The sequence below is a fragment of the Salvelinus alpinus genome, chromosome 23, assembly GCF_045679555.1.
Source record: "Salvelinus alpinus chromosome 23, SLU_Salpinus.1, whole genome shotgun sequence".
Taxonomy (NCBI): domain Eukaryota; kingdom Metazoa; phylum Chordata; class Actinopteri; order Salmoniformes; family Salmonidae; genus Salvelinus; species Salvelinus alpinus.
Window position 1 is genome coordinate 28398269 of NC_092108.1, and position 288358 is coordinate 28686626.

Below are 288358 nucleotides of genomic sequence, written 5' to 3' on the forward strand. Positions count from 1 at the left end.
GAGAGTGGCCAGATGGATGGCACTCCTGAGAAAAAGAGGCACATGACAGCACGCCTGGAGTTCGCAAAAAGGCACTTGAAAGACAGAGCATAAGGTAAAAGATTCTGCGGTCTGATGAGACAAACATTTTACTCTTTGGCCTGAATGCAAAGCGCTATGTCTGGGGGGAAAAAACTGTTTTACACCATTGTTACCGTGAAGCATGCTATGGGGATGCTTTTCAGCAGCAGGGACTGGGAGACTGGTAAGGATAGAGGAAAGATTGAATGGAGCCAAATACATTCAAATTATTGATGAGAACCTGCTTCAGAGTGCAAACGACAGACTGGGGCGAAGATTTACGTTCCAACAGGACATTGACCCCAAGCATACAGCCAAAGCAATGCTTGAATGGCCTCAGAAAGAATGTTTAAAATAATGTTTAAGTCCTTGAGTGACCCAGCCAAAGCCTAGACTTGAATCACATTGAAAATCTGTGGAAAGACATGAAGATTGCTGTTCACCGCTGCTCCCCATCTAACTTAACAGAGCTGGAGAAAATCCACAAATCCAGATGTGCAAAGGTGATAGACAGACAGACCCAAGACGACTCAATGCTGTAATCGCTGCCAAAGGTGATTCAACAAAGTATTGCCTCAGAGGTGCGAATACTTATGTAAATTAGATTTTTTGTATTTCATTTTCAATAAATGTGCCAAAAAATACAACATGTTTCCACTTTCATTATGGGGTATTGTGTGTAGATGGGTGAGACAACAAAATGTGGAATAAGTATTTTGGGTCTGAATACTTTCTGAATGCACCACATTTGCATATGTAATGCACATTTATCTGGACACTGACTGAAGTCAGCCTAAATATTTTTGTTTCATTTTGTTAAGACACTCCATATTGTGGATAAATACTTTTTCATATTTCTATCTGTAAAGCGCAAAAAAAGTGTGTAAAATGCATTTTAGGTGGATTTCTTGGAAAATGTAATCTAGAATAAAAATTGGACAACATAACAATTCCCTATGTATAAATCTGGAGAATACGTCGAAGGATAACCCCACAACATGGTGTACGCTGATGCTTCTGACGATGAGAAAAAGTCAGACTTTCTGGAAATGTCAGTTAAAGACAAGTAGACTGAATTTAGACTATCAAACACCTATTTCGACACAATCACCATCTCTTCAAACTACGTTACTACATATAGTCCTGTTTGTAACATTCTCTATGAAATGGGCCTTTACATGATGTGCGATTCAATGCAGTTAGCTTAGAAATTATGGATGTCCATTTAAAAGTGCTTACAATTCATGACATATGTAATATGATAAATTAACGAACATATAAATTTATCAACTTTTTTGTTGAAAATACAGTCGTGGCCAAAAGTTTTGAGAATGACACAAATATGAATTTTCACAAAGTCTGCTGCCTCAGTTTGTATGATGGCAATTTGCATATACTCTAGAATGTTATGAAGAGTGATCCGATGAATTGTAATTAATTGCAAAGTCCCTCTCTGCCATGCAAATTAACTGAATCTCCCAAAAACATTTCCACTGCATTTCAGTGCAAGAACGGGCTGCCATCAGTCAGGATGTGGCCCAGAAGTTAATTGACAGCATGCCAGGGCAGATTGCAGAGGTCTTGAAAAAGAAGGGTCAACACTACAAATATTGACTCTTTGCATCAACTTCAAATAATTGTCAATAAAAGCCTTTGACACTTATTAAATGCTTGTAATTATACTTCAGTATTCCATAGTAACATCTGACAAAAATATCTAAAGACACTGAAGCAGCAAACTTTGGAAATTAATATTTGTGTCATTTTCAAAACTTTTGGCCACGCCTGTACTAAGATTAATGGATCAAAACACAAACAAATAAAAAAATGTGATAGTAGATGCAAAAATGTAATCTTAGCCTGTGATGCCTGGCCTTAAAAGTAGTCAGTCCCAATCAACTCCAGTTATCAACACTAACTCCAGGGAGTGTATCACTATGTTGAGGGTTAAGATAACTCCAGTAGAGTAGTGATTTAAACTCCTTGAATTACTGTGTATACCCCTATTCCTATATATCACGCTCTTCCTTTCCATAACAACACAGCTACAGTTTAAGTCGGAAGTTTACATACACTTAGGTTAGAGTCATTAAAACTAGTTTTTCAACCACTCCACAAATTTCTTGTTTACAAACTATAGTTTTGGCAAGTCGGTTAGGACATCTACTAAGTAATTTTTCCAACAATTGTTTACAGACATATTATTTCACCTATAATTCACTGTATCACAATTCCAATGGGTCAGAAGTTTACATACACTCTGTTGACTGTGCCTTTAAACATCTTGGACAATTCCAGAAAATTGTCATGGCTTTAGAAGCTTCTGATAGGCTAATTGACATCATTTGAGTCAATTGGAGGTGTACCTGTTTATGTATTTCATGGGAAAATCAAAAGAAATCAGCCGAGACCTCAGAAAAAAAGTGTAGACTTCCACAAGTCTGGTTCATCATTTGGAATCAATTTTCAAATGCCTGAGGGTACCACGTTCATCTGTACAAACAATAGTACGCCAGTATAAACACCATGGGACCACGTAGCCGTCATACCGCTCAGAAAGGAGACGCGTTCTGTCTCCTAGAGATGAACGTACTTTGGTGCGAAAAGTGCAAATCAATCCCAGAACAACAGCAAAGGACCTTGTGGAGATGCTGGAGGAAACAGGTACAAAAGTATCTATATCCACAGTAAAACAAGTCCTATAACGATATAACCTGAAAGGCCGCTCAGCAAGGAAGAAGCCACTGCTCCAAAACCGCCATAAAAAAGCCAGACTACGGTTTGCAACTGCACATGGGGACAAAGATCGTACTTTTTGGAGAAATGTCCTCTGGTCTGATGAAACAAAAATAGAACTGTTTGGCCATAATGACCATCGTTATGTTTGGAGGAAAAAGGGGGAGGCTTGCAAGCCGAAGAAGCACGGGGGTGGCAGCATCATGTTGTCGGGGTGCTTTGCTGCAGGAGGGACTGGTGCACTTCACAAAATAAATGGCATCATGAGGAAAGAAAATTATGTGGATATATTGAAGCAACATCTCAAGACATCAGTCAGGAAGTTAAAGCTTGGCCGCAAATGGGTCTTCCAAATGGACAATGACCCCAAGCATACTTCCAAAGTTGTGGCAAAATGGCTTAAGGACAACAAAGTCAAGGTATTGTACTGGCCATCAAAAAGCCCTGACCTCAATCCTATAGAAAATTTGTGGGCAGAACTAAAAAAGCATGTGCAAGCAAGGAGGCCTACAAACCTGACTCAGTTACACCAGCTCTGTCAGGAGGAATGGGCCAAAATTCACCCAAATTATTGTGGGAAGCTTGTGGAAGGCTACCTGAAACATTTGACACAAGTTAAACAATTTAAAGGCGATGCTACCAAATACTAATTGAGTGTATGTAAACTTCTGAGACCCACTGGGAATGTGATGAAAGAAATAAAAGTTGAAATAAATCATTCTCTCTACTATTATTCTGACATTTCACATTGTTAAAATAAAGTGGTGATCCTAACTGACCTAAGACATGGAATTTTTACTAGGATTAAATGTCAGGAATTATGAAAAACTGAGTTTAAATGTATTTGGCTAAGGTGTATGTAAACTTCCGACTTCAACTGTGTCTCTGAATTATAGGCTACTCGGAATGATTTTGTTGAGTCGTCGGCACTCAGTTATTTTCATTACTAATGTGCTATTTCAAGGAATTATTTTGAACATAGCCTATTACTGAAACGACATAACTAAACATGTATAGATAGCACATTTATAACTAACAACATCTACTGCGTTGCAGTCTGCAGGCCACAGCTATAGGCCTAGTCTGTATACAAAGAGGTGAATACTACAAGGTGTTAGGAATAATAGTCTCGTCTTGTACTTCTTCCAGTGCCATAGAATAATCACTAATGTGCAGAACAATTCAAATTTTAATATTTAATTTGTTTTTGCCTCAGGTGTTCATCCATTATCCATGAGTAATTTAGTCAAACAGTGGATGCACACACTTCAAAGAAAACTACACTAGCCTACTCAATCTTGACTTTTTTACCTCATCAGATCATTAAACTTGTCCGAATTATATACTATATGACTAGAGAAGTCCTTTGTGTTCAAATGTTAGGAAATTAAAAGTGCCGGATGTAGTTTTCTGTCTGTCTCACTGGAACAAACCTAATATGTAAAGTACACCTACTGTGGTAGTGAATGGATGAATGTTAATCTTCGAAGTGTGATTGTCTCTTCCCTGTGCCTCTGTCAACCACTTGTATGACCTAATCTGAATAGAAATCTAATGGCATTTTATTTGATGGGGATATTATATATTGGTCTTTTCCACACTATTGCTCTGAAACACCACTGTATGGCGATGTGAAAGACAATGCAACCTTAGCATCAATGATTCATACTTGGAGATGATTTTCATTACATGAAGCTTACGATTTTACTCACCCCTTCAAAATGTAATCCATACAGGTTTCCCTTCTGGTAAAAAATATATATATTTTCACTCACACTGGGCTTTGAACCTTTTCACACCACGTTACAAATTAATTTCCTTCTGCCTATAAATATAAAGCTCTACTTGTTTTCCTCATGTGTGTTGCATTATTTATAGCAGTAAAAGGGGAGGAAAATCTAAGCCATAGAATGTGGAACACACAGGCTCACATAATACTCCTTTAGAATTCCCTAGAGATACTCACCGATTCTCAAGATTCTGCAGTGTACAGGGAGGTCATGTTTTCTGCTAGCCTTATAAGGGAACAAGGGCTACACAAGTGAACATAGTAAATGAAGAAAGGTTAAGTGCAGCACAAGCTCTGCAAGCTTATCTGACTATGATATGAAGTTGTGCAAAACAAACTGAGCCTGAATAACTCTTCCCTAAATAACATGGAGATTAAATGGAAAACAGAAGATAATTAACTTTATTTAATCAGTCCATTCAGAATCAGATCAGTCATGGAAGACCGTATCAGTCATTTCTTACAGGAAATATAACAAATAATGTGTTAATCAAAACAATATGCCCAATGCCAACGCCCTAGATTGGAGTTAATATTTTCTGTGATTTAGAGAAAATAAACACATGAGATGATTCAATCTCTTATTAATCCAAATTTATTTACAAAGCAAACAAATATGAACTGAAGATAATTATAATATATATAAAAATGTTAACACTTTAATCCCATGTCCAGTTGCAGGTAGTCAGTCAGCCAGGAGAGATATTCAACCACCACTGCAAGACAAAATTATATGAATTAATTGCAAAGTAATTCATATAAAAAGCAATCTCCATTGAGGAACACTGCCATCTATCATCATTGTGCAGTGGTTGATTAACAGTAATACTAGGCTATTTTCGATTAATACCCAATTTGTAAGTCGCTCTGGATAAGAGCGTCTGCTAAATGACTTAAATGTAAATGTAAATACTTACACAATGATGTTGTTGATTGGGATGTGGATGAGTTTGACGAAGAAACCAATGAAGCCCATGATAGCAAAACCTATCGCTGTGGCCATGGCAATCTTTGAGAATTCTGAAATTAGAAAGAACAAAGTTTAATCAAACAAAGTTTAATCCAATTTTGCATGGCCAAATTCAGATAGCTGCTACATTACAAAGTTAGGTCAACCAGATGCTAACAAATCATTAAATAAATACAATAAATGTACAATATTGTTATTGTAAACAATATATGAATTTAGACAGTCAACTGATTAATAAAGCAGAAAAGAAAGAGTGATAATGATCTATAATACAGAGAAATATATGCAGTTCAATGCATCTATACTGACACATCGTGCTAGTGAGAGGCTTGTGAGAATACCTCAAAGGTAACTACATTTCATTTCCTGTACAAGGGTACAGTGTTTGAGTAAGATATCAGCCCTTCACAACAGCCAATCATGGAGGGGTCAATTCAATATAAGGATATCTATAATATAGGATAGATTACCTTTTCTGTCTGGCTTGGTACACCTCTTCACAAGCCTTATCGAGTCCTTCACAAACTGCCGACTGGGCTCCACAAATTGCATTACCTGGTCCATGTTGAAAAGGTTTTTGTCCTACTGGGGGAACAATAAATAGAATGTATAAATTAATGTTTACTTAGCAGCCTATATACATATAATACAGTATACGTTTTTAAAAATGTGTTTTAGGTAGCCTATTACACCAGTGTAACCCTCCAGTCCCCTAAACTTCAGGCTTGGGTAAATGTTTCAAAACACTGTTTTGTAACAATGTTTAACATTTCGTGAAGACAATGTAATACTCATGTTACATTGTAGCTGATAGTGCTACTCTGCCAATTAAAGTTACATAACATTGTAACGACTGTTCTTAATACAAGGTAAATATATTACAATGCGCGACTTGATGCAACTTTAAAATAACACTAACAGAACAAAAATACATCCGTAAATGAATCTGATAGGGCAATTCTAGTTGACTTACCGGAGTTTTCTGAATACTTATTTTTGTGACTGCTCTGTGTAAAGACACGTATGTTCTAACTCGAAAGCTGACGTCGACTTCGTGTAAATGCGCATGCGCAAAAAATTTACCCGGATGGGATTAGGAAGGATGACGCGTCTTCTTGACGCACAGGAAATATGGCGCCAAGTAAACAGTTTTTGGTTGTCACTAGTTGCCACAGCCACAAAGTCTACATTGGCTATATCGTAACAAAAATATTCTAAAAACAAAACGTAGCCTTTTGGTCTTAAGGTTAGGAGTAGGCATAAGGTTTAAATCGGATTTAAAAAATAAATTGTTTAAATAGTCGGGGTTTATGACTTTGTGGTTGTGGTAACTTGCGACAACCAATTGTTTTGGTATAAACCTTCGTCTCTTGACTGGGCTACAAAACAGTACTTATTATGAATAAACTAACGTTAATGCCTAGGAATGGTTAGGCTACATGCTCCCCTGATAATCTCAAAATGGAGTCGGTTGCTAGTGAATGCTCAGTAATCGAACCTGACGAGAGTGAGGATGATTAAGCCTATTGTACCTGCTGCGACAGGTGTGGTGAAGTCTCCCGAGCCTCACCAACCGAGATGATTCTGCCCCAGTGGGAGAAAGGATCGATTTTTTGGGAGAAATTGGATCCCTGCTTTTTGGCCACCAATATGTGTTTACCAAGCCGGGTGAGGGAGATTGATCTTCCGCACTAATACGCATGCGCTCACAGATAACCCGGATGCAATCTCTGCCACAATAATAGCAAGCGAAGGGTGTGGTTTAAAATTGCCCCACCAGTGCCCGTGATAATGTCGAATGTCTTAATGATGTAGCCTACATCTGTGAACATAATGCTCAAAAAGAAGAAAGGACATTATTAACCGTTTAAAAACAATACTTTTATTGTGGTAAGCAGTTTGTGTGAATACAATTAAAATCCCCTCCTGTCCAGATAGGATTTTTTTTAATCAACATAACATATTTTTTAAAGGTCCGCCCTCATGCAGACACAGTTAAATCAAATATAGATCCACTTATTTATTTCCCCATAATGTATGGAAATCCATTTCTAGACGCAATCATTCAAGCATAAGCATTGAAGCAGTACGTGATTGATTGCAGTCACTCACTCACTACATAGAAGCAAGGTACTGCAGATGGCTGTCTTATTTTACAACAGTGGCAGCAGTTTCAGAAAACCCCTTATTCAAGACCTTGAGTCATTGTTTCTATACATGTCCAGTACAAAAGGTTCTGTATACACAGTGCTTGACTTGGGCCAGAGCCGGAATAATGCAAGGGCTTACCGGGGTTGAAGCCCCTGGATCCAGGCCGGTGGGGGGCACAGGAGGCAGCAAAAAAAAAGTTTTTAAAAAAGTTTTTAAAAACATAATAATATATACAGTATATGGTAGGGTGCCAATGTGGGTAACTGGGGGGGCATGCCTTGATTGGGTAATTGGTTAATACAAAATATGATTCAAATAAATGCATAATAAATAAATGTGACTGATATGTATTTTTTTTGTATTTTTTTTATCTAACCACAGGAGCCAGCTCTCAATGTTCAAAATACACCAAAGAGCATAATTTAGCCACAGAGGATCAATAGTTTAAAAAAAAAAAACGGTTGATTACATTTTATCACAAGTGCATACAGGTAAATGCCAAAATATAGGAAACACCAACATAAAGTGTCTTAAAAGTGAGCTGCCAAATCAGCTTAAATGCCCGGAGCTGTCCGGGCCGCTGAACCTGCATCCACATTTTTTGGGAAGTGGGTACCAGCTCCTCTATAAAACATAGTGGTCTATCACTGGCCCAGATTCACACACAGCATCAAAAAAAGGTTGATCAAAGTGGGATCTGCATTGAATAGCAATGGAGCAATGGAGGCTGGTGGGAGGAGCTATAGGAGATAGCATCTCATTGTAATAGCTGGAATGAATTGTATGGAATGGTATCAAACATATGAAAACCACATGTGCGTTCCATTAATTCCATTTCAGCCATTACAATGAGCCCATCCTCCCATTGCTCCTCCCACTAGCCTCCACTGTAATGGAGTGGGTATTCATATCCTGATTCCGCTTTGTTCAAGTTTATTTGCCACTATTCTGTGAATCCAGCATGCCAGCCTAGTTCACATTACATAAGCACTCTGTTAATTAAGTTGCACTGGATGTCATGTATTTCAATGGAGACGTCCACAACAGCGTGGAAATACAACGCCACCCTGTGGTTGAAGGCTCCATAGCGAGACGAACTGGGCATAATAAAGCCAATTTATGCTTGATCCAAAAATGTGGTCGGAGGCTTCGTATGGAGGGTGTGACGCAATTGCTGAGCCTCCGGAGGCATGCAAAGGCCAAATCAAGCTCCATAATACATTGCAGTGTTTTTTTGTAAAAGGCTTTGCAGCCATGATCAGAATTAGGCCTACCCTTCAGCGTGTTTCTGTGTGCTTTGTATCATCTGCGTGTATGCCAGTGAGAGTGGGGTGTTGCCCGAGAAGAGAGACCAACCAAATCATGAGAAAACAAAACGAGAATTACTTGACACATTGGAAAGAATTAACAAAAACTCAGAGCAAACTAGAATGCTATTTGGCCCTAAACAGAGAGTACAGAGTGGCAGAATGCCTGACCACTGTGACTGACCCAAATTTAAGGAAAGCTTTGACTATGTACAGACTCAACGAGCCTTGCTATTGAGAAAGCTACGTGCACACTGCCCACAAAATTAGGTGGAAACTGAGATGCCCTTCCTAACCTCCTGCCAAATGTATGACCATATTAGAGACACATATTTCCCTCAGATTACACAGACCCACAAAGAATTCAAATACAAACACAATTTTGATAAACTCCCATATCTACTGGGTGAAATACCAGTGTGCCATCACAGCAGCAAGATTTGTGACCTGTTGCCACAAGAAAATGGCAACCAGTGAAGAACAAAATACAACCCATATTTATGTTTATTTATTTTCCCTTTTGTACTTGAACTATTTGTACATCATTACAACACCGTATATAGACCTAATATGACATTTGAAATGTCTTTATTAATTTGGAACTTCTGTGAGTGTAATGTTTACTGTAAATTGTTATTGTTTATTTCACTTTTGTTTATTATCTACTTCACTTGCTTTGGCAATGTCAACATATGTTTCCCATGCTAATAAAGCCCTTAAATTGAATTGAATTGAGAGAAAGAGACATTTCAGCATCAGGTAACCTATAAAACAAACTCAACTGGCGGACCGTGGTCCGGGTCCGGACCCAGAGAAGGGTCAATCCGGACCAGACAACATTGCATTTTGTTATATAGAAGTACATTATTTTTAGACAGCTTAAAAAAAAACAACCGGGCGCAGAGGTCTAATTTAGCCATCCGATTTAACTCAGCAACCTCTCTTTCTCACTCTTTCTCTCTACTAGTGCCCCGTCTAATCCAATCGCATGGTTATATGCAAATATCAGAGGCCGCGTCTTACCCAATCACATCAATACAAATATCCTCTGCGGAACCTTGGGACAAGCAGGCAGTAAGAAACAGAAAGATTTGACCGCGGTTCAACTGTTAATATCAGACATAGAAGGCGCTTAGTTACCAATATCTTTGTTAAAAAATAAAAAAGTTAACTCTGAAAACCGTATATTCAAAGACGAGTGGACGGAACAGTATTTATTCATTCTCTCCACAACTACCACAAAACCAATGTGCCTGATATGCCGTGAGATTGTAGCTCTTTTGAAAAGTGCCAATGTTAAGCGCCTTTATGACACCAGGCATATTATATTCGATCAGATGTATCCCCTGAACACGGAGGTGTTAACAAACAAGACTAACCAACTCAAATCCCAATATGAGAGGTCCACCAAAGTCCTTGCCAATTCCCTGACAGCCCAACAACGTGCAATGGAGTGTTCACTGAGGTTAGCTTGGGTTTTGGGAAAACACACAAAAACATTTTCAGATGCTGAGATGGTAAAATTACGCATGTGTGGAGTTGCTGACAACTTCATTGAAGGTAAACAAAGAGATGAGGTAAGGGAAAGATCAAACAGATCCCACTGTCAGATTCCACAGCAATGAGGAGAACTGAAATATTGGCTGAAGATTTAACTTCACAATTGATGCGGCCATTCAGAATCCACCATGCATTTCATTAGCTGTGAATGAATCAACAGATAGCACTGATAATGCCCAGCTTCTGCTGTTTGTCAGATTTTATAATGAAACAAAGAAGGAGTTCTGTGAGGAGCTGTTGGGCTTAACACATCTAGAAGCACACACACGGGGAGAGGATATCCATGAGGCCATCAAAGGGATGCTGACAAAAAGGGGGAGAGATCTGAAGTCAGTGGTCTCCATCACCACAGGTGGAGCTCAGATGGAGCTCCAGCCATGACAGGAAGAGGGAGGGGACTGGTTGCACATTTTAAAGATGACCCCCCTGACCTGACATTATATCACTGCATCATCCATCAATCTGTCCTGTATGCCAGTGTGGGAAAATAGTATTCTGCGGTCATGACAACGATGATGAAACTGATCAACTTTTTGAGAGCAACATCATCCCTACAACATCGCCTGCTACGAGGCATTCTGACAGAGGCCAATGCCAGTTTTGATGACTTACTACTAGCAACAATATAAGATGGCTCAGCAAAGGCAGGGTTTTGAAACGCTTATGGGCCATTTAGGAGGAAATCAAAACTTTCTTATCAGAGCAAAAGAGGCAACTCAGTTATCTGACCTTTTTTGAAGATGAGGAGAAGATGGAAACAGTTGCATTTCAGACAGAGATTACATCACATCTTAATCAACTGAATGTTAAGCTGCAGGGATGGTTAAACACAGTGTGATATAATAAGAGCAGTCCAGGCTTTCCAGAATAAATTGGAGCTTTTCAAGAATGATCTCCAGGGAGAACTTGTCCATTTCCCCAATCTTCTGGTGCAAAAGCAGGGAGATAAAGATGTTCCCAACCATGTAGATTTCATCCAGAAGCTGATTGATAACTTTCAACTTCGCTTTGATGACTTCACTGTTGGAAGAGAACTGCTGCTGCTTTTTAGTACATTTTTCTATTTATTCTGATTTATCAGGGGGTGCTGCAGCACCCACAGCACTACTTCCCGCGGCTATGCTGGGTGAGATGGTTTAATTAAAAAGGCATTAATCACAACGCTGTTGGTTGGAGCAACCATAAACCCTTTATTGCTCATTTACCTTGCATCACAGAAGCTGGGCATTATCAGTGTTATCTGTTGATTTATCCACAGCTAATGAAATGCATGTGACAAATGTGCCAAAGTTGTCAGAAGAAGAAAAACAGATCTTCAGATGGGTAGATGTTACATCACAGAAATGGAGTTGATAGAGTTGCAAGAAAATGTGACTTTGAATGTGCAGGCTGGTGATTGTGACCCTGTTATTTTCTGGGGAAAGATGGTGCCTGCAGCTAATGTCCCTGTGCTCAAGAAACTGGCACTATACATCCTGACCATTTGGCTCCACATACAGCTGTGAATCAGCCTTCTCCACAATGAACTTCATTAAAAACAAATACTGTACCAGGCTCACCAATGAACACCTGCACCAGTGTCTCAGAGTGGCTCTCACACCATTTGTGCCAAAGTTCAATGCATTGGCAGAAGACAGAATGTGTAATTTCTCTCATTGATGCAATGGCAAGGCCCAGAGTGACTTATACAAGAATATTGCATGGCCCACAGTGGTATTCTGTTCATTCAGATTATGTTTGTTAAACCCTCCTTTGTTCTCCAGAAAACATGCACTTTGTTATAATAATAATAATACAAAAAGTCCATTCAAGGCCTATGTACAATGGTTCAGAGTGCACTTTTTGCATAGACAATTATGCAACCACTTTTGTTCTTCAGCAATGGTGATGCAATGTTAAACATTTAAATTCGAAAGAAGTTGTAATTAATTCAAGTTATTAGTCTCATTTAATTTATTTTATGTATTTAATGCACATTTTATATAATGTCATGTTTCCTAAGTCTGAGACAACTATGTTTGTTACTACGCCATACCACAGTGCTGATAAAGGACGATATCCCTCCGGACCTTTGCCACCTAGGATAGTTGTGTCACTGGACCTTCTCAAATAGTAGTTGAGCACCCCTGCTATAAAATAATGATAGACTAACTACACTGAGTGTACAAAACATTAGGAACACCGTCCTAATATTGAGTTGCAACCCCTTTTACCCTCAGAACAGCCTCAATTCGTTGGGGCATGGAATCTACAAGGTGTCGAAAGCGTTCCACAGGCATGCTGGCCCATGTTGACTCCAATCCTTCCCAAAGTTGTGTCAAGTTGGCTGGATGTCCTTTGGGTGGTGGACAATTCTTGATGCACACGAGAAACTGTGTGTGAAAAAACCCAGCAGCGTTGCAGTTCTTTACACACTCAAACCAGTGCGCCTGGCACCTACTACCATATCCCTTTCAAAGGCACTTAAATATTTTGTCTTGCCCATTCACCCTTGGAATGGCACACATAATCCATAGCCGTGTTCGAATACTCATATTAACCATACTATTTATGATGTAACTTGAGTATGTAGTATGCTTATTGGTCATAGTATGGATATAGTTAGTATGTCAAAAGTTATACAAGCAGTGGATGCTATTTCCGTGCTTTTAGGGCCCATAATTAAATCTTCAAAAAATGGGCGTGGCTTCACAAAGTTTTCAGATTTGAAGAAAATGGCGGAAAATATGCAGCCGAAGTCCGACAACAGCAGATACAAATTCATTGTGTTAACTAATTATGACAAATGTTAAAAACATGTTGAGCAATGTAATAAAGTAATGACTTTTCAAATAAGTTACATTACACGTTATCTTTGCTGACAATTTGTTTGCTACGCTATCCTTACGAGCCACATAAACTCAGCAAAAAAAGAAACGTCCTCACTGTCAACTGTGTTTATTTTCAGCAAACCTAACATGTGTAAATATTTGTATGAACATAACAAGATTCAACAACTGAGACATAAACTGAACAAGTTCCACAGACATGTGACTAACATAAATGGAATAATGTGTCCCTGAACAAAGCGGGCGGGTCAAAATTAATAAACAAAAGTAACAGTCAGTATCTATTGTGGCCACCAGCTGCATTAAGTACTGCAGTGCATCTCCTCCTCATGGACTGAACCAGATTTGCCAGTTCTTGCTGTGAGATGTTACCCCACTCTTCCACCAAGGCACCTGCAAGTTCCCGAACATTTCTGGGGGGAATGGCCTTAGCCCTCACCCTCCGATCCAACAGGTCCCAAATGTGCTCAATGGGATTGAGATCCGGGCTCTTCGCTGGCCATGGCAGAACACTGACATTCCTTTCTTGCAGGAAATCACACACAGAACGAGCAGTATGGCTGGTGGCATTGTCATGCTGGAGGGTCATATCAGGATGAGCCTGCATGGAAGGGTACCACATGAGGGAGGAAGATGTCTACCCTGTAACGCACAGCGTTGAGATTTCCTGCAATGACAACAAGCTCAGTCTGATGATGCTGTGACACACCTTCCCAGACCATGACGGACCCTCCACCTCCAAATCGATCCCGCTCCAGGGTACAGGCCTCGGTGTAATGCTCATTCCTTCAACAATAAACGCGAATCCGACCATCACTCCTGGTGAGACAAAACCGCGACTCGTCAGGTGAATAGCACCTTTTGCCAGTCCTGTCTGGTCCAGCGACAGTGGGTTTGAGCCCATAGGCGACGTTGTTGCCGGTGATGTCTGGTGAGAACCTGCCTTACACAGGCCTACAAGCCCTCAGTCCAGCCTCTCTCAGCCTATTGAGGACACGGACAGTCTGAGCACTGATGGAGGGATTGTGCGTTCCTGGTGTAACTCGGGCAGTTGTTGTTGCCATCCTGTACCTGTCCCGCAGGTGTGATGTTCGGATGTACCGATCCTGTGCAGGTGTTGTTACACGTGGTCTGCCACTGCAACAACGATCAGCTGTCCGTACTGTCTCCCTTTAGCGCTGTCTTAGGCGTCTCACAGTACGGACATTGCAATTTATTGCCCTGGCCATATCTGCAGTCCTCATGACTCCTTGCAGCACGCCTAAGGCATGTTCACGCAGATGAGCAGGGACCCTGGGCATCTTTCTTTTGGTGTTTTTCAGAGTCAGTAGAAAGGCCTCTTTAGTGTCCTAAGTTTTCATAACTGTGACCTTAATCGGTGTCAGTTAACGTCGGCAAAAAAGCGTAATTAAATTGTTGCCAGCAGCACAGTTACAGTCACCAACGCTCTGGATAACATGAAAACAGCCTAAACAGCTCTGCTAGGGCGAGTAAAATGGTCAGAGTGAGGATTTCTCTCATTTGTGTCTGGAAGTAGCTAGCAAGCTAGCCAACGTTAGCCAGTTAGTTTAGGTGCTTGACTGCTGTTGTGAGGTCTGAACGCTTGGATCAACCCTACTGTCGGCCAGAGTGTCCAGTGTGCACTCAGAACGATCCAAGAGCGAAACGCTCTGAATTTATGAACTGACAATCTGACAAGCTCTGAATTTATGAACGCCCAGAGCGCACTATGAGCGCACTCTGGCACTCCAGATTAAATGTACGAACACACCCGAAGTCGTAAAGTATCTAGCTAGTAATTTGTTATTCTAACAAGAGGTTGCAAAGCAACAGCATCAACTTCAGGTAGACAGGCGTAGCTCTACTGAAATGCGCAACTGAAATAATACTGTTCGTTTACAGTATACTAAAATGAACCAATACTATATAGTATGTAGTATATACTCATTAAGTATGTAGTATACAGTATGTTAGTATGGGTATTCGAACACAGCTCATGTCTCAATTGTCTCAAGGCTTAAAAAAGGATCTGACCCTTTTTTCATATTTCGCCTAAAATGACATATCCAAATCTAACTGCTCAGGACCTGAAGCAAGGATATGCATATTCTTGATACCATTTGAAAGGAAACACTTTGAAGTTTGTGGAAATGTGATAGCTACTGTAATTAATATAGGAGAATGTAACACAAAAGATAATACAAAGAAAAAAACATTTGTTTTTTTGTTCCATCATCTTTGAAATGTAAGAGAAAGGCCACAATGTATTATTACAGTTTAGGCATAATTTAGATTTTGGCCACTAAATGGCAGCATTGTATGTGCAAAATTTTAGACTGATCCAATTAACCATTGCATTACGGTTCAAATGTCGTATCAAGTTTGCCCAAATGGGCCTTATTAGTTTATTGATACATTTTCATGGACATAATTGTGCACTCTCCTCAAACAATAGCATGGTATTCTTTCACTGTAATAACTACTGTAAATTGGACAGTGCAGTTATATTAACACAAATTTAAGCTTTCTGCCCATATCAGATATGTCTATGTCCTGGGAAATGTTCTTGTTACTTACAACGTCATGCTAATCACATTAGCGCATGTTAGCTCAACCGTCCTGCAGGGGGACACCGATCCTGTAGAGGTTTTAATGTCTTGTGCAGGCTTTTGTTCGAGCCTCACTTTAACACACCACATTCCCACTGGGCACACACTTGAATCAACGTTGTTTCCACGTCATTTCATTTAAATGATGTTGATTGATGTTGAATTGACGTCTGTGTCCAGTGGGATTGTAGCTTAAACATCAGCTGCTCAACAGGACCTTGATAAGCAGACTCGGGTGTGTTTCAGGGCTGGATCAAAGCCTGCACACCCAGTTGCTCTCCAGATGGAGAATGTTGGCTAATTTGCTCTGTCCAAATGCTCTTCTGGAGTGGTAGCTCCTCTCACTGTTGATGTCCTCTAGCTGGATACTACCCCATTTGTGAGCCATGGAGGACAGGTGATGGAAGGTTGACCACATGTGTTTTATACAGTAGCTTAACAGTGCAGTTATTCTACTTTGTGGGGGGTTAAGTGCCTTGACAGGAGCTAGTAGGCCTACATGTGATCGGAGACCAGCAGCCTTCTAGTGTCAATACCACATTTATGCTGACTTTTTCCATGTAGGCTACATAGAGATGCCACCAATTATTGGTTATGGAAATTTGGTTAAAAGTAACAGAAAAGTCATGAAATTCCAACTGTCAAACTGAGTATGAACCCTTAACACTGAAGGCTAATGCCATTTGGGAATATCTGTGTACATAGTCATCCCAATTTCATCCCAAGTCAAGCTCTGCGTATACAGCATTCATATTCATAGTATGCATAGCATAACAATAGTATAACTATAGATACCATAGTATAACCTACTGTGTAAGCATTCAAGGCATGCACTTTTCAAACAATTGACATATTCTAGCCTATCTATAATGATATTCAAGGATGATGTTCAGTCCCATGTTATCCCAACCATTTGGCAGCTGAGTTCCCATAGTTTCTGAGCCATCTCATCATCCCTGGCAGCCCTGGTACAGCTGGAGGGTTTACAGTCACTGTGAACAATGCAAATGCAATTCAGTAACAAATAATATGTGTATCATATACTAAATATCTTGTAAACCTAGGATTTATCTAAAATGTCACTGTGGTCTAAAAACCAATTCACTTCATTGTGTGATTTCACCTGTAATATCCACCGCTCTCTGGCTCCAGCTCAGGCTCCACAGCACAGTAGATGGAGGTCTGGGCACCTTGTACAATAGTTTTGGTGAAAGGTCTGACAATCTTCCAGGATATCAGCAGTGCTAAATTCATGTGTCTCTTCAGCTCAGTCCTCACTATACCTGGGTGGACTGCATAAACTGTCACTCCAGTGTCTAACAAAGGAAAAATGGAAGTAGAGAATCCAACCTCTTCTAAATAGTGCAGGCATCACATATTACCTTTTATCTTACCGAATAAGCACAAAATAACAAGATTTAGGGGACTGGATTGACAATCTCATAAAACGGTAATTCTTGGATGTTTGAAAAAGAACAGCAGTGCTAGAAAGTTTATTAGTGAACAAGATAAGACTCTAAGAAAAGTATTATCTTTAAGCTAGCCAATGATGCAAAACGTCTATGATGAAAAGCCAGCCAATCTTGCAAAGCTTCTATCATAAACTGCAGTGTTTTCAATGCAGTTTGTTTTGCTTGCCCAGGTCCACTGATAATGTCAACACCAATATGGGAGAAAAAAAATTGTAACACAAACCTTTTAGTCTCTTGGCCAGGGACCGTATACTCAGGATGTTAGCTAATTTGCTCTGTCCATATGCTCTTCTGGAGTGGTAGCTCCTCTCACTGTTGATGTCCTCTAGCTGGATCCTACCCCATTTGTGAGCCATGGAGGACAGGTTGATGATTCTGGCTGGTCTGGATCTCTTTATCAGATCAATCAGCAGGAAGGTGAGCAGGAAGTGACCTGAAAGACATGATATTCTAACATGCTACTCTACAGTAGATTACTTGTACAACGTATTACTGACTAATATTTTCATAGGGTAAGAACTATAGATAATATATAATTTCACCCTATAGCCTATTTGTATCTCTTCATTTGTGTTAGGTTGCTCTGTCTCACCCAAATGGTTCACTCCAAACTGCATCTCAAAGCCATCTGCGGTCTTAGAGTATGGACACATCATGATCCCAGCATTGTTGATAAGAATGTTCACTTGTTTCTCCTCTGAAAGAGTATTTCCAAATAAAAAAAGTAATCACTGAAGTTAAGACTGATTGTGTTTTGTATTGTATTCCATATTGTATTTCTACATTAGACAAAGTCCTCACATTGAGATTATAAAGAGATTGGACGAGTGACAAGTCTCTACTAACCCCTGTTGATTAACTCTGCAAATTCTCGAATGGACTTTGTGTCGGACAAATCCATCTTTCTGGCCACAATGTTGGGGTTTCCAGAGTTCTCAATGATCTCTCTCTGTGCCGCCTCAGCTCTGCCCAAGTCTCTGCAGGCCAAGATTATCCTGCCCCCTGATGATTATAGAAAAATGTCAGAGTATATGTCAAGTATGTACAGTTTATGTCAACAAACATGCATCATGCTACCCATCCTTTCACCACAACATGGTGGTACATGTACTGTATAATAACATGGTGGTGCAAGTGTACTTACCTCTCTTTGCCAGGTCCATTGCTGTCTCTTTGCCAATGCCAGCATTGGCTCCAGTAATGATAACTGTTTTGCCATCTAGTCTTTCACTAGATGACCACTGACCACAGAGAATAGCTCTAGAGAAACATAGGAACACGTGTGATTGTGAGCAGATACAGTAAAAATGACATATGTCGCTAAATCAGACCTGGAATAAGTAAAGTTTTTTAAATGGTTTTGATACATTTCAAATAATACTTTGGAGGTGTAACCCCCCTTAATTATGTTGGATCACTATCCTACATACTGAGCTAGCTGGTGATGTACAATCAATGCAGCAACTTGAGCCAAGTAAAGCAACATTCACATAAACCAACAACAGAATGAGTAGAGTAGTAGAGCATGCACAGCCTACCTTATTGTATAAATGTTTGACATTCTAGAGCTGATGGCCGCCACACAGACTCCCTACCGTGTTGTCTCACAGCATGTCCTTTCTCTAAAGAATTACACTAGTTGAATTGCTGATCGAGTAAGTGTGTAGTGTATGCTATGTTAGAGTTGAGGACTGGATTATTGTAGAGGGTCGGATTGGGGTTGTAACAACTAATCCTAGATAATCTGCTAAAGTTCTGCCACATGATCCAATCAGGATCAGCAGGAGCCTGTGCATATAACCATTTCAATACATATCAGCAATTCTTGAAAACTACTGAGCTCTGATTTTAGACTGCATGTTGAATCAATAATTTCTTTTTGAAAAAAAGGAAAGCAAAAAATTACTATTTTGAGAACATTGAGATGACAATGATACTGAAAAAATAATTTTCACAACGTAACATACTGTACCATTGATAACGTACTATGAATGAGAAAAGTTTATTAATATTGTTTCGATCTATAAACGCAACACTCTTAAAACTGGAAAGGTTAAAGTGAATACCAGCTAGAAGGAATGGCTATTTGAATGAAGAGAGTTGTACTAATATCCCTTGGGCAGATTCTGCATGTACAGCTGACCAAATTACGCAGGATTTTACTTCTATGTTAACCAAGATTAGGGTTGTACTAATCCTGAGACAAACCCCAAAAGAAGTAGAGGCAAAACAATCTTTTTTTTTATTTCACTCAGGAATGCAGAGGGACAATAAACATATATTTATATGTATACATATACATATAAGAACCTGACCAAGAACACCATCTAGTGGTTAACATAATAGCTATAGAATTTTTTTCCCCAAATCAAGATCATAGTTATAGTTAAATGAATCCCAAAGAAACAAAATCGTAATAAATATGCTTTACACCACATTATAAACTGGGCCCTGAATACTGATTGGCTGACACCTGATAAGCTTGACACCTGTAACAATGTAATGTATTCGGCACAAAAGCTCGCACAGGATAACTTATATAACCTAACATCACTTTGTCGGGCAAAGACTCAACATCAAAACTCAAAAGAACAGACATCGGCTCTTCTGTTTCACCACTCACGCCACCCTGTCTGAGTAGCACCAAACGACGAGCATCACGAACACCGGGAATCTTTCCCTTCAGTTGGTCAGCTTTCACATTTACCTCTACCCCAGTAATCACTGCATTCAATGGCGCCCTTTTCTTGAGAGCTAAACAATTCACATCTCTTGCCCCCATTCGCTTAACGTGGAGCGCCTGCTCCCTCTGACCAGCAGAAACACAAACAATTATCACAAGACCACTTCTGGTTACCCTCACCAATTCCAATAAAAAACATTATTGGCATTGTTGAATTCGATTTTTATAATAGCAAGCCAGGACTGATGGTTTGCTTAGCTAAACTAGCAGGTCTGTTTGTTTGGATACCAAGGCAAATACTGTAGCTACGGTGTATAGTAAACTTGCTAGCTACTTCAGTGGATGTGGAAAACATTTCTAACTGCAAATGAACACATTTATAGTGGTAAATGTGTTAAAATATAGCTATGGCATAAAAGGGATAATCAACTCAAGGCTCTATGCATTCTTTGGGGGGAAAATGTACTCTGTGGAAGGTGCTAGAGCCCCGAGTTGATTATATAGAGTTCGTGACTGGCTAGTTAGCAAGCAAGGGATAAGAATGCTGCCAGCAAGCATGGCAATGGAACATAAAGGAAGAATGTCTGGTTTCGCGTCCATAAATATTGAACTAATCGAAAGAACGACTGTGGCTCAAAACAGGTGGGGCTCTGCAGGTGGGGCATCCCTTGTTGGTGTCCCTTGTTGAATTTGCGATTTCCAACTTGTTGTGTAATCTTTATGTCCAATGGCCGATGAGCACCGATACGTTTTATATATAATTTCTCTTAATTATTTCTCTTCACATGATAAGGATTAAAAAGGATTTGCCAGTAGATTGTCGACTTGATTCATGATGATGACTGCTAGCTAAGACTGAAAGATGTTGACATGATCAGTCCAATCAAAGCTACTGTAGACATAACGTGATTTGACATACTTTTATCTGTGGCCAATGACCTTGAGCCTTCTTAGAAGGGCACTTGTAATATAACTCCATGGCAGGACCCAAAGGGCTGAAATTTTGATGTCTACCCTTACTAAGGACATAAACTTAGCAATGACGTACTGTCCCCATGACTAACAGAACACTGAGCCAATCAGGCGCAATGCTCCTATTTTTTGCTGGCTCGCCCCCCCACCACAGAAAGCACTGAGCTAGGCTGAAACACCTACATTTTGGAGCTGCCTTACTCAAGAAAACAAAAGAGACCATGTGTGTATGCGGCTTTATTAACTCAATGATATATAAAAAAAATGGTACATTGTTTGCAAACTGATACAGTTGAAGTCAGAAGTTTACATACACTTAGGTTGGAGTCATTAAAACTCATTTTTCAACCACTCCACAAATTTCTTGTCAACAAACTATAGTTTTGGCAAGCCGGTAAGGACATCTACTTTGTGCATGACAGAAGTAATTTTTCCAACAATTGTTTACAGACCGATTATTTCACTGTATCACAATTCCAGTGGGTCAGAAGTTTACGTTTGGAGGAAAAAGGGGGATGCTTGCAAGCCGAAGAACACCATCCCAACCGTGAAGCACAGGGGTGGCAGCATCATGTTGTGGGGGTGCTTTGCTGCAGGAGGGACTGGTGCACTTCACAAAATAGATGGCATCATGAGGAAAGAAAATTATGTGGATATATTGAAGCAACATCTCAAGACAGTCAGGAAGTTAAAGCTTGGTTGCAAATGGGTCTTCCAAATGGACAATGACCCCAAGCATACTTCCAAAGTTGTGGCAAAATGGCTTAAGGACAACAAAGTCAAGGTATTGGCGTGGCCATCACAAAGCCCTGACCTCAATCCTATATAAAATTTGTGGGCAGAACTGAAAAAACGTGTGCGAGCAAGGAGGACTACAAACCTGACTCAGTTACACCAGCTCCGTCAGGAGGAATGGGCCAAAATTCACCCAACTTATTTTGGGAAGCTTGTGGAAGGCTACCCGAAACATTTGACCCAAGGTAAACAATTTAAAGGCAATGCTACCAAATACTAATTGAGTGTATGTAAACATCTGACCCACTGGGAATGTGATGAAAGAAATAAAAGCTGAAATAAATAATTCGCTGTGTAACGCTTGTCATGGTTGGAAGAAGAGGAGGACCAAAGCGCAGCGTGGTAAGTGTCCATATTCAATTTAATAACTGAACACTAAGAATACAAAAATAACAACGTGAATGATACAAAACCAAAACGAAACAGTCCCGTATGGTGAAAACACAGACACAGGAAAACAACCACCTACAAAACACAAAGGAAAACAGGCTACCTAAATATGGCTCCCAATCAGAGACAATGACTGACACCTGCCTCTGATTGGGAACCATACTAGGCCAAACACATAGAAATATAACCATAGAACAAAACATAGAAAAACAACAAAGAATGCCCACCCCAACTCACGCTCTGACCAAACTAAAATAAAGACATAAAAAAGGAACTAAGGTCAGAATGTGACACTCTGTCACGCCCTGACCTTAGAGAGCATGTTTATTTCTCTATTTGGTTAGGTCAGGGTGTGATTTGGGTGGGCATTCTAGTTTTCTATTTCTTTGTTGGCCGGGTATGGTTGGGGGATCTTGTTTTTGTACAGTTGCTGTATAGCCCTGCAGAACTTTACGTTAGTTTGTATTTTGTTGTTTTGGCGGTGTTTCAGTATTAAATGATCATGAACACTTTCCACGCTGCGCTTTGGTCTCATTCATTCAACGACGGACGTAACATTCTCTCTACTATTATTCTGACATTTCACATTCTTAAAATAAAGTGGTGATCCTAAGTGACCTAAGACAGGGAATTTTTACTAGGATTAATTGTCAGGAATTGTGGACAAACTGAGTTTAAATGTATTTGGCTATGGTGTATGTAAACTTCCGACTTCAACTGTATATACCTTTCATAATATTTCCCCTAATGTTGTGCAACTTGCATAGCTACCTTCTCTTTCTCTATATATTTATTGTTGCTTCATTCCTTCCTGGCTTTCAACAGTTAAATAAATGTATTGTCCTTATCTTCATCATCGTAATTATATAGAATAAGATGCAGATGGCTATCACTTCTCTTCATGTTTATTGAATGGTTATGGGTCTGAATAAATAGCTGCTGTATTCTACCACCCTCGCGGTTCTCTCCCTGTGAGTTATATTGGGAGCTGTATTAACATTCAGCAAACAAGAGCTTGCATCCTGCTTGGAATAGTCTATTAGCATAAGAAATGCAAAAACAAATTTTTCAGCAAGCTATTCTAGTCTAGCTTTTCCTGGGACTCCAAGAGTTAAGGATCATTTTCTTAGGAGAGAGGCCAGTGGAGTGCAGGTTCTTTTGTGCAAGAGACAGAGGCTATATAAGGCTGCCAGTAAGATTGCACCTAAATCAACCATTTATCGGATCATCAAGAACTTCAAAGAGGGCGGTTCAATTGTTGTGAAGAAGGCTTCAGGGCGCCCAAGAAAGTCCCGCAAGCGCCAGGACCGTCTCCTAAAGTTGATTCAGCTGCGGGATCGGGGCACCACCAGTACAGAGCTTGCTCAGGAATGGCAGCAGGCAGGTGTGAGTGCATCTGCACGCACAGTGAGGTGAAGACTTTTGGAGGATGGCCTGGATGGTCTGGACATAAAGCTAGGGTTGTGGTTGAGGCAAGGGAAAGGGTTGAACCGGGATGTGGACATGAAGCTAGGGTTAGGGTTGTGGTTGAGAATAGGTTTGAACTGGGATGTGGACATTAGGGTTGAACCGGGATGTGGACATGAAGCTCGGGTTAGGGTTGTGGGTGAGGCTTAAATTAGGGTTGAACCAGGATGTGGACATGAAGCTAGGGTTAACCCTAGACCTAACCTTAGTTTATCGTACTTTTATCCTCCTTTTTTATCCTACTTCTCTTTGTACTCACCTGGCTCTCACTTTGACCCAAGGTGCAGGAGCCGGTTCCAGGTAACATATTTCAAAATCATTTATTGGTGCAGAAAAGAGAACCGAAAACAATGAACTGAAACACCTTTATAATCTACATCATCACTAAATAGAAAGTCAACAAATACCCTTTAATGTTCCTCCCACTGATAAAGCATGGACTGAAGAAGCCCCTTACACTTCCTGATTTATTTGTACTGCCTTTAAAAATGAAATGGTACTGTACATATCTACACAATTCAAAATTGAAGAGGTTGTGCGAATGTGCTGTGCATACAGTACAATTGATGCAATGTTGGAAATAACTTTTATGCAGTACCACCAATAGCTAAATTAAGCCGGTTTACAAAGGCAATACAAAAGAATCAGGAAATGTTTGGGGCTTCTTCAGTCCATGCTTTATCAGTAGGAGGAACATTAAAGGGTATTTGTTGACTTTCCATTTAGTGATGCTGTAGATTAGAAAGGTGTTTTAGTTCCTTGTTTCAGTTCTCTATTCTGCACTCATAAATTATTATGAAATATGTCTCCTAAGATAAAGACGAGTGTATCAGTGTCATGATCTACATAGCATGTTGGGTACCTTCCTGGCAGACAGATTTACTGCAGCCAGTCTCCTCCCCCTGCTCTCAATAACTGGTAAATTAGCATTGCCATTATATAAACCCAAAGGGAATTACTGTAACCCTATCTTTGATATTCAGCCAATATTTGCTTTCATGTCTCGCCTGTCAGTAATAGGAAGTATTTGGAGTACACTTCCGCCGTAGATAAATTGATCTACAGTACCAGTCAAAGTATGGACACACCTACTCATTCAACGGTTTAATTTATTTGTACTATTTTCTACATTGTAGAATAATAGTGAAGACATCAAAACTATGAAATAACACATATGGAATCATGTAGTAACCAAAAAAGTGTTCAACAAATCAAAATATATTTTAGATTCTTCAAAGTAGCCACACTTTGCCTTGATGACAGCTTTGCACACTCTTGGTATTCTCTCAACCAGTTTCATGAGGAATGCTTTTCCAACAGTCTAGAAGGAGTTCCCACATATGCTGAGCACTTGTTGACTGCTTTTCCTTCACTCTGTGGTCCAACTCATCCCAAACCATCTCAATTGGGTTGAGGTCGGGTGATTGTGGAGGCCTGGTCATCTGATGCAGCACTCCATCACTCTCTTTCTTGTTCAAATAGCACTTATACAGCCTGGAGGTGTGTTTTGGGTCATTGTCGTGTTGAAAAACAAATGATAGTCCCGCTAAGCGCAAACCAGATGGGATGGCATATCGCTGCAAAATGCTGTGGTAGCCATGCTGGTTAAGTGTGCCTTGAATTCTAAATAAATCACTGAGAGGGTCACCAGCAAAGCACCCCCACACCATCACACCTCATCCTCCATGCTTCACGGTGGGAACCACACATGCGGATATCATCCGTTCACCTACTCTGCGTCTCACAAAGACACGGCGGTTGGAACCAAAAATTTCACATTTTGACTCATCAGACCAAAGGACAGATTTCCAGCGGTCTAATGTCCATTGCTCTTGTTTCTTGGCCCAAGCAAGTCTCTTCTTCTTATTGGTGTCCTTTAGTAGTGGTTTCTTTGCAGCAATTTGACCACTCTGTGAAGCATTTATTTGGGCTGCAATCGGAGGCTCGTAACTCCAATTAACTTATCCTCTGCAACAATGGTAACTCTGGGCCTTCCTTTCCTGCGGCATTCCTCATGAGAGACAGTTTCATCATAGCACTTGATGGTTTTTGCGACTGCACTTGAAGAAACTTTCAAAGTTCTTGAAATGTGTCGTATTGACTGACCATGTCCTAAAATAATGATTTACTGTCGTTTCTCTTTGCTTATTTGAGCTGTTCTTGCCATAATATGGACTTGGTCTTTTACCAAATAGGGCTATCTTCTGTATACCATCTCCCTACCTTGTCACAACACAACTGATTGGCTCAAACGCATTAAAATGGAAAGAAATTCCACAAATGAACTTTTAACAAGGCACACCTGTTAGTTGAAATGCACTCCAGGTGACTACCTCATGAAACTGGTTGAGAGAATGCCAAGAGTGTGCAAAGCTGTTTTCAAGGCAAAGTGTGGCTACTTTGAAGAATCTAAAATATATTTAGATTTGTTTAACAGTTTTTTTGGTTTCTACATGATTCCAAATGTGTTATTTCATAGTTTTGATGTCTTCACTAGTATTCTACAATGTAGAATATAGTAAAAATAAAGAAAATCCCTTGAATGAGTAGGTGTGTCCAAACGTTTGACTGGTACTGTACTTTACTAGAAATCTGGTCAAATCTATCAGCTACAAGCCACACGCAGGAAAACTCTTGTCATTGGAGTCAATAATTATCCAACAGTACCACCTAACAGGTCGTATCTGCATACCAATGACTACTGGAGAGGCCAGTTCTAAGGTGTGTGTGCAGCCAGTGAGTACTCTGAAACGGACAACCTTATGTTATGTCAAAGGTATGACTATGTGTTTCTCTCATGTGTTGCTTCAGAAGAGGGTCAGCTGAATTTGTGTTTCTGTTTATTCAGATCTTATCTGTTTTATTATATTCTCATGTATTCCCTTTGCCAGATCTCTTTATTGAGCTTTTCAGACGACTTAGATCATGACTGTTATTTGTCAGTGCTGTTTAGCTATGTACAGATTCTATGGGTATGATAGATCAATGTCCATTTTCTATACAGTTGCCTACTACAGTATTTCCATACTGTACTATTGACACACTTTTACTTCCACAGCCTCTTATCTTCTACATTTACATCTACATTCACATTTTGGTCATTTAGCAGACGATCTTATCCAGAGCCACTCACAGTTGGTGCATTCAACTAAGGTAAGACGACCACCTAACTAACCAAACAGTGAATTTATAAGCCTACTCTATGTATCTAAATAATAGTGTTAAATGTCTTACTTCAAACTTACTCCTTATTTAGCATTTCAGAGCCCCAAGACGAGAAGATGGGGAATGAGAGCAATACATCTTGCGACAACATAGATGACAATGTCATACCTAAATCATACAGATATGCATTGCTGTCAATATACACTATTGTGCTTATTGGAGGGATCATCAGCATGTCCCTCATGATCAACAACATCAAGTCCAACGCCTGCTCGGTGACCACCACAGCCGTGTTGAACCTGATCATGGTCCACATCCTCTTTCTTCTGACCGTGCCCTTCCGCCTCTACTTCTACGCGGCCGGCGAGTGGCATCTCGGTCCTAACTTCTGCAAGGTGGTCAGTGCCATGATCCTCGCTCACATGTACCTAGCCTTCATCTTCTACGTGATAATTCTGGTGATCCGCTATCTCGACTTCTTCAGGAGTTCTAAGCAGGTGTTCTACAGGAGGCTACATGCCCTAGGGGCCAGTGCTGCTGTCTGGGGCCTCATTCTCATTGTGGTGGTCCCTTTAACTGCTGTGAAATATGGATCATCTATAGACAGTAACACAACCACCAGTGACAATCAGTGCTTTAACTTTGGAGGGATTTTTGATGAGAAACATGCTGTGGCTGTGCTGAACTACATCCTCAGTGCTCTCATCATCATACTTACATTAGCTCTGGCCTGTTGTCAGATGTGTATTCTGTGGTGTGTGTACAGAACTCACAGGGCGATGATCTTCTCGCAACAGGAGTTTTGGGCTCAAATCAAAAGTATTTTCTTTATGCTGGCCATTATAGTATGCTTTGTTCCATACAATATATTCAGGATTTACTATGTGAGTCATTTTAATGCCAATCTCCAGGTAAAGAATGAGATTGCTCTCGCTGTCACAACATTCAGCTGCTTTGACATGCTGACTTTTATGGGGAGAGGGTCATTCAGACCCTGTGATACAATATGCTGTGATTATCAATACTGATTATTGAGTCAAATATTATTCTATTTGCACCTTATTTGCACCATGTTAACCAAATGTACAAAACTACAGTGCACAAAACATTAGGAACACCTGCTCTTTCCATGACATAGACTGACCAGGTGAATCCAGTTGAAAGCTATGATCCCTTATTGATGTCACCTGTTAAATCCACCTCAATCAGTGTAGATGAAGGGAAGGAGACAGGTTAAAGAAATATGTTCAAGCCTTGAGACATGGATGGGTATGTTTGCCATTCAGAGGGTGAATGGGCAAGACAAAATATTTAAGTGCTTTTGAACGGGGTATGGTAGTAGGTGCCAGGCGCACCGGTTCGAGTGTGTCAAGAACTGCAACTCTGCTGGGTTTTTCACACTCAACAGTTTCCTGTGTGTATCAAGAATGGCACACCATCCAAAGGACATCCAGCCAACTTGACACTACTTTTGGAAGTATTGGAGTCAACATGAGCCAGCATCCCAGTGGAACGCTTTCGACACCTTGTGGTCAATGCCCAATGAGTTGAGGCTGTTCTGAGGGCAAAGGGGGGTGCAACTCAATATTAGGAAGGTGTTCCTAATGTTCTGTACACTCAGTGTATATACTTTGATATCCTTCAAAGCGAAAGAGTTATAACTCTTCTCAAAGGTAAATTACTCGTTATAGCACTTTCCTAATTGGGATATGATAATGCCATTTAGCAGATGTTGTCATCCAAAGCGACTTACAGACATGTGTGCATATATTTTACATATGGGTTGTCCCTGGAATTGAACCCACTATCTTGGCATTGTGGACACCATGCTCTACAAACTGGTCAAATCAGAAAAGACAAGAAAACAAACAGTGGAACTGTGTTTATTGTTAACTGTTGTAAATTTCTGGAACATTATACAAAGTAGTTACACACTCCCACTCCACATTGATGGGTTTGTACATGTTAGCTAAATTGATTCCGAAATAACCAGTCACCTAGTGTGTCATACTGTTACATCTATTTTATGCTAATTTTGTACCAAACATATACATGTTGATAAATCATGTAATCTTTATAATATTTTTTACAACTACATTTAAGTGAATCATATGTTTGATTAAAATGTTACTCTTTGTTTGTTCAATGTTTCTTGTCTTCCCAAAAGGGAGGGAACTGTGAACACGTGTCCATATTATTTAGAAAGGAATAGTATAATTAAGCAATAAGGCCATAGGGGGTTTGGTATATGGCTAATATACCACGGCTAAGGGCTGTTCTTGTGCACAACGTAACGTGGAATGCTTGGATACAGACCTTAGCCATGGTATATTGGCCATATACCACAAACCCCTGAGGTGCCTTATTGCTATTATAAACTGGTTACCAATGTAATTAGAGCAGTAAAAAAATGTATTACCCGTGGTATATAGTCTGATATACCATGGCTGTCAACCAATCAGCATTCATGGCTTGAACCACCCAGTTTATAAAATAATTAATCTACATAGTATGACTGCAATTAGTGCAGCATCACATTAGTGGAAACCAAATCTGTTCTCAGGGCAGGCCTGGATGTAGCTAAATATGTTTGAGTGGCGTTGGGACTATTTTTGCATTTTAGCTAACCCTTTCCTAACCTTAACCTAATTATCCTAACCCGCCACGTTAATTATCCTAACCTGCTGTGTACGTTCTCCTAACCTGCTGCGAAAAGTTACTTATGCTAGTCAAAACCGGCAGACCTGCCCTGAGAACAGTCTTGGTTTTCATTAATGCGATACTGCTCAATCATTGAAAACGCTCATCAGCTACATTTTAAAGCATTACATAGCAGGAGTAGGCATGCACAGTTCATAATGAAATACCCACTTCAGTGGTGCTTGGCTTCAACAACAGCACTGCAAACTGTTACACTAACTTGCCATAAAGTATTGGTTGCTACATCTGTGGTCGACATCAATAGTGATACAGTCTCGGTTGAAAAATACAACTCCAAACAAAGCACACAAAATGTATAAAATAGTGAAAGTACATTGCAGAAGTGTGTAAAGAAACACTGCACAAATTAGGATGTTGACAGACCTAGTGTAAATAATGCCGATATCAGGTATCAGACGTTTTAGATCCAAGGCAGCGGTGTTCAACAAAAACCTGTGATCAGTGATATATATTGTATAACATATATACTTATTTTAGGGTCCAAACAATAAAAATGAGGCAGTGTCTGGATATTGTTTCTGAAGGAAGTAGGAGATCACAATTATTCAACTCCTTTGTTGCTACAGAAACCCCATTTACTATATGCCAACTGTACAATCTACTACCTGGATCCCACTGTCAACCAGCACCATTATATCAAATCAAAGTTTATTTGTCACGTGCGCCGAATACAACAGGTGTAGTAGACCTTACAGTGAAATGCTTACTTACAGGCTCTAACCAACAGTGCAAAAAAGGTATTATGTGAACAATAGGTAAGTAAAGAAATAAAAACAACAGTAAGAATACAGTGAAAAATAACAGTAGCGAGGCTATATACAGTAGCGAGGCTATAACAGTAGCGAGGCTGCATACAGGCACCGGTTAGTCGGGCTGATTGAGGTAGTATGTACATGTAGATATGGTTAAAGTGACTATGAATATATGATGAACAGAGAGTAGCAGTAGCGTAAAAGAGGGGTTGGCGGGTGGTGGGTGGCGGGACACAATGCAGGTAGCCCGGTTAGCCAATGTGCGGGGGCACTAGTTGGTCGGGCCAATTGAGGTAGTATGTACATGAATGTATAGTTAAAGTGACTATGCATATATGATAAACAGAGAGTAGAAGCAGCGTAAAAGAGGGGTTGGGTGGGGGAGGCACACAATGCAAATAGTCCGGGTAGCCATTTGACTACCTGTTCAGGAGTCTTATGGCTTGGGGGTAAAAACTGTTGAGGAGCCTTTTTGTCCTAGACTTGGCACTCCGGTACCACTTGCCATGCAGTAGTAGAGAGAACAGTCTATGACTGGGGTGGCTGGGGTCTTTGACAATGTTTAGGGCCTTCTTCTGACACCGCCTGGTGTAGAGGTCCTGGATGGCAGGCAGCTTAGCCCCAGTGACGTACTGGGCCGTACGCACTACCCTCTGTAGTGCCTTGTGGTAGGAGGCCGAGCAATTGCCGTACCAGGCAGTGATGCAACCAGTCAGGATGCTCTTGATGTTGCAGCTGTAGAACCTTTTGAGGATCTGAGGAGCTATGCCAAATCTTTTTAGTTTCCTGAGGGGGAATAGGCTTTGTCGTGCCCTCTTCACGACTGTCTTGGTGTGTTTGGACCATTCTAGTTTGTTGGTGATGTGGACACCAAGGAACTTGAAGCTCTCAACCTGCTCCACTACAGCCCCGTCGATGAGAATGGGGGCGTGCTCGGTCCTCCTTTTCCTGTAGTCCACAGTCATCTCCTTAGACTTGGTTACGTTGAGGGATAGGTTGTTATTCTGGCACCACCCGGCCAGGTCTCTGACCTCCTCCCTATAGGCTGTCTTGTCGTTGTCTGTGATTAGGCCTACCACTGTTGTGTCATCTGCAAACTTAATGATGGTGTTGGAGTCGTGCCTAGCCATGCAGTCGTGGGTGAACAGGGAGTACAGGAGGGGACTGAGCACGCACCCCTGGGGTCTCCAGTGTTGAGGATTAGCGTGCCATATGTGTTGCTACCTACCCTCACCACCTGGGGGCGGCCCGTCAGGAAGTCCAGGATCCAGTTGCAGAGGGAGGTGTTCAGTCCCAGGATCCTTAGCTAAGTGATGAGCTTTGAGAATATTATGGTGTTGAACGCTGAACTGTAGTCAATGAATAGCATTCTCACATAAGTGTTCCTTTGTCCAGGTGGGAAAGGGCATTGTGGAGTGCAATAGAGATTGCACCATCTGTGGATCTGTTTGGGCGGTATGCAAATCGGAGTGGGTCTGGGCTTTCTGGGATAATGGTGTTGATGTGAGCACTTACCAGCCTTTCAAAGCACTTCATGGCTACGGACGTGAATGCTACGGGTCTGTAGTCATTTAGGCAGGTTGCCTTCGTGTTCTTGGGCACAGGGACTATGGTGGTCTGCTTGAAACATGTTAGTATTCCAGACTCAATCAGGGACATGTTGAAAATGTCAGTGAAGACACCTGCCAATTGGTCAGCACATGCCCGGAGCACACGTCCTGGAAATCCATCTGGCCCCGCAGCCTTGTGAATATTGACCTGTTTAAAGGTCTTACTCACGTTGGCTACTGAGAGCGTGATCACACAGTCGTCCGGAACAGCTGATGCTCTCATGCATGCCTCAGTGTTACTTGCCTCGAAGCGAGCATAGAAGTGATTTAGCTCGTCTGGTAGGCTCGTGTCACTTGGCAGCTCGCGGCTGTGCTTCCCTTTGTAGTCTGTAATAGTTTGCAAGCCCTGCCACATAAGGCGAGCGTCGGAGCCGGTGTAGTACGATTCAATCTTAGCCCTGTATTGACGCTTTGCCTGTTTGATGGTTCGTCGCAGGGCATAGCAGGATTTCTTATAAGCTTCCGGGTTAGAGTCCCGCACCTTGAAAAAGTGGCGGCTTTACCCTTTAGCTCAGTGCGAATGTTGCCTGTAATCCATGGCTTCTGGTTGGGGTATGTACGTACTGTCACTGTGGGAACGACATCCTCAATGCACTTATTGATAAAGCCAGTGACTGATGTGGTGTACTCCTCAATGCCATAGGAAGAATCCCGGAACATGTTCCAGTCTGTGATAGCAAAGCAGTCCTGTAGTTTAGCATCTGCTTCATCTGACCACTTTTTTATAGACCAAGTCACTGGTGCTTCCTGCTTTAATTTTTGCTTGTAAGCATGAATCAGGAGGATAGAGTTGTGGTCGGATTTACCAAATTGAGGGCGAGGGAGAGCTTTGTACACGTCTCTGTGTGTGGAGTACAGGTGATCTAGAATTTTTTTCCCTCTGGTTGCACATTTAACATGTTGATGGAAATTAGGTTTCCTGTTTGCGCATTTCCTTATACAGCTGACTGAGTGCGGTCTTAGTGCCAGCATCCGTCTGTGGTTGTAAATAAACAGCCACGAAAAGCATAGCTGAAAACTCTCTAGGCAAGTAGTGTGGTCTGCAATTTATAACAAGATACTCTACTTCAGGCGAGCAAAATCTAGAGACTTCCTTAGATTTCGTGCACCAGCTGTTGTTTACAAGTATGCACAGACCGCCCCTCCCCCTCGTCTTACCGTAGTGTGCTGTTCTATCTTGCCGGTGCAGCGTATATCCCGCTCGCTGAATATCCATGTCCTCATTCAGCCACGGTTCCGTGAAACATATAACCAGATCTTCACATGCTATTTTCAGTTTCTTGCATCCTCTAGTTAGATGGATCCTAAAAAAAGTACAATTTGCCAACCAGTCTGGCTTTTTTTTTGCCCATGTCATGAGTCATCCATTGTTAAAGACCATGATGCCTGCCCCAATTTCCACATTAAAAACAGGTGTCTGTCCCAGTCCCAGCCAAAGGCTGAAGGAACCATTGCTTTGAATTTTCCTGTTGACTCTCCAGTCTTTTTACACCAAGTTTATGTGACTTTGGGAGACTGTGTGGTGGTGAGTGCAGGCTCAGTGTTCAGGCCTGAAAGTTAACTGTTATACTTCTGCTCTGGCAGAGCACTTGAGGAGGAGCCTTGACTTTCTTCCATGTCAGCTCCTGCTCCAATAGAAAGATTATGGAGAATGTAAAGAATATGTTATCTACATGCTGCAACACAGTGAGAGATATAGTAAAAAAAAACAAAGGTTGATAGCTCTTTGTATTGAAACATCATGGCTACGTCTCAAATGGCACCCTATTCCCGATATAATGCACTGTTTGACCAGGGGCCATATCAATCTGGGTCAAAAATAGTGCACTATAGGGAATAAGCACTATAATGCAGCCAATGAAATAGGAACATTTGAATGAATAACTCACCGGTTGGGTTGATGTTTAGTTAGGCTAAGGGGGAGATCCCTGGAATCTGTGTCAGTGGAGCTTTGGAGGATATCATGCAGTTCAACAAGGCTATTAAGTCTGCATACATAGCTTTAACTTCTGTCATCACTGACATGTTCACATAGCCACTCTTAAAACAAGGAAACACAAGTGTCATTCACAACACTGAAGAAATAGTAGTGAAAATATGTACTACATTGACTTGAATGTCATTACAATCAGCAATAAACTCAATTATAATATTTAGTATGCTGCTAGGCCTTCATCAGTTATACAGTGGGGAGAACAAGTATTTGATACACTGCCGATTTTGCAGGTTTTCCTACTTACAAAGCATGTAGAGGTCTGTAATGTTTATCATAGGTACACTTCAACTGTGAGAGACGGAATCTAAAACAAAAATCCAGAAAATCACATTGTATGATTTTTAAATAATTAATTTGCATTTTATTGCATGACATAAGTATTTGATCACCTACCAACCAGTAAGAATTCCGGCTCTCACAGACCTGTTAGTTTTTCTTTAAGAAGCCCTCCTGTTCTCCACTCATTACCTGTATTAACTGCACCTGTTTGAACTCGTTACCTGTATAAAAGACACCTGTCCACACACAATCAAACAGATTCCAACCTCTCCACAATGGCCAAGACCAGAGAGCTGTGTAAGGACATCAGGGATAAAATTGTAGACCTGCACAAGGCTGGGATGGGCTACAGGACAATAGGCAAGCAGCTTGGTGAGAAGGAAACAACTGTTGGCGCAATTATTAGAAAATGGAAGAAGTTCAAGATGACGGTCAATCACCCTCGGTCTGGGGCTCCATGCAAGATTTCACCTCGTGGGCCATCAATGATCATGAGGAAGGTGAGGGATCAGCCCAGAACTACACGGCAGGACCTGGTCAATGACCTGAAGAGAGCTGGGACCACAGTCTCAAAGAAAACCATTAGTAACACACTACGCCGTCATGGATTAAAATCCTGCAGCGCACGCAAGGTCCCCCTGCTTAAGCCAGTGCATGTCCAGGCCTGTCTGAAGTTTGCCAATGACCATCTGGATGATCCAGAGGAGGATTGGGAGAAGGTCATGTGGTCTGATGAGACAAAAATAGAGCTTTTTGGTCTAACTCCACTCGCCGTGTTTGGAGGAAGAAGAAGTATGAGTACAACCCCAAGAACACCATCCCAACCGTGAAGCATGGAGGTGGAAACATCATTCTTTGGGGATGCTTTTCTGCAAAGGGGACAGGACAACTGCACCGTATTGAGGGGAGGATGGATGGGGCCATGTATCGCGAGATCTTGGCCAACAACCTCCTTCCCTCAGTAAGAGCATTGAAGATGGGTCGTGGCTGGGTCTTCCAGCATGACAACGACACGAAGCACACAGCCATGGCAACTAAGGAGTGGCTCCGTAAGAAGCATCTCAAGGTCCTGGAGTGGCCTAGCCAGTCTCCAGACCTGAACCCAATAGAAAATCTTTGGAGGGAGCTGAAAGTCCGTATTGCCCAGCGACAGCCCCGAAACCTGAAGGATCTGGAGAAGATCTGTAGGGAGGAGTGGGCCAAAATCCCTGCTGCAGTGTGTGCAAACCTAGTCAAGAACTACAGGAAACGTATGATCTCTGTAATTGCAAACAAAGGTTTCTGTACCAAATATTAAGTTCTGCTTTTCTGATGTATCAAATACTTATGTCATGCAATAAAATGCAAATTAATTACTTAAAAATCATACAATGTGATTTTCTGGATTTTTGTTTTAGATTCCGTCTCTCATAGTTGAAGTGTACCTATGATAAAAATTACAGACCTCTACATGCTTTGTAAGTAGGAAAACCTGCAAAATCGGCAGTGTATCAAATACTTGTTCTCCCCACTGTAGCTACATCAGTGGGATGGAAGTCATAAAGTGTGAGTGAGTTATATTGATTGGATTGAAAACTTTTGCTGGGGAAATAAAAGGTGCCAATCCTTTTTTTTAAATGATCTGTAGGTGATATTTTACAATTAAATCAATGAATAGAAAATATATCACTATAATACATTTCATTCAAACAGATAAGGTAAAGGTGCACTCGCTGCACACATTTTTGGGCTTGTCTATAGCAGATGATGCACATATTTTATCCATCATTGGTACTCAAAAGACCGCTTCAAACATGATCAGGATTTCTGATGCGAATCACGTCCTTGAAAAATACAGTGCGCAGTATATATGCGGTGCCGTCGATGACATAAGCCCTATTTGCACAGGATTAGTTTTACTGGGGGAGATATGTGCACGAGGACAAATCACAACATCCTTCATTTAAGTTCCGTCCAAATCTGCCATGTCGGTCATTTTTATACTGAACAAAATAAAAGGCAACATGCATAAATGTCAACAACTTTCAACGTCAGCAGTGAAGAGACGACTCTGGGATGCTGGCCTTCTAGGCAGAGTTCCTCTGTTCAGTGTCTGTGTTCTTTTGCCCTTCTTAATCTTTAATTTTTATTGGCCAGTCTGAGATATGGCTTTTTCTTTGCAACTCTGACTAGAAGGCCAGCATCCCGGAGTCGCCTCTTCACTGTTGACTCTTCACTGTTGGTGTTTTGCGGGTACTATTTAATGAAGCTGCCAGTTGAGAACTTGTGAGGCATCTGTTTCTCAAACTAGACACTAATGTACTTGTCCTCTTGCTCAGTTGTGCACCGGGGCCTCCCACTCCTCTTTCTATTCTGGTTAGAGACAGTTTGCGCTGATCTGTGAAGGGAGTAGTACACAGTGTTGTACGAGATCTTCAGTTTCTTGGCAATTTCTCACATGGAATAGCCTTCATTTCTTAGAACAAGAATAGACTGAGGAGTTTCAGAAGAAAGTGCTTTGTTTCTGGCCATTTTGAGCCTGTAATCGAACCCACAAATGCTGATGCGCCAGATACTCAACTAGTCTAAAGAAGACCAGTTTTATTGCTTCTTTGATCAACAAAACAGTTTTCAGCTGTGCTAACATAATTGCAAAAGGGTTTTCTAATGATTAGTTAGCATTTTAAAATGATAAACTTGGATTAGCTAACACAATGTGCCATTGGGACGTTGTGCAACACTTATCCAGATTGATTTTAGTGATAGTTGCTGATAATGGGCCTCTGTACGCCTATGTAGATATTCCATAAAAAAATCTGCCGTTTCCAGCTACAATAGTCATTTACAACATTAACAATGTCTACACTTTATTTCTGATCAATTTGATGTTATTTTAATGGACAACAAATGTGTTTTTCTTTCGAAAACAAGGACATTTCTAAGTGACCCCAAACTTTTGAACGGTAGTGTACATGACCAACATTCTCTAGTATTACTAGTCCTGTGCAAATAAGACTATACTCTGGTTGCAGCCAGCCAGCCGTTGTTAGTCGATACCAGCATTTCCATTGAGTAGCGTAATCTGTCATCCTCCGACTGTAAAATCAGAGCTACATTTTTGAGGTAGTGATATAAGAGGACTCGAGTAGTAGGCCTAGTATGAAATGAATAAACCGTACTCAATGTGGATACCGAGGTAGAGTAGGTTTTATGGTCAGGAATATTTGCGCTAAACCGTGTGAACATTTCTGGATTTAGATACTCACATCTGCTTAGGCCTTTACATATAATGCATGGTTACAGTACAAACCCCTAGCTTCCTTGCCGTTTTCTTCAGCTCTGTCTGACAAAGATTTACTTAACAAGTCACATAAGAGCCCCACAGTGGAGGTGTCATAATACCCATAAAACCTAGCGGTCAAACGGAATGGTTCCAATACTCTTTCCACCATTCATTTTTGGGGTATTTTAGAACCACTTCAAACAAGGTCTGTGTTTTATGTAGACTTTCCCTGGCGTGATGTTTTGATAACAGTGTAAATCTCTCTCGGACAAGGTGACTTTTATCAATATATTTGGCTGTATTTACTTTCAGATTCAGAAAAAGGTAATTAGCATCAAAGTAGACATCATGCAAGACTACAAATCCCTGCAAGCTCCTGCATTTAATCTCTATCTGCCACCTTTGCTAGCAGGTCAATTTAAAGAAATGTGGCCAATTTATTCATTAGAACATTTAGCTAACATTCGATAGTTCATCCAGAGATTCTTACCTTTGCCTCGATCCGGCAGTCTTTTCCAGATCATCATGGCATATGTGGTTCTTTATGATAGCCACATTAGCTGCTAATTAGTATTTCATTTGTTGGGGGTAAATACAGGCAAATATATTCATATAAATCACATTGTCTGAGAGAGATTTACATGGTTGTCAAAACGTCATGCCAGAGTGAGCCTACACGAAAAACAGCCCCCATTTGTAGTTTCTTAAAAACAATTGGAACCATTTCCCTGTTTGACCGCTAGGTTTTATGATTCACACTGTGGTACTCTTGCTGCATTCAAATGCTAGTTGGAACTAGGAAACTCAGAAATGTCCCACTTGCTGATTTGTTGAAAGCGGCACGTGTATAACTATAATCAGTTAACATGTCAGAAAAGTCTGACTATTCTAGTTCCGACTAGCACATGAACGCAGCATTTATAGAGGGAAATGGGATACCTAGCCAGTTGCACAACTGAATGCATTCAACCGAAATGTGTCTTGCGCATTGACACAACCTCTCTGAACTCCTTGAATCCTAAACAGACTTGTATATATTTTGTGCAACACTTATCCAGATTGATTTCAGCTTTACAAGTTTATAGCATCTCTGTGATTGCACTTGATGTGGTCCCCACTCCCCAGTGGCTCTCTAATAAATTGATCATGGTTAATGAGAAATAGTTTATTTTGGCGTTAAATCCAAAATATATGTGTTTTAGAGTGAAAGAAGGATGATCAGCCATCCCTGCAGTAATCAATAAGTCCACTAGATGGTAACATATTGTCATATAGCTTTTCAGTACAGCATATTATCTGACCAAGGTGTTTTTAAAATTATTATAGCATTTCATCACATTACTGCCAAGCTGGGCACTGGGGAAACCTAGAGCTGGTCAACTAGAATGTAGCACTGTATACAACAGCAGAGCTCCACTGTAAAATACCAATAGTGTCCATTGTCAAAAAGCTGTACATTCACATTTGTCAGAATAAGGATTGAAAACATACTTTTGCAATTAATGTATCCATATGTGACTCAAGCTGCCTAAGTAAAAGGGAGAGCTACAGTTCAATAGAGCAGTGGTGCCCCACTCTCTCTCTCTCTAGTCTCTTGTTCATACATTTAGTTAGATTGTGCTTGGGTTGGGGGGGATGTGCATTAGGGGCTAAATCCCTGGCTTTTCATCCTATAATCTCCTCTTCAAGGTCACGAGCGAATTAGTTTTCTATATCGACCAGTAAAAGGACATTGATCCAAAATGGAAGCACTTGGGCTCAGACTTTGCCGTTGTCTCTGTGGGGAGGCCTCCGAGCTGGGGAGACTGGCTCAGTTGGGGATTACAGCCTGGTTTCATCTACCAGTCTGCGTCACAAATGGCACCCTATTCCCTATGTGCCCTACTTTTGACTAGAGCCTATATGGGTCGTGGTCAAAAGTGGTGCACTACATAGGGAATAGCGTGCCATTGTAAACGCTCCCCAGGCCAGGGCATGGGGAGCATTGCTCACATGACTTCACCACCCCATGCATGGTCTACTGGGGGTGTTCTGTTGCTAAGGTTCACCAAGGAAAGCAATTATGGCACAATTCTCTTTTGTGAGCAATTTAATTGTTTGACTTGTGTTATGGGATATGAATTGTGGAACATACTCTGTATTGTTCATATGAGTCCACTCACTGTGTGTCTCTCTGTTGTTTCTCATTCAAGGTTTACCAGAGACTATGCAACTACTCCTCTGACACTGGCTGAACATTCCCCATGCATCCCCATGCATCCTAACCCCTCCTGTCTCAGCCTCCAGTATTTATGCTGCAGTAGTTTGTGTCAGGGGGCTAGGGCCAGTTGGTTATATCTGGAGTACATCTCCTGTCTTATCCAGTGTCCTGTGTGAATTTAAGTATGCTCTCTCTAATTTTCTCCTTCTCTCTTTCTTTCTCTCTCTCGGAGGACCTGAGCCCTAGGACCATACGTCAGGACTACTGGGCATGATGACTCCTTGCTGTCCCCAGTCCACCTGGCCTTGCTGCTGTCCCAGTTTCAACTGTTCTGCCTGCGGTTATGGAACCCCTACCTGTCCCAGACCTGCTGTTTTCAACTCTTAATGATCGGCTATGAAAATCCAACTGACATTTATTCCTGATTATTATTTGACCATGCTTGTCATTTATGAACATTTTGAACATCTTGGCTCTCTCTAATTCTCTCCTTCTCTCTTTCTTTCTCTCTCTCGGAGGAACTGAGCCCTAGGACCATACGTCAGGACTACCGGCATGATGACTCCTTGCTGTCCCCAGTCCACCTGGCCTTGCTGCTGTCCCAGTTTCAACTGTTCTGCCTGCGGTTATGGAACCCCTACCTGTCCCAGACCTGCTGTTTTCAACTCTTAATTATCGGCTATGAAAAGCCAACTGACATTTATTCCTGATTATTATTTGACCATGCTTGTCATTTATGAACATTTTGAACATCTTGGCCATGTTCTGTTATAATCTCCACCCGGCACAGCCAGAAGAGGACTGGCCACCCCTCATAGCCTGGTTCCTCTCTAGGTTTCTTCCTAGGTTTTGGCCTTTCTAGGGAGTTTTTCCTAGCCACCGTGCTTCTACACCTGCATTGCTTGCTGTTTGGGGTTTTAGGCTGGGTTTCTGTACAGCACTTCGAGATATTAGCTGATGTACGAAGGGCTATATAAAATACACTTGATTGATTGATTGAAGTGCTGATGATGAAAATTTAGGGATTTGACTGGTGATTTTTTTTTTTTTTTTTAAACATCTTGCTCTTGAATAAATACTTGCATACACATTTAAGAGTCCAATGTCTAGTGAAGCAGACACTCCATCACATACTGCAACCTCAAGTGAGATACAAATCAAAGGTAGAGCCTACCTTTGCTGGCAAATCTCCTTTCAACTCAGCAGCAGTGGCTGCAGAGTATGCATTTTTCCACACCATAACAAAACACAGTGCAAAGTTATTCAGGTATTTCTTGGGCTATAAGAGTGGTGCATGGTGTGTGATACCAGAGAGAAGAGAGTGAGATCAGGTGTGCTGTGCTCTTATTGTCCCTGGGGACAGGATGACACACTACTGATAAAAACAATGAGCAGCAGCCAGGGAATGTGTGCCTTCTACCACCACGTTGAATTATTATGCAACGCTATATCTTAAAATAGGTACCTTCAACAATACTGATGAACATTGTTTATTGTAAAATGTACATTAGTATTTATGTGCACCTGTTTAGGGGTGAACACAAAATACTAAAACATGATATTGTGTTTCACAAAGCTTTCCCTGCATCCTGTGTATACCTTTGTTTGAACTTTAATTTCCTTTTTATATGACCTTTTATCATTTATTTTTGTTAGAAAAACAGGTGCAAAATATGTGCTCCTGGCTACTGTATGTGAATGGTGTTATAAACAGGCTCCCTCGGGGCCATTCACCTTGGAAGTGTGTGCAGAAGGAATAGCAAACCTCCACGTAATGCATATTTATGCATTTATTTCTTTCAAAAGGGGTTAAATTATGAGTGGGTGGTAGGACTTTTTATCAACTTTCAAAACCTCTATCCACTCACCCCGACACAAATACAAATATTTTTAACATTAGGCTTACTTATGTAGCTGTCTACTTCAGTGGTGTGCCCATTTGACTGGTGGCGACTGGCCCACATCTGTACAGTAGTCATATTGGTGCTCTATGCCTGGGGGACAGATGATGTCATCTAAACTAGGTTGAGCTAGACAATAGAGGGATGCCTAGGAGAGTGGAGAGGGAAATAGATCCTTATTAGACATTTGCTTTAAAAAAAAGTGTAATCTTTGTCGATCACATCATATGCACAATGGACACCTACAGATCAATAGGTCCTATGGACTAAATGGATGGACACCTCATTTTAATTTCCATTGAAGCAATAAGTAGCCTATATAACTATGATATAGCGTACGGACATCTTGAGTTTAGTAAATTCAGCTCAAAGTAAGAACTAGTAAGAAGAGAAGAGTAGACCATGTTAGATCAGATTATACCTATTAACTGTATGGCTGTGTAGCCTAGACTAGTCTACAGATGCCGTGAAATGTGGGAGAGAAAGAGATGCTCATCCGTGCATCACCAGCAGGTGTCGCTGCCTATACTCGTACTTGAGCTGCACAATGTTGTTTGACAGCAAGGGGGATGTTACAGACTGGGGAGGATGGTAGAGAGCAAGCGCCGCTGCCTTCTTTGCTGCACACCGCAGCGAATTGGTCTCCCTACCCTGCCCCGCACTTACAGAGGTCTCTCTTGACCATTCAGTGGATGCTGTCTTTTCGGCAAACACCATCGTCGAGCGTAATGTTTTCGGACCCTTCGTTAGGAATGTTTTACATGGTTTGAATTTTGGGTACCAATCGAGGGGAGTCGAGAAGAACGCGGTTCCCCTGGATATATTACAGTAAGCGCAATGTCATTCCAGTTGCTTTTCCAGCTGTCATACACTCCATGCACACAGCACAATTACAAAACAGCATGCATTTGACACTCGTCTCGTAAGGGAGGAAGATCGCTGGTTCTGGCTTGCCTTTGTAATATTGTTTTTGTTGCCTTTTGTTATTCTGACAGATGTTTTTCCAGCGCACGAAAGTGTAATATTTTTTGGTTTATTGTGGGCTATATATAGGTTGTTGCATTGATTGTTGACTGAAAATGGCGTGGATGCAAAACAAGAAGAAACTATTACTTTATGGTTGACCTACATTTCAACGATATATTTATAAGAATATACTGGTCGACAGCAGATCGCAGATGACCGTCATTCTTTTGTTTGTAATGCAATGCTGTAAAAAAAAAAAGGTGCAATGGTGAGATTAATGTCTCGTTTTCATAGCTGATGATGACCCCCTATAAATAAGCATCTTATTCTAGGTTTCCATGACTATGCATGGTTATGTCTTGTATGACTAACAGGTCTTTCATCACCAAAGGTAGCCTATCTTCATCATTTTTATTTATCTGAATAGGATGCATTACCTCAGTTAGATCAATTCCATATACAAATGCCCTCATTTTTTATTTGCATGTGATGCTCGGGTTTGATCGTGTATGGACTGCAATGCCTGGCATGAATATTGCAAGAACAGTCATGTTTTTCCTATGCTACATATATAGAATTGTTTCCATTTATTTGGGGCCAAAATTGAGCTCATGGTTTGTAGCTACTTAAAAAGCTGTCAAACGCGTGTTTTGCTCTATCAAGAATAATAACACTGGTGATTTTAAGTTGAAGGAATAAGCCATGTTGAAACCATATACAGTGGGGAGAACAAGTATTTGATACACTGCCGATTTTGCAGGTTTTCCTACTTACAAAGCATGTAGAGGTCTGTAATTTTTATCATAGGTACACTTCAACTATGAGAGACGGAATCTAAAACAAAAATCCAGAAAATCACATTGTATGATTTTTAAGTAATTAATTTGCATTTTATTGCATGACATAAGTATTTGATACATCAGAAAAGCAGAACTTAATATTTGGTACAGAAACCTTTGTTTGCAATTACAGAGATCATACGTTTCCTGTAGTTCTTGACTAGGTTTGCACACACTGCAGCAGGGATTTTGGCCCACTCCTCCCTACAGATCTTCTCCAGATCCTTCAGGTTTCGGGGCTGTCGCTGGGCAATACGGACTTTCAGCTCCCTCCAAAGATTTTCTATTGGGTTCAGGTCTGGAGACTGGCTAGGCCACTCCAGGACCTTGAGATGCTTCTTACGGAGCCACTCCTTAGTTGCCATGGCTGTGTGCTTCGTGTCGTTGTCTTGCTGGAAGACCCAGCCACGACCCATCTTCAATGCTCTTACTGAGGGAAGGAGGTTGTTGGCCAAGATCTCGCGATACATGGCCCCATCCATTCTCCCCTCAATACGGTGCAGTCGTCCTGTCCCCTTTGCAGAAAAGCATACCCAAAGAATGATGTTTCCACCTCCATGCTTCACGGTTGGGATGGTGTTCTTGGGGTTGTACTCATACTTCTTCTTCCTCCAAACACGGCGAGTGGAGTTAGACCAAAAAGCTCTATTTTTGTCTCATCAGACCACATGACCTTCTCCCATTCCTCCTCTGGATCATCCAGATGGTCATTGGCAAACTTCAGACAGGCCTGGACATGCACTGGCTTAAGCAGGGGGACCTTGCGTGCGCTGCAGGATTTTAATCCATGACGGCGTAGTGTGTTACTAATGGTTTTCTTTGAAACTGTGGTCCCAGCTCTCTTCAGGTCATTGACCAGGTCCTGCCGTGTAGTTCTGGGCTGATCCCTCACCTTCCTCATGATCATTGATGCCCCACGAGGTGAAATCTTGCATGGAGCCCCAGACCGAGGGTGATTGACCGTCATCTTGAACTTCTTCCATTTTCTAATAATTGCGCCAACAGTTGTTTCCTTCTCACCAAGCTGCTTGCCTATTGTCCTGTAGCCCATCCCAGCCTTGTGCAGGTCTACAATTTTATCCCTGATGTCCTTACACAGCTCTCTGGTCTTGGCCATTGTGGAGAGGTTGGAATCTGTTTGATTGTGTGTGGACAGGTGTCTTTTATACAGGTAACGAGTTCAAACAGGTGCAGTTAATACAGGTAATGAGTGGAGAACCGGAGGGCTTCTTAAAGAAAAACTAACAGGTCTGTGAGAGCCGGAATTCTTACTGGTTGGTAGGTGATCAAATACTTATGTCATGCAATAAAATGCAAATTAATTATTTAAAAATCATACAATGTGATTTTCTGGATTTTTGTTTTAGATTCCGTCTCTCACAGTTGAAGTGTACCTATGATAAAAATTACAGACCTCTACATGCTTTGTAAGTAGGAAAACCTGCAAAATCGGCAGTGTATCAAATACTTGTTCTCCCCACTGTACATCATTGAATGAATGAATTTATTGATAAATGGTAGTCCAGGCCTATAGATAAGGTTAGACATTTATATAATTCAAGATTCTGCAGACTTGTTTGTGTGTAAATGGAGAAAACACTCAGTCAAAATGTGATATATTTTATGGACAAATCATATTCAAATCATAAGTCCTTGATAGAAACAATTTATCTTCAATAGGACACGTCCTCTGGTCAGACAATTATGATGCTTGTTTTCCTAGGGCCAACAAAAGGGACTATTGGCTCTCACTGGGTCATCAATGTCAATGATACAGTGTATATGTATCCCAGAAACCTTGGCATATTCCATGACTTGCCAATGGGTTCTTTATATAGGCCTACTAGAGTTGGCTCAATTATGGACAGGATGATTTGATACATGATTTTACTGGTTCAGTGATTGAGAAAAATGGGGGCTAAAGTCAGAAGAGCTGCCATCCAATTGCCTCGCCTCCATTTGACTTATAATTTTGAGGGGCTGGCTAGATGAATGATCGCAGAGGCTGTAGATAGGCAAGTCAGTGCGGAGAGGCTAGACCATTCATTGGCTGTAGGCTACTCAATGAGATCTGGTATCATTATATATGGTGTACTGTAGAGAAACTATAGTATAGGCTAATACATAGCCTACTAGACATCCCTCTGCACTTCTGAAATGTAGGCTCATAGATATCTGAAATGCCACAACTATTCCCAGCCTATTTGTTTTATTCAATTCTGTTTTTGTTTTTTTGTTGACAGTGGTTAGAGACGTAAGCCACAGAGTAGGGGTTGTGGTTAGTCTCTAGACAGACGGGTTGCCTCCCACAATGTACTGATGTTCCCTAAGTCCGGGATTCCTGAGACTAGGTTGTGGTGGTAGTATGGTAAGTTTTCCGTTCTCTCCTGGGCTCGTTCCCATTAATTGGTGGTCAAACAGAATCTTTCTGCTATCCTCGATACAAGGAAGACATTCAACTTATAGTTGACTGGGAGATAGGGTTTTAAAGCGGTGTCACCCGATTTGTTATCAATTTGAATCATCCTTTGTTTGACCTGATGAGCTTGTATGATAAGCTTTTTTTTCATCAAGGGAATTGTGTTAAATGAGTTGTCGTCTGAGTGCAGGTGGCTGTATTCCAATCATCCAAGCGGCAGATTGATATCATGGTCTGTCTGTCTCAGCCCCAGCCCAACTCCCAGTCCCCAACCCCAGCCTCAGAGCCCTCCCTGTGTTGATGGAAGATAATGGACATAGGCCTAGGTCATCAATCCCATGATTGGCTGTAGTAGTAAAAAAAATCTGACATTTCAGACTAGCAGAGTGCCGTTATTATCATTAATTATTAAAGTGCTGCATGTGCACGGAATTTACCACATTAGGATTGGTTTTAAAAAAGAGAGTTAGTAACCAGTAGTTGTTCATGGTATCATCTGTGTTACTGCTGATTAGTGGTAGGGCTGGCTGGGCCTATCTGTGAAGGATCATTTAACCAATGCATCAGTTTCTAGATTAGTTTTCTTAATCACCATGTGTCATGCACAACAGTTTGTCACGTTATGAGAGACAGTGACACATTGTCTATCAAAGGAATAAGTCAGTATTTTGGTCTGCAGTGTTCTCAGTTTAAGTGGCAGGCTTGGATGTATGTCACAGATTGTTAGTAAGAGATTGTGACACACAGCTTTTTCTGTAAGTACTGGAGTAGCGGAACCCGGCCCTGGAGGGGAGGGGACCACAAGCTCGTCATCGCACACCTATGTCTAATTATTATAATAATATTTTTTATAAATCATTTTGACAGTAACCCTCCTTTTTAATTTTCACATGTAGCAAGTGAAGTGTTTATGTTGTCCATTCTACATGGTAGTAGGTGAGACCGACAGACAATATAGTTGTCATGTATCTAATTAGCCAATTTCTCAGCGGCGCCGGTGCCAGCCATTCTTGGCCTCCTCATCTAATTTAACTATCAATTTAAAAAAAAGTTATGTTCATCAGGTCGGACTCGGATGGAGACTGAATGTGTTGTTCAAGATGGATAAACAAATGGCAAGACCAAGTGGTGCACAAAAACGCTGCATAAAAGCTTTGTCTGATCAAGCTTGTGCAAAATTACAGAAGATTACAGAACCACATCAGCTACCACCTCATCCTCGAATGACAAAACACCATGGCAGGTGGAAGCTAGTAGACCTATTTATGCAGCAGCTAGCACTAGCAGTCCCGACAGAGACCTCACTGCCCGAGCCCTGTAATGACAGTGGCCTTGCTCTTTCTCCTCTAGTGACAGTTCTTCTAGTGAGAGTTCCAGCCCTCCTTCTCCTTCTCTCCCAGAAAACCAAGATGATGACTGCCAGAGACCCAGTGGCAAATGTTTCCCACTTTAATTATTGAACAAGTAAATACATTATTGCTGCCAGCCAGCATTCTAAATAGAAACAATATATGGTTTTTTTTAAGGAGGGGGGAGCAAATTCTGACTTTGTGGGGGTCAAGAGAAACTGCGCTACGCCAGTGTCTGTAAGCCCACTGGGCATATTGTAGGTCATGCCTCAAAGCCACGCTGTTTTGCTTTCCCAATCAATCAATGCCCCTTAATGGTTGCCAAGTTGTTGCTGACTTTTGGTTGTTTGTGTCAGGTGCAGTAGATTTAGCCTAATGCACCGTCTATTATGGAGTGAAAAAGACAGTTATTATACTGCACTGTATAGAACACTCTATTCCTTTTCGGACAGTTTGTCCACTCTGTCCTGGTCTTGTTTCCTCTCGTTTAAAAATAAATAAATAAATCTCAGTTTGGGTTGTTGGAGGAACAAGAGTGTGTCATGGAGTGAAAGGGCTGGGTCTCTCTCTCACTCTCTCTCTCTCTCTCTCTCTCACTCTCTCTCACCCACCCACCCAGTTGGACAGTGGTTCCCAAACTAGGGGTCGTGGCCCCATGTGGTCCCCTGATATGAAAATGGGATTGCGGAAGAATTTCTAAAAACTAAATAAAATTGAATGAAAATGATTGAATTCTAATAGATTAAATTCAATCAGAGTGCTCTTAGATCGTGGGAAAAGGCCGCACTTGACTGTTGCACTTGAATCGGAATGATTCAAGTGCAGCAGTCAAGTGTGGCCTTTCGAGCTGTCATGTGACCGAATGTTGCAGACAAAGCATTCACAGCTTATTACGGAGGAGTTTTGGTTCCTGACTCAAAGGGAATACCCTGCCGTCTCCCTCAGGTACCCTTTGCCAGCTCATATCTGTGTGAAGCTGGATTCAGCAGTGCTCTCGTCTGAATTAAAACCAAATATCGATCCAGGTTGGATGTGACAGCAGAGGTGAGGTGAGGCACTGTTGATCACGCCCCCTGACTTTGAGAAGCTTGGACACGACATATATCAAGCACACCCATCTCATCAGTGATTAATTTGCAATTGACTGTCATAGCCCCACATTAAAAGTATGTGATTGTAAGTTGAGAAGACGATCAGAAATATTGTTAGAATGTTTTGCAATTGACTCCCATAGCCCCAAATGAAAAAGTAAACAAAGTAAACTTTGGCTGTTAATTGCATACTTTTTTTCACATGGTTGGGGTCGCAAACATTTTCAGATATCAAAATGGGGTCGTGGACGAAAAACAGTTTGGGAACCCCTGCAGTAGGAAGTGCAGTCAGGTCTATGGATATCAAAGATGAGTTCAGCCATTGTGTGGACTTAACCTCTCTTTTCATTAGCCTCCCTCTCCAAAGGCTGCTCTGTCACTGACTAATCTTCCCTCTTTATTTTCACAACATATTTCTACACGAGGATCAAATAAAAATGTATTTGTCACATACTTTGTAAAGAACAGGTGTAGACTAACAGTAAAATGCTTACTTACAGGCCCTTCCCAACAATACAGAGAGAAAAATAGAAAAAGAATAGAAAGATAACCACAAGGAATAAATACACAATGAGTACTTGGGTATACAGTACACACAGGGTACCACTACCGATGTGCAGAGGTAATTGAAGTAGACATGTACAAATGTAGGGGTAAAGGATAGATAATAAGCATAATAGGATAGATAATAAGCAGTAGCAGCAGCGTATGTGATGACTTAAAGTTGGTTCAAAAGAGGGTCAATGCAGATAGTCCGGGTTGCTATTTGGTTAACTATTTAGCAGACTTATGGCTTGGGGCTAGAAGCTGTTCAGGGTCCTTTTGGTTCCAGACTTGGTGCATAGGTACCGCTTGCCGTGCGGTAGCAGAGAGAACAGTCTATGACTTCCTCTGACACTGCCTGGTATAGAGGTCCGGGATGGCAGGGAGCTCGGCCCCAGTGATGTACTGGGCCGTACACATTACCCTCTGTATGGCAAGAACGTCTCAAATAAGCAAAGACAAATGACAGTCCATCATTACTTTAAGACATGAAGGTCAGTCAATCTGAAGGTCAGTCAAGTGCAGTCACAAAAACCATCAAGCACTATGATTAAACTGGCTCTCATGAGGACCGCCACAGGAAAGGAAGACCCAGAGTTACCTCTGCTGCACAGGATAAGTTCATTAAAGTTAACTGCATCTCAGAAATTGCAGCCCAAATAAATGCTTCACAGAGTTCAAGTAACAGACACATCTCAACATCAACTGTTCAGAGGAGACTGGGTGAATCAGGCCTTTATGGTTGAATTGCTGCAAAGAAACCACTACTAAAGGACACCAATAAGATGAAGAGACTTGCTCGGGCCAAGAAACACGAGCAATGGACATATGAGCGGTGGAAATCTGTTCTTTGGTGCGATGAGTGTCCGAATTTGAGATTTTTGGTTCCAAATACCGTGTCTTTGTGAGACACTGTCTCTGATTTATTTAGAATTCAAGGCACACTTAACCAGCATGGCTACCACAGTATTCTGCAGCGATATGCCATCCCATCTGGTTTGCGCTTAGTGGGACTATCATTTGTTTTTCAACAGGACAATAACCCAAAACACACCTCCAGGCTGTGTAAGGGCTGTTTGACCAAGAAAGAGAGTGATGGTGCTGCATCAGATGACCTGGCCTCCACAATCACCCGACCTCAACCCAATTGAGATGGTTTTGGATGAGTTGGCCTGCAGAGTGATGGAAAAGCAGCCAACAAGTGCTCAGGATATGTGGGAACTCCTTCAAGACTGTTGGAAAATCATTCCTCATGAAGCTAGTAGAGAGAATGCCAAGAGTGTACAAAGCTGTCATCAAGGCAAAGGGTGGCTACTTTGAAGAATATAAAATATATTTTGATTTGTTTAACACTTTTTTTTTGTAGTTACTATGTGATTCCATATGTATTATTTCATAGTTTTGATGTCTTCACTATTATTCTACAATGTAGAAAATAGTACAAATTAAAAAAAAAACGTTGAATGAGTAGGTGTGTCCAAACTTGACTGGTACTGTATGTAAGGTCACTGTGGGGACGACGTCGTCAATGCACTTATTAATGAAGCCGGTGACTGATGTAGTAAACTCCTCAATGTTATCGGATGAATCCCGGACCATATTCCAGTCTGCTTGCGAAACAGTCCTGTAGGATAGCATCCGCTTTATCATACCATTTCTGTATTGAACGCGTCACTGGTACTTCCTGTTTGAGTTTTTGCTTTTAAGCAGGATGAACATGACATCATTAGAAACCCAGACTATAGTTCTTATAATTAGTGGAGTAGAGTGGATGTAGAAACATGCTGTGTTCAGATACCATTTTCACTTCTGATTATAAAATCCACTGACACATGAAATATGAGAGACAGCAGTGATCATGCGCTCATATTTTTTTGTATATGGACCACACCAAATACTCCACGGCATGTTTTTATCATAAGTTTTTCATTTATTAAGTTTAAAAAACATCAGGCGAATACCCAACTAACTGCATCTTCCCTTACCATCATTAGGACTATGAGGACTAGCTATTAGAGGTTGGCCGATTTAATTTGGGCCGATTTCAAGTTTTCATAACAATCGGTAATTGGCATTTTTGGACGCCGATTACATTATAATCCACGAGGAGACAGCATGGCAGGCTGACAACCTGTTACGCGAGTGCAGCATCAAAATGACCTTGGGGCTGCAAGGAGCCTGTAACGGTTTTCATATTCGTCCTCCTCCTCGGACGAGGAGAGGCGAGACGGATCGGACCAATACGCGGAGTGGTTAGTGTTCATAATGATTTAATATAACGAAACTGAACACTGAATTACAAAACAAATAAACGAAGTGCAGAAACCTATACAGTACCGTGTGGTGAAAAACACAAACACGGAAACAAACACCCACAAAACACACGTGAAACCCAGTCTGCCTAAGTATGATTCTCAATCAGGGACAACGATTGACAGCTGCCTCTGATTGAGAATCATACCAGGCCGAACACAAAAATCCCAACATAGAAAATCAACCATAGACAAACCCACCCAACTCACGCCCTGACCAACTAAAATAAATACAAGACAAAGGAAAACAGGTCAGGAACGTGACAGAGCCAAGGTAAGTTGCTAGCTAGCATTAAACTTATCTTATAGAAAACAATCAATCTTAACATAATCACTAGTTAACTACACATGGTTGATAACATTACTAGTTTACTAGCTTGTCCTGCGTTGCATATAATCAATGTGGTGCTGTTAATTTATCATCGAATCACAGCCTACTTCAACTTCGCCAAACGGGTGATGATTTAACAAAAGTGCATTCGCGAAAAAAGCACAATCGTTGCACCAATGTACCTAACCGTAAACATCAATGCCTTTCATAAAATCAATGCACAAGTATATTTTTTGTTAAACCTGCATATTTAGTTAAAAGAAATTCATGTTAGCAGTCAATATTAACTAGGGAAATTGTGTCACTTCTCTTGCGTTCAGTGCAAGCAGGGTCAGGGTATATGCAGCAGTTTGGGCCGCCTGGCTTGTTGCGAACTGTGTGAAGACCATTTCTTCTTAACAAAAAACGTAATTAATTTGCCAGAATTTTACATAATTATGACATAACATTGAAGGTTGTGCAATGTAACAGCAATATTTAGACTTAGGGTTTCCACCCGTTCGATAAAATACGGAACGGTTCCGTATTTCACTGAAAGAATAAACGTTTTATTTTCGAAATGATAGTTTCCGGATTTGACCATATTAATGACTTAAGGCCCGTATTTCTGCATGTTTATTATATTATAATTAAGTCTATGATTTGATATTTGATAGAGCAGTCTGACTGAGTGGTGGTAGGCAGCAGCAGGCTCATCATTCAAACAGCACTTTCCTGCATTTGCCAGCAGCTTTTAGCAATGCTTGAAGCACTTCAAGCCTATCAACTCCCGAGATTAGGTTGGCAATACTATAGTGCCTATAAGAACATCCAATAGTCAAAGGTTTATGAAATACAAATGGTATAGAGAGAAATAGTCCTATAATTCCTATAATAACTACAACCTAAAACTTCTTAACTGGGAATATTGAAGACTCATGTTAAAAGGAACCACCAGCTTTCAAATGTTCTGAGCAAGGAACTTAAACTTTAGCTTTTTTACACGGCAAATATTGAACTTTTACTTTCTTCTCCAACACTGTGTTTTTGCATTATTTAAACCAAATTGAACATGTTTCATTATTTATTTGAGACTAAATTGATTTTATTGATGTATTATATTAAGTTCAAATTAAAGTGTTCATTGTTCATTCAGTATTGTTGTAAATGTCATTATTACAAATATATATATACAAATTGCCCGATTTATCAGTATTAGCTTTTTTTGGTCCTCCAGTAATCGGTATCGGTGTTGAAAAATCATAATCGGTCGACCTCTACTAGCTATTGTTATTGCATACATAGTAGCTGTATGCTACTTTTCCCTCTGTAGTTGTTTGGAAGGAAGCATGACTTTTTCATGTGTGATCTGTCTGATGTGATTTCTCTTTCTTTATTCTGAGCTCCATCCATATTTCATGTCATCACCACTTCTTTTGTTGTTCGTGATGAAAATCCAGTATATGGAACATACATATTCTTATCATGCTTGTATGATATCCTATGTATAAGCGAGAACAGTACCATAGTGTAGTTTTATGCTTTGATGCTACCACAGAGAATTTTCTAATGACGTCATGTCTGCTTGGGACCTTCAAAGTAAATCTGATTTATTATGGATGTAGCCACTGCTTTGTTATAAATTCAAGTTTTTTCCAATTTCATTCTACATCTGTAGTAATTCCACGGTAACGAAATTGCACTGAGACTTTCACTTTTCACTTAAAATGTATGCTTAACAAAAACCATTGATTTCAAAGTTTAACAAACCATACAACTCTATGCACAAGGACTACTTTTAACAATTTCCACTGAACATTTTACAAAAATACATTTACTGGAAGAACTGCAGATGTATTAAGAGAATGTTGGTAAATCTCCTTCAGTTTTTTGTGTCTTACTTTTCAAAAGTCTCTGTTGAATATCTGCTCTGAATTAAGATTCAATGATGTCTGCAGATCGAATGGGGTGTCAGCTATGACATGACACATTAACTTAGAAAAAAATCTATTTTGGTTATTAAACTACAGTAAGTGAAGTGGATTTACACCCGGTAACATAATTTCAGATCTGTACTACACAGAAATGCATAATTATGTATATTAATATTATTCACAGAAATGCATAATTATGTATATTAATATTATTCAATTCATGGTGATGTATCCTAAATAGGTACACGAAGGTGTATATATATATAAGCAATATCCTCCTTTGAATATTTGGGTATTATTCTACACGCTGGAAATTATTTTAATGAGCTCTGCCCCCAAACAAGACCAAATTTGGTTGGTCTGGCCGGAACAAATCTGAACCAATCATAGACGCCTATGTTTCACAAGTTTTGACATCTAAGTACAGCACTGTAGAACTCAGTAGAGTACAGAAGAGTAGAGCACAGAACCGTGTAGTACAGTATAGTTCAGTAAAAATAAGTTTAATTGTTACACACCAAATAGCTGCAGTGAAATGTGTTGTTTTACAGTGTCAGCCATAGTAGTACGGTGGCCCTGGAGCAAATTAGGGTGAAGTGCCTTGCTCAAGGGCACATCAGCAGATTTTTCACCTTGTCAGCTTGGGTATTCCACATTTGTAGGATGGAAATTGTTGAGAAATGTATATATTCCTTAATTTCAACAAAAAGAGATACTCTTTGCTTTCATTTGACACCCAATTTGACATCCTCCTATGAACTTCACATGTTGGTGCTCATGGGTCCTTTTTAGATGGAAATGACCAGTACGGAAATCTTATTGTCTACCAATCTAGCCATAGGTTAGCAGCCTAACTGCAGGGGTCTCGAGTGTGAAGTCCCACTTGGAAGTTGGGATAGCCAAGCCGTGTAACATCAATAGTAGGGTGTGGGTGTCACTCAGGCAGTTTCCCTGTTTAGTCTTTGCAGTGTGATCACAACCTTTCAAAACATTTGTGTGGCGAAGTCACTCAGCAACACTCTTGCTCACTCAGTGGATCTGTAGAAATCCATGATGTTGATTATATTTTTAGATCTTATTTAGAGCAACAGCAGTGTCCTAAAACAAAGCTGGACCTATTACTATAACGAAGACTGATTTGTAATGACAGCTCGTTTTTATTTAAGGAATTTTTGCAATGGTATATTTGGATCTAGATGTTCTCCAATCTCGACAAATACAGAGATCAATGTCAATTTAGTTCAAGTTTTAAAGTCTATTTGTCACATACATAAGATACAGCAGGTGTAAAACAGTATAGTACAGCCATGTGTATATATAAATTAAATTCTGTATCTCCATGCGGTTTAAATGAAGAATTAGATTAAACGAAGAATCACCTCCTTCCTGTAGGCCAAATTTAGACTGTTATACAAGAACACTGTCCATATCAGATTTTGCATATCGTTTGAGTCAGCCCTATTTCTGAACGGCTGAGCCTGATGTCCTTTGTGGTAAGCTATCTCATGAACTGATATAATGTATCCAAATGAGCAGACACCAAAGCCAATTGATTCATGAATTGCCCTACGTGCCCGCTCCCATAGCCTATAATTCTGTATTTCTTTGTGACTAACTTGTATACAGGTAGACCAGAAAAGCCACATCCCTGATTGGCAGATGAGTGTCAACCCTGATTAGAAGCACCTGATGCTCATCGGTTGATCCCTACAAAATGCTTTTATGAATTAAAATAAAATTGTACCTACACACTGAAGAAGGATGTAAAGCCGAAACATCTGTGTACGATATCCCTGATGCAGTGAAGAAAAAAATCGAATAATGAAGTAAGCTTTATGCAACATCTTTTTAAGTGCGGTCCATTACACCTTTTTGTTTGTAAAACAGTACAGTGAAATGCTTACTTGCAAGCTCTTTCCCAACAATGCAGTATTCACTATTCAGTATCAAGGTGAGATAAAATACAGGAAATAATCAAAAGTAATACTATAGGTCAGAAAACACACAAGAAATATGAAAAAAACATGAGAATGCAAGCTACATACAGGTCAGTGTCAGAACCATTATTGCAATGTGCAGGGGTACTGCAGTTATTATGGTAGGTATGTACATGCAAACAGGTTAAAAAGGGACTGGTAGAAGAATAAATGGTCATGGTAATAATAATCAATATAGCAGCAGCGTGTGTGCATTGTGATGAGTGTATGTGTGTGGCGTCAGTACGTATGTGTGTGTGAGTGTATGCGTGGTGTGCAATAGTGTTAGTATAGGTGTGTGTGGGTAGAGACCTGTGAGTGAGCATAGAGTCAGTGCAGATAGTCTGTGGGAGAGGGTGGGCGGCTGTAATTTTGCTGTTCAGCAGCCTTATTGCTTGGGGAAAGAAGCTGTCTCTGAGCCTGTTGGTCCGAGACCCGATGTTCTGGTACCGCCTGCTGGAGGGTAGCAGAGAGAATAGTCTATGGCTGGGGTGACTGGTGTCTTTGCCAATATTTCAGGCTTTCCTCAGATACTGCCTAGTATGAATGTCCTAAATGGCTTGGAGATCGCCCACAGTGATGTGATGGCTGTCCACACCACCGTCTGTAGAGCATTGCAGTCACCGGCAGTGCAGTCGCCATACCAGGCGGTGATGTAACCAGTCAAGATGCTCTCGATGGTGCATCTGTACAAGTTATTGAGGATCTGAGGGCCCATGCCAAATCCCTTCAGTTTATGACATCCAGCTCACAACAGCACATCAACATTAGATTGTTGTGGTATTGCTTTGCGATAAGGGTCTGTTTTACGCTACATATGTGAAAAAAGAACATTCAAAGGAATCATGTCAGTAACACAGAGCAGAGGGACTTTGGTGAGCAGAGCTGCATATCCATCAATAACACGGTGGATTTTGAATGTGTCCCTGCTTCAAGGTCAGTTTATTTACTGTACAATACAGTGCATGGCTGGAGTGTGTGTGGGGATGTGGCAGTGCTGTGGATACTGCAACAGGGAGGTTAGCAGCATGGTGCTTACCCCACTCCTACCCACTCTGACTCAGCCCCGAGGTCCGGTCTTCTATTTCCTGCTGTCCTGTCATCAGCTGACCAGCAGGGGTCATCTCTGGCAACGTTCTCTCCAACCACTTATGTAGGCACAGCCATGTCACTGATCACATTATCTCAAGATGCAGATAGATAGGCATGGTGTTGTAATGTCCTATAATAAAGAAGTTTATGCAAGAAGGTTGATATGGGTTACAATGCATATCCTTTTTAGTAAGAGATCCAACATCCAACCAATGTAATGAACGTTGATTGGGTATTCTTCTGTTATCGTGATTATATGCAGGGACTCTGCTCCCACCACAGTCTCATGTAAAGTCAACATTCAGCAGGGAAGCTGAGCCTTGGGCTGGAAGAAAACCAGGCCATGCAGCTACTGTAGCTACTACTGGCTTCACATCCCCAACCTCACATTGGGTGATTAAGCCCTCAACTGCTTAAATTTCAACATAGCCAAGGGTTGGTTTGGTTCATTAATGCATGAACAGTCAGTGGTCGTGCTTGACCTACTCTCTCTGGTGCAGAGTAGCAGTAGCATTAGTAATAGTAGTAGTAGTAGTAGTAGTAGTAGTAGCAGCAGCAGCAGCAGCAGCAGCAGCAGTAGTAGTAGTAGTAGTAGTAGTAGTAGTAGTAGTAGTAGTAGTAGTAGTAGTAGTAGTAGTAGTAGTAGTAGTAGTAGTAGCAGCAGCAGTAGTAGTAGCAGTAGTAGCAGCAGTAGTAGCAGTAGCAGCAGCAGCAGCAGCAGCAGCAGCAGCAGCAGTAGTAGTAGTAGTAGTAGTAGTAGCAGTAGCAGTAGCAGTAGCAACAGCAACAGCAGTAGCAACAGCAGTAGCAGTAGTAGTAGTAGTAGTAGCAGCAGTAGTAGCAGCAGTAGTAGTAGTACAGTTGGTCAAGCAGTTAAAGCCTTGGAGCACTAGCTGACCCTCCAGCATCATCATCACTGGAGCACACAGTATTTACAGGAACTCAGCTTATGCATGACATTAGGTGTGAACCACCCATGAGGCACTTTAGCACACTCTGTCATAATGGGGCCCAGGATCTTTCACAGTACCTTGGATGCCTAAGTGATTGAGATGGAGTGAAGTTATTTTTGAGGACATACGTACGTAAGCCATAAAAAAATATTAATGCTACAGTACAGTCCATAACACCGAATTGCTATTAGATTGTCGTATCTTTGCCTCTTAACTTTTATTTTGCAATTGCTGCTGGTCTTGTCATGCAGCGCTCTCTTGAAACAGAGACATTGGTCTCAAATAAAATCTACTTTTATTTGTCACATGCCCCGAATACAACAGGTGTAAACCTTACAGTCAAATGCTTACTTACAAGTCCTTAACCAAAAATTCAGTTTTAAGAAAATCCCTAAAAACGTATGAAATAAGAATAACAAATAATTAAAGAGGAGCAGTAAATAACAATAGCGGGGCTATATACAGAGGGTACCGGTACAGAGTCAATGTGTCAATGTGCGGGGGCACCGGTGTCGAGGTAATTGAAGTAATTATGTACATGTACAGTCGTGGCCAAAAGCTTGAGAATGACACAAACATTAATTTTCACAAAGTCTGCTGCCTCAGTGTCTTTAGATATTTTTGTCAGATGTTACTATGGAATACTGACGTATAATTACAAGCATTTCATAAGTGTCAAAGGCTTTTATTGACAATTACATGAAGTTGATGCAAAGAGTCCAAATTTGCAGTGTTGACCCTTCTTTTTCAAGACCTCTGCAATCCGCCCTGGCATGCTGTCAATTAACTTCTGGGCCACATCCTGACTGATGGCAGCCCATTCTTGCATTATCAATGCTTGGAGTTTGTCAGAATTTGTGGGTTTTTGTTTGTCCACCCGCCTCTTGAAGTTTGACCAATGGGATTAAGGTCTGGGGAGTTTCCTGGCCATGGACCCAAAATATCGATGTTTTGTTCCTCGAGCCACTTAGTTATCACTTTTGCCTTATGGCAAGGTGCTCCATCATGCTGGAAAAGGCATTGTTCGTCACCAAACTGTTCCTGGATGGTTGGGAGAAAGTGCTCTCGGAGGATGTGTTGGTACCATTCTTTATTCATGGCTGTGTTCTTAGGCAAAATGGTGAGTGAGCCCAGTCCCTTGGCTGAGAAGCAACCCCACACATGAATGGTCTCAGGATGCTTTACTGTTGGCATGACACAGGACTGATGGTAGCACTCACTTTGTCTTCTCCGGACAAGCTTTTTTCCGGATGCCCCAAACAATCGTAAGCGGATTCATCAGAGAAAAGTCCTCAGCAGTCCAATCCCTGTACCTTTTGCAGAATATCAGTCTGTCCCTGATGTTTTTCCTGGAGAGAAGTGGCTTCTTTGCTGCCCTTCTTGACACCAGGCCATCCTCCAAAAGTCTTCACTTCACTGTGCGTGCAGATGCACTCACACCCGCCTGCTGCCATTCCTGAGCAAGGTCTGTACTGGTGGTGCCCTGATCCCGCAGCTGAATCAACTTTAGGAGACGGTCCTGGCACTTTCTGGACTTTCTTGGGCGCCCTGAAGCCTTCTTCACAACAATTGAACCGCTCTCCTTGAAGTTCTTGATGATCCGATAAATGGTTGATTTAGGTGCAATCTTACAGGCAGCAATATCCTTGCCTGTGAAGTCCTTTTTGTGCAAAGCAATGACGGCACATGTTTCCTTGCAGGTAACCATGGTTGGCAGAGGAAGAACAATGATTCCAAGCACCACCCTCCTTTTGAAGCTTCCAGTCTGTTATTTGAACTCAATCAGCATGACAGAGTGATCTCCAGCCTTGTCCTCGTCAACACTCACACCTGTGTTAATGAGAGAATCACTGACATGATGTCAGCTGGTCCTTTTGTGGCAGGGCTGAAATACAGCGGAAATGTTTTTTGGGGATTCAGTTCATTTGCATGGCAAAGAGGGACTTTGCAGTTAATTGCAATTCATCTGATCACTCTTCATAACATTCTGGGGTATATGCAAATTGCCGTCATACAAACTGAGGCAGCAGACTCTGTGAAAATTAATATTTGTGTTATTCTCAAAACTTTTGGCCATGACTGTAGGTAGAGTTATTTTAGTTGCTATGCATAGATAATAACAGAGAATATCAGCAGTGTGGGGGTGAGGGGGCAATGGAAATAGTCTGGGTAGCCATTTGATTAGCTGTTCAGGAGTCTTATGGCTTGGGCATAGAAGTTGTTTAGAAGCCTCTTGGACCTAGACTTGGCGCTCCAGTACCGCTTGCCCTGCGGTAGCAGAGAGAACAGTCTATGACTAGGGTAACTGGAGTCTTGACAATTTTTAGGGCCTTCCTCTGACACCGCCTGGGATAGAGGTCCTGGATGGCAGGAAGCTTGGCCCAGGTGATGTACTGGGCCGTACGCACTACCCTCTGTAGTGCCTTGCGGTCGGAGGCCGAAATGTTGCCATACCAAGAAGTGATGCAACCCGTCAGGATGCTCTTGTTGGTGCAGCTGTAAAACCTTTTGAGGATCTGAGGACCCATGCCAAATTTTTTCAGTTTCCTGAGGGGGAATAGGTTTTGTCGTGCCCTCTTCACGACTGTCTTGGTGTGCTTGGACCATGTTAGTTTGTTAATGATGTGGACGCCAAGGAACTTGAAGCTCTCAACCTGCTCCACTGCAGCCCCGTCGATGAGAATGGGCATGTGCTCGGTCCTCCTTTTCCTGTAGTCCACAATCATCTCCTTTGTCTTGATCACATTGAGAGAGAGGCTGTTGTCCTGGCACCACATGCCAGGTCTCTGACCTCCTCCCTATAGGCTGTCTCATCTTTGTCGGTGATCAGGCCTACCACTGTTGTGTCGTCAGCAAACTTAATGATGGTGTTGGAGTCGTGCCTGGCCGTGCAGTCATGAGGGAACAGGGAGTACAGGATGGGACTGAACACGCACCCCTGAGGGGCCCCCTTGTTGAGGATCAGTGTGGCGGATGTGTTGTTACCTACCCTTACCGCCTGGGGTCGGCCCGTCAGGAAGTCCAGGATCTAGTTGCAGATGGAGGTGTTCAGTCCCAGGGTTCTTAGCTTATGATGACCTTTGAGGGCACTATGGTGTTGAACGCTGAGCTGTAGTCAATGAATAGCATTCTCACATAGGGGTTCCTTTTGTCCAGGTGGGAAAGAGCAGTGTGGAGTGCAATAGAGATTGTATCATCTGTGGATCTGTTGGGGCGGTATGCAAATTGGAGTGGGTCTAGGGTTTCTGGGATAATGGTGTTGATGTGAGCCATGACCAGCGTTTCAAAGCATTTCATTGCTACGGGTCGGTAGTCATTTAGGCAGGTTACCTTACGGTTTTTGGTGGTCTATTTGAAACATGTTGGTATTACAGACTCAGACAGGGAGAGGTTAAAAATGTCAGTGAAGACACTTGCCAGTTGGTCAGCGCATGCTCGGAGTACACGTCCTGGTAATCCATCTGGCCCTGCGGCCTTGTGAATGTTGACCTGTTTAAAGGTCTTACTCACATCGGCTGCGGAGAGCGTGATCAACAGTCGTCCGGAACAGCTGATGTCTCATGCATGTTTCAGTGTTACTTGCCTCGAAGAGAGCATGGAAGTTATTTAGCTCGTCTGGTAGGCTTGTGTTACTGGGCAGCTCTCGGCTGTGCTTCCCTTTGTAGTCTGTAATAGTTTGCAAGCCCTGCCACATCCGACGAGTGTCGGAGCCGATGTGGTACAATTCGATCTTAGTCCTGTATTGACGCTTTGCCTGTTTGATGATTTGTCTCCCTGACGAAATCAAGATTAAATAATGATTAAGGTAGTAAATGGAAGAAACAGGTGTTTTAATTAAAGTATGAAGAGATTGATTGAATTGTTTGGCAATGCCAGCTAGCTTTTCTATTATGTATGTGTTGTTCCATTTAAAAATCTGTTTGTTTAATGAAATTAGCCAGTCAATTAATTGAAGCAGACACTGGCATTCTATTTAGGGAAAAAAATGCACTCCAACCTAATCAGCACAGAGTTTGTAAGAGAACATCTTAATAAGCACTGGGGCTTGCTTTATCACAGCAAGTCCCAGATAATTACACTTTTTCATTGGTGAGAACATTATTCCAGGAGCTTTTTAATTGCTTCAGCTTGTGCTGATGTCTTCTCTGGTCCGTTTACATTTGGGCTGTGGAGGTCTATGGTGTGTAGTCCATCAAACATAACCTATCAACATGCAGACCTTGGAAGTTCAAATCAAATCAAGTTTTATTGGTCACATACACATGTTTAGCAGACGCTATTGCGGGTGTAGCGAAATGCTTGTGTTTCTAGCTCCAACAATTCAGTAATATCGAACAAGTAATATCTAACAATTTCACAACAATACACAAAAATCTAAGTAAAGGAATGGAATTAACAATATATAAATATATGGACGAGTAATGTCAGCGCGGCATAGACAAAGATACAGTAGAGTAGAATAGAATACAGTATATACATATGATGAGTTATGCAAAATATGTAAACATGATTAAAATGACTAGTGTTCCGTTTATTAAAGTGGCCAGTGATTTCAAGTCTATGTATATATGCAGCAGCCTCTAACGTGCTAGTGATGGCAGTTTTTCAGTCTCTCGGTCCCAGCTTTGATGCACCTGTGCTGACCTCGCCATCAAATCATATTTTATTGGTCACATACACATGGTTAGTAGATGTTAATGTGAGTGTAGTGAAATGCTTGTGCTTCTAGTTCCGACCGTGCAGTAATACCTAACAAGTAATCTAACAATTTCACAACAACTACCTTATACACACAAGTGTAAAGGAATGAATAAGAATATGTACATATAAATATATGGATGAGCAATGGCCGTGCGGCACAGGCAAGATGCAGTAAATGGTATAGAGTACAGTATATACATATGAGATGAGTAATGTAGGGTATGTAAATATTACATAAAGTGACATTGTTTAAGTGACTAGTGATATATTTATTACATCCAATTTTTTATTATTAAAGTGGCTAGAGATTTGAGTCAGTATGTTGGCAGCAGCCACTCAATGTTAGTGATGTCTGTTTAACAGTCTGATGACCTTGAGATCGAAGCTGTTTTTTAGTCTCTCGGTTCCAGCTTTGATGCACCTGTACTGACCTCATCTTCTGGATAATAACGGGGTGAACAGGCAGTGGCTCAGGTGGTTGTTGTCCTTGATGATCCTTTTGGCCTTCCTGTGACATCGGGTGGTGTAAGTGTCCTGGAGGGCAGGTAGTTTGCCCCCGGTGATTCGTTGTGCAGACCTCACTACCCTATGGAGAGCCTTACGGTTGTGGGCGGAGCAGTTGCCTTACCAGGCGGTGATACAGCCCGGCAGGATGCTCTCGATTGTGCATCTGTAAAAGTTTGTGTGTTTTCGGTTACAAGCCAAATGTCTTCAGCCTCCTAAGGTTGAAGAGGCGCTGTTGCACCTTCTTCACCACGCTGTCTGTGTGGGTGGACCATTTCAGTTTGTCCGTGATGTGTATGCCGAGGAACTTAAAACTTTCCACCTTCTCCACTACTGTCCCATCGATGTGGATAGGGCGGTGCTCCCTCTGCTCTTTCCTAAAGTCCACGATCATCTCCTTTGTTTTGTTGATGTTGAGTGAGAGGTTATTTTCCTGGCACAACACTCCCAGAGCCCTCACCTCCTCCCTGTAGGCTGTCTCGTCATTGTTGGCAATCAAGCTTATTATTGTTGTGTTGTCTGCAAACTTGATGATTGAGTTGGAGGCGTGCTTGGCCACGCAGTCATGGGTGAACAGGGAGTACAGGAGTGGGCTGTTCACACACCCTTGTGGGGCCCCAGTGTTGAGGGTCAGTGAAGTGGAGGTATTGTTTCCTACCTTCACCACCTGGGGGCGACCCATCAGAAAGTCCTGGACCCAGTTGCACAAGGCGGTGTTCAGACCCAGGGCCTTAATGATGAGCTTGATGATGACAGAGGTGAGTGCTATGGGGCGATAGTCATATTGTTCAGTTACCTTTGCTTTCTTGGGTACAGGAACAATGGTGGCCATCTTGAAGCATGTGGGGACAGCAGACTGGGATAGGGAGAGATTGAATATGTCAGTAAACACACCAGCCAGCTGGTCTGCGCATGCTCCGAGGACGTGGCTAGGAATGCCGTCTGTGCCGGCAGCCTTGCGAGGGTTAACACGTTTAAATGTTTTACTCACGTCGGCCACGGAGAGTCCACAGTCCTTGGTAATGGGCCACGTCGGTGCCACTGTGTTATCCTCAAAGCAGGCGAAGGTGTTTAACTTGTCCGGAAGCTTGACATCTGTGTCGGCTATGTGGCTGGTTGTCCTTTTGTAGTCCGTGATTATCTGTAGACCCTGCCACATATGTCTCGTGTCCGTGCCGTTGAATTGCGACTCCACCTTGTCTCTATTCTGACGTTTTGCCTATTTGATTGCCTTGCGGAGTGAATAACTATACTGTTTGTATTCTGCCATATTCCCAGTCACCTTGCCATGGTTAAATGCGGTGGTTCGTGCTTTCAGTTCCGTGCGAATGCTGCCATCTATCCACGGTTTCTGGTTAGGGTAGGTTTTATTAGTCACAGTGGGTGCGACATCTCCTATACACTTCCTGATGAACTCAGTCACCGTTTCAGTGTATTCATCCAAATTATTTTCGCAAGCTACCCGGAACATATCCCAGTCCAAGGGTGGATTCCGATTGGTCAGACTATCTGTATACCCCCCCTACCTTGTCACAACCCAACTGATTGGCTCAAACACATTAAGAAGGAAAGAAATTCCACAAATTAACTTTTAAGAAGGCGCACCTGTTAATTGAAATGCATTCCAGGTGACTACCTCATGATGCTGGTTGAGAGAATGCCAAGAGTGTACAAAGCTGTCATCAAGGCAAAGGGTTGCTATTTGAAGAATCTCAAATATTAAATATATTTTGATTTGTTTGACACTTTTTTGGTCATTACATGATTCCATATGTGTATTTCATAGTTTTGATGTCTTCACTATTATTTTGCAATGTAGAAAATAGTAGAAATAAAGAAAAACTCTTGAATGAGTAGGTCTTGTAAAACCTTTGACCGGTAGTGTATAAACTGTGTTCTACTGTATCTTAGTCTATGCCACTCTGACATTGCTTGTCCATATATTTATATATTCTTAATTCCATTGATTTACTTAGATTTGTGTGTTTTGGGTATATGTTGTGAAATTGTTAGATATTACTGCACTGTCGGAGCTAGAAACACAAGCATTTTGCTACACGTGTATGTGACCAATATAATTTGATTTGAAATATCACAACAAACTCTGAACCAACTATATTAATTTGGGGACAGGTCGAAAAGCATTAAACATTTATGGCAATTTAGCTAGCTAGCTTGCTGTTGCTAGCTAATTTGTCCTGGGATAGAAACATTGGGTTGTTATTTTACCTGAAATGCACAAGGTCCTCTACTCTGAGAATTAATCCACAAATAAAAGGGTAAACTGAGTTTGTTTCTTGTAATCTCTCCTCCTTCAGGCTTCTTCTACCTCTTTGGACTTTATATGGCAGTTGGCAACCAACTTTAAGGTGCATTACCACCACCAACTGGTCTGGAGTGTGGACCTCAGTTCGTCTTTCAATCACCCACGTGGGTATATGCTCCTAAAAACCAACAAAGATATGGGAGAGGCGGGACTTGCAACGCGTCAAGCGTCACAAATAGAACCAAGTTCTATTTTAGCGCCTGGCTACACAGACACTCGTTGATGTGCGTGAGAAGTATGGGTGCAATGATTGAATGACATGTACTGTATGTGTACATTTATTTTGCAACTCTCGCGCACGTGACTCGAGCGGTGTGGTCTGCATGTTAGCTGTCCATTACTGTACATCATTTTTTTCAACTTAAATGGGCCTCCTTTGACATCTTGACAGGAGCCTTTTGATGTTAATGACCTTGTGATAGACTCTTAATGTCGGAAGTCTGTATTTAAAATATTAAGCGAAGGGAAAGTGTTTAGACAGATCCATGGATGACTACCGATGCAAAATAAATTGTGCAGTAAGTTTTAATGAGACAGCAGGAGACACTTTTTCAAATACACTCCATGAGCATAAATCCTTTGTGATCATGTACAGAGTTTGTTAAGTTTGGATTTTACAGTCCGAAGCGGTGGGAATTGGAATGAATCTTTGTTTGCTTTGTATTAACGGAGATACAGTACGTTGTCAAATGTTCCTTTGACTGACAACTTTGGAACTTACGATCAATACTGCTTTACTTTGTGCAGAAAGAAGTCTGACAGAAGTAAAAGAAATGGAATGAGTTGGACAACAGTATTGTGATGACGTTACATTGTATACAGATATGCTGATGCCTTTTTCAAAGCATTGTTTCTCTTCGACTGATAAGAGTATAAAGCAATCAGGTTTATTCTTGATGTTTCATTACAGATTGTATCAACCAGAGGCAGATTCATATTTTAAGATTACTTCAACATCAAAATATGGCCCTAATTCATCTGTACCCTCACTTCCTGTCTATATGTACTGACATAGATGTTGCTGGGCTGCTACTGGTGAAGCTGCTTTGTACTGGTCAATTCTTAGGAACTGGTCACAGACTGGAAGTTCGACCTAGAATTGACTGAGGCATCTTAATTTAAGGACTTTTTGATACTAACAGTGGTTAGTTGACATATTGACTTAATAGTAATAATAATATATAATCAATTTTAATACTTCCTTACAACCCATTCTGTCTGCACAGATGGCAAAAGAGAGCATCTGGTTGGGATATGGAAAATGTTTCATTTTGTTTTCACTATTTACAAAAATAACTCAATTTGGATAATCCTATTGTAATTCAAAATATTCCTTGCTATGAAAGTCATAGTGTAGCACTAAATGCTAGTATGTAACTGAGGCAGAGCTCCATGCTAATAAAAGATGAGGATGACATTAGATGTGGTGACCCTGGAGGGGGGAAACAGTGGCAAGAGAAGACATTCCTCAGATAAGTGGCCAGTGTTAGAACTCATAGACTGGAGAAGATAAGAGGAAGCACTGAACTAGGTCGATCGAGAGAGAGAGAGAGACTAAAATGGATGACAAGGGAAGGATGCTGGTCTGCCATGTTAGCAGTGTCCATGGCTTGTTGCCTGGCAGCATCCCAGAATAGTCTGCTTCCAGGCTACGGTTGACTTCCCCTTACCTTCAACCCGACTGACTGGGGGATCTAGTGACGCCCATACACGCACAGAGACTTGGATGGGAAGGATCAATTTTGACAAGCTTTCATCAGCTTTTAGAAGCTGCCATCTGTGTTGCTGTCATGGCCATTATTTGATCTCTCACTACATCAGGATTATCTGGAGATTTAGGTCCTTTCTGCTCGAGGTGACGGTAGAGTCATTGTTACACACACACACACACCACACCACACACCACACACACACCCACACCACACCACACACCACACCACACCACACACACTCAGGAATCATTAGTACATGCTCTTGCCCAGATGATTACTGAGCAGATTATGATATGACTGATATAGTTTACAAGTCTTAGCTATGTTCACAATCTGATTGAACTAGATTAATCTCTTTGTATCCAGATTTTCTACTGAGGCAAAGTACCTACCCACTTACAGAAAGTAAGGGTTAGGAATTGTGAGAGGTATGAGAGGAACTACAATATACACTCATATATTTTGCTGAGGATCTCTCCCTCAATGGCAATCTATCACATCATGTTGTGATTTGTGAAGAACCAACATGAGAAAATTCAAACAGACTTCAAACTGTTTCATAAAAGTTAAGTGATGAATATCATAACTGAACAATTTCTGCATTATATGCTTTAGTGGAGGATGTCCCATGTTAATGCTGACCTAACATTATCCTTTGCCTTTCAGGAGTTATGCCAGTTCCAGAACCAGCCTCTGACTCTGAGAACCCCACCATGCTGAGCCCAGTTCTAAATGCCTCTAATGGAGACGGCTCCGAGGCGGAGACAACGTCAGCCATACTGGCCTCTGTCAAGGAACAGGTAAGGTCTTCCAGCTTTACTCTGTGTGTAACATACAGGGGTGACTTTCAGAGTAAGAGCAAGGCCCTCCATGCAAACACGTCATAATGAGAGCAACATTTTAGCTTTTGCATGATTTTAGGCATCAGGAGATTGAAAGCAATATATTGTGAAAACTTTAATGAAATTTGAATGCACAATTTTGTGTGACTGTATAAAAAATGGACTAATGAATAATATACATTCAAGTAAAATTCCCCTTTAACTGATGGCAACTTAATATGAAGTATATTTTTGGTTTGGTTGATGCAGCCTTTAACAGGCAATTCCTCCACTTTTCAACCTCATTTTCATTGTCTCCAGCATCATACCAGTTTTTATATAATGTGAAAAATGAGCATTTCCATGACCTGTAGTTAAAAAGATATGAAGAAAGGTCCTAAAAAATGCTTCTCTGTAACATCACAGGGTAGGATTAAAGAATGAAAAATAGTGATTTAAAGATTCTGCAACAAGGGTATTTGCTTGCTCCTCACGCCACCCCAAATCTCATAGTGATGAAAATCACTGTTGTTAAAATGTTTTAACTTTTTATGATGTCATCGGGAATAACTTTTTAACTATACATATTTTTCCGACAAAATGTAGAAAGGCACTGTTTTCACATATGTAGACACTGGTATTGTGCTGGAGATAATGAAAATTAGGTTGAAAAGTGGTGGAATTGCTACCACCAGTCAGATTACTTTTTTCATCATCAGATCCTCTTCAGTGCCTGAAATCCATCCTTTTTAGCCCTTCTGTGTTGCTCTCTGAGGACGAAGTAAACGTGTCAGTGTTCTGCAGGGTGCAGTGAGGTATAGAGACATAAGTAGTTGGTGCCATTTGTATTCTGTGAGTGTGTGGTGCAGAGGACAGTAAACATTGACTCTGATTAGCAGGTGAGACTATAGGGAGACTTTGTGTAGGCCCGTTTTAATATTATGCTATTCCTTTGAAATGTAGCTATCTTCTTGGCTAACGTGAGTAAGACATTTAAGCATGTTAACCCTCGCAAGGCTGCATCCCTAGCCGCATCCTCAGAGCATGTGCAGACCAGCTGGCTGGAGTGTTTACAGACATATTCAATCTCTCCCTAGCCCAGTCTGCTGTCCCCACTTGCTTCAGATGTCCACCATTGTTCCTGTACCCAAGAGAGCAAAAGTAACTGAACTAAATGACTATCGCCCCGTAGCACTTACTTCTGTGATCATGAAGTGCTTTGAGAGACTAGTCAAGGATCATATCATCTCCTCCTTACCTGCCACCCTAGACCTCAATAGATCCACAGACGATGCAATCGGCCATTGCACTGAACAGTGCCTTATCCCATCTGGACAAGAAGAATACCAATGTCAGAATGCTGATCATTGACTATAGCTCAGCCTTTAACACCATAGTATCCTCCAAGCTCATCATTAAGCTCAAGGCCCTGGATCTGAACCCCTCCCTGTGCAACTGGGTCCTGGACTTCCTGATGGGCCGCCCCCAGGTGGTGAAGGTAGGAAACAACACCTCTACTTCGCTGATACTCAACACAGGGGCCCCACAAAGGTGCGTACTCCCTGTTCACCCATGACTGCGTGGCCAAGCACACCTCCAACAGTAGTAGGCCTGATTACCAACAATGATGAGACAGCCTACAAGGAGAAGGTGAGGGCCCTGGCGGAGTGGTGCCAGGAAAAATAACCTCTCCCTCAACGTCAACAAAACGAAGGACCTGATCGTGGACTTAAGGAAACATCAGAGCGAGCACGCCTCTATCCACATCGACGGGACCGCAGTAGAGAAGGTGGAAAGCTTCAAGTTCCTCTGTGTACACATCACTGATGATCTGAATTATCCACCCACACAGACAGTGTGGTGAAGTCTTCAACCTCAGGAGGCTGAAGAAATTTGGCTTGGCCTCTAAGACCCTCAGAAACTTTTACAGATGCACAATTGAGAGCACCCTGTCGGGCTGTATCATCGCCCGCAACCGCAGGGCTCTTGAGCCGTGGCCTGTTCACCGTGCTATCATCCAGAAGGTGAGGTCAGTACAGGTGCATCAAAGCTGGGATCGAGAGACTGAAAAACAGCTTCTATCTCAAGGCCATCAGAATGTTAAATAGCCATCACTAGCCAGCTACCACCCGGCTACTCAACCCTGCACCTTAGAGGCTGCTGACCTATATACATAAACATGGAATCACTGGACACTTTAATAATGGAACTCTAGTCACTTTAATAATGTTTACATACTGCTTTACTCATCTCATATGTATATACTGTATTCTATTCTACTGTATTTTAGTCAATGCCACTCCTATATTGCTCGTCCTAATATTTATATATTTCTTTATTCCATTATTTCACTTTTAGATTTGTGTGTATTGTTGTGAATTGTTAGATACTTGTTAGATACTACTGCACTGTTGGAGCTAGGAACACAAGCATTTCGCTACACTCACATTAACATCTACAAAATATTTGATTTGATTTTTATCTCTCACAAGAATATCTCTGTAATAATATAGTAACTAATAAAGTTAGTCATTCACTAGTACGGAACATGGAGAATCTTGGCCTGGAAAATAAATTCTGCACATTGTCATTGTATACATGCTTGCGGTGTAAAACTATGTTCAGTTGTATAAGAGATTGTGCTCAATATAATATATTTGGCTTGTAGTTACATTATGGAAGTATCCTACTGATTTTCCTTACCAGCAATAAGATATAGCCTATTTATGTTTATCACATGCAGCCATTTTAGAGTAGTACCAAGACCATGTGTGTAGATGGGAAATGAACCATGACAATCCCCTGCATCATGACAGTGGTTACACTGACACTCCTCCTGTTTTTAAGAAAAAGGGAGAAAAGGACAAGCTGTGGAATGGTAAAGTGGGCCACCGCAACGCATCGCACAGACCCATGGGGCTGCTCTGGGACATACTAATGGCCCTAACAGGAGGGTAAAAATAAATGCCTACAGGCATGCATACAAGGGGGGGGGGGGGTGTAGACCTCCATAAGCTTGCATTTATTCAAGCCGGTGTACCTCAGTCACGGCTGGCTCTTTGTTTTTTTCTTCTGTTGACAGCATTGGGATAGTTGTTTGAATACAAATAAAAGGCAGACGTTTTCGTTGTTGATGCTTTTCAGGGGATTTGTCTACTTCCTGTGCATTGTGGAGCAGCGAGAGGAGGGAGTTCAAGCGTGAGCAACCACACATAACCCACTGGGTCAACATTAAAAAAGCTCTACGAATTTTAGGAATATACACTACCGGTCAAACGTTTTAGAATACCTACTCATTCAAGGGTTTTTCTCTATTTGTACTGCTTTCTACATTGTAAAATAATAGTGAAGACATCAAGACACATATGGAATCATGTAGTAACCGAAAAAGTGTTAAACAAATCAAAATATATTTTATATTTCAGATTCTTCAAATAGCCACCCTTTGCCTTGATGACAGCTTTGCACACTCTTGGCATTCTCTCAACCAGCTTCACCTGGAATGCTTTTCCAACAGTCTTGAAGAGTTCCCAACTATGCTGAACACTTGTTGGCTGCTTTTCCTTCACTCTGCGGTCCGACTCATCCCAAACCATCTCAATTGGGTTGAGGTCAGGGTATTGTGGAGGGAAGGTCATCTGATGTAGCACTCCATCACTCTCCTTGGTAAAAATAGCCCTTACACAGCCTGGAGGTGTATTGGGTCATTGTCCTGTTGAAAAACAAATGATAGTCCCACTAAGCCCAAAGCAGATGGGATGGTGTATCACTGCAGAATGCTGTGCTAGCCATGCTGGTTAAGTGTGCCTTGAATTCTAAATAAATCTCAGACAGTGTCACCAACAAAGCACCCTCACTCCATCACACCTCCTCCTCCATGCTTTACGGGGGGATACAAATGCGGAGATCATCCATTCACCCACACCGCGTCTCACAAAGACACGGCGGTTGGAACCAAAAAATCGCCAATTTGGACTCCAGACCAAAGGACAAATTTCCACCGGTCTAATGTCCATTGCTTGTGTTTCTTGGCCCAAGCAAGTCTCTTCTTCTTATTGGTGTACTATAGTAGTGGTTTCTTTGCAGCAATTCGACCATGAAGGCCTGATTCTCACCCAGTCTCCTCTGAACAGTTGATGTGGAGATGTGTCTGTTACTTGAACTCTGTGAAGCATTTATTTGGGCTGCAATTTCTGAGGCTGGTAACTCTAATGAACTTATCCTCTGCAGCAGAGGTAACTCTGGGTCTTCCTTTCCTGTGGCGGTCCTCATGAGAGCCAGTTTCATCATAGCACTTGATGGTTTTTGCGACTGCACTTGAAGAAACGTTCAAAGTTATTGAAATTTTCCGAATTGACTGACCTTCATGTCTTAAAGTAATGATGGACTGTTGTTTCTCTTTGCTTATTTTAGCTGTTCTTGACATAATATGGACTTGGTATTTTACCAAATAGGGCAATCTTCTGTATACCCACCCTACCTTGTCACAACACAATTGACTGGCTCAAATGCATTAAGAAGGAAAGAAATTCCACAAATTAACTTTTAAGAAGGCACACCTGTTAATTGAAATACATTCCAGGTGACTACCTCACAAAGCTGGATGAGAGAATCCCAAGAGTGTGCAAAGATGTCATCAACGCAAAGGGTGGCTTTTTGAAGAATCTCAAATCTCAAATATATTTAGATTTGTTGAACACTTTTTTGGTTACTACATGATTCCCTATGTGTTATTTCATAGTTTTGATGTCTTCACTATTATTCTACAATGTAGAAAATAGTACAAATAAAGAAAAACCCTTGAATGAGTAGGTGTTCTAAAACTTTTGACCGGTAGTGTATGTATTTTCATGTCTTCTTCCATTGTTAGTATTGTCATTTTCCACATTTCATGTTTGATGTTAGATATGTTTGTTTATCTTACAATATACTGTACCGTCAAATGTGTAACAGTGATACACATTTGAAATGCAGTGTTAATGGTCAATGGTTTCTTACATCAGTAAATGGCAAACAGCATCAGTTTAGCCCTACAATGGATTTACCAGGACAAATAACCACTACATTTTTCAGTCATAGGGTCGGTTGACTTTGGACATCAACAATAAGCAGGCTTGAGGAGTGTGTTGGTGGAAAGGGTTTATTGGCATTGGGTTGAGGTGAAACTTTGAATTTAACTTACCGGTCTTTAAATTACTGTAAACTTGGGGTGGTTCTAGTACTGTATGGTGTGACTTTGTTTTTGGTCCCCAAGGATATTTAGATTAACTATGTTCCACCATGCTTGGTTATTATTGAGCCTCATTTAGATCTGCCAGTGACCATGGTTTGAAGTAGTGCCGTAAATGCCAACGTGTGATGCCTCATTTTGTCCTCTCACAATGGAGGCTCTAAAATCAGGAATCAAATCAACAGCAGGCAACGGGGTGAGCAAATGAAACCAGCCGGAGCCATTATTAGCTGATACGTGAGGGCAAGATGGGAATGCAAATCAGTGTCATCTTATTCAGAGCGCTGGCATGTCAAACATCTAGCAATCATTTCTACAGCAATGTGAGGAATGCATTTAGCTAGAATATTTAGACGTGTTATTTCGTTTGGGGAGAGAATGCTAATCTGTTTTTTTTAATCATGGTCACCTCTTTAGACTTAATGGATGTTTAAACAAATGGGTTTTGCTGAAGTGATGTCATTTCAGCAGCCTGAAATAATTAATGTGAATTATTAAGTCTTGTGAAATAGTCACTCTAATTTGTACCATTCTAGAATATGGGCTGCTTTGCTGATAGAGGACAGGAGACTATTATAATGAATAGGACGTTTTCGAATAAAGTTATAGAGACTGAATAGTGTCTGTGAAAAAAGGGTCAGTTAACTTGAAAACCTGATGTTGTTACTCTATATTGTTATTATATCATCAGTAAATTACATAGAGTAGTTTCTTCATCAATCCCCTCCAACTTTGTCCATATCATAATTATGTGCATAATAGCATTTAGCGTATCAATCAAATTCAGGATATTACAGTGCTGCTCTTTACCAGTCATGTCGAACAAAAGGTTCAATATGGAGACTGTCACTCATGACTTAACTGTGAGTGAATGTCGAGCCCAGATAGTGAAGATGTATATGAGGATCATGCAGGACAGGGTCAATATTAGGAATAACACATCTTATAATTTAATGCTCATCATGAAAGTAACTGAAGTTGATGATTGGTGTCATGACTAGCTAGCTACATTAAATCAGGGTGATACATTCTCGATCCCTCAGTTATAGTTAATTGTGTTCATTGTTTAATTATACAATGCATTTGTCAATTAGGATATTTGTTGGTGTTGGTCCTTGTGTCTCATTTGTAATATTATAAAGCCGAATTGTTTGCCAGCATTAACTCAACCAATTAACAATACATCTGACACAATCATATCTGATACTGTGTGTACAGGGCTTATAATTTCATAGTACTGTATTATTATTATAAGAAGGGATTTCAAAATGGATCCAATAATTATTCAGTAAGAGAGGTTTTGGGGAATAAGGCAGGGATTTGGAGTTCTCATTTCTTTACAATTCCTTTGTTTCAGACGGCTAAGTGTTGGCATATAGGACAGTTTTTTTTTGTCAGTTGACTCAAGGGGGAAAAACTTGGAAAATTGGCTTTGCATCTGGCTTGAATGAGGGAATCAGACAACCATGGCAGAGAGGTAGAAGTGCAGTTTGAGTGGCTTAGAGGCATACAGTTGCTCTAACAAATCTGAATGAGGCATTAGACAGATCAATCTGAAATCCAGCACTGTGTTACTCAGCTGAGGAGTGGGAAGACAGTCAGCAGTAGTGGTGAACTCTGTCAACCCAGGAAAAGCTTTGAAATGTTGTCTCAACGGGAGTATTTAAGCCAAGGATTTTAAAGCCCATAGGTTCTCTACTCAAGTTCAGCCAATACTATTATCCTAGGCTTAATAGGCTACCTTGTATCTCAATGTTTAATGTTTTGAGTTAGTTCAATGTTATTTGGTAGGACACCCCTAGCTTCATATGAATGTGGCATATTTTGTGTAGGCCTGTGTACCTGTACTGAAAGTTCCATCAGTTTTTTATCTTCTCCAGCCAACGTTCCCTGCACAGTCTTATTCTGTTACAGGGTGTTCCTTGTCTTTGGTTTTGTACTGATTAAGTTCACCTCTGGGTTTTTAGGAATCAGATGAAACCCCCAAAAGAATGTGTGAGGCATACCCAGGATGACATTTTGTAATCAAATTGTCTCCTCTGAAGAAGTTAAATGTCAGTCTTGGTACCACAGGGCACAATTAGGCATGTCTACTCGAGGACCATAGCTACCATAGTTTCCTGAAGCTGCAGAATTCCATCTTCTGTCCCCTAGTCATTTATTCTACCAACTAATAGGTTTAATGGTGTTTTCAAGGGACGTACTGTTTGCAAGCTATTGGGCACCCCCCCCCCCCCCCCTCCACCTCTCTCTATCTCTATCTCTCTCTCTCTCTCTTGTCCTTGGTAATGGGCTGGAAGTATACTTGATTCTCTTGTAATGCAATTATCATGCAAGCTGCCTTTTTAAACTAGTTAATTGTATTATTTAGTGGGTATTTCTTCAGTTTTGCCACACACACATTTGAATTCAGGGTATTCTACACTGTTCCACAGTATGTATACGGAACTATCCTGCTAAGCAATTTAGCTATGTCTTTCAGTTCCAGCAGACATATGTCTGGTGTCTTGTTAAGCTTTGGGTATTCAAATTCTGAACATGTTTTTGAATTGGTATACTGGCCCAATGACGATTTGAATAAAGAGATGGTTTGGGAGGAGATAGCTTTGTTTATTCACTCTAGAGGCACTCTCAGCTGCTATTCACTCTCAGCTGCCCTCAGCTCTATCAGTTTTCATTTGATCAAAATTACTTTTCATTCAATCATTCTCTCAATCATACCCACATTTATATTTTCTCAGGCCTATTGTTACAGTTGTTAGTGACAGTTGCAAGTTGAGATGCATTATTGTAGGGGTACCAGGTTTTTACTGGTAACTTAGCTTAGTTACTGACCGAGTCATTTACGCATGTATAGACTGACTACCTCATTATCTTATGACTGTCTTTCTTGGGTCCCCTGAAATACTTCCTTCACTACAATGCATCATACAGGATATAAATATACAGAGTTTATGGTGTGAGTGACAGGAAGTAAATAGTGACTTCCCAAGCCTCTGTGGCCCTCTCTTCTACTCTCCTGTCTTTTTTACAGAGCTATATTTAAAGAGTGACTGTATCGTGTATTACCTAAGTTCTCAGCGAGGCACAACAGTCACTGTGTATCCCTGGAGAGCACAATGCAAAACTATGGCCAGAAGAAAGGGAGAGGAGACATTTCTGCTGGCTCAACCCCACAATACTTACACTCCCAATCCTTCCAGTCTTTGTAGCTTTTCCGTCCCCCCACTCCATTGCTCCCCCCACCACCTCCACCCAGCTACCCCCTCTCTGCTTTTTCAGTGGGGGGTGCAGATGGTGTTGAGGAGAGGAGCAGTCAAAAGAGTGATTGGAAAGCGGCAGGATTTGGCAGGCAGACTGGTGGGAGGGTCCTTTTGTGATGCAATGTTGCATAAGTAATGCCAAAGGGGTTCTAAATTATCTGTTGCCATGGAGACCTTTGTGCCTAGCTGAACTTCTATTCTTTACTGCTTGGAGGCAGTCACTACTGGGCTTGCAGGTTTCTAATGACGGTTTCTCAATAAGGACAGATGATCTTCTAGACATGTTGTGGATGGAGCAAAAAGTGGGATTTCTGTGCGTTTGTCACTTTCTCTGAAGTATGGTCCATGTGAAGGTATGGCTTTGTTAACTTTCATTCTGATACTCTGTCAGTGGTAACAGGTGTTTTCCTGTTATGTTACATTTGGAGGGAATATTCTGGGTCAGGGGTTTTGTTGTTTGCAGCTCTGATTGAATTCCGTCAGGTAGCTAGTTTGCTCCCGCATAAACTAAAACAAGCACTTCAACTTTGTTGGTCCTTTGTTCTTCGTTCTTCTATCCCAAAATACTGCATCTTCTCAGAACAAAGTTTATTTGTGCTGAAAAAATATGAAGTTTGGTTATTTATAAGTTATGCAAAATATGTATATTGGAAGATCTAGATAACTGAGACAGACAATATCAACAGTTGCTTGCATGTACAAAGTTATGTAAATGCAACTATTATACCAAGGGAAGTACATTTGAATGCAAGTCTACTGACTCATGTACTGTGATAGTATACAAGTAGCTCAAAGTCTGTTTAATAACAGTTGTATATGGATCTTTCTTCATCGAGTTTAATTGGATGTTTCTGTGGACCTCGATCCTCTGGGCTCTTGCCCAAAATAAAAGGTGATACATTTTGTAGCAGTCTTTAGTTTAACTGCTCTAGGGAGAGTGTTTGACCTTGTGAGCGCTGGACTCATTTCAGCCTTGTCACAGAAAAAGTGGACAGTTTGTATTGACTGGAGTTGCCTGAGGCTCATTGCTCAGATGGGATATTCTCAGTAATTATTCGTAAGAGGTGCTTGGGGATTTTGTTCTCTTAGCCCAGGCATGTTTGTCACTTAATTTCATACAACACGGTATATCTATTCTAACAATTACTAATTTGGGGTATGGTTTGGCAAGTGTAGTGACTTAATCATTAGCTCTTTACTTAAAACGTGCTTTACTTAATTAATCATTACTTAAAATGTGCATTACTAGGCATACTCTAAATTGAACTTTGGTGTAAATCTACCAATTGCATCAACACAAGCTACTAGTATTCATTTCCAACTGTGCCTGTATATGATTTAGTTTACATTTTTGGTAGCACTTCATAATATCCCCACATAACAAAGCATTTATAATGTATTAGTAAATATTTAATTAATCATTTATTAATCATTAATCCATTCATAAGATGTTTAATATAGGTCCTTATAAACCATTTACCAATAATTAGTAAATTGTTTTTCTGTGGCCTTGTCTAAAGTGTGGGCAATTTATACTTTATAAATGTTTTGTGACCAGTGTAATTTCTCACAAATAGATGGACATGCCATTGGCAGACAATCCAGCAGTACTTAATGCTCCTTAAGGTCTCAAAATAGCCTAGAACATATCAATGGTTAAAGAATAAGCACACAACGCATGATGTTAAAGGAAATACATTGAGTGTACAAAATATTAGGAACACCGTTGCGGCATGGACTCTACAAGGTGTCGGAAGCGTTCCACAGGGATGCGGTCCCATGTTGACTCCAATGCTTCCTACAGTTGTGTCAAGTTGGCCGGATGTCCTTTGGGTGGTGGACCATTCTTGATACACACAGGAAACTGTTGAGCATGAAAAACCCAGCAGCATTGCAGTTCTTGACACACTCAAACTGGTGCGCCTCGCACCTAATACCATATCCTGTTCAAAGGAACTTAAATATTTTGTCTTGCCCATTCACCCTCTGAATGGCACACATACACAATCCATGTCTTGAGGCTTACAATTATTTTACCTGTCTCCTCCCCTTCATCTACACTGATAGAAGTGGATTTAACAGGTGACATCAATAAGGGATCATAGCTTTCACCTGGATTATCAAGATGGCGCCGGAGGGTAGGGCTGCCGTCTTATCGGCTTTTAACCAACCATGCTATTTTGTTTGTTTTTTCCTGTTGTTCGTAACATGTTTTGTACATAATGTTTCTGCTACCGTCTCTTATGACCTTATGACCGAAAAGAGTTTCTGGACATCAGAACTGGGATTACTCACCTCAGATTGGACGAGGAGTTCTTCTTCAATGAGTCGGACGCGAGGGATATACTATGGCCACCCGACCAGGCCCAGATCCCCGTGATTCGCTGGAAAAGGAAACAGGTTTCGCGGAAAGAGATCAGGGTGCCTTGTGAGGATCAGGCGACGAGTCGCTAATCTGCCCTTGCCTTCCATTCTGCTAGCTAACTTTCAATCGCTGGAAAATAAATGGGACGAACTGAAAGCAAATATATCCTACCAACGGAACATTAAAAACTGTAATATCTTATGTTTAACTGAGTCGTGGCTGAACGACAACATTAAGAACATACAGCTGGCAGGTTATACACTCTATCGGCAGGACTGAACAGCAGCCTCTGGTAAGACACGGGGAGGGGGCCTATGCATATTTATAAACAAAAGCTGGTGCTTTTCTAAGCAAGTCTCAGGGTTTTGCTCGCCTGAGGATGAGTATCTCATGATAAGCTGTAGACCACACTATCTATCTAGAGAGTTTTCATCTGTATTTTTCGTAGCTGTCAACATACCACAACAGACCGAGGCTGGCACTAAAACCGCACTCAATGAGCTGTAGTCCGCCATAAGCAACCAGGAAAACGCTCAACCAGAGGCGGCGCTCCTAGTGGCCGGGGACTTTAATGCAGGGAAACTTAAATCAGTTTTACCTCATTTCTATCAGCATGTTAAATGTGCAACCAGAGGGTTAACAAATCTAGACCACCTTTACTGCACACACAGAGACGCGTACAAAGCTCTCCCTTGCCCTCCATTTGGCAAATCTCACCATGACTCTATCCTCCTGATTCCTACTTACAAGCAAACATCAAAGCAGGAAGCGCCAGTGACTGTCTATAAAAAAGTGGTCAGATGAAGAAGATGCTAAGCTACAGGACTGTTTTGCTAGCACAGACTGGAATATGTTCCTTGTTTCTTCCGATGGCATTGAGGAGTACACCACATCAGTCACTGGCTTTATCAATAAGTGTATCGAGGACGTCGTCCCCACAGTGACTGTACCTACATACCCCAACCAGAAGCCATGGATTACAGGTAACATTCTCACTGAGCTAAAGGGTAGAGCTGCCGCTTTCAAGGAGTGGGACTCTAAATAACTTCGATGCTCGCTTCGGGGCAAGTAACACTGAAACATGCATGAGACATCAGCTGTTCCGGACGATTGTGTGATCACACTCTTCGCAGCCGATGTGAGTAAGACCTTTTAACAGGTCAACATTCACAAGGCCGCTGGGCCAGACGGATTACCAGGACGTATACTCCGAGCATGCGCTGACCAACTGGCAAGTGTCTTCACTGACATTTTCAACCTCTCCCTGTCTGAGTCTGTAATACCAACATGTTTCAAGCAGACCACCATAGTCCCTGTGCCCAAGAACATGAAGGTAACCTGCCTAAATGACTACTGACCCATAGTACTCACATCTGTAGCCATGAAATGCTTTGAAAGGCTGGTCATGGCTCACATCAACACCATTATCCCAGAAACCCACTCCAATTTGCATACCGCACCAACAGATCCACATATGATGCAATCTCTATTGCACTCCACACTGCCCTTTCTCATCTGGACAAAAGGAACACCTATGTGAGAATGCTATTTACATTTACATTTACATTTAAGTCATTTAGCAGACGCTCTTATCCAGAGCGACTTACAAATTGGTGCATTCACCTTATGAAATCCAGTGGAACAACCACTTTACAATAGTGCATCTAACTCTTTTAAGGGGGAGGGGTGGGGTTAGGAGGATTACTTTATCCTAGGTATTCCTTAAAGAGGTGGGGTTTCAGGTGTCTCCGGAAGGTGGTGATTGACTCCGCTGACCTGGCGTCGTGAGGGAGTTTGTTCCACCATTGGGGTGCCAGAGCAGCGAACAGTTTTGACTGGGCTGAGCGGGAACTGTACTTCCTCAGAGGTAGGGAGGCGAGCAGGCCAGAGGTGGATGAACGCAGTGCCCTTGTTTGGGTGTAGGGCCTGATCAGAGCCTGAAGGTACGGAGGTGCCGTTCCCCTCACAGCTCCGTAGGCAAGCACCATGGTCTTGTAGCGGATGCGAGCTTCAACTGGAAGCCAGTGGAGAGAGCGGAGGAGCGGGGTGACGTGAGAGAACTTGGGAAGGTTGAACACCAGACGGGCTGCGGCGTTCTGGATGAGTTGTAGGGGTTTAATGGCACAGGCAGGGAGCCCAGCCAACAGCGAGTTGCAATAATCCAGACGGGAGATGACAAGTGCCTGGATTAGGACCTGCGCCGCTTCCTGTGTGAGGCAGGGTCGTACTCTGCGAATGTTGTAGAGCATGAACCTACAGGAACGGGTCACCGCCTTGATGTGAGTTGAGAACGACAGGGTGTTGTCCAGGATCACGCCAAGGTTCTTAGCGCTCTGGGAGGAGGACACAATGGAGTTGTCAACCGTGATGGCGAGATCATGGAACGGGCAGTCCTTCCCCGGGAGGAAGAGCAGCTCCGTCTTGCCGAGGTTCAGCTTGAGGTGGTGATCCGTCATCCACACTGATATGTCTGCCAGACATGCAGAGATGCGATTCGCCACCTGGTTATCAGAGGGGGGAAAGGAGAAGATTAATTGTGTGTCGTCTGCATAGCAATGATAGCTATTCATAGCTATTCATTGACTACAGCTCAGTGTTCAACACCATAGTGCCCTCAAAGGTCATCACTAAGCTAAAGACCCTGGGACAAATGGATCCTGGACTTCCTGAAGGTCCGCCACCAGGTGGTAAGGGTAGGTAACTACACATCCGCCACGCTGATCCTTAACACGGGGGCCCCTCAGGGGTGCGTGCTCAGTCCCCTCATGACTCCAACACCATCATTAAGTTCGATGATAACACAACAGTGGTAGGCCTGATCACCGACAAAGATGAGACAGCCTATAGGGAGGAGGTCAAGACAGTCGTGACGGGGGCACGACAAAACCTATTCCCCCTCAGGAGACTGAAAAGATTTGGCATGGGTCCTCAGATCATCAAAAGGTTTTACAGCTGCACCATCGAGAGCATCCTGACGGGTTGCATCACTGCCTGGTATGGCAACTGCTCAGCCTCCGACCGCAAGGCACTACAGAGGGTAGTGCGTACTACCCAGTACATCACCGGGGCCAAGCTTCTTGCCGTCCAGGACCTCTATACCAAGCGGTGTCAGAGAAAGGCCCTAAAAATTGTCAAGGACTCCAGCCACCCTAGTCATAGACTGTTCTCTCTGCTACCGCAGGGCAAGCGGTACTGAAAGTGGTACTGGAGCGCCAAGTCTGGTCCAAGAGGCTTTTAAACAGCTTCACCCCTCAAGCCATAAGACTCCTGAACAACTAATCAAATGGCTACCCAGACTATTTGCATTGCCCCCACCCCCCCACACTGCTGCTACTCTCTGTCATTATCTATGCATAGCCACTTTAATAACTTTAATAATAATTTTATAATAATAACTACCTACATGTACATAATTACCTCAATTATCTCGACACCGATGCCCCCCGCACATTGACACATTGACTCTGTACCGGTACCCTCTGTATCTAGCCCCGCTATTGTTATTTACTGCTGCTATTTAATTATTTGTTATTCTTAACTCTTACTTTTTTTAGGGATTTTCTTAAAACTGCATTGTTGGTTAAGGGCATGTAAGTAAGCATTTCACTGTAAGGTTTACACCTGTTGTATTCGGCGCATGTGACAAATAAAATTTGATTTGATTTTGATTCATCTGGTCAGTCTATGTCATGGAAATAGCAGGTGTTCCTAATGTTTTGTGCACTCATTGTTTATCACATTTAAATTTTATTAAGAATTTTCAACCTTGAAATTGCATATAACCTTTATGTATAACCTTTAAATATTTCCTGTGCTTCAGTCTTTTAAGCGCAGACTATTTTCACACATGGTTTGTTTGGCGGCACCTTTACTGGGGTAGTAACTCTTTAAAATAATGGGATGTATTCAGATATGTGTTTCCTTACCTCGTAAGCAGTGGTCTTTGGCTGTTTTCTTTTGCAAGGGTGGAGACTTTGCAAACCGGAACTCCCAATTTCTAACATGTATGGCCCAGAACTTAATCATGCAGCTGACCAAATTACGCAAGATTTTAATTCTGGGTTAACCAAGATTAGACTGCTCTAAGGAGTGACTGCAATCCACACTTTGGTTTTTGTAGAAAAGTCACTGCCAAGAAACGCTTATGTTAGCATTTTCTGCCAAAAAAAATTCTTTTTCTCAGCATTTCTTAGTCTGAAGTTACACATCACACTACTACTACAACAGTGTGACTGTTTTTGTCAATATATTTTCTCCTCTATTGTGTGCTTATTGTTTAACCATTGATATGTTCTCGGTCATTTTGAGGCATCAGGTACTGCCTACCAAGGAACTGTCTACCAATTTATTTTTGTGAGAAATTATACCTGTCACTCAAAACATTTCTAAAGTATTTATAAATTATATATAGCCCACACTTTAGATGATGCCAAGCAAAAATACTTAACTAATGATTAATAAATGGTTTTATGGATGATCTTATGAATCATTATGAAATACTTTAAAAGTTGTTTATAAATGTATGAATAACTAGGTTACTAACATTTACAGATGTTGGAGTAATGATACATTATGAATAAACTATTTACTAAGCCATTATAAATGCTTTATTACGTGAAGTTATTATAAAGTGCTACCCAAGTTTCAAAATTTATTCGCCACGTGCACAGAATACAATAGGTGTAAAACCGTACAGTGAAATTCTTATCTTGAGAGCTCTTTCCAACAATTTCATTTTTATTTTATTTTACCTTTATTTAACTAGGAAAGTCAGTTAAGAACAAATTCCTACTTTCAATGACGGCCTAGGAACAGTGGGTTGTTCAGGGGCAGAATGACAGATTTTTTACCTTGTCAGCTCGGGGATTCGATCTTGCAAACTTTCCCTTACTAGTCAAACGCTCAAACCACTAGGCTACAATGTGGTGATAATAATAATAATATAGATAATAATAGAAAATGGAATAAAAAGTACAATTAAAACCAACAAAAGAACTAAGATGTGAGTTAGAAACATGAGAATTCAAGTATATAAAGGTTAGTGCCAGTACCTTATTCAATGTGCAGAGGTACTGATGTGGTTGAGGTGGGTTTATACATATAAAGTGATTGGTAGTAGGATATATATAAATATTTAGGGTAATGTATTAATGGTAATGTACATGTAAACAGGAGTAATAGTGACCAGTAGAGGATAAATAGATAAATACTAATAGTAATGGCAATCAATAATCAATGGACAACAGTTTAATGGAGTAATACATCTAATCAGTAATCAAATTAGCAGCAGCGAAGGCCCTCCCGGGTGGCGCAGTGGTCTAGGGCACTGCATCGCAGTGCTAGCTGTGCCACCAGAGTATCTGGGTTCGCGCCCAGGCTCTGTCGCAGCTGGCCGCGACCGGGAGGTCCGTGGGGCGACGCACAATTGGGCTAGCGTCGTCCGGGTTAGGGAGGGTTTGGCCGGTAGGGATATCCTTGTCTCATCGTGCTCCAGCGACTCCTGTGGCGGGCCGGGCGCAGTGTGCGCTAACCAAGGGGGCCAGGTGCACGGTGTTTCCTCCGACACATTGGTGCGGCTGGCTTCCGGGTTGGAGGCGCGCTGTGTTAAGAAGCAGTGCGGCTTGGTTGGGTTGGGCTTCGGAGGACGCGTGGCTTTCGACCTTCGTCTCTCCCGAGCCCGTATGGAAGTTGTAGCGATGAAACAAGATAGTAATTACTAGCGATTGGATACCACGGAAATTGGGGAGAAAAGGGGATCAAATTTAAATAAAATAAAATAATAATAATTAAAAAATAATTAGCAGCAGCGTAGGTTGTGTCTGAGTGGGTAGAGACCTGTGGATGGACATAGAGTCAGTGTGGATAGTCTGTGGGAGAGGGAGAGCAGTAGTCATTAGCCATTTAACAGTCTTATTGCCAGGGGATAGAAGCTGTTTAGGAGTCTATTGGTCTGATCCTTGATGCACTGGTTCCGCCTGCTGGACAGGAGCATGGAGAACAGTCCATGTCTCAGGTGGCTGCAGTCTTTGGCAATTTTTTGGGTCTTTCTCAGACACCACCTGACATATACAGATGTAGGATCTTAATTTTATCACTTTTTTGTTGCTGAGAATTTTCCTGCATGGCAGGAAATGCAAACTTGTAGTGTATTTGAGTTTTAAAGGTTTCTAAAGTTTATAATTTCCACTTTGAAATGTCAGACTTGGTTTGCCCTAACAAAAAATGTATTAACCCCTACAAAATGTCCATGAATTATAATCCACATAATAATTCACATTTCCTGCTGCAGCGAACTGGCTCAAATTAAGATCCTACATCTGTACGTCCTGGATGGCTTGGAGCTCACCCCCAGTGATGCGATGTGTCATTGGCACCACCCTCTGTAGGGCCTTCCGGTCGCGGGTGGTGCGGTTGCCATACCAGATGGTGTAACAACCAGTCAGGATGCTCTCAAGGGTGCAGCTATATATTTCCCCTTCCCCACTGTTTCCTGTAGTCTACAATCAGCTCCTTGGTCTTGCTGACGTTGTGGGAGAGGTAGTTGTCCTGGCACCACACTGCCAGTTCTTTGACCTCCTCCCTACCACCGTTGTGTTGTCAGCAAACTTGATGATGGAGTTGGAGTCGTGCGTGGCCAGACAGTTGTGGGTAAATGGGGAGTACAGGAGGGGGCTAAGCACACACCCCTGAGGGACCCCAATGTTGAGGGTGAGCGTGGTTAGGCTACAATAACTGGATGTTTTGAAGCATTTGAATTGTCACAATCCTCATAAGAACAATTTGAGAATGATTCATGAATACAGTAAGCTAGATCCTTTGTGGCACAATATAGATAGGCTTACTGACAATAACTTTTTCATTTCTTTACAGGAGCTGCAATTTGAGCGACTGACTCGAGAACTGGAAGCCGAGCGGCAGATTGTCGCCACCCAACTGGAGCGATGCAAGCTAGGATCTGAGACAGGCAGCATGAGTAGCATCAGGTGTGTTTAGTAGAGTGGCACCACATGCTCGCTCTCACTCTTTCTTTCTTTTTTTCTTTCTTTCTGTCCTCTATGATGCAAGCCTGCCCCCCCTTTCCTCTCCCCTACCTGTTTTCATCAGGAGTTTCAGTGGATTGGCTCTACCTCAAATAGGGGGTGCTTATATTTGTCATGTTTCACATTTGTTTTTTGCATATCCCAACTTCCCCTGAGACACCCTCGGAGAATGGGGTCACGGCTAGGGATCAGCCATTATTGACGGCGACCCTGGAGCAATTAGGGTTAAGTGTCTTGCTCAAGGGCAGATGGACATATTTTTCACCTTGTCTGCTCTGCGATTCAAACTAGCAACCTTTTGGTTACTGGCCCAGAGCTCAAACCACTAGGCTACCTGCCGCTCCCAGACCCCCTACCTGTCTGTTGCATTAGCTGTGCTCAGTTAGCTGAAAACTATTTTGTAGCTTTTCCATATGAGACAGACAGTACTTCGAACAATACGGAGGTCAGCATTGATGTTGCTGAAAACCTGGGTAGAGATATGAAATGAACAGCCAGATTTTGTGGTTTTTATTTTATTTCACCTTTATTTAACCAGGTAGGCCAGTTGAGAACAAGTTCTCATTTTACAACTGCAACCTGGCCAAGATAAAGCAAAGCAATGCGACAAAAACAACAACACAGTTACACATAAACAAATGTACAGTCAATAACACAATACAATGTAGAAGAGTAGGGAGGTAAGGCAATACTTAGGCCAAAGAGGTGAAATAATTACAATTTAGCATTAACACTGGAGTGATAGATGTGCAGGTGATGATGTGCAAGTAGATGATGATGTGCAAGTGTTGCCAGATTCCAGTGAGAAAAATGCTGTTCACTTTGGAGAAAAGAAAACATATTCAAGTTGTTTTACCCCTACCCCACCAATATCACATCTTTCCAATCTCAGAATAATAAAGACACCACTGGGCGAAAAGGGTCAATATCAGGGGATATGTTTATCTTTATATTCCCGGATATCTGACATTTTATTAGATATAAGGCGTAGACATCCTCCAGATACCCATGTCCTTCATTTCATATATGGAGCTAGGATACTCTACGTAATGGAACAGTTTCTATGTCCAATCCAGACCTCAGAAATCTCCCTGCTACCGTATGAGTCCAGGGAGATATCCGAGTTGAGATCTCCCCAAGACACGCACCTGATGCGCGTGCACCCGCTTACATACTTGTTGAATATTTTAACTCCGGAAAGGGTATGTGTGAACATGCCTTTATAGTTAGGCATGAACGAGTCCGCATACTTTCAGAAATGTATCATATCTGTCATTACCTGAGCATTTATGGATCCATATTGTTTTTATTTTATTAACCATTTCAGTAGATATCCTTATATGATATTTAATATTCATCTCATGAATATTTAATATTCATCTGGACATTGACTCATGATCAATGTCCAGCGCACAAATTATTTGACCTGTTCAGGCGCCGAAAATCATTGTGCTTCTTCACATGAAGATGGCATATCTGAGCATTTATACCATATTCAGTAGTAGGCTACAAGGCACGAAAAGGCAAACATCTTCATATTTAATCCAAAGTACATCTCTGCTATTTCTGTTTATCCAGAGCTCCATTTACTACACGTTTCCTGTAAAGATGCAAACGTAGATCAACCTTTGCTAAAAATGTATTTTGTTTATTTAACAGAAAATAAAAGTTGCACACCCTCAATACCCCTGCCTGCTCTGTGTGTTATGGATGCGATGGGTGCAGATTGGGTTGTCAGCGGTGCCGGTGGCGGTCCTTCGCAGTCCAGACCCAACATGGTGGTAGTGTTGGTCTGTGATCCACTCCAAACTGCCAATGCAAAAATCATTAATCAAAATTGTGTCAATATTGCAAGAAAATATTGTAATTTCACATAAGCATACAACAAGGTAGAAACTCTACCTGCTCCATTCATGATGAGAAAACTAGCTAACTGGAACAAGCTAGCTAGCTAAGTTGCTAGCTAAGTTAGTTAGCTAGCTATCTTATATTAACCAGTAGTACAATAAGCCTAAACATTTTGAAAAGTTTAGCTAGTGTCTGAAATAATTATATGGATTTAATATTTGGCAAATTATTGAGCATGTCCTCAAAACTAAAATAAGCATCAGAAATTCTCCTTATTTAGCATATCAAAAAGCATATCAAGATCCTGATATGGGCCTCAGTCAAGATCATATGCATTGTATGTGCTGAGAAACTATACTATGTAGTGCTACTGTCAGTATTTGTCATCAAATAGAGAAAATAGGATGTCACATATCTCAGGATATTGAATGAGTCCATATATATCCTGAGATATGTGACATACTATTTTCTCTCAACATGTTGACAAATACTAATGGTATACATTACATAGCTGTGTTTTTTCAACACATTCAAGATATTAAGCTATATTGATTCCAGATAGGCTTCTCTTGGCTGAGGTCCATATCCGGATCTTAATATGCTTTTTGATATACTGAAAAAAATGACAATTTCTGATGCATTTCTGAGTTTTCAGCACACGCTCAATAATTTGACAAAAGATGAAATCCATATTTTTCTTTCATGCGCAAAACATTTTTGGATTCCCTTAGTATAGGAAATGTCCATGTGTGATATTCTGAGAAATCCCAATATCATATATGTCTAAAAGACACATCTGGATTCAGAATTTGTCAGTATATGGTGCATTCCACAAACCTCAAAATATGCATTGGAAATGGTCTGTATTCTCTAGAATATCAAAAACGTGTCATGTAAAGATCTCGCCTGATATGAGCCCTTTTTCTAAAATCGCTGATTCTGATTTCCAATTAACCAATCTTAAGCACTAAACCAGGGGTGTTAAACTCATTTTGCCCCTCGCCTTCAACGAGGTCTGGAGGGCCTCACTGAAAATTGGTTATATTTCCTCGCAGTCAAAATTTGCAAAATATAGTCTTCTATCCATCTTTTTAAAAATGTTTGATGCTCCCTGACTGTCTAGCTTTCTTTTCTGTGATTATAAGTGAGCTGGACACAGTCAAGAAACTGTATGAATGTAGGTCCATTATCATTTCTACACCTTTTTGATTAGGTTTTAGTTATTTTTTATTAAATTTAGTTTGTTTTCCCCCTCAAAATCCCTGACTGTCTAGCTTTCATTTTGGTGATTATTAGCGAGTTGGACACAGTCAAGAAACTCTCTCCACATAATCCTTTTTAATAGAATCAGCAGTGGAAAATGTTGCGTGGGATTTATGAAAGTCTGTCTAATCAGAAAACCATATGTTACTTCATCAGTTAACTCAAACCAAGAGAGTCAGACACCTGCAGATCCAAAGAAACTCAAAAGTCTCTCATCCACAGTATTATTACACCAGCCTGCTTGCTGTTGCTGGGTCTGAAGACTTGTGAGTGAGATTCACAGGCCTCACATTGTTAGTTTACTAACTGGGTTGAGTAAGGCATATCTATGACATTTTATTCTGTCAAGACAGGACAATAAGGCACCCCAAAGCGTCTACATTTGTGGTTAGTGTCCATTTAGCTTTAGTTGTTCTAAGAAAATGTTGGTGAGCTTGACTGAACTGAGGAGCCAGTGTGTTTGTCTTTGTTTGAGTGTGATGCAGTGGGCCTATTTCCCATGGCACTTCATCCAGACACTTTTATCACTTTTTTCCACCTGCAGTCAATCCATTAGGCAAGCTCGTACCCACAGTTAACTCTTATACAAGACTTCCAAAAACAGATTCTTTCTCCCCTCATTTCCCATTCAGAAATTGATTACAGTTGACTGAAATATTATGGTTGATTTGACTGACCTTTAAAAACATTCCCCCTTACATCATGACAGTTCATCTCCTCTCAGACCGCGTATATCATTAAGATGGGTTTTTCCCAAGTTTTTCAAATGGATAGTTGAGGGGAGACTGATTTACCTGTCAGAAAGGTTTGATGCAAAAAAAAAGAGGATGCAAATAGATTTTCTTGCTGAATCAGTGTTGTATGAAGCTTGAATGACATTCCCTGCTCCTCCTCCACTGAACCTGAGCGTTGTGTCCCTGAGGTAACTGAAGGTCACGGTGAAGGTCAGGGTGGGGTCAGTAATGGGGGAGCTGTTTTCTCCTCTGACAGACTAGAGATCAGATCCCACTTATCCCTCTGATCATTTATTCATGGAAGACCACACCAGCCAGGCCTATGGGTTAGCAAATAAAGAATCCAATAATGGATTCTACTTGTCAATATCTGTGTGTCTATGTTTTACGTGACCTGAGGTGGTGTCTGTGAGCTGCCAATCAAGTATGTGATCTGATTAAATCTTTTATGACTGGTTTCTTATTCAACATTTATGAATCAGACTTTCAGTATGCATCTGTGTTTTACTGTGATTGAAATAATCAAAATCCCAGAGGAAATGTGTCACAGAACCTGAAAGCACAGTAAAAAACAATTGCCTGGGGTCACCATCTTCTTTATGCTTAATGCACTCTACACACTGCTATATTTAATCATGTGTCCTAAATATTTCGCATCACATCCACTTCAATGAATAAAATAGACAATTGCAGCTCTGACATTCTATCATGCACACCTCTTTTTCTCCCATATTTGCCTCAGCACAAATTATGGATAGACCGTTCCCTGGGGCCAAGTCTGGTCTAGTTCATTGCGGTGGCTATGTTTGTCCTGTATCTTCAGGAATTCAGGTGGACAGCATTGTGCTAAACGGAGAGCCCTTGCTCATAGGACTGCAGCCTGCTTATCTAATAGTCCAACAGGGGCTCCTGTAGGCAGAGCCCAGGTGTCTCCCCCAAACAGATGCTGCTTGTGGTAAGGTGGTGGTTCTTTGCTCCGTTCAGGCCGGAGCGAGCCACTTCCCAGGGCGTGGGTTTGTCTGCCTCCTAAATGCTGTCTGTCGGGCACAGCGAGGACGTATTAAGAAAAGCTGTCAGAGCGTTTGCCTGCTAGCTTAGTCTCTCCTAGCCTGTGGCTTTAGCACATTCTACAGAATGAAATGCACTGGTCTGTGTCCCAAATGGCACCATATTCACTTTATAGTGCACTACTTTTTACCAGAGCCCTATGGGCCCTGGTTTAAAGTAGTACACTATATAGGAAATAGGCTTTCATTTAGGATGCATCCTGAGAGTGAGAGACATTATGGTGCGTGTGTGGTATTGGGCTCTTTGTTGCTTTCAATGTCATCATGTTGGAATTTTGACAACTGACACGGTTTGATATGGAAATGTGGAAAACTGGGATTGGGATCATGAAATGCATGTTTCACAACAGTTTCAGAATCAACATAACAGCAGGACAATGGTATTGCAATTGCCACAATAGATCTCTGTTGTTCTGCATCAAACTGCAGATTGATAGTGCACTTATGGTGTATTGAAAATCCTGCATGAAATATTGGGCTGTTGTCTTACATTTGAATAAAAATATATATAAGGACATTTGGAGTCCCCCCCCTCCTGTTAAATTACATCATTTGAAATTCTAGTATAAGTCTTCTAAATGCCATGCTCACAATGTACTGGCAACTTTATGCTCTGATGAAACATTGCTGGATTTTATTAAAGGGCACCCAATGGGTGCTCTGCTCTTCCCTCCAACATGTAATGCATCATGGCAATGGCTTTGAATCGTGAATACAGTTCAGGTGAATGGACTGGACTGCATTATATTTTCATCCAAACATTTAAAAAAAAAGTTGATTTGACATGACAAAGGACTGTATGGAATCAAGGATCACACTGTGATCAATTTCAGTTCATATTTCTGCATGACGCTATAAGGGAATGGTCTCGATAATGGATGCTACTCACCCCCTACTCCCCCAGTCTCTCTTTTTTTCTCTCTCTATCCATTGACTCTGTTTATTCTCCTAACAAAGCCATCACCTGTATTCTAAATGACAGCATCTGGTACGATCCATAAGGTCTTCTTTATTGATCTAAACAAGTGGCAAGGTTAAAGACTTCTTGCAGTTGAAGGCAATGGAATGAATTCCTGGAGTAATAAGCCTTTTAAACCCTCCCGCCCCCCACCCTTCCATCCCCCGTCTGCTGTCTACCCTGGAGTGCCCCAGACAGACCCTGTCTGATTGTAAAGGGTATTAGGCTTATTAAGGCTGTCTGGGCGTCTGAATGACTCATACTAACTGCCTTCCCTGTACAGTAGGGAAAGACGGAGCGTATTGATTCGCCTGCCAATCCGTCATGCCAAAGCAGTGATGAAAGCTTCCAAGCTACCCCCAGTCTGACTGACGGTCAAGGCTTTCGCTGAATGACTCCAGCTTAACTCTGTAGACCGACCTTGTTGACAGAAATACTCTAGATCCAGCATCCAGGACGACAATAGTCTTACTGTAACCCTGAGACTAGAACCGTCAGGCTAGCTGGAACTGACAAACACAATACAGAAACAGATGAAGTTGGGTTTGGTTGGGATTAGCAAATAAAAAAGAGACGAGACAAATGGTGTATTGTGTCTCTATGAATCCAGAATAACCCAGTCGGTTGCTGCTCTGCTCTTCCCTCCAACATGTAATGCATCATCACCATGGCTCCATGCCACAGATGCCACTATAAAATGCAAGCAGACATGGTGCTGTTGTGGAATCCCACAGCTTTAGAGCTGGCAAGAAAAGCATTTTGGTGTACGTTTCAACTTGAAATTTCAAACATAGCAGACATACAGTTGAAGTCGGAAGTTTACATACACTTAGGTTAGAGTCATTAAAACTTGTTTTTCAACCCTCCACACATTTCTTGTTAACAAACTATACATTTACATTTACATTTAAGTCATTTAGCAGACGCTCTTATCCAGAGCGACTTACAAATTGGTGCATTCACCTTATGATATCCAGTGGAACAACCACTTTACAATAGTGCATCTAACTCTTTTAAGGGGGGGGGGGGGGGGGGGGGTTAGAAGGATTACTTTATCCTATCCTAGGTATTCCTTAAAGAGGTGGGGTTTCAGGTGTCTCCGGAAGGTGGTGATTGACTCCGCTGACCTGGCATCGTGAGGGAGTTTGTTCCACCATTGGGGTGCCAGAGCAGCGAACAGTTTTGACTGGGCTGAGCGGGAACTATAGTTTTGGCAAGTCGGTTATGACATCTACTTTGTGCATGACACAAGTAATATTTCCAACAATTGTTTACAGACAGATTATTTCACTGTTTCACAATTCCAGTGGGTCAGAAGTTTACATACACTAAGTTGACTGTGCCTTTAAACAGCTTGTAAAATGCCAGAAAATGTCATGCCTTTAGAAGCTTCTGATAGGCTAATTGACATAATTTGAGTCAATTGGAGGTGTACCTGTGGATGTATTTCAAGGCCTACCTTCAAACTTAGTGCCTCTTTGCTTGATATCATGGGAAAATCAAATGAAATTGGCCAAGACCTCAGAAAGAAAATTGTTGACCTCAACAAGTCTGGTTCATCCCTGGGAGCAATTTCCAAACACCTGAAGGTGTCACGATCGTGTGGAGAGACGGACCAAGGCGCAGCGGGATATGAATACATCTTCTCTTTATTTTAATGATGAAGATGAACACGACACGAAACACTTTACCAACTAACAAAACAACAAAACGACCGTGAAGCTACAAACGTTGTGCACATACATACAGGCTACAAACGTTAAACATAGACAATTACCCACAAACATCTAAAGCCTATGGCTCCCTTAAATATGGCTCCCAATCAGAGACAACTATAACCGGCTGTCTCTGATTGAGAACCAAATCAGGCAGCCATAGACTTTTCTAAACACCTACACTCAACCATAGACTTATCTAGACACATCCACTCAACACAAACCCATACACTCTAACAAATCCCCCTAGACACTACAAACCACCCAAGACAATACAAAAACACAAACCTAACCCCATGTCACACCCTGACCTAACTAAAATAATAAAGAAAACAAAGAATACTAAGGCCAGGGCGTGACATAACCCCCCCCTTAAGGTGAGAACTCCGGGCGCACCAGTACATAGTCTAGGGGAGGGTCTGGGTGGGTTTCCGTCCACGGCGGCGGCTCCGGCACTGGTCGTGGTCCCCACCCCACCATAGTCACTACCCGTTTACTTAACCCCACTGGAATAAGGGGCAGTACCGGACTAAGAGGCAGCACCGGACTAAGGGGCAGCACCGGACTAAGGGGCAGCACCGGACTAAGGGGCAGCACCGGACTAAGGGGCAGCACCGGACTAAGGGGCAGTACCGGACTAAGTGGCAGCACCAGGATAAGGGACAGCACCAGGATAAGTACCAGGATAAGGGGCAGCACCAGGATAAGGGGCAGCCCCAGGATAAGGGGCAGCTCCGGACTGAGGTACGGCAGCTCCGGACTGAAGGGCAGCACCGGACTGAAGGGCGGATCCTGGCTGGATGGCTCATGGCTGGCTGACGGATCTGGCTGCTCATGGCTGGCTGACGGATCTGGCTGCTCATGGCTGGCTGACGGATCTGGCTGCTCATGGCTGGCTGACGGATCTGGCTGCTCATGGCTGGCTGACGGATCTGGCTGCTCATGGCTGGCTGACGGATCTGGCTGCTCATGGCTGGCTGACGGATCTGGCTGCTCATGGCTGGCTGACGGATCTGGCTGCTCATGGCTGGCTGACGGATCTGGCTGCTCATGGCTGGCTGGCGGATCTGGCTGCTCATGGCTGGCTGGCGGATCTGGCAGATCCTGTCTGGTTGGCGGCTCTGGCAGATCCTGTCTGGTTGGCGGCCCTGGCAGACCCTGTCTGGTTGGCGGCTCTGGCAGATCCTGTCTGGTTGGCGGCTCTGGCAGATCCTGTCTGGTTGGCGGCTCTGGCAGATCCTGTCTGGTTGGCGGCTCTGGCAGATCCTGTCTGGTTGGCGGCTCTGGCAGATCCTGTCTGGTTGGCGGCTCTGGCAGATCCTGTCTGGTTGGCGGCTCTGGCAGATCCTGACTGACGAACGGCTCTAGCGGCTCTGGCAGATCCTGACTGACGAACGGCTCTGACGGCTCGGGACAGACGGGCGGCTCTAATGGCTCGGGACAGACGGATGGCTCAGATGGCGCTGGGGAGACGGATGGCTCAGATGGCGCTGGGGAGACGGATGGCTCAGATGGCGCTGGGGAGACGGATGGCTCAGATGGCGCTGGGGAGACGGATGGCTCAGATGGCGCTGGGGAGACGGATGGCTCAGATGGCGCTGGGGAGACGGATGGCTCAGATGGCGCTGGGGAGACGGATGGCTCAGATGGCGCTGGGGAGACGGATGGCTCTGGCCGGATGAGGCGCACTGTAGGCCTGGTGCGTGGTGCCGGCACTGGTGGTACCGGGCTGGGAACACGCACTTCAAGGCTAGTGCGGGGAGAAGGAACAGGGCATACTGGACCCTGGATACGCACATTTGGCCTAGTGCGTGGTGCCGGCACTGGTGGTACCGGGCTGGGGACACGCACTTCAAGGCTAGTGCGGGGAGCAGCAACAGGACGCACAGGACTCTGGGGACACACAGGAGGCTTGGTGCGTGGTGTAGGCACTGGTGGTAATGGGCTGGAGACACGCACCATTGGACGAGTGCGTGGAGGAGGAACAGGGCTCTGGAGACACACTGGAAGCCTGGTGCGTGGTGTTGGCACTGGTGGAACAGGACTGGGGCGGGGAGGTGACGCCGGAAATACCGGACCGTGCAGGCGTACTGGCTCCCTTGAGCACCGAGCCTGCCCAACCTTACCTGGTTGAATGCTCCCCGTCGCCCGACCAGTGCGGGGAGGTGGAATAACCCGCACCGGGCTATGTAGGCGAACCGGGAACACCATGCGTAAGGCTGGTGCCATGTAAGCCGGCCCGAGGAGACGCACTGGTGGCCAGATAGGTAGAGCCGGCTTCATGGCACTTGGCTCAATGCTCAATCTAGCCCTACCAGTGCGGGGAGGTGGAATAACCCGCACTGGGCTATGCACACGTACAGGAGACATCGTGCGCTCTACTGCGTAACACGGTGTCTGCCCGTACTCTCGCTCTCCACGGTAAGTACAGGGAGTATGCGCAGGTCTCCTACCTGACTTCGCCACACTCCCTTTAAGCCCCCCCCCCCAAGAAATTTTTTGGGCTGACTCACAGGCTTCCTACCGCGTCGTTTAGCTGCCTCCATTCGCCGGTATCCCTCCTCGCACTGCGCCAGAGAATCCCAGGCGGGCTCCGGCATTCGCCCTGGGTCGATCGCCCACCTGTCAATCTCCTCCCACGTAGTGTAGTCCAGATTACGCTCCCATTGCCATTCCTCCTTGCGTTGCTCCTGTTGCCGCTGATCATGCTGCTTGATCCTATGGTGGGTAATTCTGTCACGATCGTGTGGAGAGACGGACCAAGGCGCAGCGGGATATGAATACATCTTCTCTTTATTTTAATGATGAAGATGAACACGACACGAAACACTTTACCAACTAACAAAACAACAAAACGACCGTGAAGCTACAAACGTTGTGCACATACATACAGGCTACAAACGTTAAACATAGACAATTACCCACAAACATCTAAAGCCTATGGCTCCCTTAAATATGGCTCCCAATCAGAGACAACTATAACCGGCTGTCTCTGATTGAGAACCAAATCAGGCAGCCATAGACTTTTCTAAACACCTACACTCAACCATAGACTTATCTAGACACATCCACTCAACACAAACCCATACACTCTAACAAATCCCCCTAGACACTACAAACCACCCAAGACAATACAAAAACACAAACCTAACCCCATGTCACACCCTGACCTAACTAAAATAATAAAGAAAACAAAGAATACTAAGGCCAGGGCGTGACAGAAGGTACCATGTTCATCTGTACAAACAATAGTACGCAAGTATAAACACCATGGGACCACGCAGCTGTCATACCGCTCAGGAAGGAGACGCGTTCTGTCTCCTAGAGATGAACATACTTTGGTGCGAACAGTGCAAATCAATCCCAGAACAACAGCAAAGGACCTTGTGAAGATGCTGGAGGAAATAGGTACAAAAATATCTATAAATAAAGGAAAACGAGTCCTATATTGATATAACCTGAAAGGCCGCTCAGCAAGGAAGAAGCCACTGCTCCAAACCGCCATAGAAAAGCCAGACTACGGTTTGCAACTGTAAATGGGGACAAAGATCGCACTTCTTGGGGAAATGTCCTCTGGTCTGATGAAACAAAAATATAACTGTTTGCCATAATGACCATCGTTGTGTTTGGAGGAAAAAGGGGGAGGCTTGCAAGCCGAAGAACACCATCCCAACCGTGAAGCACAGGGTTGGCAGCATCATGTTGTGGGGGTGCTTTGATGCAGGAGGGACTGGTGCACTTCACAAAATAGATGGCATCATGAGATAGAAAAATTATGTGGATATATTGAAGCAACATCTCAAGACATCAGTCAGGAAGGTAAAGCTTGGTCGCAAATGGGTTTTCCAAATGGACAATGACCCCAAGCATACTTCCAATGTTGTAGCAAAATGGCTTAAGGACAACCAAGTCAAGGTATTGGCGTGGCCATCACAAAGCCCTGACCTCAATCCCATAGAAAATTTGTGGGCAGGACTGAAAAAGCATGTGCAAGCAAGGAGGGAGGCCTAGAAACCCGACTCCGTTACACCAGTTCTGTCAGTAGGAATGGGCCAAAATTCACCCAACTTATTGTGGGAAGCTTGTGGAAGGCTCCCCGAAAAGTTTGATCCAATTTAAACAATTTAAAGGCAACGCTACCAAATACTAATTGAGTGTATGTAAACTTCTGACCCACTGGGAATGTGATGAAAGAAAAGCTGAAATAAATCATTCTCTACTATTATTCTGACATTTCACATTCTTAAAATATAGTGGTGATCCTAAATATAGTGGTGATAACTAATTTTTACTGGGATTAAATGTCAGGAATTGTGAAAAACTGAGTTTAAATGTATTTGGCTAAGACTTCAACTGTATCTAAATCAGTTGGTCGAGACTACCATCTTGGATCTGATTCTCTCACTGAGCCATCCTAAATATATCCCTGGACGTAAGCCACTCAATAATACAGGTTGGCCGTTGCCCATCACTACTGATAACGAATATGTCCTAGATCTCTTAATGGAGCAAAGAGTTATGGCCCAAAACCATCTGACAGCTTAGCCTCCTTCCATGTGTCTGCCAGGGCCAACTAGAGAGACTTTCCCTCTCTGCCCGGGAACCAGGGGTCTGTCTGTCACAGCAGACTCAGCCAAGTGGAGGGGTCGTGGCTCAGTAGGATGCGAATCTCATGGTGAAAACCAACATGGGTTTTCTCTTCTGATTCAGGCTCAGTTCTTCTTGGACCATTATCAATAAAGAAGGTCCAATTTGGCAGGATATGAATTCATTTTCCCCAATTTAAAGGTTCACAGGAGGCAATTTGGTCACCCCCTACCGTTCGTCATACAGGGCCTCTAATCATCAACCTCCTCTTCAATGAGAGTTATAAATGGCGATGCCTGGAGTATGTGACATAGACACGCAGGCCAAGTCATCATGTCTCAAAACTAATTGACCTGGGCGCACTGACAGTTAGGTGTCTTCCGTGTTAACATTAGGATAATAGAAACCCTTTCAACCTGACAGTGAATCAAACAGCAGGAACACAGACAGCTCCCTAACAAAGGAAAATGTGATTTACTGAAGCTAATGAGGGGAGACCAATAGCTGAAATCCAATTTCAGTGAAAGTGTAGAAGAAAGAAAATGGTCAAACTTCCAACAGAGGTAGGCTTAGGTTTCCCACACCATTATGCTGTATCCTATTCCAATGAATCATAATGCCTAAGTCAGACCATGTGTGTTTCTGAGACATGAGCGAGGCTACTGTAGCATCTAGGATATTACAATCAACATGAACATTATCCAAAACCTGGCCTATGAGCTTCGTAGAACCTATTATTACTAATATCCAAAGCCTGTGTGACATGACGTTTTGTTAGTTTTGGCTGTTGAAATAAAGGATTGAGCACCAAATCAGAGATCTCATATTGCACCGTATTCCCTATATACTGAACTACCCTGTGAAAGGTAGTGCACTACTTAGGGAATTTATGCTATTTGGGATACAGCCAGGGTGTTTTATCTGTGCGGTTAACAAATAATTAAGAGTCATTATGGCAGTCCAGGGATGTGCCTGGCTACTTTCCCCCCTACCTTCACTGTAATGAAGCTTCCCTCTCCCTTGACTCAGCAGATTTCCCCACTCTACAGTTGATCTGTTTCTCCTGGGATTTAAATTAGGGAGAATTCATTTCCATCAGGGCTATTTACCTCTTCTCACAGTCACAGACCAAGCTTCTCACTTGTTTTTCCACCTATTATTTCAATGCACTAATGCACACTAGGGATACAGACGCCATTGTGCCCAGTCCTGATAGGAGGGCACAATGGGAGGTATGATGAGCATGATCTCTCGCTCGCCCACTCCTGTAATGGACGCTGGGGGTGTCTCAGTTCTTTTAGCGGATGAGTGCCTTTGGGATGTACTCATTCATGACATGGAATCCCTCTCACATCATGACACTGACCCCACCAGTGCAGTGCAGCGCCCATTGAGTGGATGTTACTTTGAGTGGGGGGAACTTAGTGATTAGGTAAAACCATACCCCTCTCTCAAGCATCTTAACAATCCTCTCACTGGTGGCAACATGCTCTCTGATCAAATGAGAGGGGCAACCACACCTGCAAAAATAGATACCCTAACAATTTAGTTCAACACAATGTTATGTATTTAGCTACTCTGCTATTTCTATCTAATCACATAATTTTGAACTCTATGCCCACTGCCACCACTAGATGTTACTAGGTGAAAGTAGTCCCCCTCTCTATCCCCCATTCTATCCTATAAAAAGGTAGGCTATATGAGAAGTGCTATACTTTTTTATAGGATAGAGTGGGGGACTACTTTGTACTACATTTGTCCACTCCAGTCAGTGAGTAACTAGCTACTCCATATTTATAGGATATATAGTGTGGAACTAGTTTGTACTAGATTTGACATCTCCACTCTCCAGTCAGTGTCTAGCTCCACTACTCCAAATTGGCGCGTCCCTCTCTCTCTGTCCTCTGTGTGGGCCTGCCACTGTGACCCCCAGCATTGTGTGGCCCTACTCTCCTCTGCTCTACCCTTTCCTTTCACATTCATCTGAAGAGAACAATGGATGTCTCCCTGCCTCTGTTATATACACTGTCACAGCCTCTCACACATCATGGGGGCAGTGGCTGGGAAGTGGAATACTACTCCTCCTCACTGCTCCAGCACAGTATCAATTTTTTTAATGTTTGATCAAGATCTGCCTTGAAGGTGAGTTGCGGTGTTCAAATGCCAGACGTAACACAAGGCACATTGCAATACTGATGGTCTCATCTGTACTGTATTTGCACAGAAAAAAATAGGAAAGCTTCTGATGAGCCCTCGTGCCATGAACGATGTGCATGTTGAGTACCAGTCAAAAGTTGGGACAGACCTACTCATTCAAGGTTTTATTTTTAATTTTTACTATTTTCTACATTGTAGAATAATAGTGAAGAAATAAAAACTATGAAATAACACATGGAATCATGTAGTAACCCCCCCAAAAAGTTAAACAAGTCTAAATATATTTTAGATTCTTCAAAGTAGCCACCTTTGCCTTGATGACAGCTTTGCACACTCTTGGCATTCTCTAAGCCAGCTTCATGAGGTAGTCACCTGGAATGCATTTCAATTAACAGGTGTGCATTCTTAAAAGTTAATTTGTGGAATTTCTTTACTTCTTATTAATGCATTTGAGCCAATCAGTTGTGTTGTGACAAGTTAGGGGTGGTATACAGAAGATAGCCCTATTTGGTAAAAGACCAAGTTCATATTATGGAAAGCACAGCTCAAAAAATACAAAATAAACGACAGTCCATCATTACTTTAAGACGTGAAGGTCAGTCAATCCGGGAACTTTCAAGAACTTTGAATGTTTCTTCAAGTAGTCACAAAAAAACATGAACCACTATGATGTAACTGGCTCTCATGTAGACCACCACTGGAAAGGAAGACCCAGAGTTACCTCTGCTGCAGAGGATAAGTTCACCAGAATTACCAGCCTCAGAAATTGCAGCCCAAATAAATGCTTCAGAGTTCAAGTAACAGACACATCTCAACATCAACTGTTGAGGAGACTGCGTGAATCAGTCCTTCATGGTCGAATTGCTGCAACGAAACCACTACTAAAGGAAACCAATAAGAAGAAGAGACTTCCTTTGGCCAAGAAACATGAGCAATGGACATTAGACTGGTGGAAATCTGTCCTTTGGTCTGATGAGTCCAAATCTGAGATTTTTGGTTCCTACCGACATGTCTTTGTGAGACGCAGAGTAGATGAACAGATAATCTCTGTAATGTGTGGTTCCCACTGTGAAGCATGGAGGTGGAGGTGTGATGGTGTGGGGGTGCTTTGCTGGTGACACTGTTGGTGATTTATTTAGAAATCAAGGCACACTTAAGCAGCAATCTGCAGCGATACGCCATCTCATCTGGTTTGCACTTAGTGGGACTATCATTTGTTTTTAAACAGGACAATGACCGAACACACCTGTAAAAGCATTCCAGGTGAAGCTGGTTGAGAGAATGCCAAGAGTGTGCAAAGCTGTCATCAAGGCAAAGGGTGGCTATTTGAAGAATCTAAAATATTAAATCTATTTTTTTTTAAATTAACTTTTTGGGTTAATACATGATTCCATATGTGTTATTTCATAGTCTTGATGTCTTCAGTATTATTGTACAATGTAGAAAATAGTCAAATTAAAGAAATACCCTTGAATGAGTAGGTGTGCCCACACTTTTGACTGGTTGTGTATGTAAATTGAAAAGTATTTAGTCTGTAATGTCTTTTTTGTTATGTGTCGGATCCCAGTAAGACCAGCAGTCGCCATTGACGTTGGCTAATGGTGATCCTAATAAATCAAATCAAATGCGATGCATTCCCCCACATACATGTTGTGGGAGGGTTTGTACTGTGCACATGCATCTCTATGAAATGTAATTCAGTCTTACTGCACTGTACTGTATATTCAGTGAGGGGGGAGGGAGTCCTTGGTTGAGCATGGCGCTTACCAATACAGTGCTGTGGGTTCGCATCCCACAGGGGACCAGTACGAAAAAAGTCTGATTTGTTTTTTTTTATTAACCAGGAAAAGCCCATTGGGACCCAGGTTGGGTTCAAACTCATAAAAGACACACCCTCGTCCACTTACCCTCGCCTTATGCCCTTGGGGGAATCCCCATCACCATCTTGGAGGGCGTTCTAAAGGATTAGCCAAACAAGGGAAGTTTGCAACGTAAGCCCCTCAGCCCTCGTTTTTTGTCGAGTTTGCGAGTGTACAATTATGTTCACTTCGGAGCCTGAAACTCCCCATAATTCAATTTGGGACGATTGTACATCCGCTAAGAAAAGTCAGCCAAAAATTAAAACCTCAACGTCAATATGGAGTCAACATACAAGTGTAAGTAAAAACAAATGTAAATAAGTTCGAAATTGTGCTACTAATGCACATGACGGTACAAACACGTCTCGTAAAAGTAATGATGTTTTTGTTTGGTTAGCTTTTGGAAATTGTAGGATTAAAACATTTTCCTTCTTCAGAAGTTCCAGCTTGGCAGGCTAATGTTAAGCTAATTAATTTGCTATATTAATAATTACATATTTAATGTAAGTAGACATGCAATCATAATTGACTGTAGCGCATATAAAGCACCCACAAGCTACCGGTGGCTGAAAACACAATCATAGCGGGATGAAAGAGGGACGATTTTCTGGGCAAGGGCGGGCCATTTAAAAATCATTCCTTCCTCCCTCGCCCCTTGCCCTGCAAGTGTATTCTCGTCAGACGTCATGATACGTCATCAGAAGTGCCCACTTAATTTGAGGGCAGAGGGGATAGGGTGTATTTTAAGTGTTTTGACTGCAGCCCCAGAGTCTCTTTTTCAAGGGAGACCTGGCCAAGAAGGCAGCAACAATCAATACATTACAGAATTAAAACATACAACAACATGATCCAGCCTAAAAAAAGCATTTACAACCCTCTGTAACAGTCTCCCATCAAAATGTTTTATTCATTCAGTGGCGCTAACATACCATGCCTCTGGTGCACAAGATGAGAAGGCAGTCTTGCTTAATACTGTAAATGTCTTGGGGTCTTTAAGTAGCAACCATCTAGCAGACCGGGTATGGTAACTGCTGGTGGTGAAGGAGATAAGACTACAGAGGTAAAGAGGGAGTTTACCCAAAAGGGCTTTGTACATGAACACATACAAATGTAGCTTTCTGTGCATATAAAATGAGGTCCAACCCACCATTTGGTACTAGGTGCAATGGTGGGTGACTGACTTGGCATTTGTAATAAAGCACAAGGATGCATGATAAACAGAGTCCAGTCTCTGTAAGACAGATGAGGCTGCATGCATATACAACAAGTCACCATAATCAATTACAGAGAGAAAAGTGGCCTGAACAAGCTTTTTTTCTAGCCATAAGCGGGAAGCAAGCCTTATTAAGAAAATAAAAACCCAGTTTCAATTCAAGCTTCCTCACAAGATTATCCAAATGAACTTTAAAGGACAACTTGTCATCCAACATTATAAAAGGTATTTGTAGGATGACACTTTTTCAATGGATAAGCCACCAGATGTGACAATGCTAACCTTCTCTGTCTGAGTGCGAGCTCTGGTAAAGGTCATACATTTAGTTTTTTGTACATTCAAGACCCGTTTCAGACCTTAAAGGGATGTGTGCAGTGACTGAAAAGCAGTCTGGAGCTTTTCAACAGCCTGAATCAGAGAAGGAGCACATTAATATGACTATCATCTGCATATAGATGTAACTTTGCAGGTTGCATCCCATTTCACCAAATAATTAATAAAAATGGAAGAAAAAAATTATTTGAACCCTGGGGCACACCTCTATTAATCTCAAGAAAGCTAGACTTGTGATTGGCAGCATATACACATTGTGTTCTGTCAGAAAGATAGTTCCTAAACCAATTTAGTGACTCTTCACTGAGACCAATGTTACTGAGTCTAGCTAGCAACAATTCATGGTTGTTTTTTTATCAAGTGCATTTATGATGTCATTTGCCACTGCCATAGCTGCAGTTGTGGTGCTGTGCCCCGATCTAAAGCCAGACTGAAACCCACTTAGTTATGTTCTTTTCAATTAAGACGTTCTTTAACTGCGAGTTCCCTAGGGATTCATAGACTTTGGCCAGGATAGGGAGTTTGGAGATAAGACAATAGTTATTAGAATCTGAGGGATCTCCACCCTTTAGCAGTGGGAGGACATAAGCTGATTTCCAAATGCTGGGTATGGAATTGGTCAAGAGACTCAAGTTCAGTAATAATACCAGCTGCTATCTTTAAGAGGTAGGGATCCAGGTTGTCTGGACCTGCAGACTTTTTAGTGTCTATAGCGTTTAGTGCTTTATAGACCTCAGCATAAGAAACAGGCTCAAAGTTAAAATGGTTCACATGAGGGCCTATGTCATGGTTTACTGTAACATAACTTACATCAGCTTTATCCTTCACTTCATTAGAATCCATCATTAAATGGTCAGGAAGGCCAGAGGATACATTAGAACCTATTTTGTTTCAACTTATTTTAAAATTGAATAAATAAATGTTTTTCCTCATCAATCTACACACAATACCCCATAATGACAAAACAAAAACAGGTTTTAGACATTTTTGATAATTTATATAAAACAGAAAAACCTTATTTACATAAGTATTCAGACCCTTTGATATGAGATTTGAAATTGAGCTCCGGTGCATCCTGTTTCCATTGATCATCCTTGAGATATTTCTACAACTTGATTGGAGTCCACCCGTGGTAAATTCAATTGATTGAGCATGATTTGGGAAGGCACACACCTGTCTATATAAGGTCCCACAGTTGACAGTGCATGTCAGAGCAAAAACCAAACAATGAGTTTGAAGGAATTGTCGGAAGAGATCCGAGACAGGATTGTGTCGAGGCACAGATCTGGGGAAGGGTACCAAAACATTTCTGCAGTATTGAAGGTCCCCAAGAACACAGTGACCTCCATCATTCTTAAATGGAAGAATACTCTTCCTAGAGCTGGCCGCACAGCCAAACTGAGCAATCCAGGGAGAAGGGCCTTGGTCAGGGAGGTGACCAAGAACCCGATGGTCACTCTGACAGAGCTCCAGAGTTCTTCTGTGGAGATGAGAGAACCTTCCAGAAGGACAACCATCTCTGAAGCACTCCACCAATCAGGCCTTTATGGTAGTGACCAGATGGATGCCACTCCTCAGTAAAAGGAACATGACAGCTCGCTTGGAGTTTGCCAAAAGGCACCTAAAGGACTTTCAGACCATAAGAAAGATTCTCTGGTCTGATTAAACCAAGATTGAACTCTTTGGCCTGAATGCCAAGCGTCACATCTGGAGGAAGCCTGCCACCATCCCTACGGTGAAGCATGGTGGTGGGACCATCATGCTGCAGGGATTTTTTTAGCGGCAGGGACTGGGAGATCGAGGTAAAGATGAACGGAGAAAAGTACAGACAGATCCTTGATGAAAACCTGCTCCAGAGTGCTCAGGACCTCAGACTGGGGTGATGGTTCACCTTCCACCAGGAGAACAACCCTAAGCACACAGCCAAGACAACGAAGGAGTGGCTTCGGGACAAGTCTTTGAATGTCCTTGAGTGGCCCTGGCAGAGCCTGTACTTGAACCCGATCGAATATCTCTTTAGAGACCTGAAAATAGCTGTGAACTCCCCATCCAAGCTGACAGACCTTGAGAGGATATGCAGAGAAGAATGGGAGAAACTCCCAAAACAGGTGTGCCAAGTTTGTAGTGTTATACCCAAGAAGACCTGAGGCTGTAATCGCTGCCAAAGGCGCTTCAACAAAGTACTGAGTAAAGGGTCTGAATACTTATGTAAATGTGATATTTCAGTTTTTCCCCAAAACATTTTTTGCTTTGTCATTATGGGGTATTGTGTGTAGATTTATGAGGGGGGGAATTATTTAATCAATTTTAAAATAAGGCTGTAACATAACAAAATATGAAAAAGTCAAGGGGTCTGAATACTTTCTGAATGCACTGTATACGTTCACTTTAACCGCAAGCAATTGAAAATGTTTGGCTTTGGTAATTGAGAGAATTCCAGAGGTGTTAAACTTGGATTTCACATAAATTGCAACCCCTTCTCCTTTACTCATCCGATCCATTCTAAAAATCGTTTACCTATCAATAGAAATCGAGTTATTTGACACAGATTTCTTTAGCCAAGTTTCTGATAAAACCATTATGTCCACATTTGTCGTATTGGCCCATATTCTAATCATGTCTATTTTTGGAAACAGACTTCAGACATTTACATGCAAAAGGCCAAAACCTGCTCTGTTTTTTAAATCATAGGGAGTCGGTAGAGAGTGCATGGTATCTACCGGCCCAGAGTTTCGTCTCACATTACCAGAGATCAACAATAAAAGCATAACTATACATCTCAAGAATAGTTGTTATATACAGCATCCACCTTCACATCAAAAGTGTTTGCTTCTGTAGACAGGATCAGGGTCATTAAAACTCAAATCTCAAATATCAGACATACAAACGGACAGACTGATTGGCTGCCATATTGCATTACGAAGTCTTACTGTGGTTTGCCATGAAGACTTTGCTTTGCTGTATGCTCTCACTACTGTAAGTTGCTCTGGATAAGAGTGTCTGCTAGATGATTAAAATGTAACAAAAAAATGTACAAATTGGTGGTAGAGAACGAGCAGACTGTTTGGGGTAGAGAGGTGTTGTAGCAGGGCTCCCTTGGGGGTTGCCTTGGTCTCAATGGTGGTAAAATAGCTATGTTGTTTAAACAGGAGAGTGTTCGGCTGCCATGCTGCATAACCTCCTCCGGTTTTATAAGCCATTCGTTACAGTTGCAATTTACATCTTTAACTGCTCTAAGACTCTGAACTCAACCTTGCTCTTCTTTGTCCTCACTTTATAGTGCTGCTCTTAGCACTAACACACAATATCCACAGGAACGCACACACACACACCAGCTCTGCACTTTGCTACTATTATAATAGCTTATATATGCATATTTTCTTAATTTCAACCAATCTAATTATATGCGAGAGGGTTAATATTTCTGATCTCATCATGGGAATGTAACCTGAGATTCGATTGTCTGTCAATAACCAGCACATCGCCATAACAGCAGTGTGATTAACTGAGTCTACAGATGGTGACCTGCAGCTGCAGCACTTGTTAATCACACCAACAATTACACTCTCTTTTAAAGTTATTATCCAGACAGATTGGATTGATTGTGTAGTAGTAAATCAATATGAGAAACTGTTTTGAGCTAAAGTTCAACTAGCTATTTAGAGATAGACTTGAGTAGTGTGTATCAAGATCATAGAATAAAGAATTTTAGGTGCAACAGATTGCTGATGAAAGTAGGTTGCTATTATTGTAACGACCCTGGGTTTATAAGCGCGGATATCGACTATGCCGCTTGAACATGCTTTTGGGGCACAGGCGATAGCGCGCTGGACTTCGGGCTAGAAGGTCGAAGGTTCGTGGCTTGCTCCCTGCCCGTTTCATTACAGTATGCATTTGGTTGACCCTCAATGTTAAATTCAAATCACCAATGTCGATGAAAATGTAAAAATCAACTTGGTTGGAGGTACACAACACATTCCTGATCTCTCGTCATGATCCATCTAGCCATACCAAGAACCACTATACCAGATTTTTGACAGGGTCATTAGCATTAGGCTCATTAGAAAATTGTTTGCCTAAACCTAGATCAAATTCTACACAACGGACTAAAACAAGGCTACAGTGTCCATAAAGTGACCATTAGACTTAGATCCATTTGTACTGTATATGTTTTTAGGTACATTTCTGCCCAATAAAAACCAACAATATGCTACCTTTTTGTAGCATTTCTTACAATGCTAACATCTTATAAATTGAATCTCAAGAGTTCTAAAACTGGGTAGAGCAACCCTCAGTAACAGCTAGCTAGTAGAAGGCTAGCAGCTGTAGCTATCAAGCTTTCACCAGTTGGATGGGAAGCAAAAGGAAGGTAGCTAGCTAGCTAGGTATATTTTGCTATGGAGGGTTTTTCGTATGGCTGAAGCCATCTGTGTAAACTGCTGACCTGGACACTTGTGTGTAATCAGAGTACAAACAAATAAGATAGCAAATGTTCTTGACTGATATTATAGCCAGTTAGTACACGGAACTTTGGGAAAACAGCCACACTGCTAATTTATAATACATGCACACACCAGAACAGACGCGTTACTGTTAGAAGATCCAGAGCAAATTCTAGACCTTACCATATGCATTAATTCAGTACACTCCCTCTGTCAATGCAATGTTATTCTTGACTAACTATGCAATGTTATTCTTCACTAACTGATCAACACAGTCTTAACTAAAACCTGAAGTCGCCATCCACAAGTAAAAGTAGCAGGGGTGCGGGTTGCACACGAAGATTCCAGGTAAAACGACAACATCAAAATGATCAGTGTAACGGTTAGCGTTCCTGCCCTGGGAGTTGAAAGTCCTGTGTTCACCTCCCGGAGCGAATATTTTGGCCATTTTCTTTTGTGTAGAGTTCCTTTCCAGAAAAATACACGCACGGTGTGTGCTGATTTTCACTCTTTAAAGAGAATTTGGGTTCGTTAGGCACCGTTGGGTGGCAAGGGACAGGGAGTGTGATGGGTACTATTGCTCGCGTCTTGATCCAATGGAAGAGAGAATGGTGACGAGCCCAGCTCTCAAACTCTCAAGGAAGACGTTGCCCTCATCCCTCAGATGCAAGGCCAACCCTACCGTACAAATGCAAGCGATAAGTTGCACAGGCTATAAACGTTTCTCCTTTTCAGGTGCCACTTTCTGTCATTTGAGAAGCTAAGAAATGTGTCAAGTGTAAAAGATTGTGTCAATCGAATCTGGTATCAGGATAAAATGTGATTCAGAGTCACCGAATATACTTTAAGTATTTTTATTTAACATAAGCGATAAATGGTAAATGCAATTTTCGTATATACGGGTTCACTGTATCACCACGCAGGGTAAAGCAGAGAACTGACTGAAATAGTACAGACATCTTATTTTATACTGTGACAGATGTAGTTCCAACTTTAGAGTTGGCCTGTCACAGTAGAGGCTTAGCGTGGTTTAAACTTGCTAGCCTATCGGTGGTGCCCAGGCTGGTCCCAGCCTCACAGCACACAGGACTACTGTGCGCCTCAGCCGGCCAGAGTCTGCCGTCTGCCCAGCGCTATCTGAGCTGCCTGCCTGCCCAGAGCCATCTGAGCCATCTGAGCTGCCTGCCTGCCCAGAGCCATCTGAGCTGCCTGCCTACCCAGCGCCATCAGAGCCGTCCGTCTGTCCCGAGCCGGCAGTGCTGCCCGTCTGTCCCGAGCCGTCAGAGCCGCCCATCTGTCCCGAGCCGTCAGAGCCGTCCGTCAGTCAGGAGCCGCTAGAGCCGTCCGTCAGTCAGGAGCCGCCAGAGCCGCCCGCCAGTCAGGAGCTGTCAGAGCCGCCCGCCAGTCAGGAGCTGCCAGAGCCGCCCGCCAGTCAGGAGCTGCCAGAGCCGCCCGCCAGTCAGGAGCTGCCAGAGCCGCCCGCCAGTCAGGAGCTGCCAGAGCCGCCCGCCAGTCAGGAGCTGCCAGAGCCGCCCGCCAGTCAGGAGCTGCCTGAGCTGCCCGCCAGTCCGGAGCTGCCCCTCCGTCCGGAGCTGCCCCTCCATCTAGTGGCACCCTCTGGGATGGTCTTCAGTCCGGGACTCGCTGCAAGGGTCGCCGTTCCAGAGGCGCCACCAAAGCGGTATTGACTATGGTGGAGTGGGGTCCACGTCCCGCACCCGAGCCGCCGCCGTAGGAAGGCCCACCCGGACCTTCCCCTTCTGTGTCAGGTTGTCAGAGTAAAAGGTCTAAATTTTTCTGGAGTTCCTTCACCTCGAATGGACTGGGAGTCTACAAACTTACCTGATGCATGGCGTAAGTTCAAACAGCATGTGGAGCTGATGTTCACGGGTCCTCTGAGGGACAAAGGAGAAGAGGGAAAGTGCAGCTACCTACTCCTCTGGATCGGTGAAAAAGGAAGAGATATTTACAACACATGGACACTTACCGAGGCTGAATCAAAGGTACTGAAAACATACTACGATCGTTTTGAAGCATATGTTGTGCCAAAGACCAATACGATTTTCGCTAAGTACAAATTCCATGAGAAAGTACAGGGAGCTAGCGAGTCTTTTGAACAGCTGGTGACAGAGCTGCGTCTGCTTGTGAAAGACTGTGATTATGCAAACAAGGATGAGATGGTCAGGGACCGTATTGTATTTGGAATACACTCACCGCGAGTGAGAGAGAAACTTTTGAATGTTGGGTCTGAGGTAACGCTGGACAAAGCTATCGACATAGCCAGATCTCACGAGCTAGCACAGGCTCAGATGAAAACCATTTCGCGCGGCAGCACGAGCGCATCACATGAACAAGCAGTGCACGCAGACATCAAAGCACACCTCCGGTGCACAGAGAGCGCGTTTTAGAACGGACAGAGACATAACTCCAAAATAGAGCGACACAGACTCAAAACGCTCCAAAACATGTGGATATTGTGGATACAAAGTGCATGGCGAACAAGGAAATTGCCCAGCTAAAGGCAAACAGTGTACTAAATGTGGAAAATGGAATCACTTTGCAAAGGTGTGCAGAGCTTACCGTGGAAAAACAGTACACACAGTGAGTGAAGATGAAATGTCAATCAAAGAGTCAAACGCTGATGAACTGTTTATTGATTCAGTGACAAATATCAGAGACAGAGCAAGCCTTTGCTGACATTGAGATAGGAACACAAGGCACAGAGCTAAAGTTCAAACTAGACACTGGTGCACAAGTAAACATTATTCCTCTGAATAAGTACCGCAGCTTGACATCTGAGTGCGAGCTACAGCCCACCACGCGCAGACTGACTGGTTATGGTGGTGAACAGCTCCCAGTAAAAGGCACATGCACTTTCAAATGCAAGGAAAGTGACATGATTTTGAACTTTTATGTTGTTGACACTAGAGCACCTGCAGTGCTAGGTCTTTAAGCATGTTTAGACATGGACCTCATCAAGCTAGTTTTATCAGTGACAGCACCAGTAGAGACAGACAATTTACTGGAGGAGTTTGCTGATGTTTTTACAGGAATAGGATTATTCCCAGGAGAATGTACCATTCACCTTGACCCAGACGCAATCCCTGTGGTCTACCCACCGAGAAAGATTCTGCTTGCTCTCCGTGCCCGTCTGAAGAAAGAGTTGGAGAGCATGGAGCAATCTGACATAGTCACCAAGGTTACAGAACCGACTGACTGGGTAAACGCCTTAGTGGTGGTGGAGAAACCACGCACAGGCAAGCTCAGAGTATGTCTCAACCCAAGAGACTTGAACAAGGCTATCAAACGCCCCCAATTTCCTTTACCGACGCTAGATGGCATCACACACAAGCTAGCGGGAGCACACTACTTCAGTGTCATGGACACTACATTTAACATTTAAGTCATTTAGCAGACGCTCTTATCCAGAGCGACTTACAAATTGGAAAGTTCATACATATTCATCCTGGTCCCCCCGTGGGGAATGAACCCACAACCCTGGCGTTGCAAGCGCCATGCTCTACCAACTGAGCCACACGGGACCGCTAGATCAGGCTACTGGGCTATCAAGCTCACAGAAGAGTCATCTAAGCTCACAACATTCAACACACCGTTTGGACGCTACAGGTTCCGTCGCCTGCCTTTTGGGATTATCTCAGCCCAATACGAGTTTCAGCGAAAGATCGACGAAGTGTACGAAGGCCTCGACGGAGTTGTGGCAATTATGGACGACATCCTTGTCTATGGTCGAACCAAAGAGGAGCACGACCGAAACCTCCGCGCGATGCTGCAAAGGTCCCGCGAGAGAGGAGTCCGGCTCAACCCCGAGAAGAGCACAGTCGACGCTACAGAGGTCAGCTACTTCGGACATCTTCTTACAGCGACTGGAATCAAGCCAGATCCACAGAAGATCTTAGCCATAAAAGAAATGGAGCCACCAAAGAACCGTGCAGAGCTGGAAACAGTGTTTGGCATGGTCAACTACTTAGCCAAGTTCGCACCCAGCCTCTCCAATGCTAATGCACCCCTGTGTCAACTGCTAAAGCAGTCCAGTGAGTTTCTCTGGGACAAGCAACACGACATTGCTTTCCAGAATGTGAAAGACTTGATCACGAGAGAACCAGGACCAATCCTTGCCTACTACGACCCCAACAAAGAGCTCAGACTCCAAGTGGACGCGTCGAAGTATGGACTAGGTGCAGTGCTACTGCAAGAAGGAAAGCCCATCGGCTATGCTTCCAAATCTCTCACAGACTGTGAAATCAACTACGCTCAAACTGAAAAGGAGCTCTACGGCATTCTGTTCGGATGTAAACGTTTCCATCAGTACATATATGGACGACAAGTCATTGTGGAATCCGACCACAAGCCCCTTGAGTCAATCGTGAGGAAACCACTAGCTGCTGCCCCGCGGCTAAAGGCTACAGACAATGATCCTTCAACTACAAAAATACGACTTCACAATCACTCACCGTCCAGGCAAAGACATCCCTGTCGCAGACACACTCTCCAGGAAGTGACCGGACATGTCCGGTCTGGTCAGCATGTAATGAGATATAATCAGTGGTGGAAAAAGTACCCAATTGTCATACTTGAGTAAAAGTATAGATACCTTTATAGAAAGTTACTCAAGTAAAAGTGAAAGTCAGCCAGTAAAATACTACATCATTAAAAATTCCTTATAATAAGCAAAACAGATGACAACATTTTCTTGTTTTTAAAATGTATGGATAGCCAGGGGCACACTCCAACACTCAGACATTATTTACAAATTAAGCATTTGGTTTAGTGAGTCAGCCAGATCAGAGACAGTAGGGATGAACACGTGTTCTGTTGATAAGTGCATGAATTTGACAATTTTCCTGTCCTGCTAAGCATTCAAAATTTAACGATTTACTTTTGGTTGTCAGGGAAAATGTATGGAGTAAAAAGTACATTATTTTCTTTAGGAATGTAGTGAAGTAAAAGTAAAAGTAGTCAAAAATATAAATAGTAAAGTACAGATGCCTTAAAAAATGACGTAAGTATTTTTACTTAAGTACTTTACACCACTGGATATAATATAGTACAGTATATATACATACTGTGTATACCAAACATTAGGAACACCGTTGTGTCAAGTTGGCTGGATGTCCTTTGGGTGTTGGACCATTCTTGATACACATGTGAAAAAACCAAGCAGCGTTGCAGTTTTTGACACTGGCTCTCATGAGGACCGCCACAGGAATGGAAGACCCAGAGTTACCTCTGCTGCAGAGGATAAGTTCATTAGAGTTACCAGCCTCAGAAATTGCAGCCCAAATAAATGCTTCACAGAGTTCAAGAAACAGACTGTGTGATTCAGGCCTTCATGGTTGAATTGCTGCAAAGAAACCACTATGAAAGAACACCAATAATAAGAAGAGACTTGCTTGGACCAAGAAACACGAGCAATGGACATTAGACCGATGGAAATTTGTCCTTTGGTCTGGAGTCCAAATTGGAGATTTTTGGTTCCAACTGCCGTGTCTTTGTGAGACACAGAGTAGGTGAACGGATGATCTCCGCATGTGTATTTCCCACCGTAAAGCATGGAGGAGGTGTGAGGGTGCTTTGCTGGTGACACTGTCTGAGGCTACCACAGTATTCTGCAGCAATATGCCATCCCATCTGGTTTGGGCTTAGTGGGACTATCATTTGTTTTTCACAGGACAATGACCCAACACACCTCCAGGCTCAAGGGCTATTTGACCAAGAAGGAGAGTGATGGAGTGCTGCAACAGATGACCTGTCATCCACAATCCTTGACTTCAACCAAATTGAGATGGTTTGGGATGAGTCGGACCGCAGAGTGAAGGAAAAGCAGCCAACAAGTGCTCAGCATATGTGGGAACTTCTTCAAGACTGTTGGAAAAGTATTCCAGATGAAGCTGGTTGAGAGAATGCCAAGAGTGTGCAAAGCTGTCATCAAGGCAAAGAGTGGCTACTTTGAAGAAACTCAAATCTGAAATATATTTTGATTTGTTTAACACTTTTTTGGTTACCCCATGATTCCATATGTGTTTCATAGTTTTGATGTCTTCACTATTATTCTACAATGTAGAAAATAGTCAAAATAAATAAAAACCCTTGATTGAGTAGGTGTGTCAAAACATTTGACCAGTAATGTTCAAAAGAGTTTGGGTTCACTTAGAAATGTCCTTGTTTTTTGTCTATTAAAACAACATCAAATTGATCAGAAATACAGTGTAGACGTTGTTAATGTTGTAAATGACTATTGTAGTTGGAAATGGCAGATTTTTTAATAGAATATCTACTATCAATAGCTATATAGGCGTACAGAGGCCCATTATTAGCAACCATTACTCCTGTGTTCCAATGGCATGTTGTGTTAGCTAATCCAGGTTTATCATTTTGAAAAGCTAATTGATCATTAGAAAACCTTTTTGCAATTATGTTAGCACAGCTGATTAAAGAAGAAGTAAAACTGGCCTTCTTTAGACTAGTTGAGTATCTGGAGCATCAGCATTTGTGGGTTCGATTACAGGCTCAAAATGGCCAGATACAACAACTGAGCAAGTCCTCAACTGGCAGCTTCATTAAATAGTACCCGCAAAACACCAGTCTCAACGTCAGCAGTGATGAAGGCGACTCCGGGATGCTGGCCTTCCTGGAGTCGGGAAGGCCAGTGCCTGTTCTTTTGCCCATCTTAATCTTTAATTTTTATTGGCCAGTCTGAGATATTGCTTTTTCTTTGCAGCTCTGCCTTGAAGGCCAGCATCCCGGAGTCGCCTCTTCACTGTTGACGTTGAGACTATACATTATTATTTTAATAGCAGTACCCTGTAAAGTCCATTATCAATCAATCAAGCAATCAATCACATTAATTTGTAAAGCCCTTTTTACATCAGCAGTTGTCACAAAGTGCTTATACAGAAACCGAGCCTACAACCCCAGAGAGCAAGCAATGCAGATGTAGAAGCGTGGTGGCTAGGAAAAACTCCCTTGACAGGCTGGAATCTGAGAAGAAACCTAGTGAGGAACCAGGCTCTGAGGAGTGGCCAGTCCTCTTTTGGCTGTGCCGAGTGGAAATTATAAGAGTACATGGTCATTAAGGCCAGATCGTTCTTCAAGATGTTCACACGTTCATAAATGACCAGCAGGGTCAAATAATAACCACAGTGGTTATAGAGGATGCAACAGGTGAGCACATCAGGAGTAAATGTCAGTTGGCTTTTCATTATACCTCTGAAGAGTATGAATTAGGCTGCTTAAGAAGGTTTGAATCATAAGCAACCTGCCTACATATTGTTGGAAGTACAATAGACCAACATAGCTACTATTGTAGGTCGAAGCTGTGTGCTGGAAAATCTTGGTAGAGCATGGGTGAAGTATGCATTGTGGTGCTCATGTGAATTTCCTTCATTTTTCGGGCTTCAGTCCAATGGCTACCTCTCACTTAAAGCTGCAATATGTAACTTTTTGGGTGACCTGACCAAATTCAAATATACATTTGTGTTATAGATCATTCTCATTGAAAGCAAGTCTAAGAGGCAGTAGATCTGTTCTATGTACACTATTTCTATGTGTAACCAATGTGAAATGGCTAGCTAGTTAGCGGTGGTGGGCGCTAATAGCGTTTCAATCGATGACATCACTCGCTCTGAGACCTTGAAGTAGTTGTTCCCCTTGCTCTGCAAGGGCCGCGGCTTTTGTGGAGCGATGGGTAACGATGCTTCGAGGGTGGCTGTTGTCGATGTGTGCAGAGGGTCCCTGGTTCGAGCCCAGGTAGGGTCAAGGAGAGGGACGGAAGCTATACTGTTACATTGGTGCCGTGACCCGATCACTGGTTGCTGCTGAAAAGGAGGAGGTCAAAAGGGGGGTGAGTGTAACCGATGTGAAATGGCTAGCTAGTTAGCGGTGGTGCGCGCTAATAGCGTTTCAATCGGTGACGTCACTCGCTCTGAGACCTTGAAGTAGTTGTTCCCCTTGCTCTGCAAGGGCTGTGGCTTTTGTGGAGCAATGGGTAACGATGCTTCGAGGGTGGCTGTTCTCAATGTGTGCAGAGGGTCCCTGGTTCGAGCCCAGGTAGGGGCGAGTAGAGGGACGGAAGCTATACTGTTATATATGCTTCCCATTCTTAAGTTTTGTTTTTGCATCTTTTACTTTTGTTTTTGTACACCAGCTGAAAATACAATATTGCTGGTTATGGAAAATATATTTCACAGCGGTTTAGATCGTACAATAATTCTCTACACTGTACTTGCTTGTTTTGTCACATAAAATGAAATTAGGCGAACTATTAGAATTTTAGCAACCAGGAAATGGCGGAGCAATTTCTGCATAGTGCATCTTTGAAACTTAGTTTTTTGTTTTTAATTGCTTCTATTTCTGTCGAGTCATGTCACTGTATATCCTAGTAGTTTTAGAGCTTAAGACTTGTAGACTGAGATGTAGGCCTAAAGGCATGCTATAGTTAAAAAAGTAGGGGGAAACTATTGAGGCTAACACAGGAGTGAGATAGGAGGTACTGGTTATTATCATCGATCCTTTCAGACCATCAGAGTGTCTCTGTGAGAGGCCACTCAAGCCCAACACACTGTCCCTCGTCCCTTTCCTCTCTTCCTCCCCTGCCCTGTGCCGGTGCGGTGCTGTATGTGTTTATTGTTCAATAAAGAACGGGTGATGAATAAGCACTTGCGGGCCGATGTTGAGCCCCTATTAGTTTTGTTTTCTCTGGCAATTCGTCACCCCACTGTAAACAGAGACAGCCTCACAATAGGAACTGTGAAGGAGAAATCAATGGGATGATTTAGCAGCTGCTACTTGGCCAAAGGGCCAGTGAATGACCATTTAGCCTAGTGATCACAGTGGCGGCTGAGCTCTGAGGCAGCTAGCTTTGGGCCGTGCCTTCCCTGTGACACTCTCACATTAATCATGTGATGGGGGACAGCAGATCCCGATACTCCACTCAAGCTCCCATTTCCAGTGACTCCATAGTTATGATTGTTGTTTGTGTGCTCCAGATCAGAGATAATCTCCCATCGATCCCAGTGTGGTTATCTGAGTCCATGTGACGGCCCTGGCTTAGCGACTACGTCAACATATCGCCCCATGAAAAGGATAAAGGCTGGCTGGCAGACGCAGCACTCTGTGCCAGTCTCTGCTCTGATGAGAGGGCAGCAGTTGTCAGTGGGGAGCCATTTTACCACCTGGAATAGTCATCCACTCATGTAGAATTAGAAATATAGCCTGTATAGAATTAAGCACCCCTGGCTGTAACCTGGCAGAATCAGGCCTCCATGAACAGCAGTGAGTTGCATTTCATTGTGATGTGTTAATAAATCTTCTTAGGGATAGCCCATTTTTTTGTTTTCAATTGTAACCCCTTTTTTTGTTGTCAAATCTAACTGCCTGTAGCTCAGGCCCTGAAGCCAGGATATCCATATCCTTACCATATTCTTACCATTTGAAAGGAAACACTTTGAAGTTTGTGGAAATGTGAATTGAATGTTGGAGAATTTAACACAATAGATCTGGTAGAAGAAAATACAAAGAAAAAAACGACAATTTTTTTCTACCACAATCTTTGAAATGCAAGAGAAAGGTCCCAGTTCTAGCCATCACTCTGGTTGTAATTCCGATGGTGTACACAAGATGGCAGCAGTGTATGTGCAACATTTCAGACGGATAACTTGAAGTATGAGCGAACTACATGACATTTAGTGTGAAGTCACCCAGGTACATTTGGGCAAATCGTGAAGGAGACATTTGCATTTGTATTACATTTTTCAGAATATAGTCAAATCTGTATACTTGGACTTTGATTTAGCTTTTCCAGTATTAGTAGCCATATTATAAGTTCAACATTTGCAAAACAACCAGTTTTCATAACTTCATAACTCTGAATATTCTTATAATTTTTGTCCAAAAGGAAAAGGCATGCTGTCGTACAAGGTTAGTAGCTACATTTTACGACATATACATGGATTCCAGATACTCCCGTAATGCCCGGGTCATTGGCTATCTAACTAGCTTTGTTTGACCCCGATTGGTGCTTATTTTAGTTAGAGTTAGACTTTTTAGTTAAAGTTAGAGTCGTTCAAGTGAAGACCGCCCGCGTCATCGATCTTTGACCAAATATGGTGTCCTATAGGATATACTACACCCCTAATGATATAGTGAAGTCTGGTTACGTTCTAGGATCTCTGAGGAATACATACGAACGTGATTTGACCGGTTGAAACAACGTTTAGGGTTAGATTTTAACAGATGCCTTTCTTTGCAAATTGAACAGGTGGAAATACAAAATCGATCGTGTATGCTATATGGACCTTTTTAGGATATGAAAAATTATTTTATCTAACAAAATGACACTTCATGTTATCTCTGGGACCTTTTGGATGAGAAATCAGAGCAAGATTTCAGAATGTAAGTACACATTTCACCTTCAGAGGTGAATTTATCAAACCTATAGCGGTTAGGAGCTCTCCTCAAACAATAGCTTGGCATTTTTTCGCAGTAATAGCTACTGTAAATTGGACAGTGCAGTTATATAGTGCAGTTAAAATACTTGTTGTATGGCAAATGAAAGATACACTGGTTCTTAATGCAACCGCTGTGTTAGATTTTTTTAAATAACTTTACCACAACATACAGCTTGGGTTATTGTGAGACAGTGCTCACCAACACGGCGGAGAATAGACATCAACATATTACACAGAAATACGAAATAACATCATAAATGTTGTCTTACTTTTGCTGAGCTTCCATCAGAATGTTGTACAAGGAGTCCTATTTCCAGAATAAATCGTTGTTTGGTTTTAGAATGTCCATTTCTTCTGTCGAATTCGCGCCACAATGCTAGCCAAGGTTGCTAACATTCCCATCCTCTCTTGGCGCAAAGAACGGAAAACTCCAAAAGTCCCAATAAACGTTGAATAAACTGATAAAACTCGGTTGAAAAAACCTACTTTATGATGTTATTATCATATGTATCAAATAAAATCAGAGCCGGAGATATTCGCCGTGTATACCGAACGCTTTTCAGAAGACAATGTCGAGGTCCCTCGCGCGCCGTCGAAGACAAAGAAAATACCGGACCTGTCACTCCAAAAGCTCTTGTTCGGCCTCAGATCAAGCTAGACACCCCATTCCACCTTCCACTGCCTGTTGACATCTAGTGGAAGGCGTATGAAGTGCATGCATATCGATAAATAAAAGCCAGTTGAATAGGCAGGCCCTGAAACAGAGCCTCGTTTTCAGATTTTTCACTTCCTGTATGGAAGTTTGCTGCCAAATGAGTTCTGTTTAACTCACAGATATAATTCAAACGGTTGTAGAAACTTGAGAGTGTTTTCTATCCAATAGTAATAATAATATGCATATTGTATGATCTAGAACAGAGTACGAGGCCGTTTCATTTGGGCACGATTTTTTCCAAAGTGAAAACAGCGCCCCCGTATTGACAAGAAGTTAACAAGAATTTAATCTTTCAGCTGATATAAGACACTTATATGTACCAACATTTGTTGTTTCTCTAAAGTCTGCGATCGTGACACAAGGTGCTGCATGATTTACAACTGTCCCGTTGACGGGACGCCGATCCCTAAGAAGCTCTAGCTAGGTGGTGCTTTCATGGCTACATTGTTAATATTTGTCACCCTCCTAGTGCTTCGACGGAGGGGTGGGTGGCAGTTCTGAAGGGGCAGGGGGAGGAGGGTGGGGTGGTGGCTATGGGGGGGCGGGAGAAAGGGGTGCACTGGCGGCTCTGAAAGCTTGTTCTCTCCAGACCACGTGTCCCTTGTCTCTCTGGGTGGTGTGTTATCCACCTCCCTCACCTCACCCCTGGAGGGAGAACCCGTTCAGGCTTAGTGCTGGCTGGCTGGGCTGCTCTGACAGATGACCCCATGTTGACCAGAGGAAGGGAGGAAGGGATCCCTTTAGTCATCCCCACTCCCATTGTGCTCTGCTCTACAGTACTGTAGCCTAGTTACACCACACACACAGAAAGACCGATAGTTAGACAGCCAGACAGCCAGACAGCCAGACAGACAGCCAGACAGACAGACAGACAGACAGACAGACAGACAGACAGACAGACAGACAGACAGACAGACAGACAGACAGACAGACAGACAGACAGACAGACAGACAGACAGAGCCAAGTGTTACTTTAGCAGCATCTCACCCAAACCATAATCTCTCACTAAGTGGGGGAATTGTCATTGTGAGGTACAAATGTATTACAGTTACTGTGAGTTTATGTGGATGTGTATAGAATTTAATTCATGGTAAATAAATGGATGAAAATGTTCCAGTCATCAGGTAGTGCTCAAGGCTGGGGCATTAGGATGCTACGGCAGAGGAAAATGAAGGTTTGCTGTTTTTCTATTCTGACCATGATCTGTTTCTTTCTCTCTTTCAGTTCAGCAGATGAGAAGTTTCGCTGGAATAACCAAGGTACGTACATTGTACTAAATCCTGCACCAATGCATCTTGTTCTATATTATGTGACAGAGCATGCGGAAACCTCAGTGGAATTGTGTACATTGTAATGATAGGTGCATCTTGGGGGTGGAGTGGAGTGGACCATGCCTCACTCCTACATCTGGACAGTTGTCATAATTTGTCAGACAGAACAGCAACAGAGCTGTCTGTCCAGTGTGAAATATGGACATCTAGTTGAGACTAGATTGATGGGCTTCGAGCAAAGTATGAACCACAGACCACAGCCTTTTCTTCTAAAGTATCAAACACAGGTAGTTTAGGATTTGATTGAAGCAGTGCTAAAAGATTTATGACTGCAAGTCATGTTCAGGATTCTGCTTCCCTTAGTCATTTACTCCATGAAAGTTCCACTGATTTATATTACCTTTTAGTCACTTAGCAAATGCTCTTATCCAGAGCGACTTACGGTAGTGACGCATACATTTTCGCATTGGTCTACCATGGAAATGGAACCCACAACCATGGCGTTGCAAGTGCCATGCTCTACCAACTGAGCCACACGGGACCCATGGATGAGTTTAGAAATGTTTGGGATGAGTTTAGGAATGTTGCACAAGCATAATTATCCATGAGTTAAAACGCTAATAATCATCCTTATACGGTAGAGGACTAAGTGTCTACTGCTAGTAGCCTCAGCCTCTATACCTGCCGCTATAGAAGAGAGATTAACGCGGATCTTAATAACCCTCTTGTGTAAGGCTTTATCCCTTGGCACTGTTTGCCAAACTGAAGACAGAGGACAAGTATGTCCGTTTCTGTAGGCACGAACAGACAGATAGACAAGGAGACGGTACAGCACGGCAGAGACACATTTCAGTAAATAGTGAAGCTACATAGCTTTTGGTTTATCTAGCATGGTCACTACCACTTTGCCGTCAGTGTGCCTGTAGTAAACCTCAGCTGCTTGTAAACTTTTGACTATTTGTGAGGTAACAGGACAATAATCCTGCTTCTCCATTCATTGCTGTGTCTCCACAGACGGACAGAAGGACATAGAGGAGGAACTGACGACTGGCTTGGAGCTGGTGGACTCCTGCATTAGGTCACTCCAGGAATCTGGGATCCTTGACTCCCAGGAATTCTCCACAGGTGACAGTAAGGACGCTCCTTACGTTATACAGTGCAGATCATTTTTTTATATATTAAAACATACCATCTACTTGCAGTGAAGCCGATTTACATTACATTCAGTCATCTAACAGACTCCCATCCGGAGCGACCCACAGAAACAACCAGGGTCAACACCCTTCTCAAGGGCACGTCGACAGATCTCACACAATTTTAGATATACATTGAATGTCGCCTTTTTCAAAAGTTGAAACGTGAATAAAAATGTTGATTTCCAAGCTGAAAGACATTGTATCCTTACTATACCAAGTATGTGGACACCTGCTTGTCGAACATCCCCTTCCAAAATCATGGGCATTAATATGTAGTTGGTCCCCCCCTTTGCTGCTATAACAGCCTCCATTCTTCTGGGAAGGCTTTCCACTAGATGTTGGAATATTGCTGAATATTAGTGAGGTCGGGCACTGATGTTAGGCGATTAGGACTGGCTCGCAGTCGGCGTTCCAATTCATCCCAAAGGTGTTCGATGAGATTGAGGTCAGGGCTCTGTGCAGGCCAGTCAAGTTCTTCCACACCGATCTAGACAAACTATTTCTGTATGGACCTCATTTTGTACACCAGGGCATTGTCATGCTGAAACAGAAAAAGACTTTCCCCAAACTGTTGCCATTAAGTTGGAAGCACAGAATGGTCTATAACGTAATTGTATCCTGTATCGTTAAGATTTCCCTACACTGGAACTAAGGGGCCTAGCCGGAACCATGAAAAACAGCCCCAGACCAATATTCCTCATCCACCAAACTTTACAGTTGGCACTATGCATTGGGGCAGGTAACGTTCTCCTGTCATCCGACAAACCCAGATTCGTCGGTCGGACTGCCAGATGGTGAAGTGTGATTCATCACTCCAGAGAACATGTTTCCACTGCTCCAAAGTCCAATGGTGGCGAGCTTTCCACCACTCCAGCTGACATTTGGCATTGCACATGGTGATCTTAGGCTGTGTGCGGCTGCTCGGCCATGGAGACCCATTTCATGATGATCCACGAACAGTTCTTGTGCTGACGTTGCTTCCATGGACAGTTTGGAACTCGGTAGTGAGTGTTGCAACTGGCGGTCCCGTTCTGTGAGCTTGTGTGGCCTACCACTTTGCGGCTGAGCCGTTGTTGCTCCTAGACGTTTCCACTTCACAATAACAGCACTTACAGTTGACCGGGGCAGCTCTAGCAGTGCAGAAATTTGACAAACTGACTTGTTGGAAAGGTGGCATCCTATGATGGTGCCATGTTGAAAGTCACTGAACTCTTCAGTAAGGCCATTCTACTGCCAATGTTTGTCTATGGATCTTGCATGGCTGTGGCTCGATTTTATATACCTGTCAACAACGGGTGTGGCTGAAATAGCCAAAATCCACTAATTTGAAGGGGTGTCCACATACTTTTGCCTATATATAGTGTATTTTAGAATTCATGAATTCACTAGAAATAGACAAATATCATGTCGTCCCAAATGAAACAGGCAGGAAGATATTGTTCAAGCCAACACAAATAGCATAAGTTCACTGCAACACTTTTTATGCTTATCAATAGTCTAAATGTCAAGAAAAATGTCAAAAATGATCTATACAAAATCAACCAGATACAGAAATGCTCGGTGATAGGATCTTTCTCTTTCTCTTTTAGCACTGAGTGATGTCAATGACTGTGAACGTTTCAATCAGGAACTAGATAACGCAGGTGTTCAAGTCTCTTATCACGTTTGCTTTCTGCATTCAAAACAGTTGTTTTCCCTTTTCTTCTGATCCCAAATGCCCTCACTTCATTTGATCCAAGCAATGATCTTCATCTTTTTACTATGAGCTACTAAGAGAGTATTAGCTGTCAGGAGAGATTCAGCGTATGTCAAGGGTTTGATATGGAAATGATGTCTCGCCGAGGCGTCTGCAGCTTCCTTTGAGCACAGCAGAGTACACATGTGTACGAGGAATATGGTTTCAAATCAGCCACTACAAAGCAATCACATTCATATTCAATGTGCTGAAAAGAGCAGAGAGTTTTTTGGGGCTAGAAAGAAAGAACATATGCAGATAGTATATGCTGTCTGTGTGTGTGTGTGTGTGTGTGTCTGTATTTCTATGTGTGTATGTACGTACGGTCGTGTGCGTGCGTACATGCGTGTGTGTCATAGACTGTGTTTGCACGTGCACTGCACACTACATTCCCTCTCTATCAGTTAGGCTAAAAATAGCGTCTTGATGAAAAATGGAAATGTGTTATAGACTAGATGAATTAAAGGAGCCACTCCCTGCATATTTAAAGCACCCTGAGCGACCACCTTCCCAGGGATATTCCTCTGGACTGCTGGACTACTTTACTTTACCACACACACACACACACACACACACACACACACACACACACACACACACACACACACACACACACACACACACACACACACACACACACACACACACACACACACACACACACACACACACACGGACTCTTCTAAGAAGGCCCCTGTAGTATTCACTTAACTTCCAGATATCCTCAACCAAAAACTCGATACCATTGACATGATTATGTATTTATGAAATACTCAACTACTTAAATGCTCCAATGCACATATGTAACAGTATGAAGTTGTTGCAGAAACATTTCTGTGGTCATTTTCATACAGCCGCTATTAGATAAATGTCACAAAATAAATAATATAGAGTCACTTACGACAGCATTTTCAGTGCTAGTTACAGTCATAATTTTCATAATGAGCTAGCTCACTTTTCCTGAATGAAAATGATGGCGGTATGTGCAGTGCGTGTTCCTGTGTGTTTGTGTGTGTGTGTGTGTGTGGGGGGGGGGGGGATGACAGAGAGAGAGAGATGCTTGTGTGTGTGTGTTTGCGTGCGCATGTGTGTGACAAAGGCAGTCATCGGGCCAGTTACTCCACGCTAATGTGAAAATGAGGTGGGTGTTGCCAGAACAACATGGATGTGAGAGTAAACACAGAGGAAGGTGTGAAGGCAGTCAAGGGAGGAAGCCTCACTGACCTGAGAGCGGTGTAGAGCACTGAAACAGGTCACACGGAAACAGGTTCCCAGCATTTTATTTAATGACACGCACAGTACTCACAGCTATGTTGCTGAAGATAGTGTGCTATTATACTGTAGTGTGGAGTAAATTGTATTTATTTTTGTGTAAAGTAATTATATTTTTGATTTACAACACTGTGGCTAATATACAGTATATAATACAATATACTGCATAATATTGCCTGGGTAATGTAATGAAAATGTAGGCCTATGGAAATAAAATGCTGATGTTAGTGTTACTATTTGAATTGAATGCTAACTGTGCTGTTATTTACAGGAATTCTGGCAAAGCACAAAAATGCAGGTCAGCGTTAGTTTTTCTGCATGCTATTGAAATTACCCGTACGAGAGTAGTGAGGCCCAGACAACTCTGTAGTCTGATTACTTTTATTGTCGGCCTCATTCTGCACCACTTGTGCTCAGTGACTCCCAATTCCTCCTGATCCATTATACATGCTCTCCCTTTTTCCCTCTCTGCCTCTCTGGGTCTGAAAGAGGGAGAGAGACAGAGGGAGAGAGACAGAGAGAGAGAGACAGAGAGAGAGAGACAGAGAGAGAGAGACAGAGGGAGGGAGAGAGAGAGAGGCAGAGAGAGAGGCAGGTAGATAGAAAGGTACAGAGAGACTGGGAGAGTGGGAGAGAGAGACTGGGAGAGACAGACTGGGAGAGAGATACTGAAAGAGAGAGTGAGAGAGTGATGGATGCAGAGAGGCAGAGGAGAAAGAGAGTGTGGGGGATACAGACACAGAGGGTAAGAGGTTGTCTCAATATTTCAGCTCCACTCTCCTTCTAAAACAGGACAAGGCCTGCTATCCCAGAGTGCACTTAAGCTCAACAATCAGGATGGAACACTCCCTTACCCAGCCGGTTACCACAGCAACCAGATACTAGAGGCCCCACCCCGCGGGGGCCAGGTGGGAGGAGCAATCCACAGTTACAACCAGGTGGGTGAGATTTATGATGTGTCCCAAATGGCACCATATTCCCTATATACAGTAGTGCACTTGTTTTAGAGCCCTGGTCAAAAGTAATGGACTATATAAGCAATAGAGTGCTCAGGCTCTTAGATTGGCTCTTAGATTGCCAAGGTCAAAGATAATTTAGCCTTTTCGCTGTATAGTCTGGATTTCAAGATGGCATGTGATCTAGGTGGAAGATTAGATTAGTTTAGTTTATTACTCACATGCACAGGGTCGCACTCGCAGATGTATTTGCAGGGTACAGTGAAATTCTTAAGCTCTGAGCTCCAACAGTGCGGGTCAAAAAGAGATGTAAATGAAACAATAATAAAAAATATTTAAAAAATAATAATAATATATACATACAGTTAGCTCCAATTTGGGACAGTGACACATTTTTTGCGGTTTTGGCTCTGTACTCCAGCACTTTGGATTTTAAATTATAAAATGACTATGAAGTTAAAGTTCAGACTGTCAGCTTTAATTTGAGGGTATTTTCATCCGTATCAGGTGAACCGTTTAGAAATTACAGCACTTTTTGTACATAGTCCCCCATCAAGCTTGTGACTACAAACTTGTTGGATGCATTTGCTGTTTGTTCTGGTTGTTTTTCTGATTATTTTGTGCCCAATAGAAATGAATGGTAAATAATGTATTGTCATTTTTTATTGTAAATAATAATATAATATGTTTCTAAACACTTTGAGGATGATACCCTGATTACGGATAATCCTCAATGAATCATGAATAATGGTAAATGAGAAGTTTACAAAAAATGTTAACCTCCCATGTTATTGTAATGGTGAGAGGTTAGCATGTCTTGGGGGTATGATATTTGTGCGTCTGTAACTTTCTCACTCATCATTATTCACAATTCATTCAGGGCTATCCATAATCATGGAAGCATCCACATTAATGTAGAAGTGATAGAAACATATTATATTCTTATTGACATTAAAAGTGTCAAGTTACGCAATACTTTTGGTCTCCTAAAATGTGGGGACTATGTACAAAAAATGCTGTAATTTCTAAATGATATGGATGAAAATACCCTAAAACTAAATTTGACAGCACTTTAACCTCATAGCCATTGTATCATTTCAAATCCAAAGTACTGGAGTGCAGAGCCTTAACAGCAACAAATGTGTCACTGCCCCAATACCTTTGGAGCTCACTATATTTACAGCTGTAACAATGATACATGTCCATTGGGGGTTGGGAACAGAGTAAATGTCAGTTAAAACAATAATAAGGTTCTTCCTGTGTTTCTCCAGGTGACATCTAGCCGTGCAGCCCAGCTGGCTGCCAGTGTAGACTCCTCCCAGTCCCAGTGCAGAGATAGAGAGTCGTTTGCCCAGAGCCATGGCAGCGCCTTCCACATGCCTGACGCCCCACCCACTCCTTCCATGTACTACTCTTGCTCCACCCTGCCTGCCCAACGCGTGAGCTCCCCCCACTCCATACAGGCCGTGGGCTCGCCCACCAAGCTCCAGCGCCTTGGCTCAGCCTCCGACATGCCCAGCTACGCCACCCTGCAGCGGGTCTCCTCGCCCAAGCAGTCCCCCAGCCGGCTGGCAAAGTCCTACAGCACCAGCTCCCCCATAAACATGGTGGTGGGGTCTGCCGGGCTGTCCTCCACGTCTCCACTGCACATGGCCTCTTCAGGCAATGCCTCGGGTTCGTCCCCTCTCCATCAGTTCAGCTCCACTGTGGGTAACTACGCCACCCTGTCCCCCAGCAAGCGCATGCAGCACTCCTCCGACCAGTACAAGATCTCCCACGAGCTCTACGCCAACGCCACCCTCGGGAGGCCTGGCAGCTTGGCAGGTGGGTTCACATGATCAGACAGAGAGATAATATCTTTATATATATTATGTCTAAAATTGTGTTTTTCCTATGAGTTCAGCAGTCTATTTATTGATAAATAAATATTCTCTCAAATTGTTTTAAATGCTGTAGTTAATAGGCTTGATAATACTAGATGTTGTTATTAACCATGTTTGGAATCAATTAACAATGTTTCCTGTGTTTGTGTTGTGGTGTTCAGGGTCCAGAGGCTCCTACAGCAGCCAACACAGTCACCTGGGCTCAGAGCTGCGACCTCTCCAGTCTCCTGAGCACCACATTGACCCCATCTACGAGGACAGGGTCTACCAGAAGCCCTCTCTCAGGAATCAGAACCAGGGTGAGTCAGCTGGTCCGGAGCCCCTGCCCCGCAGCACTGGGCATCCCCTTATATTTTACTATAACTTTGTGGCTTTCTCACTTCTTAACCAACCAAGTGTTATTGTTTCACAGTAGGTTATAGGGGGTTATCATTCAATGTGAGGTTCAAGAGGCAAAAGCATTTTCAGATAGCTGCTAATCTTTTATTGGCTCTTTGAGGTTCTGAGTCAGCACTGGATTAATCCTTGATAGGAGAAATTACTCAATGCAACAAAAAATTGTATAACGTCAGAATTAGATGGGAATCAAGCAAACACAACAAGCCAAAAAGGTAAGGAAGCAGGAATTTCAACAGTCAATGCCCCACATTTAGCTTATCATTCAGGTAGAACTCAGAAGATGGGCCTTTAAACTGTGGTTTTCCTGCAAATAACACTAATGATTAAAAAAAAGTGGATTTTTATCGCTCCATCAGATTGTTTAGCTTATCTACATTTTTCAGTTCAGGTATGCAAATCCGATTAGTATCTTGATGGCAATTTGTTTTGTAGTCACAGATCATTAGATATTAGACAGAAATTAATCTCAATTAATCTCACAGGATTTATGCTCAAGCATTGAAAACTGAGTCTGAGGCACCCACCACGGTCAAATTCACTCAACAGTATTTAGCCTAATACTTTCTTTAATGAGCATGTGTATCCCCTCCACAGAATTTCCGCCTCACTTCACTGCATATGATCAAATCCTACTATACGATCTGAAATGCTTTAGGAAATTGGAGTTATGATATTGCTTCCTGTTTGTAAAGAATGCAGGCTACTATATGAAAGACCGGAGGGGATACCATGATTCTTCCTGGTGTTTTATTGAGCATGGGTTGAGATGGTACAGATTGTCCATGAAGGCTGTTATATCATATCCTCACAGCCAGTACTGTATCCCTCCTCTGCTGATTCTCAACCTAATCTTTCACCTCCTTTTAGCCCTTCTCACACTGTATGTAGGATTCTGTCTTTTACGATTATTGTGTCACACTGCAGGTTGGTATTTATTGTCATTAATCTTGCCATGGAGGCAGCTGTGCAGAGTGGTCACTAGCTGGCACAGCCACAAAGTCATAATATCTGATTTTAAACCTAACCCTAACCTTGGCCACACTACTAACCCTAATGCCTATCCCTAAACTAAAATGAAGACCAAAAAGCACATTTTTGTTTTGCTGAATTTTTACGACATAACCAATTTAGAGTATTTGATCTGCGCATGTGCCAGCACCAGCAGCGCAAGCCTCTGTGCTTATGCGCTAGTGAAGTGAGTTCGGAAAAACTGAAAGTATGCATCTTAGAAATTGTTATCACATATAAAGTTTGTATGTCAGAGGCTTCCCAAAAATAACGTGGTAGAAGGTAATTCTTATCAATTTTGTGCATTTATCAAAATCCCATCAGGTAGCCTGATTTTGGTTTATGTCCATGTAAACAAGATTATTAGGGAAATCGTTCTTCTGGCAAAGCATGTAAATGTTTAAATCAAACTATTATATTAATCTAGCTATTCACAGGTGCTGGCCCTGTTCGTATTGGGCCTGTTCCTTCCGGACCTGTTCCTTCTGGTAGTGGTGATCCTAACAGACCTAAGACAGGACATTTTTATTAGGATTAAATGTCAGGAATTGTGAAAAACTGAGTTTAAATGTAGTTGGCTACGGTGTATGTGAACTTCCGACTTCAACTGTATTATTAAGATTATCCTACCAACGGGACATTAAAAACTGTAACATCTTATGTTTCAACGAGACGTGGCTGAACTAAGAAATGAACAATATAGAGCTGGCGGGATTTTCCATACACCGGCAGAACAGAGACGCTACCTCTGGTAAGACGAGGGGTGGGGGTGTGTGTCTTTTTGTCAATAACAGCTGGTGCACGATGTCAAATATTAAAGAAGTCTCGAGGTATTGCTCGCCTGAGGTAGAGTACCTTATGATAAGTTGCCGACCACACTATCTACCAAGAGAGTACTCATCTGTATTATTCGTAGCCGTCTATTTACCAGCATTTCACGTGCAACCAGGGAAAAAATTATCCTAGACCATCTTTACTCCACACACAGAGATGCATAGAAAGCACTCACAGGCCCTCCATTTGGCAAATCTGACCACAATTCTATCCTCCTGATCCCTGATTACAAGCAAAAACTAAAGCAGGAAGTACCAGTGACTCGCTCAATACGGAAGTGGTCAGAAGACACAGATGCTACACTACAGGACTGTTTTGCTAGCACAGACTGGAATATGTTCCGGGATTCATCCAATGGCATTGAGGAATACACCACCTCAGTCATTGGCTTCATCAATAAGTGCATCGATGACGTCGTCCCCACAGTGACTCTACATACATATCCCAACCAGAAGCCATGGATTACAAGCAACATCCGCATGGAGCTAAAGGCTAGAGCTGCCGCTTTCAAGGAGCGGGAGACTAATCTGGACACTTATAAGAAATCCCGCTATGCCCTCAGACGAACCATCAAACAAGCAAAGCATCAATACAGAATTAAGATTGAATCCTACTACACCGGCTCTGACGCTCGTCAGATGTGGCAGGGCTTTAAAACTATTACGGACTACAAAGGGAAACCCAGACGCGAGCTGCCCAGTGACACGAGCCTACCAGACGAGCTAAATGCCTTTTATGCTCGCTTCGAGGCAAGCAACACTGAAGCATGCATGAGAGCACCAGCTGTTCTGGATGACTGTGTGATAACGCTCTCGGTAGCCGATGTGAACAAAACCTTTAAACAGGTCAACATTCACAAAGCCGCTGGGCCAGACGGATTACCAGGACGTGTGCTCAAAGCATGCGCGGACCAACTTACAAGTGTCTTCACTGACATTTTCAACCTTTCCCTGACCGAGTCTGTAATACCTATCATGGTTCAAACATACCAAGACAGTCATGAAGAGGGCACGACAAAACCTATTCCCCCTCAGGAGACTGAAAAGATTTGGCATGGGTCCTCAGATCCTAAAAAGGTTCTATAGCTGCACCATCGAGAGCATCCTGTCCGGTTGCATCACCGCCTGGTATGGCAACTGCTCGGCATCTGACCATAAGGCACTACAAAGGGTAGTGCGAACGGCCCAGTATATCACTGGGGCCAAGCTTCCTGCCATCCAGGACCTATATAATAGGCGGTGTTAGAGGAGAGCCCATAAAATTGTTAGAGACTCCAGTCACCCAAGTTATAGACTGTTTTCTCTGCTACCGCACGGCAAGCGGTACCAGAGCACCAAGTCTAGTACCACTGCACACTGACTCGGTACCGGTGCCCCCTGTATATAGCCTCGTTATTCTTATTGTGTTACTTTTTATTATTACTTTTTATTTTAGCCTACTTGGTAAATATTTTCTTCTTCTTGTGGCATGTTGCAAATTAAGTTTGATTTGGTTTTGATCTGGGTGTCCTCTTGGACAATAAGCTTCAGTGGAGTAAATGTACAGACCTGATTTACAAAAAGAGTCACAGAGACTGTACTTTCTCAAAAAGCTGGAATCTTTTAATGTTAATTGTATGATACTGACTCTGTTTTACAAATCTTTCATTGAGAGTATTTTAACTTTTTGTATTGTTTGTTGGTTTGGCAATTCCACTGTCAGAAATATGCTGAGAAGGATTATCACCACAGAAAGCAAGGTACTTGGAGTCAAACAGACAGGCCTGGATGAGATCTTTAAGGTCAGGGCCCTCCGCAAGGTTCACAAAATAATTTTAGTGTCACGGCCGTCGTAAGAAGTAGACCAAAGCGCAGCGTGAGCGTACATATTCCTTTTATTAGGATGACGCAAATCAAAACAATAAACAATACAAAAACAACCGTGAAGCTTAAGGCTAAGTGCCACTAACAAAGTTAACTTCACACACTGAAAGGAGGGAAAAGGGCTACCTAAGTATGGTTCCCAATCAGAGACAACGATAGACAGCTGTCCCTGATTGAGAACCATACCCGGCCAAAACATAGAAATACAAAATCATAGAAAACAAAAACATAGAATGCCCACCCCAAATCACACCCTGACCAAACCAAATAGAGACATAAAAAGGCTCTCTAAGGTCAGGGTATGACATTTAGACCCAAGCCACCCCCTGTACTCGGACTTTGAACTACTATCCTCTGGGCACAGGTATAGGGCACCCCTCGGCAGGAAAAAGAGAACTAGACAATAATTTGTGCCAGGTGTGATATCCCTCCTAAATAGCTCAGGCTAATGTTCCTATCGACCCAGTAAGGCCAGCAGGCTAGTCTCTTTTTATTGGTATGTAACTGTTATGAAAGTTGTATTTTCAATGTGTTTTGTTATTTAAACGCCACTTTAAATGTGTACATGACACTGCAACAACATTTCCCCATGGGGACAATAAAGTCAGTAAAGAATTGAGGTTCTTCTGAGGGCAAAAGGGGGTGAAACTCAATATTAGCTTCCTAATGTTTTGTACACTCAGTGTAAAACGTTTATCCAACCAAAGTACAACTGAGAACTGCCCAGGTGGGGAGTTTCATGTGTGGAGCCTAGGTCATGGCTGCCAGGGAGGCGGGTGCAGTGTAAAAGCTGCTACACTGTAACTCTATTTACCTCTCACTCTGTGTTAAACTGACAGGCAGGCAGGGCTCCCTAGAGATATATAGAGGGCTTCTTCCACATGATCATGATTAGCAGTAGCAGCAGCTCTATCCTGACCAGGGAATGCAGCACAGTAGTATGCAGCCCTATAGTGATACATACCTCAGAGATAAATGGCAATGAGTGAAAGAATGGTGTCTCATCCCATGGCTTTGCTCAAGCAAAAAAAATGATATGTTCAGAATAACATTGACTTCTAACTATTATGTTGGCCTCACAGTGATTCTAACCTAATACATGTCATACATTTTTCCTGAAAAGGGATCTTTTCAGACAGAGAAATTACTTTTCAGAGGCCTCCATTGGACTTTGTTTGACACGAAATCGTTAGCCATTCACCGCTGTCTTCCATGAATTCTTCTGAAATTCATTTTAACCAACACAATACTGTCTGGAAATGAAGGTGTTCTGTGTTTAAGATCATGTTCAATGCTCCTCATGGTAGATTATGAAAACACAAAGTTAGTAAAAAAATACATTTCACAATAAACTGACTGCCTAAGGTCTTTTCAGTGTTCAGAGAGAGGTACATCTGTTGTGTTCTATTGGAGTAAATAATCATTAATCTACAGAATGCCTACTTTTTCTTCTTCTGGCCATTTGTCAATTATGTGTTTATCTAACTGTAATTTGACAAAGTGACATTTAGTGCATTCATCATAATTCATACAGGATAAATGTACTGAAAGTTATGAAATGTACCGGAATTTTTTGTGACACGGTATGTTTTTCTATGTTTTGTTTTCTTATAGTTCTTGGCAGAGGCTGCCATGGGAAGTATTGAAACATTAATTAAATGAATGATCCTTTCTGTCTTTCTTTTGATTTTGCTTTCACCCTCTTCTTCCCCTCCTCTTATTTCTCTGGTGTTTGGTTGTTCTGTTTCTCTTCTCACTGTGTGCTCGCTCATTCCTCTGCCTAGACCCAGTAAACCAGTTTTGTGAAGAGGTCCTGAACTTTCTGCTCTGTCCCTACTTCCCTCCTGCCGTAGCCCCATCTTCCCCTGGTGTTGACTCCATCCCCTTGCAGCGTACAGGCAGCCAGAACGCCTCAGGCACTTTGCCCTACCAGAGAAGCAGCTTTTCCACTGGCTCGGACTACGCCAACCCGTACCGCACCCTCCAGTTCTGCCCGACCACCGAGTCTCCCTACAGCAAGTCTGGCCCTGTGCTGCCCCCGGAGGCCGCACTGGCCCGCTCACCTTCTGTTGACAGCATCCAGAAGGATCCCAGGTGAGTGTCACTATAGCGCTGTTTTTTATAACACCTCACCTCTCCTTCAGTCAGACCACTGAATATAAAGCACACATCCACATCACATCACTGCCTACCAGTCGCTCCCCTGTTTGGCCTGTCGGTACCACTACGCCTTGAATGACACAGCCACTGTTTTCTGGAGGGCACATGAAGCTTGTTAAACATCACCTTCCTTCACCTTGTGTTGTTTAAACTTTTACTTGTGTGTGTGTGTGTGTCTGTCTGGGCTGTCTGGGCTGTCTGTGTGTGTGTGTGTGTGTGTGTGTGTGTGTGTGTGTGTGTGTGTGTGTGTGTGTGTGTGTGTGTGTGTGTGTGTGTGTGTGTGTGTGTGTGTGTGTGTGTGTGTGTGTGTGTGTGTGTGTGTGTGTGTGTGTGTGTGTGTGTGTGTGTGTGTGTGTGTGTGTGTGTGTGTGTGTGTGTGAGTGTCATAAAGTGTTTGACTGGGAGTGGCCTTGAGTCATAAGCTGAATGGCTGTATTGCTGTACTATCAGAGTTGCTTTTGTGTGGGTCTGATCAAGGAGTTTATTCCTTTAGAGCAAATATTTTTTTTAAACAATACTGTCAATGCCTGTAAACAACAACATGTTTAATCACTAGGAATACATACTAATGAAAGATCAGAGAAAACAGGAATATCTACAGTTGAAGTCGGAAGTTTACATACACTTAGGTTGGGGTCATTAAAACTCGTTTTTCAACCACTCCACACATTTCTTGTTAACAAACTGTAGTTTTGGCAAGTCAGTTAGGACATCTACTTTGTGCATGACACAAGTAATTTTTCCAACAATTGCTTACAGACATATTATTTCACTTATAATTCACTGTATCACAATTCCAGTGGGTCAGAAGTTTACATACACTAACTTGACTGTGCATTTAAACAGCTTGGAAAAATTCCAGAAAATTATGTCATGGCTTTAGAAGCTTCTGATAGGCTAATTGACATCATTTGAGTCAATTGGAGGTGTACCTGTGGATGTATTTCAAGGCCTACCTTCAAACTCAGTGCCTCTTTGCTTGACATCATGGGAAAATCAAAAGAAATCAGCCAAGACCTCAGAAAAAATGTATTTGACCTCCACAAGTCTGGTTCATCCTTGGGAGCAATTTCCAAATGCCTGAAGGTACCACGTTCATCTATACAAGCAATAGTACGCAAGTATAAACATCATGGGACCACGCAGCCATCATACCACTCAGGAAGGAGACACGTTATGTCTCCTAGAGATGAATGTACTTTGGTGCGAAAAATGCTATAGACCTTGTGAAGATGCTGGAGGAAACAGGTACAAAAGTATCTATATCCACAGTAAAACGAGTCCTATATCAACATAACCTGAAAGGCGCACAGCAAGGAAGAAGCCACTGCTCCAAAAGCGCCATAAAAAAGCCAGAATATGGTTTGCAACTGCACAAGGGGACAAAGATCGTACTTTTTGGAGAAATGTCCTCTGGTCTGATGAAACAAAAATTTAACTGTTTGACCATAATGACCATCGTTATGTTTGGAGGAAAAAGGGAGAGGCTTGCAAGCCGAACACCATCCCAACCGTGAAGCACGGGGGGTGGCAGCATCATGTTGTGGGGGTGCTTTGCTGCAGGAGGGACTGGTGCACTTCACAAAATAGATGGCATCATGAGATAGGAAAATTATGTGGATATATTGAAGCAATATCTCAAGACATCAGTCAGGAAGTTAAAGCTTGGTCACAAATGGGTCTTCCAAATGGACAATAACCCCAAGCATACTTCCAAAGTTCTGGCAAAATGGCTTAAGGACAACAAAGTCAAGGTATTGGCATGGCCATCACAAAGCCCTGAACTCAATCCCATAGAAAATGTGTGGGCAGAACTGAAAAAGCGTGTGCGAGCAAGGAGGCCTACAAACCTGACTCAGTTACACCAGCTCTGTCAGGAGGAATGGTCCAAAATTCACCCAACTTATTGTGGGAGCTTGTGGAAAGCTACCGAAAACATTTGACCCAAGTTAAACAATTTAAAGGCAATGTTACCAAATACTAATTGAGTGTATGTAAACTTTTGACCCACTGGGAATGTGATGAAAGAAATAAAATCTGAAATAAATCATGCTTTCTATTATTATTCTGACATTTCACATTCATAAAATAAAGTGGTGATCCTAACTGACCTAAGACAGGGAATTTTTACTAGGATTAAATGTCAGGAATTGTGAAAACTGAGTTTAAATGTATTTGGCTTAGGTGTATGTAAACTTCCGACTTCAACTGTATGTTTGCAATACTCTACAATTTCATGACTTTGATTTATCCCATTCTGTTTTCTTCATTGACCATGCCCTGTACTGTTTATTTGTTTCTCTATCTTTCTTTCCTTTTCCACATTGCACTGTATCTGCTGTAGTTCTGGCATTACTTTTGGCGTTTGTACACGCTTTCAGTGGATTGACTTGTGATGCATTGATTTGCTGGCTGCAACCAACTTCACAACATGCACAGTCAATTACAGTAATCTCCAAATTATAAATGACTCCCTATTTATTTGGTTACTTCATATTCATTATTGTTAAAGGGCGGGTCTCACCAAAGCAGGTCTTCAATCTATTTTCATTTAAATTAATTGTGGAAACACTAGGCCTGTATTGTGTGTAGCAAATCACTTCAATTCTAGAAAGAGATTAATGAAATGTTTTAATGAATCATGTTCAAAGTCAACGACCAAAACAATACTCTATAAAAAAAATATACTCAACCACAATTAAAGTTGTTATATTTGGCTATGTAGCTGTAAGTTAAAACTTTCCTAATGTCCAATGGTTGTTTGCATGATATAATTAATGTCACTATTTAGCAGAGTCCTAAATTATAGGAAAGCATAGTCCTAAATACATCTATTCATATTTAAGAAAAACAATAACAAGATCACTGGAATGTGTCTCTCCACAAACCATGATAATGGTTCTGATGACTGAACAATCCATAATTGACCTAGCTGATAGCAAATTGATCTTCATATTTCTTGGTTTTGTAAGACCCCCTCTTTAAAAGATCCCCATCCACCACAATCAAATCACCTAGTGCATGTTCTGAATCCAGTGTAAGTGTGTAATAGGACAAGTGTTGAGAAAGAAAGACCATCAAATGAGTATTATTTTATTCTTGTCAAGCTCCTTTGTGCGAGACACCCACCTACATTTTTTTCTTTCTGCCTGTCTCCTGATAGGTACGACCCTGAATTCCTTGTCTGGAATCAAAATCAAGCCGAGCAAAGAATGACAAAGTAATCCAGCATTTATTACATATTTCTATCTCTCATTCACTGAATCTGTCCTTCATGTCTACTATACAAATACCAGGAACATTTCCTTACCAATGAAAGAGCATGAATGACAATAGTTCAGTTCTTTTTTCCATTGCATTGTCCTCTGATTCCCATTTACTTACAGTAGCTACTTCACTGAAAGCTTCATATGACTTCCTCAGGAAAAGTAAAGTCAAGGTAGTGCCATTGGTGCTGTCCACAATTTTACATACAGTATCTTCTCACAGATTAGGTTAAGGTTTATGCATCTATTTGCCTCCAAGTTTCTCAAGTTTACTCTTCAGGTTTGTCTAGTAATTAATGGTAAGATGTGATGTTGTGAAGTTACTCTTTGGTTAAGCTTTTATGGCTTTCTAAAAGTGACAGCAGTTGGAAGCTTTTTGGGTAGGTTTCGGGTACTTGCTGATTGTGTGAGGATAGCAACAGTAGGAATCCATTATCCAAAAATCATACATTTTCTCCTTCATTTTACATCATTCATCGTCATTTTTCTCTCATCATTTTCTAAATGTGCGTCATCATCCCAAGATTTACTGTGACTTGTGCAGTAATCAAGGGGCAGAATCCATTTCCTTAAATGTCACTTTTGCAGTATCTGATCATACTACCTTTATGCTATTTTTCTTAAGTAATACTCAAACTGATATCTATGTGGTAGTTGCCAATTTACGCATGAATCATGTTGCCGATTCATAAGCTGTTACATTTTAGTACATATACGGTGGTTCCTCAATTAAACGTTTTGAGTTTTTGGCACAGCGCATTGAGGTAGGTTGTGATATAGTGCGGTACATTGCGTCACAGCAAGGGAGAGTCAGAACGTTGGTTATGCCTTTGGGTTCAGTCTAATGTGTTTCTGTCATCACTGAATGAATGACGTGAATTGATGAACAGGTGATAGAAACCAGATAGAAACAGATATTTGTGTACCTGATGTCACGGTTTAATTTGAATTAACTGGATGAGGATGAAGAAGAAGAAGCTGATTGAATTTAAAACAATAGTGTAAGAATTGCTCTTCCTCTATCCCGTGTGCAAATTCAGAAAAAGACACCTCTTTTTTGTTTCTATTCTGTCAGAAGAAGCTGTAACTGGACTGTAGTCCATTACTTACTATAACTGTTGTTACACGGTAAGGTTTTTATTCTAAGAGAAACAAAAATGTTCTGTTATATTCCATTATAATCTTTAAATATATGTGTTGACTGAATATACGCGAGTGATGTCTGCTAAATTAACAAGTTAATGGTGCAGCCACATAGTCTCGGCTACTAAGCCCAGATAAATAAAACGTAAAACATGCTATTCTGTTATTTTGAAATACGTTGTCTTAGTATGATGTTTTTTCTGACCTTCCTAAACTAAAGCCTCATATGAAGCAGACAATGCAGAGTCGTTCTTTGCTGATGTGAAGAAGAAACTGAATGAAAGAGAGTACGGCGAGGAAAACCCAAGTCGTCTATATGGGCCTCTTTTACACACATTGTGGATATGGAGGGGGGAAAAGTTTTTACACATTTTCAAGACCTGACCTATTTAATTGATTAGTTGTATGTATTATATTTACCAGTGGAATTTCACCGAATAGATAACAACAATAGAAGCATCTGGTGGCATTGGTAGAGAGTCAGGCTGAGAATGGAGGGAAAGTGCACTATAAGTGCGCTACAAAGCTGTGGGCCAGGTGTAAATGGTTTGGTAGCCTTACCTATTCTTTCAATAAATTGTAATCACAAAAGAAGCCATCCACCCTTGATGGGCTATCAGCAGGACAATAGACTCTTTCCGAGTTGATTTCTATTTTTAGGGACTTGAGATCAAGAAGGGAGGGTAGAAGGAGCGAGTACTGCGTGCTTATTACAGTATGTTTGTCAAACAGGTGAGCAATCTTTTTTTCTGGTCGTTTGAAACAGTGTAAACAACACAACAAATACAACAATAATTTCCCCCCAAAATTGCATAAATTCTAACTAAAAAAGCTTTTAAAGTCTTTACCACAGCCAAGATTAAAAACATGCATTCGCATGCATTCGTGAATGCAATTGCTTTAACCGACATGTTGAGGTTTATTTATAGTTTAATTATTCAAGGCTCCCTTTGTTATTTTGTTTTATAACTAAAATGCTTGAATGAATGATTGATATACACTACATGACCACTACAAGACCAAATATCTCATTACAAAATCATGGGCATTAATATGGAGTTGGTCCACCCTTTGCTGCTATAACAGCCTCCACTCTTCTGAGAAGGCTTTTCACTAGATGTTGGAACATTGCTGTGGGAACTTGCTTCCTTTCAGGTAAAATAGCGTTAGTGAGGTCAGGCACTGATGTTGGGATATTAGGCCTGCCTCGCAGTCTGCGTTCCAATTCATCCCAAAGTTGTTCGATGGGGTTGAGGTCAGGGCTCTGTGCAGGCTAGTCAAGTTCTTCCACACCGATCTTGACAAACCATTTCTGTATGGACCTCACTTTGTGCACGGGGGCATTGTCATGCTGAAACAGGAAAGGGCCTTCCCCAAACTGTTGCCACAAAGTTGGAAGCACAGAATCGTCTAGAATGTCATTGTATGCAGTAGCGTTAAAATTGGTGATCTTAGGCTTGTTATCTTGTGGCTGCTCGGCCATGGAAACCCATTTCATGAAGCTCCCAAATAACAGTTATTGTGCTGACATTGCTTCCAGAGGCAGTTTGGAACTCAGTGGTGAGGGTTACAACCGGGGACAGACGATTTTTACACGCTATGTACTTCAGCACTCGGCGGTCCCGTTCTGTGAGCTTGTGTGGCCTACCACTTCGCGGCTGAGATGTTGTTGCTCCTAGACGTATCCACTTCACAATAACAGCACTTACAGTTGACTGAGGCAGCTGGAGAAGGGCAGATATTTGACGAACTGACTTGTTGGAAAGGTGGCATCCTATGATAGTGCCAAGTCCCTGAGCTCTTCAGTAAGGCCATTCCACTGCCAAATTTTGTCTATGGAGATTGCATGGCTGTGTGCTCTATTTGATACACCTGTTACAGGTGTGGCTGAAATAACCGAAACCACTAATTTGAAGGGTATCCACATACTTTTGTATAAATGGTTTATATTGAAGTAGCAATTGAAATAGAACCCTTGGGAGATCATTGGGAAATTATCAGACCAAAGGTGAGGACACAACAGCTCACCTGACACAAGACTAAAGTTTTACATTTCTAACTCAATATCTCAGACCTGATTTGGCCCAATGAAAAATGAACCAACCCCCTACAAATATGTCAATTTATTATAATCCACATAATAATTCACACAAGATGAGCTATAGTGAGAGTAGGGAGACTGCGTGTCTGTGATTCGACTTTGCATAGCAAATAGCACATCAACCTTATAATAGCTAATGATTTATATATATCCAATAGAAAGAAACATCTACAGTATTTGTTCATCAACATCGTTTTTTCGTTATTGAAATAATTATAAAAGCACATTTTAGTTGCACCTCGCCCCAGCTCTACGACCACGGCTTAAACATTGCTAAGATGATTGATGTATTTGTTGCATTGTTGTATCGTCAGTTTCTCGAGCCAAAACGTTTTGATGGACTTCACAAGTTCATCTTTGTCTGTAGGCTTAGCAGAATTACAGATTGTTTTCAGTTGATAAAGAAAAGGTAGATGTACTGCAGGCCTATCCAGCTGTAATTATGTCTCTATCCTTTTGGAACCACACACTTACCAGGTGAAGAGTAGGCTGCTTGCTTGCCTCCAAGGCGAGTGTGGCCTCTTTGAAGCGATAGAGAAAATCCGCTAGATCCCCAAGTATTCTTCCACAATAGCTGACCTTCTCTTACCTGCAGTTTTGCGCTGGGAACTATGTCACTCCGTTTTGAATAGCATCCTCTCCGCGAGCACCCACTCCTTGTTTATGTAATATACTGTAAGGCACAAGTATCCTGTTATTCGAAAATCGTCAGTCCACATGTCAAGTATTATTGCACCATTACCCAAGCTCTCTCTCAACTCCGGACCACCCGCCAGGACTCTATAGTGCGAGAGGAGAGAGACTCTCGGACTGAAACATTCACACCTCCAATAATTTACAAAAGGATCATCTAATAGCTCTGCTAGGTCTGAACATCCGCCAATTTGTTCCACAGTTTAAGCTACCGATAGATGCTGCGGTCAGTCATCTGAGTGAGGATAGGAGCGAGAGCAGTTTTTAACCTTCTGAATGAATGATTATGGAATGGTACCGAATAGATAGAGACAATAGAAATAAGCATCAGCATTTCCCTCACTCAGACAAAAGCAAACGTGCAAAAGTAGCCCAATTAGCAGGAGGGCATCTTCTTGTCGCACACAGTGCTGAAGTTTATAATGGCTGTCAGTCAAAACCCATACAGCACTGTGAACCGGAGAACGGGCTACAATTACAATAATTGAAAATAGAGGCCAGGATATAATATCAACAAGAGAATGGAGAATGGAACGAGTCACATTTTGAATTGAAACGACCAGATTTAATTGAAACTACCAAATGTCGGCCCTTAACCATCCGAATATTTCAATGAAATATATCATTAATTTTAATCATGGAGCGTATTAACAATTGCATGGCATGTTCTTTGCTTGGTTTCAAAAGCCCTGATTTAATAAATGGAGTAGATGTGCTCAACTATGCCCGCTGGTGGTTCGAATGAGCATTAATGGCAAGCACTGTAACGCATCTTACCATACCACAGCATACCTCACGCAATATGACGCAAGTTTTAATTATCGAAATACCAACAACCAAGCCACTGAACTTTTTCATCCATACTTAAAGTATCTCAGATGAATAGTGTATGAGATGGAAGCCCAGGACTGACATTTCTTGACCTTTACCACAGCCTGACCCGACCAGAGACCAGGCTCATAGGGGCAGTCATGCATTTTCACACTTTGGCTTTTCACAGACACAGAAAGCACTATTCTCAATGTGGGATCACACAAGGGTCACCCCTTTAACTCAGTGTTATCTGATTGTTCTTCTGATAATGTATGTGTGGATGTATGCCGCTGTCATCAAATGTAAAAAATATATACAGTGGGGAGAACAAGTATTTGATACACTGCCGATTTTGCAGGTTTTCCTACTTACAAAGCATGTAGAGGTCTGTAATTTTTATCATAGGTACACTTCAACTGTGAGAGACGGAATCTAAAACAAAAATCCAGAAAATCACATTGTATGATTTTTAAGTAATTAATTTGCATTTTATTGCATGACATAAGTATTTGATCACCTACCAACCAGTAAGAATTCCGGCTCTCACAGACCTGTTAGTTTTTCTTTAAGAAGCCCTCCTGTTCTCCACTCATTACCTGTATTAACTGCACCTGTTTGAACTCGTTACCTGTATAAAAGACACCTGTCCACACACTCAATCAAACAGACTCCAACCTCTCCACAATGGCCAAGACCAGAGAGCTGTATAAGGACATCAGGGATAAAATTGTAGACATGCAACAGGCTGGGATGGGCTACAGGACAATAGGCAAGCAGCTTGGTGAGAAGGCAACAACTGTTGGCGCAATTATTAGAAAATGGAAGAAGTTCAAGATGACGGTCAATCACCCTCGGTCTGGGGCTCCATGCAAGATCTCACCTCGTGGGGCATCAATGATCATGAGGAAGGTGAGTTATCAGCCCAGAACTACACGGCAGGACCTGGTCAATGACCTGGAGAGAGCTGGGACCACAGTCTCAAAGAAAACCATTAGTAACACACTACACCGTCATGGATTTAAATCCTGCAGCGCACGCAAGGTCCACCTGCTCAAGCCAGCGCATGTCCAGGCCCGTCTGAAGTTTGCCAATGACCATCTGGATGATCCAGAGGAGGAATGGGAGAAGATCATGTGGTCTGATGAGACAAAAATAGAGCTTTTTGGTCTAAACTCCACTCGCCGTGTTTGGAGGAAGAAGAAGGATGAGTACAACCCCAAGAACACCATCCCAACCGTGAAGCATGGAGGTGGAAACATCATTCTTTGGGGATGCTTTTCTGCAAAGGGTACAGGATGACTGCACCGTATTGAGGGGAGGATGGATGGGGCCATGTATCGCGAGATCTTGGCCAACAACCTCCTTCCCTCAGTAAGAGCATTGAAGATGGGTCGTGGCTGGGTCTTCCAGCATGACAACGACCCGAAACACACAGCCAGGGCAACTAAGGAGTGGCGCCGTAAGAAGCATCTCAAGGTCCTGGAGTGGCCTAGCCAGTCTCCAGACCTGAACCCAATAGAAAATCTTTGGAGGGAGCTGAAAGTCCGTATTGCCCAGCGACAGCCCCGAAACCTGAAGGATCTGGAGAAGATCTGTATGGAGGAGTGGGCCAAAATCCCTGCTGCAGTGTGTGCAAACCTGGTCAAGAACTACAGGAAACGTATGATCTCTGTAATTGCAAACAAAGGTTTCTGTACCAAATATTAAGATCTGCTTTTCTGATGTATCAAATACTTATGTCATGCAATAAAATGCAAATTAATTACTTAAAAATCATACAATGTGATTTTCTGGATTTTTGTTTTAGATTCCGTCTCTCATAGTTGAAGTGTACCCATGATAGAAATTACAGACCTCTACATGCTTTGTAAGTAGGAAAACCTGCAAAATCGGCAGTGTATCAAATACTTGTTCTCCCCACTGTATATTTTGTATTTAACTAGGCAAGTCAGTTAAGAACAAATTTTTATTTACAATGACGGCCTACCCCAGCCAAACCCTAACCCGGACGACACTGGGTCAATTGTGTGCCGCCCTATGGGACTCCCAATCACGGCCAGTTGTAATACAACCTGGAATCAAACCAGGGTCTGTAGTGATGCCTCTAGCACTGAGACACAGTGCCTTAGAACGCTGCGCCACTCGGGAGCCTCCAAATGCTCTATGTATTTCCTGTCTGTCATTATAGTATAACTCACTGACATCCATGGCCCACACAGGCCATTACATAGACAATATAGGATTCCCATTCACCAAATGGTAATCATGCCGATTACCACATGATACGTTTTTATACAGTATTATAGTGTTGAGATTTTAAAGCCTCAAGGTTGTAGTCTTTTCCCCAAGACTACAGTGATGCCCGGCATTCGAAGTATGTTAAAGGGATAATCCAATCCAAACCACAAATTCCTATGATTAACAGTGTTAAATAGTGTTAAATAACACTAATATGTGAAAACAATAATTTTTGTGAACATGTTTAATTTTATCGTTATAACAAGGTTGGTAGAAACATGTGAAAATAGGAAAATAGGAAAATAGCTAGAAAACATAGCTACATACAATAGTACCAAAGTCAATATCAGCATGTGAAGTAGCTAGCTAGCTGTAAAATTGCCTAAACAAACTGCACTATCAATTTAGGTGTCTTACTAGTTCAACTTGCAGTTTGTATCTGCCAGTGAGCAATAAATGGCGTCTGCCCAGAGTGAGAGCAGAGTAATGTTGCTTTCCCAGAGAGGTACTTTTGAGGAGATAGGGAAACTCCATTAGAATCGTATTATCGGCCATTGTGTATGTTGCCCATAGGTTTTCAATGGGCCGCGTGGTGCATTCTGGATGATTCTGGGACAAGGAGAGCTCTCCTTCAAGGAGTGAATGGGAGTCAATTGGGTGCTATCAAATGTCAGCCTTTAACCATCCAAATATTTCATACAATATTTGGCCCATATCGGGACTGTTACAATGAAATATATAATTACATTTTAGTCATGATGGGTATTCACAATTGAATGGCATGGTGTTGTTTGCTCTGCTTCAAAAGCACTGCTTAATAAATGGAGTAGATGTGCTCAACGATGCCCGCTGGTGGTTTGAATGAGCATTAATGGCAAGCACTGTAACGCACCTCACCATACCACGGCATACCACACGCATAGCATTGCAAGTGATTGTGGAGGCCAAGTCATTTGATGCAGCACTCCATCACTCTCCTTCTTGGTCAAATAGTCCTTACACATCTTGGAGGTGTGTTGGGTCATTGTCCTGTTGAAAAACAAATGATAGTCCCACTAAGCGCAAACCAGATGGGATGGTGTATCCCTGCGAATGCTGTGGTAGCCATACTGGTTAAGTGTGCCTTGAATTCTAAATAAATCAAAGACCGTGTCACCAGCAAAACACCCCCACACCATCACACCTCCTCCTCCATACTTCACGGTGGGAAACACACATGCAGAGATCATTCGTTCACCTACTCTGCGTCTCACAAAGAGGACAGATTTCCACTGGTCTAATGTCCATTGCTCATGTTTCTTGGCCCAAGCAAGTCTCTTCTTCTTATTGGTGTCCATTAGTAGGTTTCTTTGCAGCAATTCGACCATGAAGACCTGATTCACACAGTCTCCTTTGAACAGTTGATGTTGAGATGTGTCTGATACTTGAACTCTGTGAAGCATTTATTTGAGCTGCAATTTCCAAGGCTGGTAACTAAAGAACTTATCCTCTGCAGCAGAGGTAACTCTGGGTCTTCCTTTCCTGTGACGGTCCTCATGAGAGCCAGTTTCATCATAGCGCTGATGGTTTTTGTGACTGCACTTGTAGAAACTTTCAAAGTTCTTGAATGTTCCGTATTGACTGACCTTCATGTCTTAAAGTAATGATGGACTGTCGTTTCCCTTTGCTTATTTGAGCTGTTCTTGTCATAATATGGTCTTTTACCAAATAGGGCTATCTTCTCTATACCACCCCTACCTTGTCACAACACAATGGATTGGCTCAAACGTATTAAGAAGGATAGAAATTCCACAAATTAACTGTTAACAAGGCACACCTTTTAAATTAAATGCATTCCAGGTGACTACCTCAAGAAGCTGATTAAGAGAATGCCAATAGTATGCAAAGCTGTCATCAAGGCAAAGGTTGGCTACTTTGAATAATTATATTTTTCAAGAAAATATATCTTGATTTGTTTAACACTTTTTTTGGTTACTGCATGATTCCATATGTGTTATTTCATAGTTTTGATGTCTTCACTATTATTCTACAATGTAGAAAATAGTAAAAATCAAGAAAAACCCTTGAATGGGTATGTGTGTCCAAACTTTCGACATGTAACGGTATAATAATAATATTATGTCCCCCCCACTTCTAAAACGAAAGTTACGCCCCTGTATACATTTGACATCTGTCATACAAGTCCAGGATTTAACCCTTTGCACTCTGCATTTGCAGTGCTTTTTAAAGCTTAGTCTATGGAGCTTATTGAGAGTGTCTAATATCGGATAGTATTTAGACAGGAGGACTGTGGATGGAGGCTGAATTAAAGCATTAAAGGAAGCAGAGAAACAAGTTGCTCATTAAAGTGTTTGTTTAAACACCGTCCACACTTGACTGGCTAAACTAAACTAGAACATTGAGCGAGGGCAATTACATGGACTATTGCACTTCAACTGTGTTCCCTTGTACAACGTGGATGCCGCTAACTGCTCTTCAGACTAGTTTTGTCATTCTGCACAACCAGTTTTCATCTGATATTGTGGCCAAGTTAACACATGGTTAATTAGAGATACTAACAGATTTCTATAATGGCACTAATTAGTATTGAATTGGAAAGGCCATCTTTTTCAAATTGGAAAGGTCTGTCAGATTGTATAGTTCCCTTTATTGTGAAGTTGAACCAAAATGTTTTCGATAATGTTTGTTGAGGATTTTATATCATTGTGTCTCATTGACAATAGCACTATATTATTTTTACTTCGGAAATGCATGTCACTTCTGCTGAAGAATGAAGTCATGCACATTGAATGACTGTGTGTCTTCCTATCTGAAAGGCCCCTGTCTGTCTATTTGATTGGTTGCCTGAGTCATCAACAATGCTTCTTTCCCCTCTGTATCATTCCTTTGTGGTGTGAGGCAGCATGTTTGCTTACAGTTTTGACCTGTGTGTTGTGTTCACTCTATTGTACAAGCCTTGAGTCATTGTAAATATAATTTTTGGCCCAAGGCACTAGTCAACAACATACTCAGTTAAAATGTATACCCCCATTTCCAATGGTCTTTAATTAGATTGCAGAGCCATGCATTTAGAATACATCATTTATAACTCTATTATAGGGGGGAATTGTTTGATTGCCTCAAGCATGGTACTCTGTATTCTTGTGTAAATGTTCCCAGCAATGGGGCCGACAGATATGTTCACCTGGCTGCTCTTGAACAAAGCCCTGAATGACGATCCGTCTGCAACCCTGAGAGTTAGTTTCAATCCAGTGAGTCGCCAAATGCTACATTACTTTCTACTGAGGGGATTTAACCTCAGCTCAGCTCCCCTGCCAACCTTGATCCTTGTGCAGTATGATTTATCGAGATAACATGGAGACCTTGCGAAAATGACTAGAAGACCACCCTCCTATCTTCCAAAATGAGCGGCATTCAAAGTTAAAAGCTGACATTTTAGTCCTCAGGAAAGGCTGTTGAAAGGCCAGCTTAGGGAGTTGAGGGCTAAAGGCAAACTTCACTGCTCTAGCATGCATGCTATAGACATTTCGGTTTGTTATCCAAGTTTTTTTTTTTTTTTTTACCTTTATTTAACCAGGTAGGCTAGTTGAGAACAAGTTCTCATTTGCAACTGCGACCTGGCCAAGATAAAGCATAGCAGTGTGAACAGACAACACAGAGTTACACATGGAGTAAACAATAAACAAGTCAATAACATGGTAGAAAAAAAGAGAATCTATATACAATGTGTGCAAAAGGCATGAGGTAGGCAATAAATCAAATAATTACAATTTAGCAGATTAAATCATCAGATGATCATGTGCAAGAAGAGATACTGGTACTGGTGTGCAAAAGAGCAGAAAAGTAAATAAATAAAAGCAGTATGGGGGGTGAGGTAGGTAAATTGGGTGGGTAGTTTACAGATGGACTATGTACAGCTGCAGCGATCGGTTAGCTGCTCGGATAGCAGATTTTTAAAGTTGTTGAGGGAGATAAAAGTCTCCAACTTCAGAGATTTTTGCAATTCGTTCCAGTCGCAGGCAGCAGAGAACTGGAAGGAAAGGCATCCAAATGAGGTTTTAGCTTTAGGGATGATCAGTGAGATACACCTGCTGGAGCGCGTGCTGCGGGTGGGTGTAGCCATCGTGACCAGTGAACTGAGATAAGGCGGCACTTTACCTAGCATAGCCTTGTAGATGACCTGGAGCCAGTGGGTCTGACGACGAACATGTAGCGAGGGCCAGCCGACTAGGGCATACAGGTCGCAGTGGTGGGTCGTATAAGGTGCTTTAGTAACAAAACGAATGGCACTGTGATAAACTGCATCCAGTTTGCTGAGTAGAGTGTTGGAAGCTATTTTGTAGATGACATCGCCGAAGTCGAGGATCGGCAGGATAGTCAGTTTTACTAGGGTAAGTTTGGCGGCGTGAGTGAAGGAGGCTTTGTTGCGGAATAGAAAGCCGATTCTTGATTTGATTTTGGATTGGAGATGTTTGATATGAGTCTGGAAGGAGAGTTTGCAGTCTAGCCAGACACCTAGGTACTTATAGAGAGGGAGGGAGGGAGGGAGGGAGGGAGGGAGGGAGGGAGGGAGGGAGGGAGGGAGGGAGGGAGCGACAGAGAGAGAAAAAAAGATAAAGAAAGAGCTCATTGTCTTGGGCAGTTTGCTTGTGAATCAGCAGATTCTTTGATCAGGCCGTCGTTGCATCCTGAGATAAATCATCACTGTGAACCAGTCCATTTGGAACCCAGATACCTAACTCATTATGTGAAGTGTTATGCAAACTGCTCTTTACTGCTTTAAAGCTCTGAGAGCGCCGAGATGGGAATACACACAGAGACAGAATAGCTTTAGAGAATGTTAAGAATCTACAGTACCAACCTTGACAAATAGATAAATATATGGAATTAGAGTAAAACATTATTTGCTAGCCACTACCCATACTTGGCATATGATGTTTTCAAGTAATTTGACTGAGCTGAACGATGCTTCTCTCTTTTATAGCGGTCAGGGCTGTGGTGTGAGATTGAGGAGGGAGGACGAGATGAGATGTGAGAACAGTGGCATTATCATGGGCGGTCACACGGCCGTTTGGATGAATAATTTTCCTTGGGTAATTCTCTAGTGAAGAAGTGAAATGGCAAACACAGCACTGGAGCCCTGAGGAATGTATGAGCCTACCCATCCTCTGAGGCGATATGGCTCTGGAGGAAGTGATGAGGGCAAATCGTACTTCCGTCCATGCCCTCTTGAAAGAAAGATGTGTTTGAGGAAGAACAGTCATTGTAGCTGAAAAACACGACTTCTGCTGAGGGCAATAAATGAGTACAAAGAATATACGGTGCATCTATTCAGGCCAGCACTAGTCTACGGTACAAGCTAAGCAGCATTAGTATGTTTTAATATGCTGCTCTGCATTGGGATGCACAATTCTTATGGTAAAGTAATGCTTGTCTGGCTGTGGTCTAAGTAGAGAGAGACAATTGTCAAATGTCAGTGTGTGTGTGTGTGTGTGTGTGTGTGTGTGTGTGTGTGTGCGCACAGGTACGTGCATGCTTGCATATACAGTTAAAGTCGGAAGTTTACATACACTTAAGTTGCAGTCATTAAAACTCGTTTTTCAATCACTCCACAAATTTCTTGTTAACAAACTATAGTTTTGGCAAGTCGGTTAGGACATCTACTTTGTGCATGACACAAGTAATATTTTCCAACAATTGTTTACAGACATTATTTCACTTATAATTCACTATATCATAATTCCAGTGGGTTCATCTCCTAGAGATAACGTACTTTGGTGCGAAAAGTGCAAATAAATTCCAGAACAACAGCAAAGGACCGTGTGAAGATGCTGGAGGAAACAGGTACATAAGTATCTATATCCACAGTAAAACGAGTCCTATATCGACATAACCTGAAAGGCCGCTCAGCAAGAAAGAAGCCACTGCTCCAAAACCGGCATAAAAAAACAGACTACGGTTTGTAACTGCACATGGGGACAAAGATCGTACGTTTTGGAGAAATGCCCTCTGGTCTGATGAAACAAAAATAGAACTGTTTGGCCATAATGGCCATCGTTGTGTTTGGAGGAAAAGGGGGAGGCTTGCAAGCCGAAGAACACCATCCCAACCGTGAAGCACGGGGGTGGCAGCATCATGTTGTGGGGGTGCTTTGCTGCAGGAGGGACTGGTGCACTTCACAAAATAGATGGCATCATGAGGATGGAAAATGATGTGGATATATTGAAGCAACATCTCAAGACATCAGTCAGGAAGTTAATGCTTGGTCGCAAATGGGTCTTCCAAATGGACAATGACCCCAAGCATACTTCCAAAGTTCTGGCAAAATGGCTTAAGGACAACAAAATCAAGGTATTGGCATGGCCATCACAAAGCCCTGACCTCAATCCTATAGAACATTTGTGGGCAGAACTGAAAAAGCGTGTGCGAGCAAGGAGGCCTACAAATCTGACTCAGTTACACCAGCTCTGTCAGGAGGAATGGTCCAAAATTCACCCAATTTATTGTGGGAAGCTTGTGAAAGGCTACCCGAAGCATTTGACCCAAGTTAAACAATTTAAAGGCAATGCTACCAAATACCAATTGAGTGTATGTAAACTTCTGAACCACTGGGAATGTGATGAAAGAAATAAAAGCTGAAATAAATAATTCTCTCTACTATTATTCTGACATTTCACTTTCATAAAATAAAGTGGTGATCCTAACTGACCTAAGACATGGAATTTTTACTAGGATTAAATGTCAGGAATTGTGAATAACTGAGTTTAAATGTATTTGGCTTAGGTGTATGTAAACTTCCGACTTCAACTGTATATATAAACTCAGCAAAAAAAGAAACGTCCTCTCACTGTCAACTGTGTTTATTTTCAGCAAACTTAACATGTAAATATTTGTATGAACATAACAAGATTCAACAACTGAGACATAAACTGAACAAGTTCCACAGACATGTGACTAACAGAAATTGAAGAATGTGTCCCTGAACAAAGGGGGGGGGGGGTTCAAAATCTAAAGTAACAGTCAGTATCTGGTGTGGCCACCAGCTGCATTAAGTACTGCAGTGCATCTCCTCCTCGTGGACTGCATCAGATTTGCCAGTTCTTGCTGTGAGATGTTACCCCACTCTTCCTCCAAGGCACCTGCAAGTTCCTGGACATTTCTGGGGGGAATGGCCCTAGCCCTCACCCTCCGATCCAACAGGTCCCAGCGAAGATCTGCGCTCTTCGCTGGCCATGGCAGAACACTGACATTCCTGTCTTGCAGGAAATCAAGCACAGAATGAGCAGTATGGCTGGTGGCATTGTCATGCTGGAGGGTCATGTCAGGATGAGCCTGCAGGAAGGGTACCGCATGAGGGAGGAGGATGTCTTCCCTGTAACGCACAGCGCTGAGATTTCCTGCAATGCCAACAAGCTCAGTCCGATGATGCTGTGACACACCTTCCCAGACCATGACGGACCCTCCACCTCCAAATCGATCCCGCTCCAGAGTACAGGCCTCGGTGTAACGCTCATTCTTTCGACGATAAATGCGAATCCAACCATCAGCCTTGGTGAGACAAAACCGCGACTCGTCTGTGAAAAGCACCTTTTGCCAGTCCTGTCTGGTCCAGCGATGGTGGGTTTGTGCCCATAGGCGACGTTGTTGCCGGTGATGTCTGGTGAGGACCTGCCTTACAACAGGCCTACAAGCCCTCAGTCCAGCCTCTCTCAGCCTATTGCGAACAGTCTGAGCACTGATGAATGGATTGTGCGTTCCTTGTGTAACTCGGGCAGTTGTTGTTGTTGCCATCCTGTACCTGTCCCGCAGGTGTGATGTTCGGATGTACCGATCCTGTGCAGGTGTTGTTACACGTGGTCTGCCACTGTGAGGACGATCAGCTGTCCGTCCTGTCTCCCTGTAGCGCTGTCTTAGGCGTCTCACAGTACAGACATTGCAATTTATTGCCCTGGCCACATCTGCAGTCGTCATGCCTCCTTGCAGCATGCCTAAGGCACGTTCCCACAGATGAGCAGGGACCCTGGCTTCTTTCTTTTGGATTTTTTCAGAGTCAGTAGAAAGGCCTCTTTAGTGTCCTACGTTTTCATAACTGTGACCTTAATTGCCTACCGTCTGTAAGCTGTTCTTGTCTTAACGACCGTTCCACAGGTGAATGTTCATTAATTGTTTATGGTTCATTGAACAAGCATGGAAAACAGTGTTTAAACCCTTTACAATGAAGATCTGTGAAGTAATTTGGATTTTTACGATTTATCTTTGAAAGACAGGGTCCTGAAAAAGGGACGTTTCTTTTTTTGCTGAGTTTATATTTGTGTGTGTGTGTGTGTGTGAATGCATATGAGTGTGCGTGCATGTGTATGTGAGTGCATGTATGTGCATATGTGTGAGTGCTTGGGGATGTCGGCCTGAGAACTCCCCTGCTGAAGCTAATCCGGCCTAATCGGCCACATCTCAGACACTACAACACGGAACACAGCCGCTAGAGTCCTATTCAGGGACCTACCCTCTCTCTGGTGCTGTAAATAATAGCCATAACCTCCATTTTAATGGTTCAACCTGGACACTCTTGTAGTGGTCCTTTTGTGGTCACTTCATTACAGACACATAGTGCCTCTCGATCTGCCCAGCCTCGGTGTCTGTCTGGCTGTGCTGCGTGCTTGGCTGGCTGGCTGTGGGACCTGAGAGCTCCCACTGTGGGACCCTTTCATATAGCTTCCCAATTTATCCCAATACATGTGGACTAAACAGCTAAACTAACACATACATACTTTATACATATGTACATATGTCTGAAATGGTTTCCTGTTCCCTTTATAGTGCATCCCTTGACCAGGGACCAGGGCTCTGGTGAAAAGAAGTGCAGTTACAGTTCATATAAGGAAATCAGTCAATTGAAATAAATTCATTAGAGCCTAATCTATGGATTTCAAATGACTGGGCAGGGGCACAGCCATGGGTGGGCCTGGCTCCCCAGTGGGTGGGCCTATGCCCTCCACTGGGCATTTTTACTCTGATTAAATGTTAGGAATTGTGAAAACTGAGTTTAAATTTATTTGGCCAAGGAGAATGTCAATTTCAGACTTCAACTGTACTGCCAAATTCTCAAAAACTACGTTGGAAGCGGCTTATTGTAGAGAAATAAACATTAATCTCTCTGGCAACAGCTCTGGTGGACATGCCTGCAGTCAGCATGTCAATGGCATGCTCCCTAAAAGCTTGAGACATCTGTGTCATTGTGTTGTGTGACAAAACTGAACATTTTAGAGTGGCCTTTTATTGTCCCCCGTACAAGGTGCACCTGTGTAATGCTCATGCTGTTTAATCAGATTCTTGATATGCCACACCTGTCAGGTGGATGGATTATCTTTGCAAAGGACATCAACAGGGATGTAAACCAATTTGTGCACAACATTTGAGAGAAATAAGCTTTTTGTGTGCATGGAACATTTTTGGGATCTTTTATTTCAGCTCATGAGACCAACATGTTGTGTTTATATCTTTGTTCAGTATACATTAACTGATAAGCTAACACAAACATACAGTACGTACAACAGTGTCTCTGAAATGTTTGTGCGAGAAAAGAACTTAAAACCCTATGTACTGTAATGCATTCCGACTTCATTTGACTGAAGGCGATGTTTCAGCAAGGGACCTACTTCCGAATTGGATATGATTAAGCATACAGCAGTTTGCACAAACTGTTTGAGCATTTTGATTGCCCAATTACCCAAAGGTAACTTATGCAAGGTTACATCATCTTTAGATAATTTTTTATGAAGTTGCATTTGATCTACAAATACTTAGATGCACAGCTGTGATCATCATTATAGTAGATGAATATGGCTGTGGATTAATGTTTTTGCTAATGCAACCATGCCTCACAGGGGAAGACCATAGAGCATGTGAACAAGCTTCATAATCATCAGCGATGAGAGGGAAAAAAACAACATTTTGAAAAACATTTTCTCCCATTGGTCCATTTTCTGAAACAAAAGGATTTCAATCCCACCATGCTCCTCTGTGTTTGTTCCCTTTGATGCCTTATATTCACAAGGAAATCATTTCTGACGATTGCACACCAGTCAGCTCCAATAACTCAACAATACGTGCTCAGTGCAGCCTAGCTACTGCCTGAACTGAGCATGCCCAGTGCCCACTAGTGTGGGGTTCTGCTGCTTGGTAGAAGGGTGCAGAAAGACTTGGCAGCTGCCCGTGTAGTCTGGAAATGGAATGATGTCCCACTGTGTTTGGGTGGTACACTCCCCACCTACTGTGTGAAACTCCACTTTCTATGTAACAGTTCTGAAGCGGCTCAGGAGAGACGTCCATAGCTGGGCTCCCTGTTGTTTTATTTCGCTGGGTTTTGTTTTATGTGATTGAATCCCAGCTAGAGCCCCATTGTTCTGTTGACCTTTCTGAAAGTTAACATTTCTCTTTCTCTGTAAATGGCCATGGCCTCCTCCATTCCTCCCTGGCTCATGTTAGTGATGGTTGGTATTGCTGGGAGAAGGATTGTGGGGAGATGAAATGGTCCTGAGGCACTTTTAGCCGTCGTAGTGTATACATCACTGACTGTGGCCCTGTGGATCAGAATTAGCTCTCTGTTCCTAGTTTTCCTCTCCCTCTCTCGCTGGCTCTCTCTCTCGCTCTCATAACACATTACTCCTTTTCTCTCACATCTCTCTCTCTCTCACACGTGATCTCAGCCGTTAATATAATTGATTCTTGGTCTTTGAGAGCTGACAAACTGAAAAGCTTGATTGCGGACAGCTGTGATGGTTGGAGGTTGAACAGTTGCTGGTAGGTGTTTGCACTGTACAGGGAGGGCACGGCCTTTACACCGGTGTGTGTCTCTCGCTCTCTCTCTTTGTTTCCAATAAGAATTGGGTGGGGTTGTGGTGATAGTGCTTGGGGTTATAGTGGTGATAGTGGTGAAGATAGTGGTGGGGATGACAGGGGTCTCTGACAGCCACCTAGCTAGCCTCAGGCTACCACACTGGAGAACCACAGCTTGCATCACTAGAGAATAATGCCGGATGAACGCACTCATTCTCCAAGAGTAGTGACTCAGTACTAGTCTGTATCATTCTTTGCCAAATTATTTCATTCAAAACTTGTGGGTGTAGAAAACAACCTTATTTTGAATTTTAAAATCTCTTATTATTAAAATAGTTTTTTTTAACGCTAGGCCATGTGCTATGGGGACAGATGGAGAGAACTTACATTTGTTTGGCAAATCTGTCATACATGTTTGTTACCTTTAAAAAATATAAAAAATATCCCCAATTTCGAACTTGTCTCATCGCTGAAACTCCCCAACGGGCTCGGGAAAGGCAAAGGTGGAGTCATGAGTCCTCCGAGAAATGACCTGCCTACCCGCGCTCTTAACCCCCGCGAGCCAGCTGCACCAATGTGTCAGAGGAAACACTGTTCAACTGGCGCCTGGGGTCAGCCTGCATGCACACGGCACGCCACAAGGGGTCGCTAGAGTGCAATGAGCCATGTAAAGCCCCCCGCCAAACCCTCCGCTAACCCGGACGATGCTGGGCCAATTGTGCGCCGGCCTATGGGACTCCTGGCCACGGCCGGTTGTGGACAATGCAAATGTCATGTGTCACTTTGTTTTTCTGCTCTGTAAGTGTATCTCAATGCAATGTAGCCTAAGTGTCAGTTGTAAATGAGAACTTGTTCTCAACTAGCCTACCTGGTTAAATAAAGGTGAAATAAAAATAAATTTAAAAAAGGTCAACATTCACAAGGCCACAGGGCCAGACAGATTACCAGGACGTGTACTGCGAGCAAGCGATGACCAACTGGCAAGTGTCTTCACTGACATTTTCAACTTCTCCCTGTCTGAGTCTGTAAAACCAACATGTTTTAAGCAGACCACCAAGGTAAGACCACTAAGGTAACCTGCCTAAACGACTACCGACCCGTAGCACTCACGTCTGTAGCCATGAAATGCTTTGAAAGGCTGGTCATGGCTCACATCAACACCATCATCCCACAAACCCTAGACCCACTCCAATTTACATACCGCTCCAACAGATCCACAGATGACGCAATCTCCATTGCACTCCACACTGCCCTTTCCCACCTGGACAAAAGGAACACCTATGTGAGAATGCTATTCATTGACTACAGTGTTCAACACCATAGTGCCCTCAAAGGTCATCACTAAGCTAAGGACCCTGGGACTGAACACCTCCCTCTGCAACTGGATCCTGGACTTCCTGACGGGCCGCCCCCAGCTGGTAAGGGTAGGTAACAACACATTCGCCATGCTGATTCTCAACACAGGGGCCCCTCATGGGTACGTGCTCAGTCCCCTCCTGTACTCCCTGTTCACTCATGACTGCACGGCCAGGCACGACTCCAACACCATCATTAAATTTGCCGATGACATAACAGTAGTAGGCCTGATCACCAACAACGATGAGACAGCCTATAGGGAGGAGGTCAGAGACCTGGCCGTGTGGTGCCAGGACAACAACCTCTCCCTCAACATAATCAAGACAAAGGAGATGATTGTGGACTACAGGAAAAAGAGGACGGGGCTGGGTTGAGAGCTTCAAGTTCCTTGGTGTCCACATCACCAACAAACTAACATGGTCTAAGTACACCAAGACAGTCGTGAAGAGGGCACGACAAAACCTGTTCCCCCTCAGGAGACTGAAAAAATTTGGCATGGGTCCTCAGATCCTCAAAAGGTTCTACAGCTGCACCATCGAGAGCATCCTGACTGGTTGCATCACTGCCTGGTATGGCAACTGCTCGGCCTCCGACCACAAGGCACTACAGAGGGTAGTGCGTACGGCCCAGTTTATTATTTTTTTATTTAACCTTTATTTAACTAGGCAAGTCACTTAAGAACAAATTCTTATTTACAATGACGGCCTACCAAAAGGCAAAAGACCTCCTGCGGGGACGGGGGCTGGGATTAAAGAATATATATATTTTTTAAATAACACACATATAGGACAAAACACACATCATGGCAAGAGAGACAACACAACACTACATCAAGAGAGACCTAAGACAACAACATAGCAAGGCAGCAACACATGATAACACAGCATGGTAGCAACACAACATGACATCAGCATGGTAGCAACACAACATGGTAGCAGCACAAAACATGGTATAAACATTATTGGGCACAGACAACAGCACAAAGGGCAAGAAGGTAGAGACAACAATACATCACGCAAAGCAGCCACAACTGTCAGTAAGAGTGTCCATGATTGAGACCATGATTGAGGCCCCAGTACATCACTGGGGCTAAGCTTCCTGCCATCCAGGACCTCTATACCAGGCGGTGTCAGAAGAAGGCCTAAAAATTGTCAAAGACTCCAGCCACCCCAGTCATAGACTGTTCTCTCTGCTACCGCATGGCAAGCGGTACCGGAGCGCCAAGTCTAGGTCCAAGAGGCTTCTAAACAGCTTCTACCCCCAAACATAAGACTCTCCTGAACATCTAGTCAAATTGCTACCCAGACTATTTGCAGTGTCCCCCCCCACCCCCTCTTTATACCACTGCTACTCTCATCTATGCATGGTCACTTTAATAACTCTACCTACAGTACATGTACATACTACCTCAAATAACTGGTTTCCCCACACATTGACTCTGTATCGGTACCCCCCCTGTATATAGTCTCGCTATTGTTATTTCACTGCTGCTCTTTAATTACTTGTTACTTTTATTTCTTATTCTTATCTATATATTTTTTTAACTGCATTGTTGGTTAGGGGCTTGTAAGTAAGCATTTCACTGTAAGGTCTACACCTGTTGTATTTGGCACATGTGACTATTACAATTTAATTTGATTAGAACATACTGTAGTATTAAACATCAATATAGCTACACACACAATAAGCCAAACTCAAGGCATTTAAAAGAAAGAGTGAACAGAGATGCCTAATGCAGAAATTGCATTATACCACAACACCACTTAGAGGAATTACCACCACAACTACTTTGTCAATCTACCATGAAAATGAAACAACACAAAGACATGCATACAGCAGTCATCTGAAAAGATAGGCTGAAGATTGCAGTATAATACACAATGAGTGATCATTTTGTTTAGCACTGTATTTCTATGCTTGTGTCTGTCTCAAATGGCACCCTATTTCCTATATAGTGCACTACTTTTGACCAGAGCCCTATGAGGGCATGGAATAAGGTCCATTTGGGACGCAGAAGCCTTTTACCCATCCAGTTCTGTTCTGTATTCATCCCTGTGTTTCCCATGGTCCTCTGCAGGGAGTTTGGCTGGAGAGACCCAGAGCTGCCTGAGGTGATCCAGATGCTGCAGCACCAGTTCCCCTCGGTCCAGTCCAACGCTGCAGCCTACCTCCAACACCTGTGCTTCGGAGACAACAAGATCAAGTCTGAGGTAACCATGCATCGGTTGGGTCCGGATCCATACAGTTTCTACTGCTGTGTGCTAGCTGGGACACCTGCATCCACTGCTTATACATTATAAAATGTATAGGCCCCATGAAGTTGTTAAATCAGTGTCTAACATATCAGTGGGAGGCCCCTGGGCAGCTGGGGCCTGCTTCAGTTGAAACCTATGAAACATAGAAAAGTATGCCTCTGTTCAGTACATTATCTAAAATGTATACCTTTTGTGAAGCCTTTTGCGAGAATAATTCATAATTCACCGTTCTAGCTCAAGATAAATTCCAGGTGCTTGAATTGTGAATTCTCCTCACATTAGTGGATAGATAATATTGCCTACTTTTGCCTCACTTGATTTGCCTCACCTGTATGCAGGGATGTTGGATAGCTTGTTGTGTGCGTGATATGTCTGTGATATGTGGGGACATTGACTGGGTGAGGTGGAGGGATGGTGAGATGGGGAGAGGTTGAGATGGAAGGATGGGGAAATGGAGGGATGGCAGGAATGGGAGATGGCGGGATGGGGAGTTGGAGGGATGGGGAGTTGGGGAGTTAAGAGGGATGGGGAGATGAAGGGATAAGTTGCAGGTCAGATGCCCTCTGGGAAGGATTGGAAGAAAGTCATTAGGTCAGCTGATGCCTTCCCTGGAACACTGCTGACGCTCATCCCGTTTCCTCTCTTAGACTATGAGATACATCACACAGGCAACATGGGCAGACCCACACACACATCCGTGATTGCACACATACACACCCCATAGGCATGCACACACACAGGCACACCCGCACACTATGTATAGTACTGCAAGGCAATCCACGTTAGCCATGTGTATCATGATGGTGTCTTCTCGCCTAGCGGTTGTAACGTCTGCTTCCAACTCACACTCAAACACGTAGATCCCCTGAACGCATCTCACTTTCCAGACCACTTTCCAGCTCACACTCTCAGACACATAGATCCCCTGAACGCAGCTCACTCTCCAGATCCCAATCACCTGAATTCTAATCACCTGTTCACACACCTGTATGTCATTATCACACACTATTTAGTTCAGTTCTTTGCCCCCATCACTGTGAGGTATTGTTTGTTTTGTGACACACTTCTTTCAGAGCTCTGTTTTTACTGTGATTTACTCCTCCCGTGTATGATAGTTTTTGCCTGCCTCACTAACGACGCCTTTTGGCTATTCCCTGCCTGTACTTTAGCCTATCGGATTTCCTGTTATCTACCTATTGCCTGATCTCCTGGACTATGTTACTAGCCTTTTCCCTGCCTGTACTGTTGCCCTTTTGGACCCCCTGTGTATGACCTTCTGCCTGCCCCTGGACCCAGCTACCTGCCTCCTCCTGTGGTCCTTTGCAATAAACACCTGCTGCGCCCTGCGCTTGAAATCAGCTCTCTGTCTCCCCTCGTATTCTTAACAACGGTATCTTGGTTATTTTTGCACCAGGAGGCTGTGTGAAGGGAATTACTATTTACTGGGTGCTTTATTTTGATAACAGCAGAGCAAGGGAGATGAGTCGAGTAAGTGTTTTCATAAACAGTAGGGAATATACATACAGTTGAAGTCGGAAGTTTACATACACCTTAGCCAAATACATTTAAACTCAGCTTTTCACAATTTCTGACATTTAATCCTAGTAAATATTCCCTGTCTTAGGTAATTTAGGATCACCACTTTATTTTAAGAATGTGAAATGTCAGAATAATAGTAGAGAGAATTATTTATTTCATCTTTAATTTATTTAATCACATTCCCAGTGGGTCAGAAGTTTACATACACTCAATTAATATTTGGTAGCATCGCCTTTAAATTGTTTAACTTGGGTCAAACGTTTTGGGTAGCTTTCCACAAGCTTCCCACAATAAGTTGAGTGAATTTTGGCCTGACAGAGCTTTGGAAGTATGCTTGGGGTCATTGTCCATTTGGAAGACCCATTTGCGACCAAGCTTTAACTTCCTGACTGATGATGTCTTGAGATGTTGCTTCAATATATCCACATAATTTTCCTACCTCATGATGCCATCTATTTTGTGAAGTGCACCAGTCCCTCCTGCAGCAAAGCACCCCCACAACATGATGCTGCCACCCCCGTGCTTCACGGTTGGAATGGTGTTCTTCGGCTTGCAAGCCTCCCCCTTTTTCCTCCAAACATTACAATGGTCATTATGGCTAAACATTACTATTTTTCTTTCATCAGACCAGAGGACATTTCTCCAAAAAGTACGATCTTTGTCCCCATGTGCAGTTGCAAACCGTAGTCTGGCTTTTTTTGTGGCGATTTTGGAGCAGTGGCTTCTTCCTTGCTGAGCGGCCTTTCAGGTTATGTGGATATAGGACTCGTTTTACTGTGGATCTAGATACTTTTGTACCTGTTTCCTCCAGCATCTTCACAGGGTCCTTTGCTGTTGTTCTGGGATTGCACTTTTTGCACCAAAGTACGTTCATCTCTAGGAGACAGAATGCGTCTCCTTTCTGAGCGGTATGACGGCTGCGTTGTCCCATGGTGTATATACTTGCGTACTATTGTTGGTACAGATGAACGTGGTACCTTCAGGCGTTTGGAAATTGCACCCAAGGATGAACCAGACTTGTGGAGGTCTATAATTTTTTGGCTGATTTATTTTGATTTTCCCATGATGTCAAGTAAAGAGGTATTGAGTTTGAAGGTAGACCTTGAAATACATCCACAGGTACACCTCCAATTGACTCAAATTATGTCAATTAGCCTATCAGAAGCATCTAAAGCCATGACATCATTTTCTGTAATTTTCCAAGCTGTTTAAAGGCACAGTCAACTGAGTGTATGTAAACTTCTGACCCACTGGAATTGTGATACAATGAATTATAAGTGAAATAATCTGTCTGTTAACAATTCTTGGAAAAATGACTTGTGTGATGCACGAAGTAGATGTCCTAACAGACATGCCAAAACTATAGTTTTCTTATTTAACAAGAAATTTGTGGAGTGGTTGAAAAACAATTTTTAATGACTCCAACCTAAGTGTATGTAAACTTCCGACTTCAACTGTACGTACAGCATGTACTGGATAATGATAGCATGTAGCCTGCAATCTAGTGAGCCAGTGTCTATCGCCTTTGCCAACACCTCTTTGTTTGTGCATTGACTGATTATGCATCAGCCATAAAATGGCACGTGTAGTGTAATAACAGAAGCCATGATGTGGTTAACCTTGTCACTAAATGAATTGTCAGTAAATTGGAGCAGAGCACCCAGATGAACAGGGTCTCTGATTTGTAATCATGTTTCTCCTCTGTGTTTAATGGAAGTTGAGAGGATCAGAAACAGCAGCAATGCTGATCCATTCTGTTGGACCTGGCAGCACATCTGCTGACTGTTGGCACCAGTCCTCGTGTGTGTGTGTGTGTGTGTGTGTGTGTGTGTGTGTGTGTGTGTGTGTGTGTGTGTGTGTGTGTGTGTGTGTGTGTGTGTGTGTGTGTGTGTGTGTGTGTGTGTGTGTGTGTGTGTGTGTGTGTGTGTGTGTGTGTGTGTGTGTGTCACTCTGCCAGGTCATCACATCCTCTGTCACTCTGTCACTAATATGGCAGAACACTGTGACAGTGTGACCTGGGCCTTTCTGTCTGTGTGCAGCCACGTGTTTGACATGGCTCTAGTTATTTATAGAGAAAAGGTACCTGAGTGAAATGAAGAATAGTATTTATATAGGGATGCCTTTAGGGATATTGTTGTCAATGCTGAAAACTATGACTAACTATGACTTTTGCTGTAGACAATTGAACAGTAGCTATACTAGTGCATATATATTTGTACTGCTCTTGCTCTATCTTTTAATTTTGATCCAGTGGATCCACTTACGTCCTTCCTCTCCTCTCCCTGTTCCTCTCACCAGATCCGGAGGCAAGGAGGGATCCAGCTGCTGGTGGATCTGCTAGATCACAGGATGACCGACGTGCACCGCAGCGCCTGTGGAGCTCTGAGGAACCTGGTGTACGGCAAGGCCAACGATGACAACAAGATCGCCCTGAAGAACTGTGGGGGGATCCCAGCCCTGGTCCGCCTGCTGAGGAAGACCACAGACATGGAGATTAGAGAGCTGCTCACAGGTAAACAGAGTTTGTTGACAAGATATAACATAGAGAGACATAACATAGCCTTGCTATATGACATTATAAAAAGTATTTAAAACAAGTTATAAAGGATTATACCTGGATGCATATGGGCGTGTTATCTAATGTTTAACTGTCACTGTTACTGGGGGCTGGATAACTACGGTAGGCTGTAGAGGCAAAGAATCCCAAAGGGACGTGTCACATCATCATCCATAATAGTGGCTCATCAATATAAGTCAGCTAGTTAAACACTGAATATGAAAACACGAATATCCACAAATGACTTGACTGGACAGAAAATGCATATATTTGATGACATACAATATGATGTGAAACTTCATTGGGGTATGGCACCACAGATATCTATTAAATGACGATGTTCTAAAAGTCAACATTGCCAAAAGGCACTTAGTCAATAAGAAGTCAGAGGTTAAATCCCCGTTTAAATCATGTTTAGAGAGAGCATGCTGCTGCATCCTTTTATGATTTATTCTTTACTGTAGAGACGTTTTTAAACCAGGAAATGCTTAGGAATATATGATTTGTGCTGATACTGTCTTAACGGAGATTACCATATAAATTAGAAAGCAATTCAACGCTTGGAACACAGTCCCTCCTGTCACAAATTAATCAGGCTGCAGAAAACCTTTGCCGGCCCAGAGGAATTCTGCCTCTTCACATCTTCTCTTCTGGCTGTTTAAATCAGTCACAGTGGCCGTCTGAGCTTCCTCTCCCCTTCCTGTGACTGGGCATGGATTAACGGGACCATTTACCAGTCTATCTCTGTCTCCTAGCCTTCCCTGAGCCTTCCCCGTGTCACCAACTGCCAAGGGGCGCCCTTCTTAGGCATGCGGTGGCAGCGGTGGTTTATGACATCACAGTTAGCCAAACAAGATTGTTGTTTCCCCCGCTGCTCTAAGAAGCCCCCGTTGCATTTAGAGGAGCCAAAGACGATTATTCCGAAAAAATACAACTATTTTTAATGGCAAATTTCTTGTCTTCTGAGATTAAAGATGTAGATTGTATCCTGGACTCCATGTGATGTCAAACAGGAACCCCTGTTGCTGCTCTTACACAGCCAGGGTACAATTATTCTAATCTAGTGGAGGGATAGGAGTTATCGGAGTAGATTCATTTAAAAGTTGTAGTAGTTGGAGGAGAATGGTAGAAATGTACAGCCATCTACAGACATAGATATACAGACATCTATCTATACGTCTTATCCCATCAGAGCTGGGATGTAGTTTATTTTATTTCTTCACATTTGTTTCGGTACCACAGTGACTCATTGTAAAGAGTGGCTGATTTGACCTGATTTGATTGGAACGTCATCTGCACTGAATCACTGTCGGCTCACGACATAGCGGCTGCCTTACACGACATAGTGGCTGCCTTACACGACATAGCGGCTGAACCACATAAAAACGTCATGCTCCTAAAATGCCATTTCTGTCACCTTGACAACCTGCACAGTGCCCTCAACTTCCACTACCCCCCGTAGAGATAATTTGGGTCTAGTTCTGCAGACGGCCTGCTTTCTCCCCACGAAATTATGCTCTCGCACCCCCCCGCACCGCCCGCCTCCCCGATGATGTAAGGCTGAGGCAATTAACCTCTCATCTATCCAGCGAAATAAAACATCCATATTTTCTTCCCCACTGGAACAAGATGATGTTATAGGCGGTTATTATCGGCCGAGCCCACCGCCGCCACCGCTATAGGCAGCAGCTCTTTCATTTTTAAAAACACAGAAATGTTTTGCGCTGCCCCGAGCGCGGTAAAGTAATGCTCTCTGCAAGATTACTGTCTCCGCTAATTATGAGCCACGCAGCTAGTTATTTAGAGCAGAGCAGACCACAAGGAAAACATCCCAACATGGCTGATAAGACTAAAGTAGATCTATGTAATTACATTGTTGTTGTGAGAGGAACGGGTGAAGAGTGACTGACTGCCTCACCACTGGTAATTGCAATCATAAATGCTACGGCTACGGTGTCCTAGGAGGGACATGGCGTGGTGAAGGTCAACAAGAATTATAATGTGTTGGGCCAGCTGTCAAGGTCATTACAATCAGTGCTCTGTGTGTGTGTGTGTGTGTGTGTGTGTGTGTGTGTGTGTGTGTGTGTGTGTGTGTGTGTGTGTGTGTGTGTGTGTGTGTGTGTGTGTGTGTGTGTGTGTGTGTGTGTGTGTGTGTGTGTGTGTGTGTGTGTGTGTGTGTGTGTGTGTGTGTCTGTGTGGGTGTGCCCTCTGGTTTGATTGTTGATGTGATTTATTAGGATCCCCATTAGCCGACGCCGGTGGCGACAGCTAGTCTTACTGGGGTCTGACACGAGAACTAAAAATACATTACAGAACAAAAGAGTTTACAATTTACATACATTTAAAAACATGAACATGTAATATGTGTGTGTGTGTGCATCTATCAGTTACACATACATGTCAGTACACACAGCAAGTAGGTCACATGGGGGAGAGGCTTTGTGCCGTGAGGTGTTGCTTTATAATTAAAATAAAATAAAAATGGGGGGGGGGTTGGCGTATGAAGGGTTGTAGAGTGAAGGACCCTCTCCTCCACCCTTTTCTTCCTCTTTCCTCTTATAGATAACCGGCCAGCTCTTGTGCTGTGTATGTATCTCGATCTTTGGCTGACAGCTTCTGCTCACTTCTTAACACCATCCATGGCAGAGTCACCATGTTCCTACCACATCCTACTGAAAGCAATTTATAGTGACACATGAGTCGGTTGTCTTTTTAAGTCATATGTAAATTGGGATGGTATACTATCTGTGGACACGTATTGCCCCTGTTCAGTGTTTAGTAAAGCACCCCAGCTTGAGGAGGAAGACTGAAGTCGTAGTCAGTGTGGTTAAAGAGAGAGGAGAGCCCAGCTGCAGAGAGAGAGTGCTTCCTCCCTCTGTCTCTTTGTGGTTTACTCATACAGGCTGTGCCAAAGCCGCTGGCTTTGAATGTAATTGGTAGGCGAGAGAAAATTCCTTCATTTTTTAGGTTGGCTGGTTTGCACATTAAATTACTGGGGAAATATATAAATCTATGAAGCCCCAGGTGCCCGGTTTATTGCACAATCACGACAACCTCTCACTAATTCAAAACTAGGGGTGAAATATGCTGTTTTGCGACAAGTTATTAAACAGTTATAGAGCCTTACAGTTTTCCATTTTCTTTTTAATGTTTTGAACAGTTTTTGTCCAACATGATCCTTATTTTAATTTCAGAGGAAGTATATTCAACTTTTGTTCTCCAACAAAAAAATCCAACAATATATCACCATTCCCTTCCCGGGATCTCTACAGCTGACCATTCTCCCACGTTAAATCACTGTTCGTCAACGTCCTATCCTATCTGATGTTCTCTGTTCAGGTGTGCTGTGGAACCTGTCGTCGTGTGATGCCCTGAAGATGCCCATTATCCAGGATGCCCTGGCCGTGCTGACCAACGCTGTCATCATCCCCCACTCGGGCTGGGACACCTCGCCCCATCAGGAAGACCGCAAGCTGCACTTGCACTCCTCCCAGGTGCTCCGCAACGCCACCGGCTGCCTCAGGTCAGTACTGTTACTGGACCCTCGGGTCAATCGATCAAATTTATTTAATAAAGTTTGCTAGCTTTTTACATCAGCAGTAGTCACAAGGTTCTTTACATTTACCCAGCCAAGACCCCAAAGAGCAAGCAAAGCAGAAGTGACAGCACAGTGGCAGGGTTAGAGGTTAAAAGTCACAAGTCATGACAGTGTATGTCAACCTGAGGTTACATGCACTGGGTTGTAAGGTGTGTTCTGGGGACTATTCCTCTTCTTGGTGTAGCTTTCACTCAGAGCGGTCGGCATCTTTCAGGTGAATGTCTCCCTGCTTTGTCCCTGCCTGGCTTGCCTGCACCCAGTTCCTTTGTGTTGGTAATGCAGGGTTGTAACACATTGCTCTTTCAAACGGAGTATACTCATGAAGCTTTGTACGTATTGTGAGTATTGACTTGACGAATGAGGGTTATTGATTAAGGAAGTTTTATCACAGACAATGAATGCCACAAGTGTCAGACTGATTATGGGAGCCCATGTAACATGCTTCTTCCCCATAATTACCTTCACTATGAGGGATGTTGTGTGAAAACGCCATGTCAGCACTCGGTGAGGCTTAAAACTGTCTGCTCTGCTCCCTGCAGGATTCCATTAAAGCATTCTATAATTCTGGAATATTGTCAAAGACTTTCTGATTATAGCGCTGGCACCGGAAGAAAATTGGCTATGTGTCAAGTGTTTCTACTCTTTTATATCTGGGCCCTCACCTCCTGCGTACCAGCAAGAGAAGCATCTGTGAAGAAGGAGAATAATGAGATCTTAGCTAATACATTGCTTGTCTGTTAATTTTGGGGTTATTCATTTTACCTACAGTGCATTACCCTCTCTGTGCAATATGTCACTGCTTCTCTTTAGTGGTATTATCTGCTAATAGTTGAAACCATTAATATGCCCACACATTACCTTGTCAAAGCAGGAAGTGATTAATGAAAGGGAGGTGGACTTTGTGGGCATGCCCCGTTCCCATTGGCCACCAGACAGGTAGTCCTCTGCAGCATAACCAATCAGCACTGCAGCAGCGTGGAGTGGGAGGAAGCCCACTAAGTGAAATGTGCTGAGTCTTAATGCCTGCCTGTGAGGTATGAATGACTGTACTGTAAATCCCTGAGCTCAGCAGGCTAATTAATTTCATCGGTCGTTAAGGAACAACAGAACAGGAGCTTTGATTGAATATGTAATGTGCAGGACTAAGATGCCTTGCCACCTGCCGCCTCATCACACACCTGTCCCTCATCCTGTGACACTCACGCTGGCTGTCTTCAGAACAGAATCACCATGGCTAACAGCGAACGCAGCACGCTAGCTGACTGACATTCTTCACAGGGTGCCTCTCTGCCAGGGATCAGCTGGTGTCTAACGGAAGGAAGAGTGTCAATAGGACCGTAGCCCTTGACAGCAAGAGAATATACTAATTATCACTATTCATCAGACTCACAATAAAGTCAACAAGCCCTTTTACCGTTAGATTGTCAATGCACAATAGAGTCAACAAGCCTATTGAAGATGCTCCATGTTTCCTTGTTTGTATCACCCTGGGGTGGTCAGTGGGCAGTGACTGCTGTGTTTTAGGAAAGACCTGATAAAGGACCCTGTCTCTATCTAACCAGAGCCCGTCTCACTTATACAGTCAAGTCACTCATCACTGACCTAGAAAGAGCACCTCCAGAACAGATACTGATCCAGTAGATTGATCCATGGTCTGCCTTGTTTATCAGGCCCATTACAAAGTTCTGGAGGTGCCAACGGAGTCACAAACAGGCCATCCATACTGACCTACCAAGCAAAAGAGCCCTAACTGCTCATAGTGTGGAACTGAGAAAAATGGCTTTATAGTTTTTAAATTGTCCAGCCAAATGAGTTGTAGGCAGATCACTAGAGATGTGGTTATCTGTTGTCTTAACATGAGGCAACTTTTTATTCATATTGACCCTGACTTCTGACATGAGCTTTGACCCTAGACGGTAGTTAGTGCCTTCTTGCTTGGTACACCAACTGGAATCCATTGTGATTTATTTTTTTACACAACTTGTGTTCATAGATGTATTTGTATGTGGTTGTCAGTGTCATATAGTTTGATACTTGTATCAGCAAAGAACAATAAATAATGCCAAGGTAAACCGTAGACACTGCAGCCCAAAGATCAGTGAAACCAAGGTAAAAGGCAGTAACTGATGTGAGTGATGTCAGTTACTACTTTTGTCCCTGGTTTCACTGTAACTTTTTCCAGTTACTGCTTTTGTCCCTGGTTTCACTGTAACTTTTTCCAGTTACTGCTTTTGTCCCTGGTTTCACTATAACTTTTTCCAGTTACTGCTTTTGTCCCTGGTTTCACTGTAACTTTTTCCAGTTACTGCTTTTGTCCCTGGTTTCACTGTAACTTTTTCCAGTTACTGCTTTTGTCCCTGGTTTCACTATAACTTTTTCCAGTTACTGCTTTTGTCCCTGGTTTCACTGTAACTTTTTCCAGTTACTGCTTTTGTCCCTGGTTTCACTAACTTTTTCCAGTTACTGCTTTTGTCCCTGGTTTCACTGTAACTTTTTCCAGTTACTGCTTTTGTCCCTGGTTTCACTGTAATTTTTCCAGTTACTGCTTTTGTCCCTGGTTTCACTGTAACTTTTTCCAGTTACTGCTTTTGTCCCTGGTTTCACTGTAACTTTTTCCAGTTACTGCTTTTGTCCTTGGTTTCACTGTAACTTTTTCCAGTTACTGCTTTTGTCCCTGGTTTCACTATAACTTTTTTCAGTTACTGCTTTTGTCCCTGGTTTCACTGTAACTTTTTTCAGTTACTGCAAACATGAGCCCAATTTTCTCAACACAGTGGAGGCAGGATATTTGACCACATTATAAGCATGTATTTAATGTATCAAAAATGTCAGTAACTCGTTTTTGACCAAATGTGCAGTTACTGCTCTTTTTCTTGGTATGGCAGAATAATCTCCCTATCAATTGGGCCAAGCCTCTAACAGGAGACACAGATAGATAAAGGCCATGTTGTCCATACAGAGGCCTGTCATAAGACCAGGCTGGCTGCACCATTACAGACTTTTAATGACCTGACATTTAAAGGGCAGCGGAGAGGAGACAGGATGTAGTGCACTATACCCTACAGTCAGCTGCATACCACCCTGCATCTCACTGCTGGCTTGCTTCTGAAGCTAAGCAGTGTTGGTCCTGGTCAGTCCCTGGATGGGAGACCACATGCTGCTGGAAGTGGTGTTGGAGGGCCAGTAGGTGGCACCCTATCCTCTGATCTAAAAACAAATATCCAAATGCTCCAGGGCAGTGATTGGGGACATTGCCCTGTGTAGGGTTACCGTCTTTCAGGTGGGACGTTAAACGGGTGTCCTGACTCTCTGTGTTTGCTAAAGATCCCATGGCACTTATTGTAAAAGTAGGTGTGTTAACCCCGGTGTCCTGGCTAAATTCCCAATCTGGCCCTCATACCATCATGGCCACCTAATCATCCCCAGTTTACAAATGGCTTGTTTATCCCCTGTAACTATTACCCAGGTTGTTGCTGTAAATGAGAATGTGTTCTCAGTCAACTTACCTGGTAAAATAAGAGTTAAATAAAGATAAACTCTGAGTGTCCAAAACATTAGGAAATCTTGCCAATATTGAGTTGCACCCCCTTTGCCCTCAGAACAGACTCAATTCGTCGGGGCATGGACTACAAGGTGTCGAAAGCGTTCCACAGGCATGCTGGCCCACGTTGACTTCAATGCTTCCCACAGTTGTGTCAAGTTGGATGGATGTCCTTTGGGTGGTGGACCATTCTTGATACACACGGGAAACTGTTGAGTTTGAAAAACCCAGTAGTGCTGCAGTTCTTAACACACTCAAACCGGTGCGCCTGCCACCTACTACCATACCCCATTCAAAGGCACTTAAATATTTTGTCTTGCCCATTCACCCTCTGAGATGTCACGCATACACAAACTGCTTAAAAATCCTTCTTTAACCCGTCTCCTCCCCTTCATCTACACTGATTAAAGTGGATTTAACAGGTGACATTGATTAGGGGATACCTAGTCAGTTGTACAACTGAATGCATTCAACTGAAACAAGTCTTTGGCATTTAACCCAACCCCTCTGAATCAGAGAGGTGCGGGGGGGCTGCCTTAATCGACATCCATGGCACCCGAGGAACAGTGGGTTAACTGCCTTGCTCAGGGCAGAATGATAGATTTTTACCTTGTCAGCTCGGGGATTCAATCCAGCAACCTTTTGGTTACTGGCCCAATGTCCCTGCCCCCCAGGCTACCTGCCGGGATCATAGCTTTTACCTGGATTCACCTGGTCAGTCTATGTCATTGAAAGAGCAAGTTTTCCTAATGTTTTGTTCACTCAGTGTATAGGGAATAGGGTGCCATTTGGGATGCACCCAGAGTGGGAACATGATGGGCCAGGCTTGTCAGGGTGTCAAACTATACATCATTAACGTTATTTAGTTATCCTATATTCAACCAACTATGATGACAAGCACTGAAGAAGTAGTATATACAATATTTAGTCCTGAAATTCAACTGAAAAATCATGATGATGGTTAACTACCAGCTGTACAATATGACAGTGATACAATGCTGAAGAAAAATGTCTGACTGGCTGTTGTTGCAGGAATGTGAGCTCTGCAGGGGAGGAGGCTCGCAGGAGGATGAGGGAGTGTGAGGGCCTTACCGACGCTCTGCTCTACGTGATCCAGACCGCCTTGGGCAGCAGCGAGATCGATAGCAAGGTTTGACTTTGTGTTCCTCTCATCTTCTTTCATAGACCCTTTAACATGATGCTGAGGGAATCACAGACAGAGGCTGCCCATCATTTCAACACACACACACACAAACGTCCCATGTTGTGGATCTGGATCAGTGTGTTGTCCAGGTTGCCTCCCTGGCTCTCTCCACCTCATCATCCCCTGTAAATGGCCTTCTTTATTCATGATTTAGCTGCTCAACACCTCTCCTGTCCTTGCTGGTGCTCTGCATGGAGGGATAGGGGGCGCTGACTTCCTGGTATTGGTGATGAGGATCTACAGTACAGTGCAGTCAGGCTAGACGCTAGACGCTAGCACAGATCATCAACAGCTCTGATTACACTGGTCATTTCCCAAAAGCTCATACCGGCTGTCCAATTTCCTGCGAATGAATGCCTCAGAGTCTATGGAGCTAGTGTTTGTATCCTGCTTTGAAATGCATTATTTAGTATAATTGAAACAAAGCCTATTTATATTATGTTAAGATTTGATCCACTATAAGTACTAGTCAGTGTTCAACTATTGGAAGGATTCAATCACAGGTCATGCATGGAGAAATTGACACACTGTCAATGTCAGACAATGTGGTTTAAGGTCCCCTGTTTATGGCTTGTAGAAGACCTTGTGAATCTGAGAGAAAATGGACTAGGTACTAGGTACATATGTAACAGTATAGCTTCGGTCCCTCTCCTCGCCCCGAACCAGGGACCCTCTGCACACATAGACAACAGCCACCCTCGAAGCATTGTTACCCATCGCTCCACAAAAGCCGCGGCCCTTGCAGAGCAAGGGGAACAACTACTTCAAGGTAACTACTTCAAGGTCTCAGAGCGAGTGACGTCACCGATTGAAATGCTATTAGCGCGCACCCCGCTAACTAGCTAGCCATTTCAAACCGGTTACACGTACAGTACATGATAACCTCGAGCGATGCGCAGCCCAACTACATTTTTCTGATGTCAAGCAGTAACCATGACAAACTGTTCTTCCCTATTGAAATTCCTTCCATATCTGTCCTCTCTACCACACTCATAACTATGTACAGTAGGTTATGGTACCGTAAAGCTCCTCCGATTGTACCTCTACATACGAGCTATAGATGAGTGCCCTATTTCGTTTGATTTCCGAGGGCCTTTGTTATGTCTGGACTACTTTCTGCCAACCAGTTTGAAGGCGATCTGGAGGCCCTAATCCCACTGAAAAGTCTTTACAAGATCAGAGTCCCCCACTACGGTGTTGAATGCCTCACTGCTTACTACAATGGGATTGTCACTACAGTACTGCTCTGGCCTGGATCCAGCACAGCAATCTAACGAGTACAAGGAGTTAGTCATACATCAGAAAGAGTTGCACTTGGCTTTACTGTTTGCATTTAACAGACTGGTCAATTAATGTTCCAATTGAATTGCCTTTATAGACTGGTTAAAGAGCCATACTTTAATTCTCCCACTGTTAATTGTTGCATTGAAGGGTTGGCATCTGCTCTTTTTCGCTGTGGAAGATGTCGTGAAATAATAGACTGTCAACAGTAGGCAATGTTTAGTAACAAGGTCTGTGTGTGTTGTATCAAATGCCGAGTCATGGTCTATTGCATTGCATGCTCTGTCTATTCGAAAGCAAACTCATGCATTTGCCCCAGTTTATAGCATCCCTAAAACATCCTGTCCGCTCACATTGGAGGAAATAAAGTCATAACTTTACTTTGTTCGCTACATGGCCGACAAGCAAAGCATCTCATGGCACTCCTCAAATTGAAATACTGCTCTCAAATCTCTATTTATCTTCCTCTCTCTCTTTCTCTCTCTCTCTCTCTCTCTATTCGTCTCCCCCTCTCTCCTTTCACCCACTCCTTCCCTTCATCTCTCATCATCTCCCTCTTTTGTCCTTGCAGACCATTGAAAACTGTGTGTGCATTTTGAGGAACCTCTCGTATCGACTAGCTGCAGAGACATCTCAGGGACAGCAGATAGGCACGGATGAGCTTGATGGATTGCTTTGTGGCGATGCCAACGGCAAGGATGCCGAGAGCTCAGGTTGCTGGGGGAAGAAGAAGAAGAAAAAGAAGGCCCATGATCAGGTGGGTTCCTCTCCTTTCTATCCTCTCTACATCTCAACTGCAGCTGTTAGCAATTAGCCAGCGTGTTAGAGCAGTGGTGCTGGAAGCTGGCTAGGGAGGGGGGTCTATCTTATGGATAATTACTCATTTACTGGGTTTAGTTCTGAAAGAGGGGCTTGAAGAGAATGCCGCAGCCCGCCTGTTGTTCAACCTTTCTAAGATCATTCCGCTCCTCCGCACAGTCCACTGACTTCCAGTCGAAGCTCGTATCATCTTCAAGACCCTGGTGCTTGCCTACGGAGCAGCAAGGGAAACTGCCTCTCCTTACCTTCCGGCTATGTTCAAACCCTACATCCCAACCCGAGCACTGTTCCGCCACCTCTGGTCTCTTGGCCCTTCTACCAGTACAGGAAGTCAGCCCCCACTCAGCCTAGTCAAAGCTCTTCTTTGTACTGGCACGCCAATGGTGGAACAAGCTTCTCCCTAAAGTCAAAAGTCCCTGCCCATCTTCCGAAAACGTCTGAAACCTTTGAAGAGTATATATCTTCAGTATCTCTATCTCACGGCACCCCTGACACGCCCTTCATAAAAAAATGGCACTTACCTTTCCTTCTAGCACGGACTTTGCTGATTAATACTTTGAGGGAAAATGTACTTGATACGTTTGTGATATGTTGTCTCACCTAGCTATTTTAAGAAGAATGCACTAATTGTAAGTCACTCTGGATAAGAGTGTCTGCTAAATAACATAAATATAATGTGAAGAGGAGAGATTTATCATGGTTTTCTCTGCCATGTCTGGGACAATAACCAGGCTAAAGCCAAGATTTGATTATCATCTGAGTTGGATTATGCTATTGGCTGTACAACTCATCTACTCTGGCATACATTAGATGCTCATGTGGTTGGCTTGGTGGTGATGATTTTGTATGTGAGATATGCCCCAGAGATTTTAACTAACTACTTCATTCTTAATTATGTTTATCCTATAAGTTCATAATTCAAAAAGCAATGTGTGACTCACTTGTCACTCAAGTCTCAACCATATTCAATGTTTCCACCTTTTCACTGTTTTGTGATAACTAAGCAATTTTCAGTGGCACTAAGCAGTGTTGCCAAACAGTTGGATGTCCCGTATTATGCCTGTAGTATTGGCCAGTAGTAACATTCCACCATCCTGTGTCACCCAGTGGGATGGTGTGGGGCCCTACCCGGACTCTGCTGACCCGCCCAAAGGCATTCAGATGCTGTGGCACCCCACCATCGTCAAGCCCTACCTCACACTCCTGTCTGAGTGCTCCAACCCAGACACCCTGGAGGGGGCGGCCGGGGCCCTGCAGAACCTGGCTGCAGGCAGCTGGAAGGTACAGCACAGTACAGTAAGCTATGGTCTCCGTCAATAGAGCTGCTCAACGGCAGCCATTTAACTGTTCACACTGTCATGTAAATGAACTTCCTGAACCAGAGAGCTAATTGGTGACTGTTAACTCACTGTATTAGTCAAGAAACCTGGAATAGTACAGTAAGCTATGGCCTCCTGCCGTTGCCAAGATGCCATAACTCTTACAGATAGATATGGTCTAAGTCATTGGTCTGTTCTCTTATTGTAATGTTAGTTAAGAAAGAGATACCAGATCCTATAAGATGGTCATCCTACTCTGACTGATAGCATAGAACATAAAGATGTGTAACTCTGTCTCCTCTCCTCTCCAGTGGTCTGTGTATATCCGTGCGGCAGTGAGGAAAGAGAAGGGTCTGCCCATCCTGGTGGAGCTGCTGAGGATTGACAACGACAGGGTGGTGTGTGCCGTGGCCACAGCTTTAAGAAACATGGCCTTAGACGTCAGAAACAAAGACCTCATCGGTTAGTTCGGCTGTCAGTTATTCAGTATTCGACATTTACACATTCAAATGTTTTTTTCTCTGTGCGTGTTTGCTGTGTGTTTGGTGCGCATGTGTGTGCCCCCGCGTGAGTGCGTGTGTGTGCATATGCTAATATCCATGCACTTCTCTGCAGCCAGCTATACCATCATCTTTCTCTGCTGAGATGGGTGTGCAGAGCTCTCTTTGTGGACTGTGTTCACATGGTTGAAATTCTCCTCATAACAGCACTAAAAGACTATTGATCTCTCTAATAAACGTGGTTTTCTGTTGGACCTTCCATCTCCATAGCAACTGCTCTTGCCGTCTCAGGCTGGTGCTCTGTGTTAAGTAGACGTGTGCATCATGTCATAGAGCCGCAGGCCTTCAGACGTCCTACTCTGTTGATAGGATGGAGTAACCCACAAGTATCTGTTTACATGCTTAAGTCATGTTAAACCAATGTTATGTCTGGCTAAATATGACACATCTAATAACTTTGTAAAGCAATGATGGGGTATACTTAGTGGGATTTTTACTGTAGTTTTAATAGCTTTAGTTTAGAATTGTATTTTATTGAGGAATGCTTCTTAAAAATAATTATCATATTACATTTTTTATTGACGTCATAGCTGCTAAAATGGGCATATTATATTTGAATATCATGGAATGTGCTCCAAAGGATTGTCTGTTTCTTTGTTTATCTACATTACAAACATCTGCTGTAGTTGCTAATGCTTTTACTATGAATCGCAGCGTAGTGACTGTGCACTGGCAGGACTAGACCGTCCCTGTCGTTCCCATTCCCAGGCCTTTCTTTTAAACGTCAGGGGCTTGACATTTCCATCCCAGCTGCAAATGTAGTGTCCTCAGGCCTACAGTCGTGTATGAGTGCTGAGCGGGGTCTTAAAAAAGACCCGTTGACCAGACAATGTATTAAAGCCTCATCATATAGCTGTGAATGTCAGGCAGGGAGTTTGAGGCCGTATTGTGAATTATTAAAAGCACCGTGCTCTGAATTTCTTCTCTCTCTCTCCTGCCTTTCGCATATGCTGATACCCATCTTTCCTTCCACTCTCTCTCTCTTACTCTATCCTTCTCTCTATTCCTATCTAGTCTGTGACTAAAACTCCATAGGGGTACTGTACTACATACTGTAAACTGTAAATGCTGTAAACTGTAAATGCTGAAACATCATTATTATCCATAGTATATCCAATGTTTTAGAGCACTGTCTTTTTAAAATGATTCAAGTGAGATGCCTCAGTGTCAAGTGCAGTATTTATTGTTCTCCTGTCAAGTCAAGAGAGCCACTTTAGCTCAGTCACTCAGTGCTCATTGGGGACGTAGCCTCTATAGGACAAGGGGCTTGTGCACATCTCTGATCTTGAAGGCTCTCCTGCTGAGTGTCCATAGGGTGGTGACAAGGTTAGACAAGGGGTCAAAGACCAGCCAGTAAGCCACTACTGTTTGATGACAGCAGTCATATCATGTGAAGTTTAGTAAATACTGCTTGTCTTTATCAGTTTCTGATATCTTGACCATTTGTTACCCTTTCCCCTATATTGCTGTTGTGACTTGCAAGGTATTTTGGTCACAAACAGAACATTGCTTTGTGGAGAGCATGTTTGCCATATTTATTTCAAATTAGATCAAAGAATATTGTACCCATGGTTTTCAGAATCTGTTTCCTAAATGGTAGCACATAGATTTAAATGTTCATGTACAGTAGAACTGAACCATGAGGGCTTTTTCTCTCCACAACAGGCAAGTATGCAATGAGAGACTTGGTCCACCGTTTGCCCGGGGGCAACAACAACAACAGCAGTGGTGGGACTGCTGCCGGTGCTATTGGGAAGACCATGTCAGACGACACCATCACGGCTATCTGCTGTGCCCTGCACGAGGTCATCACTAAGAATATGGAGAACACCAAGGCTCTGCGTGACGCTGGAGGCATCGAGAAACTCATCGGTATCGCCAGGAGCAAAGGAGAGAAGTAGGTGTCCAGAAGTCATACTGTGTTCACTCTCATCTTCTGACCTGGAACCAAATGCTGCATGCGTGCTGGCCAGCTACTTTATATAACATGTTATCCCACTATCAAGACAGACTCTGTTCACCCTAACCTTCAACCCTAATGTAAATGAACTGCTGATCGGGCATAAGCACTGTTCTGTTAGTTTCCCTCTGAATGTACATTAGCAGATGTTTTTCTGACGTTTTCCCTATAACTCACCAGTGTAAAGAAATGCCTTTTAAATGTAGCTAATTGTGGGTTTTCTGTTTTGGGATTTTATGAAAACAGTTCTCCCTTAGGCTATCTCTCCTCATAGTCCTGTGTTGCACTTACTCAACGTTGCCACGGATCAGGGACTCTGGACAGCTGTAAGAATGCATTGCCCCATTGAGAAGAAATGACAAAAAACACTCTTTAAGAGTCTTGAGAGAAGAGAAGTATTGCTATACAGTATCTGCAGTGCTATGATGTCATAACTTGATGATTATTCCATATCTCTGGTGTGAATTGGATCACCTCTAGCGCTGACATTTGTGGCTTGTGGAGTTGCTGTGCTGAGATAGAGGAGAGGATGGGTGCTGTGTGAGAGAGAGGGGCCTCTGATGCTAAACTCATTGGATTTTGTCTCTGCTAATTACATTTATCCATTCCAATTTTTCTTGTTTTCTTTGCAAGAATGACTATGGTGCTGAAGTGCAGAATGACCTTGTTTCCATTTAATGTTCGCTTAGATTTTTCTGTTATTGAATTTGTGTTTTTGAATGTTTTGTGCTAGTGACCTTTCATCCAGCAGCGAGCATTCAATACCTTTAGATTAGAACATTTTGTTCTAAAGTGTAGTTTTTCTCTTCCCAGACACACACCCAAAGTGGTGAAAGCAGCCTCTCAAGTCCTCAACAGTATGTGGCAGTACAGAGACCTTCGCAGTCTCTACAAAAAGGTGTGTAATACAAAGAACTTGCTGCCACCACAAGAACTCTGCCGAAGGCGCTGTTGGTCTCTGGAGTGTCCTCTTAGACATTTTTGAGTAGTTGGTTTTTAGTTTTATTAAAGGGAGAGAGAGAGAGGAGGTAAAGGGCAAAAATGTATGCTGTACAGCAGTTCATGCGTCATGTGTGACACAGTTCAGCAAGCTCACTAAGTGTATGAATTGATAGTGAGAGTAAAGCTGGAATCCCTCTGGGCTACAGTTTAATGAACTAAAGAATCTCTCAATGTTGACCTGAGGAGAGTAGATAAACATGCTTTAATGAAAGACAGATTAAGAATTGGAAGGTTTAAGGGCTTTGAGAGGGGGAGAAAAGAAATCAGTTGCAAGACAGGTGTTGCGTGCTTTACTTTAATGGATAGCCAGTCATTATCGTAATGTTTACCTGTTCGATTTTGCCTCATTTAAATGTGTGTATAGTTCCAACCCCATTTGTATTTGACCAGATTATCTTAGATCTTACAGTATGGTCATAGAGTATGATCCTACAGCATAGTAAGCAGTATAGATCAGTCCATTATTGTTAGTTCCCTTATGCATCTCCTTTTCCCCCAGGATGGATATTCTCAGTATCATTTTGTTGGCTCATCCTCTACAATAGAAAGAGATAGACAAAGACCATACTCTTCCTCCCGCACCCCATCCATCTCGCCTGTACGGACATCTCCCAATAATCGCTCAGGTTAGTGTATTCTATCTTTACCCCATAGTATTAAAATATTGGACATTTTTTGCAAACTCACAAGACTTTAGAGCTTTAATTGCCAGACATTCCCCCACAAAATTGTCCATGCATTTCAGACAAAAAGAATTGGGAAGCTTAGTAATATTTCAGATTAAAGATAGGATGAATGAAGAATGAGGTGGTGTCTGCTTAGACATGGAGGTGCACAGACACTAATAAGCAACTGCCAGTTACTCACTTACCCTTTAAGATGAAAGAAGAGGAGAGGAAAGGAGGAGGATGGAGGGATGACTCGGATGACATACACCAGCAGATTTTCCTCACGGCTGGTTTGAATGCCACAGCTGTGTCTCTGTTCGTTACCACAGCAGCCTCATGGAAGAGACCTTGGGAGGCACAGTTAGCTCTGGGGGCAGTTAGGGCCAATGCAGAATACGTCTACAAACCTGAATAGTTGTCAGAATGCACTGACTGTAAGTCACTCTGGATAAGAGCATCTGCTTAATGACTAAAATGTAAATGTAAGAGGTATTGGTACTACTGTTATTAAAACCTAGAACCTGGTATTGTAGCCAGCCATTGGCTGCGTTTAATGGTGATTATAGGAGGTTCTTCTTGGACGAGAGGGTGTTTGTCGATTCCGTTCGGGACATTAAGGTTACATGGTGCTCTAATTGGAGTTTAATGAAATTCAAAGTGGAAATGCTGAACTTAATGGATCCTATTAGAAAGCAATAAACTCTCTAAGTAAAGATTTCATAGAAGAGCTATTTCTGGATGTTAGATCCCCGCTTAGTTAGGCCTATGTATTTGTTTTCATTACATGCATGTTTTCTTCATGCCGTTTTATGGCACAGTAACGTTATCTGATGATGTCATCAGCTGCTTTACTCTCAGCTTCCTTGCCTTGTATCAACAGAATGTGTCAATGTAGGAGAGTGGGAGGATTAATAATGACGAAGGGAGTCAAGTGGATGTCAAACGTCTTTTCCTGCTAATGGTGTACGTGATGTGTCATCTGTGTGTTTGCAGCAAGTGCCCCTGCCTCTCCCCGAGAGATGATCAGCCTTAAGGAGAGGAAGACAGACTACGAGTCAACGGGCACCAATGCCAGTTACCATGGCAACAAGGGTGAGCACACTTCGAGGAAAGACACCATGGCAGGTAGGAAGGAATTTCAAGGCCTCCGTCAGTTTCCTCTTCGTTTCTGGAGTCAGTGTGTTTTCATCAGATAAGGTGTACTCTAAAACCTATGTGAAGCCTTTTGGTCATTTTATAATAATCAACTTGGTAACAATGACCACATACCGTCTCTCTGTTTCTCTCCCACCTATAGTTGAAATCTCAAGTGGAACCTCAACATTGTTCCGAGGAGCCTACGTCTCTCCCAGTGATGACATCAAACACAACCAGGTAAAGAATGAAGAAATTACTTGATATCATTACAAGAGCAACACTCACTGTTAGGTACTCTCTCTCCAGTAGCAGAGTAGTGCTCTAACCTCTGTGTGTTCCATAGGTCTCTGCTCAGGGGCCCAACCCAGGCCAGGAGCCCTACCCTCCGTTCCAGAACCCTCCTGGCGTACAGTTTGAGGAGGCGTTCTACGAGGACCAGGTGCACCAGCGCCCTCCTCAGGCCACAGATTTGAACATGCACCTGGGCCTCAAGTCCACGGGCAACTATGTGGACTTCTACTCAGCATCCCGCCCCTACAGTGAACTCAACTATGAGACCAGTCACTACCCAGCCTCCCCGGACTCCTGGGTCTAGTGGACTATAGAGGAAGGACTGGTCGTCAGCAGTGTGCTGTGATGGGGGAGAGGAGCCGAGAGAGAGACTAAGACAGACAGGCCATGCATGTGCATGCATACTACAAGACATTTCTTCAGCGAGTTTAGTTTGTCCTAGAGAGAGAGGTCCCATGCCCATGTGTCTTTGAAGAAAGAGAGAGAGAGTCACAGAGCAGAAGGAATTGAATTAGAGTCAGAAAGAGAGAAGGAAGGAGGGAAAGAGAGAAAGGAAGAAAGAAAGAGCAGGATATTGTTAGGAAACAACTCACAAAAGGCAAAAGGAAGGTATTAAATGATGGGTTCACCACCAAAAGCTTGGAGCGTTGGAGTGTGAGGAGCGGAATATCTTGGAAATGATCAGCAGTATTCTAGAAGGAAGACAACTGTAAATATGTGGTATAGTAAAGAGATTAGTATGTGAAGCACAAGAAAATGAAGTGTCATTTACACAAGCTAGAGAATAGTTGTCAGTCACAAACTCTTATTAGGTTTTAACGTACGGCTTCAACCTGTGTTGTGTGTAAGGAGTATAATCTCTGGGCAAAATAATTGCTTCTAGACTTTGTATCTTTTGATTTGTTATAATTCTTTTTTTATTTCTACTTTTTTAATCCTTAATTCTGATGTAAAGTATTTGATGTACATTACAGAGATACATGTGCATTGTGTATATTACACAATTGCCTGTGTCCCTTTCCTTATTGTCTCAGCATAATGTTAGTCTGTCTGTTACATTCTGGGGGATAATAGAGAGTACAATGTCTGCACACAAACAAACCGCTACAAGCAATGAAACATGTTTTCGCAGCAAAATGAAGGACGGATTTCAAAGTTATTGCTAATCTGATTATGTGAATTGGTGGACCTAAATGAGTTAAGCGGCTCAACAGCATCATTCCACTCCCTTGGTGCTCTTCCACTGCCTAAAACAGTTTACGGATGGACGGTAGATATACTCAAAATACTTTTTATTTCCTAAAATGCTGTGCTACATGAAAACAATTTTTTTCCTCCACAAGCCTCCTAGTGAATTGTGCTCATTGTCAGTTTTTTAAAATGTGCCAAACATGGTTATATCCAAGCTGAGGGGTAATGTTGAATTTCTGTTGAAGTTTACATTCAACAGCAAGTTGTTGGTTCTAATGATGCCAGTTTGTAAATGCTTTTTTTATGTGTTTCAATGGAATAAAGCTATATATACACTGTAACAAGACTGGAACATTACCAGGGGGCGAAAATAATATCTTTGAGAGCTTAATTCCGTCCAAATATGTACAAATTAGTTGAATCTGTGTTGTAAAATAATCAATGTTTAATTAAGAAAGTCAGTTTTTTTTCTTCTTCAGAGATGGGTGGGAATTAAGTTCAATGTAGACTAAACTGTTAATAGAGTATGAATATATATTATATAAATATAAATATATACTTTTTATGTGGGGATGTGGATGTCACTTAAAGCAGCAACATTATGGAAAAGACTTGTAAAAAAAAAAAAAAAAAAAAAAAAAAATACATGTAGGATTTTGTTCACCTTCATTTTCTGGTCTGCACACTAAAATGTTGACTTTGTGTAGTCATGTTGTTGCTAGGAGAAATAGGGGAGACCAGGGGCTGAATATCCACAATTTACGGAAGTTGTCACAGACCTCATAACTACAAGACAAGGTGCTAAAAGTTATATCTACAGAACTTTGTATTTTGGTGTTTACAGAATGTATTTTGCCACTTCATATCCCTAGCTTTGAATATTGAAATTGTCACAGGTGAATGTCTTTCATCACCGACTAAGAAAATGATCCCCTTTATCCTTGTTGGATTTCCTTAAACTTGTCAATGTGGTGAACAGTTATCAACAATGGAGCTGATGATCAAGTCTGTGTGTGTGTTTATCTGTCAAAGAAAAAAGTGGTCATTTTCTACAAACCCTGTAACAACCTTTCCCCAGCATGACACACGGTTTCATAGTGAGTCCTCCTTTGATCAAATGTTACAATAATGTTATGTGGCAACATAGAGAAAAATATATGACATTGCCCACTAATGCATGAACAAATCTTATTTAAGTCGATGTGAAATAAAATAGTGGTAGACTACACACTAAAACTGAATGGAGAGAGAAAAAAATTATGTTAAAAGTTGACAACGAGCTCTGGTCTCCCCTACATATCGTTTTAGAAGTTTCTAGGTTATCTTCAGATGCTTGAACAATGAATAAATGATGCAAACACCGAAATGGTTCAACATATCCTAAAACGATCCCCCTTTTCATTAGTTAGCATCTGAAAACAGACACAGTCCTTGTGAAAAGTAGGCATACCTGACAAACTGTATTGAACTATGTCAGTAACCTTTTTGTTGCTAGACAACGTGTTTTATAGAAGTGAAACTTTTTATTGCCTCAACAGATTGCAACTGCTACAACAATATAAACTGACCATCTAAGAGTCACTGTTTTGGGGGTTGTTTGTTCGTTACCAAAAACTCTTTGTGTGGTCTGTCTGTGCTCACTGTGTTCGAAAACCTTTGCTTCAGCCAGAATAATGATGTTTACTCCTCTACATCAATATGTGTATATAGTTAAGTAACAGAGAAAATATTTTGATTCTTTGAAGTAACCGAACTCAACTCAAATATAAAGTTTGATCTGCAATCACATTGTGAGAGAGACACGGTTGTGGATGAGACACGGTTGTGGATGAGACACGGTTGTGGATGAGACAATGCCCTGTGTGTCTGAATGGTGATTTGATGAGGTGACGTTCCAGATTCAGAACATAGTGTTGAATTCTGCAAATTCAAAATTACACCAATATTTATTAGACGTGCCGACAGTTACAGTAGCATGTTACAGTTACTTTGAGAGTATTTATTTATTTTTTTATAAAGAATTTGTTTTCTTATTCCAATCCGCATTTTCCTATTCCCAAGGTTTAGTGAAGAGTTTCAAGCCAATCAAAATCTGGTAGAAATCCTCCACAGCCAGCTCAGCCAGGGGACTGAGGGCAGCAGACTGATTGAGGGGTGTCCTTACAGTTTCTCTCTAAATGTTTTCTCTGTGACATTGAGTGGAGGTAATGCTGACAGCTCTGTGTGAGCTGCAGCCTTGTGAAATTACCACTGTGATAGGTGTTAATTGCCATGCTGCTGGCCTAGTTGGGTAATGCTAAATCCGAGTTTACCATCCATCCATTGTCGTGCCACTGTGGCACCCATCAGAAATGTGTGGCATGGCCTCTCTCTGTTATCTGCCTTAGGATCATCACAGCTCCCAAAACTGCACTCTAAAAGCTAAGAACATAGATTATGAATGGATGAATGAAGGCACAAGAAAGCCTATGCTGTTTCTGTGAAAATGCTAACATTTTTCATCAGTGTGCCAGATACAGCATTAGTGTATCTGAAAAGAAGCGATCTATACTTTAGAATGTAAGCGATGGAATATTCCATTGTATCCCTTTAATTTTTAATTGCTTCGCTAATCCTGGGAGAATCCATCATTCTGAGGCCTGTGTGCTGGGAAGGAGCATACGGTATGTAGCCTGACTGTATATCAATGTCAACAGTTTGGACCCGTCTGCAGTGCCCTCTAGTGGGTATCTTGGGGACAACTCTCCTCATGCAGGTCAGGTCTGCCATTTTACTCGGCAAGGCCTAGTCACAGATAGAACAGATATTTCCCAGGATGTATGAATGTGATGCATCCGCTTGGCTTTTCCACTCACTACCAAACATGGTAGTGAAAGGAAGCCCAGTGGGCGGCAGTGGGATAAGATTGAACGAGATGGATTTTGGCCGACATTCTGCTAATTTTCTCATCGATGAAACATTTGATATCAATACAGTTTTCTGTTCCCAAAACTAGAACTCATACGAACAGAGTGGACTAAGTTTTGTAGACTTTACCCTTTGCCAAAGTTTTTTTTTGTATCATTGTTTAGAAGGAGCGCAAAGGCGATTTGAGTTATTGCACACGCGCACTTTACAGACTAGGCGTTCCCTAATGGAAACGCGCCAATGGGATCTCGCTAGCTCGTGCTTGGCCTTGCTCGTTCAGCCCACTATGACTCATTTGTTCCCATTTGAAACGTTGGGCTGTGGTCTATCTTGGTTTAGTTTTACATGTCTTTGGTCTAGTATTGTTTTACACTCTTTACCACAGCCACAAAGTCAGCATTGGCTTTATCTAAACGTTCATTTATCTAAATGAAAATAATAAAAAGGTAATTTTAGTTCATTTAAGGTGAGGGTTGGGCATAAAGTTAGCAGTGTGATTAAGGTTAGAGTTAGGTTTAAAATCACATTTTAAGAAGATACATTTTAGAAATAGGCGGGGTTTATGACTTTTTGGCTGTGGTAACTAGTGACGACCCTAGTACTACTGCGATGCACACTGCAGATACAGACACCGATGCAACTAAGCAGAAATGTGCTCAAGATACTGACCCATGAATTTGATATTAGTTTGGAACAGTAAACGAAATGTTTAATTTTCTCTCTTCTTCAATGTGAAAATGCTAACATTATGTAATGTTGTGATTATGCAAATATGTGATGCTGCAGAGAATGTAGAGCAGTTATATAATCACCTGGACCATTTTCAATATTCACTGATATTCCTGTGGAGGGGCAGCGAATCCTGTGGTGGATTGCCTTTGTGACATAGACAAGGAGCATTGTTTTACGTAATATAGCCTTCTGCTGACTGATAGGAAGCCAAATAGTTTTAGCCGACTGTTAGAGACCTACATCACCTATTCATTGCATTGAGTTAATCTTGAGTCACCTTTTTAATTGTCCAGTCAAACGGTCAATTTGCATTCTTCCAGCTGAATCTACCTGAATGAGTACCGACTGGGCAAACTGACAGAGGCTCATTTGGCACCGGAACATCCCACTCCACATCGCTCAGTGTTCTGTTGGCATAGCTTTAACAGCCCTTGCTGTGTTCTTTTAATGGATAATTCCCCACCTGTCCTGCTATATCTGTATTGTGCAATCACATTACCCTGCAGAAGATGGTTTTGCTCCTTCAGTGTTACAGTAGAAATTGCCATAGCCCTCCTTATATCTATTCATGATCACATCACTATTTTGTACAAATATTTATGACAGCTTCAAATGGGGGGGTGTGGACTAGATACATAAAGTGCAATCATTTCTAAATGGTAAAAAAGATATGTATGAAAATACCCTAAAATTAAAGCTAACATTCTGTTCCAAAATGCTGGAGTATATATAGGGGAGTGTACGTACATGTATCCTTTATTAACAGTTGAGGAAACATCCAACTGATTAGTGTACTGTCTGCTTTGAGAATATCCTTAACATTCAGATAAACCTAAATATGCAGTAGGTGTCAGTATTTTGGGGGGATGTCTGACTGAAACGTTGACACAATAAACAATGTGCAGAGGTAATATTGTGTTAGCGTGAGTTATCCTTTTACAATGGAAATATCAAACATAGTCATAATCTGAAGAATGCATACAAAAATAAATCTGGATCAAAGTTCAAGTATTAATTCCTCACAGTGAGTGCACAGTTCAAGCCAAGTGTTCCCATCCCAACACAGAGTACCCAAATGTAGGACAGGAAGACATGGTGCTCCATGGCTACAGTATAATCTAGTAGCAAAGTCCCTCAAATCTCGAATGCAGGTGATCACTTCAACTCTTCAGCTCAGAACCAATTGTAATAAAAGGTTGGCTCACCTCCCAAGGCTCCTGACATTTCTTTGCCCTCTCCTCATAGCTCAATTCTTTCACCGCCTCCTCACTGTGGGAAAACGTCTCTGCTTCTCCTCCTCCTCTTGCCTCCTCCTCTCCTCCTTAGCCTGTTTGTACCTCCACTTGGGGAGCTGGAGGAGCGCAGGGTCCTTGCTCTTCCTTCTCTTCTCGGAGGCGGGCCCCGAGGGGGCCTTGCACAGCCTCACCTTGGGGATCACAATGCCCGGCCTGACGCTGCTCCTCCTCATCATGTTCAGGGGCAGCAAACTGGCACGCCTCAGGGCAGACGTACCGGCCACCGCAACCTCCTGCAACATTTGGGTCTGCAGGCTGGCCCTCCGGTCTGTCTTCTTAGGAACCAACTGCACCCGGGAGTTATTGAACAGCTTTTTGTAGTTGTTGATCCGGTCGGGGCCCAGGCACTTCAGCTCGTCCACTCGCTGCTTCCTGAGGATCTCCGGTACAGCATAGCGCCGCTTCCCAATGCAGGGCGGGCTTCTCAGGGCCACGGTGTGGCAGGCGGTGGCGATCAATGGGCTGGACAGGGCGGTGGTGATGCGCACCATGTGGTCCATCACACCGTCGTCCACAGGGTCCGTCTTCATGCGGAGGGAGAACCTACAGCAGGCCTTGTCTGCTACCTTCTGCCAGCAGTTCTTGGGTTCCTGGCGTTGGGCCACCAGCTCCTGCAGCATGGGCCACTCCAGCTTGTAGGATTCACAGAACTGCTCGGCACACGGCTGGGCCATCAGACGCATCATCAGGTAGGCCGTCTCGTAGCGGCATGTGAACAAAGCCCACTCCCTGGAGGTCATCTTGCGCCCGTAGTCCCTCGCCTCCACGTCCGCTCCTTTTATAGGGAATACACAGATAGAGAAAGGCAGTCCAGCAACAAAATAAAGACAATGTAAACATTGTAAAAAATTACATAGAAATACTAAATATTTTAGCTCTACCTGACAACATGAGCAAACGAACAACATCTGCCCTCCCTTGCATGGCTGCCTTCATCATAGCTGTGAATCCATGGCAGTTCCTACGCTCTAGGTCCAGGTTGGAGAAGTAGTTGATCAAGTAGCTGGATATCATAATGTGACCTGGCATTAAAAAATAAACCAAATGTGTTATTCACCTTATTCACAACGAACCACGTGGAATTATACTCATTGTTTCCAGATCAATACATCTGTTTGCTTAATCTGTCTGTTTTCATTGAGAATAATCATATTTGTGTTGACACATTCCCAAAATATACTGTACTAGGAACCAACAAACCTTCAACTTTGAAACATCTGTGGATTCTTACCTGCTTGAGCAGCTGTCATGAGGGCTGTATTCCCCTCGTTGTCTTGCCAGTTGACATCGATGTGGGGACACTGAGAGAGCGCTATGACCACATCCACCCAGCCCATGTAACAGGCTACTATCAGCCCATTCTGAAAAACACAAACCACGTGCAAAGGTCAGTGACATATCTCTCTTTTTGGATGACAACAATGTATGTTTACTGCCCTTAAGGTAAATCTGTTGACGCACAGTGTTGTACTGTTCAACTCTAACATTTGACCTTGCACATAAGGTATAGTACGTCACACAACTACCGGTACGCCACTTGTCTACATTAGATCTCAAAGTTCAGGCGTGACTGCTGCTAGTGCTTACAAATGACGATGTAGCTAACTAAGGACACAAGGCAAGCTCACCAACCCAAGACTCTGCCACTGTTACACTCCCTGGAGCCTTATGGTCTTAAGGCCGTGGTCTCAGTGCTCATTATGCAACCACGGTTGTTTCACATGGTCAATTGGATCAATAGCTCTGCTCTTTGAGGCACATTAACAGCTAGTCTAGTTCTAGGTGTGTGGTGTTAGAATTGTGTTGACACGGTAGAATAGAAACTATCTATCAAAATAAACAAATGCTTGGAGCAACACTGATAAACGTATATGCTTGGAGGGTGACTTATAGCCAGAGACGCCAACCGACAGGCCTAATGATCGTCAACCGACAGGCCTAATGATCGTCAAACGACAGGCCTAATGATCGTCAACCGACAGGCCTAATGATCCCCAATGGACAGGCCTAATGATCCCCAACTGACAGGCCTAATGATCCCCAACCATCAGGCCTAATGATCCCCAACGGACAGGCCTAATGATCCCCAACCGACAGGCCTAATGATCCCCAACGGACAGGCCTAATGATCCCCAACGGACAGGCCTAATGATCCCCAACGGACAGGCCTAATGATCCCCAACTGACAGGCCTAATGATTCCCAAATGACAGGCCTAATGATCCCCAACCTTCAGGCCTAATGATCCCCAACCGACAGGCCTAATGATCCCCAACTGACAGGCCTAATGATCCCCAACCGACAGGCCTAATGATCCCCAACTGACAGGCCTAATGATCCCCAACTGACAGGCCTAATGATCCCCAACCGACAGGCCTAATGATCCCCAAGGGAATTCCAAGTTAAGTCTCAGCTAATAGTCTTTCTGGAGCTTTCTGAACCATCTGCCTGCTGCTGCCTACAGTACTAATCACAGTCCACCAGCCCTATGGTAAGATAGCATAATGACGTATAGGGAACAGTATACAAGGGTGGCTCAGTGACCCAGTTTATGGATTTGTGGAAATGCCCAGTCACCAAGGCTACTATCCAACGAATCACGATTAAGCCATCTGAAGAAAACTCCTTAGAAAATGTGTACCGTAAACAAAGAATTTTACCCACTAATCATGAAAACCTGAAGGATCAGCAGAGCTTCCAGTATTCTCACTGCTTATGGCTTCCATATTCAACTCTAAGGTAAAGGTCTGAGGTAGGCCTATACCAAAGCTTTGGGACCAAAGAGGAATTATAACTGAAAGATTCCATATTCAACACCCCATCTATAAACAACCCATGAGAGAACATCATCTGTCTGAGTCAATTGGAAAAAAGACAAGTACAGTTTTAGATTTGCCAAAGTAAGGTAAAGACTCTGCTCAAACAGTCCGCATTCAGTGTTTGATTTAAAAATACTGCTGTGTGTGTGTTTGTTAACATCTATACAAACACACATTAGGGCTCATGTCATGCCAGTGTAGGATGTAACGTGAAACAACTGAGGACATTTGCATTTATCCATCCAGACACGTACCGTTACTGTAGGTGTAGCATGACAGCAGACTTCTCCACGTATTTATACTGTATTAGTCTGTCTCTTCACAACGCATTGAAGGGATTTAAAAGGTCAGTGGGTAAGCCTTGTTTCTCAGCTTGATCAGATGCTGAGGAAAATCACGGAACTACTCTCTATGGAATCTACATGCAACACCTTTTGAACATAATGCGCAATAGTAGTCACTGAATGTGTAGGCTGCTATGTTATATCCCTAGTATTATTGCTTTACCACTGATGAGGATACAGCAGTGAGAAACACAACCAAAATTGCCTTAGGCCTAACCCCAATGTCTACCTGTTGCTTACCCATGATGGTCATTAATGGTCTGGAGAATAGGGGATTTGAAGCACCAACCCTCTCTTAGTATTGTCCTGCTGCACCCTGATATCTTGGGTGAACCTTTTAAAAGCTCAGCCGTGATTACGAGCTGCTTCAACGCCATCTCAAAATGCAATCCCCCCCCCCCCCCCCCCCCATCTGTTCCAGGGCTTAACCAACTGCTCTGAGTATTCCTCTGATATTGTCACTGTCCACAGAAATGGCACAGTTTGGATGTCTAGTACAAATTCAGATACGGGAGCAAAAAGCCTAAAATGTGTGCTGTCTTTCATATCAAATCAACATAAAGCTTATTCCTGATCTTGTGGAAACCGGCTTTACAAAGATCTATATTCCAATGTCCATACTAGCATACCACCTAGAAAGCATTATACATTGCTTAATTCTAAGTAGGATGTTTGTGTGGACATTGAAACAGAGACCATGTTATAAGTTTGTACAGTTGGCCTTTACTTGATAATATGGACATACTCTAAATCACAGAGAACATTGACAAGTTAATCTCTTTAATGACAATGCAAACATACTCTGTTGTTCTTATCTGTTTCTCTCACTTCCTCCTCTGTCACCCCTTGCCTTATCATAATCTTCACTATGATGGAATTGTTATTGGAGCAGGCCATGAAGAAAGACAGAGGTTCCGGGGTGACTGGGCTGGGAGTCCTGTATTTGAGAGACTCATCAGGTGGATAGAAGGAGTCATCAGAGGCGATACTCCTGGTATCCTCTGGCCGATCTGGCAATGTGTCAAAGTCAAACTCTTCAAATTCCTGATAGACATCATCGTCGTCGTCATCATAATAGTTGTTATCCTCATTGTCTCCCACATTAGGATCCTCATTTTTGTCGCCTGCAACCGCCTCCAACTCCTCATTTATGGGACCCCTGACGGCCCCCGCCTGGCCTCCAGAGATCCCATTCTGCTGAACTTTTAACAACGTCCCTCCACCTCCACCTGAGTCCTCTATGATCAGCACCATTTAACTCCCGGGTTAGAATCCACCACAACAACAAGAACAAGGCACCAAAATCCCAATCTCATCTGACCAATTCTCTCTCATTCAAAGTGTAAATACTTAGCTAGGTCTTGTTGAAAAAGCAGAAGTCAGTATGATCCCTAACTGGAACATGATCTCACATTTGTTCTGCTTCAAAAGCCACTTGAGGAGGATGTCTCAGAATGTCCCCTTTAATCCATCAATAAAGCTTGTTCTCTGAAGTATTAGAAGGACATTAAAGACTTTGTCATCCTCAAAGGATCCTCTTGTTCTCATCAGCTCTTCATTTGCCTTCTGTATTTCTCACTTTCCAAATGGCAACAGCCAACAATGGTGTGACAGCTTGAGAATTCATCTCTTCAATGCATTTGTTGCCAAAGTTGTCCCACAAAATGCTGTTCAACAAAAGGCACTTTATTATTTTAGATAGCGTCTACGTCCTGCTGTGCTGATACCCTAATCTTCAATTCCCCTGCTGTAAATCATTTTGTTTCCTTATACCGATGTGGAAGAGAAGAATTGTCTAAACTGACGCTACTTAATCCCTTTAATCAGTCCTCACGCTCTCTCTCTCCCTCTCTCTCCCTATCCTCCTCTCTCACTTTTTCTCTCTCTGCTCTCTCTCTCTTTCTCTCTCTCCCAAAATGCATAGTTGAACAAACACAGAAGTCTTGAATGATAAAAGTACAGATTTAGTAGGTTAGTATTGACTTTTCTCGGTCTGCATAGCTAAAGCTCAACTTACAGATCATTTAGAATTTGTACAACCACATATCTTTGATTTTGTGCAACCACATCAACTACATTTTCATTGCATTCCTGTCTTATGATATACTGGTTTTGCGTCATATTCAATACCCATACCCTAAATCTGGTCCCTACAGTAACGTGGGGATTCCCCATAAAAGTGACTTCATGACATTACCTCCTTACCTCCCACCCCCACTAGTTGTGCAACATTTGTCCATGACCCTAATCTATGGTTGGCTGTGGCTGCTGTTAGATCTGTTTTAACTGACTGGTAATTGGATTCAGCAAAAATAACATGGCCTCTTACATTCGTTTTTTCCCCCCTCATTTTCCTTCTCAGTGTATAGCTACACTTCTTGCCACTAATTCACATTATTTTGGTTGTTGATTGACATTATTTTAGAAGCAGCTAAAGTCTTGGGTGTAGCTTGGATGTGTCAGTTTTACGATGCACCTTTTGACAGTGCGGTTCCCACGCTTGTCTGAGCTCCATAGTCTTAGTGATTTGTACTGTATGTGAGTGATCATGTGGGTGGCAAAAACAGCCCTCTTAAAAGTCTCTTCTGTTCATTGCTCCTCACACATGCCTATCCACTCTATTACACAGTGATAATTCTAACAATCAAACTCAAGATCTCAGTATAATGAGAAAATTAGATTTAAAAAAGAATGGCAAGTTCAAATGCTGGATTTACAGATTGTTCTGGGGGGTGGGGGGGCTATGCAAATTCAGCTGCAATCTACAGATCTTGAAATGATTGATTGCTTACTGTGTATGGTAGACCCTGGTCCTGATCTTAATTAAACAATACATAATTTCCGTAGTTGATTCCTTAGTTGATGCTGTCAACTGAAGAAGGCCTCTGAAGTAGGCCCCTGAACTGGTAAGCCTTTAGCAATATGTTGTATGTCAGGTCAATGCTAAACTACTTATGAGTGTAACACTTAATTCCCAATATCAAATCAGTACACAATTAAAACCAGGCAACCCTGATCTGCTATGTAGTAAATAGTGTAGTAGGGCCTTATGCAAAATAATGTAGTAACGTTAATGTATTAACATTCAAATAAGTGGCTGTTATAATAAGATTAAAAACACTTATGAGGCGTAAATAATTAACAACAAGATCAGATCCGCTTAGGGCATGGTATTAATGTATTAATTACACTTTGCTGTGTATCAATATATCCAGTCACAACAAAGATACAGGCGTCCTTCCTAACTCAGTTGCCAGAGAGGAGTTTGTTATCAGGAAGGACAAGGGAGTTTTTTAGGATAAAATAAACCTGAATAAAGCTAAACACAGGCAAAATCCTAGAGGAAAACCTGGTTCAGTCTGCCTTCCAACAGACACTGGGAGATAAATTCACCTTTCAGCAGGACAATAACCTAAAACACAAGGCCAACTATACACTGGAGTTGCTTACCAAGACGACGGCCTAGTTACAGTTTTGACTTAAATCGGCTTGAAGATAACGTCCTAGTCTTTATGTTATCTTGGAGTTGAGCAGATTAGCTGTTCTGCCAACAACCAAATAGTACAGTAGGCTCTGGTCAGTCCAGGTTGAAACACTGACCTAGGTCAGTTGCAGTTTAAAAGTGGACAGCCCTTCTTCATGTATGGACCAGTATTTAGGGTCTATGCTACAGGCTATATTTACCTTAACAGGATCACTTTATAACAGAGTGCCAGCCAGATTACTGTCTGGATTGGCAGCCTGGCACACAGGTAGAAATCTCACAAGTGTTATCTGAAAAAGGTTCATCCTGTGTTGAAGATGTGTACCCTTTTCCACGTTACTGTCTCAACCCAAACTGCGCTCTTTTAGCTCACTTTACCAGTGAGTTTGGTTCAGCGTTTATTTAATTATTATTCAGACTTTTTTTTTTTATAGCAGATGATCTTATTCAGAGTGATTTAGGGCTCTATTCATCAGATCCACTTTTAGCATGGTGAAGTTATTAATTACACATTTGCTGGTGTATCAAAGCACCCAGTCACTACAAAGATACAGGCGTCATTCCTAACTCAGTTGCCGGAGATGAAGGAAACCGCTCAGGGATTTCACAATGAGGCCAATGGTAACTTAAAAACAGTTACAGAGTTTAAGGGCTGTGATAGGATAAAACTAATGAATTGATCAACAACATTGTAGTTACTCAGCAATACTAACCTAAATGACAGAGTGAAAAGAAGGAAGCATGTACAGAATAGAAAATATTCCAAAACATGCATCCCGTTTGTAATTAGCCACTAAAGTAAAATTGCGAAAAATGTGACAAATAAATGAACTTTAAGTCCTGAATACAAAGCGGTATGTTTGGGAAAAATACAACGCAACACATCACTGAGTACCATTCTTCATATTTTCAAGCATGGTGGTGGCAGCATCATGTTATGGGTTTGCTTGTTATCAGCAAGGACTAGGGAGTTTTTTAGGATAAAAAGGAACTGAATAAAGCTAAGCACAGACCAAATCCTACAGGAAAACCTGGTTCAGGCTGTTTTCCAACAGACACTTGGAGACAAATTCATCTATCAGCAGGACAATAACCTAAAACACAAGGCCAAGTATACACTGGAGTTGCTTACCAAGACGACGTTGAATGTTCCTGAGAGGCCTAGTTACAGTTTTGACTTAAATCGGCTTGAAGATAACGTCCTAGTCTTTATGTTATCTCGGAGGTGAGCAGATTAGCTGTTCTGCCAACAACCAAATAGTACAGTAGGCTCTGGTCAGTCCTGGTTGTAGAACTGAACTAGGTCAGTTGCTGTTTAAAAGTGGACAGCCCTTCTTCATGTATGGACCAATATTTAGGGTCTACGCCACAGGCATTTAAAAAAAAAAACTTGAACAGGATCACTTTATAACAGAATTCCCGCTAGATTACTGTCTGGATTGGCAGCCTGGCACACAGTTAGAAATCTCACAAGCGTTTTCTGAAAAAGGTTCATCCTGTGCTGAGGCTGTGTACTCTTTTCACTGTTACTGTCTCAACCCAAACTGCGCTCTTTTAGCTCACTTTCCAGTGAGTTTGGTTCAGTACTTATTTAATCATATTTTTTTTATAGCAGACACTTATCCAGAGCGATTTTGGGCTCTATTCATCAGATATACTTTAGCAGACATCCGCATAGCGGTTGTTATGGCGGTGTCGGAAGGAGGAACTGCAGTCAAGTTTTTAGGATAAAAATAAACTGAATAGAGCTAAACACAGGCAAAATCCTAGAGGAAAATCTGGTTCAGTCTGCTTTCCAACAGACTCTGGGAGACAAATTCACCTTTCAGCAGGACAATGATCAACAACCAACTTGAGAGAGCTCTTAAAGACTTACCCAGAAAGACTGAAAGCTGTAATCGCTGCCAAATGTGATTCCAACATGTATTGACTCAGGGTGTGAATATTTATGTAAATAAGATATTTCTCTATTTATTTTTCAATACATTTGCTAAGATTTCACAAAACATGTTTTCACTTTGTCATTACGGGGTATTGTGTGTAGATGAGAGAGAGAATTTAAAAAAAAATCCATTTAGAATACAGGCTGTAACACAACAAAATGTAGAATACAGTGCATTCGGAAAGTATTCAGACCCTTCCCCTTTTTCCACATTTAGTGACGTCACAGCCTTATTCTAAAATTGATTTGTTTAAGTCAATCTCATCAATCTACACACAATACCCCATAATGACAAAGCGAAAACAGGGTTTTAGAATTTTTTGTAAATTCATAAAAAAATAAAAACAGAAATACCTTATTTACATAAGTATTCAGATCCTATGCTATGAGACTCAAAATTGAGGTCAGCTGCATTATGTTTCCATTGATCCTCCTTGAGATGCTTGTACAACTTGATTGGAGTCCACCTATGGTAAATGCAATTGATTGGACATGATTTGGAAAGGCACACACCTGTCTATATAAGGTCCCACAGTTGACAGTGCATGTCAGAGCAAAAAATCAAGCCATGAGGTCAAGGAATTGTCTGTAGAGCTCCGAGACAGGATTGTGTCGAGGCACAGATCTGGGCAAGGGTACCAAAACATTTCTGCAGCATTGAAGGTCCCCAAGAACACAGTGGCCTCCATCATTCTTAATTGGAAGAAGTTTGGAACCTCCAAGACTCTTCTAAGAGCTGGCCACCCAGCAAAACTGAGAAATCAGGGGAGAAGGGCCTTGGTCAGGGAGGTGACCACGAACCCAATGGTCACTCTGACATAGCTCCAGAGTTCCTCTGTGGAGATGGGAGAACCTTCCAGAAGGACAACCATCTCTGCAGCACTGCATCAATCAGGTCTTTATGGTAGAGGGGCCAGACGGAAGCCACTCCTCAGTAAAAGGCACAAGACAGCCCGCTTGGAGTTTGTCAAAAGGCACCTAAAGGACTCTCAGACCATGAGAAACAAGATTCTCTGGTCTGAAGAAACCAAAACTGAACTCTTTGGCCTAAATGCCAAGCGTCACATCTGGAGGAAACCTGGCACCTATCCCTACAGTGAAGCATGGTGGTGGCAGCATCATGCTGTGGGGATGTTTTTCAGCGGTAGGGACTGGGAGAGGGAAAGATTGAGGGAAAGATGAACGGAGCAAATACAGAGAGATCCTTGATGAAAACTAAAGACCTCAGACTGGGGCGAAGCTCACCTTCCAACAGGACAATGACCCTAAGCACACAGCCAAGACAACACAGCGGTGTCTTCGGGACAAGTCTCTGAATGTGCTTGAGTGGTCCAGCCAGAGCCCGGACTTGAACCCGATCAAACATCTCTGGAGAGACCTGAAAATAGCTGTGCCAGAACTTGAGAGGATCTGCAGAGAAGAATGGGAGAAACTACCCAAATACAGGTGTGCCAAGCTTGTAGCGTCATACCCAAGAAGATTTGAGGCTGTAATCACAGCCAAAGGTGCTTCAACAAAGTACTGAGTAAAGGGTCTGAATACTTATGTCAATGTGATATTTCCATTTTCATTTTTAATATATTTGCAAAAATGTATTAATCAATTTTAGAATAAGGCTGTAATGTAACAAAATGTTGAAAAAGTCAACAGGTCTGAATACTTTCCGAATGCACTGTAAGTCAAGGGGTATGAATGCTTTCTGAAGGCACTGTATCTTATTGTGCCAGATAGGGCTGAGCCGTGCTGGCTTAGAACTGTGTTGGAAGGGACAATATTCTGAAACTAAAGTTTGGTTCGGAACTATAGCGTGAAAAGGGTGTTAGAATAAGAATTCAGCAACACAGGTCAATCGACATAGATATGCAGCCAACAGTATTTCCAATCTCAACATACAATGAGCTCCAAAAGTATTGGAACAGTGACACATTTTTTGTGGTTTTGGCTCTATACTCCAGCATTTTGGATTTGAAACTATACAACGACTATGAGAATAAAGTGCAGACGTTCAGCTTTAATTTGAGTGTATTTTCATCCATTTCTGGGAACCTTTTAGAAAATACAGCACTTTTAGTACATAGTCCCTTAATTTTAGGGGATCAAAAGTATTGTGACAAATTCACTTACAGTACCAGTCAAAAGTTTGGACACACCTACTCATTCAAGGGATTTTCTTTATTTGTACTATTTTCTACATTGTAGAATAATAGTGAAGATATCAAAACTATGAAATAACACATATGGAATCATGTAGTAAGCAAAACAGTGTTAAACAAATTAAAATATATTTTATATTTCAGATTCCTCAAAGTAGCCACCCTTTACCTTGATGACAGCTTTGCACACTCTTGGCATTCTCTCAACCAGCTTCATGAGGTAGTCACCTGGAATGCATTTCAATTAAAAGGTGTGCCCTGTTAGAAGTTAATTAGTGGGATTTCTTTCCTTCTTAATGCGTTTGAGCCAAACAGTTGTGTTGTGACAAGGTAGAGGTGGTATACAGAAGATTCCCCTATTTGGTAAAAGACCAAGTCCATATTATGGCAAGAACAGCTTAAATAAGCAAGGAGAAACAACAGTCCATCATTACTTTAAGACATGAAGGTCGGTCAATTCTGAAAATTTAAAGAACTTTGAACGTTTCTTCAAGTGCAGTCGGAAAAACCATCAAGCGCTATGATGAAACTGGCTCTAATGAGGACCACCACAGGAAAGGAAGACCCAGAGTTACCTCTGCTGCCAAGAATAAGTTCATTAGAGTTACCAGCCTCAGATTGAAGCCGAAATAAATGCTTCACAGAGTTCAAGTAACAGACACATCTCAACATCAACTGTTCAGAGGATTCTGTGTGAATCAGGCCTTCATGGTCAAATTACTGCAAAGAAACCACTACTAAAGGACACCAATAATAAGAAGAGACTTGCTTGGGCCAAGAAACACGAGCAATGGACATTAGACCGGTGGAAATCTGTCCTTTGGTCTGATTTGAGATTCCAAATTTGAGATGTTTCGTTCCAACCGCCGTCTCTTTGTGAGACGCAGAGTAGGTGAACGGATGATCTCCACATGTGTGGTTTCCACCGTGAAGCACGGGAGAGGAGGTGGGATGGTGTGGGGGCGCTTTGCTGGTGATACTGTGATTTATTTAGAATTCAAGGCACACTTAACCAGCATGGCTACCACATCATTCTGCGATACGCCATCCCATCTGGTTTGCGCTTAGTGGGACTAGAATTTGTTTTTAAACAGGACGATGACCAAACACGCCTCCAGGCTGTGTAAGGGTTATTTGACCAAGAAGGAGAGTGATGGAGTGCTGCATCAGATGACCTGGCCTCCACAATCACCAAGCTTCAACCCATTTGAGATGGTTAGGGATGAGTTGGACCGCAGTGAAGGAAAAGCAGCCAACAAGTGCTCAGCATACGTGGGAACTCCTTCAAGACTGTTGGAAAAGCATTTCTCTTAAAGCTGGTTGAGAGAATGCCAAGAGTGTGCAAAGCTGTCATCAAGGCAAAGAGTGGCTACTTTGAAGAATCTCAAATATAAAATATATTTTGATTTGTTTAACTACATGATTCCATATGTGTTATGTCATAGTTTTGATGTCTTCACGACTATTCTACGATGTAGAAATAGTAAAAATAAAATAAAACCCTTGAATGAGTAGGTGTGTCAAAACTTTTGACTGTTACTGTATATGTGTAATAAAGTAGTCAAAAGTTTAGTATTTGGTTCAATATTCCTAGCACGCAATGATTATGTCAAGTTTGTGACTACAAACTCTTTGGATGCTTTTGCCGATTGGTTTAGTTGTGCTTCCGATTATTTTGTGCCCAATAGAAATGAATGGTAAATAATGTATTGTGCCATTTTGGGGTGCATTTTATTGTAAATAAGAATATAATATATGTCTAAACTCTTCTACATTAATGTGGATGCTTCCATGATTATGGATAGTCCTGAATGAATCGTGAATAATGATGAGTGAGAAAGTTACAGACGCACAAGTATCATACCCCCAAGACATGCTAACCTCTCACCATTACAATAACAGTGGAGGTTAGCTTTTTTGGGGGGGTATGATATTTATGCCTCTGTAACTTTCTTACTCATCATTTTTCACAAGCTTGATGTAGTCATTGTATGCTATGAATATGGGATCAAATACTTAACGTTTGACTATTTTAATACACATATAAGTCAATTTGTCCCAAGACTTTTGATTCCATAAAATTGCTCTTATTTCTAAATGGTTCACCCGATATGGATGAAAATAGCCTCAAATTAAAGTGCCAGTCTGCACTTTAACCTCATAGTCAATTCAAATCTGAAGTGCAGGAGTACAAACCCAAAACAACAAAAAATGTGTCACTGTCCCAATACTTTTGGAGCTCACTGTATTTCCATACTTGAGCTCTATACACCTGTTGATGGAAATGTCATACCATTAGTTTTCACAGCCTACAATAACATGCCGTACATTTCTTGGCAGATATGGGATGGTAATCAATTGGTTAAAATGACTAGGCATGTTTTCGAGGGATGAGACAAGACATTTTGACCTGCAAGTTATTTACAGTTTGACAATCAGGGTTAAGGGTTTACAAACTAGCCAACCAGGATATCTCTATAGGAAAAACGGTTGTTTTGAGTGCCATTGACTTGGCATTATTCAGCATTAATGTAGATATACAGCTGCTATCAGGTGTGATTATGTTATTGGCTATGAGATGACAGTATCACGGTCTGTTCTGAACCCACTGCTGCCATCATTAAGGGAAAAGGGAGAAGTGGTGAGAGGTGAAAAGTAGCTCCTCATTGAGGGTCAAATTTCCACATTGCCAAAATTCTGAGTGATTGACCAGGGCAGATCATTATCTCAAATGTGAAGGAGTTACACATACACCCAATCACAAGTAACATACCATGTTCTTTTTAATAAAATAAAAATGTGTATTCTCACATGTACTGTAGGGATGTTATATAACCAATGTCTCCCCATCAACCACACATGCTATAGGGAGAGGTGATTGAGCAAGGCTTATTTTCATGATACAACACAAGAGGATGTATTTCATGCTATTCACATCCATTGCGTTTTTCTATTCAATTCCCGGACTGTCATGTGCCTACTGGCTTTAGCTTGGACCTCTGATTTGATCTCTTCAGAGTCCAATTTGACCAAAACTTCTGAATATGACAAACAGTTCAAGGTGACATTCTGTGAGGAAAGAAAGCAGCCATTTATTAAGATGACCAATACACACTTAACCACTCAGAATAACAACACGAAGCAGACAAAAGACCTACACAATTAAACACTATACGCACATATAAAAATAGTGAATTTGCTAAAAAAAATTGGTCCGGATAGCAGGCTAACGACAGTACCCAGTTTTGTAAAGTTAAGATACTATATGGTCACATAGAATCTCTGCATTTAATACCCTCTAAAACATTCAGAAATCCAGTCTTAAACCTGCAACTGACACAGCAAATTATACACATTGAAATGAAGAAAATAGGTTTTGTTTCCATGGTAAACAATCCATAAGCATAGAAATGCTTTATTTACAAACATTGTACCAATCCCATTAACAGACCAAAAAAAAAGTGTCAAACCTGATCCAAAACTCCTGTCAAGCAAATCATATTTAATTGTATTGTAGTGTCATCACCACCACATTGAAATACTGACTTGATTTCACTAAAATGGTTTATGAATGACTGCCACTATGTTAAAGCTTAAGTGCAACAGACTGATATTCATGCATATGTAACAACCTATGTTACTCTGTACAACAGGTGTAGCAAGAAATGTAGAGCAGAAATTACACAGGTGTCATGAGCACAGTTACAATCTTGTAACTAAAAAGCAGACTGCCTTTTAGGGTTCTCTCAAATGAAACCAAATATTGGAGCTACATGATGCTGGCTAGCTGGGATTTCATTAATAACTCCAGCCTGAGACAGGAGACCATCAAGCCAGTATAAAGCTATTCAGGGAAGCCTGAAAGACTCATCAGCTCCTCTGTGGCCAGTCAGTCAGTGAACCGAACTGCATGAATCGGTATTACCTGGCTTTGAACCCTGCTGCAGAAAGAGTAAATCACCCATTCCAATAGGAACTTGTCTTTCTTGCAGATAACCTCTCACCCACACACTGTAATACTAAACCCCTTAAAAGGAAAATCAAAACTAATAAATAAAAACGACAAAAACTGATCCCAAAGTTCTTCTGCCTTGTCTCACGCTCATCACTCCTCTAAAGCGGAGCCTCCGTCATGTGTTCCAATGGGATTACCCCATAGAGCTGTACAGAGGCCTCTCAGGACTCTGCCTCCTCCTGGTCAAATACTGTAGTAGTCCATCCAGGCCTAACAACAGGAACGCATCTAGACCTAACAACAGGAACAGATTAACGTGACATCTAGATTTAATTAACAAAATACATATACTTTTTTCAAGATGTACAAAGATGAAACATTCTTTTTTGAATCCATGTTGGTTGGTTTTCAAGGTAATTTAGCCTTTTAATCTTTTTAGTAAAACGCACTCCTTTCTCCAGCTGTGCTTGCAATAAGGCATGGTGAGAGGCGAGCGCTTGAGTCATGAATGTGAAGAGACATCAAAAGGGAGGCAGTGGAGGAGAGGCTACACAGCTAGAGGCTGTTCTCAGATCAGGTGTTAACAGCTCCTACTCCTGGGAAGAGCTGCTGTGTGCGGCTGTACTGCTTCTGCCTGCCGCCTTGCGTTCATAATTCACCAGTCTCTGTCCAACCAGGTACCTGGGAAAGAAGAAAAAGACAGTGTCAGAGAGAAATACCATGCCATGAAAGGATACTGGCTACAAAAGTGTAAAAATGCCAACAAGTATGTCCTCAGAGGCTTGGAGACGTTATTTTATGATTTGTACTGGCAACTATGGTGGTCCATTGTAATAACGGAGACTTTGTGATGACAGTCAGACATCCGGAAGACATTTGTCAGGTCAGCATTGGCAATAAGTATAAGTCATAAGTGTGGTTGTGCTGAGCTTAATGTCAAGGTGCTCACTTGTCATTCTTAATGTGTTCGTAAAGGCGCTTAAATTGACGGATTTGGAAGGAGAGGATTCCCAGTAGCATGACGACCATGAGCAGGAACGGGTAGATTCTCCTCTGCACCAAATTCTGCATCTCCATGGTAACTCCTGCAGAGAGAGCAATCAGAGGATCATCCCTTTAATTTGCTCACTTATAACAGCGCTCTCTCGCTCGCTCACACACACACACCTGAAATCCAGAATTCCACTCATTAACTGATATTTGCCGTACCTGGGGAATACTGAGCTACGATGGGGACGATGCCAGCAGAGATGACATAGGGCACACAGAGAGACACCAGTAGCACACAGATAACCGGAGCAGCCAGCTTACGGATGATGAAATGGAGATCAATGTTGCGAATTCCGTTAGCGTACACCTACAAGAGGAAACACAAGGAAGTCAAAATGATGCCAACACGTATTCAACATGAATCTGAGCTATATCATGAATGGCATCTTCAGAGTAATTAAGGTAATAATAATAATCATAATAAAATGCAATCTTGTGGGACCGACCTGCTCGATCACTGTTTTCAGCCACCACTGAGGACCCATCAGAGTAATGGCGGCAATGATTTTGGCATGGAGCACTCCGAGAGCCCAGTCCTGAAACAAAGCACAAAACAGTAGTGTTGGCTGCAGTTGCCTCTTGTTCTGTTATCCAATTGAGGCAATCTAACGACAGCATCATACATGTTTTAGGTGCAGTTTAAAATCTTAAGATGCCCATTTTCATCTAATGTACTGCAATCCCATAACGGTATATGGACACTGGTGTTAGATGAGTGGTCCTTACAGTACCTGCCAGGGGTAGAAGAGTGGTGTCTGGTCCAGAGGCACCCTGAGAGGGGCTACTATGACCATCTCAAACAGCAAGCCCAGCAGGAGAGGGATGGCGCCAGCCAGCAACACAGCTACGACCACTGTCTTCAGGATCTACAGTGCAGTACAAGGCAACACATAGGGCTAGAAACACAGGCCTCTCCTAGACACCTACAGTGGGTGTCATTTTACTGAGCCATCTTGAATTTGTATTCTGGTTCAGCCTATGTAGAGGACATTCATCACCCAGAGCCATGCAGTCACAAAGGAGGTGAGCCCTTGCAAACTAACATAAAGCACAGTGTAATAGAAACAGCATAAACAATATGAACATACAGTACTTAAATCTCTCTATGGGTCTTTACATGTCAATATATCTGTTTTAAACCATCTTCACACACTAGATTTTGTTGTATAAAAATCACATAATTCTCCTTCTAATTCAGTACGTGGGGAAAAACAAAAATAGTTATGAAGACCAATTCACTCATGACAGATGTGGGCGGTGGGTGTTGCTTGTCATTACCGTGTTGCAGAGCATTACCATGAGGGTCCACTCCTGGACCTTGAGTAGAATGGCCCTCCTGCCCTGGGGCATCCAGGACAGCAGCACGGTGATGACCCTGATGGACAGCCAGCACACGTATAGGCCGCACGCTGCCGTGTACAGCTCGTGGATCTTAGCACTGCCCGTCCAGAAGGACATCAGGTACCGGCCGGTGAATACTGTAGCAGGGGGCGGAGGGGTTGAGACAGGGAGAGAGGGTGACAGTAGGTGAAAGAGGAAGACAGTGGAGTGGATAGTGTAATTCAGTGAGTGACTGAGTGGGTTGTGTGGACTATACAGAAAACTCACCTGGCAACGTAAGGCACGCCAGACTGGCCACTAGCAGTGTCACACACATGAACACGATCAGGAGCACAATCTAGAAAAACAAGAATACACTACATTATCATGCTCTGAGAAAGAAGACAAAGATGGCTTAGAGGAAACAAGTGAAGAGTCTACTGCTGCAGGATGATAGTCATTATATTATCATTGTATTATAAACAGGAGAGAGTGATCGTCATCAGACCACTTGACTTTTTCCACAGTTACGTTAGTCTTATTCTAAAATGGATTCCCCCCCCCCTTTGTCAATCTACACACAATACCCTATCATGACAAAGAAAAAACATTTATATAAGTACTCAGATCCTTAACTCAGTACTTTGTTGAAGACCCTTTGCCAGCAATCACGGCCTTGAGTTTTCTTGGGTATGACGCTACAAGCTTGGCACACCTGTATTTGGAGAGTTTCTCCCATTCTTCTCTGCAGATCCTCTCAAGCTCTGTAAGTTTGGGTGGGGAGCGTTGCTGCACAGCTATTGTCAAGTGTCTCCAGAGATGTTCGATCGAGTTCAAGTCCGGGCTCTGGCTGGGCCCATCAAGGATATTCAGAGACTTGTCCCGAAGCCACTCCTGCGTTGTCTTGGCTGTGTGCTTAGGGTCGTTGTCCTATTGGAAGGTGAACCTTTGCCCCCAGTCTGAGGTCCTGAGTGCTCTGGAGCAGGTTTTCATCAAGGATATCTTTGTACATCTTTCTCTCGATCCTGACTAGTCTCCCAGTCCCTACCGCTGAAAAACATCCCCACAGCATGATGCTGCCTACACAGTAGGGATAGTGCCAGGTTTCCTCCAGATGTGACGCTTGGCATTTAGGCCAAAGAGTTCAATCATGGTTTCCTCAGACCAAATAATCTTGTTTCTCATGGTCTGAGAGTCCTTTAGGTGCCTTTTAGCAAACTCCAAGCGGGCTGTCTTGTGCCTTTTACTGAGGAGTGGCTTCTGTCTGGCCACTCTACCATAAAGGCCTGATTGGTGGAGTGCTGCAGAGATGGTTGTCCTTCTGGAAGGTTCTCCCATCTCCACAGAGGATCTCTGTAGCTCTGTCAAAGTGACCATCGGGTTCTACCCAGATTGCTCAGTTTGGCTGGGCGGCAAAAGAGACTTGGTGGTTACAAACTTCTTCCATATAAGAATGATGGCCACTGTGTTCTTGGGGACGTTCAACGCTGTAAAAATGTTTGGGTACCCTTCCCCAGATCTGTGCCGACACAATCCTGTCTTGGAGCTCTATGGACAATCCCTTCGACCTCATGGCTTGGTTTGTACTCTGACATGCACTGTCAACTGTGGGACCTTATATAGACAGGTGTGTGCCTTTCCAAATCATGTCCAATCAATTGAATTTACCACAGGTGGACTCCAATGAAGTTGTAGAAACATCTCAAGGATGATCAATGGAAACAGGATGCCCCTGAGCTCAATTTCGAGTCTCATAGCAAAGGTTCTGAATACTTATGTTAGCTAGTATGTTTATTTTTTATAAATTTGCAAACATTTCTAAAAACCTGTTTTCGCTTTGTTGTAATGTAACAAAAAGGGGTCTGAATACTTTCCAAATGCACTGTATGATAAACAGGTGAGAGTGATAGTCATGTCTCACCCTAAAGGTGAACTTCATGGGCCGGTGGTAGGGCTGGACACCCACAGGGCCTCCCTGCTGGAGGATAGCCTGGTGGGCAGCGTGCAGCCCCTCAGGGATGGCGTTGTTATTCCTCCTCTGCTGGTTGTTATTGGCCTGCTGGTCTGCATCATCGTCATTCTCCTCCTGGTCACCCAACAGGTACGAGTGGAGGTCTCTGTGGCACAGACAGCACGGTTAACATGGGGTTTTCTGAGATGAGACCAAGGATGTGTGTCAGTCTACAATACCTCAACTCTGGGTTTTTACCTTGGTTTTATGTGAGAACGATGAGCCTGCATTAACAATATCACAGTAGAATAATGATTTCCAATGTAAATGATAAACCGCACACAGAGTCTCTAGTGGTATGTTGTTGTTTGTGTGTGACACTCACAGCAGGTATCCGGCGGTGACGGTCCAGGCTCTGACCAGGCCTTTGAGCCACTGGCGTGTGTGACCCTGTTCCAGCAGCGCAGGCAGAACCACCTGCAGCAGCAGCAGCTCCAGAGACAGCTCACTGACTGGAGCATCACTGGGAGATGGAGACCGTCAACACATCATCCAGTCAACAGAAACATTACCATCACTCACAACAGTACATTAGAGGGGTATTTGTTAGTTACTGAAGATGTTTTTGTTTTGTTTTTATTACTAAAGAGGCATGCATTAATGTGGCCCATGGTTTGTCCTCTGGTAAATGCAAAACGGGAGTCTTGGGCCGTAACAGCTTTATTACATTACTATGAGCCAGGGGCTTAAGTCAAGTCATTCTAGGCCCCTAGATGTACCTGTACAGCATAACATTGTATGGGAGGAAGGCTGGGAGGATGAGTTTGATCGTCCTTATGGGAAGCCACAACATTAGCAAAACTATGGAGCCAAACACCACCTGTGGAGAAAGACAGGAGAAACCCAGTGTTACTGGTTCTGTACATGTCCTGTCCAGACACCCACAGATATGGCATTTAACATTAGACAAGAAAAAAATGAGTTGCGACTTGCGACTCACCACCGATAAAATGAATCTTCTGAGATGTCTGTATATTGGCAGGTGAATCATTTCTTGAACAGGATTAAAATCGGGATCGTTCAGGTTTCTGAGAAACCATAAAACACCGGGTCTCAGCACCTAGATCGAAAATTTGAAACAGATCAGCCATGGGGAGATGTATATAGAATAATTCTACAGCAGAAATATCATGGCAAATGACAGCTATGAAGGTATGAGAGAAAACCATCTCACCTCTCGCAGTAAGAGGATGAACGAGGCAAAGTAGAAGACGTAGACCATCCCTACAAGCCAGTGGAGGAACATGGTGGTGCCGGGAGCAGAGTCAAAACTCAGCTCTCTGTCCTTCAGAGAGGCATCAAACATCTCCTGTAACACAGAAAACAACTTGGTTTCTAAGTGATTTATCAATTATTATTTCGAAAGTAGGAATCATTGAAGCAGAAGAACATGGTTGGCTTACCAGTGAGCAGATGTCGAGCCACCAGCCACAGATGAGAGGGAATACACCGATCTCCACGACTACCAGCAGGGATACCTGGTTAATTATAATATCAATAGTTATAATAACTGGTATTTATTTTATGGCAATAGAAGGCAGATTGGAATGTAATCCCAATTGCTATGTAACAGTTCAGAACATACGGAAGATAAACACAATATTCTATATGTATATACTTCTGAGTCCATAAGACACAAACTAGCCATATACCAGTCCAGCTTTGCATTCCCAATCATGGGAGAAATCATTATCATAATTGTAGATACCTTGACAACAATGTAGCACACTCCTAAAAGGTGTCTGGATCTTTGAAATCTCACCAGCGCTGCCAATCCCTGGGATTTTTGTTAAGGAAGACACACGAATACATACAGTACAACACAGGTAGTACATCATGTCTATTACAGACTGAAACTAGGCTATAACACTTGTGTGAGAGACACCAGAGGATACATGGCACAGTATTAATAGCATGGCCAGGAGGATGTAGCCCACGATGGTGGTGATGAGGCCTTCGAAATGGGAAGCCCGCACCTGCAACAGGAAATTACACAATCAAAATAATCTTATTTTCTTCGTTCTGCGTTCAATGGAACGAGTCATTCAGATTCCAAAACAAACTTCACAAAATCAATTCATATAGATTTGAAATAAAATCTATATGGTTACACGTGTGAGAAAAAATCTAAACATTTAATTTAAGCTGATACTTACATTTTCCTCAAAGCCAAGTCCCACAACTGTGAAATGACCAATATGATACGGGCAGAAAGCTGAAAAAAATTAACAATACAAGTCAGGTGTTCGAATATTTCTCTTTATATTGTTTATTCATCAATTGCACATTCTCTTAACATCAGTTTAAGGATACATACCGAACACCAGAATGAAGAGTGTGTTTAGTGAGACCACCCAGAAGACATGCTCCTAAAAAAGAAAGAACACAAACTGAAGACTTTCTCAAAAGGGTGTGCTATTTCATCAAACATGGGAAAACATCAAATGCTATTTTTTCTCCTCCAAGAATGAGCTACTTACCAGGAAAACCAAGGAGCCATCAAGACCGAGCATCTGTGATTAAAAAAATCAAATAATTCACTCTAATTTTCAAAGACACAATGACCAATGGGTATAACACAAATAGGCCTGAGGGAATTCTAAGCCAGACTCACCCTCTCCCATGTTAGCTCCTCTGCTGCCCGGTCCCATTCCAGGGCATTCCAATTCATGTCATCTACAAAGAGAAAAGCATCACCTCACTCACTGACACCAACTGTGGAACATACTTTGACAAACAAACAGATATCGCCAACAGATTAAAGTCTATGAAAAATGATCAAATATAGAGAATATGATGTTGAATACTGTTAAATGCAAATGCAACATCCTTAATAAGCCTTTGAATAAGGCTGTATTAGCTTAGCACCTTGGACCTTTATAGCCTGAGTACCAGTCTGTTTGTGCTATTAAACCAACTCCTGGTCACTGACAATGAGCAATGGTGTTGGCAAAAGCACAACATAACTGTGACCATGCTAGAACCTTTCCATTCTGAGGTTTGTACCTTGTGCTCCATTGTTGGCATCCGCTACATCCTCAGCCCCAGCCTCGTCCTCCAACTCCATGTCCTCTGCCGGGTCCATCTGGATGTCGGGGACCTCAGCCGCTGGACCATTGTCCGCCGGGGGCTCAGCTGCAGCAGGAGCAGGCTGGTTTTCAGCTGCCCCCTGCCCAGGGGCCTGCTGATAGGGAAAAGACATGGGACATGAAGGTGGGGGCAGGTAGCTCCAAAACATTAGAATAGGTGGTTAAGAAAGAGTGTATTGAGTGCTCAAAACACTCAACTTATGAAGTTGCACTAAATGAATGCTACCATTATTATATCATTATGTTAAAGAGTGACTTGACAGTGAGATTTTTGGCTACCTCATTAGGTTGTGGAGCTGGTGCATGTTGAGGCTGCTGCTGCTGATTCTGCTCCAGCCACTGGGGGGCGCCACCGTGAACAATCTGCTCCCGCAGCCACACCAGACTGATGAAGGCGCAGAGTGTACACGTCACCACGAAACAACCCTGCAAGCAGTCCGCCAGCAAGTTCTCTCTGTGGATGAAGGGACATGACAATTGTCTCACGATGAGTCCGAATGTTATCTGCTAAATGACAAAAACATTTGTTCATGTTTTTACAGAGTAATGTTTTGTACAGGTCTAGGAGAAGAAGAAAAAGGAAAAACATACGTAGAAAGCATATCTAATGGCAGGGTGAGGAGTGAGCTCACAGAACCGGTAAACAGACACTTGTAGATGCGACCTGCGGGAATAAGACAGTTGGTCAACACACAGTTACAAAGGGCTAACAATGGATAACTTGCTGAACAACATGTACCACCAGTCTGTTTTAGGACGTTTGTACTTACATGCTGTGAGAGGAACCACTCCCAGCCAAGCAAAAGCCACTAGTGTGTAGTGAAACCAGTATCTAATAGCTGTGCCTACACTCGTCAGCAACCCCGCAAATATGTCCTGGACAGGCAGCCGGGAAGGCATGTCTGGAGAATAGACTGGAAAAGAACAGAGGAAATAAAGGATCAAATAGGCTACTTAATTTTCACGTACTCAAATGCCAACACTCCTTTACTGGTCCTAATTGGGTCCATTCAGAACTAACAAAAGCTTGCATTGGATCAGACTAGAGGTTATCCTGAGATTTGTCAGCAGTTGCCTGGTCAGAAAACTGACCATTTTCTATTTGTATCATGACAGACTGTCTAAAGGACAAGGATAAACAATCTAATCATCTGAGAAAACCACAAGAAAAAAATATTTCAAAAACAAGATATTAATAATCTCAAAACACAAGAAGTATGCTAATCTCTTGCTAAATCACTCACTATGTGAATGAAGATGGCAGACAGACTCCAGTAAGAGAAACAGAGCAGGCTGCTGCATGCACATTAGCTTGAGCCACACTTCCAGAGAAATTGATTAGTTTAAACAGGGCTGCGTGTCTGTCCCCTAGACCTTTACTGTATGACAACAACCCAGGGCAGCTCACAGCTTGCCTGGCTACCCAGACTCATTGTTTCTGCCAAAACGACACGCCTGCAGACATTTGTTTCTTCTCCACAATGAGTCTGGATTTGACTCCCTCCCAAAGCCAGAACACACATGGGTAAAGTTTTGAAAATTCTTTATTGTCTTTGATACTCTGATTGGTTAGACTATCCAATTTCTGACTACTTTGTTTTGTACAACGCCCCTCATCACCACAAACGACTTCAACGATAGCAGATTCAGACTAGAGAACGACCGATAATCATCCGAGCCAATATATCGGGCCGATATAAACTGCTGCTATGCTAGCAACCACACCGCCTGAGCCATGAGCACCGCACAATGCTGAAGAATGTCTAGCTGAAAAAAAATCAGCAGCAAGCTAGCTCATTCTCCAACAGAAAGGTGCAGTATTGATAAATTGACCAAAATCGAACTGCTGTTGCAAATATTAGTTTAGTTAATTTACTAATAATAAGGGATTGTGTCAACGTGCCTGGACATGCATGCAATAAGCAAGCTAGCTAGCGACGTGTTAGCAAAGATTACGATAACTAACCCTTTTATCTGTGGTGTTAGCTAGATAAACATGGTGCTAAGATATCAGATAGGCGCTAATAGCCAACATAGCTAGCTAACATTAGCTATATACTGGTGTCCTGATCTGACCAGCCGCAATCGTATCCATAAATTGACAGTCGGATTAGATGATTGTCATAAAAGGGATAGAATGAAGTGTTTTAAAATACCTAAATAAAAAGGTTGGCAATAGGGTTAGCTACTTAAGAATCTAAATGTTTATGGACCTTTTGAAACTATCGGCCAATTTGAGTCAAATAGAACGTGCCTTGACGTTTCAGATTGTTTCCTACCCTCGCTTTCCTTGTTTGATATGACATTTGCTACCAAGCCATAAATGTGCACCTAGCCATTGAGTTAGTTCTCATAGTAGCAGAAAACAGAACCAAGTGATATGAGCGATGGAGTGAGATGAGGAGATTTGAAAGGGAGCGGAGCTACACCCTCGCTCTATCAAATCGTAGCAGTAGGATCAAGTTACAACCCGCCCATTTCTTGTTAAGATAGCTGAACTAGCCAATTGAGTTGTTCCGAATTTCACCCTGGCAGCTGAGATGTCTAAAAATGTGTACTAACAGCTGAAAAAAAATAAAAAAATCCCTTTCACTGAAAAAAAAATGCTAGTTTCATAAGCATCCGTGATCACAAATCATGATGTTACGTTGGATCCATTTGCATTGAAAACATGTTATTTTATATTCTCAAACTAACAGCAGTGCCTATATTATATGTCCTTCCATACAGGCTTGACATGCTGGAGCAAATGTTGCTGATCAGTAGGCTAATATAGGTCCCAAATGGAAGGCAAACAGATTATGGTGCTACAGATGACAGACTCCACTGATCAGCCAAAACCAGCTCAATACATGCACACACTCCTAATGCATATGCATTCACCTGTATTGTGAGTGGGACCATGACATCTTAATTTATCCAGTTTATCAAGAGATTTACCATTCAAATACAAGTATTACCATTATGTTGTTATGTAGATACATTTGGTAAAAACAAAGTCAAATGTATTGTTTAATTTAAAAATTGATACATTAATGCATACATGACTTTCTCTGGGACATTTTGTCATCAACATTTCCTAATCTAATGATATTGAATATCGGCCACCTGCCTTCTTGACCCCCAAAAATTCTTCATCGGCCCTAATAAAAATCTTCATCGGTAGTTCTCTAATTCAGACTGAAGTATGTAACAATTGATAGAGCAGCAGAATAATTCAGTGAGTCTTCAGACAAGCTCACAGCCTCACTCTAATGAGAAGTAAATGCTGAATTGAATAGTATGTTAAAACAGAAGGCATATAGAAAGAAATTGAATGACTTACTTGGTGTAAAAGCAAATCTGTGTTTGCATAACTCGCAGTATTCTTTTCTGCTGTGTTTTAGCCATTGTACCAAGCTGTGAAAACACATAGATGGATTATATAAGTGCAGTGTCACATGTGCAGCAATGCAAAAGATAAATTGACAATGCCTAAGGTCAGTACATCTAGCACGGGGAGAGATATAAACTCAGCAAAAAAAGAAACGTCCCTTTTTCAGGACCCTGTCTTTCAAAGATAATTTGTAAAAATCCAAATAACTTCACAGATATTCATTGTAAAGTGTTTAAACACTGCTTCCCATGCTTGTTCAATGAACCATAAACAATTAATGAACATGCACCTGTGGAACGGTCGTTAAGACAAGAACAGCTTACAGATGGTAGGCAATTAAGGTCACAGTTATGAAAACTTAGGACACTAAAGAAGCCTTTCTACTGACTCTGAAAAACACCAAAAGAAAGATGCCCAGGGTCACTGCTCATCTGTTTGAACATGCCTTAGGCATGCTGCAAGGAGGCATGAGGACTGCAGATGTGGCCAGTGCCACAAAGTCACCTATGGCCACAAACCCCCCGTCGCTGGACCAGACAGGACTGGCAGAAAGTGCTCTTCACTGACGAGTCGCGGTTTTGTCTCACTAGGGGTGATGGTCGGATTCGCGTTTATCGTCGAAGGAATGAGCGTTACACCGAGGCCTGTACTCTGGAGCGGGAACGATTTGGAGGTGGAGGGTCCATCATGGTCTGAGGCGGTGTGTCACAGCATCATCGGACTGAGCTTGTTGTCATTACAGGCAATCTCAATGCTGTGCGTTACAGGGAAGACATCCTCCTCCCTCATGTGGTACCCTTCCTGCAGGCTCATCCTGACATGACCCTCCAGCATGACAATGCCACCAGCCATACTGCTCGTTCTGTGCGTGATTTCCTGCAAGACAGTAATGTCAGTGTTCTGCCATGGCCAGCGAAGAGCCCGGATCTCAATCCCATTGAGCACGTCTGGGACCTGTTGTATTGGAGGGTGAGGGTGAGGGCTAGGGCCATTCCCCCCAGAAATGTCTGGGAACTTGTAGGTGCCTTGGTGGAAGAGTGGGGTAACATCTCACAGCAAGAACTGTCAAATCTGGTGGAGTCCATGTGGAGATGCACTGCAGTACTTAATGCAGCTGGTGGCCACACCAGATACTATTACTTTTGATTTTGACCCCCCCCCCCTTTGTTCAGGGACACATTAGCCCATTTCTGTTAGTCACATGTCTGTGGAACTTGATCAGTTTATGTCTCAGTTGTTGAATCTTGTTATGTTCATACAAATATTTACACATGTTAAGTTTGCTGAAAATAAATGCAGTTGACAGTTTAGTATCAGAGTGCATCTCTGGCTAAGTATTACTTTTCCTTAGTAATACTTGGCTCTGATCTCAATCTTGAATGCATCATGCTCTGACTAGAAAACAGTCTGTCTCTAAAGAAATGCCACTGGCCCTGTGTTTGAGTATATCGCCAACACCACATACCATTCTTGGTGGATGAATTTTATACTTCCTGTGCAAACACACGGGTGATATAGTGGCTTGTCCGGGGTTCCTTCAGACCGGCAGACCCGGCATATATCCCCTGCAGAAAACATGGACACGAATCAAAACAAAATCACAGAGAACAGGGTTCTACCAACAAAGAAAAAGGCATGATGCTGATTTTGTATGCAGAAAATCAGACCAGCTTTGTTATGAGAAACCGTAATGTGCAACTTGCATGATAACAACCTTGCAGATATTTCAGTGATCTCAATACTCTTTATGTAAGGGCTTTCCTTTGTAAATAGTCTGGGTCTTTTGATTAACTTTACATTCAGCAATGAATCATGCACATGCTTTACTTGTCACTGACACCAATCAAGTGAGTGACAGTACTAATGTAATGGGTGGGTGGGCACATACTGGGAGGGTTTGCAAACAAACATTTCAATTCTATCATGTTGCTATTAAGTTAGTTCCCTAGCTAGCTATGTTGATTGTATAATTGAGTACTACGCCACTATTCTATTGAATCGACATTTAACAAGAACGTGTAGCAGTGAAGTTAGCCCACGACTAATGTTAACTAGCAGTCACGAATGTTGGTTAGCTATATCTCGGACCTAGTGGTGAGTGAGTGGATGTAGCTTAACATAGTTAGCTTACTAGCTGACGTTAACGTTAGCTACTACACGCAGGTAGCAGAATCGACAGAAAGAAACAGTTATTGTTACATTTCCACAAAACAGATTCCTTGAGGGCCAATCAAATGTGTGTCACAACAGGAAGTTAACTAATACTGTAACGTAAATTTAATAATATGGGTTGACGAGCTTGCTAGCTACCTTCCTCGGCGGTGTCCATCTTGAATGCTGACGCACACTGTCCTCTTTACAGCCAGCACAACACGAAACACCGTCTGACTAGTTGGTGGAATGCCCAGCTGCCAGCGAAATAAAATAAACATAACATCTGAAAATGATGTTCGATTCGAACACCAACGATCCCCGGAATACAATGTAACCTGTCTATTTGATTCCCCGTTGTGACACAATGAAGCTATTTATTGGGCACACTTCATCATGGCACTGCTAGAAGGCAAGACTAGCTACGCTAAAAACAGAAGTGCACAGCAACTATTAGTATGCTTACGGTATTGAAATACGTCAAAAGAGTATACTACTTTTATTCCCAAAATAAACATTCAACAAATACGTTTTAGGACAGTTTAAGTTCATATGAAGTCAAATTAAATAAATTGTTGGTAATGGTAGTGACGAATGCACGAAGGGGAATTTGCATACATTTTTATCACAATTATTTTTAATTATTTTAAATACAGGTACATCCAGTGGTGTAAATTACTTAAGTAAAAATACTTTAAAGTACTACTTAAGTCGTTTTGGGGGGTATCTGTATATTACTAGTTATATTTTTTACTACTTTTACATTACTACATTCCTAAAGAAAATAATGTACTTTTTACTCCATACATTTTCCCATATACCCAAAAGTACTCATTACATTTCGAATGGGGTTGCAGGTAGTTTAGCGGTTAAGTGCAGTGGGCAAGTAACTGAAAGGTCGCTGGTTTGAGTTCCTGAGCCAAATAGGAGAAAAATCTGTTAATGTGCCCTTGAGTAAGGCATTTAACCCTAGTTGCCCTGGATAAGAGCGTCTGCTAAATGACTAAAATGTAAATGAATGCTTAGCAGGAGAGGAAAATGGTCCAATTCACACACTTATCAAGAGAACATCCCTGGTCATCCTCTGTAAGCAAGAGGGTCAGATCTGCTGTCTAGCTAACATGCAATTTTTTGTAAATGATGTACCCAGTGGTGGAAAAAGTGCCCAATTGTCATACTTGAGTCAAAGTAAAGATACCGTAATAGAAAATTACTCAAGTAAAAATGTAAGTCACCCAGTAAAATACTACTTGAGTAAAAGTCTAAAAGTATTTGGTTTTAAATATACTTAAGTATTAAAAGTAAATGTAATTGCAAAAATATAGTTAAGCATCAAAAGTAAAAGTATAAATAATTTCTAATTATTTATATTAAGCAAACCAGACAACACTCAGACATATTTTGCAAAAAAACGTGTGTTTAGTGAGTCCGCTAGATCAGAGGTTTCATCTTCTTGGTGTAATAGTTGGAATAATGTGACAATTTGGAGTACAACAGAATTCTTATCCCTGGATTGAGGTACGTTTTCTGAGCCATGTATCATGCCGGCTTTGTTGTGTCTTAAAGGGATACTACGTGATTTTAGCAATGAAGTCATTTATCTACTTCCCCAGAGTCAGATGAACTCATGGATAACATTTTTATGGCCGTGTCTAGATTTGAAAGTTCATGTAGCTTTAGTATTCTGATCATAGAATTCTAATCTTGAAATTCTGAACACGTCACGCCTCTAAATCAAATCAAATGTATTTATATAGCCCTTCTTACATCAGCTGATATATCAAAGTGCTGTACAGAAACCCAGCCTAAAACCCCAAACAGCAAGCATTGCAGGTGTAGAAGCACGGTGGCTAGGAAAAACTCCCTAGAAAGGCCAAAACCTAGGAAGAAACCTTGAGAGGAACCAGGCTATGAGGGGTGGCCAGTCCTCTTCTGGTTGTGCCGGGTGGAGATTATAACAGAACATGGCCAAGATGTTCAAATGTTCGTAAATGACCAGCATGGTCAAATAATAATAACCACAGTAGTTGTCGAGGGTGCAACAAGTCAGCACCTCAGGTGTAAATGTCAGTTGGCTTTTCATAGCCAATCTACACCTACATTTAAATGTGTCTACCGTGTCCACAGCGTGTCCGGGTTCCCTTTCCCGCACTATATTCAAATGCCAGTAAGTACTCTACAAACGGTGGAATAGGCTAAATATGATAACACAACAATAACTGAATGCAGTAGCTAACTAGCCAGCTAACCTCTGTAGCTAGCCACCAAACTAGCAAGCAACGCTAAAGGTATAGCAAACAGGCTAACATATTCGCTAGCTGACTAGCCTTTATGAGGCCAGCAAACACATTCCTCACACGCTAGGAGCATATTTTCTCCAACGGTATAATGAAAAGGTACCTCTCGGTTCCAAAACACACATTTTCTGGAGACTTGTGGGAAGAGGGCTGATGACATCACCCACTGTATTAGCTTTTGGTATCCTGATTGCATCCAGACTGAGGAGAAATTCGCACACAATGCATCCATAACCACCTCCTGAAGTGGTCAGTCAGATCTGAACACAATCAGACCACAAAGCAACTTTTGTGCATCTAGACCGTCTTTTCAATGCGCTCTTCGTATTCTGATAGCAAGTGTAGACACGACCTATATCTCTGCATCCAGTATGAAGGAATGCTATCAGTTACCATAGACTTCTAGTCATTGCGCTAACAGTAGTTTGCAATTGTGCTAATGCTAGTTAGCAACTTCCTTAAAATTGCACACAGAGACCTAAAAACTGTATCCACTAGGTGATCTTGCCAAAATCTCGAAGTATCCCTTTAATCTAGACAGGAAGCCTGTCCGACCCTAGTGCAGCTGTAAGCAAGTGGGTCGGATCTGCTGGCTACATGCTAGCTAACCCTTCCCCAACCTTAACCCCTAACCTAGCTAACGTTAGCCTCCTAGCTAATGTTAGCCACGACACATTGGAATTCATGAAGATAAGTATTTAAAATTCGTTACATATTGTGCGAATTGCAATTCGTAACATATCATACAAAATGTATGATGGACATCCACAAATGAATACATACCTTTTTCCACATTTTGCTACGTTACAGCCTTATTCTAAAATGGATGTAATAATAATGTAATAATAAAATATCACATAATGACAAAGCGAAAACAGTTTAAGAAATTTAAAACTGAAATACCTTATTTACATAAGTATTCAGACCCTTTGCTATGAGACTCAAAATTGAGCTCACGTGCATCTGGTTTCCATTGATCATCCTTGAGATGTTTCTACAACATGATTGGAGTCCACCTGTGGTAAATTCAATAGATTGGACATAATTTGGAAAGGCACACAACTGTCTATATAAGGTCCCACAGTTGATGGTGCATGTCAGAGCAACAATCAAGCCATGAGGTCAAAGGAATTGTCTGTAGAGCTCCGAGACAGGATTGTGTCGATGTTTTGGAAGGGTACCAAAACATTTCTGCAGCATTGAAGGTACCCAAGACCAAAGTGGCCTACAACATTCTTAATTGGAAGAAGTTTGCAACCACCAAGACTCTTCCTAGAGCTGGCTGCCAGGCCAAACTGAGCAATCGGGGGAGAAGGGCCTTGGTCAGGGAGGTGACTAAGAACCTGATGGTCACTCTGACAAAGTTCCAAGAGTTCCTCTGTGGAGATGGAAGAACCTTCCAGAAGGACAACCATTTCTGCAGCACTCCACCAATAAGGCCTTTATGGTAGAGTGGCCAGAAAGAAGCCACTCCTCGGTAAAAGGCACATGACAGCTCACTTGGAGTTTTCCAAAAGGCATCTAAAGGACTCTCAGACCATGAGAAACACGATTCTCTGATGAAACCAAGATTTAACTCTTTGGCCTGAATGCCAAGCGTCACGTCTGGTGGAAACCTGGTACCATCCCTACGGTGAAGCATGGTGGTGGCAGCATCATGCTGTGGGGAAGTTTTTCAGCGGCAGGGACTGGGAGACTAGTCAGGATCGATTGAAAGATGAACAGAGCGAAGTACAGAGAGATCCTTGATGAAAACCTGCTCCAGAGCGCTCAGGACCTCAGACTGGGGCGAAGGTTCACCTTCCAAAAGGACAACGACCCTAAGCACACAGCCAAGACAATGCAGGATTGGCTTCGGGACAAGTTTCTGAATGTCCTTAAGTGGCCCAGTCAGAGCCTGGACTTGAACCCGATAGAACATCTCTGGAGAGACCTGAAAATAGCTGTGCAGTAACACTCCCCATCCAATCTGACAAAGCTTGAGTGGATCTGCAGAGAATAATGGGAGAAACTCCCTAAAAACAAATGTGCCAAGCTTGTAGACCCGAGGCTGTAATTCCTGCTAAATGTGCTTCAACAAAGTACTGAGTAAAGTGTCTGAATACTTATGTAAATGTGATATTTCCATTTCTTAATTGGTATAAATCTGTTTTTGCTTTATCATTAGGGGGTATTGTGTGTAGATTGATGAGGGGAAAAAACTATTTTTATCAATTTTAGAATAAGGCTGTAACATAACAATGTGGGAAAAGTGAAGGGGTCTGAATACTTTCCAAATGCACTGTACCTTACTAAATGGAGGGAGACAGATTGACGTTTACTATGTTACGTCTACGCCTGAGTCCAGGTTGAGTGTGCAGCCTCTACAAATTGAAGTTAGACTGCACATTTAACTGCACAAACCGAAGGATCTAACTTCACAAGCATACATTCAGACAATGGCTGGTCTTACAATTCTTCCATTCCCACTTCGATGCCCACGAGGGATCTAGATCTCGCCTGCAACACTCTCAGGACATTTTACAGATCATTGCAAAGAGACAGCTGAACTCATAATCCGAAAATAACCCATGAATCATTATTAATCCTCTTGTTTCTTACCTCCGCATCATGGATTATTAACATTGTGTGTATGTGCGTGGGCATGTGTGTGCATGCGTGTGGGTGTATTCACGTGTGCATGCATGCATGTCTGTGAGAAAATGTGTCAGCATTTAGGGAAAATGTACTGATATATATATATAAAACATACAGTACCAGTCAAAAGTTTGGACACACTTACTCATTCCCGGGTTTTTCTTTATGTTTACTATTATCTACATTGTAGAATAATAGTGAAGACATCAACACTATGAAATAACACATATGGAATCATGTAGTAACCAAAAAAGTGTTAAACAAATCAAAATATATATTTTATTTTAGATTCTTCAAAGTAGCCACCCTTTGCCTTGATGACAGCTTTGCACACTCTTGGCATTCTCTCAACCAGCTTCACCTGGAATGCTTTTCCAACAGTCTTGGAAAAGCATTCCAGTCTTCCAACAGTCTTCCAACAGAAGGAGTTCCCACATATGCTGAGCACTTGTTGGCTGATTTTGCTTCACTCTGCGGTCCAACTCATCCCAAACCATCTCAATTGGGTTGAGGTCAGGTGATTGTGGAGACCAGGCCATCTGATGCAGTACTCCATCACTTTCCTTGGTCAAATAGCCTTTACACAGCCTGGAGGTGTGTTTTGGGTCATTGTCCTGTTGAAAAAACAATAATAGTCCCACTAAGTGCAAACCAGATGGATGGCGTATCGCTGCAGAATTCTGTGGTAGCCATGCTGGCTAAGTGTGCCTTGAATTCTAAATAAATCACAGACAATGTCACCAGCAAAGCACCCCCACACCATCACACCTCGTCCTCCATGCTTCACGGTGGTAACCACACATGTGAAGATCATCCATTCACCTACTCTGCGTCTCACAAAGACACGGTGGTTGGAACGAAAAATCTCAAATTTGGACTCAGACTAATGGACAGATTTTCACTGGTCTAATGTCCATTGCTCATGTTTCTTGGCCCAAGCAAGTCTCTTCTTATTATTGGTGTCCTTTAGTAGTGGTTTCTTTGCAGCAATTCGACCATGAAGGCCTGATTCATGCAGTCTCCTCTGAACAGTTGATGTTGAGATGTGTCTGTTACTTGAACTCTGTGAAGCATTTATTTGGTCTGAAATTTTTGAGGCTGGTAACTCGAATGACCTTATCCTTTGCAGCAGAGGTAACTCTGAGTATTCCTTTCCTTATGAGAGCCAGTTTCATCATAGCGCTTGATGGTTTTTGCAACTGCACTTGAAGAAACTTTAAAAGTTCTAGAAATATTCCGCATTGACTGACATTCATGTCTTAAAGTAATGATGGACTGTCGTTTATCTTTGCTTATGTGAGCTGTTCTTGCTATAATATGGACTTGGTCTTTTACCAAATAGGGCTATCTTCTGTATACCACCCCTACCTTGTCACACCACGACTGATTGGCTCAAACGCATTAAGAAGGAAAGAAATTCCACTAATTCACTTTTAACAAGGCACACCTGTTAATTGAAATGCATTCCAGGTGACTATCTCATGAAGCTGGTTGAGAGAATGCCAAGAGTGTGCAAAGCTGCCATCAAGGCAAAGGGTGGCAATTTTGAAGAATCTCAAAAATAAAATATATTCTGATTTGTTTAACACTTTTTTGCTTACAACATAATTCCATATGTGCTATTTCATAGTTTTGATGTCTTCACTATTATTCTACAATGTAGAAAATAGTAAAAATAAAGAAAAACCCTGGAATGAGTAGGTGTGTCCAGACTTTTGACTGGTATTGTATGTCCATCTTGCATTTCAATCTTTCAGTTTAAAACAAATATTTACTGCAATCACTCACGCTTATGTAATAGTGTAGTAATAAGACGACAACAGGTCAATTAATTATCCTTCCACTGATGAGAGGAATTAGAAGAGATTAGCATTTGGTGCTAGATTCATTACTTCTTAGGTAAACACTGGGTAAACAGCATCTACTTCTCTTGTAGCACAGGCCTGTAAAAGTTTTCTATTGGGTAGAGCAGGGATGGGCAAATGGCGGCCCATGGGCCACATGACCCCCTTTTGTAGGCTCGCGGACCAGTAAGTTGAGACCCAGGAACTCAGTCTGGGTCTCAATTTACTGTTGAGAGTTGGAATAGTAGAATGCAGAAAGTGCAATTTAGAAATTTGGTTGTACATCAGCAATTTTTTCTCTTGTTATGTCAGTCACTGACGGTCACTCACCCATGACAGCTAACATTTTTTAGATTATTCTAGCCAGCTATCTAAACTTGTAGTAATCATGGTCGAATTACAGGCTGTGGGGCCCCCATGGATATTGCTAGTCACTCTCATTAACATATCACATTAAAAACTGCTAACATTTCTCTCTACCCTATGCCCTATGGCAAAATGTGTAGAATTTCAGGAAATTCACTGTAAAACTGCTAGTTTTTTTTCTCTGCTCAATGGCAAAATAAGTAGAATTGGAGGAAATGTATCTAAAACTGTCAAGAAGGGGCCTGACAATATTTTGCTTAGGGCCCCCAAAGAGGCTAGAGCTGGCTCTGACTGCATGTGTAGGTATGGATGTGTGTACGCAGACCAGCAAGCCACTGCTGCCCCTCTTGAGTTCTTATGGCCCCATCCCCATCAAAGTTGCCCATCCCTGGGCTAGAGTATTGTTGTATAGATACTTTTTGTTGTATTGGTCCTGCAACAGGTACCCTCTCATCCTCACTCATTCCTGAAAACGGGCCACCATGTTTCAGGGAGAAACTATCTGGGAATATATTGCTATCAATATATATTCATATTTCATATTTTGCCACTGAATTATCTCATCGGAATTTGTGCATGATACACTCCCACTTCAGGTCTTGACTCCAATGCAGGGCAGGCAGTGACATCGAATTGAAATAGAGATAACTATGTCAAAACCTTTACAAATAAGTCCCCTCTTGAAATCTATCTGGTGTTTAGCCTGTATTTTTAGTCTGCAGAAGGTTAACAAGAATATGAGGTTACTGAGCCACATTTTTTACAAATATTGATATGATGAACTGCTTTGATGGGGGAAAAAGGAAGCTGATTAATCTTTCCTCCTATTAGGTAACCTATACAATCTATTAGTAATACATTCTCGACTGCATGGGTATGCCTTAAGCCGAGGCTCAGAGCTGACAAGCTGTACTCCCCTGAAGACAGGCTTTCATTAACTGGGCTGGGTGAACGCCCTTAGCCAGTTAGCCTTGAGCCAGGCGCATCTCCCGGCTAGCAAACGATATTACTCCAGCTACATTACCTCTTTTGCCAATTGGCCTGGACCCTTTGTTGACACAGAGCCCCGCAGATCCATCATGACTGGTCTGCTGACGTAATTCCATCCATGTGCCCTCAACCGGCCTTTATCGGGACGTCGATGAAGACGTTTCTGCTAGCCCCGGCCTGCTAACTTTATGAACGCCGTGTCTCCCGCTTGCTAGCGAAGTAACGACTTCCCTGTTTCATCTTTTGCTGTTCACTGGACCCTATGATCACCTGGCTACATAGCTGATGTCTGCTGGACTGTTCATTAATCACGGTACTCCATTTTGTTTGTTTTGTTTATCTGTCGGTCCCAGCCTTGAACTCAGGCCCTGTGTGTAGTTAACTGACCCTCTCTGCCCATTCATCGCCATTTTACCTGTTGTGTTGTCTTAGCTGATTAGCTGTTGCTGTCTTACTCGTTGTCTTAACTAGCTCTCCCAATCAACACCTGTGATTGATTTATGCCTCGCTTTATGTCTCTCTCTAATGTCAATGTGCCTTGTATACTGTTGTTTAGGGTAGTTATCATTGTTTTATTTTACTGCGGAGCCCCTAGCCCAACTCAACATGCCTCAGATACCTCTTTTGTCCCACCTCCCACACATGGGGTAACCTCACCTAGTGACCTCACTAGTGCCTCCAGAGATGCATTCTCTCTTATCATCACTCAATGCCTAGGTTTACCTCAACTGTACCCGCACCCTACCATACCCCTGTTTGTACATTATGCCCTGAATCTATTCTACCACGCCCAGAAATCTGCTCCTTTTATTCTCTGTCCCCAACGCACTAGACGACCAGTTTTGATAGCCTTTAGCCGTACCCTCATCCTACTCCTCCTCTGTTCCTCGGGTGATGTAGAGGTTAACCCAGGCCCTGTGTGTCCCCAGATGCTCTCATTTGTTGACTTCTGTAACCGTAAAAGCCTTGGTTTCATGCATGTTAACATCAGAAGCCTCCTCCCTAAGTTTGTTTTACTCACTGCTTTAGCACACTCCGCCAACCCTGATGTCCTTGCCGTGTCTGAATCCTGGCTTAGAGAGGCCATCAAAAATTCTGAGATTTCCATCCCAAATTACAACATTTTCCGTCAAGATAGAACTGCCAAAAGGGGAGGAGTTGCAATCTACTGCAGAGATAGCCTGCAAAGTTCTGTCATACTTTCCAGGTCTATGCCCAAACAGTTCGAGCTTCTAATTTTAAAAATGAATCTCTCCAGAAATAAGTCTCTCTGTTGCCGCCTGTTACAGACCCCCCTCAGCTCCCAGCTGTGCCCTGGACACCATATGGGAATTGATTGCCCCCCATCTAGCTTCAGAGTTCGTTCTGTTAGGTGACCTAAACTGGGATATGCTTAACACCCCGACCGTCCTACAATCTAAGCTAGATGCCCTCAATCTCACACAAATCATCAAGGAACCCACCAGGTACAACCCTAAATCCGTAAACATGGGCACCCTCATAGATATTATCCTGACCAACTTGCCCTCCAAATACACCTCTGCTGTTTTCAATCAGGATCTCAGCGATCACTGCCTCATTGCCTGCATCTGTTATGGGTCCGCGGTCAAACGAACACCCCTCATCACTGTCATACGCTCCCTAAAACACTACTGCGAGCAGGCCTTTTTAATCGACCTGGCCCGGGTATCCTGGAAGGATATTGACTTCATCCTGTCATTTGAGGATGCCTGGTTGTTCTTTAAAAGTAATTTCCTCACCATCTTAAATAAGCATGCCCCTTTCAAAAAATGTAGAACTAAGAACAGATATAGCCCTTGGTTCACTCCAGACCTGACTGCCCTCAACCAGCACAAAAACATCCCGTGGTGTACTGCACTAGCATCAAATAGTCCCCACGATATGCAGCTTTTTAGGGAAGTCAGGAACCAATACACACAGTTAGTTAGGAAGGCAAAGGCTAGCTTTTTCAAATGGATATTTGCATCCTGTAGCTCTAACTCCAAAAAGTTCTGGGACACTGTAAAGTCCATGGAGAATAAGAGCACCTTCTCCCAGCTGTCCACTGCACTGAGGCTAGGAAACACTGTCACCATCGATAAATCCACAATAATTGAGAATTTCAATATGCATTTCTCTACGGCTGTGCATGCTTTCCTCCTGGCTACTCCCAACCCTGGCCAACAGCTCTGCACCCCCCACAGCTACTTTTCCAAGTCTCCCCAGCTTCTCCTTCACCCAAATCCAGATAGCAGATGTTCTGAAAGAGCTGCAAAACCTGGACCCGTACAAATCAGCTGGCTAGACAATCTGGACCTTCTCTTTCTAAAATTATCCGCCGCCATTGTTGCAACCCCTATTACTAGTCTGTTCAACCTCTCTTTCGTATCGTCCGAGATTCCTAAAGATTGGAAAGCTGCCGCGGTCATCCCCCTCTTCAAAGGGGGAGACACTCTAGACCCAAACTGTTACAGACCTATATCCATCCTGCCCTGCCTTTCTAAAGTCTTCGAAAGCCAAGTTAACAAACAGATCACTGACCATTTCGAATCCCTCCGTACCTTCTCCGCTGTGCAATCCGGTTTCTGAGCTGGTCACAGGTGCACCTCAGCCACGCTCAAGGTACTAAACGATATCATAACCACCATTGATAAAAGACAGTACTGTGCAGCCGTCTTCATCGACCTGGCCAAGGCTTTTGACTCTGTCAATCACCGTATTCTCATCGGCAGACTCAACAGCCTTGGTTTCTGAAATGACTGCCTCGCCTGGTTCACCAACTACTTCTCAGATAGAGTTCAGTGTGTCAAATCGGAGGGCCTGTTGTCCGGACCTCTGGCAGTCTCTATGGATGTACCACAGGGTTCAGTTCTTGGGCCGACTCTTTTCTCTGTATACATCAATGATGTCGCTCTTGCTGCGGGTGATTCCTTGATCCACCACTACGCAGACAACACCATTCTGTATACATCTGGCCCTTCTTTGGACACTGTGTTAACAAACCTCCAAACGAGCTTCAATGCCATACAACACTCCTTCTGTGGCCTCCAACTGCTCTTAAACACTAGTAAAACTAAATGCATGCTCTTCAACCGATCGCTGCCCGCACCCGCCCGCCTGACTAGCATCACTACTCTGGACGGTTCTGACTTAGAATATGTGGACAACTACAAATACCTAGGTGTCTGGCTAGACTGTACACTCTCCTTCCAGACTCATATTAAGGATCTCCAATCCAAAATTACATCTAGAATCAGCTTCCTATTTTGCAACAAAGCCTCCTTCACTCACTCTGCCAAACATACCCTTGTAAAACTGACTATCCTACCGATCCTCGACTTCGACGATGTCATTTACAAAATAGCCTCCAACACTCTACTCATCAAACTGGATGCAGTCTATCACAGTGCCATCCGTTTTGTCACCAAAGCCCCATATACCACCCATCACTGCGACCTGTATGCTCTCGTTCGCTGGCCCTCGCTACATATTCGTCGCCAGACCCACTGGCTCCAGGTCATCTATAAGTCTTTGCTAGGTAAAGCTCCGCCTTATCTCAGCTCACTGGTCACCATAACAACACTCACCCGTAGCAAGCACTCCAGCAAGTATATCTCACTGGTCATCCCCAAAGTCAACACCCACTTTGGCCGCCTTTCCTTACAGTTCTCTGCTGCCAGTGACTGGAACGAATTGCAAAAATCGCTGAAGTTGGAGACTTATATCTCCCTCAATAACTTTAAGCATCAGCTATCTGAGCAGCTTACCGATCGCTGCAGCTGTACATAGCCCATCTGTAAATAGCCCAACAACTACCTACCTCATCCCCAAATTGTTTTTGTTTACTTTTTTGCTCTTTTGCACACCAGTATTTCTACTTGCACATCATCATCTGCACATCTATCACTTCAGTGTTAATTTGCTAAATTGTAATTACTTCGCTACTAAGGCCTATTTATTGTCTTACCTCACTCCATTTGCACACACTGTATATAGATTTTTCTATTGTGTTATTGACTGTACTTTTGTTTATCCTATGTGTAACTCTGTGTTGTTTTTTGTCGCACTGCTTTGCTTTATCTTGGCCAGGTCGCAGTTGTAAATGAGAACTTGTTCTCAACTAGCCTACCTGGTTAAATAAAGGTGGAGGAGACCTCCCCCTATCAGCTGCATCATGTATGCCTGCACTACAAAGGCAGCAGCTGGGCAATTCCACAAAAACAGAATTAAGATTCATGCTGTGTGTCCATATCAGCTGGGCAATTCCATGTGTACAGAGTTACGCTGAGACTAAGATTTTTCACATTAAAATGTATGCCAAAAAAACGATATGGTTTGTTAAACTTTAAAATCAGTGTTTTTTTGTTTGATATACATTTTAAAGTGAAAAATCAGAGTCTCAGCATAACTCAACCAGTCTCCTATAGCTGTAACTCACTGAGCTGTGACTGTTTAACTTTTCTCTCACTGTCCTTTCAGCTGTTTGTCCTGAATTTGAATGTGTACAACTTTATGTTAATATTGTGTGTGTCTGCATGCGTGCTTGTGTGAGGTAATCAGTTATCCTATAGGAGTCATATATTCAATAACCTCAGAATAACACAAAAAACATAATAAATCAATGTATTTGAAACAATACCTTACCATGAGTGAAGTTATATCGTGCAGAAAATCCAATTGCCTCCAATTCCCTGTCTGCTACAAACTTTATATGCAGGTATCGCCCACTTGATTTAATATACAAAGGGCTTTCCTGGCTACAGTATCGACCAATTAATGTGGAGAAGGAAAGGTGCCCATCGCGGACTTCAATGTGGTCAAATTTTCATTCCCATGAAGGCTCTATTGAATACTTCTCGTCAAAGAAGAGGTTGATGCATTATCTTGCTGAAGCTGAGGTAAAACAGTGGGGAAATGTAAGCAAAAGTAACACAACATCCAATAAAAAAACTCTTAATTGTTGAGATGGTGTTAATATGTCTTACCCTCAAGGATGTAAATACACGTTTGCTCTGGGGGGTAGTTGGGGGAGGTTAACAGACCTCCTTCAGCCTCCTTTATACAGATGCCAAATTGGCCAATTGCGGTCACCCTTGAATTGTTCGTCACTGAAGCACAAAAGTCATTTTAAGGTCTCAATCAGACAGAACATTTCTGTACCATTATACCATCCAGCTTTGTCTAACATGAAAAATGTATCAAATGTATTGTTATTGATCTGGTGTGTCATAGTCTTCTTCGCAGCACATTCATTAACAATCAGTTTCACAGTTGTGTAGATTTCAACAAAACAGAGAAAAATAAATAATTATGTGTATAAGCTATTTCAGTGTTACCTGCTTTCTTTTCAGGTGTACCAGGCAACCCAAGAGTGATTAGACTTGAAAACTACTGCTGTAAAAATCAAAGGAAAGGAATGTTGTATATTAAATAAAATCACAGTAAAACCATCAAATAAAATGATGTTCCACAATAGCCAGAAATTACAATGTCATTTTGTAGCATATTTCAGTCACATTTAGCCTTTATAAATAATGTGTCACTGCTGGAAAGTCCAATGGCAAGCATTCATTTAAAGTCTTAAAGTTGAGCATCTATCTATGAATTTGATGAGATGCAATACAAAAGACTGAATTTACCAAGAGGCAAGTCACATTTGTCCACCATGTCTAGCCTAATCCTCGCTGTATTTCCAAAACCAAATGACCGAATCATTATTTTGTGTAATGGGACAATTCAACGATGTATCGGAGAAATTATATCCACGATATCCCGATTTTACGTCCACATAAACACAGAAATACAAAGGTACCAGAGGAACATCTGTCTCAATCCATCTGCTGCTACTGCTTTGACAGGTCTAAACGTTCTCCTGAATACTGATTTCCATCTAAGTGCAGCGATGACAATCCGACCGATCGACAGCAACCTTCAATCCTGCAATGAGTAGCCCAGCCATAGCGATATACCATGTGTTCTGTATCTATGAGCCTAGATTTCACGCCTGAAAATTTTCCGCGTTAAATCTGCCACATGCCTTAGTAGTCCTAGTGCACATCATCATCAGTGCTTGTGGTGTTTATTTCCCGTGGACATTCTGCATAAAAACAGTCTAGACACTAATTCAAGCCACCTTTTCCTCTCAAATATACAATGAGTAAACAAAACATTAAGGACAACTGCTCTTTCCATGACATAGTCTGTCCAGCTGAATCCAGGTGAAACCTAGGATCCCCTATTGATGTCACTTATTATATCCACTTCAATCAGTGTAGAGACCGGTTAAAAAAAGATTTTTAAGCCTTGAGACAATTGAGACATGGATTGTGTATGTGTGGCATTCAGAGGGTGAATGGGCAAGACAAATAATGTAAGAACTGCAACGTTGCTGGGTTTGTCAACATCAGTTTCCCATGTGTATGAAGAATGGTCCACTGCCCAAATGACATCCAGCCAACTTGACACAACCGTGGGAAGCATGGAAGTCAACATGGGCCAGCATTCCTGGGGAATGCTTTCGACACCTTATAGAATCCATACCCCGATCAACTGAGGCTGTTCTGAAGGCAAAAGGGGTGCAACTCAATATTAGAAAGGTGTTCCTAATGTTTTGTACACACACTCTGTATTCAGACCCCTTTTTCCACATTTTGTTACGTTACAGCCTTATTCTAAAATGGATTAAATCGTTTCCCCCCCTCATCAATCTACACACAATACCCCATAATGACAAAGCAAAAACAGGTTTTTAGAAATTTGGGCTAATATATAAAAAACATTATAATGAAATATCACATTTACATTAGTATTCAGACCCTTTACTCAGTACTTTGGTGAAGCACCTTTGACAGCGATTACAGCCTCGAGTCTTCTTGGGTATGACGCTACAAGCTTGGCACAGCTGTATTTCGGAGTTTCTCCCATTCTTCCCTGCAGACCCTCTCAAGCTCTGTCAAGGCAAAGGGTGGCTACTATGAAGAAACTCAAATATAATATATATTTTGATTTGTTTAACACTTTTTTGATTACTACATGATTCCATTTGTGTTATTTCATAGTTTTGATGTATTCACTATTATTCTACAATGTAGAAAATTCTAAAAATAAGAAAAACCCTTGAATGGGTAGGTGTGTCTGTCACGGATCCCTCCAGAACTGTCATTACGCACACCTGGCCCCTATTCCCATTGATTAGTAATTGTATAAGTGTGCCGTTTGTTCACCATTTGTCCTGTCGATTATTGTTACAATGTCCGTTGGTCGTGTGAGTACCTGTGCTTTGTTGTTTTGGCTTTCGTGCCACTTGTTGTGTGCAGATGATTACGGGTTTTGTCCCGTGTGGAATCATTGTGTGTGTGTATGTTACGGTCTCGCCCCGGTGTATTTATTTGAGGCACTCCTCGCTCTTTTGTTTGGGTCTCAACCCTGTGTTTTGTATACGTGTTTGTTTGGTCTTTGTAAATTAGTAGCTTTGTAGCTCCATAATAATCATGTAAATTAGTCAAAAGACAACTTGACTGGTACTATAGATGTTTTGAACAGATAATTTGTTAAATTTCATCCATAGCCAATTGTTATGAAAATGTTTTTGTTAATCATTCAAAGTGTTTCTGTGATACTCAGAGGCTGATCACTTGGTGATTGAGCTAATCTGACATACCGGTATGACATAAGATAGCCATGAGCGCTGGTGAAGACCCCTGCCTACACAGTCTAGCCAATCTGAGACCACTGCATGTACACTAAGTATCACATCTGTAATTACACAATATTATCTGTATGGAGCCACATGCAATTGCGCCATCCTTGGAATATCAGGGCAAGTGTGGTGTGTATCTTTCAGGAGTCCCTCCACTCTCCCCACTAAACAATCATTCTGATGTACTGTAACTTTGTCTACAAAACATTGTCTTTTGACCAATTTACATGATTATTATGGAGCTAATCCAAAACCAGAGATTTATCGTTTTAATAGACTTCAGAGATTTGAGAAGAAACAAAGTTATTGCCAGACATGCCATCTGTTTCAATATGGTAAGCAATCATTTTAAGAATAAAAAGTAGGTCATATTGAGTGTAAATGTGATATAATACAGATCAGTCTGCATTGGACATTCTGTGAATGTCAGAACATTGTGTTATACCTACACACATAGAGACAATGAAAGTCTGCAGACTGGATGACGGATTCAGAGCCCGACTGGGGCCAAACTGAGGTTAACGTTGTTTGAGAACAGACTGTTACTACCATATATTGTCAACTCCTCTTTTATATAGACAGAAACTTGAAGGCCTACATGTTTGTGTTGCATTTGCCAGCCACTTGATGGTGCAAGTGTAACTCATATCACAGCATTGACACTGCACTATGCATACTGTGTGTGCTTGTGTGTGTGAGAGTATGTGTGAATGAGGGGTGAAGGGGGACTGATTGCCTGAAACAGAACAGTCGCACCCCATAAACGGCGAAACAGTCGATCTTGTGCCATGCTGCCGTTGGTCCTCCTAGGTTTTGGCGTTGCCTTTTCATTGGGACAGAATGACACGGGGCCTCTTGTTTTGGAGGGAAAGTGTCTGGTGGTTTGTGATGCGAACCCGTCTGCAGAGGGAGCGTTCACCTCTTCCTTCGGGATATCTGTCCGGGCAGGCGACGCTAAAGTGGCTTTCTCTGCGCTCAGGGGAACCAACCACGAACCTTCCTCTATGAGCAATAAGTCTCTGACCATCTACTTTGATCAGGTCAGGGAATAATTCTCTCCATTATTTGTGTTTACAAATTAGCATAATCTTCATAATGTACATGTGTACTATTTATTTTTATTTTTTTCAGTTACTAGTAAACATTGGCAACCATTTTGATCTGCAAGCAAGTGTATTTCAAGCACCAAGAAGAGGCATTTACAGTTTCAGCTTCCATGTGGTGAAGGTTTACAACCGGCAGACTATACAGGTGAGCGCACAGAGAGGTCTTGCTTTAGTTGAGACACCAATTGTGGACTTGTTTTTTTGTATCACATATCCATGGCATTGCATTCTGCAGGTGAACTTGATGCACAACGAATACCCTATCATATCAGCTTTCGCCGGGGACCAGGATGTCACTCGAGAGGCTGCGAGCAATTCAGTTCTTCTGCACCTGGAACGGGGGGACAAACTCTACTTGAAGCTTGAGCGGGGAAATCTAATGGGTGGATGGAGGTACTCAACGTTTTCTGGATTCTTGGTTTTTCCACTCTAAGTCTCAAATCAAGTGATATTTATTTTATTCAAGGACGTTGGCCACCCTTCTTTGGACTTTAATTATGAAGAAATGTATAACTGACTGAGATAAAGTAGGGCTATTTTGGTCATATATGATGAAATTATTCTGTGCTATAATGTTGGGATTTGTATTGCTGAATGTGAATGATTGTTGGTATAATATGATCTAAACTGCGAAGAGTAGCCTGTTCAAGCGAATGTTAGTTGTACTCATTCAGTAGCTATCCAAGGTCCTGAATCCGCATACACAGATATACTCGGTAGCTGTCAGTGGTGCTTAAAGTGCATCGAGCCAACAGGTGGCGATTGAATGTTGGCTCTGGTGTCAACGTTGTTGCCGTAGTGTAATTGAAATACTGTAATAATAAAAAAAAAAATCCTCCTCATGCTGGCAATTGGACCTGTACTGCACATTGAGATTATGTACTGAACAGTTTAACCTCTAAAGACAACTGACTAGAACCTGTGTGTGTTAGACGAGAAAGAGAGTACATACGTAGTTTTCATTACAGTTGAAGTTTACATACACCTTAGCCAAATACATTTAAACTCAGTTATTCACAATTCCTGACATTTAATCCTAGTAAAAATTCCCTTTCTTAGGTCAGTTAGGATCACCACTTTATTTTAAGAATGTGAAATGCCAGAATAATAGTAGAGAATGATTTATTTCAGCTTATATTTCTTTCATCACATTCCCAGTGGGTCAGAAGTCTCCATACACTCAATTAGTATTTGGTAGCATTGCCTTTAAATTGTTTAACTTGGGTCAAATGTTTCGGGTAGCCTTCCACAAGCTTCCCACAATAAGTTGGGTGAATTTTGGCCCATTCCTCCTGACAGAGCTGGTCTAACTGAGTCAGGTTTGTAGGCCTCCTTGCTCGCAGATGCTTTTTCAGTTCTGACCACATTTTCTATAGGATTGATGTCAGGGCTTTGTGATGTCCACTCCAATACCTTGACTTTGTTGTCCTGAAGCCATTTTGCCACAACTTTGGAAGTATGCTTGGGGTCATTGTCCATTTGGAAGACGCATTTGTGACCAAGCATTAACTTCCTGACTGATGTCTTGAGATGTTGCTTCAATATATCCACATCATTTTCCATCCTCATGATGCCATCTATTTTGAAGTGCACCAGTCCCTCCTGCAGCAAAGCACCCCCACAACATGATGCTGCCACCCCCGTACTTCACGGTTGGGATGGTGTTCATCAACTTGCAAGCTTCCCCCTTTTTCCTCCAAACATAACGATTGTCATTATGGCCAAACAGTTCTATTTGTTTCATCAGACCAGAGAACATTTCTCCAAAAAGTGCGATCTTTGTCCTCATGTGCAGTTGCAAACCATAGTCTGGCCTTATGGTGGTTTTGGAGAAGTGGCTTCTTCCTTGCTGTGCGGCCTTTCAGGTTATATCGATATAGGACTTGTTTTACTGTGGATATAGATACTTTTGTACCTGTTTCCTTATTTTGAATTGAATTTCCTTGAATTCTGATAGTGAAATAATATGTCTGTAAACAATTGTTGGAAAAATTACTTGTGTCATGCACAAAGTAGATGTCCTAACCGACTTGCCAAAACTATAGTTTGTGAACAAGAAATGTGTGGAGTGGTTGAAAAACAAGTTTTAGTGACTCCAACCTAAGTGGATGTACATTAACTTCCGACTTCAACTATATCTATACACTCTTATAAAAAATGTGTTATCTAGAACCTAAAAGGGTTCTTCAGCTGTCCCCATAGGATAACCATTTGAATGAAGAACCCTTTTTAGTTCCAGGTAGAACCCTCTTGGGATCCATGTAAAACCCTTTCCACAAAGGGTTCTAAATGGAACCCAAAAGGGTTCGACCTGGAACCAAAAAGGGTTGTCCTATGGCGACAGTCGAAGAACCCTTTTGTGTATCATTTTCATCACATGTATCATTTACCTTGACATAAAATCACTCTCTTTCTTTCTCTCTCTCATTCATGGTGATATCCCTCTTACCCCAGCAGCAGTCACGTCTGATGAGCGTGCACCCCTGTGCCTTCAGGATAAAGTACTCAGATTGTGAAAAGCACCAATTCAACAGCTCCTCAGCGTGAGACCATGGCTGTAGCCTTTTGATGTCTGTCCTAGAATGACCAAGGAAAAAAACTATCTGCACTATGCTGACAACTGGCATGTAAAAGTCCATAATCATTCCTCTCTTTGAAACATCATGTGGATTTGCCCTTTCTTATTGAGATGGGAAGTATCCTTTTCCCAGAAACCCAGCCGACCTTGATCCTGGCTGTACCTAGTTAACCCTGACTTAACTCTCTTGGGAAACACTTGGCACACAGAATGCTGGTTACTCTTTAACTGGCTTCAAAAATGTATCAAACTGTTAACACAGGCAGCCCAATTCTGATCTTTTGACAGATTATTGAAAAAAGAGATTGGTCAAATGATCAGAATTAGGCTGCATGTGGAAACACAGCCATAGACATTTACACTGAGTGTACTAAACATTAGGAACACCTTCCTAATATTGAGTTGAACCCATTTTGACCTCTAGAACAGCCTCAAAACTACAAGGTGTCTAACGATTTCCACAGGGATGCTGGCCCATGTTGAGTCCAATCCTTCCAACAGTTGTGTCAAGTTGGTTGGATGTCCTTTGGGTGGTGGACCATTTTTGATACACACGAGAAACTGTTGAGCATTAACCCAGTAGTGTTGCTGTTCTTGACACACTCAAACTGGTGTGCCTGGCACCTACTACCATACCCCATTCAAAGTCACTTAAATTTTGCCCATTCACCCTCTGAATAGCACACATACACAATCCCTGTCTAAATTGTCTCAGGGCTAAAAATCCATATTTAACCTGTTCCCCCCCCCCCGTTCATCTACACTGATTGAAGTGGATTTAACAAGTGACATCAATAAGGGATCATAGCTTTCACCTGGTCAGTCTGTCATGGAAAGAGCAGGTGATCATAATGTTTTGTATACAGTGTATATTACCATATCTTTGCCATTATTATATTCATATTCTTCATTAGATCTTATTGAATTAATCACAAGCCCATTTTCCCATGGCAACGCTAACATGGAAGTTGAATCCCAGCCCCAGTCCCCGCAGGAGGCCTTTTGCCTCTTGGTAGGCCGTCATTGTAAATAAGAATTTGTTCTTAACTGACTTGCCTGGTTAAATGAAGGGGGAAATATGATTATTTACAGTTGAAGTCGGAAGTTTACATACACTCATTAAAACTAGTTTTTCAACCCTCCACACATTTCTTGTTGACAAACTATAGTTTTAGCAAGTCGGTTATGACATCTACTTCGTGCATAACACAAGTAATATTTCCAACAATTGTTTACAGACAGATTATTTCACTTTAATTCACCATATCACAATTCCAGTGGGTCAGAAGTTTACATACACTAATTTGACTGTGCCTTTAAACAGCTTGGCAAATTCCAGAAAATAATGTTATGGCTTTAGAAGCTTCTGATAGGCTAATTGCCATAATTTGAGTCAATTGGAGGTGTACTTGTGGATGTATTTCAAGGCCTACCTTCAAACTCAGTGCCTCTTTGCTTGACATCATGGGAAAATCAAAAGAAATCAGCCAAGACCTCAAACATTTTTTGTAGACCTCCACAAGTCTGGTTCATCCTTGGGAGCAATTTCCAAACATGTGAAGGTACCACGTTCATCTGTACAAACACTAGTACGCAAGTATAAACACCATGGGACCACGCAGCCGTCATACCGCTCAGGAAGGAGACGGGTTCTGTCTCCTAGAGATGAACGTACTTTGGTGCGAAAAGTGCAAATCAATCCCAAAACAACATGAAAGGACCCTGTGAAGATGCTGGAGGATACAGGTACAAAAGTATCTATATCCACAGTAAAACAAGTCCTATATCGACATTGCCTGAAAGGCCGCTCAGCAAGGAAGAAGCCACTGCTCCAAAACCGCCATAAAAAAAGCCAGACTACGATTTGCAACTGCACAAGGGGACAAAGATCGTACTTTTTGGAGAAATGTCCTCTGGTCTGATGAAACAAAAATAGAACTGTTTGGCCATAATGACAATCGTTTTCTTTGGAGGAAAAAGGAGGAAGCTTGCAAGTTGAAGAACACCATCCCAACCGTGGAGCACTGGGGTGGCAGCATCATGTTGTGGGGGACATCAGTCAGGAAGTTAAAGCTTGGTCGCAAATGGGTCTTCCAAATGGACCATGACCCCAAGCATACTTCCAAAGTTGTAGCAAAATGGCTTAAGGACAACAAAGTCAAAGTAATTTGACAAAAATGTTTAAATTATAATCGATGGTGGTCTTTATAAATGTAGTGTTATTAACAAAAAAATGAACTTGCATTTCTTGAGTGGTCTGATTTATACTTTATTTCTCAAGAAAAGCTAAATGTTTCTTTTTTGCTTTCTATTTTTTAACATTCTCTCTCACACATTTTATGGGCAGAATTGAAAAAGAGTGTGCGAGGAAGGAGGCATTCAAACCTGACTCAGTTACACTAGCTCTGTCAGGAGGAATGGGCCAAAATTCAACCAACTTACTGTGGGAAGCTTGTGGAAGGCTACCTGAAACGTTTGACCCAAGTTAAACAATTTAACGGCAATGCTACCAAATACTAATTGAGTGCATGAAAACTTCTGACCCACTGGGAATGTGATGAAAGAAATAAAAGCTGAAATAAATCTTTCTCTCTACTATTATTCTGGAATTTCACATTCTTAAAATAAAGTGGTGATCCTAACTGACCTAAGACAGGGAATTTTTACTAGGATTAAATGTCAGGAATTGTGAAAAACTGAGTTTAAATGTATTTGGCTAAGGTGTTTGTAAACGTCCGACTTCAACTGTACATATATACAGTCGTGGCCAAAAGTTTTGAGAATGACACAAATATTAATTTCCACAAAGTTTGCTGCTTCAGTGTCTTTAGATATTTTTGTCAGATATTACTATGGAATACTGAATTATAATTACAAGCATTTCATAAGTGTCAAAGGCTTTTATTGACAATTACATGAAGTTGATGCAAAGAGTCAATATTTGCAGTGTTGACCCTTCTTTTTCAAGACCTCTGCAATCCGCCCTGGCATGCTGTCAATTAACTTCTGGTCCACATCCTGACTGATGGCAGCCCATTCTTGCATAATCAATGCTTGGAGTTTGTCAGAATTTGTGGGTTTTTCTTTGTCCACCACCTCTTGAGGAATGACCACAAGTTCTCAATGGGATTAAGGTCTGGGGAGTTTCCTGGCCATGTACCCAAAATACCGATGTTTTGTTCCCCGAGCCATCCCTTTTGCCTTATGGCAAGGTGCTCCATCATGCTGGAAAAGGCATTGTTCGTCACCAAACTGTTCCTGGATGGTTGGGAGAAGTTGCTCTCGGAGGATGTGTTAGTACTTCCGGCACCAACAGAGATGGCTGCCTCGCTTCGCGTTCCTAGGAACATATTTCATACCCTACATTACTCATCTCATATGTATATATGGTACTCTATACCATCTACTGCATCTTGCCTATGCCGTTCGGTCATTGCTCATTCATATATTTTTATGTACATATTCTTATTCATTCCTTTACATTTGTGTGTACAAGGTAGTTGTTGTGAAATTGTTAGGTTAGATTACTTGTTAGATATTATTGCATGGTCGGACCTAGAAGCGCAAGCATTTCGCTACACTCCCATTAACATCTGCTAACCATGTGTATGTGACAAATAAAATTTGATTTGATTTGATTGCCATTCTTTATTCATGGCTGTGTTCTTAGGCAAAATTGTGAGTGAGCCCACTCCCTTGGCTGAGAAGCAACCCCACACATGAATGGTCTCAGGATGCTTTACTGTTGGCATGACACAAGACTGATGGTAGTGCTTATCTTGTCTTCTCCGGACAAGGTTTTTTCCGGATGCCCCAAACAATCGGAAAGGGGATTCATCAGAGAAAATGACTTTACCCCAGTCCTCAGCAGTCCAATCCCTGTACCTTTTGCAGAATATCAGTCTGTCCCTGATGTTTTTCCTGGAGAGAAGTGGCTTCTTTGCTGCCCTTCTTGACACCAGGCCATCCTCCAAAAGTCTTCGCCTTGCTGTGCGTGCAGCAAGCTCTGTACTGGTGGTGCCCCGATCCCGCAGCTGAATCAACTTTAGGAGACGGTCCTGGTGCTTAATGGACTTTCTTGGGCGCCCTGAAGCCTTCTTCATAACAATTGAACCGCTCTCCTTGAAGTTCTTGATGATCCGATAAATGGTTGATTTAGGTGCAATCTTACTGGCAGCAATATCCTTGCCTGTGAAGCCCTTTTTGTGCAAAGCAATGATGACAGCACGTGTTTCCTTGCAGGTAACCATGGTTGACAGAGGAAGAGCAATGATTCCAAGCACCACCCTCCCTTTGAAGCTTCCAGTCTGTTTTTCAAACTCAATCAGCATGACAGAGTGATTTCCAGCCTTGTCCTCATCTACACTCACACCTGTGTTAATGAGCGAATCACTGACATGATGTCAGCTGGTCCTTTTGTGGCAGGGCTAAAATGCAGCGGAAATGTTTTTGGGGGATTCAGTTCATTTGCATGGCAAAGAGGGACTTTGCAATTCATCTGATCACTCTTCATAACATTCTGGAATATATGCAAATTGCCATCATACAAACTGAGGCAGCAGACTTTGTGAAAATGTATATTTGTGTCATTCTCAAAACTTTTGGCCACGACTTTACAGTACCAGTCAAAAGTTTGGACACACCTACTCATTCAATGTTTTTTCTTTATTTGTACTATTTTCTACATTGTAGAATAATAGTGAAAACATCATAACTATGAAAACACACATGGAATCATGTAGTAACCAAAAAAAGTGTTAACCAAATCAATATATATTTGATATCTTTAATTTTTCAAAGTAGCCACCCTTTGCCTTGATGAAAGCTTTACACGCTCTTAGCATTCTCTCAACCAGCTTCATGAGGTAGTCACCTGGAATGCTTTTCCAACAGTCTTGAAGGAGTTCCCACATATGCTGAGCATTTGTTTCACTGATTTTCCTTCACTCTGCGGTCCAAGTCGTCCCAAACCATCTCAATTGGGTTGAGGTCGGATGATTGTGGAGGCCAGGTCATTTGATGCAGCACTACATCACTCTCCTTGGTCAAATAGCCCTTATACAGCCTGGAGGTGTATTGGGTCATTGTCCTGTTGAAAAACAAATGATAGTCCCACTAAGCGCAAACCAGATGGGATGGTGTATCGCTGCAGAATGCTGTGGTAGCCATGCTGGTTAAGCGTGCCTTGAATTCTAAATAAATCACTGACACTGTCACCAGCAAAGCACCTCCACACCATCACACCTCGTCCTCCATGGTGGGAACCACACATGCGGAGATCATCCGTTCACCTACTCTGCGTCTCACAAAGGCACGGCGGTTGGAACCAATAATCTCACATTTTAATTCATCAGACCAATGAGTGCCAGTTTCATCATAGTGCTTGATGGTTTCTGCGACTGCACTTGAAGAAACTTTCAAAGTTCTTGACATTTTCCGGACTGACTGACCTTCATGTCTTAAGGTAATAATGGACTGTCGTTTCTCTTTGCTTATTTGAGCTGTTCTTGCCATAATATGGACTTGTTTTTTTACCAAATAGGGCTATCTTCTGTATACCAACCCTACCTTGTCACAACACAACTGATTGGCTAAAACGCATTAAGACGGAAATAAATTCCACAACTTAACTTTTAACAAGGCACACCTCTTAATTGAAATGCTGGTTGAGAAAATGCTGGTTGAGAGAATGCCAAGAGTGTGCAAAGCTGTCATCAAGGCAAAGGATGTTTACTTTGAAGAAACTCAAATAGAAAATATATTTTGATTTGTTTAACACTTTTTTGGTTACTACATGATTCCATATGTGTTATTTCATATTTTTGATGTCTTCAATATTATTCTACAATGTACAAAATAGAAAAAACATGAAATTAGTAGTTGTGTCCAAACTTTTGACTGGTGCTGTATTTATATACATATATGTACACTACCGTTCAAAAGTTTGGGGTCACTTAGAAATGTCCTTGTTTTTGAAAATGTTTGTCCATTAAAATAACATCAAATTGATCAGAAATACAGTGTAGACATTGTTAATGTTGTAAATGACTATTGTAGCTGGAAACGGCAGATTTTTAATGTTCTAACCGCCCTTGCTGTCTCTGCCTGGCCGGTTCCCCTCCACTGGGATTCTCTACCTCTAACCCTATTACAGGGGCTGAGTCACTGGCTTACTGGTGCTCTTTCATGCCGTCCCTAGGAGGGGTGCGTCACTTGAGTGGGTTGAGTTACTGACGTGATCTTCCTGTCTGGGTTGGCGCCCCCCCCTTGGTTTGTGCTGTGGTGGAGATCTTTGTGGGCTATACTCGGCCTTGTCTCAGGATTGTAAGTTGGTGGTTGAAGATATCCCTCTAGTGGTGCGGGGGCTGTGCTTTGGCAAAGTGGGTGGGGTTATATCCTTCCTGTTTGGCCCTGTCCGGGGGTATCATCGGATGGGGCCACAGTGTCTCCTGACCCCTCCTGTCTCAGCCTCCAGTATTTATGCTGCAGTAGTTTGTGTCGGGGGGCTAGGGCCAGTTGGTTATATCTGGAGTACTTCTCCTGTCTTATCCAGTGTCCTGTGTGAATTTAAGTATGCTCTCTCTAATTCTCTCCTTCTCTCTTTCTTTCTCTCTCTCGGAGGACCTGAGCCCTAGGACCATACGTCAGGACTACTGGGCATGATGACTCCTTGCTGTCCCCAGTCCACCTGGCCTTGCTGCTGTTCCAGTTTCAACTGTTCTGCCTGCAGTTATGGAACCCCTACCTGTCCCAGACCTGCTGTTTTCAACTCTTAATGATCGGCTATGAAAAGCCAACTGACATTTATTCCTGATTATTATTTGACCATGCTTGTCATTTATGAACATTTTGAACATCTTGGCCCTCTCTAATTCTCTCCTTCTCTCTTTCTTTCTCTCTCTCGGAGGACCTGAGCCCTAGGACCATACGTCAGGACTACCGGGCATGATGACTCCTTGCTGTCCCCAGTCCACCTGGCCTTGCTGCTGTCCCAGTTTCAACTGTTCTGCCTGCGGTTATGGAACCCCTACCTGTCCCAGACCTGCTGTTTTCAACTCTTAATTATCGGCTATGAAAAGCCAACTGACATCTATTCCTGATTATTATTTGACCATGCTTGTCATTTATGAACATTTTGAACATCTTGGCCATGTTCTGTTATAATCTCCACCCGGCACAGCCAGAAGAGAACTGGCCACCCCTCATAGCCTGGTTCCTCTCTAGGTTTCTTCCTAGGTTTTGGCCTTTCTAGGGAGTTTTTCCTAGCCACCGTGCTTCTACACCTGCATTGCTTGCTGTTTGGGGTTTTAGGCTGGGTTTCTGTACAGCACTTCGAGATATTAGCTGATGTACGAAGGGCTATATAAAATAAACTTGATTGATTGATTCTATCTACATAGGTGTACAGAGGCCCATTATCAGCAACCATCACTCCTGTGTTCCAATAGCACATTGTGTTAGCTAATCCAAGTTTATCATTTTAAAAGGCTCATTAGAAAACCCTTTTGCAATTATGTTAGCACAGCTGAAAACGGTCGTGCTGTTTAAAAGAAACAATAAAACGGGCCTTCTTTAGACTAGTTAGTCAATAGTCATTTACAACATTAACAATGTCTACACTGTATTTCTGATCAATTTGATGTTATTTTAATGGACAAAAAATGTCTACGTGACCCCAAATTTTTGAATGGTAGTGTACATATATATAAATCCTTTCCATATCCACCAAGGACAGATTCAATCTTCATCCTGATTGGCAAACATGATTATTGGTCACATCTGCATGTGTAGGCAGCCAGCTCAAAGTAATCTCCTACTTCAGTGAAGCTGTCACTGGATGAGCATGCATGGCGTTCCACATTATTATCCGAAACTGTGCTGCATAAGAAGCCCTCTAATGTGAAGATACATGCAGCGCTGGATAAGAAGCCCTCTGGGGTTAGTGGTGGCAGATGGCATGACTTTCAGAATAAAGCATCAATGTGACAAACTTCTGCAGGGCCAAGAACCTGCTGTAAGTACTGAGATTACTGTTTGACTCTGTAGCCTATGGGTGGTTTGATGGAAAATAAAACATACAATGATTATCGCTAATTACTACCTCTACTATTAAATAATCCAAAAAACATATATTTTTTATTTAACTTGGCAAGTCAGTTAAGAACAAATTCTTATTTACAATGACGGCCTACCCCGGCCAACGCTGTTCACCGCACTACGGGACTCCAAATCACAGCCGGATGTGATACAGCCTGGAATCGAACCAGGGACTGTAGTGACGCCTCTTGCACTGAGATGCAGTACCATAGACCGCTGCCCCAAATCATATTAGGCTTATTACTGCTGTTTCAGTGCCATCGCCTGGGATTAAAGCCACAAGAGGGCCGACTGCCACTTCTGTTCTCAGAGGGCATTCATAAAAATGTAAAAATATTTAGCCTCATCCCAACATTTCACCCTTAGAATGATTTGTTGTATAATCAAAACTGTTAAACAAAAGAGCGAAGTTAGTAGTTAAAAGTTGGTTATGAAAATGCATTGTTCATAGATAAAGATAGTAGGCCACTCTGGTGATTGGGGCAGCTGGCAAGGCTGAGGCTACTTTTCAGTTGCCTGAGAGATACAGGATCCAGTAACATGTTGAGAAGAGGAGGGAGTAGCTGGCAAAGACGGGGTGGGATTAAGTTTTAACACCACTTTAACTGGAGGATCCGTGATCTCTGTAGACTGAGAAGCCCGGACATTTTAAATATGTATTGCGTCACTTTAAGTTCAGAGTCACATTTTCAAATAAAAACTTTCTGTATGATGATTAACAACATACAGACTTATCTGTGAATAAGTCCTTTATTAACAGTAATAAACACCCCTCCTTTAACTGCATTCAAGATGTGCAATAAAAACGGTGTACAGCCATTCAAAAAAGTAAGTTTAGGTGATACCAAGTATTCTACCATAGGTAGCAACTCACGATCTGAAAAGTAACAAGGTGAAGCAATTTTCCTTATACTTAGTGACAGGCAAACAGTCAAATTAAGGCTACAAAAACAAGCCATTATCCTTATATGGTTATACACAGTCAATGCCGATTAGTTCTCCAAAATCATAGCTTCAGGTGTGTGGTGATCAAATATTATTTCTCCATATACTCAATGTAATTCACATGCAATGAGTAACCATCAATGAGGCAAAAGAAAAAACTTCTAACTAAAGACTCAGCAGAGACGACTTTCAGGTATCAAAATTATACTAGCTACAGACCACTAACAAAAACTGTTTTAATGTAGGACAACAAACCACATAGGATAATGAGGAAATGTTGAGTGTAGTAATGATTAGATAATGTATGTGCTTTATATAACAATCTAGTAAAAAACATGAGATGGCGCACACCCAAAAATGTTTGCAGAGGTGCTGACTAACTGACACCCTGAAGAAAGCACTGCGTGCCGAAACGTTGGTTGTACCCAAATTGTTGGGAGCATATTGAGTGTACGAAATTCTTTCTTTTTACATGCTTTATATAACAAAACACTTGGTCTATCAAAACAGAATTTACAGAAATAATCCAATGTAACAAAAAGCTGATTAAGATTCAGCTTCAATCCTTGGCTTTGAGGTGGCGAGTATAACTGTATGGCTCACTAGACATGTCAGTTACTGGCATTGGCTGGTGGACACATCACTGGGTTAGGGTCATGTCCAAAAGATTAAAAACTAGGCCTATTTCATTGTGTTGCTTATCTAAAATGTGCAAGAAAGTCCAACTGGGTTTCATTGATCCTCTTCAGTAGTGCTTTTCCTGCAAGTAATCTTTCATCTTGTTTGGCAAAGGCAATTTCTGGATAAGATCAATCCGTGTGTACTGACGGATGACAAACCGACAGAGGTACTGCATGGAACGCACCTGCATAAACCTTGAGATAGGGTTTGTCAGTCTGACAGGATACGTGGCAGTCCCTGGTGTACGAGATCGTGAATAGCAGAAGGCTCCACTCTCAGAATCTCTGATGGAATGTTCAATGAGTTCCACTATTGATATGTGACCCTCCACATCTGGCTGTTCGTAGAAACTGAAACTGCCATTGGAGTGTTCGATCCTGGTGTGGAGGGTCTTACCCTGTGAACGAAAGCTCAAGCTCAAAAGATAACGATCATCTGAGCTGTCTCGCACCAAGAATGACCCATCTGGTAGGCTAGCAAGTTTTTCCTCAGCTTCCCAACGCGTTATAGGACCCCAGTACCAACCCTGCTTGGCCAGTTTCTTTAGCTCTACTGTAAGGCTGGTTACAATCATGGGCCCGCTGTGCTGAACAGCATCATAAACCCTGCCAACACCAGGGGCTGAATTGGGGTCAAAGTTGAGATGGTGCATCACTCTCTCTGCACCATGCGAGTGAGAAGAACCACCATATACTTGGAAACTCCTTCGGATGTGACTGCCAGGTAGCTGAGGTAGCAAAGGGGAGAGAGGATAATCTATTCTAGAGTCTGGAATCAAGACACCTGCAGATTGATAGAGCAGTCTATTCACTGATGGGTCCATGAATATGTCTGGTGACATCAGCTCCTCCTGGTCAATGGGGTCTTCCGCTGCATGAGGAGGGAAGCCCTCGGGCTGAGGCACCTCATCTATTGGAGAGGAATTATCCAAGCCTTTTTCAAGGTCATCATCTAAAGGCATTGCATAGTGAATATAGTTCTGAGGTGATAGTCCAATGATCGCAGGCACATTTTCAACATCAATATCTAGATGCAAATCACAATTCTGAGGCTCAGTGCTCTCAGATGAATCCTGAAAAGGCCTATCCATCTGGGGGTCAGGGAATTCTTTCTGAATGCCATACAGAGATGGGCTTGGGTCTGATGAGTGTATCATAGCTTTCACTTTCCCATCCATTCTAAGGCATGTTTCCTCAGAATTTGCTGCCCTGAGGGCCCATGGTGTGGGGCTATAATGGTGACTACTAGATCTTAGATGGTGCTGTGATTTTACGTCGTTAAAGAAAATGGGTGCTGAGGAGCACGAGAATGTGTCATCTTCACAGGTTACGGATGTGGAACTTTCTTTTATTTTACTTTTCTGTTTTGCCGAAAGCCTCCTTTTCAGTGATCCCATAAGACTCTCACTTTTTGAGCCGTTCTTACGGCCTTTCTTCTCCTCATGATCAAAGTCGTTACAAACAAGTTCTTTGCTGTAACATTTTCCAAACTTCAAATCTGTTGAAAAGTTGGTAGCTGAATTTGGCTGTGGTACAACATCCTCTCCCTCCTCTTTTCCTTTTAGGTTGAATGACTTTCGTATTGTTTTCAGACTAATTTTCTTCATTTTGGAAGTCCCTCAGACATGTGGGGATCTCATAGATGTGTGGATGGCCACAAAGGTTGTCCTTCAAAAGCAGTCATCCCTGAAGAAGAAAAAAATCCCATTAATTTATTCCACAACAAGACAAGACAAAGAATACATATCCTACAGTAGTTGTCATAACATTTCGAATACCGCACAGTCTTATCAATCATGGCTAGCTACCTTTCTACAGTAGCCTGTTTTTCCAACTGCTGGCGATATCTATGAAGAAGCCTAACACTACAGATACATCCTGCTGCTAGTACAAGTGTTTGGATGCTAGCTAGCTAGCCAGCTAAGGTGGCCACCCAAGAAACAAAGAGGGCTAGCTGGCTAGCTTCTTTCATACTTCGATTAACTTTTGATATTACCTGTCATCCTGTTAAAAACGGTTTTCCCTGTAAACTGTCAAGATCGATGCATTTTGAGTTCGCTGGGAAATCAAAGCACTTGGCTTGGTTTTGACAGCTAACGTTACTGCCTAACGACGTTAGCTAGCTTCTGACAGGCTGCTAGCCAGGCATCTAGCTAGCTAACTGGCTTTAGAGATCCTACACGAGACAATGTAGAAAAAGCAATTCAAATTATGTCTAACTGGTTAGGAAGCTAGCTAAATAACGTTATATATATATTTTTAAATATTCCTTGCAGAACTGCTGAGGCTAATAAGTTGCACATTTGTAGCTATACTTAGCTAATGCTAGCTATCTAGCTAGAACTTTTCAGTCTCCCTTCCTGTCGTTGTCCTTTGTTTACATGACTATTGCATTGTGGGAAAAGAGGTAAGGAATCCCCCAGAACTGAACGCATTGATAATCACCTCAATTTACATGTACATTTTCAATATTTAGCCTAGACAATACATTTGGTGTCACATATTTGATTTAAATCAGCACAAAACCTTTCCAAAATAAAACCTTAACCTTTGTTTTAGAATTAGATTCCAAGGGTGTTTTCATTCTGCCAATTCTGTTGCAAAACCTGAATTTGTCGAATAGAAACTCTCGTTTTACTCTGTTTGCTTCCATTTCCTTCTTGATGGTAACCACTGAAGCAGTGGAAGTCCACTGCTTCATGTCTCATAGGCCTAGGTTTGAATGTTTGCTTAGTAATGGAGGATATATAGATTATTAATGTTCTACAGAACTGTTGCTTTTGGACAGCATGAAATAAAAAAGAAAACAGCAATTCCACACCCATATCCACAAGAGCTCCCAAATGAACTCCTCAGACAATGACAGCACTGTCCATAAAAAGGGCTTCAGGCACTGCTTTGTGCACTGTATGGTCCCGAAAGTAAAACATGTTTGTTTTAATTGGAAAGGATGTAAAAGATGCCCAATGCGTATTTCGTTGAGAAAATATGTTATGCTCTAGAAATTATCTTTACCCTTAAAATTACAGTACAGATTGAGGCAGACATTGTTTTCATGCTTTTGAGGAGAATGAGCTTTATTCAATATCATCTGAATTTATACTGAGTCACGAGGCAAGTAGTGGTGCAGCCAGATGGGAAACAAGCATGAGTAATTTGTGTGGTCACTAGGGCAAAACTCAAATCCCTGACAAGTAATTCTTTAACACAGACATGCACCATGGCGGCTGTACAATGGGAGCAGACAGTATACGTGGCAATAAGGTTAATTAGACTGCAATGAAGCTCAGTGTGAGAGAGCTCCCAATGACTCACATCACAAGCTGTTCCCATCTATCCAAATTAAGTATTTCCCTGCATCTCTGAGTGAGGTGAATGACAGATCACAAATTAACACTGATTGTTCATGTGAACCCTTATTCTGTTCACTTTGGGAGGAGTTTAACTAAGATCTTGATCACTGAGGGCACTGAGGAACATGGTTAACTTCTTGAACTTGTAAGAATAATAGACAAAAAATTGTTGCATATAATGAGCTGTAAATTAACAAGAATTGGCCAGGTTCCTCTCTCACCCCCCCCCCCCCTCTCTCTCTCTCTCTCTCTCTCTCTCTCTCTCTCTCTCTCTCTCTCTCTCTCTCTCTCTCTCTCTCTCTCTCTCTCTCTCCCTCTTTCTCATTATTTCCATTTCTCCACCTTGATCAGTTTGTGCACTTTGAGCTTGAGGGTAGGTGTTGAAAGTAACTCATGTCAGCAGAATGAGTTGATCTCTTCTCATCTCTTCCTCTCCCAGTCCTAGTAGGTTTGTTTGTTCTTTTGACCCCTCACGTTTCTGTATCTGCTTCCTCTCCAGTAGTTTTATGGCCCCCCAGGCCTGGCGTGCCACCCACTGCTGGAGAAAGGCATCCTGGGAAAGTGGGATGCTGCCATCAAGAGGTGCAATGGCATCTCCGCTAAAATATAAAATATTAAAGTAATTCAAGAAATTCTGAATTATAGTAAGTCAGGTTGAAATAATTGCAGATATTTTAACTGTGTAGAACCCCCAGAATGTAGCTGTTTACATTTAGCTATTTCTTTACTTTCTTTAATTAGCAATGATTATTATAAATTGTGGTATGATCAGAACGAGACGACACTTGAGTTATTCCGTAGGGACCTTTCTCTGTGCCCTGTATGTTCCCCTAATGGTACATACATTATCTTCAGTGCTTTGACAGAACTTTTATCCTGCAGAGGGCATCATTGTCATTGTTTGTTTGCACATCCCCTCTAGACCCCTCTTAAAAACTAGTACTACTGCTTTTAGCAAAAAGGTGAAATGAGCCTCATGATAAATTGATGAAAGTCATAAACGTAACTTCAATACATAAATGGAAAATGCAATTCGTTGTTTGGTTAAGTCCATGTAGATGTGCCTATTTGGGGGGAAAATGCATGTGCTGTGACAGTCAGAATTGAATTATAGCCTTTTGATTCCGTATGAATATACAAATATTAAATCATCACTATCTACAAGGGACTGAATCCAAAATTACATAGGAAAGAATGTGTTAATCTAAACAGAGGCAGTCATTTCTATGCACCCCTCCAGATACACTACTGTGGCTACTATGTATTTGTATTTGTATTTATTATGGATCCCCATTAGCTGCTACCAAGGCAGTAGCTACTCTTCCTGGGGTCCAGCAAAATGAAATCAGTTATACATTTTTTTAAACATTACAATACATTCAAAACAGATTTCACAACATATTAAGTGTACAGTCCCATTGTGCAAAACTGGTTGAATCAATGTTGTTTCCACGTCATTAAAAAAAAAAAATCAATGTGAAAATTGATTGGATTTGAAAAAAGTCCTCAACGTAAGGGAATTTCTCCAAACTTTTAACCTAAATCCAATGATATGGTCAAATTCTTTGTTGATTTCACATTAAAGTTGACAACTCAACCAAATAAATAAAAACTAGATGTTGAACTGACGTCTGTGCCCAGTTAGGTGACTCTAAGTAACGGAAGTAAAGTACATAAACTCAGGTCTATTTGCTAGCCTGGTTCCTTATGTAGGCGGAAATCGTAATAAAAAACAGGTGAGGGCTGGAGCTGGCAATTGGTGCTGGTTGTTGGCACCATTCTTTTATGGCTTGGCAGCTGCATGTTGGTCCTGCACCCCCATTTCATCAAGACAAAAAGCTACTATTTTATACTCCTTATACTCCACGATTCTAGAATGGTTTATGTGTGAATGGTGAAAAAAGGAGAAATCAAAACCCTCCTGTAAACAGAAAAAGGTCAGAGATGACGTGGGGAGTGAGGCCCAGCCCCTTGGTGACTATATTCTTAAGTGTGTAAATTCTATTTGTAACCTTGCTTGTTGTTTACAGTCTGCACTCCAAACCCAAGAAACTAAATAAATATGGAGGCTTGGACGAATTCTTATGTCACTACAGTGGTTATTTTGAGTCTCTACTGTGCAGTGAAAATGCAAGTGGGTGATATATTGTGTAGATTAACTTTTATATACACTACTGTTCAAAAGTTTGGGGTCACTTCAAAATGTCCTTGCTTTTGAAAGAAAAGCACATTTGACCATTAAAATAACATAAAATTGATCAGAAATACAGTGTAGACATTGTTAATGTTGTAAAAGTCACTTCGCCCCCACACACTGACTCGGTACCGGTGCCCCTGTCTCTAACCAGAATAGAAAGAGGAGTGGGAGGCCCCGTGCACAACTGTGCAAGAGGACAAGTACATTAGTGTCTAGTTTGAGAAACAGACACCTCACAAGTCCTCAACTGGCAGCTTCATTAAATAGTACCCGCAAAACACCAGTTTCACGTCAACAGCGAAGAGGCGACTCCGGGATGCTGGACCCCAAACTTTTGAACGGTTGTGTATTTCATACTGTAGGGCACAGTATCTACAATTACTTTCAATTGCATTCACAATGCAGGTCTCCAGTCAGAGAGCATATTGTGTTTGTCAAAAGAAGTAAAGAGTAAACCAGTTGCCCCACAGAGGGGCTAACTGATGCAAAGCTGCATGTTTGTAAGACGTACTGTATACTGTACCAATTAATGAGTATTAGTATAGTGAAAGTGGCGGCTCCACCGAGGAGGAAAGGGAGGACCATCCTCCTCAGTGAATTTCATAAAAACAAAAATAGTGAAAGATTTAAAAAGTTATTATTTTTAGATAAAACTATACTAAATATATTCACGTCACCAAATAATTGATTGAAATACACTGTTTTGCAATGAAGTTCTACAGTAGCCTCAATAGCACTCTGTACGGTAGCACCATGGTGTTGCCGGAAGACAGCTAGTTTCCGTTCTCCTCTGGGTACATTGGCTTCAATACAAAACCTAGGAGGCTCATGGTTCTCACCCCCTTCCATAGACTTACACGGTAATTATGACAACTTCCGGAGGACATCGTCCAACCTATCAGAGCTCTTGCAGCATGAATAGACATGTTCACCCAATCAAAGAATCAGAGAATTAATCTAGTACTGAAAGCATGTACTACAGCTAGCTAGCACTGCAGTGCATAACATGTGATGAGTTGTTGACTCAAAGAGAGAGAAAGACAATAGTTGAACAGTTTTGAACAAATACATTTATTTAAAAATTAAGAAGAAGCAAGAGAAAGAGAGAGCTAGCTATATTTCATTGTATTTCACTTTCACTTGGCTAGCATATGCCGCTAGTGTAACGGCTGTCAATGTCGTTCTCCTCCTCAGACGAGGAGGAGCATGGATCGGACCAAGATGCGGAGTAGGAGGTATTCATGATTTTAATGGCAAACCAACAAACACTACAAATTTAACAAAACAACAAACGTGACTAACCTGCAACAGTCCTGTGTGGCCCAAACGCTGACACAGGAAACAAACACCCACAAAACACCAGTGAAACCCTGGCTGCCTTAGTATGACTCTCAATCAGAGACAAACGATACACACCTGTCTCTAATTGAGAATCATACCAGGCCGAACACAAAACCCAACATAGAAATAGAAAACATAGACTGCCCACCCAACACTCACGCCCTGACCAATAAAGACATACAAAACAAGAGAAAACAGGTCAGGAACGTGACATAACCCCCCCCTTAAGGTGCGAACTCCGGGCGCACCAGCACAAAGTCTAGGGGAGGGTCTGGGTGGGCATCTGACCACGGTGGTGGCTCAGGCTCTGGGCGAGGTCCCCACCCCACCATAGTCACTCCCCGCTTCCGTATCCCCCTCCCAATGACCACCCTCCAACTCAACCCACCTAAATGAAGGGGCAGCATCGGGATAAGGGCCAGCACCGGGATAAGGGGCAGCAGCTCCGGGATAAGGGGCAGCAGCTCCGGGATAAGGGGGAGCAGCTCCGGGATAAGGGGGAGCAGCTCCGGGATAAGGGGCAGCAGCTCCGGGATAAGGGGCAGCAGCTCCGGGATAAGGGGCAGCAGCTCCGGGATAAGGGGCAGCAGCTCCGGACTGAGTGGCAGCTCATGACTGAGTGGCAGCTCATGACTGGGTGGCAGCTCATGACTGTAGGGCAGCTCATGACTGTAGGGCAGCTCATGACTGGAGGGCAGCTCATGACTGGAGGGCAGCTCATGACTGGAGGGCAGCTCATGACTGTAGGGCAGCTCATGACTGGAGGGCAGCTCATGACTGGAGGGCAGCTCATGACTGGAGGGCAGCTCATGACTGGAGGGCAGCTCATGACTGTAGGGCAGCTCATGACTGTAGGGCAGCTCATGACTGTAGGGCAGCTCATGACCGTAGGGCAGCTCATGACTGTCTGGCGTCTCTGGCAGCTCCTGACTGGCTGGCGTCTCTGGCAGCTCCTGACTGGCTGGCGTCTCTGGCAGCTCCTGACTGGCTGGCGTCTCTGGCAGCTCCTGACTGGCTGGCGTCTCTGGCAGCTCCTGACTGGCTGGCGTCTCTGGCAGCTCCTGACTGGCTGGCGGCTCTGGCGGCTCCTGACTGACGGACGGCTCTAGCGGCTCCTGACTGACGGACGGCTCTAGCGGCTCCTGACTGACGGGCGGCTCTAACGGCTCGGGACAGACGGGCGGCTCTAACGTCTCGTGGCAGACAGATGGCTCAGATGGCGCTTGGCAGACGGATGGCTCAGACGGCGCTGGGCAGACGGATGGCTCAGACGGCGCTGGGCAGACGGATGGCTCAGACGGCGTTGGGCAGACAGATGGCTCAGACGGCGTTGGGCAGACAGATGGCTCAGACGGCGTTGGGCAGACAGATGGCTCAGACGGCGTTGGGCAGACAGATGGCTCAGACGGCGTTGGGCAGACAGATGGCTCAGACGGCGTTGGGCAGACAGATGGCTCAGACGGCGTTGGGCAGACAGATGGCTCAGACGGCGTTGGGCAGACGGATGGCTCAGACGGCGTTGGGCAGACGGATGGCTCAGACGGCGTTGGGCAGCCGGGCAGTTCAGGCACCGCTGGGCAGACGGGCAGTTCAGGCACCGCTGGGCAGACGGCAGACTCTGGCCGGCTGAGACGCACAATAGGCCTGATGCGTGGTGCCGGAACTGGAGGTACCGGGCTGAGGGCACGCACCTCAGGGCGAGTGCGGGGAGGAGGAACAGGGCTCTGGAGATGCACTGGAAGCCTGGTGCGTGGTGTAGGCACTGGTGGTACTGGGCTGGGGCGGGAAGGTGGCGCCGGATATGCCGGACCGTGAAGGAGGACACGCGCTCTTGAGCACCGAGCCTCTCCAACCTTACCAGGTTGAATGGTCCCCGTAGCCCTGCCAGTGCGGCGAGGTGGAATAGCCCGCACTGGGCTATGCAGGCGAACCGGGGACACCACCTGTAAGGCTGGTGCCATGTACGCCGGCCCGAGGAGACGTACTGGAGGCCAGATACGTTGGGCCGGCTTCATGACATCCGGCTCGATGCCCAACCTAGCCCTCCCAGTGCGGCAAGGTGGAATAGCCCGCACTGGGCTAAGCACGCGTACTGGGGACACCGTGCGCTTTACCGCATAACACGGTGTCTGACCAGTACGACGCCCTCTCACTCCACGGTAAGCCCGGGGAGTTGGCTCAGGTAACCAACCCGGCTTCGCCACACTCCCCTTTAGCCCCCCCCCCCAATACATTTTTGGGTGAGCCTCTCGGGTTTCCAGCCACTCTGCCTTGCAAGCGCCTCATAATGCCGCCTCTCCGCTTTCGCTGCCTCCAGCTCCGCTTTGGGGCGGCGACACTCCACTGGCTGTGCCCAGGGTCCTTTACCGTCTAGGATCTCCTCCCAAGTCCATTCCTCTTCTCTCCATTGCTTTGGTTCTTGCCGTCCTTCTCCAATCCGCTTGGTCCTGGTTTGGTGGGTGTTTCTGTAACGGCTGTCAATGTCGTTCTCCTCCTCAGATGAGGAGGAGCATGGATCGGACCAAGATGCGGAGTAGGAGGTATTCATGATTTTAATGGCAAACCAACAAACACTACAAATTTAACAAAACAACAAACGTGACTAACCTGCAACAGTCCTGTGTGGCCCAAACGCTGACACAGGAAACAAACACCCACAAAACACCAGTGAAACCCTGGCTGCCTTAGTATGACTCTCAATCAGAGACAAACGATACACACCTGTCTCTAATTGAGAATCATACCAGGCCGAACACAAAACCCAACATAGAAATAGAAAACATAGACTGCCCACCCAACACTCACGCCCTGACCAATAAAGACATACAAAACAAGAGAAAACAGGTCAGGAACGTGACAGCTAGCTAGTTTAGCCTACTCAAACACCAGGCTCAAACAGAGGGTTGCTATGTTAGCTAGCTGGCTATGGCTATCCAACACTGGAACTCTTCCAAGTCAATGTAAGCTTTTGGTTTTATAAATGTTTTGCCACCGGGGCTGCCGTTGTAAACGCTAAACTGCTTGCTGACTGTAGACTGTACTGTATGATTGTAGCAGGTTTCCTAACGTGTTAGTTTTGGTAGCTATGTTGTCTAAGACATTAGCTAATATGGTGACAACGATGTAGGCTGTGTGTAGCAATTAGCGGTTAATATATAGTTTGCCTTGGAAAAGTTTTTTTGCCTGGTCACAGACAGCTGATGTGTTGTTCACAAGTGAAGGGAAAGGTGAGAGGAGGAGAGCGCATAGACGCAAGAAGGAATTTATACAACAAGCAAAATTATCATGCTGTTTGTATGTGATGATGTGAAAGTGAACTGTGTTTGAGTGTGGTCAGGGGTCTATTCATTCCACAGATTCTGTTGACAAATGTTTTTTAGACAAAAGCAAACGGAGATGAACATACCAGAATTTGTCCAATAGAAACTCTCATTTGCAACTGTTAGACTAATGATTACCAACTAGAGCAGCTAGATGCAGACAGGAGTATGCAAGGTGGTATTGAATGTGTCACTGTCTGTCACCTTGATTACTCTAATTTATATCTCAACCTGTGCACCTTTCATTCATAGGCTAGGTTGTAGCAACCTCATGATGGGTATAGGGACAATTAGAGTATCATATAGTAGCCTAAACCTATCACTGTTACATTGAACTGGGTGAATGCAATATGAATGAGAGTCATCCAATATGCTGTAATAGAAATAAGGCCATGCTCATCTTAAACGTCACGACTGCCACTGGTGAACACTTATCATGCAGTGTGCTGCATGGGGGGTAGCCTAATAACAGATGTTACAAAAACAGATTTAATGAATTTCATAAATATTAAGATGAAAATAGTCTCATCATTTCTGTGTACTCTGCTCAAGGCAGCGACAGGAGGGCACCAATAAAGTGTGCCAAGACATTAGACAACTATTCTGGGAGTTACGGAAAAAGTTTCATAGGGGCATGAAAAGAGTCCATAAAGAGTTGACTGGTTCTACTATTGCAGTGCGAGGCTGTGGGGAATATTGCATGGTTGCCACACTGGCAGTGGAAGTCTGTGTGTTGGATACCAACAAATAGGGAGAGTAAGAGAGAGGCTTGCCATCATCACAACTGGGTGGGTGTGTGTGTGGAGGAGGAAGGGTGATGAGGTCAGAGCAGGAGGCTGCACATGTTTGATCCACTATGTAGAGATGCAAGAGAACCTTATTCTAACTCTGAAATTCTCATGTTGTGAATAAAAGACTTGCGTTTTAAATGGAAATTGAGAATAGTTTATTGTTGCATTTCCTACTTCAGAATATGTACCCTATGGGTTGTAAACTCTATAGGCTACATGTTCTGAAGTGCAGTGTTGGGGTCAGAATTGAATTGAGTGGGAAATTGCTCTTTGATTCCAATTAAATTCTTGCATTTGAATTGAACACATCTCACAGGACACAGAATTTGAAATCATTTCCAGACTACTGTAATTCTTTTATTTTATTTTAAATTGGGCGGGAATTCCGTGACATGTATCCTATCTATTTCATGTGAGAGTGAATTTAAATTATCGCTGTTATAAATAACACATTATCATTATAAAACCAGCAATGCAAATAGGATTACTCTCTTCCAACTAAACACAGCTGGCAACTATGTTACGATAATAATGATTAACTCTCTCAGGGAGTACAGGAATGAGGCACTAACCACAACACTTATTTTTCTGGAGTTAGTGATTGTTGCCCCATATACAGTACATCATATATGTCCACCCAGATGTCAACCTCAGGAGCAAGCTATAAAGCATGAGAATGATTGTACAAGTCATATTTAGAAACCACTCACCTCTACACACCAGTTAATGTTTCTCTAGCGGTTAGCTGCCTTGACATTTCAAACATACTTCAAAACCCATATAATTACTGACTATATTTTACATACAGTAGTTGTACTGTACAATAAACCAACATCCACAATCAAAAATATTTTAAAAGTTCTCTCATTCTAACTAGTAGCATAAATGATGTCATTAGAGGCTCAGGAGTAAACTTTTTTTTTTTTACTGTGAACAGCCTGCCACTATGGATCAGGTGAGAATATTCTATAAAGATATAAACTATCATGATTGCACAGAACCCACTGGGCAAAAACAGGTTGAATCAATGTTGTTTCCACAACATTTCAACAAAAAAACTCAATGTGATGATGTTGAATCAACGTGCAAAAATGATTGGATTTGCTAAAAGTCATACATTTTTTCCCCACCAAACTTTTTACCTAAATCCAATGGCATGGTCAATTTTTGTTGTTGTTGATTTCACATTGAATTCACGTTAGTTGACAACTCAACCAAATGTAAATCAAAACTAGACGTTGAACTGATGTCTGTGCCCAGTGGGAACACTGTTCACTGTACTGTACTGCACGGTACTACAGTGTGTCAAATTTAGGAGGGTTATACTATAACAACATTCATCTGATGGAGCTGATTTCTACTCACAGCAACCACAGACATTGGACAAGCATTAACAAGTACTGGAAGACATTCATCAGATACATGATAAAAAATTATATTCTCCAACTTTTTTATTGATTATTATTTTATTTAGTATCAGGTATACTATTAGCAGTAGTTACAGTCCAAATGAAAGGAAACAAATGTAATGTCACCAAACAGCACCTCTGAGATGATGATGTATTGATCCTTGTGCGGGTCTGTGACGGTGGGGTCTTTTCATGTTGTATAACACTCCTGCAGCAGTGAACAGTTGGCGTCTTTGCCAGTGGACTCCTCTGCAACACTGCCCTGTGAATTTTGACAGTGTTCTGATGCATGCCTCTTCTCTCTGGAGAGCGGTGCGGAACTCAATGAGGCCATCAGCAGGTCTCTATCAGCCCTGGTCCTCTTCCTGGAAAGTTCCTCTCAGTCCAGCCCCCCGGTCACTCAGCAGAATGGTGGTGATAGTGGGGGTTGTGTGTTATAATGGGTCACCACTACAGTACAGTGTATACTATGTATTAACCATAGCTTTGCACTAGCAATGGAAGCTAGTATGTAATATCTATTTCTATAGAATGGATAAAAGTTTATGGATCAAGGTCAATATGTCTGTCCTGTTGGATTCCCTTGTTTCTATTCCATATTGAAGTAAGTCTGACCCACTTACAGCTTTAATATTTAACTATCTCTTATGTTGACTGACTATATAGTCTAACAAGAGCTTTTGACAAAATTAGAGAATACAGTACATTATCTTAGATATGATCTTGCCCCTTTAAAAACGTTACAGCATTAGTTAAAATGCGTTGTCCGAAGCAAACTCCTTTCAGACAAAACTATTGAGTAAAATATACTGAACTTGAATCTCAACCCTTACATAAAGCATCTCACAGAGGGTATGTGTGTGTACGGGTGACTGACAGAGACCTTTCAGCTGGGGTTGACCACATCTGTGGCAGGCGTGGGGGAAATGCATCCAGGGAAGTGAGATCGAGATCAACACACACAAAGTCACTCTTTGTCTGCTCTACCTAGCGCACAGCCAGTGGGCCCGAGTAGTTTAACATAAGGGCTTGCTCAGCTTTCATTCTTTACTGCTCCTGCCTGGAAAGGATATGGGCTTTCTACAAATTCTGTTTTTGAAATGTTGAATATGAGTGCCTGAGTCCTGTGGATAGATGAACATGTGTAATAGCTGTATAATGTATATAAAAAATATTAATGTTTCAACCAGATAATTGTTGTTGGTGGGTTTTTGGGGGGGGGGGGCTGTAGAAATATGAAAAGCAACTACTGAATACACCAGGATTTAGCCCTTTATCCCACAGTAATGCCCTGTGAACCTGACAAACACATGTTGGATCTAGGACAGTAAGACAGTACTCTCTCTGTCATCCAGACAGGATACCAGTAGTTTCCAGTACATTAATGGTGCCTTTCTAACAACGTGAGGTAGTGCTTTATAAACTACATACCATACAGCTACTGTATTATGAACAGTAGCAATCAATGGAGAACTGATAAGGTTATCATGAAACATATAATAATTGCTATACTGTATGTTCAGCTAAAAGACATGCTATGAAAGTCCCAACTGTCCTTCCAGAATTGACCATTGATAACAATGATTTCTTCACAAATGTAAATAAATAATGCATATTTTGTGTGTCTCACCATGTGGTTCGTGCTATGAAATTCTCTGACGCACTCCTGGCCAGCCAGGCTTGAACTGTAAAAATCTATGAATAAGGGCTATACAATTTTGTATCATGAAATATAACATCAACATCAGTCATCAAAATGTATAAAATACTTACAAATTAAAAAAACAATACAAGATTTGAAATATCATAGAATTAAAACCTTTACCATGCATGCACATTACATCTTTTTCTGTTCTGATACAAATATCTATGAGAGATTACATTTGTTAGACATTCAACTTATTTACAACATGTTATATACATCCAATATACAGTCTTAAAAGATCTACATTTGAACAGTGTATCTTTATATATGTTGTGATCAAAGTGAATTGAATAGCCTTGAGAAGCTGAGGTGCAGCTTAGCAAGAGAAGGAAACCATAAGCAGTGTAATTACTGGCCGTGAAATGACTGGGTGTTAAATGACAAGTGCTCATTTTCATTGCCAGTGTCCTTGCAATGTGGATTCAAATGACTGCAAATACTCTGAATGCTTTGCCACCTGAGGGATTCTGTAGGCTGTTAGGAAGAATGGACACTTGTGTAAGTTTGCATTCAGCTAAGAACAGTTTACATAGTCAAGCCAAGGTACAGTATATGACACTGATACTAGCCTATAATGTATATTTTATTTTACCTTTATTTAACTAGGGAAGTCAGTTAAGAACAAATTCTTATTTTCAATGAGGGCCTAGGAACAGTGGGTTAATAACTGCCTTGTTCAGGGGCAGAACAACAGATTTTTACCTTGTCAGCTCGGGGATTCGATCTTACAACCTTTCAGTTACTAGTCCAACACTCTAACCACTAGGCTACTTGCCACCCCAAATCTGACAAGGCAAAGAGTTTTTCTGACCACATGAGCCGACCAGGAAAAAATCCTGGTCCCTAGCCATTACGCATCCAAAAGCATTTGCAACAGAGTCAAAACCCCACAATTGGCCTGCGTTTCCCTTATTCACGTCCCTTACCTTTCTGAAGAGATTCTGTTCTGATAGCTACCGCTGTACTGTCTCCTCTTGTCCACAGGCTGCACATCCAGGTAGCCTCCTGAGTCATTCTGAATGACACCAGCATGGATGGCTGCTCGACATATACTGGATTTCTAGAAAAAAACAAGGTAGGTTAGCGTAAAACACAGGCCGGTTCTATGAGAGAAATAAAATATTTGGAGGCCATTGTCAGACATACAGTATATACAGTGGGGAGAACAAGTATTTGATACACTGCCGATTTTGCAGGTTTTCCTACTTACAAAGCATGTAGAGGTCTGTCATTTTTTATCATAGGTACACTTCAACTGTGAGAGATGGAATCTAAAACAAAAATCCAGAAAATCACATTGTATGATTTTTAAGTAATTCATTTGCATTTTATTGCATGACATAAGTGTTTGATCACCTACCAACCAGTAAGAATTCCGGCTCCCACAGACCTGTTAGTTTTTCTTTAAGAAGCCCTCCTGTTCTCCACTCATTACCTGTATTAACTGCACCTGTTTGAACTCGTTACCTGTATAAAAGACACCTGTCCACACACTCAATCAAACAGACTCCAACCTCTCCACAATGGCCAAGACCAGAGAGCTGTGTAAGGACATCAGGGATAAAATTGTAGACCTGCACAAGGCTGGAATGGGCTACAGGACAATAGGCAAGCAGCTTGGTGAGAAGGCAACAACTGTTGGCGCAATTATTAGAAAATGGAAGAAGTTCAAGATGACGGTCAATCACCCTCGGTCTGGGGCGCCATGCAAGATCTCACCTCGTGGGGCATCAATGATCATGAGGAAGGTGAGGGATCAGCCCAGAACTACACGGCAGGACCTGGTCAATGACCCGAAGAGAGCTGGGACCACAGTCTCAAAGAAAACCATTAGTAACACACTACGCCGTCATGGATTAAAATCCTGCAGCGCACGCAAGGTCCCCCTGCTCAAGCCAGCGCATGTCCAGGCCCGTCTGAAGTTTGCCAATGACCATCTGGATGATCCAGAGGAGGAATGGGAGAAAGCCATGTGGTCTGATGAGACAAAAATAGAGCTTTTTGGTCTAAACTCCCCTCGCCGTGTTTGGAGGAAGAAGAAGGATGAGTACAACCCCAAGAACACCATCCCAACCATAAAGCATGGAGGTGGAAACATCATTCTTTGGGGATGCTTTTCTGCAAAGGGGACAGGACGACTGCACCGTATTGAGGGGAGGATGGATGGGGCCATGTATCGCGAGATCTTGGCCAACAACCTCCTTCCCTCAGTAAGAGCATTGAAGATGGGTCGTGGCTGGGTCTTCCAGCATGACAACAACCCGAAACACACAGCCAGGGCAACTAAGGAATGGCTCCGTAAGAAGCATCTCAAGGTCCTGGAGTGGCCTAGCCAGTCTCCAGACCTGAACCCAATAGAAAATCTTTGGAGGGAGCTGAAAGTCCGTATTGCCCAGCGACAGCCCCGAAACCTGAAGGATCTGGAGAAGGTCTGTATGGAGGAGTGGGCCAAAATCCCTGCTGCAGTGTGTGCAAACCTGGTCAAGAACTACAGGAAACGTATGATCTCTGTAATTGCAAACAAAGGTTTCTGTACCAAATATTAAGTTCTGCTTTTCTGATGTATCAAATACTTATGTCATGCAATAAAATGCAAATTCATTACTTAAAAATCATACAATGTGTTTTTCTGGATTTTTGTTTTAGATTCCGTCTCTCACAGTTGAAGTGTACCTATGATAAAAATTACAGACCTCTACATGCTTTGTAAGTAGGAAAACCTGCAAAATCGGCAGTGTATCAAATACTTGTTCTCCCCACTGTACATACATACGTACATACATACATACAGACATACATTCAAGGACTTACATCCGAATACCATTGTGTTCCAATGACTCTGGCACGGGTCTCATGCAGACAATTGCGGGGGCAATACATCCTGGTGGGGGAAAAATATCTATTAAACACAGTATCAACTTTACAGTAGAAGGTCAAGTTTGGTTTATTAGAAAGTGACCTGTTTCTTTACCTTGGACAGTGCCGTGCAGGTTTTTTGTAGGGACAGAACTGTGCAACGGTGGTCTCACATGTGACTGCTTTTACTGAGGAGCAAAGATGCCACAATGTCATTCAAACAATACATGCATTACTGAGACATAAAGGTACACAACATGATAGTAGACCAGACATACCTGGTACAGTAAATACGTTGAAGGAATTTGCACTCCTGTTCATCCTGTAAAACGTGTGAAAACGTGTCACTTGTTGGTTTGGCTTTATGACAAACATAATGGAATGAGTAAAACAAACATAATGGAGTGAGTAAAACAAACATAGTGGAATGAGTAAAACAAACATAGTGGAATGAGTAAAACAAACATAATGGAATGAGTAAAACAAACATAATGGAATGAGTAAAACAAACATAGTGGAATGAGTAAAACAAACATAATGGAATGAGTAAAACAAACATAGTGGAATGAGTAAAACAAACATAGTGGAATGAGTAAAACAAACATAATGGAGTGAGTAAAACAAACATAATGGAGTGAGTAAAACAAATATAATGGAATGTGTAAAACAAACATAGTGGAATGAGTAAAACAAACATAATGGAGTGAGTAAAACAAATATAACGGAGTGAGTAAAACAAACATAATGGAATGAGTAAAACAAACATAATGGAGTGAGTAAAACAAACATAATTGAATGAGTAAAACAAACAGTGGAATGAGTAAAACAAACATAATGGAATGAGTAAAACAAACATAATGGAGTGAGTAAAACAAACATAATTGAGTGAGTAAAACAAATATAATGGAGTGAGTAAAACAAATATAATGGAGTGAGTAAAACAAACATAGTGGAATGAGTAAAACAAACATAATGGAGTGAGTAAAACAAATATAATGGAGTGAGTAAAACAAACATAGTGGAATGAGTAAAACAAACATAGTGGAATGAGTAAAACAAACATAATGGAGTGAGTAAAACAAACATAGTGGAATGAGTAAAACAAACATAATGGAATGAGTAAAACAAACATAGTGGAATGAGTAAAACAAACATAGTGGAATGAGTAAAACAAACATAATGGAGTGAGTAAAACAAACATAGTGGAATGAGTAAAACAAACATAGTGGAATGAGTAAAACAAACATAATGGAGTGAGTAAAACAAACATAATGGAGTGAGTAAAACAAACATAATGGAGTGAGTAAAACAAATATAATGGAGTGAGTAAAACAAACATAATGGAATGTGTAAAACAAACATAGTGGAATGAGTAAAACAAACATAATGGAGTGAGTAAAACAAATATAACGGAGTGAGTAAAACAAACATAATGGAATGAGTAAAACAAACATAATGGAGTGAGTAAAACAAACATAATGGAATGAGTAAAACAAACAGTGGAATGAGTAAAACAAACATAATGGAATGAGTAAAACAAACATAATGGAGTGAGTAAAACAAACATAATTGAGTGAGTAAAACAAATATAATGGAGTGAGTAAAACAAATATAATGGAGTGAGTAAAACAAACATAGTGGAATGAGTAAAACTAACATAATGGAGTGAGTAAAACAAATATAATGGAGTGAGTAAAACAAATATAATGGAGTGAGTAAAACAAACATAATGGAGTGAGTAAAACAAATATAATGGAGTGAGTAAAATTTGAACTCACGCAACAGACTGAACACCATTTTTGTATGACTTTGTGAAATGTGATTTTCTTCCTTGTCTTGTAACGTCCAGCCAGCCTCCACCATCGTCTATGATTCCAGCGTGGAAACCAGCTCCGCAAACACTTGATTGCTGAAAAATGTAAATATGTTTCACTACTCTTTATACCAGGGTTCCCGAACTGGCGGCCCATGGGCCAAATCATTTTATTTGGCCCCCCAAGTTTACTGAGCATATTCATTTTTTGTGTGAATTTTCATTGTTGGACATAAAACACTATAAAAAAAACAGGAAATCAGCTCCAAGTGATTTTATTTTAGGAAATCTGTTCCCATGTTTTCCCACACATAAATAGAGAGACATATGTGATCGTATCCCAATGTAATCATTATGTTTTTGTCAGGTACTATATCGGTTTGCGCTTCTTCTTATTGTGGTCAATTTGCAGTGTACAAATGATTTATAATTATGTTCCGGCCCCCTGCCCATCCTCGGCCTGCAGATGAATTTAGTTGGGGACCCCTGCTTCATGTATTATGACAGTATACTATGGCCATCCCCAACTGTTCAACTCCCGCTCTGAGGGGTATTATCCAATACTGTTCAAGAATTAGAATATGTGAGCAAAATGACTAAAGTTGTTTTATATCATTATTTTATATCCCACAACTTGTGCACTGAGAATAGACCAAACAAATTGACAGATACAAAATGGTGTTTTCTTTTCATACCATATCATAATACCCAGTCCCTACTACTTTCCCTGGGCTAGACAAGCATCCAGGAGGACACTCGTACCTGCAAGAAGAAACAATAGTTATAACTCAGCTTTGACCGATTCACAGGAATGAGTAAGAACTGGTAAGTGACAGCATCGACTTTAAGAACAACGTAGGCCTACCTACAGTATTACTAGTGTTTCCTTTACAACGTAGGCCTACCTACAGTATTACTAGTGTTTTCTTTACAACGTAGGCCTACCTACAGTATTACTAGTGTTTCCTTTACAACGTAGGCCTACCTACAGTATTACTAGTGTTTCCTTTACAACGTAGGCCTACCTACAGTATTACTAGTGTTTTCTTTAGAACGTAGGCCTACCTACAGTATTACTAGTGTTTCCTTTACAACGTAGGCCTACCTACAGTATTACTAGTGTTTCCTTTACAACGTAGGCCTACCTACAGTATTACTAGTGTTTCCTTTACAACATAGGACTACCTACAGTATTACTAGTGTTTCCTTTACAATTTAGGCCTACCTATTACAAGTGGTTCCTTTACAACGATCACGCAGCTTGGTCTCACAGTCCATCTGTTGACCTTTAAAAACAAGAAAACCAATCTCACTTAGATCTTCTGGCAGTCATTCCAAATATAGATGTATCTGTCTGGTGACAGATATGTCCTACTGTACAGTGACATTGTATATGAAATACAGTGCAATCAAATGAGAGATCAATTCTTACACATTTGCACTGTGCTGACCACCTCATTCCTCTCCACGTTGTCATTGGATGATGGTGTTGGGGGCAGTGGTCTCGCCCGAGGCTCTTGGGCCCTCGGTTCTGGCTGTGACTCCGGCTCGATGTAATTTGTCTCTTCTAGTTCAGGGGCAGGACGTCTCTGTACTCCGTTCTCTGAAGAAGAAAAGAGCCACATCACATGTTATATGCCCTGCAAAACAAAAATGTGAAAAGCAACCAATTTGTTTTGCACCAAAAAAGCAGCCAACCTTTGTAGCAGAGATTGTCCCTACAGCCTCCACCGTAGCTGGGCGGACAGGCAGAGCACGGGCTGCCATGTTTGTATGGGGCATGCCCCCACCAGTTTCCCCTGCACACAAATGACATCATAAAACACACTGAACCTTTTGACCCAATCCCTCCCAGTTCCAATACACTACATAATATACAGCAACTTGAACTTAATAAAACATTTTTGTGGGGGTGACAAACATAAGAATATATATTTTTTAATTGGAAAACTTACGGCGGTGAGTAGTTGCAAACCAAGTACACAGCTTTAGTCCAAATCATGCCCCACACATTCATGTTGTAGCACACATTAATAGCACATCCGATATGGCTGCTTGTTGCCCAAACCATCTGCAAAGACAGACAAAGTAGCTCCCTTCAGATAATGGTCCTCTCAGACTTCTCTGGCCTTAAATAAAGTGTTATGATATTGTCATTGGAAACTCTTACCTGTGTGTAGTGAGTGCAGACGGGACCAGAGCATCTGAAAGGGCAGTGTGGGTTACACTCCTGTGGATAGGGATAGCTGTAGTCTCTCACTTCATCATACCAGGCTTGGACGTGAAATGTTGGTGGTCGGTCTCTGAGGAAAGTGGAAACAAAACAATTGAGCTAACTGGACACAACCCATGGCAATATATCAGTACTCTGTACTCCACTGTTTAATCACACATTTGTTGCCTCATGAGTTTATATGACCCCACAACTGTCATTCATCCTGTTAAAGCCACCTAAAATCAATCAATCAATCAATCAATTTTATTTTATATAGCCCTTCGTACATCAGCTAATATCTCGAAGTGCTGTACAGACACCCAGCCTAAAACCCCAAACAGCTAGTAATGCAGGTGTAGAAGCACGGTGGCTAGGAAAAACTCCCTAGAAAGGAAAAACTCCCTAGATAAAACAAAGTATCTAGAAGTAATCATCTTAGGAAATGGATATACAGTACTACTGTATAATGACATAATGCATATAATCAAACTGGTCATCTCTTCTGTTACTATACAGACCTTCCCCAGTGGGCACCCAGGTTCTGTCCAATCTGGGTTAGCATGTGTTGTGGTCCATGCTCCCACATGCAGGTGTGTGCCCAGTGTTCAGCACTCCTCTCCAGCTCCGTATCCCAAACCTTTCAAATGTGAAAGTCAGAGTTATTCTGATAGGCTAAACACATATCTGCAGGCTCATCAGATTGGTGCTAGAGCTACTGAGACTAAAACTCTTACAAATGCTTGTATTAGTGTTACTTAGACTCTAGAAATACAAAATGCTTGATAAACAAACATTGGAAATGCAAATCTTAACATTCTTCCCAGAAAGTATTGGGGGACCTGATGGCATTTTTAGTACTACTGGCCTCTTTGCATCAACTCTGCACTAAAGTGCACCAATCTGCACATGATACAGATCTTGTATTGGGTCAATTGACACTATAAACTATTTGTGCACCACTTGTTTCTGACAAAGAGCTAAGTAGATATGATGTGAGGAATTCTAATGTTTCTGCCAAGCTGTAGTAAAATTGTCCATTAGAAGAATAGGTGTAGTGTGCTGCTGTTCTGCTGTTTAACTGCACTAACACCCATCAAGGTTAATTGAAAAAGGTGCCAGTCGGCTGCCCTGTACAGTCCTAATGTCTTCCATGTGTAGTACATTACATTAGTGATATCTGCATTATGCACTGCTTAGGGTTAGTGCAGTGGGCTTGAAGGAAATGGACATACTGTAGGCCTGGATACTAATCTCTGTTTATACATGGAAATCGTCCAAATTATCCAAATAGTGTTGGAAATTTACATTAAGACATCGAAATGATGTCCTCTAAATGGCAAATCCTTGTGTTCTTTTCAACATTTACAGTTAACCCCTCCATCTGGGAACAGTACTTTACATTGCTTCCAGGAATCCTTTGCAGAAACCTATATTTGATCAACCATACTTCAAAGGATGATGCTCAACTGTTAAAAGTTTGAGTCAACACAGATCCAGCTTTGTTGCCAAAGGAAATGCAAAGATTAAATAAAGACTAATATTTGAAAATGTGAGTTTAAATGGTTGAGGCAGAGTGCACAATAACAGTGGAAGAGAGAGCTGGTCGGTAGCCAAGGCAGGGGCCAGAGCTCAGGGTTTGACAGGGGCAGTAACTTGCTTGGCTGTTGGTCAGGCTTGTTTTTAGGTTTTGATCTATTTGAGCTCTCTGCTCCGAGCAGTGGTGGAAAAAGTACTCCATATTCATACTTGAGTAAAAGTAAAGATACCTTAATAGAAAATGGCTCAGGTAAAAGTGAAAGTCACCCAGTAAAATACTACTTGAGTAAAAATATTTGGTTTTACTTAAGTATAGTTGTGGAAAATTCACTCAATTGTCATACTTAAAAGTAAAAAGTAAATGCTAGATGTCAAATTCCTTATATTAATTAAGCAAACCAAACGGCACAATTTTCTAATGTAATTTTTTTTACGGACAGCCAGGGGCAACACTCCAACACTTAGACAAAAATGTACAAATGCAGTATTTGTTAAGTGAATCTGCTAGATCAGAGGCGATTGGGATGACACCGCATTATACTGGTAGGTGTGTTGTGAATTGGACCATACTGCTGTCCTGCCTGAGCATTCAAAAGTACTTTTGGGTGTCAGGGAAAATGTATGGGAGTAAAATCTACATATTTTCTTCAGGAATGTAGTGGAGTAAAAGTAAAACTTGTCAAAAATATAAATTCTCAAGTAAAGTACAGATACTTCTAAAAAACGACTTAAGTAGTATGTCAAAGTATTCTGACTTAGTTACTTTACACCACTGGCTCTCAGAGCTTGGTGTGAAACCTCTGCATTGGCCCTGACTTTCCAAATGTGATCTGCTGAAACCATTCTGGTTGAATGGGTTTGAGAATGTTCCAGATTCTCAAGCCTAGATGTCTTGAGTCTATGAACAAGTATCACACGTTAGCTTAGATGAAGTATGAGTGCAAAATACGTAACTAACACTTCCTTCAATCTTTAGTACTGTACAATCTCCTTCTTCAGTATGAGCAAGTGTCATATTCCAATTGCCTACAGTCCATCTTAGGAAAACCTAAACATAACCTAAATATAGCAGACACAGTTGGTCCTGGTTTAGCTTTCTTACCATATACTCCATATTTGAAGCTTGAGGATAAACTTGACCTCTGAGCTTGTTGTGCAAATCGAGGATGAGGTGCATATCACCGTCAGTGATGGCTCTCTTCCCTCTCTGTTTGGACACCCACCACTCATCATCTTTGTTCATATACTTCTCCAGTATGGCCTCCAGGTGAGTAGAGTTAGGGATCACCATAGAAAGTACTGTTTGGGCAAAGAATAGCAACCCAAACCCTCTCAGCAAGTCCTGAGGTACACCCTTCATGATGACGATCAGCCTCTCCAGCCTCTGTGATTCACTCCAATACAAAATCTGTATTATGTCGGCTAAACAAAAGAAAAAATGAAATACAATATGATGGTTGGTCAAGCATTCAGAGATCTTTATTCAATTTAATATTAATGGTTATTGATTTATGCATTCATTTGAATGTGAGAACTGATGAATTATCACATCTCTGGCACAAGGATATCATACATTAGAATTAGAACGGTAATACTGTACATAGCTTTGGTGTATTTTAAGCTCTTGACAGTAGGTCAATTGCACTGTTCACACAAAAAATACGTTTTTGCCAAGCACATGCAATATTTCATGAGCATGCGTATTGCGTGCGAAATTCTCTCACAGGCTACAACAATACAAAGTTATAATTCAAAACAGTATTTTTCGTTATCCCAGTGTCGAATATATATATATTTTTTAAATGTACCTTTTACCAAAACGTTTTGTTGAATCTGGTCAACTATCCCCGGGAAACAATGTCCAGCTCCAAAAGTTGTATTGAAGCAGAACGGTGAACATGAGAGCTACTCTTTATACATCCTAAGATTTAGACATCTACAGGAGCCTACATTTACGTAATAAGTAAGTCAATTCGGATATCGTACATCCACCAAGGAATCTAGAGCGTACCTGTATAATCATTCAAGTATGAGCGCTCCCTGCGTTTATATGCCAAATTTAGATTTAGCGATGCGTAACGCCGCAGACCCCGCCCTTGGCCTCCTCCTGTGTTCCCAGATTGAACTATTGGAAGACTCTGGTTCTGATCCCAGCCATCCCACTCAAGTTACAGCAAGGTAAACTTTGGGTAATAAGAGCCCACTCACATGTAAATTTAGTATTTCTTTAGAATAGTATTTCTGTTTATGTTTGTTGGTAAGATTTTGAGATGTTCAATTATCACATTTACTGTAATGGGATTTGAGTTGAATGGATGAATTAAATATTACTGTACTGTACACCCCAAACATCACTCTCTATGTTATTACAAGCCTCTCTAGCTTTGTGCCTGCACCCATGACACTAAGAAAAGCTGCACTCTGAACTTGCTGTCTTCCTAAACTCCCTGCCTTTGTTAAGCAACACAACCCAAATGAGCTCTGCAGCTTAAGGATGGCCAAACCCATCAAAACTGATTAGGCTTTTTCCACTTCAGTAAGCATCAACCCAAGTTTGAGAAACAGACTCTGTTCCTCAGGTGGGTATCATGGAGATAGCTGGTATCCTCTGGGTAGAGGGCATGCTGTGCTCCCTGTTTTATGAGTGCCTTCCTGGGCATCAGATTCTCAGCACCTTAGGTCATGCTGACTTCAATCCTGCCTTCCTAGTAAGATGTCTAGAGGAATCAACCCACATGACCAAGAAAAGTCCACTCAGGTGGAAATGAAGTCAGTGCCCAGCTAAGACCTGTAACAAGTTGCTGTACAGTGCCATGGTTGCTTCCAGGTGACTGCATTGACGGGGTAACTTGCCAATTCAAAGTTGCCTACTAAGGGAATTTTAATCCCATTGATAGTCCTCTTCAGTGCTTTACAGTAGAGGTGCAGACACTCCATGCTAGGGGTCAATTGGGTTCTAGCACTGCAAGACTCCAAGTCAGTGGGGAACTAAACAGGTCCAAGAGATAATTGGCTTATGGGCAGGGCCTAAACAAATTCTCTGTAATGATGTTGACCGGGGACATTCTTTTGATTTTATTTAGCAGTGTACAGAACGTTTCAGCAGATAGTTGACATTGTGTCTAAATAACCTTTTCCTGTGTTGTTTTCCCTATTATTCATTTCATTATTTGTCTTTGTGTGACTTATGTGCAACATTTCCATAATTATCAGTCTTCTGTCTTCTGTCACAGGGACATTGTTGAATATTCACAAGGGAATATTCCACTGCAGGCAGAGTTTATTTCGCTGCACCTTTTATACCTGCTGTAAACTGTGTAGCCCATGTGACAAATACAATTTGATTTGAGAAAAAAAGGTTTACTTTGTCAGGCTTGCCCTCTGGTGTCCTCCTTTCCTCACTACAGCTGCTAAAACCTCTTCTGATGCAGTTGGACATTCCAAACACACGTTCTCAAGCAAGACATACAGTTTAGCAGTCTTTATTCTATAACAATGGTAACAGGCCATAGCAATTACATGAACACAAATATAAGTGACATTCACTGGTGTAAAAATACGAAGCATCATGCAAATAAAAACAACATGTAATTCATGTTCTGGAAAAAACTTCAGAAGTACTTACAAAAATACAGTAAATCTTTAATAAAACGATATTTATCAATGTTGAAAATGCTACTGACATATGGTACTGTGAGCTGGAGTCGATCGATCCAATATACTCTTGTCTTTATAGTTATGAGGAAGCTTATTAACCACTGCCTTAGTAGAGGTATTTGTAGGTTTGACCTCTGTACCAAATAGTCAATCAAAAGTCACCAACAAATCAATACAATACCATCAATATGATGGTAAGACAACAATAAGTGTTGTACGCTACAACATAACAATGTATGATACTAATTTACATCTCAAACCAAATCAAATGTAGCTTATAATTCAAAATGTGTAATTGTATAAAAGGTACATTGTACATATAAAGTACTTGGGGGAAATACATCTGACATTTGAAGCAATGTGAAATTATGATATCTGACAGTTCATTATTAAAACAGATGTCTAAATGGTTTACTTGAACCAGTACATGTAGTTGGACGTTATTGCAGGGAAACATAGGTTGTTACTACATGAGCCTCCGTAGCTTGGTGGGCATGCTGAACATGGGATGCCAACTCTGTAGGGAGGTTCTCCTACCCAGTTCCCCCTGGAAAAGAAAGAGTAATAATGTGTCATTCTTGTTGTAGTTGAAAGATGCTCCCTTGGGCATTAAACAGATCATTTTCCAATTTGAATTAATGTAGTTGTCATTTCCCATTTCACAAATCTAAAGCATAATAGCAGCTATACTTTTTATTTTGCATAAAATAGCCTTGATACTTTCATAATGACATCAGTTTACGTGAACACCTATAAATCTGTTCTCATTCGGTCTGACAATGTGTTTCTGAAATGTAAGAGAGAGGATATCAATCATTCAGCTGTGATAAGTGGAGCTTGTTAAGGTATTAAGCAGGACTCACTTTGGGGAATAATTACAGACCAGGTATGTTGCTTGTCTCCACATGGCTCCCCAGACAACCATGTTATAGCACGTTTGAACTGCACACCCAACTCTGTTCGTTGTAGCCCACACCATCTGAATATCAGTCAGAGAAGTCTTTTGAGGATAAAAATACTTTCCTGAAAAAGAAGAAACTCCAGCACCCTGGTTATCCTGAATACTGCACAAACGATTGAATTCATCTCGTAGAAGCAATGTTTAGGTCAATAGACCTTCATCAGGGTCTTCGTCAGGAGAAGACTACCCCAAAGATTCCCAAATCTGAAGTGCCTAGATGGCTACTGTACCTGAGTGTAATGTGTACACATCGGTGCAGAGCACCTCATAGGACACCTGGGGTTGCAGTCACGAGGGTATGGAAACATGTAATCATTGACTTCGTCATACCAAGGTTTGACCAGCTGCAGAATGGAGCGATATCTGGAAGAAACACATCAAGTACATTCATTTTGTGCCATAGTCAACATTGCATGAGGTTGGACTCAAAGATGGCATTGCTCGGATCCCCCTCAATCAATAAAAACAAATAGAATATTGTATCAACACGTGGTCAGTTGATATATGATTGACACATCCCAGGCTTTACATACCCCCCTGTTCTGACCGACAGGTTCTGTCCCAGGTATCTCAGTAGAAATGGTGGTCCATGTTCCCAGAGACACGTGGCTGCCCAGGCTTCAGCAGATCTGGCAAGGCCTTCATCCCACACCTGTATGTGTTGCAGACATGATAATGCATTCATTGGGATTGAACCTAAAAGTGCACAAAAGCCATGCATTGTGAGCTGCTCTCATAAATATCTACCTGAATTACCTTGTATGAATACAAAATGCACAAAACTGCTCATCAGTTATATGTTGATACCCAATAGAAACAGTAAAGCTTTTTGCAATGATATCGAATAGATGCCCCCCCCCCAACAAAATAATATATTATTCTGTGACCATGAGCACACTGATTTTATGTAGTAACCTTATGTTTCCAGCAGGGTGAGCCATAGACCAAGCCATAGTAGCCACATGACTCATGATGCATACCTACATTTTAATTGGCAAAAAAAGTTATACAGTAAATTATCAGATCAAATTACAAAGGCAACATTACGCCAACAAATCTCAAATAAAAAGTAGCCTAGTAGTTTAGCATGTAAAACATTTTCAATTGAATCTCAATTAAAAACTTGCACTCACCATATACTCCATATTTGCAGCAGGTGGAAAGACGTTTGCTCGGACTTTATTGTGATAGTCAAGGATGGTAAGCATGTCGCTTTGTGAAATCCAGCGTTTCCGTCTAGACTTGGGGGTGAGCGCAGACACCTGCGCGTTTAACGTTGAGTTCATGTCGGTGAAATTGGCTATTGAAGTGGATTCTGTCGAGTTATGGATGAGCCATCCACTTGCTCCACTGGCTATGCAGAACAGGACCACATTGGTAAAATAGCACATGCCTTTCATTCTTCTCCAGTTTAGTCACGTACTGTAAAGAAAAACAAAGAAAATAACAGTCTCGTTTGAAATAAAACAGGTAGCCTACATTACTCTGGATAATTATGTCATGCTCTTGAATAAAAACGCAAAGGTAGAAAGATCACATTAATTCTTTAAAAAATGTTTTGGCAAATAACTATACTATTCAAACTATCACTTCCTTGATTGGATTCAAAATATAACATGAACGTTTGATCCAAAATACATTGTTGAATAGCCAATGTCTTACCCGCAATTCAGAAAGTCTCAGATGAGCCTGTTCAAAGTTGTACAATTCCCTTCTCTGCGTACTCTGTTCAGTCCCTCTCTCACTCTACTGCGACATGCCTCTGCCTTGGCCACGGTTTTTATAATCTGTCATTGCTCAAGGAGCATATGGTAAACAGTGTCTGAGGTGTTAATGTCAACATTATATCATTTGTATGCTACTTGTAACATTGTTTATTGCATGCGTATTTATTGGAAATCAAATTGCATTACATTTAGGTCAAGTTAGGATTATATCCTTTATATTACTGTAATAGCAAGGTGTCTTCTTCATGACTTCACTCAGTTGGTTGTCAGCATCACAATGCCATGCTTGTTGTTCCCGATTATATTGTATTAGTTATCAGTCCATGATGCAGTTAACTTTCTGCTCTTATTTGAAATTGGATCAGGCTCATGCCCTTGAACAACAAAACCTTGTCAGGAAGAGACCAAACACTGATTTAGATAGTCTCAGGTTTTCCAACTACAGTATCGCAAGTCATTTTCCTGGTCTGAGGTCTCCTGTGCCTAGTGTTTCTTGCCATGTTCATTGTAATGGAAGGATTACACTCAGTGGCCAAATCTACTGCCTGTGCACTCTCCCCCCTCCCCCTAGAATAAAATAAGTGCCAAGTTGAAAAAAACTCAAGAGGGTCATAATTTTCTTTGCCATTTGGAAATGAACTGAAGCAAAGTGCTTCAGTGATTTACCCTATCGTTTCTGTTTTTTGCTTATTGCTTATTTTGCTTATTTTGCTTAGCGCGTTTGAAAGTTTTATTGGAAGAATGACACACTTGTTTTCTTCCAAATAGCGCAGTGATATAAAAACTTGGCTGTAAACTCAGAGCCGTCTTTGAGTTCCATTGATTCAGTCAACTCAAGTTTTAATATTGCAACATCAAGAATGACAATTCATATACATCAAGGGAGTTGTGTCCTATTTTGTTGCCTGCAAAGAATTACATAAATAATACGTTAGGCTACAGCTTAGAAGAAACTAAAAGTACAGTTCAAGTGATGTTCATTCATGGTAATTTAATGGTAGCCTACCATTCAAGGCAGTGTTTTCCCTTCTGAGCCACAAGGACTTAGTTCCCTGTGTGATTGATTGTACAGTGGAGCTAGATCACTAGGCAGTAGCTTTTGGTGTGACATCATCACTCTTTACACAAGAAGAGTGTAATTAGCCGCTTGGAATAACTTCCTGGACTGGTTTAATGTTTGTTATACTATGGATTATAAAAATCTATTCATGCCTGTTAAGATTTTGACTCTCTCCCATTGCAGCTGTTCAAGGGACACATGATTTTGACTGTGACCATTGACTTAGTTTTGTCCAAACCAAATATATTATTTTGGATGGTTTAATTTAAGATTACAAATATATATTTTTCCATTTTTATTTTATACTTCATTTCATGGTATTGGAGAAGTGAAGAATATTCCAGTAAAGCTGACCAAATTGGGGACACACATGAAACTGTGGTGGTTTAAAAGTATACTATATTCTTCAATTTGCCACTTGTGCACTCCACCCAATTATATTCTTACCCATTGGCAGGGGTTAGTCTAGAACCGTAGACTTTACCATTTTGAAAGAATGAGATGTTAAAACTATACAAGCTCACATCAGTTTTGGTATTTTTGACCCATTTTGGCCTTTATTTCAGTAGAAATCACAACTGCATTCACATCAATTATTACATGATATAAAAAACTAAACTAGTTATGGTATTTTTTCCCCATCTGGCTTGTGTTTTGGTATTACCCTTAAATCATTCATATAAATGTACAATTAGTATAGTCCAGTTAGATGTCTAAATATACAAGCTTGATGCATAATAAGGCTGTAAGCAACCCTAAATGAGATCTCCATCTGCCAAACAAATTACAAAGTTAGAATTGAAGGGTGACCTATAGAGCTTAGTAAACCATGTAATTGAGGAATGGGGTTCTTCAGGGATACAATGCCTATTCTCAAATATTCCATTGTCTATTCTCAAATATTCTATTCCATTCCAAACCTCTCATGTGTTCTATTTTCACAATAATAAATAAAAAAGATCAGCAACTGGGGCAGAATGAGATTCCTCCAGGGACGTAAAAACTAAGACTACTTCTGCAGTGCATTCAGAGTCCCATGCAGTCCCAATAGATCTGAACCAGTGGCATAGGCCCATCTCCCACCTCCGAGTGAAGGCGAGCTTGATTTATCCCCTTTTCTGTCCAACAGAAACAGTCCAGTTAAACCCACAATATTTCTCCGTGGACTTAGGCATTCATTTTTTTAATATTAGCAACAGGTTTCAAGCTGTTTCAGAAGAACCAGACAGCTTGGGCAAAATGCATTCTCCCAAAAGGCTGGTTTCAAGACTTACTGTAATTTGTGACTGAACTGACAAATGTAGTTTCTGTGTTGACACTATCCCAATTTCATACTGAAATAAAACAATCGGAGCAAAAACAATGTTTTTGAATGACTCATATCCATTATGTTATAGCTTGACTTTCACGATATTAAAATGGTATATTGCACATGTTCAAATTCTCAATATTATTCTATACAGAATTAGTCATATTTTGTAGTGAAATCAAGCAATCAACACACTCCTTTACATACTGTATATTTCCCCTTTGTTGGCTTGTTCTAATCTCAAATTGAGATAATGGGCTTTCTATGGCTTAGTATTCTAAATTCAGGTTTGGCCTTCTCACAGATTATCGAGACTTGGCAGGCCCGTGACAGCAAACTGGCCATCAACCAAAGATGATGACCGTGAGATTGTTTTTTCAGATCCTAGGCCTGTCTTACCTCAGACCCCACACTGCTGTGGCCAGTATGTTACTCAGACGGGCGGGGCAGCTCTGCTCTATTGGCACGCACCCTGCTCAGCAAATTAGCAGATCCAACCCAAATGTTAATTCCAATGAAATAAGCTGCATGCCAGACAGTACAAACAGATTATTATACAATTTTCTTAAACTTATTCTAAGCAAAAATGTAAGGTCTTATCATCTCTGGACAATGTTCTGGTTGATTTAACATGCTTTGCATAATGTGAGTAAAACAGGTGTGGATGCTGTGGGAGGAGGACTGTGAGAATATTTAAAAGGAAAGCATCGATGGTTGGCTGCCACTCACACAGAACCAAACCTCTCAGCCAAAGCAAATCTGACCAGCTGGTGAAACACATCTGCTGGGTCGCATATATCTCGACTGTGTTGAAGCGAGCAGTACAAACAGGGTCCACTTTTGCTGTGTTGCTCTAGAATATCAAAATGCCCCTGACATCATCGTGGCCCTGGCTGTTTCGTAGAAGAGCAGATGTTTGCATTTACTGACTGACAACATTTTCTGTAATTTACTGTTTTCATTCACTTCAAGCACAGGGATGCAACAATGATTATATGATGGAAGAACCAAGAAGAGAAAGAAATAATGAATCTCATTCGCATTGATTGTAAGCTAGCTGACAACTGGAAAAACACCCGATACCCACAGCCCACTCCCTCAAGTACAGTTCCAAAGCCTTTCTCCAAAATCTGTTACAGTTACAGTACATGAACCGTACTGTAAGTCTAAACTTCTGTAGTGGTTTTGAAATCACTTCTATGAGAATGACATACACACCATTGTCCCATTTTGTCCCAGAGCCTCTCAACTTCTATAATGGGAATCAGCTGTGAATGCTGGTTGTTTATCAACCAATTGCTCCTAATAAAAACCTTTCGGATCAACAGAACAATTAGCAAAGATTTTATATATCTTGTTCTTTTTTTTGTTTTGAAATACAGTACAGTAGGTGATATTGGAAAGATAGTTTTTCTCTCTATATTGTAATCTTGGGAGTGTTGGAGAGTTTGACAAATGTTTCGCTCTAGTTCTCATGGTTTTGTTATACAGTAACAAGTCAGAATAGTGAACGTTTAAGCACTACATCCTCTGCACACATAAGAATAGATTTATTGCTTGTTTTATAGCACAGTAGTTACTTTGGTTTGGCCTGAAGCTGGACTGGGAATGCAGTGCTGTCCCAGCATAACCTCTGCATTGCTTTGTCAGTAAGGGTTGCTGCCTGAGGAGGTACCTCTACACCTTCTATCAAGTGGGCAGTTTGAAGGCCATACACCTACTGTATGAATTGCATTGCAATATGGGGGTTAGAAACTTTACACTAACATTATGATTTCACGCATATAATTCCTGAAGTTTTACTGAGTCTTTAGACTTTTTTGGATAATTTGTCAAACATGGTTGATTTGATCTAATTATGGATAAATACTCTCTTTTCCATTTGGTTTACCAAATAGTTGCATGAAGATCCCATCAACTCCTTAACACACAGAAAACTATGTGTGAGAATTGTACAACTTCTTTCCTTCGATGACATACTACTGTTTAACAAGAGCTATCACTGTTTCGGTGGCAATAAAGCATCATTCAGAGGCATGAGAATCTGGCATCCTTTCGCTTTCCAAACCAGCCTAAAAAGTCTATAGGTCTTTGGTAGGAGTTGGCATAAAAACAATCCCAACACTTACAGGTACAACAACTCCATGTGCCTCACAGAGAGCTAGAAGTAGCTTAGCCTTTGCTCTTTTAGCAGATATAATAGGAGAAAGGTGAGTTGTGTAAATGTATCAGTAATACCAAATCACCTATTCTAGCTGAAGGTTTGGGTAGGTTACTTTCTAAATGTAATCCGTTACAGTTACTAGTTACCTGTCCAGATTTGTAATCACTAATATAACTTTTAGATTACCCAAAGTTAAATAAAGGTTCATTTAAAAAAAAATCTATTTAAAAAAAAAGTCTATCAGAATTCCAATCATTCCAATGCATGTTATACCCCTTGATCTTCAAGAATAGGATATGGAAATATGGAAGTATAGATTAGCCAAATTGTTTTAAGTGAGTATAACCCCAAAACTAAGGACTTATTAGCCATCCCTACTCTGTTGTTTATGATTTTGTTGTCATGGAGGACTGATTGGGCTCATTGATTCGAATTGAAAAATAAATGCTGCGCTCATGGAATGGTATGCATTGACCACTACTGAAAAGTGCTATTTACATGTGAAAAATTAATGCCATTTGCTGCATTTGATATTTGCCTATTGTTTCCCTTTTTGTTGGGGACACTTTGATATCTTGATAATATGCAGCTGTTTAAATGGCAAATCCACAGATCAAATCAAATTGTATTTGTCACATGAGAATACAACAGGTGTAGACCTTACAGTGAAATGCTTACTTACAAGCTCTTAAAACTTCTTGTCAATAGGGGGGCGCTGTTTTCACTTTGGAAAAAATCGTGCCCAAATTAAACTGCCTCGTACTCTATTCTAGATCGTACAATATGCATATTATTATTACTATTGGATAGAAAACACTCTCAAGTTTCTAAAACTATTTGAATTATATCTGTGAGTAAAACAGAACTCATTTTGCAGCAAACTTCCATACAGGAAGTGAAAAATCTGAAAACGATGCTCTGTTCCAGGGCCTGCCTATTCAATTGCCTAATATTTATCGATATGCATGCACTTCATACGCCTTCCACTAGATGTCAACAGGCAGTGGAAGGTGGAATGGGGTGTCTAGCTTGATCTGAGGCCGAACAAGAGCTTTTGGAGTGACAGGTCTGGAAATGTCTTTGTCTTCTCTGGCGCGCGAAGTACGTCGACATTGGCTTCTGAAAAGCTTTCGGTATACACGGCGGATATCTCCGGCTCTGATTTTATTTGATACATGTGATAATAACATCATAAAGTAGTTTTTTTCAACCGAGTTGTATCAGTTTATTCAACGTTTATTGGGACTTTTGGAATTTTCCGTTCTTTGCGTCGAGAGAAGATGGGCATGTTCGCGCCACATGGCTAGCTAAGGTTGCTAATTCGACAGGAGAAAAGGACATTCTAAAACCAAACAACGATTTATTCTGGACCTAGGACTCATTGTACAAGATTCTGATGGAAGCTCAACAAAAGTAAGAACAATTTATGATGTTATTTCGTATTTCTGTGGAAAATGTTGATTCCTATTCTCTGCCGTTTTGGCGGGCGCTGTCTCGCAATAACACAAGCTGTTTGTTATGGTAAAGTTATTTTAAAAAATCTAACACGGCGGTTGCATTAAGAACCAGTGTATCTTTCATTTGCCATACAACAAGTATTTTTATGTAAAGTTTATGATGAGTTCTTTGGTCAGATTAGGTGAGTGTCCAAAATAGCTCCGGACATTCTGGTGAATCAATGCTACATATTCACAATGTATAACCACGGTTTGCAGCTCTAAATATGCACATTTTCGAACAAAACATAAGTGTATTGTATAACCTGATGTTATAAGACTGTCATCTGATGAAGTTGGTCAAGGTTAGTGATTCATTTTATATCTTTTGCTGGTATTTGCGAATGCTATCTATGCGGTGAATAAATGCGGTTGTGTGTTTGGCTATTGTGGTAAGCTAATATAATGCTATATTGTGTTTTCGCTGTAAAACACTTAAAAAATTGGAAATATTGGCTGGATTCACAAGATGTTTATCTTTCATTTGCTGTATTGGACTTGTGATTTCATGATATATATATGCTATTATTTACTTGTGGCGCTATGCTAGGCTATGCTAGACAGCTTTTACTGATGAGGATGCTCCCGGATCCGGGATGGGTGTTAAGTAAAGGTTAACCAACAATGCAGTTAAGAAAATATATTGTTGTGTCGTCTGCAAACTTAATGATGGTGTTGGTGTTGGAGTCGTACTTGGCCATGCAGTCATGGGTGAACAGGGAGTACAGGAGGCGACTGAGCATGCACCCCTGAGGGGCCCCTGTACTAAGGATCAGCATGGCAGATGTGTTGTTACCTACCCTTACCACCTGAGGGCGGCCCGTCAGGAAGTCCAGGATCTAGTTACAGAGGGAGGTGTTTAGTCCCGAGGTCCTTAGCTTAGTGATGAGCTTTGAGGGCACTATGATGTTGGACGCTGAGCTGTAGTCAATGAATAGCATTCTCACGTAGGTGTTCCTTTTGTCCAGGTGTGAAAGGGCAGTGTGGAGTGCAACAGAGATAGCACCATCTGTGGAACTGTTGGGGCGGTATGCAAATTGGAGTGGATCTAGGGTTTCTGGGATGGCACTATGGTGTTGGACCACTCACCCAGAGGCGGCGCTCCTAGTGGCCGGAGACTTTAATGCAGGGAAACTTAAATCAGTTCTACCAAATTTCTATCGACATGTTAAATGTGCAACCAGAGGGAAAACAATTATAGATCACCTGTACTCCACACACAGAGACGCGTACAAAGCACTCCCTCGCTCTCCATTTGGTAAATCCGACCACAACTCTATCCTCCTGATTCCTGCTTACAAGCAAAAATTAAACCAGGAAGCACTTCCGAGTGACTCGGTCTATAAAAAAGTGGTCAGACGAAGCAGATGCTAAACTACAGGACTGTTTTGCTATCACAGACTGGAACATGTTCAGGGATTCTTCCGATGGCATTGAGGAGTACACCACATCAGTCACTGGCTTTATCAATAAGGGCATCGAGGACGTCTTCCCCACAGTGACCACACGTACATACCCCAACCAGAAGCCATGGATTACAGGCAACATTCACACTGAGATAAAGGGTAGAGCTGCAGCTTTCAAGGTGCGGGACTCTAACCCGGAAGCTTGCAAGAAATCCTGCTATGCCAGCCACTTTAAAAATGGGAATTGATGGAAATTATGTAAAAATGTACCACTAGCCACTTTAAACAATGCCACTTAATATAATGTTTACATACCCTACATTACCCATCTCATATGTATATACTGTACTCTATATCATCTACTGCATCTTGCCATCTTTATGTAATACATGTACCACTAGCCACTTTAAACTATGCCACTTTATGTTTACATACCCTACAGTACTCATCTCATATGTATATACCGTACTCTATACCATCTACTGCATCTGCCATGCCGTTCTGTACCACCACTCATTCATATATCTTTATGTACATATTCTTTATCCCTTTACACTTGTGTGTGTGTGTAAGGTAGTAGTTGTGGAATTGTTAGGTTAGATTACTTGTTGGTTATTACTGCATTGTCGGAACTAGAAGCACAAGCATTTCGCTACACTCGCATTAACATCTGCTAACCATGTGTATGTGACTAATAAAATTTGATTTGATTTGATTTGATTTGCCCTGCGACGAACCATCAAACAGGCAAAGCGTCAATACAAGGCTAAAATTGAATCATACTACACCGGCTCCGACACTCGTCTTATGTGGCAGGGCTTGCAAACTATTACAGACTACAAAGGGAAGCACAGCAGCGAGCTGCCCAGTGACACGAGCGTACCAGATGAGCTAAACCACTTCTATGCTCGCTTCGAGGCAAGCAACACTGAGGCATGCATGAGAGCATCAGCTGTTCCGGACGACTGTGTGATCACGCTCTCCGTAGCCGACGTGAGTAAGACCTTTAAACAGGTCAACATACACAAGACTGCGTGGCCAGACGGATTACCAGGACGTGTGCTCCGGGCATGTGCTGACCAAAGGGCAGGTGTCTTCTCTGACATTTTCAACATGTCCCTGATTGAGTCTGTAATACCAACATGTTTCAAGCAGACCACCATAGTCCCTGAGCCAAAGGAAGCGAAGGTAACCTGCCTAAATGACTACAGACCCGTAGCACTCACGTCCGTAGCCATGAAGTGCTTTGAAAGGTTGGTAATGACTCACATCAACACCATTATCCCAGAAACCCTAGACCCACTCCAATTTGCATACCCCCCAAACAGATCCACAGATGATCTGCCCTTTCCCACCTGGACAAAAGGAGCACTTATGTGAGAATGCTATTCATTGACTCAGCGTTCAACACCATAGTACCCTCAAATCTCATCACTAAGCTAAGGATCCTGGGACTAAACACCTCCCTCTGCAACTGGATCCTGGACTTCCTGACAGGCCAACAAAGCCTATTCCCCCTCAGGAAACTAAAAGGATTTGGCATGGGTCCTGAGATCCTCAAAAGGTTCTACAGCCTCAACATCGAGAGCATCCTGACTGGTTGCATCACTGCCTGGTACGGTAATTGCTCGGCCTCTGACCGCAAGGCACTACAGAGGGTAGTGCGTACGGCCCAGTTCATCACTGGGGTTCAGCTGCCTGCCATCCAGGACCTCTACATCAGGCGGTGTCAGAGGAAGGCCCTAAAAATTGTCAAAGATCCCAGCCACCCCAGTCATAGACTGTTCTCTCTACTACCGCATGGCAAGTGGTACCGGAGTGCCAAGTCTAGGACAAAAAGGCTTCTCAACAGTTTTTACCCCCAAGCCATAAGACTCCTGAAAAGGTAATCAAATGGCTACCCGGACTATTTGCATTGTGTGCCCCCCCCCAACCCCTCTTTTTACACTGCTGCTACTCTGTTTATCATATATGCATAGTCACGTTAACTATACATTCATGTACATACTACCTCAATTGGGCCAACCAACCAGTGCTCCCGCACATTGGCTAACCGGGCTATCTGCATTGTGTCCCGCAACCCACCACCCCCTCTTTTACACTACTGCTACTCTCTGTTCATCATATATGCATAGTCACTTTAACCATATCTACATGTACATACTACCTCAATCAGCCTGACTAACCGGTGTCTGTATGTAGCCTCGCTACTTTTATAGCCTCGCTACTGTATATAGCCTGTCTTTTTACTGTTGTTTTATTTCTTTACTTACCTATTGTTCACATAATACCTTTTTTGCACTATTGGTTAGAGCCTGTAAGTAAGTATATCACTGTACACCTGTTGTATTCGGCGCACATGACAAATAAACTCTGATTTGATTTGATAATGGTGTTGATGTGAGCCATGACCAGCCTTTCAAAGCACTTCATGGATACAGATATGAGTGCTGCGGGTCAGTAGTCATTTATGCAGGCTACCTTGGTGTTCTTGGGCACAGGGACTGTGGTGGTCTGCTTGAAACATGTAGATATTACAGAATCGGTCAGGGACAGGTTGAAAATGTCAGTGAAGACACTTGCCAGTTGGTCAGCGCATCCTCAGAGTACACGTCCTGGTAATCCGTCTGGCCCTGCGGCCTTGTGAATGTTGACCTGTTTAAAAGTCTTACTTACATCGGCTACAGAGAGCGTGATCACACAATTGATACTCTCAGCTGATGCTCTCATGCATACTTCAGTGTTGCTTGTCTCAAAGAGAGCATAAAAGTTATTTAGCTCGTCTGTTAGGCTTGTGTCACTGGGCAGCTCGTAGCTGTGCTTCCCTTTGTAGTCCGTAATAGTTTGCAAGCCCTGCCACATCCGACAAGCGTCGGAGCCGGTGTAGTACGGTTCAATCTTAGTCCTGTATTGACGCTTTGGCTGTTTGATGGTTCGTCGGAGAGCATAGTGGGATGTCTTATAAGTGTCCCACTCCTGGAAAGCGGCAGCTCTACCCTTTAGCTCAGTGCTGTCTGTAATCCATGGCTTCTGGTTGGGGTATGTACGTGTGGTCACTGTTGGGATGACGTCATCAATGTACTTATTGATGAAGCCAGTGACTGATGTGGTGTACTCCTCAATGCCATCGGAAGAATCCATTCCAGTCTGTGCTAGCAAAACAGGCCTGTAGCTTAGCATCTGCGCCCTCTGACCACTTCCTTATTGAGCGAGTCACTGGTACTTCCTGCTTTAGTTTTTGCTTGTAAGCGTGTCTGTGTGGCGTAAAGGTGGTCTAGAGTTTTTTTCCCCTCTGGTTACACATTTAACGTGCTGGTAGAAAGTAGGTAAAGCAGATTTAAGTTCCCTTGCATTAAAGTCCCTGGCCACTAGGAGCACCGCCTCTGGATGAGCATTTGCTTATGGCCCTATACAACTCATTGAACAATAACAAAATGACACCCTGCCTCTGTTTTGGTAAAAAGCTGGAGGGATGGGCCTGGAGAAATGTAACCACTCTCAGATTAATAGACAGAGCTATGGATGCAAGGACTGAACACCCATGATATCAAAATTATTGTTTTAAAAATGTTATGAGGCTACACAGTGTTTGTTTACATTTGCAATGTTTACAAACATTGGAGAAAAACAAGCCTATATTTTGGGTTCTCATGGAGTGTGACAGTTGAACTAAGCTCATGAGGCATTTCTAAGTTTAATTATTCAAGAATCAATTGATAATATATATATATACTGTTTATACACACACACACACACACACACACACACACACACACACACACACACACACACACACACACACACACACACACACACACACACACACACACACACACACACACACACACACACACACACACACACACACACACACACACACACAGTACCAGTCAAAAGTTGACAACTACTCATTCCAGGGTTTTATTGAATTTTGACTATTTTCTACATTGTAGAATAATAGCGAAGACATCAGAACTATGATATAACACATATGGAATCATGTAGTAACCAAAAAAGTGTTGAACAAATCACAATATATTTTATATTTGAGATTCTTCAAAGTTGCCACCCTTTTTGCCTTGATGACAGCTTTGCACACTCTTGGCATTCTCTCAACCAGCTTCATGAGGTAGTCACCTGGAACATATTTCAATTAACAGGTGTGCCTTGTTAAAAGTTAATTTGTGGAATTTCTTTACTTCTTAATGTGTTTGAGACAATCAGTTGTGTTGTGACAAGGTAGGGTTGGTATACAGATGATAGCCATATGTGGTAAAAGACCAAGTCCATATTATGGCAAGAACAGCTCAAAGAAGCAAAGAGAAACAACAGTCCATCATTACCTTAAGACACGAAGGTCAGTCAATTCGGAACATTTCAAGAACTTTTAAAGTTTCTTCAAGTGCAGTCGCAAAAACCATCAAGCGCTATGATGAAAGTGGCTCTCATGAGGACCGCCACAGGAAAGGAAGCCCTAGAGTTACCGTTGCTGCAGAGGATAAGTTCATTAGAGTTACCAGCCTCAGAAATTGCAGCCCAAATAAATGCTTCACAGAGTTCAAGTAAAAGACACATCTCAACATAAACTGTTCAGAGGAGACTGCATGAATCAGGCCTTCGTGGTCGAATTGCTGCAAATAAACCACTACCAAAGAACACCAATAATAGGAAGAGACTTGCTTGGGCCAAGAAACACAAGCAATCGACATTAGACCAGTGGAAATCTGTTCTTTGGTCTGTAGAGTCCAAATTTGAGATGTTTGGTTCCAACCGCCGTGTCTTTGTGAGACGCAGAGTAGGTGAATGGATGATCTCCGCCTGTGTGGTTCCCACCATGAAGCATGGAGGAGGTGTGATGGTGTGGGGGTGCTTTGCTGGTGACACTGTTGGTTATTTATTTAGAATTCAAGGCACACTTAACCAGCATGGCTACCACAGCATTCTGCAACAATACGCCATCCCATCTGGTTTGCGCTTAGTGGGACTATCATTTATTTTTCAACAGGACAATGACCCAACACACCTCCAGGATGTGTAAGGGCTATTTGACCAAGGAGAGTGATGCATCAGATGACCTGACCTCCACAATCACCTGACCTCAACATAATTGAGATGTTTTGGGATCAGTTGGACCACAGAGTGAAGGAAAAGCAGTCAACAAGTGCTCAGCATATGAAGGAACTGTTGGAAAAGCATTCCAGGTGAAGCTGATTGAGAGAATACCAAAAGTGTGCAAAGCTGTTATCAAAGCAAAGGGTGGTTACTTTGAAGAAACTAAAATATAAAATATATTTTGATTTGTTTAACACTTTTTTTGGTTACTACATGAGTCCATATGTGTTATTTCATAGTTTTGATGTCTTCACTATTATTCTACAATGTTGAAAATAGTACAAATAAATAAAAACCCTTGAATGAGTAGGTGTGTCCTAACTTTTGACCGGTACTGTATATATAGAATTTATAATTCCAAAAATGAATGTAGCAACTACTGGTTGCCCCTTTAAGTCTATCAAAAGTGTACAAGTTTGAGCATGTGTCCATTAGGCCTATGGATTTAAAAAAAATCTGCATGAATTAGATTGAGCAATAAAATCCCCACTTTTATTCCATAGGCTGGGATCCGCACTATGCAGATGCTGCAAGATTGCATTTTTCACAGGCTGTCCATTGGTTTCAAAAACTGATTGATAGGCAGCTTAAACTTCTTGAATTCAACCATTATTTGGTTCAAACACACATTTAGATTTGTGAACATCCATCCACAACAACCACAATCTGTAAGACTCAAATAGCTAAATGAGAGAGCAGCAGTGTGATTCACATCAATGCGTTATGTAGATATCAATAATAAGTGGTATTCGTATCGTTATAGACTACACCACTTCTGTAATCCTTACCTCCAAGTGTTTATACAAGTTGGATAATCTTTGGATGCCGACAGCAGTTGCACCATTGGAAGACATAGCTTGGACTGTAGCCTACAAAAGCCTATTCCTGCTCTTTTCCCGCAATCCATCAAAACCCATTTGGTGTGTCATCATAGTGGTCTCTGACTTGGGGTCAGACTCGCTCAGGAGGAACAAACTTAAAAGTTGCGGCTTTTTTCAATACTGATTTGAATGTCATTGAGAAAACAGGAGTGTCAAAGATTTTTCGCAAACATCCTTTCTGAATTTCAAAGTAATCCTCGAAGTAATCATCTAGTTTTTCAAAAGTGTAACGAGTGCGCTGAGAGTTGGGAAGCAAGTTCAGGGAGTGAGTGTTTTAATAAATATAAGAAACAATGAACACAAACAACGCACCAACATGAAAACAGAGTCAATAACACCTGAGGAAAGAACCAAGGGGAGTGACAGATATAGGGAAGATAATCAGCAGCCTGATGACCTAGAGGCCAGAGAGGGAGTATCCATGACAAAAAGTATCTGTAATCTGATTTCAATATTTTAGCTGGTAACATAACAGATTACAGTTACTGTTTTTGTAATCCCTTACATGTACTCCCCAACCCTGCCTAGCTGTATCCATCCATGTAACTTTCAGTCGTGTTCATACAGGGCATTTTGCATTTGGTGAATGACATCATAGTTTGAATAATATCCATTAGCATTCTCCAGGAAGTACTATCTTCAGACTTTTTGTAACCGAACCATTGAAAAATCTAACAAAATCAGTTGTTTAAAACCTTTAAATCGTAGTGTTTATAAATATGTTCATAACATTCACCAGGGAGTTGAGACTATAAAGCTGTCAATGTGCTCAAATGTTTAAATCTCATGCCATATATCATTGCTCAAGATCTTGGAAGAACATGAGTAGTACTGTGTCTCAGAGGAGAGAAATCATTTTATCACCATATATAGAGATATGTAAAAATAGTAGTCCTCTGCACTGCAGGTGTTTCACATAGTTATACAGTATATTTGTTCAGTTGTGTTTTGTTAGTAAAAGTAACTTCAGTAGTTCTTACCCATTGGGCACACACTGGTTGACTCAATGTTGTTTCCACGTCATTTCATTTAAATTATGTTGAACCAATGTGGAATAAATGTTGAATTGACGTCTGTGCCCTGTGGATACTGATGTAAGGCCTGCATTGGGCAAAAATGTAGTATGCTATCTTGTTAGGCCAATACATCTTTATAGAAATAGTACTTATGCCATTGCTTCAGCTGACAAGGGTTAATAACAACAGTTAAATGAGTTACCAAAGTCTTACTTCTGAATACAATCCAAATATACTTAACCTACTGTAAGTTAAAGCAACTAATAGGCGATTGCTGTTGTACTGTATGCTGAAAAAGGCATGAGATTAGAAGAAGTACACTGAGTTCAGCTTTAACAATAACAGCCTGAACAATAACATCTGACATAATAGCAAGAACTTACGTTCCCCCTGCTGAAATCATTGTTTCTATAAATGTTAATGATGTAATTCACCCATGTTTACACAAGCTGATACACCAGGGGCGATAAGAAACATAAATGTCAGAGTTACCCCTGCAACTCTCGACTGTACATAAATATGAATACAGTGACTAATTATTATTGACTTCTTTGCCATGTTAACTTATTATTATATAGTATTTTCCTATCAAATTCAGTACAGGTCCACAAAAGACCACAGAGTGACTGCAAATGGTATTAGTTTCCTCACAACATCAAAGCTGCCATATATTGCCCTATATACAAGCTATTATCACATAAGCTACTACACACACAGTACATATAAATTGCAAAGAATAATAAACCAATTTTCCCTGTAAGGATATGATGTGTTCCTTCGCACCATGTTTTGCCTGTTGTCTAGAAACCAAGTCCTGTTGCTGGTGGGAATTCAGGCTCCTGTTGTGGACTGTTAGGTAACTCATGCAATATAGGGCTATAAAGTCAGTGGCAGACTTTTATAGGAGGTGTTATATGTAATAACAATGAATCACCAAAGAGAAACAGAGTGAGACGGATTACCTGCTCAGTCTGTCTTTACATTCAAACCACATACAAACATATATAATTTATGGTAATAATAACAGTGTGAAATGTTGACCTGGTATCAGCAGAAACTAATCTATATGATGAGTGTCAGATAACATATTGTATAGGTCACACTTTATGCTGATATAAGGAGTTCATTTGTATAGTTTCTCTGACCATTAATCCAACCATGATAGAGGTAATAATAATAACATGGTTCTGAAACGAATTGCTTGCCAAGCTCATATCAGTTACACTTAGTTTGTCATTTTCTCATAATTGCTTAGCTGGTGTTATTGTTGGCCAGCATGTCTTCACCTCCTGATGTAGAGAGCTGTACTCTGTAGTATTACAGTATGTAGGGCTCTGTAGACCCTACAAAGAAGCATGGATTCAGTTCTAGTGATGTAACTAAAGCCAAAACCTTCACTGAAAAAGGTGAAGAGGGACTGTTTTGCCAAAATGGACACCACAGTAAATGCTTTGATAATGAAATACATTTGTATGTATATTATTTGACATGGTACTGTACATCATGCCAAAGAGTCTACTTCGTGATTTCTTCCACAGATTAATATTCGATCAACATACTATTGTTGTAACATGTACAAACATTTTTTTTTTTTTTTTTTTACACTTTAGTCATTTAGCAGATGCTCTTATCCAGAGTGACTTACAGTAGTGAGTGCATACATTTTAATACTGGTCCCCTGTGGGAATCAAACCCACAACTCTGGCATTGCAAGCGCCATGCTCTTCCAACTGAGCCACACTGATTGTATAGATAAAGCTTGGTCACATTTATTGTAGACAGTGGCATGGGAAATAAATGGGACATGGTTGACATGCAAAGCGATATTAAATGTAAGGGTTAGGGTTAACCTGTCAACGGGATGCTGGTAAGAAAAGTCCCCTTAGTTTCTCCCCAGTGGCATAAGTAAGATCCAAAAAGGCAATTGGGGATGAGGCATTATATTGAAGATCTACTGTGTTTACAATGCAGATTAACAATGTGCACACTGACACCCAGTGGTAAGACCTGCCTGTTGCCACGTCCTTCCTATATAGGCTACAAACTCCAAACTCCCAAAACTTTTAGAGCCAACATGATCAAAAAGTATAGCAAGTTTTGTAACCTATTCATTATGTATTTGAGATTTTCAAAAATAATGACTTCTTCTGACCAAAAAACATTAGTCAAACATCCATCAATGTCCTAATTCGTGTACAACGCTGCAGGATTAGCAGTGCTCAGTAGATGTCACTGTTGCCTTATAATCAGTCAGTAAATTAGTTTTATCTTAATTTGATCACTGTTGTCACAGAGAATTTGTAGAGAAATGCAAATTGTAGTTTATTCAAAACAGCTTCTAAATGTCAGACTTGACTTGCCCTAACTAAAAATGTATTAACTACTACAAAAATGTTCATTAATTATAATCCACATAATAATTCACATTTACTGTTTCCTGCTGT

The 288358-nt window shown here is 42.1% G+C and overlaps 10 protein-coding genes across 21 annotated transcripts; 3 read left to right on the forward strand and 7 right to left on the reverse strand.

Moving 5' to 3' along the window:
- Positions 1–5157: 5157 nt before the first annotated feature.
- LOC139550726 (protein transport protein Sec61 subunit gamma-like) lies at positions 5158–7340 on the reverse strand. Of its 5 annotated transcripts, none has more exons than XM_071361825.1 (4): positions 7088–7340; positions 6026–6140; positions 5503–5605; positions 5158–5301 (listed from the first exon to the last, which is right to left on the reverse strand). In XM_071361825.1, the coding sequence occupies exons 2-4, from the start codon at positions 6117–6119 to the stop codon at positions 5292–5294; spliced, it is 207 nt and encodes a 68-aa protein (XP_071217926.1). In that variant the 5' UTR covers positions 6120–6140; positions 7088–7340; the 3' UTR covers positions 5158–5291. The 5 variants fall into 5 exon arrangements, with proteins under 5 accessions (XP_071217926.1, XP_071217928.1, XP_071217925.1 ...); XM_071361827.1 differs by having other exon boundaries at positions 6026–6137; positions 7088–7292; XM_071361824.1 differs by having other exon boundaries at positions 6529–7269.
- An 8510-nt stretch (positions 7341–15850) lies between these two features.
- LOC139551340 (retinol dehydrogenase 12-like) lies at positions 15851–19043 on the reverse strand. The gene is made up of 7 exons (XM_071362833.1): positions 19021–19043; positions 18627–18742; positions 18329–18484; positions 18075–18179; positions 17706–17915; positions 17134–17326; positions 15851–17002 (listed from the first exon to the last, which is right to left on the reverse strand). The coding sequence occupies exons 1-7, from the start codon at positions 19041–19043 to the stop codon at positions 16900–16902; spliced, it is 906 nt and encodes a 301-aa protein (XP_071218934.1). The 3' UTR covers positions 15851–16899.
- Positions 19044–27070: 8027 nt separating this feature from the next.
- On the forward strand, positions 27071–27982 carry LOC139551253 (probable G-protein coupled receptor 141). Its single transcript, XM_071362735.1, has one exon. The coding sequence runs from the start codon at positions 27071–27073 to the stop codon at positions 27980–27982; it is 912 nt and encodes a 303-aa protein (XP_071218836.1).
- A 14270-nt stretch (positions 27983–42252) lies between these two features.
- Positions 42253–182300, forward strand: LOC139550727 (catenin delta-2-like). Of its 7 annotated transcripts, none has more exons than XM_071361829.1 (23): positions 42253–42503; positions 67369–67502; positions 85252–85364; positions 120004–120038; positions 121065–121181; positions 125046–125191; positions 126481–127033; positions 127254–127391; positions 133049–133289; positions 136519–136575; positions 157879–158011; positions 161894–162107; positions 165492–165675; positions 170324–170441; positions 172348–172533; positions 173703–173891; positions 174226–174376; positions 176140–176371; positions 177248–177332; positions 177936–178062; positions 179098–179229; positions 179402–179478; positions 179585–182300. In XM_071361829.1, exons 2-23 carry the CDS (start codon positions 67374–67376, stop codon positions 179834–179836), a joined length of 3609 nt encoding a protein of 1202 aa, XP_071217930.1. In that variant the 5' UTR covers positions 42253–42503; positions 67369–67373; the 3' UTR covers positions 179837–182300. The 7 variants fall into 7 exon arrangements, with proteins under 7 accessions (XP_071217930.1, XP_071217933.1, XP_071217931.1 ...); XM_071361832.1 differs by having other exon boundaries at positions 179098–179196; XM_071361830.1 differs by having other exon boundaries at positions 121065–121175.
- A 2753-nt stretch (positions 182301–185053) lies between these two features.
- LOC139550729 (ankyrin repeat domain-containing protein 33B-like) lies at positions 185054–190572 on the reverse strand. Its single transcript, XM_071361837.1, has 4 exons — positions 189621–190572; positions 186889–187018; positions 186539–186679; positions 185054–186432 (listed from the first exon to the last, which is right to left on the reverse strand). The coding sequence occupies exons 1-4, from the start codon at positions 190071–190073 to the stop codon at positions 185618–185620; spliced, it is 1539 nt and encodes a 512-aa protein (XP_071217938.1). The 5' UTR covers positions 190074–190572; the 3' UTR covers positions 185054–185617.
- An 8584-nt stretch (positions 190573–199156) lies between these two features.
- On the reverse strand, positions 199157–213793 carry LOC139550730 (E3 ubiquitin-protein ligase MARCHF6). Of its 2 annotated transcripts, none has more exons than XM_071361839.1 (26): positions 213510–213793; positions 212665–212764; positions 211149–211222; positions 208594–208737; positions 208415–208487; positions 208103–208277; positions 207741–207918; positions 207349–207410; positions 207215–207247; positions 207052–207103; positions 206891–206949; positions 206630–206710; positions 206443–206511; positions 206138–206212; positions 205909–206043; positions 205675–205794; positions 205454–205554; positions 205060–205197; positions 204645–204840; positions 203012–203081; positions 202700–202881; positions 202135–202269; positions 201850–201939; positions 201563–201710; positions 201303–201438; positions 199157–201034 (listed from the first exon to the last, which is right to left on the reverse strand). In XM_071361839.1, exons 1-26 carry the CDS (start codon positions 213526–213528, stop codon positions 200944–200946), a joined length of 2736 nt encoding a protein of 911 aa, XP_071217940.1. In that variant the 5' UTR covers positions 213529–213793; the 3' UTR covers positions 199157–200943. The 2 variants fall into 2 exon arrangements, with proteins under 2 accessions (XP_071217940.1, XP_071217939.1); XM_071361838.1 differs by having other exon boundaries at positions 202682–202881.
- A 15226-nt stretch (positions 213794–229019) lies between these two features.
- On the forward strand, positions 229020–231147 carry LOC139551341 (cerebellin-2-like). The gene is made up of 3 exons (XM_071362834.1): positions 229020–230223; positions 230315–230434; positions 230525–231147. The coding sequence occupies exons 1-3, from the start codon at positions 229972–229974 to the stop codon at positions 230720–230722; spliced, it is 570 nt and encodes a 189-aa protein (XP_071218935.1). The 5' UTR covers positions 229020–229971; the 3' UTR covers positions 230723–231147.
- A 10503-nt stretch (positions 231148–241650) lies between these two features.
- On the reverse strand, positions 241651–244984 carry LOC139550731 (suppressor of cytokine signaling 6-like). The gene is made up of 2 exons (XM_071361840.1): positions 244586–244984; positions 241651–244275 (listed from the first exon to the last, which is right to left on the reverse strand). The coding sequence occupies exon 2, from the start codon at positions 244194–244196 to the stop codon at positions 242655–242657; it is 1542 nt and encodes a 513-aa protein (XP_071217941.1). The 5' UTR covers positions 244197–244275; positions 244586–244984; the 3' UTR covers positions 241651–242654.
- An 11760-nt stretch (positions 244985–256744) lies between these two features.
- Positions 256745–267150, reverse strand: LOC139550732 (cysteine-rich secretory protein LCCL domain-containing 1-like). The gene is made up of 15 exons (XM_071361841.1): positions 266934–267150; positions 266228–266547; positions 264108–264226; positions 263545–263677; positions 263330–263445; positions 263073–263173; positions 262807–262977; positions 262600–262660; positions 262070–262136; positions 261340–261470; positions 259840–259883; positions 259677–259749; positions 259517–259586; positions 257632–257765; positions 256745–257179 (listed from the first exon to the last, which is right to left on the reverse strand). The coding sequence occupies exons 2-15, from the start codon at positions 266483–266485 to the stop codon at positions 257128–257130; spliced, it is 1530 nt and encodes a 509-aa protein (XP_071217942.1). The 5' UTR covers positions 266486–266547; positions 266934–267150; the 3' UTR covers positions 256745–257127.
- A 1441-nt stretch (positions 267151–268591) lies between these two features.
- On the reverse strand, positions 268592–271513 carry pi15b (peptidase inhibitor 15b). The gene is made up of 6 exons (XM_071361842.1): positions 271406–271513; positions 270877–271165; positions 270277–270395; positions 269974–270106; positions 269646–269761; positions 268592–269329 (listed from the first exon to the last, which is right to left on the reverse strand). The coding sequence occupies exons 2-6, from the start codon at positions 271141–271143 to the stop codon at positions 269194–269196; spliced, it is 771 nt and encodes a 256-aa protein (XP_071217943.1). The 5' UTR covers positions 271144–271165; positions 271406–271513; the 3' UTR covers positions 268592–269193.
- Between the last annotated feature and the right edge of the window lie 16845 nt (positions 271514–288358).

Coding starts and splice junctions, on each gene's coding strand:
- LOC139551341 (XM_071362834.1), top strand. CDS start 229,972: ATGCTGCCGTTGGTCCTCCTAGGTTTTGGCGTTGCCTTTTCATTGGGA. Junction 230,224..230,314: donor TGACCATCTACTTTGATCAG/GTCAGGGAATAA, acceptor TATTTTTTTCAG/TTACTAGTAAACATTGGCAA. Junction 230,435..230,524: donor ACAACCGGCAGACTATACAG/GTGAGCGCACAG, acceptor TGCATTCTGCAG/GTGAACTTGATGCACAACGA.
- LOC139551253 (XM_071362735.1), top strand. CDS start 27,071: ATGGGGAATGAGAGCAATACATCTTGCGACAACATAGATGACAATGTC.
- LOC139550731 (XM_071361840.1), bottom strand. CDS start 244,196: ATGAAGAAAATTAGTCTGAAAACAATACGAAAGTCATTCAACCTAAAA.
- LOC139550726 (XM_071361825.1), bottom strand. CDS start 6,119: ATGGACCAGGTAATGCAATTTGTGGAGCCCAGTCGGCAGTTTGTGAAG. Junction 5,606..6,025: donor TACCAAGCCAGACAGAAAAG/GTAATCTATCCT, acceptor TTCTAATTTCAG/AATTCTCAAAGATTGCCATG.
- LOC139550730 (XM_071361838.1), bottom strand. Junction 202,882..203,011: donor GGCGTGCCTTACGTTGCCAG/GTGAGTTTTCTG, acceptor CCCCTGCTACAG/TATTCACCGGCCGGTACCTG. Junction 201,940..202,134: donor CACTCTTCTACCCCTGGCAG/GTACTGTAAGGA, acceptor GCTTTGTTTCAG/GACTGGGCTCTCGGAGTGCT.
- LOC139550729 (XM_071361837.1), bottom strand. CDS start 190,073: ATGGTGCTGATCATAGAGGACTCAGGTGGAGGTGGAGGGACGTTGTTA. Junction 186,680..186,888: donor CATGACAGCTGCTCAAGCAG/GTAAGAATCCAC, acceptor TTTTAATGCCAG/GTCACATTATGATATCCAGC. Junction 186,433..186,538: donor TCGTTTGCTCATGTTGTCAG/GTAGAGCTAAAA, acceptor TCCCTATAAAAG/GAGCGGACGTGGAGGCGAGG.
- LOC139551340 (XM_071362833.1), bottom strand. CDS start 19,043: ATGTCAAACATTTATACAATAAG. Junction 18,743..19,020: donor TCAAACATTTATACAATAAG/GTAGGCTGTGCA, acceptor ATGTTTCTCTAG/AGCTATTCTCTGTGGTCAGT. Junction 17,003..17,133: donor GAGAGCGGTGGATATTACAG/GTGAAATCACAC, acceptor CATTGTTCACAG/TGACTGTAAACCCTCCAGCT.
- LOC139550727 (XM_071361829.1), top strand. CDS start 67,374: ATGCCAGTTCCAGAACCAGCCTCTGACTCTGAGAACCCCACCATGCTG. Junction 158,012..161,893: donor ACAACAAGATCAAGTCTGAG/GTAACCATGCAT, acceptor TCCTCTCACCAG/ATCCGGAGGCAAGGAGGGAT. Junction 170,442..172,347: donor GCAGCGAGATCGATAGCAAG/GTTTGACTTTGT, acceptor TTGTCCTTGCAG/ACCATTGAAAACTGTGTGTG.
- LOC139550732 (XM_071361841.1), bottom strand. CDS start 266,485: ATGAAGGGTGTACCTCAGGACTTGCTGAGAGGGTTTGGGTTGCTATTC. Junction 262,978..263,072: donor GGACAATCTCTGCTACAAAG/GTTGGCTGCTTT, acceptor TTTCTTCTTCAG/AGAACGGAGTACAGAGACGT. Junction 257,766..259,516: donor GAACACAATGGTATTCGGAT/GTAAGTCCTTGA, acceptor GTTTTTTTCTAG/AAATCCAGTATATGTCGAGC.
- pi15b (XM_071361842.1), bottom strand. CDS start 271,143: ATGAAAGGCATGTGCTATTTTACCAATGTGGTCCTGTTCTGCATAGCC. Junction 270,396..270,876: donor CTGCAAATATGGAGTATATG/GTGAGTGCAAGT, acceptor CAACACATACAG/GTGTGGGATGAAGGCCTTGC. Junction 269,330..269,645: donor GTCTGTAATTATTCCCCAAA/GTGAGTCCTGCT, acceptor TTTCTTTTCCAG/GGGGAACTGGGTAGGAGAAC.